The sequence below is a fragment of the Leptodactylus fuscus genome, chromosome 3 (genome assembly GCF_031893055.1).
Source record: "Leptodactylus fuscus isolate aLepFus1 chromosome 3, aLepFus1.hap2, whole genome shotgun sequence".
NCBI lineage: Eukaryota > Metazoa > Chordata > Amphibia > Anura > Leptodactylidae > Leptodactylus > Leptodactylus fuscus.
In genome coordinates this window covers 84,236,772-84,506,534 of record NC_134267.1, presented here as the reverse complement: position 1 = coordinate 84,506,534, position 269,763 = coordinate 84,236,772, and the positions used below count along the sequence as shown (strand labels likewise).

At 41.4% G+C, this 269,763-nt stretch overlaps 1 protein-coding gene across 1 annotated transcript; it reads right to left on the bottom strand.

Annotated features, from left to right (window-relative positions):
* Positions 1-73,792: 73,792 nt before the first annotated feature.
* On the bottom strand, positions 73,793-266,187 carry AIG1 (androgen induced 1). Its single transcript, XM_075267896.1, has 7 exons — positions 266,132-266,187; positions 260,495-260,710; positions 198,553-198,708; positions 177,065-177,166; positions 87,514-87,629; positions 80,450-80,613; positions 73,793-74,422 (listed from the first exon to the last, which is right to left on the bottom strand). The coding sequence occupies exons 2-7, from the start codon at positions 260,633-260,635 to the stop codon at positions 74,385-74,387; spliced, it is 717 nt and encodes a 238-aa protein (XP_075123997.1). The 5' UTR covers positions 260,636-260,710; positions 266,132-266,187; the 3' UTR covers positions 73,793-74,384.
* Positions 266,188-269,763: the final 3,576 nt, after the last annotated feature.

The following is a 269,763-nucleotide window of genomic DNA, read 5'->3' as shown; positions in this document are numbered from 1 at the left end:
TCTATATACCAGTAGTAAAAATTGTGGGTGCACATAACCCCAATATATTCTTGAATTCCCAGTCAGACAATGGCACTGTATACCAGTAGTAAAAATTGTGGGTGCACATAACCCCAATATATTCTTTGAATTCCCAGTCAGACAATGGCACTGTATACCAGTATTAAAATTGTGGGTGCACATAACCCCCATATATTCTTTGAATTCCCAGTCAGACAATGGCACTGTATACCAGTAGTAAAAATTGTGGGTGCACATAACCCCCAATATATTCTTTGAATTCCCAGTCAGACAATGGCACTGTATACCAGTATTAAAAATTGTGGGTGCACATAACCCCATATATTCTTTGAATTCCCAGTCAGACAATGGCACTGTATACCAGTATTAAAAATTGTGGGTGCACATAACCCCCATATATTCTTTGAATTCCCAGTGAGACAATGGAACTGTATAGCAGTAGCAAAAATTGTGGGTGCACGTAACCCCCATATATTCTTTGAATTCCCAGTGAGACAATGGCACTGTATACCAGTATTAAAAATTGTGGGTGCACATAACCCCAATATATTCTTTGAATTCCCAGTGAGACAATGGAACTGTATAGCAGTAGCAAAAATTGTGGGTGCACGTAACCCCCATATATTCTTTGAATTCCCAGTCAGACAATGGCACTGTATACCAGTATTAAAAATTGTGGGGTGCACATAACCCCAATATATTCTTTGAATTCCCAGTGAGACAATGGAACTGTATAGCAGTAGCAAAAATTGTGGGTGCACGTAACCCCCATATATTCTTTGAATTCCCAGTCAGACAATGGCACTGTATACCAGTAGTAAAAATTGTGGGTGCACATAACCCCAATATATTCTTTGAATTCCCAGTCAGACAATGGCACTGTATACCAGTATTAAAAATTGTGGGTGCACATAACCCCCATATATTCTTTGAATTCCCAGTCAGACAATGGCACTGTATACCAGTAGTAAAAATTGTGGGTGCACATAACCCCAATATATTCTTTGAATTCCCAGTGAGACAATGGCACTGTATACCAGTATTAAAAATTGTGGGTGCACATAACCCCCATATATTCTTTGAATTCCCAGTCAGACAATGGCACTGTATACCAGTAGTAAAAATTGTGGGTGCACATAACCCTAATATATTCTTTGAATTCCCAGTCAGACAATGGCACTGTATACCAGTATTAAAAATTGTGGGTGCACATAACCCCCTTATATTCTTTGAATTCCCAGTCAGACAATGGCACTATATACCAGTAGTAAAAATTGTGGGTGCACATAACCCCAATATATTCTTTGAATTCCCAGTCAGACAATGGCACTGTATACCAGTATTTAAAATTGTGGGTGCACATAACCCCCATATATTCTTTGAATTCCCAGTCAGACAATGGCACTGTATACCAGTAGTAAAAATTGTGGGTGCACATAACCCCAATATATTCTTTGAATTCCCAGTCAGACAATGGCACTGTATACCAGTATTAAAAATTGTGGGTGCACATAACCCCCATATATTCTTTGAATTCCCAGTCAGACAATGGCACTATATACCAGTAGTAAAAATTGTGGGTGCACATAACCCCAATATATTCTTTGAATTCCCAGTCAGACAATGGCACTGTATACCAGTATTAAAAATTGTGGGTGCACATAACCCCCATATATTCTTTGAATTCCCAGTCAGACAATGGCACTATATACCAGTAGTAAAAATTGTGGGTGCACATAACCCCCATATATTCTTTGAATTCCCAGTCAGACAATGGCACTATATACCAGTAGTAAAAATTGTGGGTGCACATAACCCCAATATATTCTTTGAATTCCCAGTCAGACAATGGCACTGTATACCAGTAGTAAAAATTGTGGGGTGCACATAACCCCAATATATTCTTTGAATTCCCAGTGAGACAATGGCACTGTATACCAGTATTAAAAATTGTGGGTGCACATAACCCCCATATATTCTTTGAATTCCCAGTCAGACAATGGCACTGTATACCAGTAGTAAAAATTGTGGGTGCACATAACCCCAATATATTCTTTAAATTCCCAGTCAGACAATGGCACTGTATACCAGTATTAAAAATTGTGGGTGCACATAACCCCCATATATTCTTTGAATTCCCAGTCAGACAATGGCACTGTATACCAGTATTAAAAATTGTGGGTGCACATAACCCCCATATATTCTTTGAATTCCCAGTCAGACAATGGCACTATATACCAGTAGTAAAAATTGTGGGTGCACATAACCCCAATATATTCTTTGAATTCCCAGTCAGACAATGGCACTGTATACCAGTAGTAAAAATTGTGGGTGCACATAACCCCAATATATTCTTTGAATTCCCAGTGAGACAATGGCACTGTATACCAGTATTAAAAATTGTGGGTGCACATAACCCCCATATATTCTTTGAATTCCCAGTCAGACAATGGCACTGTATACCAGTAGTAAAAATTGTGGGTGCACATAACCCCCATATATTCTTTGAATTCCCAGTCAGACAATGGCACTGTATACCAGTAGTAAAAATTGTGGGTGCACATAACCTCCATATATTCTTTGAATTCCCAGTCAGACAATGGCACTGTATACCAGTATTAAAAATTGTGGGTGCACATAACCCCCATATATTCTTTGAATTCCCAGTCAGACAATGGCACTATATACCAGTAGTAAAAATTGTGGGTGCACATAACCCCAATATATTCTTTGAATTCCCAGTCAGACAATGGCACTGTATACCAGTATTAAAAATTGTGGGTGCACATAACCCCCATATATTCTTTGAATTCCCAGTCAGACAATGGCACTGTATACCAGTAGTAAAAATTGTGGGTGCACATAACCCCAATATATTCTTTGAATTCCCAGTCAGACAATGGCACTGTATACCAGTATTAAAAATTGTGGGTGCACATAACCCCCATATATTCTTTGAATTCCCAGTCAGACAATGGCACTGTATACCAGTAGTAAAAATTGTGGGTGCACATAACCCCAATATATTCTTTGAATTCCCAGTCAGACAATGGCACTGTATACCAGTATTAAAAATTGTGGGTGCACATAACCCCCATATATTCTTTGAATTCCCAGTCAGACAATGGCACTTTATACCAGTAGTAAAAATTGTGGGTGCACATAACCCCAATATATTCTTTGAATTCCCAGTGAGACAATGGCACTGTATACCAGTATTAAAAATTGTGGGTGCACATAACCCCCATATATTCTTTGAATTCCCAGTCAGACAATGGCACTGTATACCAGTAGTAAAAATTGTGGGTGCACATAACCCTAATATATTCTTTGAATTCCCAGTCAGACAATGGCACTGTATACCAGTATTAAAAATTGTGGGTGCACATAACCCCCTTATATTCTTTGAATTCCCAGTCAGACAATGGCACTATATACCAGTAGTAAAAATTGTGGGTGCACATAACCCCAATATATTCTTTGAATTCCCAGTCAGACAATGGCACTGTATACCAGTATTAAAAATTGTGGGTGCACATAACCCCCATATATTCTTTGAATTCCCAGTCAGACAATGGCACTGTATACCAGTAGTAAAAATTGTGGGTGCACATAACCCCAATATATTCTTTGAATTCCCAGTCAGACAATGGCACTGTATACCAGTATTAAAAATTGTGGGTGCACATAACCCCCATATATTCTTTGAATTCCCAGTCAGACAATGGCACTATATACCAGTAGTAAAAATTGTGGGTGCACATAACCCCAATATATTCTTTGAATTCCCAGTCAGACAATGGCACTGTATACCAGTATTAAAAATTGTGGGTGCACATAACCCCCATATATTCTTTGAATTCCCAGTCAGACAATGGCACTATATACCAGTAGTAAAAATTGTGGGTGCACATAACCCCCATATATTCTTTGAATTCCCAGTCAGACAATGGCACTATATACCAGTAGTAAAAATTGTGGGTGCACATAACCCCAATATATTCTTTGAATTCCCAGTCAGACAATGGCACTGTATACCAGTAGTAAAAATTGTGGGTGCACATAACCCCAATATATTCTTTGAATTCCCAGTGAGACAATGGCACTGTATACCAGTATTAAAAATTGTGGGTGCACATAACCCCCATATATTCTTTGAATTCCCAGTCAGACAATGGCACTGTATACCAGTAGTAAAAATTGTGGGTGCACATAACCCCAATATATTCTTTAAATTCCCAGTCAGACAATGGCACTGTATACCAGTATTAAAAATTGTGGGTGCACATAACCCCCATATATTCTTTGAATTCCCAGTCAGACAATGGCACTGTATACCAGTATTAAAAATTGTGGGTGCACATAACCCCCATATATTCTTTGAATTCCCAGTGAGACAATGGAACTGTATAGCAGTAGCAAAAATTGTGGGTGCACGTAACCCCCATATATTCTTTGAATTTCCAGTCAGACAATGGCACTGTATACCAGTATTAAAAATTGTGGGTGCACATAACCCCAATATATTCTTTGAATTCCCAGTGAGACAATGGAACTGTATAGCAGTAGCAAAAATTGTGGGTGCACGTAACCCCCATATATTCTTTGAATTCCCAGTCAGACAATGGCACTGTATACTAGTATTAAAAATTGTGGGTGCACATAACCCCAATATATTCTTTGAATTCCCAGTGAGACAATGGAACTGTATAGCAGTAGCAAAAATTGTGGGTGCACGTAACCCCCATATATTCTTTGAATTCCCAGTCAGACAATGGCACTGTATACCAGTAGTAAAAATTGTGGGTGCACATAACCCCAATATATTCTTTGAATTCCCAGTCAGACAATGGCACTGTATACCAGTATTAAAAATTGTGGGTGCACATAACCCCCATATATTCTTTGAATTCCCAGTCAGACAATGGCACTGTATACCAGTAGTAAAAATTGTGGGTGCACATAACCCCAATATATTCTTTGAATTCCCAGTGAGACAATGGCACTGTATACCAGTATTAAAAATTGTGGGTGCACATAACCCCCATATATTCTTTGAATTCCCAGTCAGACAATGGCACTGTATACCAGTAGTAAAAATTGTGGGTGCACATAACCCTAATATATTCTTTGAATTCCCAGTCAGACAATGGCACTGTATACCAGTATTAAAAATTGTGGGTGCACATAACCCCCATATATTCTTTGAATTCCCAGTCAGACAATGGCACTGTATACCAGTATTAAAAATTGTGGGTGCACATAACCCCAATATATACTTTGAATTCCCAGTCAGACAATGGCACTGTATACCAGTAGTAAAAATTGTGGGTGCACATAACCCCAATATATTCTTTGAATTCCCAGTGAGACAATGGAACTGTATAGCAGTAGCAAAAATTGTGGGTGCACGTAACCCCCATATATTCTTTGAATTCCCAGTGAGACAATGGAACTGTATAGCAGTAGCAAAAATTGTGGGTGCACATAACCCCCATATATTCTTTGAATTCCCAGTGAGACAATGGAACTGTATAGCAGTAGCAAAAATTGTGGGTGCACGTAACCCCCATATATTCTTTGAATTCCCAGTGAGACAAAGGCACTGTATACCAGTATTAAAAATTGTGGGTGCACATAACCCCCATTTATTCTTTGAATTCCCAGTCAGACAATGACACTGTATACCAGTATTAAAAATTGTGGGTGCACATAACCCCAATATATTCTTTGAATTCCCAGTGAGACAATGGAACTGTATAGCAGTAGCAAAAATTGTGCGTGCACGTAACCCCCATATATTCTTTGAATTCCCAGTCAGACAATGGCACTATATACCAGTAGTAAAAATTGTGGGTGCACATAACCCCCATATATTCTTTGAATTCCCAGTCAGACAATGGCACTGTATACCAGTATTAAAAATTGTGGGTGCACATAACCTCCATATATTCTTTGAATTCCCAGTGAGACAATGGAACTGTATAGCAGTAGCAAAAATTGTGGGTGCACGTAACCCCCATATATTCTTTGAATTCCCAGTCAGACAATGGCACTATATACCAGTAGTAAAAATTGTGGGTGCACATAACCCCCATATATTCTTTGAATTCCCAGTCAGACAATGGCACTGTATACCAGTATTAAAAATTGTGGGTGCACATAACCTCCATATATTCTTTGAATTCCCAGTGAGACAATGGAACTGTATAGCAGTAGCAAAAATTGTGGGTGCACGTAACCCCCATATATTCTTTGAATTCCCAGTCAGACAATGGCACTATATACCAGTAGTAAAAATTGTGGGTGCACGTAACCCCAATATATTCTTTGAATTCCCAGTGAGACAATGGAACTGTATAGCAGTAGCAAAAATTGTGGGTGCACGTAACCCCCATATATTCTTTGAATTCCCAGTGAGACAATGGAACTGTATAGCAGTAGCAAAAATTGTGGGTGCACGTAACCCCCATATATTCTTTGAATTCCCAGTGAGACAATGGCACTGTATACCAGTATTAAAAATTGTGGGTGCACATAATCCCCATATATTCTTTGAATTCCCAGTCAGACAATGGCACTGTATACCAGTATTAAAAATTGTGGGTGCACATAACCCCAATATATTCTTTGAATTCCCAGTGAGACAATGGAACTGTATAGCAGTAGCAAAAATTGTGGGTGCACGTAACCCCCATATATTCTTTGAATTCCCAGTCAGACAATGGCACTATATACCAGTAGTAAAAATTGTGGGTGCACATAACCCCCATATATTCTTTGAATTCCCAGTCAGACAATGGCACTGTATACCAGTATTAAAAATTGTGGGTGCACATAACCTCCATATATTCTTTGAATTCCCAGTGAGACAATGGAACTGTATAGCAGTAGCAAAAATTGTGGGTGCACGTAACCCCCATATATTCTTTGAATTCCCAGTCAGACAATGGCACTATATACCAGTAGTAAAAATTGTGGGTGCACATAACCCCCATATATTCTTTGAATTCCCAGTCAGACAATGGCACTGTATACCAGTATTAAAAATTGTGGGTGCACATAACCCCCATATATTCTTTGAATTCCCAGTGAGACAATGGAACTGTATAGCAGTAGCAAAAATTGTGGGTGCACGTAACCCCCATATATTCTTTGAATTCCCAGTGAGACAATGGCACTGTATACCAGTATTAAAAATTGTGGGTGCACATAACCCCCATATATTCTTTGAATTCCCAGTCAGACAATGGCACTGTATACCAGTAGTAAAAATTGTGGGTGCACATAACCCCAATATATTCTTTGAATTCCCAGTCAGACAATGGCACTGTATACCAGTATTAAAAATTGTGGGTGCACATAACCCCCATATATTCTTTGAATTCCCAGTCAGACAATGGCACTGTATACCAGTAGTAAAAATTGTGGGTGCACATAACCCCAATATATTCTTTGAATTCCCAGTCAGACAATGGCACTGTATACCAGTATTAAAAATTGTGGGTGCACATAACCCCCATATATTCTTTGAATTCCCAGTCAGACAATGGCACTATATACCAGTAGTAAAAATTGTGGGTGCACATAACCCCAATATATTCTTTGAATTCCCAGTCAGACAATGGCACTGTATACCGGTATTAAAAATTGTGGGTGCACATAACCCCCATATATTCTTTGAATTCCCAGTCAGACAATGGCACTATATACCAGTAGTAAAAATTGTGGGTGCACATAACCCCCATATATTCTTTGAATTCCCAGTCAGACAATGGCACTATATACCAGTAGTAAAAATTGTGGGTGCACATAACCCCAATATATTCTTTGAATTCCCAGTCAGACAATGGCACTGTATACCAGTAGTAAAAATTGTGGGTGCACATAACCCCAATATATTCTTTGAATTCCCAGTCAGACAATGGCACTGTATACCAGTATTAAAAATTGTGGGTGCACATAACCCCCATATATTCTTTGAATTCCCAGTCAGACAATGGCACTGTATACCAGTAGTAAAAATTGTGGGTGCACATAACCCCAATATATTCTTTAAATTCCCAGTCAGACAATGGCACTGTATACCAGTATTAAAAATTGTGGGTGCACATAACCCCCATATATTCTTTGAATTCCCAGTCAGACAATGGCACTGTATACCAGTATTAAAAATTGTGGGTGCACATAACCCCCATATATTCTTTGAATTCCCAGTGAGACAATGGAACTGTATAGCAGTAGCAAAAATTGTGGGTGCACGTAACCCCCATATATTCTTTGAATTCCCAGTGAGACAATGGCACTGTATACCAGTATTAAAAATTGTGGGTGCACATAACCCCAATATATTCTTTGAATTCCCAGTGAGACAATGGAACTGTATAGCAGTAGCAAAAATTGTGGGTGCACGTAACCCCCATATATTCTTTGAATTCCCAGTCAGACAATGGCACTGTATACCAGTATTAAAAATTGTGGGTGCACATAACCCCAATATATTCTTTGAATTCCCAGTGAGACAATGGAACTGTATAGCAGTAGCAAAAATTGTGGGTGCACGTAACCCCCATATATTCTTTGAATTCCCAGTCAGACAATGGCACTGTATACCAGTAGTAAAAATTGTGGGTGCACATAACCCCAATATATTCTTTGAATTCCCAGTCAGACAATGGCACTGTATACCAGTATTAAAAATTGTGGGTGCACATAACCCCCATATATTCTTTGAATTCCCAGTCAGACAATGGCACTGTATACCAGTAGTAAAAATTGTGGGTGCACATAACCCCAATATATTCTTTGAATTCCCAGTGAGACAATGGCACTGTATACCAGTATTAAAAATTGTGGGTGCACATAACCCCCATATATTCTTTGAATTCCCAGTCAGACAATGGCACTGTATACCAGTATTAAAAATTGTGGGTGCACATAACCCCCATATATTCTTTGAATTCCCAGTGAGACAATGGAACTGTATAGCAGTAGCAAAAATTGTGGGTGCACGTAACCCCCATATATTCTTTGAATTCCCAGTGAGACAATGGCACTGTATACCAGTATTAAAAATTGTGGGTGCACATAACCCCAATATATTCTTTGAATTCCCAGTGAGACAATGGAACTGTATAGCAGTAGCAAAAATTGTGGGTGCACGTAACCCCCATATATTCTTTGAATTCCCAGTCAGACAATGGCACTGTATACCAGTATTAAAAATTGTGGGTGCACATAACCCCAATATATTCTTTGAATTCCCAGTGAGACAATGGAACTGTATAGCAGTAGCAAAAATTGTGGGTGCACGTAACCCCCATATATTCTTTGAATTCCCAGTCAGACAATGGCACTGTATACCAGTAGTAAAAATTGTGGGTGCACATAACCCCAATATATTCTTTGAATTCCCAGTCAGACAATGGCACTGTATACCAGTATTAAAAATTGTGGGTGCACATAACCCCCATATATTCTTTGAATTCCCAGTCAGACAATGGCACTGTATACCAGTAGTAAAAATTGTGGGTGCACATAACCCCAATATATTCTTTGAATTCCCAGTGAGACAATGGCACTGTATACCAGTATTAAAAATTGTGGGTGCACATAACCCCCATATATTCTTTGAATTCCCAGTCAGACAATGGCACTGTATACCAGTAGTAAAAATTGTGGGTGCACATAACCCTAATATATTCTTTGAATTCCCAGTCAGACAATGGCACTGTATACCAGTATTAAAAATTGTGGGTGCACATAACCCCCATATATTCTTTGAATTCCCAGTCAGACAATGGCACTATATACCAGTAGTAAAAATTGTGGGTGCACATAACCCCAATATATTCTTTGAATTCCCAGTCAGACAATGGCACTGTATACCAGTATTAAAAATTGTGGGTGCACATAACCCCCATATATTCTTTGAATTCCCAGTCAGACAATGGCACTGTATACCAGTAGTAAAAATTGTGGGTGCACATAACCCCAATATATTCTTTGAATTCCCAGTCAGACAATGGCACTGTATACCAGTATTAAAAATTGTGGGTGCACATAACCCCCATATATTCTTTGAATTCCCAGTCAGACAATGGCACTATATACCAGTAGTAAAAATTGTGGGTGCACATAACCCCAATATATTCTTTGAATTCCCAGTCAGACAATGGCACTGTATACCAGTATTAAAAATTGTGGGTGCACATAACCCCCATATATTCTTTGAATTCCCAGTCAGACAATGGCACTATATACCAGTAGTAAAAATTGTGGGTGCACATAACCCCCATATATTCTTTGAATTCCCAGTCAGACAATGGCACTATATACCAGTAGTAAAAATTGTGGGTGCACATAACCCCAATATATTCTTTGAATTCCCAGTCAGACAATGGCACTGTATACCAGTAGTAAAAATTGTGGGTGCACATAACCCCAATATATTCTTTGAATTCCCAGTGAGACAATGGCACTGTATACCAGTATTAAAAATTGTGGGTGCACATAACCCCCATATATTCTTTGAATTCCCAGTCAGACAATGGCACTGTATACCAGTAGTAAAAATTGTGGGTGCACATAACCCCAATATATTCTTTAAATTCCCAGTCAGACAATGGCACTGTATACCAGTATTAAAAATTGTGGGTGCACATAACCCCCATATATTCTTTGAATTCCCAGTCAGACAATGGCACTGTATACCAGCATTAAAAATTGTGGGTGCACATAACCCCCATATATTCTTTGAATTCCCAGTGAGACAATGGAACTGTATAGCAGTAGCAAAAATTGTGGGTGCACGTAACCCCCATATATTCTTTGAATTTCCAGTCAGACAATGGCACTGTATACCAGTATTAAAAATTGTGGGTGCACATAACCCCAATATATTCTTTGAATTCCCAGTGAGACAATGGAACTGTATAGCAGTAGCAAAAATTGTGGGTGCACGTAACCCCCATATATTCTTTGAATTCCCAGTCAGACAATGGCACTGTATACTAGTATTAAAAATTGTGGGTGCACATAACCCCAATATATTCTTTGAATTCCCAGTGAGACAATGGAACTGTATAGCAGTAGCAAAAATTGTGGGTGCACGTAACCCCCATATATTCTTTGAATTCCCAGTCAGACAATGGCACTGTATACCAGTAGTAAAAATTGTGGGTGCACATAACCCCAATATATTCTTTGAATTCCCAGTCAGACAATGGCACTGTATACCAGTATTAAAAATTGTGGGTGCACATAACCCCCATATATTCTTTGAATTCCCAGTCAGACAATGGCACTGTATACCAGTAGTAAAAATTGTGGGTGCACATAACCCCAATATATTCTTTGAATTCCCAGTGAGACAATGGCACTGTATACCAGTATTAAAAATTGTGGGTGCACATAACCCCCATATATTCTTTGAATTCCCAGTCAGACAATGGCACTGTATACCAGTAGTAAAAATTGTGGGTGCACATAACCCTAATATATTCTTTGAATTCCCAGTCAGACAATGGCACTGTATACCAGTATTAAAAATTGTGGGTGCACATAACCCCCATATATTCTTTGAATTCCCAGTCAGACAATGGCACTGTATACCAGTATTAAAAATTGTGGGTGCACATAACCCCAATATATACTTTGAATTCCCAGTCAGACAATGGCACTGTATACCAGTAGTAAAAATTGTGGGTGCACATAACCCCAATATATTCTTTGAATTCCCAGTGAGACAATGGAACTGTATAGCAGTAGCAAAAATTGTGGGTGCACGTAACCCCCATATATTCTTTGAATTCCCAGTGAGACAATGGAACTGTATAGCAGTAGCAAAAATTGTGGGTGCACATAACCCCCATATATTCTTTGAATTCCCAGTGAGACAATGGAACTGTATAGCAGTAGCAAAAATTGTGGGTGCACGTAACCCCCATATATTCTTTGAATTCCCAGTGAGACAATGGCACTGTATACCAGTATTAAAAATTGTGGGTGCACATAACCCCCATTTATTCTTTGAATTCCCAGTCAGACAATGGCACTGTATACCAGTATTAAAAATTGTGGGTGCACATAACCCCAATATATTCTTTGAATTCCCAGTGAGACAATGGAACTGTATAGCAGTAGCAAAAATTGTGCGTGCACGTAACCCCCATATATTCTTTGAATTCCCAGTCAGACAATGGCACTATATACCAGTAGTAAAAATTGTGGGTGCACATAACCCCCATATATTCTTTGAATTCCCAGTCAGACAATGGCACTGTATACCAGTATTAAAAATTGTGGGTGCACATAACCTCCATATATTCTTTGAATTCCCAGTGAGACAATGGAACTGTATAGCAGTAGCAAAAATTGTGGGTGCACGTAACCCCCATATATTCTTTGAATTCCCAGTCAGACAATGGCACTATATACCAGTAGTAAAAATTGTGGGTGCACATAACCCCCATATATTCTTTGAATTCCCAGTCAGACAATGGCACTGTATACCAGTATTAAAAATTGTGGGTGCACATAACCTCCATATATTCTTTGAATTCCCAGTGAGACAATGGAACTGTATAGCAGTAGCAAAAATTGTGGGTGCACGTAACCCCCATATATTCTTTGAATTCCCAGTCAGACAATGGCACTATATACCAGTAGTAAAAATTGTGGGTGCACGTAACCCCAATATATTCTTTGAATTCCCAGTGAGACAATGGAACTGTATAGCAGTAGCAAAAATTGTGGGTGCACGTAACCCCCATATATTCTTTGAATTCCCAGTGAGACAATGGAACTGTATAGCAGTAGCAAAAATTGTGGGTGCACGTAACCCCCATATATTCTTTGAATTCCCAGTGAGACAATGGCACTGTATACCAGTATTAAAAATTGTGGGTGCACATAATCCCCATATATTCTTTGAATTCCCAGTCAGACAATGGCACTGTATACCAGTATTAAAAATTGTGGGTGCACATAACCCCAATATATTCTTTGAATTCCCAGTGAGACAATGGAACTGTATAGCAGTAGCAAAAATTGTGGGTGCACGTAACCCCCATATATTCTTTGAATTCCCAGTCAGACAATGGCACTATATACCAGTAGTAAAAATTGTGGGTGCACATAACCCCCATATATTCTTTGAATTCCCAGTCAGACAATGGCACTGTATACCAGTATTAAAAATTGTGGGTGCACATAACCTCCATATATTCTTTGAATTCCCAGTGAGACAATGGAACTGTATAGCAGTAGCAAAAATTGTGGGTGCACGTAACCCCCATATATTCTTTGAATTCCCAGTCAGACAATGGCACTATATACCAGTAGTAAAAATTGTGGGTGCACATAACCCCCATATATTCTTTGAATTCCCAGTCAGACAATGGCACTGTATACCAGTATTAAAAATTGTGGGTGCACATAACCTCCATATATTCTTTGAATTCCCAGTGAGACAATGGAACTGTATAGCAGTAGCAAAAATTGTGGGTGCACGTAACCCCCATATATTCTTTGAATTCCCAGTCAGACAATGGCACTATATACCAGTAGTAAAAATTGTGGGTGCACATAACCCCCATATATTCTTTGAATTCCCAGTCAGACAATGGCACTGTATACCAGTATTAAAAATTGTGGGTGCACATAACCCCCATATATTCTTTGAATTCCCAGTGAGACAATGGAACTGTATAGCAGTAGCAAAAATTGTGGGTGCACGTAACCCCCATATATTCTTTGAATTCCCAGTGAGACAATGGCACTGTATACCAGTATTAAAAATTGTGGGTGCACATAACCCCCATATATTCTTTGAATTCCCAGTGAGACAATGGCACTGTATACCAGTATTAAAAATTGTGGGTGCACATAACCCCAATATATTCTTTGAATTCCCAGTGAGACAATGGAACTGTATAGCAGTAGCAAAAATTGTGGGTGCACGTAACCCCCATATATTCTTTGAATTCCCAGTGAGACAATGGCACTGTATACCAGTATTAAAAATTGTGGGTGCACATAACCCCCATATATTCTTTGAATTCCCAGTCAGACAATGGCACTGTATACCAGTATTAAAAATTGTGGGTGCACATAACCCCAATATATTCTTTGAATTCCCAGTGAGACAATGGAACTGTATAGCAGTAGCAAAAATTGTGGGTGCACGTAACCCCCATATATTCTTTGAATTCCCAGTCAGACAATGGCACTGTATACCAGTAGTAAAAATTGTGGGTGCACATAACCCCAATATATTCTTTGAATTCCCAGTCAGACAATGGCACTGTATACCAGTATTAAAAATTGTGGGTGCACATAACCCCCATATATTCTTTGAATTCCCAGTCAGACAATGGCACTGTATACCAGTAGTAAAAATTGTGGGTGCACATAACCCCAATATATTCTTTGAATTCCCAGTGAGACAATGGCACTGTATACCAGTATTAAAAATTGTGGGTGCACATAACCCCCATATATTCTTTGAATTCCCAGTCAGACAATGGCACTGTATACCAGTAGTAAAAATTGTGGGTGCACATAACCCTAATATATTCTTTGAATTCCCAGTCAGACAATGGCACTGTATACCAGTATTAAAAATTGTGGGTGCACATAACCCCCATATATTCTTTGAATTCCCAGTCAGACAATGGCACTATATACCAGTAGTAAAAATTGTGGGTGCACATAACCACAATATATTCTTTGAATTCCCAGTCAGACAATGGCACTGTATACCAGTATTAAAAATTGTGGGTGCACATAACCCCCATATATTCTTTGAATTCCCAGTCAGACAATGGCACTGTATACCAGTAGTAAAAATTGTGGGTGCACATAACCCCAATATATTCTTTGAATTCCCAGTCAGACAATGGCACTGTATACCAGTATTAAAAATTGTGGGTGCACATAACCCCCATATATTCTTTGAATTCCCAGTCAGACAATGGCACTATATACCAGTAGTAAAAATTGTGGGTGCACATAACCCCAATATATTCTTTGAATTCCCAGTCAGACAATGGCACTGTATACCAGTATTAAAAATTGTGGGTGCACATAACCCCCATATATTCTTTGAATTCCCAGTCAGACAATGGCACTGTATACCAGTAGTAAAAATTGTGGGTGCACATAACCCCAATATATTCTTTGAATTCCCAGTCAGACAATGGCACTGTATACCAGTATTAAAAATTGTGGGTGCACATAACCCCCATATATTCTTTGAATTCCCAGTCAGACAATGGCACTGTATACCAGTATTAAAAATTGTGGGTGCACATAACCCCAATATATTCTTTGAATTCCCAGTCAGACAATGGCACTGTATACCAGTATTAAAAATTGTGGGTGCACATAACCCCCATATATTCTTTGAATTCCCAGTCAGACAATGGCACTATATACCAGTAGTAAAAATTGTGGGTGCACATAACCCCAATATATTCTTTGAATTCCCAGTCAGACAATGGCACTGTATACCCGTATTAAAAATTGTGGGTGCACATAACCCCCATATATTCTTTGAATTCCCAGTCAGACAATGGCACTATATACCAGTAGTAAAAATTGTGGGTGCACATAACCCCAATATATTCTTTGAATTCCCAGTCAGACAATGGCACTGTATACCAGTATTAAAAATTGTGGGTGCACATAACCCCCATATATTCTTTGAATTCCCAGTCAGACAATGGCACTGTATACCAGTAGTAAAAATTGTGGGTGCACATAACCCCAATATATTCTTTGAATTCCCAGTCAGACAATGGCACTGTATACCAGTATTAAAAATTGTGGGTGCACATAACCCCCATATATTCTTTGAATTCCCAGTCAGACAATGGCACTGTATACCAGTATTAAAAATTGTGGGTGCACATAACCCCCATATATTCTTTGAATTCCCAGTGAGACAATGGAACTGTATAGCAGTAGCAAAAATTGTGGGTGCACGTAACCCCCATATATTCTTTGAATTCCCAGTCAGACAATGGCACTGTATACCAGTATTAAAAATTGTGGGTGCACATAACCCCAATATATTCTTTGAATTCCCAGTGAGACAATGGAACTGTATAGCAGTAGCAAAAATTGTGGGTGCACGTAACCCCCATATACTCTTTGAATTCCCAGTCAGACAATGGCACTGTATACCAGTATTAAAAATTGTGGGTGCACATAACCCCAATATATTCTTTGAATTCCCAGTGAGACAATGGAACTGTATAGCAGTAGCAAAAATTGTGGGTGCACATAACCCCCATATATTCTTTGAATTCCCAGTCAGACAATGGCACTATATACCAGTAGTAAAAATTGTGGGTGCACATAACCCCAATATATTCTTTGAATTCCCAGTCAGACAATGGCACTGTATACCCGTATTAAAAATTGTGGGTGCACATAACCCCCATATATTCTTTGAATTCCCAGTCAGACAATGGCACTATATACCAGTAGTAAAAATTGTGGGTGCACATAACCCCCATATATTCTTTGAATTCCCAGTCAGACAATGGCACTATATACCAGTAGTAAAAATTGTGGGTGCACATAACCCCAATATATTCTTTGAATTCCCAGTCAGACAATGGCACTGTATACCAGTAGTAAAAATTGTGGGTGCACATAACCCCAATATATTCTTTGAATTCCCAGTCAGACAATGGCACTGTATACCAGTATTAAAAATTGTGGGTGCACATAACCCCCATATATTCTTTGAATTCCCAGTCAGACAATGGCACTGTATACCAGTAGTAAAAATTGTGGGTGCACATAACCCCAATATATTCTTTAAATTCCCAGTCAGACAATGGCACTGTATACCAGTATTAAAAATTGTGGGTGCACATAACCCCCATATATTCTTTGAATTCCCAGTCAGACAATGGCACTGTATACCAGTATTAAAAATTGTGGGTGCACATAACCCCCATATATTCTTTGAATTCCCAGTGAGACAATGGAACTGTATAGCAGTAGCAAAAATTGTGGGTGCACGTAACCCCCATATATTCTTTGAATTCCCAGTCAGACAATGGCACTGTATACCAGTATTAAAAATTGTGGGTGCACATAACCCCAATATATTCTTTGAATTCCCAGTGAGACAATGGAACTGTATAGCAGTAGCAAAAATTGTGGGTGCACGTAACCCCCATATACTCTTTGAATTCACAGTCAGACAATGGCACTGTATACCAGTATTAAAAATTGTGGGTGCACATAACCCCAATATATTCTTTGAATTCCCAGTGAGACAATGGAACTGTATAGCAGTAGCAAAAATTGTGGGTGCACGTAACCCCCATATATTCTTTGAATTCCCAGTCAGACAATGGCACTGTATACCAGTAGTAAAAATTGTGGGTGCACATAACCCCAATATATTCTTTGAATTCCCAGTCAGACAATGGCACTGTATACCAGTATTAAAAATTGTGGGTGCACATAACCCCCATATATTCTTTGAATTCCCAGTCAGACAATGGCACTGTATACCAGTAGTAAAAATTGTGGGTGCACATAACCCCAATATATTCTTTGAATTCCCAGTGAGACAATGGCACTGTATACCAGTATTAAAAATTGTGGGTGCACATAACCCCCATATATTCTTTGAATTCCCAGTCAGACAATGGCACTGTATACCAGTAGTAAAAATTGTGGGTGCACATAACCCTAATATATTCTTTGAATTCCCAGTCAGACAATGGCACTGTATACCAGTATTAAAAATTGTGGGTGCACATAACCCCCATATATTCTTTGAATTCCCAGTCAGACAATGGCACTATATACCAGTAGTAAAAATTGTGGGTGCACATAACCCCAATATATTCTTTGAATTCCCAGTCAGACAATGGCACTGTATACCAGTATTAAAAATTGTGGGTGCACATAACCCCCATATATTCTTTGAATTCCCAGTCAGACAATGGCACTGTATACCAGTAGTAAAAATTGTGGGTGCACATAACCCCAATATATTCTTTGAATTCCCAGTCAGACAATGGCACTGTATACCAGTATTAAAAATTGTGGGTGCACATAACCCCCATATATTCTTTGAATTCCCAGTCAGACAATGGCACTATATACCAGTAGTAAAAATTGTGGGTGCACATAACCCCAATATATTCTTTGAATTCCCAGTCAGACAATGGCACTGTATACCAGTATTAAAAATTGTGGGTGCACATAACCCCCATATATTCTTTGAATTCCCAGTCAGACAATGGCACTATATACCAGTAGTAAAAATTGTGGGTGCACATAACCCCCATATATTCTTTGAATTCCCAGTCAGACAATGGCACTATATACCAGTAGTAAAAATTGTGGGTGCACATAACCCCAATATATTCTTTGAATTCCCAGTCAGACAATGGCACTGTATACCAGTAGTAAAAATTGTGGGTGCACATAACCCCAATATATTCTTTGAATTCCCAGTGAGACAATGGCACTGTATACCAGTATTAAAAATTGTGGGTGCACATAACCCCCATATATTCTTTGAATTCCCAGTCAGACAATGGCACTGTATACCAGTAGTAAAAATTGTGGGTGCACATAACCCCAATATATTCTTTAAATTCCCAGTCAGACAATGGCACTGTATACCAGTATTAAAAATTGTGGGTGCACATAACCCCCATATATTCTTTGAATTCCCAGTCAGACAATGGCACTGTATACCAGTGTTAAAAATTGTGGGTGCACATAACCCAAATATATTCTTTGAATTCCCAGTGAGACAATGGAACTGTATAGCAGTAGCAAAAATTGTGGGTGCACGTAACCCCCATATATTCTTTGAATTCCCAGTCAGACAATGGCACTGTATACCAGTATTAAAAATTGTGGGTGCACATAACCCCAATATATTCTTTGAATTCCCAGTGAGAAAATGGAACTGTATAGCAGTAGCAAAAATTATGGGTGCACGTAACCCCCATATATTCTTTGAATTCCCAGTCAGACAATGGCACTGTATACCAGTAGTAAAAATTGTGGGTGCACATAACCCCAATATATTCTTTGAATTCCCAGTCAGACAATGGCACTGTATACCAGTCTTAAAAATTGTGGGTGCACATAACCCCCATATATTTTTTGAATTCCCAGTCAGACAATGGCACTGTATACCAGTAGTAAAAATTGTGGGTGCACATAACCACAATATATTCTTTGAATTCCCAGTGAGACAATGGCACTGTATACCAGTATTAAAAATTGTGGGTGCACATAACCCCCATATATTCTTTGAATTCCCAGTCAGACAATGGCACTGTATACCAGTAGTAAAAATTGTGGGTGCACATAACCCTAATATATTCTTTGAATTCCCAGTCAGACAATGGCACTGTATACCAGTATTAAAAATTGTGGGTGCACATAACCCCCATATATTCTTTGAATTCCCAGTCAGACAATGGCACTGTATACCAGTAGTAAAAATTGTGGGTGCACATAACCCCAATATATTCTTTGAATTCCCAGTCAGACAATGGCACTGTATACCAGTAGTAAAAATTGTGGGTGCACATAACCCCAATATATTCTTTGAATTCCCAGTCAGACAATGGCACTGTATACCAGTATTAAAAATTGTGGGTGCACATAACCCCCATATATTCTTTGAATTCCCAGTCAGACAATGGCACTATATACCAGTATTAAAAATTGTGGGTGCACATAACCCCAATATATTCTTTGAATTCCCAGTCAGACAATGGCACTGTATACCAGTATTAAAAATTGTGGGTGCACATAACCCCCATATATTCTTTGAATTCCCAGTCAGACAATGGCACTATATACCAGTAGTAAAAATTGTGGGTGCACATAACCCCCATATATTCTTTGAATTCCCAGTCAGACAATGGCACTATATACCAGTAGTAAAAATTGTGGGTGCACATAACCCCAATATATTCTTTGAATTCCCAGTCAGACAATGGCACTGTATACCAGTAGTAAAAATTGTGGGTGCACATAACCCCAATATATTCTTTGAATTCCCAGTGAGACAATGGCACTGTATACCAGTATTAAAAATTGTGGGTGCACATAACCCCCATATATTCTTTGAATTCCCAGTCAGACAATGGCACTGTATACCAGTAGTAAAAATTGTGGGTGCACATAACCCCAATATATTCTTTGAATTCCCAGTCAGACAATGGCACTGTATACCAGTATTAAAAATTGTGGGTGCACATAACCCCCATATATTCTTTGAATTCCCAGTCAGACAATGGCACTGTATACCAGTAGTAAAAATTGTGGGTGCACATAACCCCAATATATTCTTTGAATTCCCAGTCAGACAATGGCACTGTATACCAGTATTAAAAATTGTGGGTGCACATAACCCCCATATATTCTTTGAATTCCCAGTCAGACAATGGCACTGTATACCAGTAGTAAAAATTGTGGGTGCACATAACCCCAATATATTCTTTGAATTCCCAGTCAGACAATGGCACTGTATACCAGTAGTAAAAATTGTGGGTGCACATAACCCCTATATATTCTTTGAATTCCCAGTCAGACAATGGCACTGTATACCAGTATTAAAAATTGTGGGTGCACATAACCCCCATATATTCTTTGAATTCCCAGTCAGACAATGGCACTATATACCAGTAGTAAAAATTGTGGGTGCACATAACCCCCATATATTCTTTGAATTCCCAGTCAGACAATGGCACTATATACCAGTAGTAAAAATTGTGGGTGCACATAACCCCAATATATTCTTTGAATTCCCAGTCAGACAATGGCACTGTATACCAGTAGTAAAAATTGTGGGTGCACATAACCCCAATATATTCTTTGAATTCCCAGTCAGACAATGGCACTGTATACCAGTATTAAAAATTGTGGATGCACATAACCCCCATATATTCTTTGAATTCCCAGTCAGACAATGGCACTGTATACCAGTAGTAAAAATTGTGGGTGCACATAACCCCAATATATTCTTTAAATTCCCAGTCAGACAATGGCACTGTATACCAGTATTAAAAATTGTGGGTGCACATAACCCCCATATATTCCTTGAATTCCCAGTCAGACAATGGCACTGTATACCAGTATTAAAAATTGTGGGTGCACATAACCCCCATATATTCTTTGAATTCCCAGTGAGACAATGGAACTGTATAGCAGTAGCAAAAATTGTGGGTGCACGTAACCCCCATATATTCTTTGAATTCCCAGTCAGACAATGGCACTGTATACCAGTATTAAAAATTGTGGGTGCACATAACCCCAATATATTCTTTGAATTCCCAGTGAGACAATGGAATTGTATAGCAGTAGCAAAAATTGTGGGTGCACGTAACCCCCATATATTCTTTGAATTCCCAGTCAGACAATGGCACTGTATACCAGTAGTAAAAATTGTGGGTGCACATAACCCCAATATATTCTTTGAATTCCCAGTCAGACAATGGCACTGTATACCAGTATTAAAAATTGTGGGTGCACATAACCCCCATATATTCTTTGAATTCCCAGTCAGACAATGGCACTGTATACCAGTAGTAAAAATTGTGGGTGCACATAACCCCAATATATTCTTTGAATTCCCAGTGAGACAATGGCACTGTATACCAGTATTAAAAATTGTGGGTGCTCATAACCCCCATATATTCTTTGAATTCCCAGTCAGACAATGGCACTGTATACCAGTAGTAAAAATTGTGGGTGCACATAACCCCAATATATTCTTTGAATTCCCAGTCAGACAATGGCACTGTATTCCAGTATTAAAAATTGTGGGTGCACATAACCCCCATATATTCTTTGAATTCCCAGTCAGACAATGGCACTATATACCAGTAGTAAAAATTGTGGGTGCACATAACCCCAATATATTCTTTGAATTCCCAGTCAGACAATGGCACTGTATACCAGTATTAAAAATTGTGGGTGCACATAACCCCCATATATTCTTTGAATTCCCAGTCAGACAATGGCACTGTATACCAGTAGTAAAAATTGGGGGTGCACATAACCCCAATATATTCTTTGAATTCCCAGTCAGACAATGGCACTGTATACCAGTATTAAAAATTGTGGGTGCACATAACCCCCATATATTCTTTGAATTCCCAGTCAGACAATGGCACTATATACCAGTAGTAAAAATTGTGGGTGCACATAACCCCAATATATTCTTTGAATTCCCAGTCAGACAATGGCACTGTATACCAGTATTAAAAATTGTGGGTGCACATAACCCCCATATATTCTTTGAATTCCCAGTCAGACAATGGCACTATATACCAGTAGTAAAAATTGTGGGTGCACATAACCCCCATATATTCTTTGAATTCCCAGTCAGACAATGGCACTATATACCAGTAGTAAAAATTGTGGGTGCACATAACCCCAATATATTCTTTGAATTCCCAGTCAGACAATGGCACTGTATACCAGTAGTAAAAATTGTGGGTGCACATAACCCCAATATATTCTTTGAATTCCCAGTCAGACAATGGCACTGTATACCAGTATTAAAAATTGTGGGTGCACATAACCCCCATATATTCTTTGAATTCCCAGTCAGACAATGGCACTGTATACCAGTAGTAAAAATTGTGGGTGCACATAACCCCAATATATTCTTTGAATTCCCAGTCAGACAATGGCACTGTATACCAGTATTAAAAATTGTGGGTGCACATAACCCCCATATATTCTTTGAATTCCCAGTCAGACAATGGCACTGTATACCAGTAGTAAAAATTGTGGGTGCACATAACCCCAATATATTCTTTGAATTCCCAGTCAGACAATGGCACTGTATACCAGTAGTAAAAATTGTGGGTGCACATAACCCCAATATATTCTTTGAATTCCCAGTCAGACAATGGCACTGTATACCAGTATTAAAAATTGTGGGTGCACATAACCCCAATATATTCTTTAAATTCCCAGTCAGACAATGGCACTGTATACCAGTATTAAAAATTGTGGGTGCACATAACCCCCATATATTCCTTGAATTCCCAGTCAGACAATGGCACTGTATACCAGTATTAAAAATTGTGGGTGCACATAACCCCCATATATTCTTTGAATTCCCAGTGAGACAATGGAACTGTATAGCAGTAGCAAAAATTGTGGGTGCACGTAACCCCCATATATTCTTTGAATTCCCAGTCAGACAATGGCACTGTATACCAGTATTAAAAATTGTGGGTGCACATAACCCCAATATATTCTTTGAATTCCCAGTGAGACAATGGAATTGTATAGCAGTAGCAAAAATTGTGGGTGCACGTAACCCCCATATATTCTTTGAATTCCCAGTCAGACAATGGCACTGTATACCAGTATTAAAAATTGTGGGTGCACATAACCCCCATATATTCTTTGAATTCCCAGTCAGACAATGGCACTGTATACCAGTAGTAAAAATTGTGGGTGCACATAACCCCAATATATTCTTTGAATTCCCAGTGAGACAATGGCACTGTATACCAGTATTAAAAATTGTGGGTGCTCATAACCCCCATATATTCTTTGAATTCCCAGTCAGACAATGGCACTGTATACCAGTAGTAAAAATTGTGGGTGCACATAACCCCAATATATTCTTTGAATTCCCAGTCAGACAATGGCACTGTATTCCAGTATTAAAAATTGTGGGTGCACATAACCCCCATATATTCTTTGAATTCCCAGTCAGACAATGGCACTATATACCAGTAGTAAAAATTGTGGGTGCACATAACCCCAATATATTCTTTGAATTCCCAGTCAGACAATGGCACTGTATACCAGTATTAAAAATTGTGGGTGCACATAACCCCCATATATTCTTTGAATTCCCAGTCAGACAATGGCACTGTATACCAGTAGTAAAAATTGTGGGTGCACATAACCCCAATATATTCTTTGAATTCCCAGTCAGACAATGGCACTGTATACCAGTATTAAAAATTGTGGGTGCACATAACCCCCATATATTCTTTGAATTCCCAGTCAGACAATGGCACTATATACCAGTAGTAAAAATTGTGGGTGCACATAACCCCAATATATTCTTTGAATTCCCAGTCAGACAATGGCACTGTATACCAGTATTAAAAATTGTGGGTGCACATAACCCCCATATATTCTTTGAATTCCCAGTCAGACAATGGCACTATATACCAGTAGTAAAAATTGTGGGTGCACATAACCCCCATATATTCTTTGAATTCCCAGTCAGACAATGGCACTATATACCAGTAGTAAAAATTGTGGGTGCACATAACCCCAATATATTCTTTGAATTCCCAGTCAGACAATGGCACTGTATACCAGTAGTAAAAATTGTGGGTGCACATAACCCCAATATATTCTTTGAATTCCCAGTCAGACAATGGCACTGTATACCAGTATTAAAAATTGTGGGTGCACATAACCCCCATATATTCTTTGAATTCCCAGTCAGACAATGGCACTGTATACCAGTAGTAAAAATTGTGGGTGCACATAACCCCAATATATTCTTTGAATTCCCAGTCAGACAATGGCACTGTATACCAGTATTAAAAATTGTGGGTGCACATAACCCCCATATATTCTTTGAATTCCCAGTCAGACAATGGCACTGTATACCAGTAGTAAAAATTGTGGGTGCACATAACCCCAATATATTCTTTGAATTCCCAGTCAGACAATGGCACTGTATACCAGTATTAAAAATTGTGGGTGCACATAACCCCCATATATTCTTTGAATTCCCAGTCAGACAATGGCACTGTATACCAGTAGTAAAAATTGTGGGTGCACATAACCCCAATATATTCTTTGAATTCCCAGTCAGACAATGGCACTGTATACCAGTATTAAAAATTGTGGGTGCACATAACCCCCATATATTCTTTGAATTCCCAGTCAGACAATGGCACTATATACCAGTAGTAAAAATTGTGGGTGCACATAACCCCAATATATTCTTTGAATTCCCAGTCAGACAATGGCACTGTATACCAGTATTAAAAATTGTGGGTGCACATAACCCCCATATATTCTTTGAATTCCCAGTCAGACAATGGCACTATATACCAGTAGTAAAAATTGTGGGTGCACATAACCCCCATATATTCTTTGAATTCCCAGTCAGACAATGGCACTATATACCAGTAGTAAAAATTGTGGGTGCACATAACCCCCATATATTCTTTGAATTCCCAGTCAGACAATGGCACTGTATACCAGTAGTAAAAATTGTGGGTGCACATAACCCCAATATATTCTTTGAATTCCCAGTCAGACAATGGCACTGTATACCAGTATTAAAAATTGTGGGTGCACATAACCCCCATATATTCTTTGAATTCCCAGTCAGACAATGGCACTGTATACCAGTAGTAAAAATTGTGGGTGCACATAACCCCAATATATTCTTTGAATTCCCAGTCAGACAATGGCACTGTATACCAGTATTAAAAATTGTGGGTGCACATAACCCCCATATATTCTTTGAATTCCCAGTCAGACAATGGCACTGTATACCAGTAGTAAAAATTGTGGGTGCACATAACCCCAATATATTCTTTGAATTCCCAGTCAGACAATGGCACTGTATACCAGTATTAAAAATTGTGGGTGCACATAACCCCCATATATTCTTTGAATTCCCAGTCAGACAATGGCACTGTATACCAGTATTAAAAATTGTGGGTGCACATAACCCCCATATATTCTTTGAATTCCCAGTGAGACAATGGAACTGTATAGCAGTAGCAAAAATTGTGGGTGCACGTAACCCCCATATATTCTTTGAATTCCCAGTCAGACAATGGCACTGTATACCAGTATTAAAAATTGTGGGTGCACATAACCCCAATATATTCTTTGAATTCCCAGTGAGACAATGGAACTGTATAGCAGTAGCAAAAATTGTGGGTGCACGTAACCCCCATATATTCTTTGAATTCCCAGTCAGACAATGGCACTGTATACCAGTATTAAAAATTGTGGGTGCACATAACCCCAATATATTCTTTGAATTCCCAGTGAGACAATGGAACTGTATAGCAGTAGCAAAAATTGTGGGTGCACGTAACCCCCATATATTCTTTGAATTCCCAGTCAGACAATGGCACTGTATACCAGTAGTAAAAATTGTGGGTGCACATAACCCCAATATATTCTTTGAATTCCCAGTCAGACAATGGCACTGTATACCAGTATTAAAAATTGTGGGTGCACATAACCCCCATATATTCTTTGAATTCCCAGTCAGACAATGGCACTGTATACCAGTAGTAAAAATTGTGGGTGCACATAACCCTAATATATTCTTTGAATTCCCAGTCAGACAATGGCACTGTATACCAGTATTAAAAATTGTGGGTGCACATAACCCCCATATATTCTTTGAATTCCCAGTCAGACAATGGCACTATATACCAGTAGTAAAAATTGTGGGTGCACATAACCCCAATATATTCTTTGAATTCCCAGTCAGACAATGGCACTGTATACCAGTATTAAAAATTGTGGGTGCACATAACCCCCATATATTCTTTGAATTCCCAGTCAGACAATGGCACTGTATACCAGTAGTAAAAATTGTGGGTGCACATAACCCCAATATATTCTTTGAATTCCCAGTCAGACAATGGCACTGTATACCAGTATTAAAAATTGTGGGTGCACATAACCCCCATATATTCTTTGAATTCCCAGTCAGACAATGGCACTATATACCAGTAGTAAAAATTGTGGGTGCACATAACCCCAATATATTCTTTGAATTCCCAGTCAGACAATGGCACTGTATACCAGTATTAAAAATTGTGGGTGCACATAACCCCCATATATTCTTTGAATTCCCAGTCAGACAATGGCACTATATACCAGTAGTAAAAATTGTGGGTGCACATAACCCCCATATATTCTTTGAATTCCCAGTCAGACAATGGCACTATATACCAGTAGTAAAAATTGTGGGTGCACATAACCCCAATATATTCTTTGAATTCCCAGTCAGACAATGGCACTGTATACCAGTAGTAAAAATTGTGGGTGCACATAACCCCAATATATTCTTTGAATTCCCAGTCAGACAATGGCACTGTATACCAGTATTAAAAATTGTGGATGCACATAACCCCCATATATTCTTTGAATTCCCAGTCAGACAATGGCACTGTATACCAGTAGTAAAAATTGTGGGTGCACATAACCCCAATATATTCTTTAAATTCCCAGTCAGACAATGGCACTGTATACCAGTATTAAAAATTGTGGGTGCACATAACCCCCATATATTCTTTGAATTCCCAGTCAGACAATGGCACTGTATACCAGTATTAAAAATTGTGGGTGCACATAACCCCCATATATTCTTTGAATTCCCAGTGAGACAATGGAACTGTATAGCAGTAGCAAAAATTGTGGGTGCACGTAACCCCCATATATTCTTTGAATTCCCAGTCAGACAATGGCACTGTATACCAGTATTAAAAATTGTGGGTGCACATAACCCCAATATATTCTTTGAATTCCCAGTGAGACAATGGAACTGTATAGCAGTAGCAAAAATTGTGGGTGCACGTAACCCCCATATATTCTTTGAATTCCCAGTCAGACAATGGCACTGTATACCAGTAGTAAAAATTGTGGGTGCACATAACCCCAATATATTCTTTGAATTCCCAGTCAGACAATGGCACTGTATACCAGTATTAAAAATTGTTGGTGCACATAACCCCCATATATTCTTTGAATTCCCAGTCAGACAATGGCACTGTATACCAGTAGTAAAAATTGTGGGTGCACATAACCCCAATATATTCTTTGAATTCCCAGTGAGACAATGGCACTGTATACCAGTATTAAAAATTGTGGGTGCTCATAACCCCCATATATTCTTTGAATTCCCAGTCAGACAATGGCACTGTATACCAGTAGTAAAAATTGTGGGTGCACATAACCCCAATATATTCATTGAATTCCCAGTCAGACAATGGCACTGTATTCCAGTATTAAAAATTGTGGGTGCACATAACCCCCATATATTCTTTGAATTCCCAGTCAGACAATGGCACTGTATACCAGTAGTAAAAATTGTGGGTGCACATAACCCCAATATATTCTTTAAATTCCCAGTCAGACAATGGCACTGTATACCAGTATTAAAAATTGTGGGTGCACATAACCCCCATATATTCTTTGAATTCCCAGTCAGACAATGGCACTGTATACCAGTATTAAAAATTGTGGGTGCACATAACCCCCATATATTCTTTGAATTCCCAGTGAGACAATGGAACTGTATAGCAGTAGCAAAAATTGTGGGTGCACGTAACCCCCATATATTCTTTGAATTCCCAGTCAGACAATGGCACTGTATACCAGTATTAAAAATTGTGGGTGCACATAACCCCAATATATTCTTTGAATTCCCAGTGAGACAATGGAACTGTATAGCAGTAGCAAAAATTGTGGGTGCACGTAACCCCCATATATTCTTTGAATTCCCAGTCAGACAATGGCACTGTATACCAGTAGTAAAAATTGTGGGTGCACATAACCCCAATATATTCTTTGAATTCCCAGTCAGACAATGGCACTGTATACCAGTATTAAAAATTGTGGGTGCACATAACCCCCATATATTCTTTGAATTCCCAGTCAGACAATGGCACTGTATACCAGTAGTAAAAATTGTGGGTGCACATAACCCCAATATATTCTTTGAATTCCCAGTCAGACAATGGCACTGTATACCAGTATTAAAAATTGTGGGTGCTCATAACCCCCATATATTCTTTGAATTCCCAGTCAGACAATGGCACTGTATACCAGTAGTAAAAATTGTGGGTGCACATAACCCCAATATATTCTTTGAATTCCCAGTCAGACAATGGCACTGTATTCCAGTATTAAAAATTCTGGGTGCACATAACCCCCATATATTCTTTGAATTCCCAGTCAGACAATGGCACTATATACCAGTAGTAAAAATTGTGGGTGCACATAACCCCAATATATTCTTTGAATTCCCAGTCAGACAATGGCACTGTATACCAGTAGTAAAAATTGTGGGTGCACATAACCCCCATATATTCTTTGAATTCCCAGTCAGACAATGGCACTGTATACCAGTAGTAAAAATTGTGGGTGCACATAACCCCAATATATTCTTTGAATTCCCAGTCAGACAATGGCACTGTATACCAGTATTAAAAATTGTGGGTGCACATAACCCCCATATATTCTTTGAATTCCCAGTCAGACAATGGCACTATATACCAGTAGTAAAAATTGTGGGTGCACATAACCCCAATATATTCTTTGAATTCCCAGTCAGACAATGGCACTGTATACCAGTATTAAAAATTGTGGGTGCACATAACCCCCATATATTCTTTGAATTCCCAGTCAGACAATGGCACTATATACCAGTAGTAAAAATTTTGGGTGCACATAACCCCCATATATTCTTTGAATTCCCAGTCAGACAATGGCACTATATACCAGTAGTAAAAATTGTGGGTGCACATAACCCCAATATATTCTTTGAATTCCCAGTCAGACAATGGCACTGTATACCAGTAGTAAAAATTGTGGGTGCACATAACCCCAATATATTCTTTGAATTCCCAGTGAGACAATGGCACTGTATACCAGTATTAAAAATTGTGGGTGCACATAACCCCCATATATTCTTTGAATTCCCAGTCAGACAATGGCACTGTATACCAGTAGTAAAAATTGTGGGTGCACATAACCCCAATATATTCTTTGAATTCCCAGTCAGACAATGGCACTGTATACCAGTATTAAAAATTGTGGGTGCACATAACCCCCATATATTCTTTGAATTCCCAGTCAGACAATGGCACTGTATACCAGTAGTAAAAATTGTGGGTGCACATAACCCCAATATATTCTTTGAATTCCCAGTGAGACAATGGCACTGTATACCAGTATTAAAAATTGTGGGTGCACATAACCCCCATATATTCTTTGAATTCCCAGTCAGACAATGGCACTGTATACCAGTAGTAAAAATTGTGGGTGCACATAACCCCAATATATTCTTTGAATTCCCAGTCAGACAATGGCACTGTATTCCAGTATTAAAAATTGTGGGTGCACATAACCCCCATATATTCTTTGAATTCCCAGTCAGACAATGGCACTATATACCAATAGTAAAAATTGTGGGTGCACATAACCCCAATATATTCTTTGAATTCCCAGTCAGACAATGGCACTGTATACCAGTATTAAAAATTGTGGGTGCACATAACCCCCATATATTCTTTGAATTCCCAGTCAGACAATGGCACTGTATACCAGTAGTAAAAATTGTGGGTGCACATAACCCCAATATATTCTTTGAATTCCCAGTCAGACAATGGCACTGTATACCAGTATTAAAAATTGTGGGTGCACATAACCCCCATATATTCTTTGAATTCCCAGTCAGACAATGGCACTATATACCAGTAGTAAAAATTGTGGGTGCACATAACCCCAATATATTCTTTGAATTCCCAGTCAGACAATGGCACTGTATACCAGTATTAAAAATTGTGGGTGCACATAACCCCCATATATTCTTTGAATTCCCAGTCAGACAATGGCACTATATACCAGTAGTAAAAATTGTGGGTGCACATAACCCCCATATATTCTTTGAATTCCCAGTCAGACAATGGCACTATATACCAGTAGTAAAAATTGTGGGTGCACATAACCCCAATATAGTCTTTGAATTCCCAGTCAGACAATGGCACTGTATACCAGTAGTAAAAATTGTGGGTGCACATAACCCCAATATATTCTTTGAATTCCCAGTGAGACAATGGCACTGTATACCAGTATTAAAAATTGTGGGTGCACATAACCCCCATATATTCTTTGAATTCCCAGTCAGACAATGGCACTGTATACCAGTATTAAAAATTGTGGGTGCACATAACCCCCATATATTCTTTGAATTCCCAGTCAGACAATGGCACTATATACCAGTAGTAAAAATTGTGGGTGCACATAACCCCCATATATTCTTTGAATTCCCAGTCAGACAATGGCACTATATACCAGTAGTAAAAATTGTGGGTGCACATAACCCCAATATATTCTTTGAATTCCCAGTCAGACAATGGCACTGTATACCAGTAGTAAAAATTGTGGGTGCACATAACCCCAATATATTCTTTGAATTCCCAGTGAGACAATGGCACTGTATACCAGTATTAAAAATTGTGGGTGCACATAACCCCCATATATTCTTTGAATTCCCAGTCAGACAATGGCACTATATACCAGTAGTAAAAATTGTGGGTGCACATAACCCCCATATATTCTTTGAATTCCCAGTCAGACAATGGCACTATATACCAGTAGTAAAAATTGTGGGTGCACATAACCCCAATATATTCTTTGAATTCTCAGTCAGACAATGGCACTGTATACCAGTAGTAAAAATTGTGGGTGCACATAACCCCAATATATTCTTTGAATTCCCAGTCAGACAATGGCACTGTATACCAGTATTAAAAATTGTGGGTGCACATAACCCCCATATATTCTTTGAATTCCCAGTCAGACAATGGCACTGTATACCAGTAGTAAAAATTGTGGGTGCACATAACCCCAATATATTCTTTGAATTCCCAGTCAGACAATGGCACTGTATACCAGTATTAAAAATTGTGGGTGCACATAACCCCCATATATTCTTTGAATTCCCAGTCAGACAATGGCACTGTATACCAGTAGTAAAAATTGTGGGTGCACATAACCCCAATATATTCTTTGAATTCCCAGTCAGACAATGGCACTGTATACCAGTATTAAAAATTGTGGGTGCACATAACCCCCATATATTCTTTGAATTCCCAGTCAGACAATGGCACTGTATACCAGTAGTAAAAATTGTGGGTGCACATAACCCCAATATATTCTTTGAATTCCCAGTCAGACAATGGCACTGTATACCAGTATTAAAAATTGTGGGTGCACATAACCCCCATATATTCTTTGAATTCCCAGTCAGACAATGGCACTATATACCAGTAGTAAAAATTGTGGGTGCACATAACCCCAATATATTCTTTGAATTCCAAGTCAGACAATGGCACTGTATACCAGTATTAAAAATTGTGGGTGCACATAACCCCCATATATTCTTTGAATTCCCAGTCAGACAATGGCACTATATACCAGTAGTAAAAATTGTGGGTGCACATAACCCCCATATATTCTTTGAATTCCCAGTCAGACAATGGCACTATATACCAGTAGTAAAAATTGTGGGTGCACATAACCCCCATATATTCTTTGAATTCCCAGTCAGACAATGGCACTGTATACCAGTAGTAAAAATTGTGGGTGCACATAACCCCAATATATTCTTTGAATTCCCAGTCAGACAATGGCACTGTATACCAGTATTAAAAATTGTGGGTGCACATAACCCCCATATATTCTTTGAATTCCCAGTCAGACAATGGCACTGTATACCAGTAGTAAAAATTGTGGGTGCACATAACCCCAATATATTCTTTAAATTCCCAGTCAGACAATGGCACTGTATACCAGTATTAAAAATTGTGGGTGCACATAACCCCCATATATTCTTTGAATTCCCAGTCAGACAATGGCACTGTATACCAGTATTAAAAATTGTGGGTGCACATAACCCCCATATATTCTTTGAATTCCCAGTGAGACAATGGAACTGTATAGCAGTAGCAAAAATTGTGGGTGCACGTAACCCCCATATATTCTTTGAATTCCCAGTCAGACAATGGCACTGTATACCAGTATTAAAAATTGTGGGTGCACATAACCCCAATATATTCTTTGAATTCCCAGTGAGACAATGGAACTGTATAGCAGTAGCAAAAATTGTGGGTGCACGTAACCCCCATATATTCTTTGAATTCCCAGTCAGACAATGGCACTGTATACCAGTATTAAAAATTGTGGGTGCACATAACCCCAATATATTCTTTGAATTCCCAGTGAGACAATGGAACTGTATAGCAGTAGCAAAAATTGTGGGTGCACGTAACCCCCATATATTCTTTGAATTCCCAGTCAGACAATGGCACTGTATACCAGTAGTAAAAATTGTGGGTGCACATAACCCCAATATATTCTTTGAATTCCCAGTCAGACAATGGCACTGTATACCAGTATTAAAAATTGTGGGTGCACATAACCCCCATATATTCTTTGAATTCCCAGTCAGACAATGGCACTGTATACCAGTAGTAAAAATTGTGGGTGCACATAACCCTAATATATTCTTTGAATTTCCAGTCAGACAATGGCACTGTATACCAGTATTAAAAATTGTGGGTGCACATAACCCCCATATATTCTTTGAATTCCCAGTCAGACAATGGCACTATATACCAGTAGTAAAAATTGTGGGTGCACATAACCCCAATATATTCTTTGAATTCCCAGTCAGACAATGGCACTGTATACCAGTATTAAAAATTGTGGGTGCACATAACCCCCATATATTCTTTGAATTCCCAGTCAGACAATGGCACTGTATACCAGTAGTAAAAATTGTGGGTGCACATAACCCCAATATATTCTTTGAATTCCCAGTCAGACAATGGCACTGTATACCAGTATTAAAAATTGTGGGTGCACATAACCCCCATATATTCTTTGAATTCCCAGTCAGACAATGGCACTATATACCAGTAGTAAAAATTGTGGGTGCACATAACCCCAATATATTCTTTGAATTCCCAGTCAGACAATGGCACTGTATACCAGTATTAAAAATTGTGGGTGCACATAACCCCCATATATTCTTTGAATTCCCAGTCAGACAATGGCACTATATACCAGTAGTAAAAATTGTGGGTGCACATAACCCCCATATATTCTTTGAATTCCCAGTCAGACAATGGCACTATATACCAGTAGTAAAAATTGTGGGTGCACATAACCCCAATATATTCTTTGAATTCCCAGTCAGACAATGGCACTGTATACCAGTAGTAAAAATTGTGGGTGCACATAACCCCAATATATTCTTTGAATTCCCAGTCAGACAATGGCACTGTATACCAGTATTAAAAATTGTGGATGCACATAACCCCCATATATTCTTTGAATTCCCAGTCAGACAATGGCACTGTATACCAGTAGTAAAAATTGTGGGTGCACATAACCCCAATATATTCTTTAAATTCCCAGTCAGACAATGGCACTGTATACCAGTATTAAAAATTGTGGGTGCACATAACCCCCATATATTCTTTGAATTCCCAGTCAGACAATGGCACTGTATACCAGTATTAAAAATTGTGGGTGCACATAACCCCCATATATTCTTTGAATTCCCAGTGAGACAATGGAACTGTATAGCAGTAGCAAAAATTGTGGGTGCACGTAACCCCCATATATTCTTTGAATTCCCAGTCAGACAATGGCACTGTATACCAGTATTAAAAATTGTGGGTGCACATAACCCCAATATATTCTTTGAATTCCCAGTGAGACAATGGAACTGTATAGCAGTAGCAAAAATTGTGGGTGCACGTAACCCCCATATATTCTTTGAATTCCCAGTCAGACAATGGCACTGTATACCAGTAGTAAAAATTGTGGGTGCACATAACCCCAATATATTCTTTGAATTCCCAGTCAGACAATGGCACTGTATACCAGTATTAAAAATTGTTGGTGCACATAACCCCCATATATTCTTTGAATTCCCAGTCAGACAATGGCACTGTATACCAGTAGTAAAAATTGTGGGTGCACATAACCCCAATATATTCTTTGAATTCCCAGTGAGACAATGGCACTGTATACCAGTATTAAAAATTGTGGGTGCTCATAACCCCCATATATTCTTTGAATTCCCAGTCAGACAATGGCACTGTATACCAGTAGTAAAAATTGTGGGTGCACATAACCCCAATATATTCATTGAATTCCCAGTCAGACAATGGCACTGTATTCCAGTATTAAAAATTGTGGGTGCACATAACCCCCATATATTCTTTGAATTCCCAGTCAGACAATGGCACTGTATACCAGTAGTAAAAATTGTGGGTGCACATAACCCCAATATATTCTTTAAATTCCCAGTCAGACAATGGCACTGTATACCAGTATTAAAAATTGTGGGTGCACATAACCCCCATATATTCTTTGAATTCCCAGTCAGACAATGGCACTGTATACCAGTATTAAAAATTGTGGGTGCACATAACCCCCATATATTCTTTGAATTCCCAGTAAGACAATGGAACTGTATAGCATTAGCAAAAATTGTGGGTGCACGTAACCCCCATATATTCTTTGAATTCCCAGTCAGACAATGGCACTGTATACCAGTATTAAAAATTGTGGGTGCACATAACCCCAATATATTCTTTGAATTCCCAGTGAGACAATGGAACTGTATAGCAGTAGCAAAAATTGTGGGTGCACGTAACCCCCATATATTCTTTGAATTCCCAGTCAGACAATGGCACTGTATACCAGTAGTAAAAATTGTGGGTGCACATAACCCCAATATATTCTTTGAATTCCCAGTCAGACAATGGCACTGTATACCAGTATTAAAAATTGTGGGTGCACATAACCCCCATATATTCTTTGAATTCCCAGTCAGACAATGGCACTGTATACCAGTAGTAAAAATTGTGGGTGCACATAACCCCAATATATTCTTTGAATTCCCAGTGAGACAATGGCACTGTATACCAGTATTAAAAATTGTGGGTGCTCATAACCCCCATATATTCTTTGAATTCCCAGTCAGACAATGGCACTGTATACCAGTAGTAAAAATTGTGGGTGCACATAACCCCAATATATTCTTTGAATTCCCAGTCAGACAATGGCACTGTATTCCAGTATTAAAAATTGTGGGTGCACATAACCCCCATATATTCTTTGAATTCCCAGTCAGACAATGGCACTATATACCAGTAGTAAAAATTGTGGGTGCACATAACCCCAATATATTCTTTGAATTCCCAGTCAGACAATGGCACTGTATACCAGTATTAAAAATTGTGGGTGCACATAACCCCCATATATTCTTTGAATTCCCAGTCAGACAATGGCACTGTATACCAGTAGTAAAAATTGTGGGTGCACATAACCCCAATATATTCTTTGAATTCCCAGTCAGACAATGGCACTGTATACCAGTATTAAAAATTGTGGGTGCACATAACCCCCATATATTCTTTGAATTCCCAGTCAGACAATGGCACTATATACCAGTAGTAAAAATTGTGGGTGCACATAACCCCAATATATTCTTTGAATTCCCAGTCAGACAATGGCACTGTATACCAGTATTAAAAATTGTGGGTGCACATAACCCCCATATATTCTTTGAATTCCCAGTCAGACAATGGCACTATATACCAGTAGTAAAAATTTTGGGTGCACATAACCCCCATATATTCTTTGAATTCCCAGTCAGACAATGGCACTATATACCAGTAGTAAAAATTGTGGGTGCACATAACCCCAATATATTCTTTGAATTCCCAGTCAGACAATGGCACTGTATACCAGTAGTAAAAATTGTGGGTGCACATAACCCCAATATATTCTTTGAATTCCCAGTGAGACAATGGCACTGTATACCAGTATTAAAAATTGTGGGTGCACATAACCCCCATATATTCTTTGAATTCCCAGTCAGACAATGGCACTGTATACCAGTAGTAAAAATTGTGGGTGCACATAACCCCAATATATTCTTTGAATTCCCAGTCAGACAATGGCACTGTATACCAGTATTAAAAATTGTGGGTGCACATAACCCCCATATATTCTTTGAATTCCCAGTCAGACAATGGCACTGTATACCAGTAGTAAAAATTGTGGGTGCACATAACCCCAATATATTCTTTGAATTCCCAGTGAGACAATGGCACTGTATACCAGTATTAAAAATTGTGGGTGCACATAACCCCCATATATTCTTTGAATTCCCAGTCAGACAATGGCACTGTATTCCAGTATTAAAAATTGTGGGTGCACATAACCCCCATATATTCTTTGAATTCCCAGTCAGACAATGGCACTGTATTCCAGTATTAAAAATTGTGGGTGCACATAACCCCCATATATTCTTTGAATTCCCAGTCAGACAATGGCACTATATACCAGTAGTAAAAATTGTGGGTGCACATAACCCCAATATATTCTTTGAATTCCCAGTCAGACAATGGCACTGTATTCCAGTATTAAAAATTGTGGGTGCACATAACCCCCATATATTCTTTGAATTCCCAGTCAGACAATGGCACTATATACCAATAGTAAAAATTGTGGGTGCACATAACCCCAATATATTCTTTGAATTCCCAGTCAGACAATGGCACTGTATACCAGTATTAAAAATTGTGGGTGCACATAACCCCCATATATTCTTTGAATTCCCAGTCAGACAATGGCACTGTATACCAGTAGTAAAAATTGTGGGTGCACATAACCCCAATATATTCTTTGAATTCCCAGTCAGACAATGGCACTGTATACCAGTATTAAAAATTGTGGGTGCACATAACCCCCATATATTCTTTGAATTCCCAGTCAGACAATGGCACTATATACCAGTAGTAAAAATTGTGGGTGCACATAACCCCAATATATTCTTTGAATTCCCAGTCAGACAATGGCACTGTATACCAGTATTAAAAATTGTGGGTGCACATAACCCCCATATATTCTTTGAATTCCCAGTCAGACAATGGCACTATATACCAGTAGTAAAAATTGTGGGTGCACATAACCCCCATATATTCTTTGAATTCCCAGTCAGACAATGGCACTATATACCAGTAGTAAAAATTGTGGGTGCACATAACCCCAATATAGTCTTTGAATTCCCAGTCAGACAATGGCACTGTATACCAGTAGTAAAAATTGTGGGTGCACATAACCCCAATATATTCTTTGAATTCCCAGTGAGACAATGGCACTGTATACCAGTATTAAAAATTGTGGGTGCACATAACCCCCATATATTCTTTGAATTCCCAGTCAGACAATGGCACTGTATACCAGTATTAAAAATTGTGGGTGCACATAACCCCCATATATTCTTTGAATTCCCAGTCAGACAATGGCACTATATACCAGTAGTAAAAATTGTGGGTGCACATAACCCCCATATATTCTTTGAATTCCCAGTCAGACAATGGCACTATATACCAGTAGTAAAAATTGTGGGTGCACATAACCCCAATATATTCTTTGAATTCCCAGTCAGACAATGGCACTGTATACCAGTAGTAAAAATTGTGGGTGCACATAACCCCAATATATTCTTTGAATTCCCAGTGAGACAATGGCACTGTATACCAGTATTAAAAATTGTGGGTGCACATAACCCCCATATATTCTTTGAATTCCCAGTCAGACAATGGCACTGTATACCAGTATTAAAAATTGTGGGTGCACATAACCCCCATATATTCTTTGAATTCCCAGTCAGACAATGGCACTGTATACCAGTAGTAAAAATTGTGGGTGCACATAACCCCAATATATTCTTTGAATTCCCAGTGAGACAATGGCACTGTATACCAGTATTAAAAATTGTGGGTGCACATAACCCCCATATATTCTTTGAATTCCCAGTCAGACAATGGCACTGTATACCAGTAGTAAAAATTGTGGGTGCACATAACCCCAATATATTCTTTGAATTCCCAGTGAGACAATGGCACTGTATACCAGTATTAAACATTGTGGGTGCACATAACCCCAATATATTCTTTGAATTCCCAGTGAGACAATGGAACTGTATAGCAGTAGCAAAAATTGTGGGTGCACGTAACCCCCATATATTCTTTGAATTCCCAGTCAGACAATGGCACTGTATACCAGTATTAAAAATTGTGGGTGCACATAACCCCAATATATTCTTTGAATTCCCAGTGAGACAATGGAACTGTATAGCAGTAGCAAAAATTGTGGGTGCACGTAACCCCCATATATTCTTTGAATTCCCAGTCAGACAATGGCACTATATACCAGTAGTAAAAATTGTGGGTGCACATAACCCCCATATATTCTTTGAATTCCCAGTCAGACAATGGCACTGTATACCAGTAGTAAAAATTGTGGGTGCACATAACCCCAATATATTCTTTGAATTCCCAGTGAGACAATGGCACTGTATAGCAGTAGCAAAAATTGTGGGTGCACGTCACCCCCATATATTTTTTGAATTCCCAGTCAGACAATGGCACTATATACCAGTAGCAAAAATTGTGGGTGTATATAGCCCCAATTCTATTGCTAGGGGACTTGCAGGGTATTTCTGAGGTGAAGGTGGGGGGGCACACCGTTGGAACGGGGATTTGGGGTGTATATATGGGGTATACGGGAATACACTGTCAGTGTGTTCCATTCAGGATCCTGGGAAAGCTGGGTTGCGGCGATTGAGCCCGTCAGTGCCACGTTACACTGACAAGCTGCTCCCTGGAATTGAAGTTATATGTAAGCCCAATATATTCTTTGAATTCCCAGTCAGACAATGGCACTATATGGCAGTAGCAAAAATAGTGGGTGTATATAGCCCCAATTCTATTGCTAGGGGACTTGCAGGGTATTTCTGGGGTGAAGGTGGGGGGGCACACCGTTGGAACGGGTATCGGGGGTATATATCGGGTATACGGGAATACACTGACAGTGTATTCCATTCAGGATCCTGGGAAAGCTGGGTTGCGGCGATTGAGCCCGTCAGTGCCACGTTACACTGACAAGCTTCTCCCTGGAATTTAGCTCTTACAACAGCTGTTGTGGTTGTCTTCTCCTTCCTATCTAGCCTGTCCCTGCCTACCCAGAATCTAACCCCTAGCTAGCTGGACGGAAACCTCCGTCCCCGGTGAATTGCAAGCTCAGAATGACGCGAAGCTGGGCGGCGCTGTTCTTTTAAATTAGAGGTCACATGTTTTCGGCAGCCAATGGGTTTTGCCTACTTTTTTCAACGTCACCGGTGTCGTAGTTCCTGTCCCACCTACCCTGCGCTGTTATTGGAGCAAAAAAGGCGCCAGGGAAGGTGGGAGGGGAATCGAGTAATGGCGCACTTTACCACGCGGTGTTCGATTCGATTCGAACATGCCGAACAGCCTAATATCCGATCGAACATGAGTTCGATAGAACACTGTTCGCTCATCTCTAATAAGCACTAAAAATTAAATAAGGTCATACATAAAAGTACATGAAATCATAAGGCCACACATAATTTACTAATTATTATTACATTTTATATTTCAATATCTTATGTTGCCTCATGTGCTTATACATGTTAATTATTAGAAACACAAGGTCAAATGTGAAGACGAGTTTCATATTGCCTGATATGCCAAACTGTTCTTATTGGCATATACTTAAACTGACAGCCGGGGTCTCAATATGAAAACCCCACTTAAGGAAAATTCACTAGGGTGACTTGGATGCATTAAACACAATTGATCTCCATCTGTTGTTTGGCAGGAACAAGAAGTACTATGTATGCTGAAATGGAAATGCAGCTCATTCTTCATTTGAAAACACCATCATACCCTCTCTATGTAAAGGGCACTTTTAATAGACTTGACATTTTAGTTGCAATAAATATAGTGGAATGCCTAGTCTCAATGTATAACTAATGTAGAATTCAGCTTCTATCTCCAAAAATCCTTTTAAAATTCAAATTGCTCAGAGAACGTCATACATCTCTTCTGAGTGATGCTGAGAATTTCTGACCGCCGAGAGTGCTCAATGAAGCTCCACACCCAAGCAAAACTTATTATTGGCAGAAACCTTGAGCAGTATGGGCCCAACTTGCCCATGTCAATATGCCATGTACCATGCAAATAATTATACAAACACGTTTGTGTACAAATAGTCTAAGAGTAAATCACATTGGAAAAGTACTTGAGTTTATTGCCTGATGAAAAAATACAGAAGACAAAAATACCATTTATTCAAATAATACGGTTAAAATGTGGCCACTTGGTGCCAAAATCATTACAACTAACCTGCAACATCAACAAATATGAAGAGGTAAACCATTGTTAATCATGGCCAAGAAGGTATCTATGACCTTAGTATAAAAGCTCTAAAACATCTTGAAGGCCCTGCGAAGGAACTTGATAGAGCAAGTTTCTAAGAGATCTGAATCCCATTCCAAACAATATATAGGAAATATATTGAGTAAAAACTAACTACATGAAATAATGGAAGATTTAATCTGCCTTTTCTTGGCATCCCAGATTTGTCATTTAGGAGTTTGCTATGGTGCTGGTTGTTTAACTGTGGTGGCCGCCTGGTAGATTGGCAGATAGCAATCACCAGGCGCTAGTGTCCCCGGTCGATGCCTGTATCGATCGCGGGCATTAACCCTTCTGGTGCCTTGGTCAGCTTTGCATTTTCCTGGTTGCGCGTGGGTGCCACCATTTTGCCGGTGATCGCTGGCCCCTGGAGCAAGCTCCAGGGTTGACGTCAAGTTGACATGACACCCGGGAGCCTTGTGAAGGCTTTTCGGTCTGTCATTCTATTTCTTCTATTGCAGGCCACACTAGGTAGTCTGCAATAGAAGAACCGGTATTTTGCAATGCATTAGAATTGTAATGCATTGCATTAGTGATCAGACCCCCTGGAGTTCAAGACCCCTAGGTGGTCTAATAGATAAATTATAAAAATTTTTTTACTTTTTTTTAAATTTTTTTTTAAAGTATTCATTTAAATCACCCCCCTTTCCCTATAAAAATACTTAAATACTGTGAAACACCTACACATTAGGTATCCCTGTGTATGAAAATGCCTGCTCTACAAATATATAAAATATTTTTCCGATACGGTAAATACCGTAGTGGGAAAAAAGTCAAAAGTGCCAAACCAACGTTTTTTCACTGTTTTGCCTCTGATAAAATTTTTAATAAAAAGTGATCAAGGCAATAGCAAATGAAAAGTACACCTGATATCGCAAAAAAGACTCCCTATGCATCCCTGTATATGGAAGAATAAAAAAGTTACGGGTGTCAGAATATGGCGACTATGGATTTTTGTTAAGGGGTTAAAATGTTAATAAAATCATATAAATTTGGTATCCTCGGAATCATAATGAAACATGAAATACAGGTGATGTCATTTTGGCGGCACAGTGAACACCGTAAAAACGAATCCCGTAAGAAAGTTGCACAAATGCTCTTTTTCTTTAAATGCACCCATTCAGAATTTTTTTCCAGCTTCCCAGTACATTATACAGAATAATAAATGGTGGCATCATGAAGAAAAATTTGTCCCGCAAACATTAAGACCTCATATGGCTCTGAGAGCAGAAAATTTTTAAAGTTATGGGGTTTGGAAAGGTGTTTGTGTGTGTGGGGGGGGAGTCAAAAACGAAAATTGAAGAACGTCATCGGCGGGAAACGGTTAATGTTATGTACAATTTGGCGATACATTTATTATTTGCGTAATGCTGTATTTAAAGGGGCTCTATCATTGGAAAAAGTCATTTTTAACTAATCACATACTTGCGTAGCCTTTAGAAAGTCTATTCCACACCTACCTTTTGTATGTAAATTGCTTCAGTAGATTTTGAATAAGTCAGTTTTTATTCATATGCTAATTAGCTTCTCCATGCACCCTGGAATTCTCTTCATGCATCTTCTGTATATACAGCACAGGCTGCTGCTGACTCCTCCTCCCTGCTCTCACACACACAGCATAGAGAGGAGAGCCGGCTGACAACGTCCTGTGCATGAGGAGAAGCTATTTAGCATATGAATAAAAACAGATTTATTCAAACACTACTGAGACTAAAAACAGATTTATTCAAACACTACTGAGACAATTTACATACAAAAGGTATGTGTGGAATAGACTTTCTAAAGGCTATGCAAGCATGTGATTAGCTAAAAATGACTTTTGCCAATGATAGAGCTCCTTTAAGGTATGACTATGTAGAGCAGGTATCTTTGTACAGGTGTACTCAAGCTTGGAATGACCCACAGAGGAACAGTTGAATATTCCAGTGGGCTTCTGGCTCAAGAGGGCTAGTGGGCTTCTAGCCTCCCCCCAGCCCCTGCTAGAATGAAACATGCCATAGTACACTCACTGCACTAGGTGCCCATGTGCATATAAAATAATCTGGGGAGAAAAACACACTACCCAATTTCCATCCCACTATCCTCCCTCCCATCTTTTTACTGTCACTGTAGGGCCATAATCACCAGTCTTATAACTCAAAGAGCTAAGTGAGCCGTAGTCTAGGGAAGGGATAGATAGCAGACAAGTACTGTATAAAAGGGAAGGTCGGTAATATTTGAATTTATTTGTATATTGGGTCCCTAGAATGGATTCTACTGGTGGGCTCATATTGAAGACCTATTCTATTCTTCTTTGTTCAGGATGAAACACATTTTGTGTTTGTTTTTGTACATTCAGTTTTGAGGGCTACAACATTTTTTTTCTTTTGGATTTTTTCGGAAGCTCATAGGTTTTTATTTCTATGTTGTTTTTATTTTTGCATAGAGATGAGCGAACAGTGTTCTATCGAACTCATGATCGATCGGATATTAGGCTGTTCGGCATGTTCGAATCGAATCGAACACCGCGTGGTAAAGTGCGCCATTACTCGATTCCCCTCCCACCTTCCCTGGCGCCTTTTTTGCTCCAATAACAGCGCAGGGTAGGTGGGACAGGAACTACGACACCGGTGACGTTGAAAAAAGTAGGCAAAACCAATTGGCTGCCGAAAACATGTGACCTCTAATTTAAAAGAACAGCGACGCCCAGCTTCGCGTCATTCTGAGCTTGCAATTCACCGGGGACGGAGGTTTCCGTCCAGCTAGCTAGGGCTTAGATTCTGGGTAGGCAGGGACAGGCTAGGATAGGAAGGAGAAGACAACCACAACAGCTCTTATAAGAGCTAAATTCCAGGGAGAAGCTTGTCAGTGTAACGTGGCACTGACGGGCTCAATCGCCGCAACCCAGCTTTCCCAGGATCCTGAATGGAATACACTGACAGTGTATTCCCGTATACCCGATATATACCCCCGATACCCGTTCCAACGGTGTGCCCCCCCACCTTCACCCCAGAAATACCCTGCAAGTCCCCTAGCAATAGAATTGGGGCTATATACACCCACTATTTTTGCTACTGCCATATGGTGCCATTGTCTGACTGGGAATCCAAAGAATATATTGGGGTTACATATTACTTCAATTCCAGGGAGAAGCTTGTCAGTGTAACGTGGCACTGACGGGCTCAATCGCCGCAACCCAGCTTTCCCAGGATCCTGAATGGAACACACTGACAGTGTATTCCCGTATACCCCATATATACACCCCAAATCCCCGTTCCAACGGTGTGCCCCCCCACTTTCACCTCAGAAATACCCTGCAAGTCCCCTAGCAATAGAATTGGGGCTATATACACCCACTATTTTTGCTACTGGTATATAGAATATAAAGAATATATTGGGGTTACGTGCACCCACAATTTTTGCTACTGGTATATAGTGCCATTGTCTCACTGGGAATTCAAAGAATATATTGGGGTTACGTGCACCCACAATTTTTGCTACTGGTATATAGTGCCATTGTCTGACTGGGAATTCAAAGAATATATTGGGGTTATGTGCACCCACAATTTTTGCTACTGGTATATAGTGCCATTGTCTCACTGGGAATTCAAAGAATATATTGGGGTTATGTGCACCCACAATTTTTGCTACTGGTATATAGTGCCAGTTTCTGACTGGGAATTCAAAGAATATATGGGGGTTACGTGCACCCACAATTTTTGCTACTGCTATATAGTGCCATTGTCTGACTGGGAATTCAAAGAATATATGGGGGTTACGTGCACCCACAATTTTTGCTACTGGTATATAGTGCCATTGTCTGACTGGGAATTCAAAGAATATATTGGGGTTACGTGCACCCACAATTTTTGCTACTGGTATATAGTGCCATTGTCTGACTGGGAATTCAAAGAATATATTGGGGTTATGTGCACCCACAATTTTTGCTACTAGTATATAGTGCCATTGTCTCACTGGGAATTCAAAGAATATATGGGGGTTATGTGCACCCACAATTTTTGCTACTGGTATATAGTGCCAGTTTCTGACTGGGAATTCAAAGAATATATGGGGGTTACGTGCACCCACAATTTTTGCTACTGCTATATAGTGCCATTGTCTGACTGGGAATTCAAAGAATATATGGGGGTTACGTGCACCCACAATTTTTGCTACTGGTATATAGTGCCATTGTCTGACTGGGAATTCAAAGAATATATTGGGGTTACGTGCACCCACAATTTTTGCTACTGGTATATAGTGCCATTGTCTGACTGGGAATTCAAAGAATATATTGGGGTTATGTGCACCCACAATTTTTGCTACTAGTATATAGTGCCATTGTCTCACTGGGAATTCAAAGAATATATGGGGGTTATGTGCACCCACAATTTTTGCTACTGGTATATAGTGCCAGTTTCTGACTGGGAATTCAAAGAATATATGGGGGTTACGTGCACCCACAATTTTTGCTACTGCTATATAGTGCCATTGTCTGACTGGGAATTCAAAGAATATATGGGGGTTACGTGCACCCACAATTTTTGCTACTGGTATATAGTGCCATTGTCTCACTGGGAATTCAAAGAATATATGGGGGTTATGTGCACCCACAATTTTTGCTACTGGTATATAGTGCCATTGTCTCACTGGGAATTCAAAGAATATATTGGGGTTATGTGCACCCACAATTTTTGCTACTGGTATATAGTGCCATTGTCTCACTGGGAATTCAAAGAATATATTGGGGTTACGTGCACCCACAATTTTTGCTACTGGTATATAGTGCCATTGTCTCACTGGGAATTCAAAGAATATATGGGGGTTATGTGCACCCACAATTTTTGCTACTGCTATATAGTTCCAGTTTCTGACTGGTAATTCAAAGAATATATTGGGGTTACGTGCACCCACAATTTTTGCTACTGGTATATAGTGCCATTGTCTGACTGGGAATTCAAAGAATATATTGGGGTTACGTGCACCCACAATTTTTGCTACTGGTATATAGTGCCATTGTCTGACTGGGAATTCAAAGAATATATTGGGGATACGTGCACCCACAATTTTTGCTACAGGTATATAGTGCCAGTTTCTGACTGGGAATTCAAAGAATATATGGGGGTTACGTGCACCCACAATTTTTGCTACTGCTATATAGTGCCATTGTCTGACTGGGAATTCAAAGAATATATGGGGGTTACGTGCACCCACAATTTTTGCTACTGCTATATAGTTCCAGTTTCTGACTGGTAATTCAAAGAATATATTGGGGTTACGTGCACCCACAATTTTTGCTACTGGTATATAGTGCCATTGTCTCACTGGGAATTCAAAGAATATATTGGGGTTATGTGCACCCACAATTTTTGCTACTGGTATATAGTGCCATTGTCTCACTGGGAATTCAAAGAATATATGGGGGTTATGTGCACCCACAATTTTTGCTACTGGTATATAGTGCCAGTTTCTGACTGGGAATTCAAAGAATATATGGGGGTTACGTGCACCCACAATTTTTGCTACTGCTATATAGTGCCATTGTCTGACTGGGAATTCAAAGAATATATGGGGGTTACGTGCACCCACAATTTTTGCTACTGGTATATAGTGCCATTGACTCACTGGGAATTCAAAGAATATATGGGGGTTATGTGCACCCACAATTTTTGCTACTGGTATATAGTGCCATTGTCTCACTGGGAATTCAAAGAATATATTGGGGTTATGTGCACCCACAATTTTTGCTACTGGTATATAGTGCCATTGTCTCACTGGGAATTCAAAGAATATATTGGGGTTACGTGCACCCACAATTTTTGCTACTGGTATATAGTGCCATTGTCTCACTGGGAATTCAAAGAATATATGGGGGTTATGTGCACCCACAATTTTTGCTACTGCTATATAGTTCCAGTTTCTGACTGGTAATTCAAAGAATATATTGGGGTTACGTGCACCCACAATTTTTGCTACTGGTATATAGTGCCATTGTCTGACTGGGAATTCAAAGAATATATTGGGGTTACGTGCACCCACAATTTTTGCTACTGGTATATAGTGCCATTGTCTCACTGGGAATTCAAAGAATATATTGGGGATACGTGCACCCACAATTTTTGCTACTGGTATATAGTGCCAGTTTCTGACTGGGAATTCAAAGAATATATGGGGGTTACGTGCACCCACAATTTTTGCTACTGCTATATAGTGCCATTGTCTGACTGGGAATTCAAAGAATATATGGGGGTTACGTGCACCCACAATTTTTGCTACTGCTATATAGTTCCAGTTTCTGACTGGTAATTCAAAGAATATATTGGGGTTACGTGCACCCACAATTTTTGCTACTAGTATATAGTGCCATTGTCTCACTGGGAATTCAAAGAATATATTGGGGTTATGTGCACCCACAATTTTTGCTACTGGTATATAGTGCCATTGTCTCACTGGGAATTCAAAGAATATATTGGGGTTACGTGCACCCACAATTTTTGCTACTGGTATATAGTGCCATTGTCTGACTGGGAATTCAAAGAATATATGGGGGTTACGTGCACCCACAATTTTTGCTACTGGTATATAGTGCCATTGTCTCACTGGGAATTCAAAGAATATATGGGGGTTATGTGCACCCACAATTTTTGCTACTGGTATATAGTGCCATTGTCTCACTGGGAATTCAAAGAATATATGGGGGTTACGTGCACCCACAATTTTTGCTACTGGTATATAGTGCCATTGTCTCACTGGGAATTCAAAGAATATATGGGGGTTATGTGCACCCACAATTTTTGCTACTGGTATATAGTGCCAGTTTCTGACTGGGAATTCAAAGAATATATTGGGGTTACGTGCACCCACAATTTTTGCTACTGGTATATAGTGCCATTGTCTGACTGGGAATTCAAAGAGTATATTGGGGTTACGTGCACCCACAATTTTTGCTACTGGTATATAGTGCCATTGTCTCACTGGGAATTCAAAGAATATATTGGGGTTATGTGCACCCACAATTTTTGCTACTGGTATATAGTGCCAGTTTCTGACTGGGAATTCAAAGAATATATTGGGGTTACGTGCACCCACAATTTTTGCTACTGGTATATAGTGCCATTGTCTCACTGGGAATTCAAAGAATATATTGGGGTTATGTGCACCCACAATTTTTGCTACTGGTATATAGTGCCAGTTTCTGACTGGGAATTCAAAGAATATATTGGGGTTACGTGCACCCACAATTTTTGCTACTGGTATATAGTGCCATTGTCTGACTGGGAATTCAAAGAATATATTGGGGTTACGTGCACCCACAATTTTTGCTACTGGTATATAGTGCCATTGTCTCACTGGGAATTCAAAGAATATATGGGGGTTATGTGCACCCACAATTTTTGCTACTGCTATATAGTTCCAGTTTCTGACTTGTAATTCAAAGAATATATTGGGGTTACGTGCACCCACAATTTTTGCTACTGGTATATAGTGCCATTGTCTGACTGGGAATTCAAAGAATATATGGGGGTTATGTGCACCCACAATTTTTGCTACTGGTATATAGTGCCATTGTCTGACTGGGAATTCAAAGAATATATGGGGGTTATGTGCACCCACAATTTTTGCTACTGGTATATAGTGCCATTGTCTGACTGGGAATTCAAAGAATATATGGGGGTTACGTGCACCCACAATTTTTGTTACTGCTATATAGTTCCAGTTTCTGACTGGTAATTCAAAGAATATATTGGGGTTACGTGCACCCACAATTTTTGCTACTGGTATATAGTGCCATTGTCTCACTGGGAATTCAAAGAATATATGGGGGTTATGTGCACCCACAATTTTTGCTACTGCTATATAGTTCCAGTTTCTGACTGGGAATTCAAAGAATATATTGGGGTTACGTGCACCCACAATTTTTGCTACTGGTATATAGTGCCATTGTCTGACTGGGAATTCAAAGAATATATGGGGGTTATGTGCACCCACAATTTTTGCTACTGGTATATAGTGCCATTGTCTGACTGGGAATTCAAAGAATATATGGGGGTTACGTGCACCCACAATTTTTGCTACTGCTATATAGTTCCAATTTTTGACTGGTAATTCAAAGAATATATTGGGGTTACGTGCACCCACAATTTTTGCTACTGGTATATAGTGCCATTGTCTCACTGGGAATTCAAAGAATATATGGGGGTTATGTGCACCCACAATTTTTGCTACTGCTATATAGTTCCAGTTTCTGACTGGTAATTCAAAGAATATATTGGGGTTACGTGCACCCACAATTTTTGCTACTGGTATATAGTGCCATTGTCTCACTGGGAATTCAAAGAATATATGGGGGTTATGTGCACCCACAATTTTTGCTACTTGTATATAGTGCCAGTTTCTGACTGGGAATTCAAAGAATATATGGGGGTTACGTGCACCCACAATTTTTGCTACTGCTATATAGTGCCATTGTCTGACTGGGAATTCAAAGAATATATGGGGGTTACGTGCACCCACAATTTTTGCTACTGGTATATAGTGCCATTGTCTCACTGGGAATTCCACAAATAATTTGGGGATTCATTCACCCTACATCTCAGGCTCTTGCCATATTCACCCAGGTTGTCAGTGCTGCACCAGCTCGTTCCCAGACAGCTCTGCCCGAAAAACACGTTTCCTATATAGAGGATTTGGACAATGAAGACAACATGTTCTAAATCTAATGTCTGCACCTTCTCCAGAATTAAAATAAAGGCAGCGTTTAACTTTCAAATAGCACTGCACAAAGGAAGAGCTTATCAGCTTGTCTCATGACATGCTACTGAAAAGTGTCATTTGTGTATCTTAATGTAAATATAGTTGTATAAGCTTTTTGGGTTTTAGGCACTGCCAAGTTATTTATTACCACCCGCTCCCTTATAATGATGATGACGCCAAAGTCACTGTGGGTGTTCAGAGCTCACAGCTTTGGTTGACATTTGTCTTGCTCTCTGTCGGTACCAGCTGTCTTTTTGGATACCGTAAAGTTATGTTGACTTTATTAACAGCTATAGAAGCTTTAGCCAGGTTGTGACAGTGTGTAACCCTAACAACACTAAGTGGGATACACATTAATAGAGATGAGCGAACAGTGTTCTATCGAACTCATGTTCGATCGGATATTAGGCTGTTCGGCATGTTCGAATCGAATCGAACACCGCGTGGTAAAGTGCGCCATTACTCGATTCCCTTCCCACCTTCCCTGGCGCCTTTTTTGCTCCAATAACAGCACAGGGTAGGTGGGACAGGAACTACGACACCGGTGACGTTGAAAAAAGTAGGCAAAACCCATTGGCTGCCGAAAACATGTGACCTCTAATTTAAAAGAACAGCGCCGCCCAGCTTCGCGTCATTCTGAGCTTGCAATTCACCGAGGACGGAGGTTTCCGTCCAGTTAGCTAGGGGTTAGATTCTGGGTAGGCAGGGACAGGCTAGGATAGGAAGGAGAAGACAACCAACAGCTCTTATAAGAGCTAAATTCCAGGGAGAAGCTTGTCAGTGTAACGTGGCACTGACGGGCTCAATCGCCGCAACCCAGCTTTCCCAGGATCCTGAATGGAATACACTGTCAGTGTATTCCCGTATACCCGATATATACCCCCGATACCCGTTCCAACGGTGTGCCCCCCCACCTTCACCCCAGAAATACCCTGCAAGTCCCCTAGCAATAGGATTGGGGCTATATACACCCACTATTTTTGCTACTGCCATATAGTGCCATTGTCTCACTGGGAATTCAAAGAATATATTGGGCTTACATATAACTTCAATTCCAGGGAGAAGCTTGTCAGTGTAACGTGGCACTGACGGGCTCAATCGCCGCAACCCAGCTTTCCCAGGATCCTGAATGGAACACACTGACAGTGTATTCCCGTATACCCCATATATACACCCCAAATCCCCGTTCCAACGGTGTGCCCCCCCACCTTCACCTCAGAAATACCCTGCAAGTCCCCTAGCAATAGAATTGGGGCTATATACACCCACAATTTTTGCTACTGGTATATAGTGCCATTGTCTGACTGGGAATTCAAAGAATATATTGGGGTGACGTGCACCCACAATTTTTGCTACTGCTATACAGTGCCATTGTCTCACTGGGAATTCAAAGAATATATGGGGGTTATGTGCACCCACAATTTTTAATACTGGTATACAGTGCCATTGTCTGACTGGGAATTCAAAGAATATATGGGGGTTACGTGCACCCACAATTTTTAATACTGCTATACAGTGCCATTGTCTGACTGGGAATTCAAAGAATATATGGGGGTTACGTGCACCCACAATTTTTAATACTGCTATACAGTTCCTTTGTCTCACTGGGAATTCAAAGAATATATGGGGGTTATGTGCACCCACAATTTTTAATACTGGTATACAGTGCCATTGTCTGACTGGGAATTCAAAGAATATATGGGGGTTATGTGCACCCACAATTTTTACTACTGGTATACAGTGCCATTGTCTGACTGGGAATTCAAAGAATATATGGGGGTTATGTGCACCCACAATTTTTAATACTGGTATATAGTGCCATTGTCTGACTGGGAATTCAAAGAATATATGGGGGTTACGTGCACCCACAATTTTTACTACTGGTATACAGTGCCATTGTCTCACTGGGAATTCAAAGAATATATGGGGGTTACGTGCACCCACAATTTTTACTACTGGTATACAGTGCCATTGTCTGACTGGGAATTCAAAGAATATATGGGGGTTATGTGCACCCACAATTTTTAATACTGGTATATAGTGCCATTGTCTGACTGGGAATTCAAAGAATATATGGGGGTTACGTGCACCCACAATTTTTACTACTGGTATACAGTGCCATTGTCTGACTGGGAATTTAAAGAATATATGGGGGTTACGTGCACCCACAATTTTTAATACTGCTATACAGTTCCATTGTCTCACTGGGAATTCAAAGAATATATGGGGGTTATGTGCACCCACAATTTTTAATACTGGTATACAGTGCCATTGTCTGACTGGGAATTCAAAGAATATATGGGGGTTACGTGCACCCACAATTTTTAATACTGCTATACAGTTCCATTGTCTCACTGGGAATTCAAAGAATATATGGGGGTTATGTGCACCCACAATTTTTAATACTGGTATATAGTGCCATTGTCTGACTGGGAATTCAAAGAATATATGGGGGTTACGTGCACCCACAATTTTTGCTACTGCTATACAGTTCCATTGTCTCACTGGGAATTCAAAGAATATATGGGGGTTATGTGCACCCACAATTTTTAATACTGGTATACAGTGCCATTGTCTGACTGGGAATACAAAGAATATATGGGGGTTACGTGCACCCACAATTTTTAATACTGCTATACAGTTCCTTTGTCTCACTGGGAATTCAAAGAATATATGGGGGTTATGTGCACCCACAATTTTTAATACTGGTATACAGTGCCATTGTGTGACTGGGAATTCAAAGAATATATGGGGGTTATGTGCACCCACAATTTTTAATACTGGTATACAGTGCCATTGTCTGACTGGGAATTCACAGAATATATGGGGGTTATGTGCACCCACAATTTTTAATACTGGTATACAGTGCCATTGTCTGACTGGGAATTCAAAGAATATATTGGGGTTATGTGCACCCACAATTTTTACTACTGGTATATAGTGCCATTGTCTGACTGGGAATTCAAAGAATATATGGGGGTTATGTGCACCCACAATTTTTAATACTGGTATACAGTGCCATTGTCTGACTGGGAATTCAAAGAATATATGGGGGTTACGTGCACCCACAATTTTTAATACTGCTATACAGTTCCTTTGTCTCACTGGGAATTCAAAGAATATATGGGGGTTATGTGCACCCACAATTTTTAATACTGGTATACAGTGCCATTGTCTGACTGGGAATTCAAAGAATATATGGGGGTTATGTGCACCCAAAATTTTTAATACTGGTATACAGTGCCATTGTCTGACTGGGAATTCAAAGAATATATGGGGGTTATGTGCACCCACAATTTTTACTACTGGTATACAGTGCCATTGTCTGACTGGGAATTCAAAGAATATATTGGGGTGACGTGCACCCACAATTTTTAATACTGGTATACAGTGCCATTGTCTGACTGGGAATTCAAAGAATATATGGGGGTTACGTGCACCCACAATTTTTACTACTGGTATACAGTGCCATTGTCTGACTGGGAATTCAAAGAATATATGGGGGTTACGTGCACCCACAATTTTTAATACTGCTATACAGTTCCATTGTCTCACTGGGAATTCAAAGAATATATGGGGGTTATGTGCACCCACAATTTTTAATACTGGTATACAGTGCCATTGTCTGACTGGGAATTCAAAGAATATATGGGGGTTACGTGCACCCACAATTTTTAATACTGCTATACAGTTCCATTGTCTCACTGGGAATTCAAAGAATATATGGGGGTTATGTGCACCCACAATTTTTAATACTGGTATATAGTGCCATTGTCTGACTGGGAATTCAAAGAATATATGGGGGTTACGTGCACCCACAATTTTTGCTACTGCTATACAGTTCCATTGTCTCACTGGGAATTCAAAGAATATATGGGGGTTATGTGCACCCACAATTTTTAATACTGGTATACAGTGCCATTGTCTGACTGGGAATTCAAAGAATATATGGGGGTTACGTGCACCCACAATTTTTAATACTGCTATACAGTTCCTTTGTCTCACTGGGAATTCAAAGAATATATGGGGGTTATGTGCACCCACAATTTTTAATACTGGTATACAGTGCCATTGTGTGACTGGGAATTCAAAGAATATATGGGGGTTATGTGCACCCACAATTTTTAATACTGGTATACAGTGCCATTGTCTGACTGGGAATTCACAGAATATATGGGGGTTATGTGCACCCACAATTTTTAATACTGGTATACAGTGCCATTGTCTGACTGGGAATTCAAAGAATATATTGGGGTTATGTGCACCCACAATTTTTACTACTGGTATATAGTGCCATTGTCTGACTGGGAATTCAAAGAATATATGGGGGTTATGTGCACCCACAATTTTTAATACTGGTATACAGTGCCATTGTCTGACTGGGAATTCAAAGAATATATGGGGGTTACGTGCACCCACAATTTTTAATACTGCTATACAGTTCCTTTGTCTCACTGGGAATTCAAAGAATATATGGGGGTTATGTGCACCCACAATTTTTAATACTGGTATACAGTGCCATTGTCTGACTGGGAATTCAAAGAATATATGGGGGTTATGTGCACCCAAAATTTTTAATACTGGTATACAGTGCCATTGTCTGACTGGGAATTCAAAGAATATATGGGGGTTATGTGCACCCACAATTTTTACTACTGGTATACAGTGCCATTGTCTGACTGGGAATTCAAAGAATATATTGGGGTGACGTGCACCCACAATTTTTAATACTGGTATACAGTGCCATTGTCTGACTGGGAATTCAAAGAATATATGGGGGTTACGTGCACCCACAATTTTTACTACTGGTATACAGTGCCATTGTCTGACTGGGAATTCAAAGAATATATGGGGGTTACGTGCACCCACAATTTTTAATACTGCTATACAGTTCCATTGTCTCACTGGGAATTCAAAGAATATATGGGGGTTATGTGCACCCACAATTTTTAATACTGGTATACAGTGCCATTGTCTGACTGGGAATTCAAAGAATATATGGGGGTTACGTGCACCCACAATTTTTAATACTGCTATACAGTTCCATTGTCTCACTGGGAATTCAAAGAATATATGGGGGTTATGTGCACCCACAATTTTTAATACTGGTATATAGTGCCATTGTCTGACTGGGAATTCAAAGAATATATGGGGGTTACGTGCACCCACAATTTTTGCTACTGCTATACAGTTCCATTGTCTCACTGGGAATTCAAAGAATATATGGGGGTTATGTGCACCCACAATTTTTAATACTGGTATACAGTGCCATTGTCTGACTGGGAATTCAAAGAATATATGGGGGTTACGTGCACCCACAATTTTTAATACTGCTATACAGTTCCTTTGTCTCACTGGGAATTTAAAGAATATATGGGGGTTATGTGCACCCACAATTTTTAATACTGGTATACAGTGCCATTGTCTGACTGGGAATTCAAAGAATATATGGGGGTTATGTGCACCCACAATTTTTAATACTGGTATACAGTGCCATTGTCTGACTGGGAATTCAAAGAATATATGGGGGTTATGTGCACCCACAATTTTTAATACTGGTATACAGTGCCATTGTCTGACTGGGAATTCAAAGAATATATTGGGGTTATGTGCACCCACAATTTTTACTACTGGTATATAGTGCCATTGTCTGACTGGGAATTCAAAGAATATATGGGGGTTATGTGCACCCACAATTTTTAATACTGGTATACAGTGCCATTGTCTGACTGGGAATTCAAAGAATATATGGGGGTTATGTGCACCCACAATTTTTAATACTGGTATACAGTGCCATTGTCTGACTGGGAATTCAAAGAATATATGGGGGTTATGTGCACCCACAATTTTTAATACTGGTATACAGTGCCATTGTCTGACTGGGAATTCAAAGAATATATTGGGGTTATGTGCACCCACAATTTTTACTACTGGTATATAGTGCCATTGTCTGACTGGGAATTCAAAGAATATATGGGGGTTATGTGCACCCACAATTTTTAATACTGGTATACAGTGCCATTGTCTGACTGGGAATTCAAAGAATATATGGGGGTTACGTGCACCCACAATTTTTAATACTGCTATACAGTTCCTTTGTCTCACTGGGAATTCAAAGAATATATGGGGGTTATGTGCACCCACAATTTTTAATACTGGTATACAGTGCCATTGTCTGACTGGGAATTAAAAGAATATATGGGGGTTATGTGCACCCACAATTTTTAATACTGGTATACAGTGCCATTGTCTGACTGGGAATTCAAAGAATATATGGGGGTTATGTGCACCCACAATTTTTACTACTGGTATACAGTGCCATTGTCTGACTGGGAATTCAAAGAATATATTGGGGTGACGTGCACCCACAATTTTTAATACTGGTATACAGTGCCATTGTCTGACCGGGAATTCAAAGAATATATGGGGGTTACGTGCACCCACAATTTTTAATACTGCTATACAGTTCCTTTGTCTCACTGGGAATTCAAAGAATATATGGGGGTTATGTGCACCCACAATTTTTACTACTGGTATACAGTGCCATTGTCTGACTGGGAATTCAAAGAATATATGGGGGTTATGTGCACCCACAATTTTTAATACTGGTATACAGTGCCATTGTCTGACTGGGAATTCAAAGAATATATGGGGGTTATGTGCACCCACAATTTTTAATACTGGTATACAGTGCCATTGTCTGACTGGGAATTCAAAGAATATATTGGGGTTATGTGCACCCACAATTTTTACTACTGGTATATAGTGCCATTGTCTGACTGGGAATTCAAAGAATATATGGGGGTTATGTGCACCCACAATTTTTAATACTGGTATACAGTGCCATTGTCTGACTGGGAATTCAAAGAATATATGGGGGTTATGTGCACCCACAATTTTTAATACTGGTATACAGTGCCATTGTCTGACTGGGAATTCAAAGAATATATGGGGGTTATGTGCACCCACAATTTTTAATACTGGTATACAGTGCCATTGTCTGACTGGGAATTCAAAGAATATATGGGGGTTATGTGCACCCACAATTTTTAATACTGGTATACAGTGCCATTGTCTGACTGGGAATTCAAAGAATATATTGGGGTTATGTGCACCCACAATTTTTACTACTGGTATATAGTGCCATTGTCTGACTGGGAATTCAAAGAATATATGGGGGTTATGTGCACCCACAATTTTTAATACTGGTATATAGTGCCATTGTCTGACTGGGAATTCAAAGAATATATGGGGGTTATGTGCACCCACAATTTTTAATACTGGTATACAGTGCCATTGTCTGACTGGGAATTCAAAGAATATATGGGGGTTATGTGCACCCACAATTTTTAATACTGGTATACAGTGCCATTGTCTGACTGGGAATTCAAAGAATATATTGGGGTTATGTGCACCCACAATTTTTACTACTGGTATACAGTGCCATTGTCTGACTGGGAATTCAAAGAATATATGGGGGTTATGTGCACCCACAATTTTTAATACTGGTATACAGTGCCATTGTCTGACTGGGAATTCAAAGAATATATTGGGGTTATGTGCACCCACAATTTTTACTACTGGTATATAGTGCCAGTGTCTGACTGGGAATTCAAAGAATATATGGGGGTTATGTGCACCCACAATTTTTAATACTGGTATACAGTGCCATTGTCTGACTGGGAATTCAAAGAATATATGGGGGTTACGTGCACCCACAATTTTTAATACTGCTATACAGTTCCTTTGTCTCACTGGGAATTCAAAGAATATATGGGGGTTATGTGCACCCACAATTTTTAATACTGGTATACAGTGCCATTATCTGACTGGGAATTCAAAGAATATATTGGGGTTATGTGCACCCACAATTTTTACTACTGGTATATAGTGCCATTGTCTCACTGGGAATTCAAAGAATATATGGGGGTTATGTGCACCCACAATTTTTACTACTGGTATACAGTGCCATTGTCTGACTGGGAATTCAAAGAATATATGGGGGTTACGTGCACCCACAATTTTTGCTACTGCTATACAGTTCCATTGTCTCACTGGGAATTCAAAGAATATATGGGGGTTATGTGCACCCACAATTTTTACTACTGGTATACAGTGCCATTGTCTCACTGGGAATTCAAAGAATATATGGGGGTTATGTGCACCCACAATTTTTAATACTGGTATACAGTGCCATTGTCTCACTGGGAATTCAAAGAATATATGGGGGTTATGTGCACCCACAATTTTTAATACTGGTATACAGTGCCATTGTCTCACTGGGAATTCCACAAATAATTTGGGGATTCATTCACCCTACATCTCAGGCTCTTGCCATATTCACCCAGGTTGTCAGTGCTGCACCAGCTCGTTCCCAGACAGCTCGGCCCGAAAAACACGTTACCTATATAGAGGATTTGGACAATGAAGACAACATGTTCTAAATCTAATGTCTGCACCTTCTCCAGAATTAAAATAAAGGCAGCGTTTAACTTTCAAATAGCACTGCACAAAGGAAGAGCTTATCAGCTTGTCTCATGACATGCTACTGAAAAGTTTCATTTGTGTATCTTAATGTAAATATAGTTGTATAAGCTTTTTGGGTTTTAGGCACTGCCAAGTTATTTATTACCACCCGCTCCCTTATAATGATGATGACGCCAAAGTCACTGTGGGTGTTCAGAGCTCACAGCTTTGGGTGACATTTGTCTTGCTCTCTGTCGGTACCAGCTGTCTTTTTGGATACCGTAAAGTTATGTTGACTTTATTAACAGCTATTGAAGCTTTAGCCAGGTTGTGACGGTGTGTAACCCTAACAACACTAAGTGGGATACACATTAATAGTCAGTCTATGTACGCTAAACGTATCACTGAAGTAATTTTTTTTCCCTCTCCCCTAATATAAGAAAGGAACAGACATTAGACCTAGACCGGGGTTCGAGGCTTGAAAAAATCCAGTATTATTTGTTCTTCATGATGTGAAATATGTGTTGAAAAGCAACCCAAGATGAAGTCAGCCATGTGTGCCAGTGTGTTACTTGGCATGCCTTTGCTGGCCCCAACTGTAAGGGTCACTCTCCATTTCCTCCATTTTCCACTCCCCTTCACACCATTTGTGGTGAAGCAATGGGATGCACTGAAGTGCACCCTCTAGCCTCGTGTGGGATAGGGACATCAGATGCCACTCCAACCCCCTCGTCTTCCTCCGCCAGCCAACGGTGCGAAGATGAGAGGAGTGTGCTCTGAATGTTTTCTGCCTAGCAGAGGCTAGTTCTCACTTACGAAAATGGCCCCACTTTGACCTGTATATCAGGCACAATGGTGTAGGTTTCAAAGAAACATGGCACCAACAAGTTGGAAAACGTGGGCCATGCGTGGACCGTGTTTGAGTCTGGCAAGCTCCAGATCTGCTACCAGGTTCCAGCCATTATCACAGGCGCAAAAATGCCAGGCCCCAGGTGTAGCAGGGAAAAAAAAATGCCATCTCAGCCAGGATGGCATCCCTGACCTCGGAGGCACTGTGCTGTCTGTCCCCCAAGCTGATCAGTTTCAGCACGGCCTACTGACATCTCCCCATGCCAGTGTTACAGTGTTTTCCGCTAGTAGCTGGGGTGGAGGTTGCAGCTTCGTAGGGTTTCAGTCTACTCCTGCCATGAATTTTGGCCTGGGAGAGGAGATAGGCCACCCCAGTTTGCACCCGGGGAACAGACTCCACCACATTCACCCTGCCTGTCATTAAAGATAAGCACTGCAGCATCCCTGACCACAGGCGCTTGTCCATGTGTCGGTGGTCAAGTGGACCTTGCAGCAAAGCGCAGAGCTCTGGGCCCGACTGATGTTATGGGACACATGCAGGCGCAAGGCAGAGACAGCACACCAAGAGAAGTAGTAACGGCTAGGCCCAGCATAGGGAGGTGCCCCAGCTGCCATCTGCTGACGGAAGGCCTGGGTCTCCAGAAGCATAAACAAACACCAACATCTCCAGGGCCAGCAGTTTATCGATGAGGCTGTTACAGGCTTGGGCATGGGGGTGGGTTGTATTGTACTTCTGCCTGCAATGAAAAGCTTGGGAAATGTGGAGTGGCTGGGAAGAGGCGCATGATGGTGCAGGCCAAAAGGGCGCATGAGGGTGAACTCCCCAATGTGTCAGAGATAGGTGTGTAGGTGTCCTTGCATCATATACTTGCACCATATTTGGCTTTGGAAGTTAATTTTGTGCCAAAAAGTGGTTAAGACAGCGATCCCTCAGCTACTCCCGTTACACTGTCTATTGAAGTTACCATCTGTGGAAGTGGACCACCATTTCTAAGATCCCAAAGGAAGCAGGCAAGAGATGTGCAGTTCAGAAAAAAAGATGAGAAAATAAGTTTAGGCTGTAGAGCACAGAGGGATCGGAGAGGACAGAGCTGGTGTCGGCCAGGTATTCCCACAACATGCGCCTATACTTGTCCCTCCTGGTGACACTAGGCCCCTGAGTGGCAGTAATTTGTCCAGGGGGGCCATTAACGTGTTCCAGACCTAGGAATAAGTCTTCCAACAGGGTAGAGTTTTGCATGCCTTTGCTTCTACCCACTGTTTTTGCTGCTTAGCTTCCCTCCACATCTACTCTGCTTTCACCCCTAAACATCACCCCAGTTTATGCCTTTGCTTCTACCCAGGTTTTTTGTTGATTTAGCTTCCCTCTACATCTACACTGCTTTAGCCCCTAGACATCACCCCTGTCCATGTGGGGTCGGTGGCCTCGTCATCCACCAACTCCTCTTCCAATTGCGCACTGCCCCCTTACTGCAAACCGCACATGACCACAGCTTGCCTTGATGGCAACTGTGTCTCATGATCCCCACTTAGGTCCAGACAAGTCGGTGGCGGGTCCAAAACCCCAAAATTGGAAGGAAATGGCAGATGCTGCAGTATTTCTAACACCTGTTCCTGGTGCTCGGGCCTGGTCTGTGTTGTACCCTGCACCCTGCTTAACGCATCTGCCATATCCGAAGTTGTGCTGAGCGCATGCTAATGTTTCGTGTCCAGTGCAATGGATGGGATGGGATTTCACATAAGTCTGCCACCCATGGCCACTCATGGTTGAGCAACTGAGGGAGTTGACTTTGACGAACCCGAGGGTTTTGGAGTTGGAACTACATCAAAGGTCTGTGCTGCTCACACACTCTGCTCAACACATGATATGTTTAGTGCCAGCAGTGTGGAGACGTCGCACAACAGCCGTTGTTCCAGCAGGTACAGGCGTTGTAGGAGTGCATAGAGGCTAGCAGCGGCAACTATACACTTTAAAAACTATCCGCACAAGCGCCACACTTTCACCAGTAGCTCAGGAACATTGGGGTACCTTTTTCAAAAGATTAGCAGCAATGAGTTAAAAACGTGGCCCAGGCATGGAATATGTTGCAGGCTGCCAAGCTACAGAGCCAATCCCAGGTTACGGCCATTATCACACATGACAACATGCCTGGGCCCAGGTGCAGTGGCAAAAACCACATTGCCGTCTCATCGAGGATGGCATGACTCACTTTGTAGGCAGTGTGCTGTCTGGCCCCCAAGCTGATGAGCTTCAGCACGGCCCGCTGACGTCTCCCCACACCAGTGTTGCAGCGTTTCCAGCTCGTAGCTGGGGTCAATTTAACAGCGGAGGAGGGTGGTGTTTCAGCCCTCCTCCCAGGAATGTTGTGTGGGGAGACAAGTCAGGCCACCACATTTTGCGACCCGGTCCACGCCTCAACTACATTCAACCACTGTGCCCAAATTGAAAGGTAGCGTCCCTGTCCGCATGCACTTGTCCATTCGTAACTGGTCACATGGAACTTTAGGGCTAAGCGCTGAATTTAGGGACCGCCTCATGTTTGGGGGAAAGTGCTGGTGTGGACGGCACAGTGCGGTGGCGCAGTAGACACTCTGCCCAAAAAGGGCAGAGTGTCCCCCAGCCGGGATTCCAACATCTCCTGGGCCAGATTTCTTGAGATGAGGCCGTTGAAGCCTTGGGCATGTGGGTGGGTTGCGCTGTACTTTAGCATGAAATGAAAGGCTTGGGAGATGGGGAGTTGCTGGGAAGAGGCGCATGATGGCGCGGGCAAAAGGAGAAATGGCAGGAAAAGGTGAGGATAAGGGTGAACTCCCCAAAGTGTCAGAGGCAGATGTGGAGGTGTCCTGGCTCCTGGTCTGGACTGCAGCGCCAGCCCTGTCAACAGTGGAAGAGGCAGTGGCCGCCAGGCCAAACGACGATTATCCTGCGCTTGCTCTCACCCACTGAGCCCAGGGCTTGCCTTCCAAATGATGGCACCCGCAAGAGGTGGTGAGATTCCTCTCCGCAGATCTCCAAACCATCTTGGACTTGCAAATTGCACTAAATTTGTCATGTAACTGACATGTATATGATGAGTCTATCCATTGTCTGTTCATTTTGGTGAAAGTCAGCCTGTCAGCTGACAGACAGCTGTGCTTGTCAGTGATGATGTCACCGGCTGCTTGTACCCCCAGTTTTTGCTGCTTAGCTTGCCTCCACATCCACACTGCTTTTGCCCCTACACATCACCCCTATCCATGCCTGTGCCTCTAGCCATAAGTCTGCCACCCATGGAAACTCATGGTGCAGAAAGTGAGGGAGCTGACTCTGAGGAACCCTTGGGTTTTGTAGCTGGTACTCCATCAAAGGTCTCTGCTGCTCACACACCCTGCTGAACATACGGTATCTAGGGTTAGAGCGTGTGGTGACCTCGCACAACAGTAGGTGCTTCAGGCAGATGTAGGCCTTGCTGGAGTGTATTGCGGCTAGCTCCAGGTACTGTAGACTTGGGAAAGTGGGTGTCCAAGTGCCGCACTTTCACCCTTAGCTCAGCTAATTTGGGGTATGTTTTTAAAAATCATTGCACCACTACATTGAACATGTGGGCCAGGCATGGAACGTGTTGGAGGCTGGCAAGCTCCAGAGCCCTCCAACAAGCTAAAAAACCTGGCCCCAGGGGCAGCGGGGATAAACAAATTGCCATCTCATCCAGGATGGCATCCCTGACCTCAGAGGCAGTGTGCTGTCCGTCTCCCAAGCTGATGAGCTTCAGCCCAGCCTGCTGACGTCTCCCCACACCAGTGTTGCAGCGTTTTCAGCTCGTAGCTGGGGTAAATCTAACAGCGGAGGAGGAGGAGGGTGGTGTTTCAGCCCTCCTCCCAGGAATGTTTTGTGGGGAAACAAGTCAGGAAAATTCTTGAAACGGGAGAGTTTTGCATCTTTGCCCTTGCTGCCTATGGACATCCCTTTGCCTCTAGCCACCATTTTCCCTGCTTTGCTTGCCTCCACATCCACACTGCTTTTGCCCCTAGACATCACCCCAGTCCATGCCTTAGCTTGTACCCCCAGTTTTTCCTGCTTAGCTTGCCTCCACATCCACACTGCTTTTGCCCCTAGACATCATCCCTATCCATGCCTCTGCCCCTAGCCACAACTCTGCCACCCCTGGAAACTCATGGTGCAGAAACTTTGGGAGCTGACTTTGAGGAACCCTTGGGTTTTGTAGATGGAACTCCATCAAAGGTCTGTGCAGCTCACACACCCTGCTCAAGATATGGTATTGTAGGGTTTCAGTGTGTGTGAATGACGGACAACAGCCTGTGTTTGGACAGATGTAGGCCTTGCTAGAGTGTTTTTAGGCTAGCAGCGACTCCTGTGCACTTGCAAAAGTGGGCGCACAAGCGCCGCATTTTCAACAGTAGCTTCGGTACATTTGGGTATGTTTTCAAAAAACTTTGCACCACTAGGTTAGACGTGGGCCAAACATGGAACGTGTTGGAGGCTGGCAAGCTCCAGAGCCGCTACCAGGTTCCAGCCATTATCACAGGCGTAAAAATGCCAGGCCCCAGGTGTAGCAGGGAAAAAAAAATGCCATCTCAGCCAGGATGGCATCCCTGACCTCGGAGGCACTGTGCTGTCTGTCCCCCAAGCTGATGAGCTTCAGCACCGCCTGCTGACGTCTCCCCACACCAGTGTTTTAGCGTTTGCCGCTAGTAGCTGGGGTGGAGGTTGCAGCGTCGTAGGGTTTCAGTCTACTCCTGCCATGGATTTTGGCCTGGGAGAGGAGATAGGGTACCTCAGTTTGCACCCCGGGACCAGACTCCACCACATTCACCCTGCCTGTCCTTAAAGATAAGCAGCATCCCTGACCACAGGCGCTTGTCCAAGTGTCGGTGGTCAAGTGGACCTTGCAGCAAAGCGCGGAACTAAGGGCTCACCTGATGTTGAGTGACACGTGCTGGTGCAAGGCGGGGACGCCACACTGGGAGAAGTTGTGACGGCTAGGGACGGCATAGTGAGGTGCCACAGTTGCCATCAGGTCCGGGAAGGCGGGAGTTTCAACAAGCCGGAACGCCAACCTCTCCTGGGCCAGCAGTTTAGCGATGTTGGCGTTCTAGGCTTGCGTGGGTGGGTGGTTAGAGGTGTATTTCTGCCGGCGCTCCAATGTCTGAGAGATGGTGGGTTGTTGTAAAGAAGCGCCTGATGGTGCCTTTGATGGTGCAGGAGAAGGAGATAAGACAGAAACAGGGGAGGATGAGGGAGAAGTCAACAAAGTGGCGGAGGCAGATGAAGTGATGTCCTGGCTCGTCCTCTGGAGTGCATCGCCAGCACTGTGAGCAGAGGCAGTGGCATGAACGGCGGGCGACGTTTGTCCTGCCGTTGCTGCCTGCCACTGATTCCATTGCTTGGATTCCAAATGACGGTGCATTGAAGTGGTGGACAGGTTGCTCCTCTCAGGGCCCCTACTCGATTTCGAGAGGCAAATTGTGTAGACGACACTATATCTGTCCTCGGCGCATTCCTTGAAAAAACTCTACACCTTCAAGAAACGTGCCCTCGATGGGGGAGTTTTTCTGCGCTGGGTACAAAAGGGAACATCTTCGGACATTCCGGGTCTGGCCTGGCTTCGGCAAAGCAGCTGACCTCTGCCTCTGGACAGGTCTCTGCCTCTAGCTACCCTTTTTGGTGCTGCACCTGCCTCAACATCCACACTACTTTCCCAGCTTGACATCCGCCTTGTCCAGGTGGGGTCGGTGTCCTCGTCGTCCACCACCTCCTCTTCCAACTCCTGTCTCGCCTCCTCCTCCTGCACAATGCGCATGTCAACTGGCTGCCCTGACAGCAACTGCGTCTCATCGTCATCGATGAGGGTGGGTTGCTGGTCATCCGCCACCAAATCGACCGGAGATGGAATGGAGGAGACTCTAGTGTTTGAGCATCTGGACACAGATACTCGTCTGTTAGGTCCGTGGAATCGCGAAATGGAGGGGCAGGTTGCGGTACAGTCAAAGGAAGGGAGAACAGCTCTGGGGAGCAGGGACAGTTGGGTTTATTGTTCTGGGAAGATTGGGAATTTTGGGTGGAAGGAGGACAAGACTGTTGGGTAAGAGGAGGTAGAGGCTGACTGGCTGGTGGACAATGTGCTTTAAGCGTTATCCGACAGCCATTGCAAGACCTGTTCCTGGTTCTCGGGCCTACTAATCTTTGTACCATTCAGCCTAGTTAATGTGGAACTTTTGTGCAAAGCGCAGAACTTAGGGCCCGCCTGATGTTAAGGGACACACGCTGGTACAAGGCTCAACTCACCCTAAGTGCCAAAAACACTGCTCGTGCAAGGCTCTACTCATGCCAAGGGCCTCAATCTCTGCTGGTAGCTCAGCTTAAGGTCCTGTAACTTTGTTTGGAAGGGCTCATGTTAAGGGCTAGAAAAGTGAATTTTGGAAGGTCTTACCACATCACACACACACACACACACACACACACACTCAAAATGACAGTTAAGGGTGAGGGCTTTTGGAATTCCCATTGCCTATTCCATTTGTGGTTGTCATGGGGAACGTGATTTAAAGGGGTGGTTGTTACTGTTTGTTGAGCTTAAATTGGGGTTTGTGTCCATCCATTTGGGGAGTAAAGAAGGTTTCCAGGTATTTTCCCACTTTGATAGAGGTTTTTTTGAATGTGGAAAGTGTGTAGTTGTTAGGCTGTGATGTTGGGGTAATAGAGGGTCTTTGGTGTGTTAGATGCCCCCAGACATGCTTCCTCTGCTGTCCCAGTGTCATTCCAGAGGTGTTGGCATCATTTCCTGTGGTGTCATAGTGGACTTGGTGACCCTCCAGACACGGATTTGGGTTTCCCCCTTAACGAGTATCTGTTCCCCATAGACTATAATGGGGTTCGAAACCCGTTCGAACACACGAACATTGAGCGGCTGTTCGAATCGAATTTCGAACCTCGAACATTTTAGTGTTCGCTCATCTCTATTTTTGCATGCTTTTTCAGTCTCTTTTTTAAAAATATTTTTTATGCTACTAATACTAAAATAGTTTTCCCACTCTTGCGCTAAGTTTTATGAAGGTGACATATATCGTTGTGTCGCCAGTGGTGGGGAAAGAACCTGTGACGTCGTAGTGGCAATTTTTTTGTCCTTTAATTACTTAATTTTCTTTTTTATACCATGTGCCCCCCATAAGGTTATAACAGACCTTTGAAGGGCATTTAGGCTTTACTTTTTTGTTTTCCTTACTGATATTGCTTCCTACTACAGAGCTGATTCATGGACAATGGACAACCTAGAAGTATATAGTCAATGGGAGGTTCAGTAGATTTCAATAAAAATAGAATTTTTGTAATTGTTTGTGTACTGTGTACTATGACAGATATGTGTAGGTGCTTACCAAATTTATTATTGTAGAGGATTTTCTGAAAGTAAAAATTCTCAAGCTTATTGTTTTCTTTAATATTCAATGAAACAATAAATCAGTGTCCATTCTTCAGTGAGGTAAGTCACTCAATAATAGGTTTCTCAAACTTTACTTTCAGAGGACATGCCATAGTTCCTGCTAGTAATTCAGATCTCTTCATGATAACACAGAATTGGAGAAGTAACTCTAGGTTCACACTAGCATTTGGGTTTCTGTCCTTCAAGTTCGCTTGGTTTCCGCCGAAAATTCTTGCAGGACTTTTCTCTTTGCCAATTTTAAGAGGAATGGGGAATGGAGTCTCGCACGGAGACTCAAACGTTAGTGTGAACCTGGTGTACGTGATACTAGATATCAGAGTGGGATAGCTGCTTGAAAGGCTTTGTGTCCAACAGTCATGTTCCATTAGAAAGAACATCCAGTCTATACGGCTTTCAGAGGGGTGCAAGTAGAACAAGGTAGCATCTCTGCACTTCTTTCAGTCCAGAATGAAGAAACTACTCTGATGGCATAAGGTTTAATTTAATTGAAAGCATATTAATAACAAAAGAAAGAACACATCTTCACCCCATATTTACTGATTAAAAATGATTTATTATGTTATGAAAGGGAAAAAAAAGAAAAAAGTAAGCTTTTGCAAGCAGGGCGCTCACTCCTGAATTCATTGTGTGAATTCATGTATGAGAAAAATGCCTTATTTTGTCTGTACATGAGCCCTATTATTCCTATTATTTGTAAACTGTTGAAGAATATGTTGCCTGTATATAAATAAAAATGTAATATTATAGTACACATAATTGCTATTAGCATGTCCATGATAAAAAACAGAAAGAAAAAAAAATGGAGGAGATCACCCAATGAATCTAAATCTACAATTTACAATATTTTATTTATTTAAACACAAAATGATATATAAACATTAAAAACGTTTAAAACGTACCTTTAGGGATTGTTCACACATCAGTTAAAAAGGGCTGTGTGATCGCTTTAACAACAATGGGAGTGACCAAGTATATTAGAATGTCAGGTTTTTGATGGACAATAAATGGTCTGTTAAACTGACAAGCTCTATCTTTGTCCATTTTGATGGTTAGGGCTCGTTCACATCTGCGCCCGGTCTCCGTTCTGCAGGTTTCCGTTTCCTGCACAAAACAGAGGCAGAAGACGGAAACCTGCAGGACTCTTTCATACCCATTCATTTGAATGGGTTTGAAAGCTGTCCGGTCGTGAGAGAGTTGGACATGCAGTACTCTGTGTCCGGTTTCAAAAAACCGGTTTCGTGGCGAAGAGCATAAAACGCTCACCACCGCTCACGGCCGGACCCGGTCTATGGTTTCCGTCTTCTTGCATGCAGAAGACGGAAACCACAGAACGGAGACCCGAACGCAGGTGTGAACCTAGCATTACAAAGGCATGTGAATGTATCCATAGATTATCATGGATTCTAAAATGGATGTGAGATGGTCCTTCAAAATTTGGACATCACATGACTTTTTTTCACTTTCATGTGAATAAGGCTAGAAACAGATTAATGCGTCTGTTTTCCATGGACAGTTAGCTCGTGAAAATAGAATGGTTGTGTGATCAAGGCCTCAGGTGGATTCTATATTGATGACCACACACTTCTATCTTAGTGAACATGGGCGTGCAAGGTTATAAATTATATTTGAGTTACCCATATAGAGTCACAAAGAGTTTGTAAATGCTAAGAAACACCTCTTCCTCCTATGGTAAAAGAGTCACATGTTTGCATGTCTATCTCTGTCATATTGAGACATGTTGTGTGAAGAGACACAGATGAACATTCAAATGCCAAATGAAGTTCCAGGCCGATAAACGCCATATTACAAAGGAAAGCTAACTATGGACATCTTTAATGACGTAAGCCTAATAGATTTGACTGATATCTCTATTATTCTGAAAAGTTTTCCTGTATCTACTTTTAATGAAGGCTTAAATACATTTCCATAAGAAGCCAAATCCTCCAATATTACCTTATTAGTCATGTTAGTAAAAATTATAGGAACTACATCATCACCCAGATATACCATATTCTACAAATGGCAAACACAGCCATTACTGTTGTCCTTAGACTTGAAAATGGGGGAGAGAATGATATTTACAGTAAATTGAAGATTTCAAGTTTCAAGACAATGTCATAGAACCTAGAACTCTTCTGAAGGAGGACTACTCATGCCAGACGTACTGAGACGTGGTGATGAAAGGAAACCGTCTTCTAAGGTTGAAAATTTAAATCATAAAAAATTTAAATCATAAAGCTGGTTTTCTAAAAAGTGTAACTAAGAGTTTAAGTTTGTGCCTAGTGAGAAGTCATAGACTATATGGCAGTATTTTTATAGACCAGTGATGGTGAACCTTTTAGAGACCGAGTGCCCAAACTGCAACCCAAAACACACTAAATTATTGCAAAGTGCCAACACAGCAATTTAACCTTAAAACTGTGTGGATACACAATTGTGGACAGTTACAGACCCACAGATTACAGCCGTGTAAATGGGGTTTTACAGAGCTTGTACTGAAAGGTAAAGGTCTCCGCATTTGGTACTTTTGAACAATGTTCATTACTTACATCGCACAGGATCTGATTAATAGTGACTGTGCAATGTTATTACAGCCTGTACTAATATCACATCTGCTATAAAACAGATACTGTGTGATATAAATAGTGAACGGACGCAAACACAGAATTAAACTGTATGCTCCACAGTAACCCCCTCACAGTATTCTATGCTCCACAGTAGCCCCCCCCCCTCACTAAACACACACACACACATAGTATTATGCTTACCTGAAGTCCCATGAAGAGCAGCGGGGTGCGTTCCTTCTGCTGACTGCAGGCGCTGATTATACTGTGTGGAGGGTCACCATATGACATTGTACTGTGTAAAGGCTGTGACATAATACTGTGTGTAAGGGCCACTATGTGGCATTATACTGTGGCCTTCCTCAGTTCAAGCCAGGAGACTCAGGTTGCTTCGTGGCAGATGTGCCCCTGTCTCAATCAGATTGACTCCAGAGCACTTATTTTTATAAGTGCTCCAATTTTTCATGAAATAAATGTAACATAATATTGCAACATTTTAGCAAACCCCTTGGCAAACTGCAGTTTACAACACAACCATTGGGTGACAGCACACGGAGACATATTGGGCAGACATCTTGTGACAGAGTATTGCTAATTATGTTTTTTTTGTGTGTTTTCTTTTCTTTTTAGAAAGCTTGTCATATTTTGTAACACATTTTGCAATATACATTCCCCTTACGTCCAACAGCATTACAACACGTGAGGTATTCCTGCCCCTGTGTGCTGTTTAGGACGTAATAAGTCAATCATTCCCCTATAAGAGGTCAGAGGTTTTCTCCTTACCTCTCCTAGGTTACCTGTATTTTTTCTCCTGGGATCCCTTCTTTGTTGGTTTTCTAACTTGTTGCAGAGGGGGATCCTGGGGGTGTTAGTTCCCCTTCTACTGCAGGCTGCTGTGGACTGGCGGCTATTGTCACAGGGTCTGTGGCTTCCATGCCTGCGGGGTTGATGGAGGGGGTCCAGTCTGCTGGCCTGCACCTTGATTTCTTTTTCTGTCTCGGCTCTGTCTCTGTTTCTCTCCTCCACTCTGTAGCGATACTGGCGTCTGCAGATTTGTTTCTGCCGGCGCCTATTTCCTGCACTCCCTACGTCACTTCCAGTCGCGGGGAGAGAGCTTTTGATGTATTTTTCCTCCTCCTTCTTTGAGTTTTATAAGGGTCCTTGCTTTAGGATTAATTTAGGCCCTTTTTCGGGCATTGTTGTAATTTATTGGGCCACTATATTGTGATCTGTGTGTGTGTGGCCATGTTCTTTGGTTCTGCCCCTTCCTCTCATTTCCTTCCTCTGGGTCTATTTAAACATCCACGGTTTCCTTGGTAAGTGCTTGCTCTTCTCTAAATCAAGCTCCTGGTCGTTTTGGCCCTATTCTTGTGATATTTTGAACTCTGCTACTCTTGCTCTGAAGGTATTGTAAGACTTCCGTGCTACTTTCTTATATATATGAATTGAGAAAGTTTTTAAACGTTTTTTTTATGTTCTTATTTAGATGTCTTCTTCTTCCTCTAATACTGGGGAAAACCCGAGGAGGAAGAGCGCCTCCAAGCGCAAACACCTTGCTTGCAGGGATTGTGAAATTCCCCTTCCCGACGTCTATGACTATCAGTGCTGTTGCCAATGCAGAGGTCCCCCTGCTGAGGAAACTTCAATACGGGAGGTGATATCCTGGGTGAAAGAGTATGTTGAGGAATCCATGAGGAACATCAGAGATTCCATTTCCCAGCTGGACAAAAGACCTCGTTTGGAGTCTCATGTTCGCCCTGTACCCACTGAGGAGAATGAATCTGAAGAGGTTGGCAGGCCTCTTTTTCCTTTAGACAAGATGCCTAGACCACTAAAGTTAATTCGCGCGGCGGACCATGAGGGCGAAGCTGGATATGCTATGAGCACTCATAGAGGTTCCAGAACCTTTCGGGTGGACCCTGCTTTGGAAAGAGCCATGGAGACAGAATGGAAGCACCCTGAAAGACCCTTCTTCATGTCCAGGAGATTTAAGACCTTATTTCCTGTGGACAGAATCCCAGTTTGGTCGTTGGGGGCTCCACCTAAAGTTGACATGGCTGTAGCCAAACTTTCAAAATGCACTGTGGTATCTGCTGAAGATGGGTCTAATTTACAAGACGCCATGGACAGGTGCACTGAAAGGACCATGAGCTGTGTCTATTCAGTCACCTCAGCTCAAACCTCGGTTGGGATCGCCACTAGTGAAGTGGTCCACAAGCTGCATTCAGATCTTGCCAACTTGGAGAGGAACATAGATTCCGGGGTTCCCCATGACAGTCTCCTCTTCTTTATGTCATCTATTTCTTTGGCGGCTAATTTTTCAGCGGAATCTTCTCTTTACCAAGTGAAGATTGCTTCAAGATCGATGGCGTTATCCACTGCTGCCAGAAGACCTCTGTGGCTGAAACCATGGAGAGCTGATAATGCCTCAAACATTTGTGCTCTTCCCTTTGAGCCAGGAAAGCTTTTTGGGAAGGAGCTGGATCCCATCATGGAGGGGTTAGCCGACAAAAAGGGGAAATCTCTTCCCCAGTCTTACAGGGGTAGGCCAGGCCCTTCTTTATGTGGAAGGGGATTCCAACGGTAACCCCCGTCCAGAGCCCAGTATCAAAGGCGCCCAGGGATTCAGGCTAGAGGCTCCAACCACCATTTTGCCCGGGATACTGAGAAGGTATTATTCTGACGCTCTTCTCCCTCCTCCCCCCCCCACGGATTTATCTCCGGCAGTTGGAGGGCACTTCTCTCTTTCTTCCCACCTGGCAACACTCCATACAGGATCCGTGGGTTCTCCATCTTATCCAGTATGGATACAAAATATATTTTACCTCCCCTACTCTCAACATATTCGTAGGCACTCGTACTCTTTCTGGCCTCAAGCAAGCTTTCTTGGAAAGATCCATCCAGGAATAACTGGACAAGGCCGCTCTGGAACTTTTGCACTTTTTGCGGTACTTTATAACACGGGGGGGGGGATGGTAAGGGGTAAGGTTTCTCTGACCTCTTATAAGGGAATGAATGACTTATTAAAAGTTCCACCTGCCCTAAACAGCACACAGGGTCAGGAATACCCCACGTGTTGTGCCGTTTGGCCTAAGGGAAAACACATTATTTATATAATCAACAATTATTGAGCTAAGAAGAGCGGTAAGGAAGGACTTATCTGTATCAAACACCAAACAAGTGTTTTTATCCTTTCTGCTCCATTTTGCATTGGCTGGTTTTAATTTCCCACTGCTTTCCCAGAGCTTAATTCATCCTATAGAGAAATAATTCATATTCTTTCCTTGTAGTCCAAGAATAAGAGGAGTGATGGTCTGTAAATAAATGCTGTCCATGTTCATACTACAGCTTGTACGGGCTACTACTGGGGAAGACACAGGCAGTAAAGTGGCTGACCTTCCTGCAGGCCGAGAAAATCGCTGCAGCTTCCAACGAGAACTTGACTCTAAAAACCTCATAAAGAAATCTCTAAAAAGTAAAGTAAATGCAGTAAGATGTACTCTATATAATATGCATGATGTAGTCCTAGTATGTTACATATACATTGATAATGACATGCCCATTAGAATGCCCTGGATTTATCGAGGACTCTCACTTTTCCGCCTTAACTGTATAACCCGAAGGAGTGAAGTGTTAAGGGCCAGATTTCAATTCTTATTTTAGAATACCGCTTTCTAAAGAGAATGTAGTTCTACATTTTGCAGATCATGTTTCTTGGCTTCTGTTTTATGTTGCTTTGTTTAGACACCATGGCAAAAGTATTGAAAGACTCAAGACAAGATACCTAAGGGGAATTTTAACTGCTACCATGGAAAAAAAAAATCAACCACGTTTTCAACCTAACAACAGACTGGAGTAGTTTGTCTCAATGAATGTAAGCAAACTACGCAAGTGGCAATGTACCGTAAATGTGGTTTCTCACTGTCTGGCTGTATCAGAACTAATATACTCACCAGTGATTTTGACACATGGTTAAGGAGTCACATAGTCTGCAAGTTTCTCATAATAATAACATGATGATAGCTGCGTGGCTTACACACAGAAGAGCTTAACCTCTTGTCACATTACTGAAGATACAACATCTGTCAGGAATGCCTCACTCTTCTCAATTGTGTAAGTGATCCGACCATGTAACAATATGATAAGACAAGTTTTATCACATTGTATCTTATTTTTATATGGGGTAAATTGACATGGCAGGATTTATGCAGAGAAATCCTCTTCATCATGTATGTGCTCTCATGTAACCACTGCTCCCAACACCCACAAACAGGTGAGAACAGCTTAGATGCCGGGAAATTTGTCAAATTTGTTAGCTTTGCAGCAATCCGATATTTCTGTTACTGGGATTTTTTTTTTTTTTTTTGTCAATGAAAGTAAATGGAAGCTAATGCATTATTGTATTGATAACAATTCTCATCTGATCAATGAGAATAGTGCATGTCTTTATGCTTCCCACTTCATTGATAGACCTAAGTAAAATGTTCTCAGCAGAGTTAACATGAGATCTTTCAATATAACACTAGTTCCAATCATTACTGAAGAAATATTTCTTTTAGTGTGAAGTTACTAGTATTGTGCTAGTTCTACTGCAATTCCGGAATCTCTCTTTATTATGACACAGGGCAATGAAGACATTTACAAATATACTTTATGCAAAGGGGCGTATAACCTGTATATAACACAAATAATTGAAAACATTAAGGAGTATTTAGTAAGTGTATTGAACATATACAGGAGTCATCAGTTATTCATTGATCATAGAAAAGACATAGCACCTCATGGTCACAAGTGTCAGTGCCACACCAATAACAAGGACGTAGTAGCACAAGGTATATGCACCTCATAAATAGACTATTCATACTGGTCATAATGTCTGTATTCCTAGAACAAAAGACATTGTACAATTCTGAATGTCCCAATTGGGCAGTGGTAGATACCCTTTCAATTTATAAACCCATGTTAGCTTGAAAAATTAATTGGTAGAATAAGTACGCTAACTTGTAGCTGCGATCTATGCTCCAGTTCCCGATTCCTGAGCACCGCGTCAGCCACTTCATGTCATTGTAAGGGACTTCTCAGCACTGTGATGGTGGCAGAAACCTGGCTGTGCTACAGAGTAGAGAAAATTACTTTTAGCTTTGTGTGGATGAGGAGAAATTTTAACTGTGGAATAGCTGGAATTAGTCGGTCTTGATCCTCTTGTCTGCTGCTTCCATTGCTAAAAAAGAAAAAAAAAACCATCTGGTAGCAGAAAGCATTATGGCAATATCACATTAATAATAATACATTCAGAGCAAGTAAAGATTACATTTATTCTTACCTTCTTAAAAAAGACAACAATATTTCTACATCTAGACCTACCCTAATAGGCTGGAAGCCCTATGTAGCATGATCGCGATTTTGACGTGGTGGAAATGCCGCAGCAAAAACCATGGCATTTTACAGTATCTGGACATGCTGCGATTTCAAAAACTGTTGCATTTTTTAAAATCGCAACACGTCAATAAAGCCTTTGTAAATGCTGACGTTTTCCATATCGGTATAATTGAAGGAGAGAGTTCGCAGAGGGAAACTTTCAAGCACGATGCTTTTAGGTATGTGGAAAAGGATACAAACAGATTTCCATTTGTTCTGATCCTCTGATGAATTTTTTGTTGATCATAGAATAACATTATTCTACTTTTATATTCTAGTACATTTTGCAAGGTTAGGAAATAATCCTAATTTATTATATTTGAATGATTCCAATGTGTTGATTTATGAGGCATATAAGGTTTACTTTACTTTATTTATACACCTAATCCTTTAACCACAATAATAATAATGATGATTAAAAAAAATTTGATTACAATAAATACAATGCAAATTACACAGTAAAAGCAGATGAAAGAATTATTGTGAAACCCATCCTGTTTTCAATCATACAGACCATTACATAATATGTAGCATTACGATGCCAGATGCCAGATTTGGAGTCGGGAAGGAATTTTTTCCCCTGAAAAATAGGGCAATTGGCATGAGCCTCATGGGTTTTTTTTTGCCTTCCCCTGGATCAACACTGTAGGGATTGTAGGGTTATAGGTTGGACTTGATGGACTAATGTCTTTATCTAACCTCATCAACTATGTAACTATGTAACTATGTACTGTAACTATATTACACTATGGAGGAAAAGACAGATTGTCTAACTAATTCATTGGTAAATATATATATACTGCAACTCCTAATGGTGGTAGCTTTGAAATACTTTATTGTACAAGTTACTAACATGTCATTATTATTGGTTCATCAGCGTCATATCATAGAGATGATCAGGTTAAGGTGACAGAATTACCTACAGTATAAGATTACAATTAAAATTCTTCAGACTGAAGAAGTCACTTAAATTTCCAAACATGTTAAGAAGTTGATTATGACTTAAGACTGCTACATAAAACTACTGCTGTGTAAAACTGTATTGAAACCAAGTATAACAAGCTGTCAGAAAAGAGCCCACATGTTGGTATGTACCAACTATGATTTCAGCTTCTGCTATGCCAAATAACCTTCTAGCATGGCACATTTACTTCTTTGATACCCACTTCGCTGCCTGCTGATCCGCTTGGAGGATGCATTACATTTTTTAAGTCTGCCTAGTCTGGCCTTCTACTTGTCTGTCTGGCAGAGACAACATTTCTCAAATAAAGAAAACACTTGATGACTGTACTTTCTGGTAAAATCATTTAGGTATTTCTTCTGGGAATGGCTACATTCTTGAAACACGTTTTCCGCAAAGGCACAATACCCCATGTCTGTAAATTTAATTCAGCATATGAGGTGAATAACAAAAAAAAATCCTTCTCATCACCCGATTCTATTCTAATCTGTTGTGAAAGCTTTATTTAAGGTCACCAGAGGTCTATCCAATAATGTCTGGAAGTAACATATGTGAATCAGGAATGTGGCACTATGTGACATCATATGCAGACAGCATGTATATACTACAGGCAATGTGCAAAAAAGAGTCATTGTGTAGAATGCCCCAAACTAGAAGGCAATAAAATAACCAGAAGAAATAGATGACTAACAAGGAATGATCAAACTGCAGTCTAAACCATGACGGCAATGTAAAATAATAGGTATCCTATACAATACTCACTTTGGCTTAGGTTTAAGCAATGGGCCTTCATTTGTAAAATAAATTAAGGGTAATCTATATACATTTCCTAACCCTAAGCTAAACCCTCAAATGTGCTCCTATCATGCACAGTATATGATCATTGCCTTGGGAGTATGCTAAAGTAAGAAGTATAAGTAAGGGGGCGTTCACACTTGCGCCCCTGCCCGCCCGACTTTCCTGCATGTATGACTTTGTGTCCATGCAAAGAAAGAAAATGGTTTCCAGGCAGAGGTTTCCACTGGCATTTGCTTTAAAAACCCACTGAAATGATTGGGTTTTAAAACTGACCGCCGGCAAGCCGTCCCCTATCCTGTTTCTTCGGGAATTAGGACGGAAACACAGCAAGTATGACCACCCCTTACGGTGGACTTGATCTCAGAGCTTTGATGATCATTGCTCTAAATAAGCAAGAATGTTGGTGTTATTAAAAAAAAAACTAAAAAAACTAAAACTTATCACTAATAGAGATGAGCGAACAGAGTTCGATCGAGTACATGTTCGATCGGACATCACGCTGTTCGCAATGTTCGATTAAATACGAGCACCGTGCAAATGCAAAGTGCACTTAAAGTTCGATTTCCCTCCCACCTTCCCTGGTGCTTTTTCTGCACCAATAACAGTGCAGGGGAGGTGGGAAAGGAACTATGACAATGGAGGCCATGAAAAAAACTAGGAAAAAGTCATTGGCTGCCGAGGACATGTGACCTCTGATTCAAACGAACAGGCGGCATCACCTCCGATTCATTTGCGGCTTGCACTTAGTTAGAAAGAGACATCTGTTGAGGGCTAGTTAGGTTTTAGATTCTGCTAGGCAGGAATAGCAAAGAAGAAGAACCACACTAGCTCTTTTAAGAGCTACACTAAAGGGAGAAGCTCAAACAAGCTTGGCACAGTGTCTACCCACAAACGCTAAAGTGGGATTCACAGCAATTAAGCCAGGCTGTATCTGCACAACCCAGCTTTCCGCGGTGGGGATTAGACTAAGTGGGATACACTGAAATTGTAAGCCCATATACCCTATATATGCTTAATTCAGGGTTCAACAGTGTGTTCCCCCCCTTCCCGAAACTAAGGGGTATACACTGAAATTCTCAGCCCATATACACTATATACGATTCATCCAGGTTGTCATGGTGTGTACCCACAAAAAAACAGTGGGATATACATTCTAATTCTCAAGCTGTATACGCTTCATTCAGGTTGTCACAGTGTATACCCCCAAAAAATCAGTGGGATATACATTCTAATTCTCAGGCTATATATGCTTCATCCAGGTTGTCATGGTGTGTACCCACAAAAAAAAAAAATCAGTGGGATATACATTCTAATTCTCAGGCTATATATGCTTCATCCAGGTTGTCACGGTGTGTACCCACAAAACCATCTAAAAATGCGCAAGGCTACTGGTAAGAGACATGGACGAGGCCGTGGGCAAGGCCGGGGGTGTGGGAATTCTGCTGGGGGCAAGGTTGAGGTGAAGCCACAGCACATTCCGTGCCTACTCCTCAGGGGCAGCAAGCATTGCGCTTCTTCAAAGTCCCCGGCTTGCTGGCCACATTAAGTAGGGTGCAGGGCACAAACCTAACTAGGCCCGAGCACCAGGAACATGTGTTACAATGGCTGGCGGATAATGCTTCCACCACATTATCCACCAGCCAGTCAGCCTCTACCTCAACTCCTCCTCCTACATAGCATTCTTGTCAGCCTTCTTCCCAAAATGACCAATCTTCCCAGCAGAGCAATCCCAACTTTCCCTGCTCCCAGGAGCTGTTCTCTGGTTCTTTAACTGTCCCTCTCCCTGTCCCTCCATTTCCCAATTCCACGGAGTCACCAGATGACTTTCTGTGTCCAGATGCCCAAACACTGGTCTCCTCCATCTCCGGTTGATTTTGTGGTGGTTGACCAGCAACCTACCCTCAGTGACGATGACGAGACACAGTTGCCATCAGGGAAGCCTGTTGCCATGTGCGGTGTACAGGAGGAGGAGGCGAGAGAGGAATTGGCAGAGGAGATGGTGGACGATGAGGACACTAACCTGACCTGGACAGGGGGGATGTCAAGCGGGGAAAACAATGTCGATGTTGAGGGAGTTGCAGCACCAAAGAGGGTAGCTAGAGGCAGAGGCATGTCCAGAGGCAGCGGTCAGCTGCTTCGCCAAAGCCAGGCCACACCCAGAATGGCCCAAGATGTTCCCTATTATAGCCAGCCCAGAAAAACTCACCCATCAAGGGCACATTCCTCAATGGTGTTCTTTCGAAACCAAGGGTGATACCTTTTGGAAATATCTGATGCATTCCAAAACTAAGTGGGATACACTCAAATTGTCAGCCTATATACCCTTAATTCAGGTTTCACTGGTGTGTACCCACCCAAAACTAACTGTGATACACATTATTTGTCAGCCTACTTGCAGGCTTAATCCAGGTTTTAACGGTGTTTTACCCACCCAAAACTAAGTGGGAGACACATTATTTGTCAGCCTATTGGCAGGCTTAATCCAAGTTTTAACGGTGTGGTTTAGTGAAGCCATGATTATTTAATTCTGGGAAAAATATGCAAATGTGTTGAGGCTTGGACTGGGTCACAAACTGGGCCGGTATACCTCGTCTCCCCGCCTAACATTCCTGGCAGGGGCTCTGAAACTACACCATCCTCCTCCTCCTCTGCCGCCGTTAAATCGACCACAACTACGAGCTGAAAACGTTACAGCACTGGCGTGGGTAGACGTCAGCAGGCCGTGCTGAAGCTCAGCAGCTTGGGGGAATGCCAACACACTGCCTCCGAGGTGAGGGATGCTCACTAAGCTGGTGCAATGCTCCACTCACAGAAAGGGTCTAATACTCTGCTGGTGCAAGGCTCCACTCAAAGAAAGGGCCTAATACTCTGCTGCTGCAAGGCTCCACTCACAAAAAGGTGAAAAACTCTGCTGCTGCAAGGCTCCACTCACAAAAAGGTGAAAAACTCTGCTGCTGCAAGTCTCCACTCACAGAAAGGGCCTAACACTCTGCTGCTGCAAGGCTCCACTGATAGAAAGGGCCTAATACTCTGCCAGTACAAGGCTCCACTCAAAGAAAGGTGCAAAACTCTAATTATCCTGGTTGAACTTGTTCAGTAATGAGGTCAGCTCAGCATGAGGATCTTGTACGTTAGGTTGTCCACACACACACACACACACACACACACACACACACACACACACACGCTGTGAGTACTATTGGATTTCCCATTGCCTATTCCATCTGTGGTTGTCATGGGCAATGTGATTTAAAGGGTTGCTTGGTAATGTTTCTTTAGCTTAAAATTTGTGTTTCTGTCCACACAATTGGTGAGGAAAGAATGTTTCCAACTATTTTTCCACTGTCTGAGAGGTTGTATTGAGTGTGTAAAGTATGTAGTTGTTAGGCTGTGATAGTGGGGTAATACAGGGACTTGGGCTTGTTAGATGCCCCCAGACATGCTTCCCCTGCTGTCCCAGTTGCATTCCAGAGGTGTTGTCATCATTTGCTGAGGTGTCATAGTGGACTTGGTGACCCTCCTGAGTCGAATAGTGGTTTCCCCCTTAACGAGTATTTTTTCCCCATAGACTATAATGGGGTTCGATATTCAATCGAACAGTCGAATATTGAGCGGCTACTGGAATCGAACTTCGAACAATTCACTGTTCGCTCATCTCTAATCACTCTTTGATAGCCCTATATGATTAGGGATGTGGGTATTAACCCCATAACACTTATGGTTGCAGTTTTAGTTGGTCACTGTATTGCAATATAAGACTAGTTTCTCACCAGCTCTCCCAAATGTAGGAATAGTTTCAGGCACACAAGAGAAGAGAAATATTCCATAGTTCCAGTAATTCTCTTCTCCCATGCACCGTGGCCATTTTGCTTTGTCAGCTACATTTACTAGACACAGCCTTGAATGTTGTTTGTAGAGTGCAATTGCCGCAGGTCGGCAGAGACATAAACAGGGAATCCAACCAATTCTATATATTGTACTTTTTTAAATATTACATGGTTTCTAATATTTCTTGCACATAACTATATATTGTATGTAGGATTGTATGTAGGCATTTGCTTCAAAACTTACATTTATCCAAGTCCCAAATGTAACTGTTCAGCTTCTCGCCCAAAACATAGTAGATGTTAATGATAACAGTGACTAGAAGGAAGAAGACTATTTTGGCTAGAGGACTGATGTATTCCAGAAGAGGGTACACCCATACTCCTGTCACATGATGAACCCAGCACACCCTGAAAGAAAGCAGAAGGAAACAAAGGAGTTACTTGTTGAAGCTCCGGCATATCTTAATTCCAGAAAATACATCTCCAGCACTTCCTAAACTTTAAGTACAGCGAAAGAGACTAATAAAACTAACAAACGCTGGGAATCTGGAGAATGTTAATGTGTTAAGCCAGTACTTTGTGAGAAGTCTAGGGACACATCAACCACACCATTCTATGCAGTAGCTATGTAGGAAAAGTAATATTTATTTAATGGAGAAGGCATTTCAGACCAGATGTGACACATGCACACAGGCCTGCTGAGACAGATGGATTAAAGAAGTCAATCTGGGCATTTATACAGGCATGCCATGTCTACATAGACTGAGTAATACAACAGACTTTTATACATAGGAACAAAAGTCATATATAACAGTAGCATGGAGAGGATAAGAGGACATTAGAAGGTAATAACTTGTAAACGCTCATATCTTACCCACATGCTATGTCACTTATATTAGTGGCTGGCTTCTTTAATACAATGACCCCGTTGAAGACAGAAAATGACCATGTGATCATGATAACCAGTCCACCAGAAACCTCTTTGCAGGATTTAGCATTAGACTCTTTGCTCACAGACATCTGGCACTATCAGCATCCTGTTAGTAGGGACTATATTCATAACTCATATGTCCATCCCAAATTCATTATATACTTGTAGGTGCTGCAGCCGCTGCGCTGATACAGTGTGTGTATATTTTGGGTTAACCTAACAGTGCTTGGTCCCTAGATGCCCCTGTCACTGGCTCCAAAAGCTTTGCAGGAACAGAACAGGCACAGGCCGATGTCACTGTATGAAGTCAATGAACATGCTTACAGCACAATGACTTAATTTGAAGATCTTTATATAAGGCAGGCAGGAAGGGGTTACATTGTTATTACCACCAGAGTTTTTATTCACATTTTACTTAAAATCAATGTATTAAAGTAACACATCTGAAAACATACCAAATCTGAAAAATAATCTGACAAGAATGATTAATGCAGCTTATTCCATAAACCCAGCAACGTGATGTGTCTGTCAGCCAGAATATGGGTATTTCACTCAGCACATCAAAATCTCAGGCAAAGAGATTGTGGCTTGGGTCTGAGAATTAAATATAGCCTCTGTTATTCTTATGTTTTCATGTATGCTCTTTAGTGCTGTGGGATTACATTTCGTGGCTTTTGTACATAATAGTCACGTTGTAAAAGTTTGAAGATTTTTTTAAATGATATTAGTGGGAGCAGATGGAATATCTTAATATAGACACATGGCTGTGGATTTTAATGGCATTGAAAGTTTCCAGCCCTAGGATGTGGGTATCCACTAATGTGTTTTAAGATTTGCAGACCATTTGAAAGAGCTTGGAATATGTTACTTACTGTATGCAATATTATAAATTTATATCTTATATATGTTTTATGTTTTCACATGTCTCTAAATTACCGTATATATACACACATTTCATTTGGTCAGTCTTCTGTTTCTATATGTCTATAGTTAAGATAAATCCCCATAAACATATGCTGTATATGGCATGAATGCTAGAGATGAGAAAGATACCACAGTGTCTCTATAACCTATGAGAAAACAGAATAGTTTTTCCATTCTTTATGGTTGGGAAACACACTTAGTGTACAGAAATGATGATGTAGCTGCAGATTTGCCTTCCGCTTGCAGCCACACATCAAGCACTTGAGGACTGCAAACATAGATTAGAACTAACAGTACTGTATTAGTGAAACATCTCAGAGCGGTTTACAACTAAATATTCTATAGTGCAGGAAATCCTCAAAAAATATTTGGTAACATTAGGAGAGTCTGCTTTAAGAGGGTGTACTCTCACCTTGGGCTGTCGTAAAACACAACAACATAGATGCACAGATAAGTGAACCAAATGGTCGGTATAAAAGCTGCCAGCAACCAACACTGTCAACAAGGGATCATGGATGTCAAAATGCCATTGAATAGTACAAGCCAGAAAAAGGCCCTCAAAAGAAAGTGATCCAGCACTCGTCCACTTCAACTAGAATGTTTATAGAATTCTAAAACACACAACGCATATCAGAACTAAACCCCTTCAGGCAATTTTGAAATTAACATTTTTGCAAATATAAATAATTAAAATTTTGCAATTATCACGAAGATGGTTAAAAAACATCTTTAAAACTCTGCAAAGTTTTTACTCATTTAGATTTTCAAAAATGTTTAACTTTTAAATTCTAAGATCTACAAATATTAATATTATCTTTGTTGGAAATCCCTTTATTATTAAGTTAATCCCATAGTATAGACATATAAATACCAAAGATGTCTCCCTTTTTTTTGTTTTTTATTCCAGAAAAAAATTCAAAAAAGGAAGGAAAGATATATATATATATATATATATATATATATATATATATATATATATATATATACACATACATACTGAAGTGCATCACACTATTCTGTGTGGAAGAGTCCGAATGGTTAACCTTGGGTGCTGACATGGGAGCCTTCAATAGGTCATCCGTGATAACATATCTGCACCCAATGATTGCATTGTGGGGTGCTGATGTGGAGGGACATACAATAACAATCATATTAAGTGCTGCTTAAATCCACTCCTGATAGTATGACATATGCCACACGCCACTGATGTAATAATATGTCATGGAGATTTTTTGTCCACAAGACTGTGACCTAGAGCATTGTCACTATGAGTTAGTCTGGGGCAGTTATTATAACATGAAGAAAGAGACAAGTTATAATATTGTCTGTGTTACTTAAACTTAGTATTATCAGAATACAGATCAGTTATAAACTAAACACATGGGAATTTAGCTCAATTCACTTAGATTTCAATTCTACATTTTTTATTGTGATTTAATGCTCCAGAGTCGATACATTCAGCATTCAATAAACATGAAAATGAGCCGTCAATAAAAGGTACCATTGGAACCTACAATACAATGGGGAAGATTTATCAAGACTGGCAATTCACACGCCAGTCTTAATAAAGGCTTGGACTGGTGCAGGGCACGACTTCTTTATGTAGAGGCTTTAGCTTCTGCTTATAAGTCAGTCGCACATGTATGAGCATGAAGGAGTATCTATGATATTTAGAAACTGGCATAGATTTTCATTATAATTCATGCCAGAAAACTAGCATGAATTATGATACATATGTTGGGCCAAGGTGCCCCCAACCCAGCCTTTCATGTTCTCTTCGCTCTATCCACATTCGCACAAAGGGGGTTGTGGTGAACCTTTGGCACATGAAAGGTACTTGTGCTAAATCTATGCCACAAGATCATCCTTCTATGCCAGAAAACTGGCACAGAGGGACTAATAAATCCAACCCTGTTTTTGATACCCTCCCTTTGATACATTTATGCTACTGATACATTTTCATATTGTAGATTAAAATATATAAAATTATTTCTTTTTCTTTCTAATATTTTGTACTAATTCTATCAGTCTAATGGTGGGAGCTAATGGCTTACAATTTAAAACCACATGGCTCAGACTTCTGGTATTTTATATTACTGTGGGTTTCGAATGTTCACTGTCTGAGTTTTATGTAATATGATATATGAAGATCCTAAAACAGAACTGTCAAATTTATGAGAGAATACTGGAGTTCTACTTAAAGAGTAATTCTAGGTATTAAGCTTGAATACATTGTTTTTAAATCTGGATATTCATGTATAACCATTTGTAAATAGACTATGTGTTGGGAAAAAGGATAAAAAACCTGAGAGCTTGTACATTTCAGATCTGCCTCCTTATCCCATGACATCAGTGAGTCTGGTTCTAGAGTCTTCCATTACACAATCGCCTATTGTCTGCATCTAAATCAGGAGTCTCAAATCTGCTCGGTAAATGACACATAGAAAAATTCATACAATACAAAACTATTTTTAACGACTAGCCATTTGAACCACTATAATAATGCTATATCACTATAATATTATCTTCATCCTTTATTTGGAAAACATTAGTAAAATAAATAGGGAGGGAGCGACTTCCAAATAAAGGATCAAGATGTTAAGAAAACACTTCGTCTGGGTGAGTGCCCCCCGTATTTCTATTTTTCTTTTTCTATGCTATATATTTTTCTTGGGAAGAAGAGCACCACTCAGGAAGTTTATATGTGACCATTAATGCACATCAGTATATAGCAATGCAGTGTGAATATGTCTCTATGATGTAGTGATAGTGCCACTTTTTCTCTTGTGCGTTCTATTTTTTCATCACTATAATATTATTGTTAGGTTTAAAATTACCAGAAATTTGCCTCTATATAGAAACTCTGCTGTCCCTGTAGAATTATAGTGCCATCATAGACATTCCTAGAGGCTCTTTAATATATACAGTTGTAACATACTATGTAGTCCTCCCCTGTAATAACACAGTGTCTGGTCCACCCAAACACCTTTCGACATTGAAAGCAATAGGTAAAATAGCCTCCCATTGATTTCAATGGGGAGTGCGCGTATGCCGGCACCCATAGAAATCAATGGGATCTGTTTTAACGCTGCTCACTCTGAACGAGTTTTACCTTCAGAATGAGCGGAGCGTTTGCTCCGTGTGAAGGCTCCCTCACTCTGGTGCAGCATTCATACAAGTAGCACATGTTACTATGTCAGTAATCCAGAGGTTTTCAGTTTGATGGCTGTTAGCGTACAACTAAAATACATAGTAATATGCTATTCATTAAAAACAATAGGAAAAAAGCGTCATGCAGTGGTGTAACTAGGAATGGCGGGGCCCCATGGCAAACTTCTGACATGGGGCCAACGCCGAAGACCCCTACCGACCCCCCCCCCCCCGCATTTCTGCACGTATTATGCCCCATAGTGTCCCCTATACAAATTATTATGCCCCATGAACAATTATACTCTGGAACAGGAAGCAGAGAGCTCTATCCATAGTGTAGTGGCCAGACCACGTTACTGCAGATCTGCTCCTAGAGCAGTCTTCTTCCTAACCCATCTGTGTATAAGCTGCTGAGAAAAGCAAATCAATGGGGGTAGCGGGTGTCAGACCCCCATTGATCTGATATTAGTGACCTATCTTTAGGATAGGTTATCAATATATTTAGCTGGAAAAGCCTTTTAAAGGAGTTGTTTCACCAGGGCAACTGTTTGATTGGTGGTGGTCCAATAGCGATTGGTTATTTCTGGCAGTCCCTTAGAAGTGATCCAAGCAGCAATATCCAAGTGACACTTACCACTTTTTTTACACAGGAAAAATGTGATAGTGTTCAATGGGGGCACCAGTGGTCGACCACCAGTAACCAACAAATTACCACTTATCCTGTGGATAAGGATTCATTGTTTTGATGTTGAAGCCTTAAAAAGCTTTCCCAACAGATTTATACTTATTAAATATGGCAGCCGCTCAGGTGCTGAGCAGCTGCCATAGCCACTGGGTTTCTGTTGTATTCAACCAGGGCATTGTTCTTCTTTTTGTACCATGGAATAAAGTGGCCAGTCACAAACTCTATATACTTTGCAGAGGTCATTTTCACATCTTCTGGGACTCTAAAGGGGTCTATCTTTCCCTATGATTCTGGCTCAAAACATAACTTTGCATCCTCCTTGCTGATATAAATAACAAATATAGTACTTACCATGCACAATAGGGTGGGGAGAAAACCAAGGGTGCAAATTATAATAGCCCATAGTAAATATGTCAGTACACCAAAGAATAACAGCAACCGAAACGGAGCAGAGGTGTATAGAAAATATCAAAAACTCTATAGTCATGTGAGTACTAAAACTGCCTATGCCAACCATTAAACCTAATGAGTATCTACTGATCTTATACAACAGATTATGAACGTCCAGTGATACCTATAAATAAGTGAAAGAGACAAAGATACACAAGTAACAAGTCAAACATACATACCCATGACAAAAGATAAGAACCAGTTATATCTCTGCACTGCTGTACACACCTGACGTACAGTATGTTTTGGCACACTGCCTTCATTCAGGGGCAGTGTCAGTGGTAGGCGGGCACGAATATTAAGTATCCACCACAATTACAAATTAACATATAACAGCTGAACATGAACCAACCAAAGTCTCCCCCACGAAAACATATCTAATAGTATAAAACACTATGGCCAGAGAGGCATAAACTCCACCCCACAAAAGCGTAATAGTAATAATTACCGTGCGTTAAAAAAAACCGTCCTATTGATTTCAATGGGTGCTGCTTGCTTTTTTTCTACACGCGGAATTTACCACGCGGTAAATTTCGCGCAAAGAGAAAAGCGAGCGGCACCCATTGAAATCAATGGGATGCTTTTTTTAAGGCGTGGTAAATTCGGCACCATAAGCATCGCCATTTTGCCCCGTGTGAATTGCCTTTAAGTAGGATTTTTTTTAATGGACTCACCTGGCTAACTAATTATCATTGAAAGAATTTTTTTGAGAGAAGTCCTCAGTAATTGATACCTTTTTTAATGGTTAACTTAAAAAGTTTTTTGATGACATATCGAGCTTTAGAGACTCTATAGAGGTCTCTTCACCAGGGTAGTATCGATATGTCATCAAAAAACTTTTTAAGTTAGCCATTAAAAATAGGTATCAACTACTGAGGACTTCTCTCAAAAAATTTCTTTCATATCATATCCACTGGCTGACACGGTACAAGGATATTTTTTCTTATAATTATCATTGGTGTTTGAGATTGGTTTCAGTGGTAAAACAGTAACGATACCAGCCATGAATTTAATTGAAAAACAAAAAATTACATCTTTATGATAATCAAGTTAAATTCGCATAATATGCGGTGTAACCATATAGTAATTTTGGAAATTTGTCTGCAGTGGTAAGCATGTTTAGCATGTGTTACTGTGTGAAACAAAAAAGTCAAATAAATAGCCTTACCACAAAATATAACAAATGGAGAAACCACAAACAGTTGCAATGCCACTTTTTCTGCTTGGATACTGATGATGGGTGGTCCTCATTTCAATTAATATGAAAGGCAATACAGTGGTATGCTATAAAGAAAGAAAAATAAGATATTATTACATTTTAATGTTTATTACATTTATTTTCCATAAAAGCAAATGCATAATTTTGATTTTTAGGAAAAAAATTGCAACAATGCAGTTACATGACAAGAATCAGCATAAATAATCATATGCTAAATAGATGCAAGTCAAATGTATGTATGAGATAGCCAAGACGATTGTCTAGAAAATGATGGTAGGAGGAAGATAGAAGAGTGACTGGGGTGTGCATTTAAATTGTGAAGAGTAGTGCCCTAGTGGTGTTCTGTTCCAGTGGGAATTCACTAGCTCTTTATAACCCCCAACATATACTTTGATTTAGGGGGTTCCCCTTATATATATCTTGATCTAGATATAATTTTCATTATTAAGAATGGTGGCTGATGTTTCACCAAGGGATGGTTGTAATTGTTAATAATAAAAGTTATATTTCATTCTTATGTTTATAGCCTTTTTGGATGCCCACTCTGTGAATTCTACAAACGAAATGAGGCATTACAGGTAGGAATGTTAGTACATGGCTTTTTTTTCATTACTATTGGTTGTCCACAATGACAAGCATCTTTAGACTAAGGGCACATGTTGCGGAAAAGCAGCTTTTTTTTTTGGGGGGGGGCAAAAACTAGGAGTGGATCTAGCAGAAGGGCGAAGTATAAAAGCTTCCTTTAAATTTACCATTTCTTTTGAAGCCAAAGTTAGGCTTTTCCACAACGTGGGACCTTAGCCTTAAAGCAGTATTGTCATATTTCATACAATATTACTTTAAAGATAGTGCTTCTGTTCAACTGTTTGCATTTTCAATAAAACAGATTTTAAAAGCAAAAAATATAATGGCCACCCAATGAAAGCAATAAGATACTTATAGATTTTTTCATCCACAAAATTTTGTGGCAAATAAGGAGACCTATCAATTAAGCAGAATGATACAGGGAGAAGCTTCCCTGCAGACACTTCTCTCCTTCCCAACTCCCTTTAACCACTTCCAGACCGGCCATAGACTTTATATGTCCTGGAAGTGGTTGCCTAGTTCTGACAGGACATACCGGTACGTCCAGTCAGAACACAGTAGCTGCACTGAGATGGTGCAGCTGCTGAAGCTGGGAGCTCCAAGAGAGATGGCAGGGAAGATTTATTCCCTTCCCTGCCATCTCGATTGCTGTGTATACAGCGCTTAATGAGTGCTGTATACACGGCTATGGACGCTGCCATGATTCGGCCGCCGTCTGACCCGGCGGTCACGTGATGCGCCAGGCTCAGAGTCTTGCAAGAGCTGCTGGGTCCTCCAGGACCCAGATCAGCTCTGTATACTGCGTATACAGTGTGCAGGAGGTTGTATTCCTCCTGCAACTGAGGCTAAATGTACCAGCCTCAGTTGCAGGGGAAATCAGCCTCCAATACAAAAAAAAAGTGATCAGATGTCCCCAAAGGTCTCTTATCACCTTATGGGGACACAATCTGAAAAAAAATAAAAATAAAAATATAATAAAAAAGTTTTTTTAAAATGTAAATATAATAATAACAATAAAAAAATATTATTACGCTAATAAAACGCCATTATTAAAGTTTATAGCCCCACCCCCGATGACACCATACAAAATAAAAATTACCATAGCAGAGAGGAAAAACTATTTTATAAAGTATTTCAGTGACACTTTGTTTTATTAAATTAAAAAAAAATATATTAAATTGAAAACCAGACACAATTTCCCTCCTATTTTGTTTATATTTTCCCGGATAAAAAAAAAATTAAAACACATTCGAAAATAAAAACAACATAAAAATAAAGCCCTATGTGTCCCCGAAAAAAGACGCAAAAATTAGTTGACTGAGACATACGGGAAAAATGTTACAGCCCTCGAAACCGCACATACAAAATAAACCTAAAATCTGTCTGGTCCTGGACCACAAATTGGCCCGGTACTGAAGTGGTTAAACTATGTGTTCTCTCAGTAGTTCAGAGTAAATCCTAGTAGAATGTAATGAAGGAATCTGTCAGTAATTCATGCTATCTGTGTTTGGGCAGCATGAGTCCTGTGACAGGTTCCCTTTAAGCAACTAAAATACTATTAAATGCAAAATACAAACAAAACCAATCTCAAGCATGAAACAAATATTCATTACTTAATACATTACTTCTGCCTTTGCTACATATCCCTGTGTTACAGTACTGTCTGGTAAGCATGTTGGACTATATAATCAGTTATCCAAAAATAATATATATATGAGCAAACCTTCTGCTCCCACTGACTCTGGCTCCTGTTAAGTCTATAGGGAGCAGAGCTGTGCCTGAATATGGATAAGGGGGAAGAGATTTTAAATGTTTGTTTCCTGCCAAAAGACTTTTGTCATGAGAATATGGGGATACGTGCCAATATGCTCCTCATTGAGCTGATAAGCTACAGATCGACTTTTTACAGTTTAAAGCTAGTAAGCTATATATAAACATGCCAGAGTGATCCATATTTTATATTTAATACATGACCTGTAAAAAGCTCAAAATTATACATTTTAAAGAAAAGCAGATGGGTTCAGTTGACTGTCACCTAAAATCCAAAAGTGCCTGTAAATATAATTCCTTCAGGCTTATCATCTGTTCAGCTATTTCTTATTTATTTCATAGTTGTTTCTTTCCAAACTAACCCATGAAGGTGTTTTTGATAAAATTGTTTTACTCCCCACCATCCAGAAGCCATAACTTTTTATTCACAGAACAATATGAAGCTCCTTTTGTCAGCAGCTTGGTGTCTCATCTTCTCACTCCCTGTATTCTTCAACAAGCTGGAGGGAAAACTTTGCCTGTTTGAGGAATAGGACACTATGAAGTACCTCACTAGATATAGACATTGCCATTTCTATTAGTGATTATTATTATAATTACTAGAAATCTAATATAAATGCAGATCAAATAACATGCACAGTAAATTATATAACATTTCACAGGTTTGGAAAGAAAAAAACCTTACATACTGCAGGAGAGAACATACTCAGTGTTAGATTTTGTTTACATAGAGATATGTAAATCAGGCAATAAGGAACAATTAAGACAACTTTTAATTCACAATCTAAAAAAGGCACCCACATAGCAAAAGGTTTAAACACTCCCCATGTCCATGGGTAACTATAATAATTCAGATCACAGCATATAAATGAAGATTGAGACAGAAAAATATGTATGTACATGCTAACCAAAGACATGAATAGTAACATAAACACAAGCGACATCATGTAATAGTCACACCTATCTCACAACTGCATAATATACACAGAGAAAACTAATGAAAAAACTCCTATGTATCAATCTTCAATATATACAGCAAACATATAGAACATGGAGGGATTTCACCACATCATCAGTCTTGCAGGATTATATCCATGGATCACCATATTCATTTATGGGAGCAATTCAATGCCATAAATGGTGAGATCCCTGCATTTTCTTATGTTTGCAGTATATATTTAGGCTTGATACACAAGAGTTTTTTCATTAGTTATCTCTGTGTATATTATGCAGTTGTGAGACAGGTGTGGCTATTACCTGATGTTGCATGTGTTTGTTACTATTCGTGTCTCTGAGTTGCACCTAAATACATATTTTTCTGTCTCAATCTACTGTGATCTGAATTATTATACTGTAGTTACCCATGGATATGAGGAGTGTTTTAACGTTTTGATGTATAGGTGCCTTTTTAGGTTGTGGATTAAAAGTTATGATTTAATTATTCCATTATTGCTTGATTTATATATATTCTTTTCCAGTTGAATTTTATAGCCTTCATTGACATTTGTAGGGCTGAGTTGTTGTTACACAGAGATATAAAACACTGTCCGAGCCTTTATCAGCAAACTAGCGGAACTGATTATCCTGCTGTAGAACCACCTACTGGACTTCTAAACCCAGAATAAGCAGGTCGAAATGAATAAATTACTAATAAGTTTTATGCCACAAAACTATATATCAACCTACTCAGCCAATTGTGCTCTAAAACTTGATCTATTCAGATTGGAAAGTATTTTCAATGTTTCATAATAAAATTATGACATTTTAGATGCTTTATCCCTAAATGGGATTTTCCAGTTTCAGTTTCTGAAAACCCCTTTAATGGTTGTATAATAAAAAGATACAATTTTCCAATATATTTTCTGTATTAGTTCCTCACAGTTTTCTAGATATATGCTTGCTGTCATACATTGTCAATCCATGGTCACGTAGTGAGCACACATGTGTATCGTTTGTTTCCAGGCAGATAGATGTCTGATTAATGTGCTGTGCCTATAACAGGCTGTGTAGATGAATATGATGCCGTACAGACCTGTCCCTCACATGACAATAACAGGAATGATTTGATGATGAAAACTTCATTAAACGGGCAGGGCTTATTGCGAAGTAACCATGACTCTCCCCAGCACAACCAGAGAGATAAGTATATTGTATCTGTGAGAAACAACAGACACTATGTTGTGATGCCGAATTATTTGACATGTATAGCTGTATTGATTTTACTATATGTTCGATACTGCTGATGAATCAAAAACCGGGCTAGTAGAAAAAGATACTTGATATGCTGAATAAGTGGTGTGTATCCATGATGATATAGCAATACATCACTATTAAACCATGTCTGCCAGTATCTAAATATGGTAAATCACTATTAAATTTACCAGTATATACATAGTACACAACCTTATTCAGGTGCATCTATTGATGTATCGGTATATAATTGAGCCAAAGACACCTACTACTAAATACCATAGGATTCATATTCAGTCAGTGGAGTCACAGTATGGTCAAGGATGTTAAACAAAGACATTAATGTTTTAAATCAAGCTCCACAATGATGTGGATTATACATTCTGGAGTGGGGAGCGTATATACACATATATGAGTATAGAAAAATCACCTAGCCCTGAACGTAAGACAATATGCGCTGCATAACCCATTCTAGATGAAAAGGTACACTGTCACCAAACAAGAGGAAGATGAGACCCCACAGACTGTTATACCCCAAATAACCCCCCCCCCCATACAGCTGGCACCAACTAAGAGGAATATGAGACCCTACGGACTGTTATACTCCAAATCACCCCACCCCCCCATACAGCGGTCACCAACTAAGAGGAAGATGAAACACCACGGACTGTTATACCCCCAACTCCCTCCCCCACACACTTTACTAGCTTTGACAATGCCAAATATCTATTCGGACGTCCCAATAAAGCTTGTTTGATTTGATTTGATATCCAAGGGCTGGAAATGTCAGGAACACCTCCATTTACTAGGAGTGACAAAATAGTTATAATCTCATTTTAGTGATTATAGATGAATGCATAATATAAGACATGGGGAAGTGTGTAAGAAATACGGTTATAGAGGCTCAGTGTTTTGAGACTATTAAATCAAGTAATCCACTGTGCCTCCTTCTGCAGTATTTTTATTATTAATATTGCCACGTCTCCAGAAGGGTCTAATGCGCTCTATGCCCTGAAACACTAGTGATTTAATGTCGTCCCCATGACAATCCCAAATATGTCTGCTAAGAAGCCTACCTCATAGCGGTTGAGGTTGCCAATATGTTCAACAATACCATCTTTAAATTCCCTGTTGGTCATCCCAAAGTAACCCCAACCATTCATAGTTCTTGTGAGGTGGATGTAGACCCATGGAGTTGAAGTAACTCAGTTCTATTTCTAGCGAGGGCATGATGTTGTGACCCTTGCAGGATGGCTCTAGGGTAGCCCCTCCAAATGAACCTGTCAGTAAGTTCATCTGCAGCATGGTAGTAGCCTTACTAAGTGGAACAGTTCCTCTGAACTTGGAAAAACTGTTAATTGGGTATACTCCTTTTCAAGGGAACAGGTGACAACTTTCCCAATGCAGTAAACAGCTTGTTGTGGTTTCTTTATGATAAGTCAACATAGCTACTTCTCCATTCTCATGAATGATCATGCAGAGATTTAGAAAGGTGATCTCCCGTGAATCGATGGAGGTAATGAATCACATGTTGATCGAGTTGTGGTTCAAGAACCGGATGAAGTCCCTAAATTGGGAGGATGAATCTGTCCAGAAGATAAGGACATCGTCTATTTACCTTAATCCTAAGGCCACAGACAATGTCCATACATCTATCTCATCAGAGAAAACAGTTTTTTCTTCCCATCAACCCAAGAATAAATTGGCGAAGGTGGGTCCAGCCACACTCTCAATGACCAGTTGGAAAAAGTATTAACCGGAAAACAAAAAGTAATTTTTGATTTAAATGAACTGTAAGACCTAAGGCTTACATCTTCTATTATCAGAACCTCAACCTTCATGAGCTGTTTGGTGCAACAAAGGATCACCAATGCTCTCATTGCACCAAAGAGCTACCTCCCGAAGGGACTGGGCTCTGGAAAGCATAGATCTATGGTATGATGAGAACAATGATGATTTTTTATTTTTTATTTTTTGCACCAGACTGTTCATGAGTACATTAGGAACAAAGGTTATATTTGATTATGAGAAGAGAAAATCATCTTATTCTCGTGAACCCTGGCTATTGTCACTTAGGGCTAGTTCACACGTGAATAGGGGGTGGTGGAATTTGGTCCTGAAAAAAAACGCTTCTGGAATTAGGAAGCGGTTTTTGGACATGAGGCGGTTTTTAGAGCGTTTTTTGCGCAGTTTTTGGCAAAAAAAAGCCTAAAAAAAATGCCATGCGTTTTTTTCCCTCCAGCACAGAGAATAGACCTTGACAAAACGCCTAGTGTTTATGAGGCTTTTTTTGCCAAAAACCACTAGCTAGTGGTTTTCCGTCTCCCATTCACTTGTATAGATTTCCTGAGGCGGAATTCGCCTCAAGAAAGGTCATGTCACTTCTTTTTTCCGCTAGTGGCAAAAAAACACTAGCGGAAAAATGAACGTTAGCGGTCTTCATAGACCACTATTGTATGGAGGCGGATTTGGAGGCGGATTCCATGTCCAAATTCTGCCCCACTGGCCCCGTGTGAACGAGCCCTTATAGTTTAATAGGGTCTTTGCTGATAGATTAAAGAGTACCTAACCTTTCAACAAACTTTGCATAAATCTTTGGTATATTCAGATCCTGCATTCTAGTGCAGATCAAGGGAGTGAAAGGAAGTGTGTGGGTCTGTCCTGTAACCCTGAGTGCGATGAGACAATATTGTATTTGTTTTGTTCATGTAGCTGGTTGTAAGCCACACATATAGTTAGGTTATCATTTCTGTTTAGTTAGTCACTCAGACGAGCAGGATTTTTTTTCTAAATATATCTTCTATATTGTGTATGAACGCTTGCCTGTGGCATAGTGTAGAGGGAACAGTGTGTTCACTGGAAAACTTATTTTTCTTACTAGTAAAAAAGCAGCTCTGTAGAGTTAAGGCACAAAATCGATTTTTTTTTTTTGATTCTGTAAAGCCCATATTATATTAGTCGGGGAAAGAAAACCACCAGTGACCATTCCTTTAACAATTATTCCTTCTCATTTTCCGTATATAGATTGGGCCCTTGAAATGATGCGTTACTGACCTGAAAAAGATTTACTGGAACACGTTAGGTCACTGCTTTCTGGAAGACGTTATCATAGACACACTTCCTCTTGTGCGGATGTTGTTTGTATTTAGTGTCTGCTTGCTTGCATTACAAATACTCAGTGTGCATCCCAAGTGGCGACTGACCCAGGTGTTTTTCATTTGTTTTTTGTTTACTATGAAGTCATTGCTATTTCAATCGATCCTTTAGTGTCCTGCAAACCACAGCTAAGTCAGTAAACTGTGACATTATCAAAACTGTTGGACGGTGATGTGCATTCTGGTAGGCTTATTGAAAACTTACGCAAACTGCATTACACTAATGTTGAGTAAGCCAATTGGCAGAACATGTTTTGGAACAAGGAAGAGGTGATATTTTAGGAGAAATGACCTCTAAAAGGGCACGGAGTAACTGTCTGATTATATCCCATTTTGCCAATATACTGACGTACAGCACTGGAATGCAGTACCTACATCTGCAACCACTCTCGTCCGACCATTGGCTTCCACGGTTTTTTAGCTAATTACAACTCACATGGGATATTGGAGTATATGTAACTAGAAGCAGATACTCTACAAAATTCACAGCAAGAGGCTGGGTCCCACGTTTCAAAAACACAGTGTTTTACTGTACCTGCAAAGTGGATGGGATTCTGGATAATCCAATCCGCACACTGCAGAAAAAAGTCTGCAGCAGAAATTTTGCAATTTCAAAAACTAAATCGGTACACTGTTTTGTGGCCACAATACTATAGAATACAATACTTAAGTGTACCTACCACATTAAGCAGCTAAAAGCACGTATAACATATAAAAGCAGCATAAAGCTAAGGCCACATTTGGCCTCTCGCAGCAAAAAACGGGGTGGGAAAAACCACGGTGGCAACATGGCAGTTCTTCCGACAGCGCTTTAGACAGAAAGTTTTCAGAGATTTCCTCTGTGGATTTTCTCTTTCAATTATACCTATGGGAAGTTTCTGTAGGTACAATTGACATGCTGTGATTTCCAAAACCTCGCCGGTTTTGGAAATCGCAGCATGTCCGCACCACGGTTTTTACCGCAAATTAGGCATAGGATTCGCTAGAATCCCCTCCACTTTGCCTTGACTAAAAAACGCTGCAATTTTTCCTGTGAAAATCGCTGCGTTTGCGACACATGGGCTCCGGCCTAAGGCAAAATGAATGACATTTTACTTAATCTTACCGCCAAACTGCAACAACAACAAAAAAAACACAGCAGAAAACACATATTCAAAAAGCGTGCATTTTTTTTAAAGATGAAGCATGTTAATTTTATTCGTGAAAATGCTGCGTCTTGCCTTTGGACTTGATGGGAGGCAAAAATGCAACAGAAAAGCTGTGAAAGGGATTGCGTTCTCGGCTGCCTTTCTCTCCACACAGTTTATGTTTTGCTACATGTAGCCTCATCCTCAGGCACTTTTTCCAGCAAAAGGAACCCACAAACCTACTTACAATCTAAAGATCACTTTGATTTGCAGTAAAACAGCATATTGGCGTATTTTTCAGCCACAACATGAACGCGTCTCAGTCTCCCTGTGGCTTTCCCTTAGCTATGTCATACTAATGAGAGTGAAGAGTTACAATTCTATTATTCAGAGATTTGTGTTTCTTTTCACGTTGTAGAGTGGGACTCTTTCATTTATACATATTAGATCTCTGTAAGAACATTGAAGGCAGAATACATTCAACTGGAATAATGAAAAAAATATGCTGCTATGCCTAGATATTTCTGTTATATTCTTGTCTTAGCGCCCATGGTGCTCTTTAGATCCCCTTTCAGAATGTCTGCCTAATGTGTTCAGTGGCAGTGACCATAAATGCCCCATAGCTCAGTCCCACACTCACATACTCTTATACAAGTTATACAAGTCCTGCTATTGTGTAGAACAGTATACAAGATATGACTTTCACAGTGGCAATATTCATTGAAAAAAATGTTTTATTTAGTGTGTAGTTAATTTCCTTTGGTTTGCCCTTCATCTTCCGATATGTATTTTTTTATTACTGTCTGTATGTACATATTACTACTCTATTCCATATAGCAACAAAAAGGTAAACTGATACTGCTTTGAAATATGCTGAATCAATGGGACCCTATTGTTATGTTTGACGCCAAGAACTTCTGTGATGTAAACATGGCTTAAGGCGCGACTCCGCACAGAATTCACACGGTGTCCATGCGAATTCCATGCAGGATTGCCACTAGAATCCGCGCGGTTAAAAAACCTCTCAATATAGTTCTATGCGAAGGCTTTTTAACCGCACGGATTCTGGCAGCATTCCTGCACGCAATTTGCGAGGACACCACATTAATTCCACGTGGAGTCGCGCCAGAATCCGAGCCATTTTACCCCGTGTGAATACCCCCTAAAGCTTTATTCACACAACAGTGTAAAAGGCCATACAACAGCAGTTTGTTTTTTTAACCCAATAGAAATCAATGGATCTGTTTTTAATGCATGTAAAACAGATTGACATCCAAGTTATGGCTATTAAAAACAGATATGTTGGTTGGGAGAAAAATGAAAGATCAATGAAATTCTTCCATTGTTCTAATAGTCCATATATAATTGATGGAGAACAAATAGCATTTGGCCAACAGAAACTGAATGGATGCAAAACTGATGCAAAATGGTGTTCAATAACAGACATTAACAGCAGTTTTTAGTGGCTGTTAGATCCATCAAAAATACCTAACAGAGAAATATAATATTTGATCGCGGAATAACTCACACAAACAGGATTAACTTAGATCTATCGAAATTTCTTGGTATCTGTTCCTACTCTGTCATTTTAAAACAGTGATGTAGTTCAATTTTTTCTTCAATACTATTGTAGAATATATATATATATATATATATATATATATATATATATATATATATATATATTTGTGTTATCAGGTAACGCAGAATACAAATCCATTATCACAAAACAGATATTGCTATCAAACCGGAACAAACTGTATACCTTCTTAAATATTATGAGTGTTGTCTTTATAGCACCAATATAAAATATTTTATAGTTGTGTTTGACGCACACAGGAATAGGACACATACATCATTGTCACAAGTCAAAAATAAATTGGATGTGTGGCATCTTTTTTCTATTTTTACCACTGTAATAGGTGATAAATGAAGTGAATAGACAACATGTCCCATAATAGTTCCCATGAGATGTTTCCAGTTTATCTTATTGAATTTATTGCTTCTCAAACATTCGTTTTGCAAAGCCAAGACACAAGTTACAAAGTTTATATATACTGTGTGTACGGAAAGAATTCAGACCCCTTTAAATTTTTCACTCTTTGTTTCATTGCAGTCATTTTCTAAAATAAAAAAAAAATATTTTATTTCCCATTAATCTAGACTCAGCACCCAGTCTTGACAGTATTGAAAAAAAACAAAACAAACAAATGTAGATATTTTTGCAAATTTATTAAAGGGATTCCGTCATTAGAATCCCGTATTTTAATACTAAGACGTAGGAATAGTCTTAAGAAAGGCTATTCTTTTCCTATCTTTACAAGTCTTCTCTGCGCTGCTGTTCGGTAGATATTCCTGGTTTTCTTCGGTATGCAAATAAGTTTTCTTACAGCACTGGGAGTGTCCCCTGTGCTGCTTGAAAAATCTGCAGTGCTGCCTCATCTTCTTCTGGCACGCCTCTCCACCGTGTCCTCTGCAATGCCTTCTTCCAGCGCTGGTCTTCTAAATCCCAGGCATGCACAGACGGCTGCGGCCATTTTCTTGGGGCCGCTTACACGAGTGTACTGTTTATACAGCACGAAGACTTCTAAAGTTAGGAGAAGAATAACCTTTCTTAAGGCTATTCCTACATGTTAGTATTAAAATATGGGATTTTAATGATAGAATCCCGTTAAAAAAGAAAAACTGAAATATCACATGGCCATAAGTATTCAGACCCTTTGCTCAGTATTGAGTATTTGCACCCTTTTGAGCCAGTACAGCCATGAGTCTTCTTGGGAATGGTGCAACAAGTTTTTCACATCTGGATTTGGGGATCCTCTATCATTCTTCCTTGCAGATCCTCTCCAGTTCCATCAGGTTGGCTAGTGAATGTTGATGGACAGTGTCAGGGTCTGGGGTTGCTAGGTGGGGTGGCATAGACGCAAAAGTCCAGATTCTTTAGTCCAAAATAAAGGTAGAGTTTTATTTTCACTCAAACATATAGTGCAGCAACAAAAGGAAACAATACAAAAATAAATACCTGCCTAGCTACGCTCTAACTAAACATACAATAGGTTACCTAACCTAGAATAACAGAAATCCAAAAGCCAGTAGAATCACTCAGGACACAGCTCCAAAAATATGATTTCTTTCTTTGGCTCTCCAGCCAAGCTCTGCCCACAGTCTGCTGCTGGAGCTGACTTCTTAAGCCTCCCTTGATGAGCAGACTCTCTGCAGCTGAGTTGCTGCCGGAACATCCCCAAAGTGTGGACTGGAGGGGGGTGGAATGACAGGTCCCACTACCAACCTATCTGCCATTCCTAAAAATCCAGCCCAGTAACCAGAACTCTAAAATAACCCTCAGCAGACAATAGTTATCTGCTGAGAAAAGTTCTTTCTGGAGTTTTCTCATCTATCCCACCTTAGTAAGTCTGGGTGGGATGTACACCCCCACCATTACCTGACCAGCCATTGGCTTACAACAGCTATTTTTAGGTCTTTCCAGAGATGCTCAATTGGGTTTAGGTCAGGGTTCTGGCTGGGCCAGTCAAGAATGGTCACAGAGTTGTTCCGAAGCCACTCCTTTGTTATTTTAGCTGTGTGCTTAGAATCATTGTCTTGTTAGAAGGTGAACCTTCAAGCCCAGTCTGAGGTCCAGAGTGCTCTGGAAGAGGTTTTCTTCCAGGATATCTCTGTACGTGGCAACTATTGCAATTGAAGGAAAGATGAATGGGGCCTTGTCCCTGCAGCTGAAAAACACCCCCATAGCATGATGCTGCCACTGCCATGTTTAACTGTTGGGATTGTATTGGGCAGGTGATGAGCAGTGCCTGGTTTTCTCCACACATACCGCTAAGAATTAACACCAAAAAGTTCAATCTTCATCAGACCAGAGAATCTTATTTATCATAGTCTGGGAGTCCTTCATGTGTTTTTTGGCAAACTCTATATGTCTTGCACTGAGGAGAGGCTTCCTTCAGGCCACTCTGCCAAAAAAAGGCTACATAATTAATGGGAAGCATATATGAAGTACTTATACTTCTCCCTTCTGCTCATGCCACTCCTGGCACTGGCTTATAAATCTGCAGCTAAATCAGCAAAACAAAAAAGCTGCATTTCTGCAACTCTCTTAGCAGTTATAGCCATAAAGAATGAGACCTTGAGAGAGATGTTTCAAATCAACCTGAGCCAGGGTTCAAATATAGGAGTACAAACAAAAAAACACAGAACCAAATAAAGTACCATAAAAGTTCAGAAATTTTTATTAAATACTCGAAAAATAAATAAAAGAAACATATAAGACATTGGAGGACAACAGAGGAGGATCCACCTAGGTGTTTATAGGTTCACAAATACCGCAACCCTCCCACAAATGACTAGCTGGGAGTAACCCCAATAAAATGACACAATATATATAGAAACCCCAACACTTATAAGTAATAATGGAGATATGTCCATATATACACTGTCTTAGAAAAATAACATTCAGATGGTATCCTACATCCACAATATAATATGGTGACTAGTCTGAATAACAAATAATATTTGCCACGGCAATATATATACGCCGAAAAGATCAAACAAAGATAATACTAATAAGAAAAAAGAGACCAGTCATAATGGATAGCAGTACATACCAATTGACATGCTGACAGCGTGATACTATACACAGGGGAGCTCCCAGGGTGCCACTTGTGGGACAAAAAAAGAATGCCTGACGCGCGTTTCGCCTAGCGTGGCTTCATCAGAGGCAAGAAATTATAAGCCATGATGCGATATATATATCCCACATATCAAACATAACAAGATTCACCTGTAATACGATTCATGTGAAGCCCCTGTGTAATGCTGCATTTCCGCATGTAGCCGTCGGTACGTGATGACGTCACCACGCACGCGTCACGCGGCGACGTCACCACGCCCATCATTAGATAAATAAAGCCAGCCGATTGCGCACGCGTACACGCATCGGCCGGAGTTCAAAAAGTAGAGGCAGCTGATCTCATGCTGCACTACATTAAAATGGCCACCGGGAAATCATGTGACTATCAAAAGGTAAAATTTAAAGATATAAATATAAGAGATACCCAAATAATGACAGTTTTAGTAATAATAAAGATAATCACATATCATAATACTCAGAAGATAACCAATCAAAAGGCTACCAATTACAATAAAAATAGCAAAAATGCATATATAGGATGTTACTAGTTAATTTAAAGGGAAAGCTACAAATATTAATAAGAAAATAGCTAAAAATTAATAGACAATACATCTGGATATTCACACAATCTAATAAAATAACTCCTAATATAGAGTATACACATATATAAATTTTATTCATATGACAATTACATACATCTGTGAATATCCAGATGTATTGTCTATTAATTTTTAGCTATTTTCTTATTAATATTTGTAGCTTTCCCTTTAAATTAACTAGTAACATCCTATATATGCATTTTTGCTATTTTTATTGTAATTGGTAGCCTTTTGATTGGTTATCTTCTGAGTATTATGATATGTGATTATCTTTATTATTACTAAAACTGTCATTATTTGGGTATCTCTTATATTTATATCTTTAAATTTTACCTTTTGATAGTCACATGATTTCCCGGTGGCCATTTTAATGTAGTGCAGCATGAGATCAGCTGCCTCTACTTTTTGAACTCCGGCCGATGCGTGTACGCGTGCGCAATCGGCTGGCTTTATTTATCTAATGATGGGCGTGGTGACGTCGCCGCGTGACGCGTGCGTGGTGACGTCATCACGTACCGACGGCTACATGCGGAAATGCAGCATTACACAGGGGCTTCACATGAATCGTATTACAGGTGAATCTTGTTATGTTTGATATGTGGGATATATATATCGCATCATGGCTTATAATTTCTTGCCTCTGATGAAGCCACGCTAGGCGAAACGCGCGTCAGGCATTCTTTTTTTGTCCCACAAGTGGCACCCTGGGAGCTCCCCTGTGTATAGTATCACGCTGTCAGCATGTCAATTGGTATGTACTGCTATCCATTATGACTGGTCTCTTTTTTCTTATTAGTATTATCTTTGTTTGATCTTTTCGGCGTATATATATTGCCGTGGCAAATATTATTTGTTATTCAGACTAGTCACCATATTATATTGTGGATGTAGGATACCATCTGAATGTTATTTTTCTAAGACAGTGTATATATGGACATATCTCCATTATTACTTATAAGTGTTGGGGTTTCTATATATATTGTGTCATTTTATTGGGGTTACTCCCAGCTAGTCATTTGTGGGAGGGTTGCGGTATTTGTCCACCTATAAACACCTAGGTGGATCCTCCTCTGTTGTCCTCCAATGTCTTATATGTTTCTTTTATTTATTTTTCGAGTATTTAATAAAAATTTCTGAACTTTTATGGTACTTTATTTGGTTCTGTGTTTTTTTGTTTGTACATTTGAAATTGGTTCTCAGGACTATTTAGCAAAGAATAATTTTGGGTACAAAATTCTTTTGGTGTTTGATTAATATTTTTGTTATATCTGTATTTTCAGAAGTACCCCCAACATTTATGGATTATAAAAAACGGGACAAGGATTGGATCTCCCGTATTGGTACTGTTTTTGGGGGGACTGCAGTGGTTGATACCGAACCCAGTAATATTAAGGACCTTAAGCTGAAGATACGTGATCTTTTAAGAAAACGTATAAAAATTTGGTGGAATAAAGCGGCCCTGGAAAATTATTTATCTAAGAATATTATACCCAGGGGTCTGCGTGTCCAAATTTTCCCTACTTTTGACAGTGAAGACGTGTCCTTCTCTAGTAGGTGGGAAGATACACTTACTAAGTGTTCTCGAACATTGATAGAGTTACTCATTGGAGCAGATAGAAAACAACTTGATTCTCTTGAGAAAGAAATTGATACTTTGAGAGAAAAAATTCAACAATCTTTGTCTCAGGAGGAGGTAGAGGCGTTCGACCAAACATTGGATGAGGATTTAGCAAAGTGGGAGAAAAATATTCAAGATTTTAAAGCCAAAAAGTTTCAAAGAGATTTCAAGGATTTTGAATCCGGTCGTGTGTACCGGTGGCATCAAAAACAAGATAAAAGGGATTCTCGTTCTACATCCTCCTCCTTGGCCTCCTTGACATCTTTGGACGGAACATGTTCCGGTTTTTTAGACAAACCAGGTACCTCAGGAAGGGTAGACCCCCCTCTTACCCCATTATCAACAAAAAGGAAAACCAGAGGGACAGTCCAGAGAGGAAAACGCTTCAAAAGGACTTAAAGGTAATTAATTTATCCTCATATGTTCTAACCAAACATCAAATTGAGGTGTTGAGCAAGGGATTGTCATTTTCACCAACAGCTGGTTTCAACTATTTTGAGGCAGTTAAAGATTTGGCTCTTTTTCTCCGCAGAATTATGTTTAAGAAATATTTCTCTAAGGATGACTGCATAGAGAATCTGGGAGATATTAGAGAGAGACAGGCTTTACAAGATCTGATGGATTTATTAGAAGAACAAACAGGATCAGAGAGATCAGGATTGCCTCATCATCTGTGTCGCCGATCACAACATTTCCCCCCTTTTTCATTATGTCCACAGGTGGATATATTTTTCCGATTGGTCAGTAAGGATTTTGCATCTTTATCCACTAAAACAGAGAATTCGAATTTGAATTATAAACAAAGACAAGCTCTTCGGGAATTAAAAACTCTTAGAGACGTGGTTATTAAACCAGCAGATAAGGGGGGGAATGTTGTGGTCTGGCCGACACAGTTGTATGAAAAAGAGGCATTTCGGCAGTTGAATAATACAACTTGTTATCGGAAACTAACTGAGAATCCTTTGTCTCTTTTTAAGAATCAACTTGATGTAATTTTGAACCGAGCTGTTGAGGATAATGTTATAACATCTAAAATTAGGGAGGGACTTACGGTAGACTCCCCCGTGATACCAACTTTTTATTTACTGCCGAAGGTTCACAAGTGTGCCTCCAATCCTCCGGGACGTCCTATCGTCTCGGGGATTGGGGGCCTCTGTGAAAACCTGGGCAGATTTGTGGACTACTATCTTCAGCAGTGTGTAGAGACCTTACCTTCTTATACGAGAGATTCCACTGACATACTTTGTCGTTTGAATGGATTGCAGTTGGAGAGTGATATGTATTTGGTAACATGCGACGTGGAGTCCCTTTATACATCGATTGACCATGATCAGGGCCTCCGAGCATCCCTTTATTTTTTACGTTTTTTGGATTTAGATCCGGATTTAACATCATTTATCATTGAGTTATTGGATTTTATTTTGAGACATAATTTTTTTATTTTTAAGGACCGCCTCTTCCTGCAGCTCCAGGGAACAGCGATGGGGGCGGTATGTGCCCCATCATATGCCAACTTGTTCCTGGGGCTGTGGGAAAGGGAGGTGGTACAGCATACTGAGGGATGTGAGGGGGTCCTGATGTGGTCGAGATATATTGATGACATTCTGTTTATCTGGCAGGGCTCCACGTCGCAGTTGGATCTGTTTTTATCCTCTCTTAACTGCAATGACCGGAATATACGATTGACTAGTGTGGTTAGTTTTGATCAAGTGGATTTTTTGGATATTTCCATTAAACGGGATAGTAATGGTTTTATTATTACTGATGTCCACAGGAAGGAGACATCAACCAATTCTTTGCTTCACGCCTCCTCCTCCCATTTTCCCAAGGTCAAACAGGCTATCCCAGTTGGCCAATTCCTAAGAATGAAACGTATCTGCTCCAATGACACGATGTTTGAGAAACAGGCTTCAGATCTGACCACAAGATTTTTAAATCGGGGATATTATCGAAAAACTATATCAGCAGGTTATGAGAGAGCAAAAAGTACTCCCAGAGATCAATTACTGGTGAGTAAACCTAAGAATAAAAATGATAGGTCTTTTTTGCATGATACACGTTTTGTTACAAAATTCAATTGCCAATGGAGAACTCTTCGAGACATTTTATGTAAACACTGGAATGTTTTGCATACAGATCGTCATTTATCACGAATTTTACCACCTTATCCCCAGATCACGTGGAAGAGATCTAGAAATTTGAGGGACATGTTAACCTCAAGTCATTATGTACCAAATACCTCAAAATATATTTTTGGAAGTCGGGGCCCCATTTGGGGCTCATTTTGTTGTGGGGGGTGCGCCGCATGTAAGTACATGCTGCGCACCTCCACTTTCAAAAATTCTAAGGGGGACAAAGAATTTAATATTGTTCAGCATATTACATGCAATACAGAGGGAGTCATCTACTATGCCACTTGTCCTTGTGGACTAATTTATATTGGAATGACTAGTAGAGCTCTCAAGGTTCGCATTTTGGAACATGTTGGCAAAATCGCGGCATCTGCCAGGTCCCGTGACTTTGAGAAGCTACAACCTGTCCCCAGACATTTCAAAGAAGTACATCAAAGTGATCCACGAGGCTTTAGAGTACGTGGTATTGACAGGGTACACCTAGGTAGTAGGGGTGGTGATTTGCGCAAGGCATTATTGCGCAAAGAAACCCGATGGATAGTAGAATTGGACACTTCAAGCCCGGTTGGGCTTAATGAAGCAGTCAGCTTTAAGTCCTTTTTGTAATTATTTGTTTTGCGCGAATTTTAATGATTTTTTGTCTTTGTATATGTCCTTTGTTGTCTATTTATTTATATTTATAAATATATTCCTTAGGTTCATCTGTATTTGGATCTTTTTGCCTCATCTGCGATTCGTTTAGGATGTCTGGAGAATTGGGAGCAGCTTCTTGGTGTTTTTTGGATCTTCTGTTTTTTCACGTTTTTTTCACATTTTTTCTTATTTTACATTTCCCATTTTTGGGGATCCTATTCACATATACTTATATTCTCCGAATAATTGGGGATCTTATTATCTTTTCACTGTGTGTCAATGTCATATGAATAAAATTTATATATGTGTATACTCTTTGGGGATTTTATTAATATTTTTTCATTGTATGTAATTGTCATATGAATAAAATTTATATATGTGTATACTCTATATTAGGAGTTATTTTATTAGATTGTGTGAATATCCAGATGTATTGTCTATTAATTTTTAGCTATTTTCTTATTAATATTTGTAGCTTTCCCTTTAAATTAACTAGTAACATCCTATATATGCATTTTTGCTATTTTTATTGTAATTGGTAGCCTTTTGATTGGTTATCTTCTGAGTATTATGATATGTGATTATCTTTATTATTACTAAAACTGTCATTATTTGGGTATCTCTTATATTTATATCTTTAAATTTTACCTTTTGATAGTCACATGATTTCCCGGTGGCCATTTTAATGTAGTGCAGCATGAGATCAGCTGCCTCTACTTTTTGAACTCCGGCCGATGCGTGTACGCGTGCGCAATCGGCTGGCTTTATTTATCTAATGATGGGCGTGGTGACGTCGCCGCGTGACGCGTGCGTGGTGACGTCATCACGTACCGACGGCTACATGCGGAAATGCAGCATTACACAGGGGCTTCACATGAATCGTATTACAGGTGAATCTTGTTATGTTTGATATGTGGGATATATATATCGCATCATGGCTTATAATTTCTTGCCTCTGATGAAGCCACGCTAGGCGAAACGCGCGTCAGGCATTCTTTTTTTGTCCCACAAGTGGCACCCTGGGAGCTCCCCTGTGTATAGTATCACGCTGTCAGCATGTCAATTGGTATGTACTGCTATCCATTATGACTGGTCTCTTTTTTCTTATTAGTATTATCTTTGTTTGATCTTTTCGGCGTATATATATTGCCGTGGCAAATATTATTTGTTATTCAGACTAGTCACCATATTATATTGTGGATGTAGGATACCATCTGAATGTTATTTTTCTAAGACAGTGTATATATGGACATATCTCCATTATTACTTATAAGTGTTGGGGTTTCTATATATATTGTGTCATTTTATTGGGGTTACTCCCAGCTAGTCATTTGTGGGAGGGTTGCGGTATTTGTCCACCTATAAACACCTAGGTGGATCCTCCTCTGTTGTCCTCCAATGTCTTATATGTTTCTTTTATTTATTTTTCGAGTATTTAATAAAAATTTCTGAACTTTTATGGTACTTTATTTGGTTCTGTGTTTTTTTGTTTGTACATTTGAAATTGGTTCTCAGGACTATTTAGCAAAGAATAATTTTGGGTACAAAATTCTTTTGGTGTTTGTTCAAATATAGGAGAACATATACCCTTTCGGAATACTGACAAAACTGTGGGCCTCAGAGTCCTTAAGAGAGGGATAAACGTCTGGCCAAAAAGGCAGAGTGAGCTGAAATTTCGACTTGCAAAGTAGAGACACCAAGACTTTTATCCAAACTATCCTGAAGAAACTCCAGAATGTTACTGAGAGGGATCATTACTATCAACTCCCTTCTTAGAGCACCAGTTGCCATCTTGTTTAAATCTTGTTTATCCTGACATAGGCTCCATTGGTGGATTCTATTCTAGAATGGGAAAGAGAATTCAGGATGGCATCAAAGAGTCTTCAAAATTGTAGTAAGGACCAATCAACCTCCAAGCTGTCAGGTTGACTCTCTTCAGTTCCTGGCAGATATAAGAGTCGGAAACTCCAGGTTCTGCACTGTGGTAAGTCTCCAATAATTCCCTTGACTCATGTGAATGAGTTGGGAAAACCATGACCTGTATGGTTTGATGTCTATTATCTGGTCTTGTCTGATTTTCATAAATAGCCTTAGTATTATGGAAATTGGAGGGAAGATGTAGGCCAGTCTGACCCTCTAATTAATGGACAGAGAATCTACTCCAAAGGGATTGTCTTTCTGATATAGAGATCAGAACTTCTTCACGTTGGCATATAACCTTGTTGCCATGAGAACTATCTTTGGCATTCCCCATATTGCAGTGATCTGATTGAAGATCTTCAGGTTGAGAGACCACTCTCCTGGGAGTCTCCCTTTCCCCCTGGGAGACCGAGATCCCTGCTCAACCAATCCTGCAACCACATTGAGAGATCCTCAAATGTGAATAACTGAAAGATGGTAAAGGTTCTCTGTCCATGCAAGAAAAATTCCTATCACTCTGAGATCAAGTGCCTCCCTACTTGATGCATCTGACTTGGTCATGTCTGATCATACTCAAACAGCTTTGCCTTTGATCAGCTGAGCAAAGTGTAGAAGAGCCAGATGGACAACTCTGAGTTCCCTCAGATTTGAAAACGTTTGTCTCTGTAGGGTGTTCCAGGAGCCTTGTACTGGAATGCCCTCCAGATAGGCTCCCCATCCCCTGAGGGATGCTTCTGCAGTCAACTAGGTCCAACAAAATTGAACCATGGATTTTCCACCCTTGAGGTAGCTCCACCACTTGAGGGAGCAACTCACCTTCTGGGGCAGGGAGAACTTCTTGTCCAACATGCTGGGGTTGTGTTTCAAGATGTTTAAGATCTCTGTTTGTAAAGTTCAAAGGTGTCACAAGGTCCATGGAACCACTTTTGCAAGAGCTGTCATGAGACAATGGGGTCTCTTGAGAGTCTTGATAGAAATCAGTGAGGTACTGACAGGGATGTTCTCTGCCACTGGAGGTAGTAGGATTCTAATGGCATCAGAACTCTGATTTTTTTCCTCTGCAGGAATCTTTACCTTCTTTAAGTGCATTGCCTATGTGTAAACCAGGACATCTTTAGTAATAAGATGTGTTCTGCTGGGAGGAGCAAAATAACCTACCTCCTCTGGTACATGCCATTCTTAACAGCAAGCCCCTCCATAATTTTGTCCAACCACTGGCCAAACAACTTCCTTGGCTCATAGGAAGTTTGCAGATATTGTACTTGGAGGCATTATTATAGTCTGTTAACATGGCGGAATTTGCAGTGGATTTGGGAGGCGGATCGCAGCAGGACACAGAAAAAATAAGTGTCCTGCTCAATCTTTCTCAAGATTCTATGGATAATTCAGTTGTGGAGCCTGCGGCTCGAGACTCCCTGCTGATTAGGCCCATTCATCTGGGACTATTCAGCTGCACTGTATCAGCATCTTGTCGCAACTAAACCGATACAGTCCTATGAAAAAGTTTGGGCACCCCTATTAATCTTAATCATTTTTAGTTCTAAATATTTTGGTGTTTGCAGCAGCCATTTCAGTTTGATATATCTAATAACTGATGGACACAGTAATATTTCAGGATTGAAATGAGGTTTATTGTACTAACAGAAAATGTGCAATATGCATTAAACCAAAATTTGACCGGTGCAAAAGTATGGGCACCTCAACAGAAAAGTGACATTAATATTTAGTAGATCATCCTTTTGCAAAGATAACAGCCTCTAGTCGCTTCCTGTAGCTTTTAATCAGTTCCTGGATCCTGAAGGTATTTTGGACCATTTCTCTTTACTAAAAAATTCAAGTTCAGTTAATTTTGATGGTCGCCGAGCATGGACAGCCCGTTTCAAATCATCCCACAGATTTTCAATGATATTCAGGCCTGGGGACTGGGATGGCCATTCCAGAACATTGGAATTGTTCCTCTGCATGAATGACTGAGTCAATTTGGAGCGGTGTTTTGGATCATTGTCTTGCTGAAATATCCATCCCCGGCGTAACTTCAACTTCGTCACTGATTCTTGAACATTATTCTCAAGAATCTGCTGATACTGAGTGGAATCCATGCGACCCTCAACTTTAACGATTCCTGGTGCCGGCATTGGCCACACAGGCCCAAAGCATGATGGAACCTCCACCAAATTTTACAGTGGGTAGAAAGTGTTTTTCTTGGAATGCTGTTTTTTTTATGCCATGCATAATGCCTTTTTGTATGACCAAACAACTCAATCTTTGTTTCATCAGTCCACAGGATCTTCTTCCAAAATGAAGCTGGCTTGTCCAAATGTGCTTTTGCATACCTCAGGCGACTCTGTTTGTGGCGTGCTTGCAGAAACGGCTTCTTTCTCATCACTCTCCCATACAGCTTCTACTTGTGCAAAGTGCGCTGTATTGTTGACCGATGCACAGTCACACCATCTGCAGCAAGATGATGCTGCAGCTCTTTGGAGGTGGTCTGTGGATTGTCCTTGACTGTTCTCACCATTCTTCTTCTCTGCCTTTCTGATATTTTTCTTGGCCTGCCACTTCTGGGCTTAACAAGAACTGTCCCTGTGGTCTTCCATTTCCTTACTATGTTCCTCACAGTGGAAACTGACAGGTTAAATCTCTGAGACAACTTTTTGTATCCTTCCCCTGAACAACTATGTTGAACAATCTTTGTTTTCAGATCATTTGAGAGTTGTTTGAGTAGCCCATGATGCCACTCTTCAGAGGAGATTCAAATAGGAGAACAACTTGCAATTGGCCACCTTAAATACCTTTTCTCATGATTGGATAGATCTGGCTATGAAGTTCAAAGCTCAGTGAGGTTACAAAACTAATTTTGTGCTTCAGTAAGTCAGTAAAAAGTAGTTGGGAGTATTCACATCAATAAAATGATATAGGTACCAAAATTTTTGTACCGGTCAAATTTTGGTTTAATGCATATTTCACATTTTCTGTTAGTACAATAAACCTTATTTCAATCCTGAAATATTACTGTGTCCATCAGTTATTAGATATATCAAACTGAAATGGCTGCTGCAAACACCAAAATATTTAGAACTAAAAATGATTAAGATTAATAGGGGTGCCCAAACTTTTTCATAGGACTGAATATACGGTAGCAGAAACTGAGGATGAATTCCTCTTCATTTTGCTTCGGGAACATGCCCTAATCCATCGAAATTTAAGCTATAGAGGTCACCTGACTGCTGAAGATAGCACCATAAACTTGGCTGCTAAACTCAATATGGGCCTGAAGTTGCTGAAGGCCCATATACAGCATTCTCACTACTTCACTATAAGCAACAGCCACCAAACACTGTGAAGATACAGCTGAATATGCAGATCTAAGTGAACAGTCCATTTGGCAATCAATAGGATGTTGTAAATTAGATCCATCCTCAGTAGGAAGGATGTTGTGTTTTGATAAACTTATTCACTATGCAAGAAAAACAGTTTGATAAGTTAAGTAATAGTTAATAAGTTATGCAATATGGCTCCTTTTAGATGCTGATTTTCTACTGCTAGATTCTCTCCCATCTGATCCAACTGATGCCATTTGTTAAAATACAAATAGAACTAAAAACAAGATGACATTGAATTTCGATAACTAAGGTAAAATTAAGATATTTTAGGTAGAGATTAAAGTTAACCAAATAGGAATAACAGGCTATGTATAGAAATATAGAGATTTATCCAATATGTATGGCTAGGGCTAAAAAGTGGAAGTTGTTATAATAAAGGGTTTTAAATAATGGGGGAAAAAACCCCTTCCGGGGCTGTCAGAGAATCTCCAAGAGTAAGGACAGAAGTCAGAGAAAAAACACTGTCCCCTGAACATACCGGATTTTACTTTAAGGCTGCATGCACACGGAGTTACGCTGGGCGTGTAAAAATACTCAATCACAGCCGTACATCGCCGGCATTACGAGCGCTCCCACTGAAGTGAATGGGAAGTGTTCGGGAGCCATCCGCTGCGCTCGTGTGTACGGCTGTGAATGAGTGTTTTTACAAGCCCGGCGTAACTCTGTGTGCATGCAGCCTAATAGTGAAAAAAGAAGGCAGGATAGTAAAGTACGTCAACCTCCACCAAACAAGTGCAAAAGCGCAAAATTAGCCTCTAAGGAGAAGCAGAACATTGGCCCAATTAAGGTCAGAAGTGCATCTAACCCAGATGGACAGGGCAGGGCAGAAGTGGCAAAAATTAACTCTCACTCAGTTACAGAATCATTGGAGACTCTGCAATCTCTGCCTACTTATGGCGGAAGCGTGTCAATGAAGCCCTAAGGAAAGGGCAGAAGAGTTACCTCTGACTTGCCACAGCACAGGACTCTGAACCCACGTTCAGACAGGGTGGAAATTCATTATAGAGGACAGAAAGAAAAGATGGAAGCTAACGCTCAGCCAGATTGGGAAGAGGTATAAAACCTCATAAAAAGAAAATCAAGAGAAGATGGCAAAAAAAGCAGATACAAAAACTAAAGCGTGTCAAGTATCCCATCTAACCCCTAGCATAGGACAGAAAAAACACATAGTGGATGGGATTAGTCCCTACTGATAGGCTTATAGGGGGAGGGTAAAATTGATTTATTGAATAAGTTAAAAATGCCATGTGTCCTAGCAGTACACAGCGGCAGAAATACCCCATATTGCGCTCCTGTAAGGAAGGAGGATGTAAGGAAAGCTTACTGTAAGGAAATTGCTAAGACAGCAATTCCCAGAACTGTTAAACCCTGGGAGGGGCACAAGAGACAGTGAGCCCTAAGCTGAAGCCCCCCGCTTTCCCTTCCTATTGCCAGGCCCTATCCTAGGTAATAGGCGACAACCACGAGGACAATCCCTCCCTGAATATGTGAAACACAAAACGCAGACAAGACGAACAACAACAAAGGGAGGTCAGCTAGCCAGGGTTCGGTAACAGGAGAGTGATGCAGTGCCAAATCGGAGTCAAGAGAATAGTCAATGAGAAAAGCCAAAGGTCAAGTATAATAGTATAAGCAAACAGGGACAGTACGAGCAGGTATGCGCACGGCAATAACAAACACTGGTGTGAATGGGAACCAAGGCTAAATAGGGAGGAAGAACCCACCCATGGAGTTCACAGAAAGACAGCTGTCAATCACAGGGCAAGGCCAGATTAACCACTTAATGGACAGAGGCAACCTTGGCAGAAGACGGGTGTGGTGCAAATCCAATTAAGGACTAGAGCCGTGTTCACACAGTGCAACTAAAAACTTTAAGCAGATTCTCAAACTGCACACGCCTCCTGCGCCGCAGCATGCGAGCAGAGGGTGGTGCAGTGACCCGAACAGGCAGAGATGTTACACTTACACAATATTTCATCTTTATTCTTGCAATTAACACAGGTCAGGCCTATAGTTTGCACCCAGTCCTAACTGTAAAATATTATTATCCAGGTCTATACAATGTCAGTGCAGATAAGCAGCGCATGGGCCACACAGTGGCTCAGTGGTTAGCACTGCAGCCTTGCAGCGCTGGAGTCCTGGTGTTCAAATCCCACCAAGGGCATAAAACCATCTGCAAGGAGTTTGTATGTTCTCCCTGTGTTTGCATGGATTTCCATCCCATATTCCAAAGACATACTGATAGGGAAAAATGTACATTGTGAGCTCTATGTGGGGCTCACAATCTACATTAAAAAAAAAAAAAAAAAAAGATAAGCAGCGCATGTACAAGCGAATGAAACCATGTGCAAACTGTGCCTGGTAACGTTTTTAAAATAGTTTCAGAAATGACCAACATTAATGAGTTTTTGCAAAGCGTCTAACATGTCCCTATTAATATCTATGTACCTCACTTGTGACTGCTACTGCCAGCTATACATTTTCTGGTGTTATTTTCACACCTAAGATCTGGAGTTAAGAAAAGTAATTAGCATACTAAGAATTTCTAACAGGTTTCTCCAAGTTAAGCATTCCTTTGCACATCTCCTCCCATTCCACTAGATGGAGCCAGAAAGTTCTCCTTTACAAAAAATAAAAAAAAAACCTAATATGTTCCCGGGAAAATACTATATTTAGGTTGTTTTTATTCATATTTGAGAAAACCAGTGTGGTTAGTATGAGTGTATTTTTTTTCTTTAATCACATTTCAACAAATTCTGTGAAACGCTTTCAACAGTAAAATGTGTTTTATATATGAAAGACATCAAATATATCAATATCTTCAATGGTAAACTGATATATAGTAATACATGTTCTTTAGTGATTGTCATACATTATAAGCCAGACACAGGTAAAATATTCTGAATCAGACAGAAAGAATATATTTGGCAACTTATTTTCCCAACAATTTAGAAGGATTTGACAACTAGAAACCCAAAGATTGCGGTACACTTATTCAGGCAAAAAACAGTCCTAACTATGTACAGTAGCTTTTATGACACAAAGATTAGTACACTGAACAATGGAAGCCATTTAGGCTGTAGCCCCACGAGTCATAAAGACCGTGGTTTGGCTGTGGCAGAAATGCCGCAGAAAAAAACATGGCCAATTAGATGGGATGCATTGTGGAAAAATACGCACAGCAGGTACACTGCGATTTTCTGTCAATGATATCAATGGAAATGCCGGCAGTTTCCCAATAGGTATAACTGAAATAGAAATTTCACTTTCTGTGAAAAACGCTGTGGGAAAAACTATGATGTGTTTTTTCCCGCAGTGCTTTTTGCTGCAGTCCGCTTCGTGGCTGAGGTCCCACGGTGTGGAAACGCAGCTTTTGTTGCAGACTATGTTGCGGTTCTTTGAGCCAAACTCAGGAGCGGATTGAGAAGAAGGGAGAAGTATAAGAACTTCCTATATATTCTCCATTCCCTCTGTAGCCATTTTTGGCTTTGGCGCAAAAAAACGCAACAAAATCTGCAACAAAAGAAACTGCGTTTCCGCTCCGTGGGGCCTCAGCCTAAAGGGGTTTTCCAAAACTAAAATATGGATAGCGATGGCTCTTCCTTAGGATAGAGATCTTGAGACCCCACAGATCTGCTATTTGCAGAGGCACTCTGGTAACCGTCACACATGTCAAATTCATTGATCACATGGCCTGTTTGTAACTCCAAAGACAGAATCTATATAATGTACTATACTTGATAAGTAGTGAAGAGGCCACAGTACTCACTTTAAATAGTTGAATTAGTTGATTAATGGGGTTCAGGATGTCAGACCCTGATTGATATGACATTGATGATCTTAGGATGACAGAATCCATAGAAAAGGGCTATGATGGTGGTCTATTTTCAGCATTTTACTAATCTTTTTATTCCGTCTTTATACAATGTCTTACAAGTTCTAACATATTTAATGGAGTGTATCACTATAAACCATGGTCACATAAAACATACACAACTATAAAAATATATCTATCATTTATATACATATGAAATTCGCAACGGTTTTGGAAAGTAGCTGCGCCATTCTCATGACAATAAGTGCAGTTTTATGAGGACAGGCTTTTTTTGGCCTGCAGTTCAACTGCAGCAGCTTTGAGAATTCACTTCGGTCCAACCCAACAGTGCACTGTTGCCATTGATCCACTACCACTGTCAGGTATGCCAGCTCTCACACAGCTGCGGTACGCACTCAGCCAAACCTAATATTTATAGAAAAACATTTGGAGCGTTATGGAGTAACTTCAGCAAAATGTCTTCATCTTATTAATGTAAAAACATGCTGTGAAAATAACCAGCTTATCAGATACATGAAGAAAATGTGCTTTCTTGCAGTACAATGGCTAATGTTGTACAAATTCACTTAGAATTAAGTGCAGGCCATATACAAGCCATACAAAAACATTGAAGACGGTGGGGCAGATTTACTAATACAGACTATTAGACAGCGCAAAGTTACTCTAGGGAGTCTTATACTGTGTCAGATTCATCACAGTCAGATTTACTAACGCCCAACATTGCGAAACGCAGCTAAAAGTGCTGTGTTTTTTTTTCTGCAGCATTTTTTCTTGTATTTTTTTGCTGTGTTTTTCTCAGAAGTTTTCTTCACTTATTAAATTTGTAGAAAAAAACACCTACATTTCCACAGGTAAAATTGATCTGCAGCATTTTTTTTTTTTTTTGCCGCAATAGATGGATGGGATTGGCCTGAATCTCATTTACTTTACTAGGAAACATGGGGCCTTAGCCTAAAAGTTAGATAGTGTAAACTGAGACCACGTACGCACGTACCACATTGAAATAGAGAAAAAACCCTCCCATTGATTTCAATGGCTAGCGCACGTATGTCAGCACCCATAGAAATCAATGGAATGTAATGCCAATTTAGACAGTCTTGTCTATGTTTATACATCCTTAGTTGGCTTAGTTTACCCAATCAAAAAAAAAAATGGCAGTGCAGTTAGATCACGCCCCTTTTCAGTAATACATGCTCCCATGTCCAGAACAATTAATAAATGTGATGTAAAGCGTGTGCCCCAGTTTTTCTTCACAAAAACTGCCCCAATGTTTTACTTTCTTATGGCAACACACATTTATATTTCACAATTAAATTTACACTACTGTGTAATTTTCTTTAATGTACAACAGAAGTTAAGAAACATAATAGGCAAAACAATACACATAAATTTACTAAGCAGTAATAATTTCGATGCCATACAGTGGTGCCAAAAGCCATGTCATGACTAATCGAGTGGCTCAGTGGAACAGAACACTATCCAGGATGAAAGAAATCTTCAGTTGGATGTCAGGTCAAACCGGGGGCAATGCCCACAATCAGTGCTTGCACTGAACTTGGACATTACCCCCACGGCACCTCCTACGCATGTAACAGATCATGTTCTCTTTCCCTAAAATATATGTAAAAGTATATAAATAATGTGAAACACATACGCATGAGGTATGCACGAAAATGCTCAGTCTACAAACTTAAGATAATATTTTTCCTGTACAGTAAACAGTGTAGGAGGGGAAAAAAAAAATAAGAGTATGTTTTTTGCCTCGTAATGTATTTTTTTAAAGAGGACTTTTTACCACTTCCTCAAATTTTTTCTCTATCCCTCACCATCCTGGGGCAATCAGTGCTGTTAGTTTTGGTGCCTGATATTTAGGATATGTACTATCAAGAGGGTGGTGTCAGGCAAGAGAAGGAAATAGGGCATGATTGAGAGCTACAATCAGAGGTGGACAGTGGCAGTGAGCTCAGAAAAACACTGCTTGTCTCCTCCTGTCTCACATTGCCTTCCTGACAGTACAGAGCCTAAGTAGCCTTTCGGGCACCAAAAATAACAGCTTTGATTGTATGGGAATGGTGGGGGATAGAGAAAAAATTCCAATTGTGCTGACCTTGGAGTAGGTGATGAAAAGTTTTCTTTAAGGGGTTAAAATGTAAAAAAAAAAACATAGAAATTTGTTATCTCTGAAATTGTACTTATCCAATGAATACAGGTGACATGTCATTTTGGGTGCACAATGAGTGCAAAAAAAGAGAGCCCATAAGAAAGTACTGTTCTAAATTTCCTAGGATATTGCACAGAATACTAAATGATATCATAACAAAGTAAAATTTGTCATGCAGAAATTAAGTCCTCATATGGCTTAGTGAACAGAAAAATAAAAAAGTTTAAGCTTTTATAAAGTGGGGAGTAAAAAATAAAAAATAGAAAAATGTGGGGAAGTGATTAAAGAGGTTTTATCATTGGAAAAAGTTATTTATAACTAATCACATCCTCGCATAGCTTTTAGAAAGGCCATTCCACACCTATATTTTGTATGTAAATTGCCTCAGTAGATTTTGGATAAGTCCATTTTTATTCATATGCTAATTAGCCTCTCAGTGCACCCTGGAAGTCTCATTGTGCAATGTCTTCTGATTATACAGCACAGGCTGCTGCTGCTGCTGACTCCTCCTCCCTGCTCTCATACACAGCACACAGCATAGAGAGGAGTGCTGACTGACAACTTCCTGTGCACTGCACTGCGCTGGAGCCTAATTAGCATATGAATAAAAATGGGCTTATTCAAACATTACTGAGGCAATTTACAAACAAAAATTACGTGTGAAATATCCTTTCTAAAGGCCATGTAAGAATGTGATTAGTTAAAAATTACTTTTCCCAATGATATAGCCCCTTTAACCTTCTGCATTCCTCCTTCATTCTATGATTTTTTCTGTCTGTTGTTCTGATCATATTATGGATCAGACCAACAAGCTATACAATGGAAGTGTGAACATAGCATTATACATGCTAAATTAGTTGTGGATTTGTGACACCCCCTGTGCATTACCTCTCTTGCTCCTGGTTGCTGCAGGATGCTGGTGGCAGCAGCAGCAAAGAGAAAAAGAAACAGATAGAGCTATGGTTCAAACTGGGTGGCCCAGAAATGTCATAATTGTGATTCATGATATTTCTGACCACAGCCTCCTAGCTGTTGCTATATATCTTTGTTAGGCAGCTGACCTCTTTGTATTCCTGTAAACTCTGTTCTGTTAACATTCAGTATAGATGTGGGTACAGCAGCTGCGCCCGCTGTATTGTACAGCCAACATCCTGATATAACAGGGTTGTGTAAACAAAAATGACACCATAAACATTATTCACATATAGCATTGCTTTTTACGGTGGAATCATCATTCACGATCAAAACTAAATGTTTGATTTGACACTGATCCTTTTCTAAAATTTGCACTCATCAGTAATTGTTAGGATTTGCACGTCTTAGTGCACCAGTGTAAACATGCTGTAAAGAGTTATTCCTATCTCAACAATTGATGGCTGAGATGTAAATATGCAGCTGGAAGGTGGTCAGGGGATACGGAGACAGCCAGGTGACTGAAGTGATTGAGGGGTGGGTGTACTGAAACAGTGTAGTGCAGCAAGTTACGATGTTTTTGTGGTTCATATTCACTTTTATGGGTGTTATGGAAACAGTGTAGCACCGACCGCTTGATTGCTTCTGTAAATTATAGCCTTCCACCCAAAAATAAAGTTTCATACGTGTTCCAAGTATGTTTTCCATCTGTCAATCTTTTATTTGTTCTTTTTCTTGCAGATTCTTCAGTATTTTTGATATATTATACAAGGGTAGTTGCATAGCAATAGTGTGAGTCTGACTTTGGTGACACATTTTTCACCTGTGCAGTTACTGGAACCTCTTCTGTGATGAAACTACATGGGCAGTACTAGACAACTTTTTCTCAGGCAGGGGCTAGAAAGTGTTCTTACAGTTACGACTGATGATTCAGCAGTCAGGAAGGTGACAACGCGTTAGTGCAGGGTATACTTATGGCCTCTTACACAGAGAATATAGAGGGAAGAGTAATGTCACTGTCCTTCCAGTAGGCAGAGATGGTGCTGGTGCCAGGAGCAGGAGGTTACACTACAAGTACAGTATTCCTAAATGAGACGTCTGCTCTACATGTGACTTCATGTGACTTTTTCCTTATTATGTGTACAGTGGGGCAAAAAAGTATTTAGTCAGTCACCAATAATGCAAGTTCCACCACTTAAAAAGATGAGAGGCGTCTGTAATTTACATCATAGGTAGACCTCAACTATGAGAGACAAGATGAGAAAACAAATCCAGAAAATCACATTGTCTGATTTTGTAAGAATTTACAAAGGTGGAAAATAAGTATTTGGTCAGTAACAAAATTTCATCTCAATACTTTGTTATATATCCTTTGTTAGCAATGACAGAGGTCAAACGTTTTCTGTAAGTCTTCACAAGGTTGGCACACACTGTTGTTGGTATGTTGGCCCATTCCTCCATGCAGATCTCCTCTAGAGCAGTGATGTTTTGGGGCTGTCGCTTGGCAACACAGACTTTCAACTCCCTCCAAAGGTTTTCTATAGGGTTGAGATCTGGAGACTGGCTAGGCCCATCCAGGACCTTGAAATGCTTCTTACAAAGCCACTCCTTCGTTGCCCTGGCGGTGTGCTTTGGATCATTGTCATGTTGAAAGACCCAGCCACGTTTCATCTTCAATGCCCTTGCTGATGGAAGGAGGTTTGCACTCAAAATCTCACGATACATGGCCCCATTCATTCTTTCATGTACCCGGATCAGTCGTCCTGGCCCCTTTGCAGAGAAACAGCCCCAAAGCATGATGTTTCCACCCCCATGCTTTACAGTGGGTATGGTGTTTGATGGATGCAACTCAGTATTCTTTTTCCTCCAAACACGAAAAGTTGTGTTTCCACCACACAGTTCCAGTTTGGTTTCATCAGACCATAGGACATTCTCCCAATACTCTTCTGGATCATCCAAATGCTCTCTAGCAAACTTCAGACGGGCCCGGACATGTACTGGCTTAAGCAGTGGGACACGTCTGGCACGGCAGGATCTGAGTCCCTGACGGCGTAGTGTGTTACTGATGGTAGGCTTTGTTACATTGGTCCCAGCCCTCTGCAGTTCATTCACTAGGTCCCCCCGCGTTGTTCTGGGATTTTTGCTCACCGTTCTTGTGATCATTTTGACCCCACGGGGTGAGATTTTGCATGGAGCCCCAGATCAAGGGAGATTATCAGTGGTCTTGTATGTCTTCCATTTTCTAATTATTGCTCCCACAGTTGATTTCTTCAATCCAAGCTGGTTGCCTATTGCAGATTCAATCTTCCCAGCCTGGTGCAGCACTACAATTTTGTTTCTGGTGTCCTTTGACAGCTCTTTGGTCTTCACCATAGTGGAGTTTGGAGTCTGACTGTTTGAGGGTGTGCACAGGTGTCTTTTTATAGTGATAACAAGTTTAAACAGGTGCCATTACTACAGGTAATGAGTGGAGGAAAGAGGAGACTCTTAAAGAAGAAGTTACAGGTCTGTGAGAGCCAGAAATCTTGATTGCTTGTAGGTGACCAAATATTTATTTTCCACTATAATTTGCAAAAAAATTCTTACAAAATCAGACAATGTGATTTTCTGGATTTGTTTTCTCATTTTGTCTCTCATAGTTGAGGACTACCTATGATGTAAATTACAGACGCCTCTCATCTTTTTAAGTGGTGGAACTTGCACTACTGGTGACTGACTAAATACTTTTTTGCCCCACTGTATGGCTGTTTCTTAATATTTTTTTGTCCTGCCTTAATCTCATTACCCTTGTATGGGATCCAAATCTACATGCACCAAGTTTGTATGTAGCTAGAGATGAGCGAGTAGTATTCGATCGAATACCTCCCCTGCATAGGTATTGGTGTAAAAAAAATAACGCCAGGAAAGGTGGGAGGGGAGTCAAATTTTTACTGTGTTTACCACGTGGTATTCGACCGAGTACACCAATACCTATGCAGGGGAGGTATTCAATCGAATACTACTCGCTCATCTCTATAGCTAACTTTTGACGGACATGTGGTATACAGCAGTGAATTAGAAATGGTGGAGTTGCAGGGGTAGAGAGGGAGCTGTAGCCTGGACCAAATATGAGATAGTAGAAAGATTTTAGACTACCTAAGGAAACCTATAAACAATGAAGATATGGTGTACTCACAGATCACTGCTCTGCTCTTATGGATCTCAGCCAAAATGTAAGGAAAATAAATAGCAGGGGATCATCCCGTGAGTACTGACTTACATATTATTTTTAAGCTATTGACTGGACAGTTGCTTTAAGTTAGAGAAAAAGATAATATACTTACCTGCTAAATCCTGCTTTGCTAGTATTGGGGATGCTATCCCTGCACACAGGGTTTCATTGAATTGAGTGGTGTGTTGATGTCCTGGATATCTATCCAAACCAGCCGATGACTGACCACAGGGTAGCTATGTTAATACCTCTATTTATTTTGTAGAATTACATGTGTAGTATTCTATATACAATTCAACTCAGAACTATTTGGACAGTAACATTTCATAATATGGCCTCTACAGGGAAGTACAACACTGGACCACACTGGATCTTCAACTGCTTTTAAACCTGAGAAAATGGGGGTACAATATGAAAATGGCCATAATCCCTAAATGCTTGATACAATACTTAATCTATTTGATATCTGTTTAACCCCCTTTGGACTAAGGCTGAAAATCTACACCTCAATCTCATACAATTTTTAGTTTTAAATCCACTGTGGCGATATACAGAGACTAAATTATTACATTTCATCACTGTGGAAATATTCCATTAGAATGAAACATCAGACGGTACACCGCATGGGATATACGCTATCCCAGTATATATAACATTTTAGAGCAGCTAAGGCAATAAAATGCCTTGTACTAACGAAATCCCATCTTCTACTTCCTGTGACATGGAATGAACTTGTCCTGACTTGAATCTAGAAAACAGCATAATCTCACATCTCTCCCTTGTGCACCCAGTAGCTCTACATGTTTCACATAGTTATTGCGCTGCATAGAAATTTGCTTAAAATCTATTTTCTTGGAAACCTTTTCAAAGTTTTTTAGTGCTGGGAGTGCTGGGAGTTCATCTCATATTTATGTGACTCTGAATTCAGCCCTGTAAAATATTTTGGAAAATGTTATCCATTTCTGCAGTGAGCCGAGTAAATATTTTGTCAGTTGTTAAGAATGAGCTAGAAACCCAATGATGTATCCAAATTCAGCAGCAATAGCTGGAACTGTTGTGGAACTTTTTTCACATTATGTTTTGTAATGTGGTTCAGAGCTCAATAGAGTAGACAATCTCCATAAAGCACACTAAAAGCTGCAAGAGAGGGGATTTTTTTCCCCCTAAAGTTCTTTCTGCAAAGAAGATTTGGGTTGCAGTGGAAAAAAAGCCACTTTACTCCTTGGCAATCCTCCTTCTTAATTACAGAGCGATGCAGCTAAGTCCCATCTCACACTCTCAGAAGAAAATAAGGAAAACAATAATATATTTAGCGGTTTTAAAGTGTGTTCTTATAGCGTGCTCTTCCAGAAAACAGCACAACAAACACAAACCATGGCATATTTATTTAGGTTCTATTTTTAGAGTAAAAGAGAGAGCTTTTGGGTGACTATATGCATGTGTACATATATACTCAGGGCTCATATATACAAAGAAAACAACCATATCCACAAATAAATATAAAAGTATATTTTATTACTATCCAATTAAAAAGTTTTTCACATGGACATACAATAATACATTACATAAATAACATAAAGTAAACGGGCTAAACCGTAGGGTTTATAGGTGCCAGCAAGCCAAAGTGATGTACGTGAGACAAAGACATAGGTATTTGAAATCAGTATTTAGCCATGGGCAGGGCAACTAATGGGTTAATTGAATAGTATACATGCATACATATATACCATGATAGAAAAAAGGACAACTAGTCCATTAATATGTAAAGTTACACATGGCATAATAATCAAAGATCACAGAACTCAATTATATCCCAAAGTGCCCACATATGAATAAGAGATATGCCTTAGCTCACCTTAACATCATATAAACTGTCCGACGCGCGTTTCACCCCTGCTACAGGGCTTCGTCCAGGGACAATTGTCAACTAGAGATGACGTCTATTTATAGTCCATAGGCTTCCGCCTATGTCAAATAAAATGGCCGCCGCCAATTGCATTGCGCATGCGGGAATTAAATAAACCCGTATAATACAAAACACCAGGACATATATCCCATCACGTCTGCCAAAATATGTGTATATATGTATAAAGCGCCTTTGCGCACAACAAACCTCTGATATAATCCTAAGATCCCTTTTAGATGTTCCCGGATCGAGCACTGTCCAAGTGCGCCTGCGCGAGACTCAATCTCGCGATACTACGCTCGCTTCAATTTACAGGCGGGTAGATGATTCCATCTGTACTGCCCACTGCCGTTTTCCACTGTTGCTCTGCTATAGGTCTTAGTACGCCTGCGTGAGATTACAACTAGCGATACTGCATTTACTCAAGTGTATAGGTGTACGGACTGTTCTATCTATGTCATCTACTACTCTTTAATACTATTATTACAATATCGTAGATGGAAAATAGGTAACAGATCCGTCATAGTATCACAAAAATTACTAAGTATTTATGTATAAACCTGATCCTAATTATAAAATACTATAACCCAAGATTATAAATAGACATATATCATAAATAGAAACAATCCACCATTTAAGTGGAACATATGCATAATTTTAAGAATGATTTTTAGAAAGAGCACTTATAAAAAAATGCTCACATATTAATAGAAAATAAAAATAAATAAAAATAATAATAATAAGAGGGGTAAAGAAAAAATAATAAAATAAAAATAAAAAAATATAAAATAAAAAAGGGGGGGTGCCAGTGAAAAGTGCCGGTGCGCAAGTGCAAGGGAGAGTGAAGAAACAAAAGGAAAATAACATTAAAATTACTATAATGCAATATCGTTAATGAACAATAGTAATAGCAATTAGAATGATTCTATTAGGATCATTTTAGTCGGTTGTCAGATTTCATAGGTAATAAGATGTCTACTATCCAGTGGATTTCACTCAGGTAAGGAAGAAAGTCCGGTGTTTACATACTACAAAAACAAAAACAAAAAGTATAAGTACGTCATCACACAACAAGAAACAAAGACCAAAAAACATAAAATAAACAAAATAAAAAATTAATGATTAAAACAATAGTATCCACTACATAATACAAAACTACCATGGATATAATCCATATTATTTAAACAGAGATAATCCGAAACAGACACAAACCTTAGAGAAATGGGGCAAAGCTAATGGTCTCATTTAGACCCTGCGGTTGGAGTGTCCCCAATGTGTGAATCCAGCGACTCTCCATTTGTGCCAATCTTTTCTTCCAATCTCCTCCCCTAATACCAACTTGGACTTGATCTATTGCTCGCACCCTAAATAAAGATGGATCTGAGTTATGAAATGCATGAAAGTGCCTGGGGATTGTTTTTAATTGACTGACATCAGTTATTCCCCTACTGTTTTGAATTCCCAAAACATGTTCTCTTACCCTGCGTTTGAACTCACGTGATGTTAACCCAATATAAATCAAATTACAGGGACATGTCGCGAAATAAATTACTCCCGTTGATTGGCAGCTTAAATTTTTCTTGATCTTAAAGATCTTACTCCGATCAAAATTCCAAAATGTATCAGTCGCATCCACATTAGTGCACGCTACACATTTTCCACAGGGTTTACATCCTGGCTTTGGTCCAGAATGTGTTAATATCTTCTGTCTTGGATTCCCTTCAAAATGGCTATGCACCAATCTATCACGTAGGTTTTTAGCCTTCCTGTATGTGATAGAAGGGGTAGAGGTCAGGTATTGTTTCAAAACTGGATCCCTCAACAGAATTCCCCAATGTTTTCGCAAAATGGATCTCTGTCTAGACCATTGCGACGTATATGTCGTAATGAATCGTATTTTATCATTTACCCGTTGCTCATTACCTCTGATGTATCTCTTCTTCTTGAGCAATTCATTACGGTTGGTGGTACTTGCTCTTAGGTGCCCTCTGGATATAGATCTATTATTATATCCTCTATTTTGGAATCTCATGCATAAATCTTTTGCTGCTTTCTCAAAAGATGTATCTGTAGAGCAGACTCTCCTCGCTCTAAGAAATTGACCAATGGGAATGTTTTCCACTAAATGTCTGGGATGTGCAGACCTAAAGTGGAGAAGGGAGTTAGTCGATGTTGATTTTCTGAATAAGTCAGTCTGTATTAATCCATCATCACTCACTCTCAGTGTGATATCCAGAAATTCAATCGTCTCACGACTATATTTCCAAGTGAGTCTGATATTGTTATTATTATTGTTGAGGCCTTTCATGAATTGTTCTAATTCCTCCAGAGTACCCTGCCAGATAAATAGCACGTCGTCGATGTAGCGCCACCAATATTGTACATGCTCGATGAGTGGGATGGGCTCCGTTAGAAAAATGTGTCTCTCCCACAGTCCCAAGAAGATGTTGGCATATGAGGGGGCGCAAGACGCCCCCATAGCTGTACCTTGGAGCTGTAGGAAAAATGATCCGTCAAAAGTAAAAAAATTATGTGTTAAAATAAATTTCAATAATTCCAATAGGAACCCACTCCACCCAGCTTCCATGTCAGACATCTCAAAGAAAGTTTTTACTGCCAAAAGGCCATCACTATGTCTGATAGATGTATATAAGGCTTCAACATCGCATGTCACGAGGAACATATCCTCATCAAGATGTAACCCATCCACCTTGGCAAGGATATCTGAGGAATCTTTAATATACGATGGTATGGTTTCAACAATTGTCTTAAGGTGAAAGTCAACTAATCTACATATAGGATCACATAGATTATTTATACCTGATATAATGGGGCGTCCGGGAGGGCAGACCGAGTTTTTATGTACTTTAGGAAGCATATAAAATGTAGAAATTGTTGGAAATTCTGGCAGCAAAAAACCCATTTGTTGTTGAGTAATGATGTTACATCTCACAGCCTCCTGCAAAATAATAGATAATTCAGAAGTGAATTGACTCAAAGGGTTAAATGTTAGCTTCTTGTAACATGTCCCATTTCTAAGTTGGCGATATGCCTCTTTTTTGTACATATTAGTTGGCCAGATCACAATGTTGCCCCCCTTATCTGCTGGTTTTATCAATACATTGGAAAGGGCAGCCAATTCATCAATTGCTTTTTTCTGATCCTTAGTAATATTATATGACCCTGTATGTGTTGGTAATTTAGCAAACTCGTCACTCACCATTTGAACAAAGATGTCAACATTGTTTACTATATTAAGCGGTGGAAATTTCTTAGAGGAAGGGATGATACATTTTGGAAATCTTGGAGTGGGCTCAGGTGATTGTTCATCAAGCAGTTCTCTTAATGTCTGTAGCGCATTTTGTTCTGTTACTGTGGGAAATAGAGTGTTAGTTTGATGAAACAATCTTTTAAAGATTAACTTATGGGCGAACAAATGCAGATCTTTGATTGCTGTAAAGGAATCAAATTTACAAGAAGGGATAAAGTTAAGGCCAAGTTTTAATACTTCCAATTGAGATTGGGTCAGTTGAACATCTGACAAATTAATTACCTGTAGTGACTCTGAATTCGCTCCGCCCGTAGGTTGATGTATAGCTTTTTTCTTTGCCCCACCTTCATTATCGTGCTGTTTGCGTTTAAATTGTCTGGTGAAATGTCTTTCCCTTTTGAAGGAATATGATGATTCACCCCCAGTAGAACTGGTAGAAGAAACCGAAGTAGAACGACTTCTGTTTGTCCTTTTATATTTCCATCTGTATACTTGATCATTTTGAAAATCTAGTAGATCACGTTGGATGGGTTACATCTTGATGAGGATATGTTCCTCGTGACATGCGATGTTGAAGCCTTATATACATCTATCAGACATAGTGATGGCCTTTTGGCAGTAAAAACTTTCTTTGAGATGTCTGACATGGAAGCTGGGTGGAGTGGGTTCCTATTGGAATTATTGAAATTTATTTTAACACATAATTTTTTTACTTTTGACGGATCATTTTTCCTACAGCTCCAAGGTACAGCTATGGGGGCGTCTTGTGCCCCCTCATATGCCAACATCTTCTTGGGACTGTGGGAGAGACACATTTTTCTAACGGAGCCCATCCCACTCATCGAGCATGTACAATATTGGTGGCGCTACATCGACGACGTGCTATTTATCTGGCAGGGTACTCTGGAGGAATTAGAACAATTCATGAAAGGCCTCAACAATAATAATAACAATATCAGACTCACTTGGAAATATAGTCGTGAGACGATTGAATTTCTGGATATCACACTGAGAGTGAGTGATGATGGATTAATACAGACTGACTTATTCAGAAAATCAACATCGACTAACTCCCTTCTCCACTTTAGGTCTGCACATCCCAGACATTTAGTGGAAAACATTCCCATTGGTCAATTTCTTAGAGCGAGGAGAGTCTGCTCTACAGATACATCTTTTGAGAAAGCAGCAAAAGATTTATGCATGAGATTCCAAAATAGAGGATATAATAATAGATCTATATCCAGAGGGCACCTAAGAGCAAGTACCACCAACCGTAATGAATTGCTCAAGAAGAAGAGATACATCAGAGGTAATGAGCAACGGGTAAATGATAAAATACGATTCATTACGACATATACGTCGCAATGGTCTAGACAGAGATCCATTTTGCGAAAACATTGGGGAATTCTGTTGAGGGATCCAGTTTTGAAACAATACCTGACCTCTACCCCTTCTATCACATACAGGAAGGCTAAAAACCTACGTGATAGATTGGTGCATAGCCATTTTGAAGGGAATCCAAGACAGAAGATATTAACACATTCTGGACCAAAGCCAGGATGTAAACCCTGTGGAAAATGTGTAGCGTGCACTAATGTGGATGCGACTGATACATTTTGGAATTTTGATCGGAGTAAGATCTTTAAGATCAAGAAAAATTTAAGCTGCCAATCAACGGGAGTAATTTATTTCGCGACATGTCCCTGTAATTTGATTTATATTGGGTTAACATCACGTGAGTTCAAACGCAGGGTAAGAGAACATGTTTTGGGAATTCAAAACAGTAGGGGAATAACTGATGTCAGTCAATTAAAAACAATCCCCAGGCACTTTCATGCATTTCATAACTCAGATCCATCTTTATTTAGGGTGCGAGCAATAGATCAAGTCCAAGTTGGTATTAGGGGAGGAGATTGGAAGAAAAGATTGGCACAAATGGAGAGTCGCTGGATTCACACATTGGGGACACTCCAACCGCAGGGTCTAAATGAGACCATTAGCTTTGCCCCATTTCTCTAAGGTTTGTGTCTGTTTCGGATTATCTCTGCTTAAATAATATGGATTATATCCATGGTAGTTTTGTATTATGTAGTGGATACTATTGTTTTAATCATTAATTTTTTATTTTGTTTATTTTATGTTTTTTGGTCTTTGTTTCTTGTTGTGTGATGACGTACTTATACTTTTTGTTTTTGTTTTTGTAGTATGTAAACACCGGACTTTCTTCCTTACCTGAGTGAAATCCACTGGATAGTAGACATCTTATTACCTATGAAATCTGACAACCGACTAAAATGATCCTAATAGAATCATTCTAATTGCTATTACTATTGTTCATTAACGATATTGCATTATAGTAATTTTAATGTTATTTTCCTTTTGTTTCTTCACTCTCCCTTGCACTTGCGCACCGGCACTTTTCACTGGCACCCCCCCTTTTTTATTTTATATTTTTTTATTTTTATTTTATTATTTTTTCTTTACCCCTCTTATTATTATTATTTTTATTTATTTTTATTTTCTATTAATATGTGAGCATTTTTTTATAAGTGCTCTTTCTAAAAATCATTCTTAAAATTATGCATATGTTCCACTTAAATGGTGGATTGTTTCTATTTATGATATATGTCTATTTATAATCTTGAGTTATAGTATTTTATAATTAGGATCAGGTTTATACATAAATACTTAGTAATTTTTGTGATACTATGACGGATCTGTTACCTATTTTCCATCTACGATATTGTAATAATAGTATTAAAGAGTAGTAGATGACATAGATAGAACAGTCCGTACACCTATACACTTGAGTAAATGCAGTATCGCTAGTTGTAATCTCACGCAGGCGTACTAAGACCTATAGCAGAGCAACAGTGGAAAACGGCAGTGGGCGGTACAGATGGAATCATCTACCCGCCTGTAAATTGAAGCGAGCGTAGTATCGCGAGATTGAGTCTCGCGCAGGCGCACTTGGACAGTGCTCGATCCGGGAACATCTAAAAGGGATCTTAGGATTATATCAGAGGTTTGTTGTGCGCAAAGGCGCTTTATACATATATACACATATTTTGGCAGACGTGATGGGATATATGTCCTGGTGTTTTGTATTATACGGGTTTATTTAATTCCCGCATGCGCAATGCAATTGGCGGCGGCCATTTTATTTGACATAGGCGGAAGCCTATGGACTATAAATAGACGTCATCTCTAGTTGACAATTGTCCCTGGACGAAGCCCTGTAGCAGGGGTGAAACGCGCGTCGGACAGTTTATATGATGTTAAGGTGAGCTAAGGCATATCTCTTATTCATATGTGGGCACTTTGGGATATAATTGAGTTCTGTGATCTTTGATTATTATGCCATGTGTAACTTTACATATTAATGGACTAGTTGTCCTTTTTTCTATCATGGTATATATGTATGCATGTATACTATTCAATTAACCCGTTAGTTGCCCTGCCCATGGCTAAATACTGATTTCAAATACCTATGTCTTTGTCTCACCTACATCACTTTGGCTTGCTGGCACCTATAAACCTTACGGTTTAGCCCGTTTACTTTATGTTATTTATGTAATGTATTATTGTATGTCCATGTGAAAAACTTTTTAATTGGATAGTAATAAAATATACTTTTATATTTATTTGTGGATATGGTTGTTTTCTTTGTATATATGAGTTAAGTCCCGTAACCACACTATGCAGTATTGGCCTCTTTATGTGTGTATATACTCAGGGCTGTAAAACATATTCATTTTAACCCCTTAATGGCCACTATGGGAGTTACAATAGTCACTAAGAGCCTTAGGTTAGGCTATTGCTTTTTTTTACTGCAGCCTAATTTAAGTGTTGCATGGGTTTACCATGTTGGAAAAAAAGAGTAGGGGTTCTGCTGTATTATGACTGCTGGGCACTTGCTCTTACCACCTGTATTTTAGGAAGCTTGTATCCAGGCTACTTAAACCTGTTAGATCTCCCAAGTGGTTTCAAAAGGCGAGAAGCTCCTTTTCTCAATCCATTGGCTCACTGCAATGGGATTATTTGTTGACAGTAGTTGCAAAGGCCTTACAATGGCCTCAGGGTCTACCATGGAGGAAGGCCTATTAGATTTTGCCAGAAGAAGAACAAAACTACCCATCTGTATATATGTTACCACCCGGCATTTTATAGAATGCCTACGCATTGTATATAATGCCCGGCGTTTTTAGGCAATGTATGAAAATGAGAATTATTACATACTTTCCCTAAGGAAAACTATATCTTTGTACAATATTAGCCAGTGGATATTAAATATAAAGATTGAGAGTAGTAACCTTTTTAATGGCTAACAAAAATGATGACAGATGGTCTCTTCATCAAGCATGGTATGACAATTTCTGAAGACATGCATATTTTTTCACAAAAAGGAGCACAGGAATCAAGTGTTCGGTGCAACAGGTGATGGAAAGCAGTATACGCCCAAATAAATAGATAAATTAAAAAAAATTATTAGTTCACAGGATGGCCCTCTGAGTTTTTATGGTCCCTTTGATTGGTGATGTGATACCTGGTTCTTGTAGAAGGACATAAATCCATGCGACAGATTTAACCCTCTCTGGAATGTGTCAAAGGTGGTCATGAGTTTATAATCCCATACTCTCCTGCCGCTTTTACATTTGTAATTCCCCCTTAAAACCAAAATCTTCATGTCATTGATGATATTATGATCTTGATTGCAGAAGTGTTTTGGTACAGGGAGGTCCATTCTCTGCTCTGTAATCGTGTGATGGTGTGAGTTCATCCACTTTCTGAGTGACTGCCCTGTCTCCCCTACATAAAGTGTCTCCCCCTCGTACATTTGGTACATATTATTAAATACACCACATTAGGTGTGCTGCAGGGGAAGGTAACTGGGATTTTGTAGTCCTGGTTAGAGTTGGGGATCTTTATTTTGTCAGTAGTCAGTACGTGCTGCATGTTTTGTGTTAGGAGTATTTAGGTTCTTTACTTTCTATTTTTCTTACCTGGGGAGTTTTTGGCTGCGCAGTGTCTGGGGTGGCATCCTGGCGCTGCGGGGTTGTCCTGTCGTGGGTATTGGTGCACACCTTCTGACTTGCACGCGCGCACTGCTGGTAGGCAGCTTTATTTCCTGGTTGATTAGTCTGTCCTCCCATTTGCACCTGGGAGGAGTGGTCTCTACTCTGTATATAAACCCATGCCTCCCATGGTTCTGTGCTGAGTGTCGCTTTTACAGAGCTAGGCCTTAGCAGGAGGAGTAGGTGGTGTTCTGGGATAGAGGAAGTTCCGTGGTTGGTTTTTTGGGAGGTTTGGGTGAACGAGTTGGTTTGTGTGTTTTCCCTTCTGTGTTCACCAATCCTCCCTCTGTGTATAATTGACTGTGTGAGTGAATTGCCTTATCCTTTGATTTCTACTCAGTTTCCCTGTGTTTGTTTCCTAGTGTAAGGTTCCTTCCCATATTGGTTTGGGGGAATCCTTTCCCACATTTTTCCTGTGTGCTGCTTGTGTTGTTAGTCAGCGCACACCCTTGTCAGTCCCTGTCAGTAGCAGCTTCACTTGTTCGTTAGGGGTGACCCCCTTTAGTCTCCAGTCCCTAGAGATCTTATAGGGCATTCCTTCTCCCACTTCCCTCTAGGCCTACGGAATCAGTGAGAGAGGAGCTGTCGGGGTCAGGCTTAGCCTGAGTACAGCCGACCCACACCCGTGAGGCAGGGACCGGGATAGCTAGTGGGAGTAGTGCAGGGCGAGATTCCCTACTGCTATCCCTTAGCCCCGTTGCAGCTACCTGGACTGACATAACATTTTGCACTTTTTCTGTCTGCATGGAAATGTTCCCCATGGAATGTCAATTCCGGAACTACTTTTCTTATAACTCTGTGTTGCACCTCTTATTTCTTCTAGAAAATTCATGAATGAATTGACAATTGGGTGTTACCATTCCCCTTGGGAAGGAGGTGGGTCCTTACACAGTCAGCACTGAATGCAGCAACTCAGCTAGTAACACCCAGCTATCAATGTATTAATTAATGAATGAATTAATTAATTCAATAATTAATTCAATAAAATTTTTCTAATAGGAATAACTGAGGAATGGTACAATGCAAAGTCATAAGATGCACCCGAATTGTTATATTATGGGTTATTCAAATATTTACGGGCACTTCAATGAAGATAACTTTATAGAGTTATTTTCTATTGATCCAAAATATCACAATTTTAAGCATCAATGGTGCTTTTGTCTGTCAGAAAGTGAAAGTAAGTGGTAATGTAGGAACACGATATATTAGGATTAAGCCTCTATTATTCAGTACTTCATCAGAAGAATCACTTTTTCCATTAGAAGCACAAAACACAATGGGTGCTTGTTGTGATGGAAACTCTTAAGACATTAAGAATGGTGTAACCACATGTCATGTATGTTCAGATCGTTCATGTATTCTGTTGTTCTGTACCATAGGCTACTGCGCTGGGATTTCCCGTTTATCATTTATCTGCGCTGTAGAATTACTATAAGCACTGACTTTATGATGCAGTTTTGTAGAATGAAACATTCATTATTGGCATCACCAAATATAGAGGAAAAAAAGAGATTTTCAATATGGTAAAAAACATGGCAAAAACGGAGCTGCAGGACTGGACCATGCTGGGAGGCACCGGAGCACCCAGGACAAGTGAGTATTTTTTTTTTTTCACCTCACCTGGTCTCATTAAAAATTAAAATTTTAGGCCAGATAACCCTTTTATTAACCTATTGATTTCAATGTAACATGTGACTATTGTAGTAAATATCCACATGTGGCCAGGCTGCATCATACCTCAAAGTGTGGAGGATCTGTCCTGAAAGTTGAACGTTGACTCAGACTTCTCAGTGGAAGAAACAGAAAGCCTGGGGATTTGTTAGTGAAGTGCAATGCTATGACCAGTTACAATCTGCACTTCCTGAGGAGACATTAGGGTGCTGTGCTATAAATACGCTATGAAGGGTTGAAGCGGGCTTGGTGCTGGAGAGTGCACTATCGGTATAGGACATATATAATTGGATGTGCAATACTGTTGTGGTAAGCTTTTGCTCTCATCTTTACTACTGACTTTGTTTTGCTATTGCTTTTTTATGAAAACGCTTAAGTGAAATGTAGGAAATTGCTGTTGGCCTATTTTTCAGGGCTCAGAAGAGTGGGAGGGTAATAAAGGAGAAATAAGTAGTCAGCATGTTGAAATCCGTGCACCCTTTTTATTGATATCTGCTGTGAGGAGGACACCATACACACAATGGTCCAGTTATAACTGGCAAGTATGGCCAAAATTTAAGTTTTATGGCCAAATGTAAACATTTTATGAGAGTACGACATAATAGAGGGAAAGATGTGGACAAATGAACTCTATGATATAGGTTTTTATTATTTGGCTGTGGATTTCTTATTAAAAGGCAGAATAAATATCAGAGAGCACATTTTTCCCTCCATCTTATCCTGCTCTCTGATAGGGCAGAAGAAATCACCCAGCAGCTTCACTATATGCAAACATGAAATATTCTATTAAAGATGAAGAACGTATTGAGTTTACTGTTTTACCCTGTGACCTGGCCAGACTGCAGGTCTGCTGGCCAGAAGGCACAGCATCATAGGAATCTAGGATCTAGCTGTGGGTTTGGATCTGTAGACCTAAGGCTGACCTAAGAGATTTAGCCATAATAATGTAATACATGTCTGTAAAGCCGGCTGAAAAGTGTCAAAAAAAAAAAAATTTGGTAAGCTGGAAAGTCTAGGTATGTAAGCATAGGCTTACCCTATATTCAAACAAACGTTAAAAATGTCCATCTGACAGCCATCATTTTAACAGCTGTCATGCGGTCATATTAATATTCGTTTGTGTATGTATTCACATGACTGTTATTTTGAAAATTCATTGTCACAGACCGTCAAAATGTAGGTCATGCTCTATTTTTACCCGTTTTCACGTATCCCCCCATACACTATAATGAATATCAGCCCTTGCAAAACAGCCATGAAAAATGGCCACTTTTCACAGTCGTTTTTAATGTTGCTCATGTGAATGTAGTTTTACAACGTCTCTATCCATGGAGTCAAAATTCTAGATGATATTTGACGCCCACTACAGCCAGTCTAGAAGCCCAAACCTGCATAATGCATTGTACAGCATCTTTAATGATATCTGCTGACATCACCCTCAATGCATATTTTATTACTTATGGCTGTTTTTTCCAGGAATACTCCTTTAAAGGCCCTGGGCAGCAGCTCAGTTATATTTCACCTGAATATACAATGGATCAATTATACCTCATTTGAAAACTTCACTACCGTCTGTCCAGCAGAAATGCAGCGAGAACTATCTTTGTAGCCAAGTTTATATGATACTTTCCAAGAACTACCATGTACTGTATACAAATAGTATAATAAATGACACAATTTAATTCATGATCTGCCTATAATAAATGTCATATGGCCTTGTACTTATTCATTACAACATATCTTATCCCACCATTCTTACTTTTCAAGAAAGGTAACACGTTGCTGATTTTACAAGCTTGGATTTCCTGCTCACTACATAAATACCAGCAATTCTTTCTGATAAGCAACAGGGTATCCGGGAATCTCAAATGTAGACATGTACGTATAATAACATTATTATAGAAAGAATTCTACCCCTGCAACCCCTGCATCTTAAATCATTGCTCCTTGCTGTTCCTTTCTTAGATTCTCTGCACATATACAGTGGCTTTGGTGATTTTTGGAGAATGAAGCATATTTTCAACCTGTGTGATAAACTGCCAATGCTAATAAAGAGGACCTGCTAGCAATCCGAAATATTGTACTTACAGCTTGCAGCAAATGTGATGTGCATTTGTACGAACAGAGGAACAATTTGTAACATTAATGATTTCTAAAAATAATATAATGTGAACGTAGCCTTGAACACAATAGTGAAATATAAAACACACTATTAATGATTTTTTTTATCTGTTAAGTTTTTTTCTCTCTTTTTTTGGTTTTCAGCAATTTTTTCAAAACACAGCACGCTTTAGATAAGGCATTTTTAATGTCTTTTTAAAAAGCTAGAAAATATACTGTATGTTTTAAATGCAGAAAATACAAAAAAGGTAGAATATAAGAACATGTTTAAAAACGTATGAACCTTAAGCAGGAGATTTTGCAAATCATAGCAATGCTTCAAAAATCGTAGAAGGAAACCTTAAGGCCGGGACCCCATAGGATGGAAATGCCACAATTTGCCTTTTACAGTAAGGGCAAAGTCGATGGAATTCTAGAGAATCCCATGTGCACTTTGCGGAAAAAACTGCAGTGCAGACACTCCGTGATTTCCAAAACCGGTGCAAGTTTTGGATATTGCAGCATGTCTCTTATACCTACGGAAACGCCGGTGGTTCCACCATAAATTATAGCAGAAAGTCTGCAGAAAAAAACTTTCTGTCTAATCTGCTATGGGAAGAACTGCAATGCGTTGCCGCCATGTTTTTTCCCGCAGCGTTTTTCTGCTTAGGCTAAGGGAGACTTCACACAGAGTATACGCTCCGCTCATTCTGAACGTAAAAGTCGTTCAGAATGAGCGCGTAAAATCCAGCTCCCATTGACTTGAATGGGTGCCGGCATATGAGCGCTACCCATTGAAATCAATGGGAGGCTTTTTTTACCTATTGCTTTCAATGTGATACGCGCGTATGCCGGCACCCATAGAAATCAATGGGAGCTGGTTTAACGCTGCTCACTCTAAACGAGTTTACGTTCAGAATCAGCGGAGCGTAAACTCTGCTAAGGCCCCACGTAATGGAAAAAAGCATTGCTTTTAGTTGTAGATTTTTTTTGCTTTTTTTTTTTTTTATTTATTTATTTTTTTAAATTTTTTAGCAAAAGCCAGGAGTGCATTTAACAGAAGGGAGAAATATAAGAGATTGCTTCATATTTTCCAGTCCTTTTCAAGCCACTCCTGACTTTGGCTCAAAATTTGTCAACAAAATCTGCAATAAAAATGCTGCATTTCTGCAACATGGAGCCTCAGCCTACTGCAGTTTCTTGTAGCTGCTGAAGCAGATCACTTAAAGGGGCTCTATCAGCAAAATTATGCTGATAGAGCCCCACATATGCGTGAATAGCCTTTAAAAAGGCCATTCAGGCACTGTTAAAGTTATATTAAACTACCCCCCAGTTTTAAAATAAAACCCTAAAACAGAATATGATCAACTTACCCATTGTGCACGGTGGGCGGGCATTCAGGGTCCGCCGTCTACTTCAGCCATGCCTCCTCTTCCAGCATTGTCCTCGGGTCCCGTCTAACTAGCTAACTGACATTGTTAAAAAATGGCGCGGGTGCATGCGCAGTAGCATGCTGCTTCTACTATGGCTACTGCGCATGTGCCCGCGCCATTTTTTATCAATGTCAGTTCGTGAGTTAGACGGGACCCGAGGACATCGCTGGAAGAGGAGGCATGGCTGAAGAAGACGGCGGACCCTGAATGCCCGCCCACTGTGCACGATATGTAAGTTGATCATATTCTGTTTTAGGGTTTTATTTTAAAACTGGGGGGTAGTTTAATATAACTTTAGCGGTGCCTGAATAGCCTTTTTAAAGGCTATTCACGCATATGTGGGGCTCGATCAGCTTGAATCCGCTGAAATTGCAGAAAAACAAAAAGGGAATGGCTTGCAAATGGTCCATTTTAGAACCCATTCATTTCAATGGGTTTTTAAAGCAAATCTGCAGGTGTCCGTTTGCAGCCTCTCCGCTGTGAAACCGCTTGTTTTGGATGGACACAAAGTCAGACATACAATCTCATTAATCAGATCACCTATACTAGTGTCACGCTTAGCATACAGTGTCATCTATCCAAGCCTGATACCAGATCACACCGGAGATAATGCCTACACAACCTTCAAAAAAGCAGCAAAATAAGAAAAAAAAACACAGCAGACACAGTACAAAAGTATTTCTAAAAATCATGCATAGTGGGACTTAAAATGTATTACATTACCTCATAATGGTATTTCCAGAAAAAAGTACATATTAATGGATATATGAAAGTACGCAGGTAGCCATGGCTACAGTTGTGTACTCAGTAACATCTTTTATACAGCTGTGAATATTTGTTTTTGTGCCAGGCCATCCACAACTGTTCTCTTGTATTTCAAAATTAAAGAGAATAGCTTCTCCCATAAAAGAGAGATTTTTCACAAGTTTTAATATATTACATACTCTTCATTCATTAATAGATTTGCAGCACATTGAGCCCCCCATGTTCACCGCTTACACAGTAATGACTGGTCTTGCATACTTGGACTGCCTGCTTCCAGGGCTCTCTAGACCTCCATACTCTCTTATGCTGTCCCTCAGAAGCCTTTGCTAGTGTGGTATATTGTAATTTTCACTGAGCAGTTCTATATAATGCATATGTATATGTCAGGGTTTACATTACTGTACATTTCATACACTGTTGTGATCATTTGGGTCCTCATACTGTCTGTACTGCAATTCTGTACTCCAGATCTGATGTTGGAAATGAAATAAAAACAAAAGTCACCCTATGCAAGATCTGAAAACATCTGAGAGGTTTCACTTTATACAGAGCCATACATAGAGGGGGAAGTGGGTCCCCTCCCCATGTTCTAGCAATTCTACTACTAATCCTTGGGGGATGGGTGATAACTGTATCAAACGGAAAAGTTAAAACTGAGAAGACTCAGTGCCAAATATTTTTTTAAAGCTAAGGTCCAAAGTTCAAGCCCCGTATGAGGGCTAATAAAACAGTAAAAAAATAATAATAATAATAATAATAATAATAATAATAAAAAAGAATATAAAAAAAGTTCTAAATCAATTTCTCTAGAATACATATAAAGGTAGAAAATTACTGTGAAACACCTACACATTCAGTATCACTGTGTCCGAAAATGACTGGTCTATAAAACCTATAAAAATATTTATTTTTTTTTAAAAAAAGTGCAGAACTGATGATTTTTTTGCTGTTTCGCCTCCGATTTGAATAAAAAGTGATCAAAGCAATAGACATTCCCCAAAATGGTGTAACTAAAAAGTACACCTGCCCCTGCAAAAATAGATGCTCTATGCATCTCCGTACAGATGCAGGGTCACCTGTCAATGTGGTCTTACAGCTGTTGCAAAACTACAACTCCCATACGTTATTTATATTATTAAATATTTTACCACATTTTTTGCTTCAAAATTTTTTCTCAATTTGTCTCCTCTAAAACCTGGGTGCGTCTTATGGTGCCAGTGCGTCTAATAGTCCCAGAAATACGGTACTTATACTTTTCCCTTATGCTAAAAGCATTCCTGGCTTTGGCTCAAAAAAAAAATAAAATAAAAAATAAAATTGCAAAAGCTGCAACAAAAAAATAGCTGACTTTCCAGAACGTGGGGCCTTAGAATTAGTTGGTTTTTAAGGCTATTTCAAATAGCATTTGTGCGACCAAAGAAATAATTACAAACTACATAATACATTAGCAATAGCTCTGAACTACAGATCAGTTTACAGTGAGCTGTATGGTGAGGGGAGAGGGAAAGAGAGGAAGAAGAAAGATATGAAGAAAGATAATTCTCTCCTATCTTCTCCCATCCCCTCTCCATAGAGTTGTATTGTACAGATGTGATCAATGTCAGAAAGAGGCAAATAAGTGAAGAAACAAGCAGATTTCTTAAATAAATGTCTTTGTCATCTTCACCTGAATTACAAACTTAAGGAAAAAATGCAGAAATTACAAGAAAGCAGAAAAAAACCCTTGTGTATAACAGGATATTCATGGTTATGTTTGGCAAATCATAAAAATACTACAAAAAATTCTAGGAAGCCTAATGCAGTTTCTTGTTGATGTTGAAGCCGAGCGCTTAGCTAGACTAAACATCTAGTCAAGCTGGGCGCTATTTGAATTTGACATGTAAACCTAGAACATGGGGACAGTTCATAATATTTTTCATTACACTTTTTAATGAGTTGTCATACTTTCAAAAAAAATATGGGCCAAAACTGAATTTATATATTGTGTACAGAAATCAGTCATACCGAATGGTGCTGGGCTGGCGTACTCTCGCACTTGCTGTGACATTGGACACAGAAATACCACTTGTGGGACATGTGACAAACTAATTATTGTAAGAGTATGTTCACACTGACATTTTTTCAGGCTAAAAAAAATCTGCTTCAAGAAATATTACTTGTGGGAAATCAATGGGAGGCTTGTAACCCATTGATTTCAATGTGTAATGCGCCTAAGCCGGCACCCTTTGAAGTCAATGGGATCTGTTTTGAAGTGCCCCACTCTGACACGTGTTTATTAGAGATGAGCGAACAGTAAAATGTTCGAGATTCGATATTCGTTTCGAGTAGCCCCTCAATATTCGACTACTCGAATCGAATACCGAACTCCATTATAGTCTATGGGGGGAAAATGCTTGTTTCAGGGGTAGGCAACGTTCAATCAAATTATACTTACCAAGTCCACGAGTGAGGGTCGGGCTGGATCCTCCGAGAAGTCTTCTCCGTGCAGCTTCCCCGCAGTGTTTTCTGGCTCTGAATTCACTCTGCCAGGCATTGGACCTGGGCAGAGCCGACTGTGCATGCCCGCTTGTAGTGCGGACATGCGCAGTCGGCTCTGCCCAGGCCCGATGCCTGGCAGAGTGAATTCAGAGCCAGAAGATGCCGCGGGGAAGACTTCTAAAGGTAGGAGAAGAACCAGCATTGATTGGCCGACTGTAATACCGTAGTATTCAGTCGAATACCTACTCGATCGAGTACTACTCGCTCATCTCTAGTGTTTATGTGTCAGAATGAGTGGTGCATTACTCCGTGGGAACGGAGCCTTAAATAGGTATATTTCCTAAAAAATGGACAGAATGGCATAAAAAATAAAAGTAGTGACTGAGCTCCAATCTTTCCAATACTGTTCCAATGGTTCCCAGTGATCCCTAATTCCTGTAGACACACTAGCCACAGCAGTGTCCCACCTCAACTACTGGCTAAGGGACATTTCATGTATTCCAAGAAGGAAACAAAGTAGAGACCAAAAAGGGCTCTGGAGAGTGTTAGAACAGGAGTAACAGGGTGATAATGAGGAATGTTTTAATGCCTTTTTGATTCTCAAAAAAAAAAAAAAAAAAAAAACAAAGCTAGACAATCCCAATAATTTCTTGTTAAGTATATTACACAACCCTGTTAGTTTCTTGTTGAGTATATATACCAGCCACACAACCCCAATAATTCCTTGGTGTTTGCAACATTCCATACTTCTGGATTGTGATTTGAATGGGTTAAACATAAAAGCACAGTATTAACTGAATAAAGTGAATCAGCTACAAATCCCACAAAACTAGTGGCAGGCAGCACTACAGGTGAGCTTTGGTCTATGACCTCCTTGTGCTCTTATACAGACACATTATGTAAACCTGTAACATGTAAGTAAAATGTAATAAACTATTTTTGCTTACTATGATAAATGAAGCCAGCCAGGGACATGCAGTGATGAATAACCCAATTAAACTTTTCCCTCGCAGATTTCCCTATTGGATAGTTACATTTTTGAAGTGAAAGAATATGTTCCTGGTAAGCAGCTGATTCAGTCTTGCATAATACAGACAGTGGAATTCGCTTTCTGACTAACAATGCATGATAACTCTGTGGTTGAACAGAACATGCTGTATTTTGGTACAAATTAATTTGGAATAGTTTATCAGATTTTTTTAAGCTGACAATGGAAATAAAAAATGTCATGTTCTACTACAACCTACAAAACATGTGATTTCTAAATATAGTCAATTTTTATTTTAGATACAGAAATATGCGATTGGTTTAATGAGGTCAGAAAGGTAGTGAGGCTGCCATTGGATTAAGAAATTTACAGGCATATAAAACAGAGCGAGAAAATGCTTAAATCAGAAGATGTTGCTTATATTTTGCCACAGTCCTTTATCTCTAAATTGCTTCAAGTTGTTCCTTGGAATACTAAAGTGGTACAGATTTAGCATTTGGTAACATTACAGACATATTGCGTTATCACAATCCGCCTGTGATGCTAACTCACAATGTGGGAAATTCATTAGAATTGCCTGACGGTCCCAGTCAGCATTTACATTGTTTCCTCCTAACTTCCCTCCTGCTGTATACAATGAAAAAATAAAGTGAATAAAATCATAGCAGAGCAACGGCTTCTATTAGCCACAGTGATGACGCTATGAGTGACTCCTGTGCTAAATAATAAATTATAAAAGTAAATGTTCTGAATCAGCACTTTTTATTAAAGTGGGAAATCAAGTGGTTATTTTTATTATTGAAGTCAAGGACCATCAACAAGGACTGTGCTTCAGGTTCCGCCTGAACAAGCACGGCCAGCTCGTAAAGGAAGGAGGAGAGCCGCAGCAGTCTCCTGAAATGGCCAACATAACTCCAAAGCGAGCTAAGCGGCCTTCCTATACACTTGAAAAAGGGTCGTGTGACCCGAAACGCGTCGTGTGTGAATCTCAATAAAAATACAGTTCTCCAAAAATCCTACGGGTAAAGTGCAGTCCTTGTTGATGGTCCTTGACTTCATATCCTCACACCTTGGTGATTGGACGTTGCAGCTCACACTACCCCCAGGGAGGAACCCCCTAGTAAACGGTTCCAAAACCTACATGGGGGTTGTGATCCTTCACAACCCGGCCAGGTGAAAATAACCATTAAACTGGATTTTATTGTCACTTCACTCACTTACTACAATATATACAGCGCGGTGCTGTCCCTCTCTTTTTTCTTTTACATTTTTTATTATTGAGCTAGTATATTGTCTATGTGCTCATACTTTATTGGCAGTATATGGAGGCTGTGCTATTTTGGATATGGTTTTGTACTTATTGATTAATAAATAAATAAATTAAATTATATACATTTTTAATGGACTTGTATCCCGAATTCATGACCTCATGTTTGTTGTTCACATGGCTGCTGTAACACACTGAATTTCCCCATGTTGGGATTATTAAAGGATTATCCATTCTTATCTTATCTAAAGCTTTGTTCAATTAAAATGAATGAAACTGAGCTGCAGCATGTCATATGATCAAAAATTCTGACTAATAATTAAGACCATGCTTTAATCATTAAACAGGACATAAGGGGAGTCCAGTACGGTAGGGGAGTCCATACAACGATTAGCTGCAGTGATTCACATATTTACTTTCTGTCCCTACAGTGAATCCCACAAAACACAACTTCCCACTGCTCTCAACTCTGCCTCCTGCTGCTAAGAGCTGACAGGCTGAAACTTATTACAAGTAGGGGGCAGAGGAGATAGACTGAGGCTGCATATCATACAAATGCATTCAGATTCTGCAGTGAGTTAAGGGGAGAAAGGTGATGTAGTCTGCACTTATAACCATACAAGAAGGGGAGGAAATCAGATGGTAGACAACTAATAAATACAAAGGTTTTGATTATTATATCATTGCTGGCGTGTTATTTTAATCCACTAATATGTCATTGTAATACATGCTACCAGCACATATATTACAAATAATACTGTACACTTTAGAGAGTGAATAATTTTTTTCCTTGTATTAGGTTCAAGTATGTTCTTCTTCCAAAAAGTGATAACTTGCAAAAGGCATTTTTGCATTTATGAGGGTTTTCTTCTAGAGCACAATGTTCACAGAGAATCCCTGGAAAAAATAAAAAAATGCAGAACTCTCTGAAGGCCCTGTTATTTTTCCCTAGCAACACGTATTCTTTGCTATGGTTTTTGAACTGGCAAAACTTGTAAGAATCCAGCATGAAGGAAATGCTGGAAGTTCAACAGATTTGAAAACTGTGAAGGAGCCAATTTAATAGCTGTAATTCATTCTGTTCCCCAATAAAAGTATTGTTACTGGGTACATTGTGATCATACGCGGAGTGGAAAAGAAAACAGGTTCAAACATGAATTTATGTTGACGAAAGTAATATTAACTCTCTCCACTAAGATGTGTTGGATGGACTAAAGCAGTACAATGTTTTATTTATCAAAGATACAACAAGCACTGTATCATTCTGATTTATTAGGAGCCGCTGAGTTATGAAAACTTAATGTAAGGTCACATTTGGTGTCCATTTATTATTTGGTATTTGTTTTTATACACATTCATGCTGTGAAAGTTTGAAGTGGCATACATTTACTTAATAAAAATAATACTATTAACAATAAAATTGTTATTATTTATCCATCAGGTCTTTATAACATAGTTGCCAAAACATTTTGCTTTTGAGCTGGTGTATCTAATTTTATATGCCCATGTCTCTTATTTTATATCAAAGGGATTCTACCATTAAAACCTGTTTTTTTGTGGGTAAGACGTCGGAATAGCCTTTAGAAAGGCTATTCGTCTCTTACCTTTAGACATGGTCTCCTTAGAAATACCGTTTTTTACCGGTATGCAGCGATGGGGGCGGCCCCAGCGTCAAACAGTGATGGGGGCGTCCCCACCGCTCTCAGAGAAGTGTCTCCAAGCGCCGCCTCCTTCTTCGTCTGCAGCGTCATCTTCAATGTCTTCTTCCGGCGCACGCTCGTAACTTCTAGGCCTTGGGTAGAGCAGATTGCGCAGGCCCACAGGTCACGGGAAAATGGCCGCTTGCACAGTATTAGCAGCCATTTTCCCGTGGCCTGTGCGTCTGTGCAGTTTGCTCCGCTAGAAGTTATGAGCCTGCGTCGGAAGAAGACATTGAAGATGACGCTGTGGACGAAGAAGGAGGCGGCACTGGAGACACTTCTCTAACAGTGGTGGGGATGGCCCCATCGCTGCGAGAGAACTCATTAAGGTATCATGTAAAACCAATATAAGGCTTTGGCCCCAAATTGAAGAAAAGCTGCTTTTTTTTTTTTTTTTTTGCAGATTTTGCTGCAGTTTTTTTAAACCAGAGCCTAGAGTGGACTGAGCAAACGGTAGAAGTATAAATACTTCATATATATTTCCCATTTCTTTTATAGCCACTATTGGCTTTGGCTCATAAAACCACAGCAAAATCTGATTCAAATAAAATAGAATTTCTACAACATGGAGCCTCAGCCTAAATGGCAGTTCACATGGTCAGAAGTAAATAGGAATTTGGAGGCAGTCAACCGCCTTAATTAATCTTCATTTCCCAGTTGTCTCCCCCAGCTGATCCAGGTTCAAATGAATTGGCCTTAATCAGCAGGGGTCAGCTTAAACGTCATTTTATACCAGTGATCCACATTGTCCCTGACATCATTCAGGAGGCTGTAAGAGGCCCGGGAATAAAGTAACAGAGCCTAGGGGAAGTGACACAGTTATGTTTACTCATCTCCCCTGGGCCTCTGCTTATTCGGCCAGGTTTCCGTCTTCAGCCCCAGAGAAACTGGACAGGAGACGGAAACCCAGCGATCAGTTTTAAAACCCATTCACTTGACATGGGCAGCCACCTTTACAAACCCATTGAAGTGAATGGGTTTCAAAACTGACCGCCGGGTTTCCATCCCGTATCCAGTTTCGCCGGGGCTGAAGGCAAAAACCCCGTGGAATACACAAATCGAAGAATGAGGGCAAATGGGAAAGCCCCTTTAAAGGCACACCCACGTCACATGTTAGGATGGTCTATACGGGACTGTGAATAACACCTAAGGCATTCTTATTTTTTTCCATGTTAGTTTATTTCACTTCTATACGCAACACAACCCAAAGCAAAAAAACAAAACAAAACAAAAAAAACCCCACATATTTGGCTCTTGTGAATGAAAAAGGAGCTGTTCAATTAGTTTAGGCCATTGTAAGAGTGAAAAAAAACACTTCTAATACCTTAAGCTATACAGTATGAATCACTGCAATGCAGCTTGACATTCAGTGTGAAGAAGGAACACAGATGACTTCCTACCGAGTTCTATAAGTGCCTTGCTATGTCAATGAAATGAACATTTACCAATGAGGTCATTAACCATATCACTATTACTGAAAAATTACATTGAGCTGTCATCTATATTTACTGTTTCCATAGAAATGCTCATCATGAATGTAGACTACAGTAAACATGCAGAATAACAATTTTGCCAGCTCACATTAAAAGACATAGAAAATGACATAATGGAGACAATTTAATGTGTACAATGTAACAGGAAAACAACTGGAGTTTTGAAGGGGCAAGGCATGAAATTTGCCACAAAAGTCCAACATTTTAACCTACAGTCAAATTACCAGCAAAAACAGTGTCCCATCTGTAGGTAGCACTGAGTGTCTGACTGCTCTTCCTAGACGCAGCACAAGAACTCTGGCTTGGCTTGTATGTAAGAATGGAATTTTTTTCCAAGGAGGATTGTCTAAAAATAAGTATCCATACAATACTGTGTCTCTAGTGGTCAAGTAATCTGCACAAATCAGTATGTGTCTTTAGTAGTCAGTGGATTACCTATGTCACTGTATGGTATATACAAATGCATCTCAATTAGAGATGAGCGAACACTAAAATGTTCGAGGTTCGAAATTCGATTCGAACAGCCGCTCAATGTTCGTGTGTTCGAACGGGTTTCGAACCCCATTATAGTCTATGGGGAACAGATACTCGTTAAGGGGGAAACCCAAATCCGTGTCTGGAGGGTCACCAAGTCCACTATGACACCCCAGGAAATGATGCCAACACCTCTGGAATGACACTGGGACAGCAGGGGAAGCATGTCTGGGGGCATCTAACACACCAAAGACCCTCTATTACCCCAACATCACAGCCTAACAACTACACACTTTACACACTCAATACCACCTCTCTGACAGTAGGAAAACACCTTGAAACATGTGTATTTGGCACTTGCAGTGAGGAGAGCTTGTCACCAGCAGTGAATTTGGCCCTTGTAGTAAGTTGAGGTTGGCACCAACATTTGTTTTGAAAATCAGGGTGGATTGAGCCTCTAACCAGCAGAGTTTGGGCAAATTCATGGTGGAGGGAGCCTCTAAAAACCCCAGTTTGGACCAATTCATGGTGGAGGGAGACTCTAAAAACCCCAGTTTGGACCAATTCATGGTGGAGGGAGACTCTAAAAACCCCAGTTTGGACCAATTCATGGTGGAGGGAGCCTCTAAAAACCCCAGTTTGGACCAATTCATGGTGGAGGGAGCCTCTAACCAGCCCAGTTTGGACCAATTAATGGTGGAGGGAGCCTCTAAACAGCCAAGTTTTGGGAAATTCATGGTGGAGGGAGCCTCTAACCAGCCCAGTTTGGACCAATTCATGGTGGAGGGAGCCTCTAAACAGCCCAGTTTGGGCAAATTCATGGTGGAGGGAGCCTCTAACCAGCCCAGTTTGGACCAATTAATGGTGGAGGGAGCCTCTAACCAGCCCAGTTTGGACCAATTAATGGTGGAGGGAGCCTCTAACCAGCCCAGTTTGGACCAATTAATGGTGGAGGGAGCCTCTAACCAGCCCAGTTTGGACCAATTAATGGTGGAGGGAGCCTCTAACCAGCCCAGTTTGGACCAATTAATGGTGGAGGGAGCCTCTAAACAGCCAAGTTTTGGGAAATTCATGGTGGAGGGAGCCTCTAACCAGCCCAGTTTGGACCAATTCATGGTGGAGGGAGCCTCTAAACAGCCCAGTTTGGGCAAATTCATGGTGGAGGGAGCCTCTAAAAAACCCAGTTTGGACCAATTCATGGTGGAGGGAGCCTCTAATTAGCCCAGTTTGGACCAATTAATTGTGGAGGGAGCCTCTAACCAGCCCAGTTTGGACCAATTAATGGTGGAGGGAGCCTCTAACCACCCCAGTTTGGACCAATTCATGGTGGAGGGAGCCTCTAACCAGCCCAGTTTGGACCAATTCATGGTGGAGGGAGCCTCTAAACAGCCAAGTTTTGGGAAATTCATGGTGGAGGGAGCCTCTAACCAGCCCAGTTTGGACCAATTCATGGTGGAGGGAGCCTCTAAACAGCCCAGTTTGGGCAAATTCATGGTGGAGGGAGCCTCTAACCAGCCCAGTTTGGACCAATTAATGGTGGAGGGAGCCTCTAAACAGCCCAGTTTGGGCAAATTCATGGTGGAGGGAGCCTCTAACCAGCCCAGTTTGGACCAATTAATGGTGGAGGGAGCCTCTAAACAGCCAAGTTTTGGGAAATTCATGGTGGAGGGAGCCTCTAACCAGCCCAGTTTGGACCAATTAATGGTGGAGGGAGCCTCTAACCACCCCAGTTTGGGCAAATTCATGGTGGAGGGAGCCTCTAACCAGCCCAGTTTGGACCAATTAATGGTGGAGGGAGCCTCTAAACAGCCCAGTTTGGGCAAATTCATGGTGGAGGGAGCCTCTAACCAGCCCAGTTTGGACCAATTAATGGTGGAGGGAGCCTCTAAACAGCCAAGTTTTGGGAAATTCATGGTGGAGGGAGCCTCTAACCAGCCCAGTTTGGACCAATTAATGGTGGAGGGAGCCTCTAACCACCCCAGTTTGGGCAAATTCATGGTGGAGGGAGCCTCTAACCAGCCCAGTTTGGACCAATTAATGGTGGAGGGAGCCTCTAAACAGCCCAGTTTGGGCAAATTCATGGTGGAGGGAGCCTCTAAACAGCCAAGTTTTGGGAAATTCATGGTGGAGGGAGCCTCTAACCAGCCCAGTTTGGACCAATTCATGGTGGAGGGAGCCTCTAAACAGCCCAGTTTGGGCAAATTCATGGTGGAGGGAGCCTCTAAAAAACCCAGTTTGGACCAATTCATGGTGGAGGGAGCCTCTAAACAGCCCAGTTTGGGCAAATTCATGGTGGAGGGAGCCTCTAACCAGCAGAGTTGGGGGAAATCAGGGTGGAGGGAGCCTAGTATTAGCAGAATTGTGCAACGCTTATGGTGGATGAGTATGAGGATGCGGAGGAATTGGAGAGGTTGAGTACAGACATGGAGTTTCATGTTGGGGTGCTTTACACAGGTGGGCACAAAAATGACGGCTCTACCCAGTGGTGGTTCATTTTTATCAAAGTGAGCCGGTCGGCACTCTCAGCTGACAGACGGGTGCGCTTGTCAGTGATGATGCCACCGGCTGCACTGAACACCCTCTCAGATAGGACGCTGGCGGCAGGACAGGACAGCACCTCCAAGGCATATAGGGCAAGTTCAAGCCACAGGTCCAACTTCGACACCCAATACGTGTAGGGCGCAGAGGGGTCGGAGAGGACAGGGCTGTGGTCGGAAAGGTATTCCCGCAACATGCGCCTATACTTCTCACGCCTGGTGACACTAGGACCCTCCGTGGCGGCACTTTGGCGAGGGGGTGCCATCAAGGTGTCCCAGACCTTAGACAGTGTGCCCCTCGTTTGTGTGGACCGGTGAGAACTTGGTTGCCTACTGGAGGAACTGCCCTCCCTGCCGCCAACGTCACATGCTGGAAACATCTCCATCATATTCTGCACCAATTGCCTGTGGCAAGCATTGATGCGATTGGCCCTCCCCTCTACCGGAATAAAAGACGAGATGTTGTTTTTATACCGGGGGTCAAGGATAGCAAAGATCCAGTACTGGTTGTCCTCCATGATTTTGACAATACGCTTGTCGGTTGTAAAGCACCCCAACATGAACTCAGCCATGTCTGCCACAGTGTTAGTTGGCATGACTCCTCTGGCCCCACCGGAAAGTTCAATCTCCATTTCCTCCTCATCCTCCATGTCTACCCATCCGCGCTGCAACAATGGGACGATTCGAAGTTGCCCGGAAGCCTCCTGTATCACCATCACATCATCGGACAACTCTTCTTCCTCCTCCTCCTCCTCCTCCTCCTCCATTAAACGCAGTGAAGCGGACAGATGTGTGGACCTACTCTCCAGCTGTGACGGATCGGATGCTATCCCTAACTCCTCTGTGTGATCTGAGTTATCCCTGATGTCAATCAGGGATTCTCTCAGAACACACAAGAGCGGGATTGTAAGGCTCACCATTGCATCCTCAGAGCTCACCCTCCTTGTGGACTCCTCAAAGACCCGTAGGATGTCACAAAGGTCTCTCATCCATGGCCACTCATGGATGTGAAACTGAGGCAGCTGACTTTGTGGCACCCTAGGGTTTTGTAGCTGGTATTCCATCAAAGGTCTCTGCTGCTCAACCACTCTATTCAACATCTGAAACGTTGAGTTCCAGCGTGTGGGGACGTCGCACAAAAGCCGGTGTTGTGGCACATGCAGGCGTTGCTGGAGAGATTTTAAGCTAGCAGCGGCTACTGTCGACTTGCGAAAGTGGGCGCACATGCGCCGCACTTTCACCAGTAGCTCTGGAACATTGGGGTAGCTCTTTAGGAAACGTTGCACCACTAGGTTGAAGACGTGGGCCAGGCATGGAACATGTTGGAGTCCGGCAAGCTCCAGAGCTGCTACCAGGTTCCGGCCGTTATCACAAACGACCATGCCTGGGCCCAGGTGCAGCGGCTCAAACCATATTGCCGTCTCATCGAGGAGGGCATCCCTCACCTCGGAGGCAGTGTGCTGTCTGTCCCCCAAGCTGATCAGCTTCAGCACAGCCTGCTGACGTCTACCAACGCCAGTGCTGCAACGTTTCCAACTCGTAGCTGGGGTCAATCTAACAGCGGAGGAGGAGGCGGTGGCGGAGGAGGAGGCGGTGGCGGAGGAGGAGGCGGTAGAGGAGGAGGAGGAGGAGGGGGGTGTTCTTCTCGTGTCCCTGCCAGGAATGTTAGGCGGGGAGACGAGGTACACCGGGCCAGTTTGGGAAGCAGTCCCAGCCTCAACTACATTCACCCAGTGTGCCGTCAGTGAAATGTAGCGTCCCTGTCCGCATGCACTTGTCCACGCGTCGGTGGTCAAGTGGACCTTTGTGCAAAGCGCGGAACTAAGGGCCCGCCTGATGTTGAGTGACACGTGCTGGTGCAAGGCGGGGACGGCACACCGGGAGAAGTAGTGACGGCTAGGGACGGCATAGCGAGGTGCCGCAGTTGCCATCAGGTCCAGGAAGGCGGGAGTTTCAACAAGCCGGAACGCCAACATCTCCTGGGCCAGCAGTTTAGCGATGTTGGCGTTCAAGGCTTGCGCGTGTGGGTGGTTAGCAGTGTATTTCTGCCGCCGCTCCAATGTCTGAGAGATGGTGGGTTGTTGTAAAGAAACGCCTGATGGTGCCTTTGATGGTGCAGGAGAAGGAGATAAGACAGGACCAGGGGAGGATGAGGTAGAAGTCAACAAAGTGGCGGAGGCAGATGAAGTGGTGTCCTGGCTCGTCCTCTGGAGTGCATCGCCAGCACAGTCAGCAGTGGCAGTGGCAGAGGCAGAGGCAGAGGCAGTGGCAGTGGCGTGAACGGCAGTCGGCCTTTGTCCTGCCGTTGCTGCCTGCCACTGATTCCAGTGCTTGGATTCCAAATGACGGCGCATTGAAGTGGTGGACAGGTTGCTCTTCTCAGAGCCCCTAATCAATTTCGAGAGGCAAATTGTGCAGACAACACTATATCTGTCCTCGGCGCATTCCTTGAAAAAACTCCACACCTTCGAGAAACGTGCCCTCGAGGTGGGAGTTTTTCGGGGCTGGGTACGAACTGGAACATCTTGGGAGATTCCGGGTGTGGCCTGGCTTCGCCTAAGCTGCTGACCTCTGCCTCTGCCTCTAGCTACCCTTTTTGGTGCTGCACCTGCCTCAACATCCACACTACTTTCCCCGCTTGACATCCCCCCTGTCCAGGTCGGGTCAGTGTCCTCATCATCCACCACTTCCTCTTCCAACTCCTGTCTCATCTCCTCCTCCCGCACAATGCGCCGGTCAACTGGATGCCCTGACGGCAACTGCGTCACATCATCGTCGATGAGGGTGGGTTGCTGGTCATCCACCACCAAATCGAACGGAGATGGAGGAGACTCTAGTGTTTGAGCATCTGGATACAGATGCTCCTCTGTTAGGTTCGTGGAATCGTGACGTGGAGAGGCAGGTTGAGGGACAATGAAAGGAGCGGAGAACAGCTCTGGGGAGCAGGGACAGTTTGGGTTATTGTTCTGTAAAGCTTCGGAATTTTGGGAGGAAGGAAGACAAGACTGTTGGGTAATAGGAGGAGAGGAGGCAGAGTCTGACTGGCTGCTGGACAATGTGCTGTAAGCGTTCTCTGACAGCCATTGCAAGACCTGTTCCTGGTTCTCGGGCCTACTAAGGTTTGTACCCTGCAGTTTAGTTAATGTGGCAAGCAACCCTGGCACTGTGGAGTGGCGCAATGCTTGCTGCCCCACAGGAGTAGGCACGGGACGCCCTGTGGCTTCACTGCTACCTTGCTCCCCAGAACCATTCCCCCGACCTCGCCCACGGCCTCGTCCACGTCCCTTTCCGGGAGCCTTGCGCATTTTGAATTCCTAGTTAGAAATTGGCACTGTATACCAGTAGTAAAAATTGTGGGTGCACGTAACCCCAATATATTCTTTGAATTCCCAGTCAGACACTGGCACTATATGGCAGTAGCAAGAAATGAGGGTATTTGTATTCCCAATATACTCTTTGAATTCCCAGTCAGACAATGGCACTGTATACCAGTAGTAAAAATTGTGGGTGCACGTAACCCCAATATATTCTTTGAATTCCCAGTCAGAAACTGGCACTATATGGCAGTAGCAAGAAATGAGGGTATTTGTATTCCCAATATACTCTTTGAATTCCCAGTCAGACAATGGCACTGTATACCAGTAGTAAAAATTGTGGGTGCACGTAACCCCAATATATTCTTTGAATTCCCAGTCAGACACTGGCACTATATGGCAGTAGCAAGAAATGAGGGTATTTGTATTCCCAATATACTCTTTGAATTCCCAGTCAGACAATGGCACTGTATACCAGTAGTAAAAATTGTGGGTGCACGTAACCCCAATATATTCTTTGAATTACCAGTCAGAAACTGGCACTATATGGCAGTAGCAAGAAATGAGGGTATTTATAACCCCAATATATTCTTTGAATTCCCAGTCAGACAATGGCACTGTATACCAGTAGTAAAAATTGTGGGTGCACGTAACCCCAATATATTCTTTGAATTCCCAGTCAGAAACTGGCACTATATGGCAGTAGCAAGAAATGAGGGTATTTGTATTCCCAATATACTCTTTGAATTCCCAGTCAGACAATGGCACTGTATACCAGTAGTAAAAATTGTGGGTGCACGTAACCCCAATATATTCTTTGAATTCCCAGTCAGAAACTGGCACTATATGGCAGTAGCAAGAAATGAGGGTATTTGTATTCCCAATATACTCTTTGAATTCCCAGTCAGACAATGGCACTGTATACCAGTAGTAAAAATTGTGGGTGCACGTAACCCCAATATATTCTTTGAATTCCCAGTCAGACACTGGCACTATATGGCAGTAGCAAGAAATGAGGGTATTTGTATTCCCAATATACTCTTTGAATTCCCAGTCAGACAATGGCACTGTATACCAGTAGTAAAAATTGTGGGTGCACGTAACCCCAATATATTCTTTGAATTACCAGTCAGAAACTGGCACTATATGGCAGTAGCAAGAAATGAGGGTATTTATAACCCCAATATATTCTTTGAATTCCCAGTCAGACAATGGCACTGTATACCAGTAGTAAAAATTGTGGGTGCACGTAACCCCAATATATTCTTTGAATTCCCAGTCAGAAACTGGCACTATATGGCAGTAGCAAGAAATGAGGGTATTTATAACCCCAATATATTCTTTGAATTCCCAGTCAGACAATGGCACTGTATACCAGTAGTAAAAATTGTGGGTGCACGTAACCCCAATATATTCTTTGAATTCCCAGTCAGAAACTGGCACTATATGGCAGTAGCAAGAAATGAGGGTATTTGTATTCCCAATATACTCTTTGAATTCCCAGTCAGACAATGGCACTGTATACCAGTAGTAAAAATTGTGGGTGCACGTAACCCCAATATATTCTTTGAATTCCCAGTCAGAAACTGGCACTATATGGCAGTAGCAAGAAATGAGGGTATTTGTATTCCCAATATACTCTTTGAATTCCCAGTCAGACAATGGCACTGTATACCAGTAGTAAAAATTGTGGGTGCACGTAACCCCAATATATTCTTTGAATTCCCAGTCAGAAACTGGCACTATATGGCAGTAGCAAGAAATGAGGGTATTTATAACCCCAATATATTCTTTGAATTCCCAGTCAGACAATGGCACTGTATACCAGTAGTAAAAATTGTGGGTGCACGTAACCCCAATATATTCTTTGAATTCCCAGTCAGAAACTGGCACTATATGGCAGTAGCAAGAAATGAGGGTATTTGTATTCCCAATATACTCTTTGAATTCCCAGTCAGACAATGGCACTGTATACCAGTAGTAAAAATTGTGGGTGCACGTAACCCCAATATATTCTTTGAATTCCCAGTCAGACACTGGCACTATATGGCAGTAGCAAGAAATGAGGGTATTTGTATTCCCAATATATTCTTTGAATTCCCAGTCAGACAATGGCACTGTATACCAGTAGTAAAAATTGTGGGTGCACGTAACCCCAATATATTCTTTGAATTACCAGTCAGAAACTGGCACTATATGGCAGTAGCAAGAAATGAGGGTATTTGTATTCCCAATATATTCTTTGAATTCCCAGTCAGACAATGGCACTGTATACCAGTAGTAAAAATTGTGGGTGTATATAGCCCCAATTCTATTGCTAGGGGACTTGCAGGGTATTTCTGGGGTGAAGGTGGGGGGGCACACCGTTGGAACGGGTATCGGGGTATATATCGGGTATACGGGAATACACTGACAGTGTATTCCATTCAGGATCCTGGGAAAGCTGGGTTGCGGCGATTGAGCCCGTCAGTGCCACGTTACACTGACAAGCTTCTCCCTGGAATTTAGCTCTTACAAGAGCTGTTGGTTGTCTTCTCCTTCCTATCCTAGCCTGTCCCTGCCTACCCAGAATCTAAGCCCTAGCTAGCTGGACGGAAACCTCCGTCCTCGGTGAATTGCAAGCTCAGAATGACGCGAAGCTGGGCGTCGCTGTTCTTTTAAATTAGAGGTCACATGTTTTCGGCAGCCAATGGGTTTTGCCTACTTTTTTCAACGTCACCGGTGTCGTAGTTCCTGTCCCACCTACCCAGCGCTGTTATTGGAGCAAAAAAGGCGCCAGGGAAGGTGGGAGGGGAATCGAGTAATGGCGCACTTTACCACGCGGTGTTCGATTCGATTCGAACATGCCGAACAGCCTAATATCCGATCGAACATGAGTTCGATAGAACACTGTTCGCTCATCTCTAATCTCAATAAATTAGAATATCATCAAAAAGTTATTTATTTATTTTTTGTAGTAATTCAATTGAAAAAGTGAAACCCATATATTATATTGAGTCATTACAAACAGAGTGAACTTTTTCAAGTCTTTCTTTCTGTTAATCTTGATGATTATGGCTTACAGCCAAGGAAAACCCAAAAGTCATTATCTCAGAAAATTAGAATATTACAGAAGACTTAGGGAGCATTCACACGATGTTACTCTCCGCTCATTCTGAATGTAAAATTCGCTCAGAATGAGCGCTTAAGAAGCAGCTCCCATTGATTTGAATGGGTGTCGCGCGCTACCCATTCAAATCAATGTGAGGCTTTTTTCCCTATTGCTCTCAATGTAATACACGCACATATTATATTGAAAGCAATAGGGAAAAAAGCCTCCCATTGATTTTACATTTTAAATTTTGCATTCAAAATGAGTGGAGCGTAACATTGTGTGAATGTTCCCGGACTGTAAAAAAAAAATTTAACACATAAATGTTGGTCAAATGAAAAGTATGTCCAGAAAATACACTCAATATTTGGTCAGGCTCCATTTACATGAATGACTGCATCAATACGGCAATATGACATGGAGGCGATTACCCTCTGGCACTACAAAGGTTTTATGGAAGCCCAGGTTGTATGATAGCAGCCTTCAGCTCATCTACATTGTTGGGTCTGGGGTCTCTCATCTTCATCTTGACAATACCCTATAGATTCTGTATGGAGTTAAGGCCAGAATAGTTTGCTGGCCAATCAAGCACAGTGATACTGTGGTTATTAAACCAGGTATTGGTACTTTTGGCAGTGTGGACAGGTGCCAAGTCCTGTTGGAAAATGAAAATTTCATCTCCATAAAGCTTGTTGGCAGAAGGAAGCTTGAAGTGCTCTAGAATTTCCTGGTAGATGGCTGCACTGACTTTGGTCTTAATAAAACACAGTGGACCTACACCAGCAAATGACATGGCTCCCCAAACCATCACTGATTGTGGAAACTTCATGCAAGCAGCTTGGATTGTGTACAACCTCTCCACTCTTCCTTCAGACTCTGGGATCTTGATTTCCAAATGAAATGCAAAATTTACTGCCCCAGCCCACCTTAATTCTTGCCATGTCTACTGTTTAGTGGTGAGTCGGCAGATTTGATTATAGATGTGGCACATGTTTGGAGCAAATTGGGCTGTCGCCAAAAATGATCAACTTTTACACCAGAAAATTGATGTAAACATTTTAATAAATTCCTCTCTGATGTTTCTGGTAGCCCAGTTGCAATTTTATTCTATATGCTACTTACTTAAAGAATAATTGTGGCCAACCTGTTTCTCTACTTCAAGAGATAGCAATCACATATGCCAAGAGTAGCGCATAAGCCATAGTAGCACACATGGCCTCAGTTTCACCTATAGTAACACAATGCACTCTGCAAACTAGTGCAGGCATAATGGAGGAGACTGAGTGCCATGTCTCATGGTCACATGGTCTTCTGCTTGCTCACATCGCTGTCTGCAGGAGATGGAGGTCATCAGAATGGGAACGGTTTATAATCAATTATAAAGATCATGGCACAGATGGGAGAAATACATTTACAGTAAAAGGACATTTGAGGAATCATACTGTTTTTGAGGGGCATGAAAGGGGCTTTATACTGTGCAGTAGCAACTAATGGGCCATCACACTGTGTGGGCTGAGCTAAGGGGCATTATACTATGTTGGATGCCTTAAATGGGTATTCCCACCTCACATACTCATCAGTCTTTACTGCTATAAAATCTTCTTTCTTCCTGGTTTCTTGCATCATTTGGTGGGCGGGGTTTCACATGCAATCTGTCATTTAGCTCCGCCCCCAAATTCACGTGTAGCTCTGCCCACCCATATTGGACTATGAAGTACAGGCAGCAGCAACTCCATTCTGTGTTACATACAGAGACTGCCTGTCTGTGCCATAATGAACACAATTGAATTAGCTAGCCTGATAACTGGGAGAACAGAAGAAATGAAAGCAGCTCCTCTCCCCTATCTGAGTGCAGGAAGCTAGGTCACGTGGTGTAGACACAGGAATAGCTAGATACACAGGCTCGCTCCCGTGCACTTAGCCCCTCCTCCCTCCCCCCTGAGAGCAGCACATACATCACTTGACTCATCAGCAGCTAAGTCAGGGCTGTGGCCACAAAGAATTGAATTAAGTAAGATAATGGACAAACAAAGCAGTTTTGCTGAATTAATGTATTTAGGAAAAGTCTTACATCCACATTAACAAGCAGTATAGATAGGATCCTTGTGATGGAACAACCCCTTTAAGGTACTATTTCATCAGCAAACGACATTACAGATGCAAAGGTGTTGCACAACAGGAAAACCAGCTATCTGGAATAGTTCAGTCTCTACATTTTCCAGACTACAGATATCCTTGTCGATATTAATCAATCTTCAGTTATCAAAAGTAGAAACTATTTTGATAATTCTGTATCTCTCCTGATATGATGCAATGCCTCTAAATCATCTTTCTAAATCCACTAACTAAAAAAAAAAAAAATCTTGTAAAATATCTGTTACCCACTGGTTTAGAACAATTGGTAGGGCTTGTATCTTAAGAGGCATAGGGTTTTGCAGAATTCTCCATATCACAATGGCACAAGATTATAAGGTAGCCTCATTATTATTATTCTTTCCGAAAATACAAATTTAAGCTTCCTTTGGCAGTCAATTTTGAGTTCAGTACATGAGGTTCCTCCTTAGGAATTCTACCTCCTAGATCTTTGCATGTGACGGTGCTGTAAGGGACATAGAATTTAGAATTAGAAAACCTAAAAAGCTTTCCATACTACTATCCAGCTTTCAACAAATTTTACAGTGAACAATGTACTTTCTGAAAGGAAGTCTTCTCTAGAGAGCCACCAAACCGATCAGAGTGCCAGCTAGTGACACACGGTTCACCACTGTAAACAACAGGTTTGCAAAGTTTCAGAGTTCATTGGCAGCATGCTTTACACCAGGGGTCCCCAACCGCCGGTCCGCGGACCAGTACCGGGCCACGGGGCATGTTGCACCAGTCCGCAGGGCCAGCGTTAGTGTTATGTCAGTCCAGGTAGCTGCAACGGGGCTAAGGAATAGCAGTAGGGAATCTCGCCCTGCACTATTCCCACTAGCTATCCCGGTCCCTGCCTCACGGGTGTGGGTCGGCTGTACTCAGGCTAAGCCTGACCCCGACAGCTCCTCTCTCACTGATACCGTAGGCCTAGAGGGAAGTGGGAGAAGGAATGCCCTATAAGATCTCTAGGGACTGGAGACTAAAGGGGGTCACCCCTAACGAACAAGTGAAGCTGCTACTGACAGGGACTGACAAGGGTGTGCGCTGACTAACAACACAAGCAGCACACAGGAAAAATGTGGGAAAGGATTCCCCCAAACCAATATGGGAAGGAACCTTACACTAGGAAACAAACACAGGGAAACTGAGTAGAAATCAAAGGATAAGGCAATTCACTCACACAGTCAATTATACACAGAGGGAGGATTGGTGAACACAGAAGGGAAAACACACAAACCAACTCGTTCACCCAAACCTCCCAAAAACCAACCACGGAACTTCCTCTATCCAAGATAACCACCTACTCCTCCTGCTAAGGCCTAGCTCTGTAAAAGCGACACTCAGCACAGAACCATGGGAGGCATGGGTTTAAATACAGAGTAGAGACCACTCCTCCCAGGTGCAAATGGGAGGACAGACTAATCAACCAGGAAATAAAGCTGCCTACCAGCAGTGCGCGCGTGCAAGTCAGAAGGTGTGCACCAATACCCACGACAGGACAACCCCGCAGCGCCAGGATGCCACCCCAGACACTGCGCAGCCAAAAACTCCCCAGGTAAGAAAAATAGAAAGTAATGAACCTAAATACTCCTAACAGTTAGGGGGGGACAAACCGGGCAATTGCTGTGCAGCGGCCACTGGGCTTCGTAGTTACTTCTAGCTGCAGAGCAGCTGTGCAAGCAGACTCCGGGGAAGGCTCTGTGAGATGCTGTATGAGAGGTTATAGCCCCGCCTCCTCCAGTCTCCAGCTCAGCAATGGGTGCGGGGCCGTGTGAAGCCTTGCTGCTGCTACAGCTCAGCTCCTGCCGGCTGCATCCTGCAAAGTCTCCCCCAGGAGGAGGAGAAGAGCTCCGTAGAGCAAAGTGAAAGTGGAAGAGAAAAACCTACCCCTCCCCCCTACCTACTGGGGGGAGGGAAGGGGGGGGGCTATTTCTATTAATGTCAGGAATTTGGGGTTATTAAACTAGTTTTAGTAACTCCATGTGCTTCACATTAATAGCAATTAACCCCATCATGTCCCTCACATTAACCCCTGTGTGCGCCACATAATGGTTACTAATATGTGGGACATATGCAGGAACTAATAAAGGACCTCAATGATGAAGATGATTATTACCTCCATTTGTCTGACATATCAGTAACTCTTATGTAAAGCTGTAATGTACATAACCAGACTTTTTATTCACAACTGAGGATAAAAGTATGGATCCAGTGCATACCTCCCAACTTTTGAAGAACCGAAAGAGGGACAAAATGTGCGGCGCACATAGCGCGCCGCGGTAAATTTAGCCCTGCCCACTTTTGTGTTGACTCCGCCCATTCTCATTAATTTTTCATGTGCCCGCACACAGTATAATCCTCCTACAGTCACCCGTAAATTATATGTCCCCCCTCCATCTCTGCCCCCAGTTTCATGTCCCCTCCATCTCTGCCCCCAGATTCATGTCCCCCCTCCATCTCTGCCTCCAGATTCATGTCCCCACATCTCTGGCCCCATATTCATGTCCCAACATCTCTGCCCCCAGATTCATGTCCCCACATCTCTGCCCCCAGTTTCATGTCCCCTCCATCTCTGCCCCCAGATTCATGTCCCCCCTCCATCTCTGCCCCCAGATTCATGTCCCCACATCTCTGCCCCCATATTCATGTCCCCACATCTCTGCCCCAGATTCATGTCCCCACATCTCTGCCCCCAGATTCATGTCCCCCCATCTCTGCCCCCAGATTCATGCCCCCCATCTCTGCCCCCAGATTCATGTCCCCCCATCTCTGCCCCCAGATTCATGTCCCCCCATCTCTGCCCCCAGATTCATGTCCCCCCATCTCTGCCCCCAGATTCATGTCCCCCCATCTCTGCCCCCAGATTCATGTCCCCCCATCTCTGCCCCTAGATTCATGTCCCCCAATCTCTGCCCCCAGATTCATGTCCCCTCCATCTCTGCCCCCAGATTCATGCCCTTCATCTCTGCCCCCAGATTCATGTCCCCTCCATCTCTGCCCCCAGATTCATGTCCTCTCCATCTCTGCCCCCAGTTTCATGTCCTCCCATCTCTGCCCCCAGTTTCATGTCCCCCTATCTCTGCCCCCAGATTCATGCCCCCATCTCTGCCCCCAGATTCATGTCCTCTCCATCTCTGCCCCCAGATTCATGTCCCCTCCATCTCTGCCCCCAGATTCATGTCCCCTCCATCTCTGCCCCCAGATTCATGTCCCCTCCATCTCTGCCCCCAGATTCATATCCCTCCATCTCTGCCCCCAGATTCATGTTCCCACATCTCTGCCCCCAGATTCATGTCCCCCATCTCTGCCCCCAGATTCATGTCCCCCCATCTCTTCCCCCAGATTCATGTCTCCACATCTCTGCCCCCAGATTCATGTCTCCACATCTCTGCCCCCAGATTCATGTCCCCACATCTCTGCCCCCAGTGTCATGCCGTCCTCTCCTTCATCTGCCCCCAGTTTCACGTTCCACCTCCACATTACACTTACCTTCTCCTCGTTCCCCCGCCGCTCTCTCCGCGCCTCTCTCTCTCACTGGCGCACAGTTGTAGATGCGATGTGACGTCATCACATCGCGTCTAAAAGCCAGTAGGTGGCGTTCAGCGGCGAAGCAAGGAGCTGACCTGTGTCAGCTCCTTGCTTCAGCCGCGTATGTGTTCAACTCAGATCTGCCTCCAACCAGGACCGCGGGACACGTCACCAGAATCGTGAATGTCCCGCGGAAATCGGGACGGTTGGGAGGTATGGGGCATGAGGGCTGGTTCACACCTGCACCCAGTCTCCGCTTTCAGGTTTCTGTCTTCACCTGAGAAACTGGACAGGAGACGGAAACCGTCAGTCACTTTTTAAACCCATTCATTTGAATGAGTTTGCAAAACTTTTTTTAAACCCCCATGCCTAACCCCGCCCCCAACCACAACGCTTCCCCGCCCCCATCCACAGCCCTTCCCACCCAACTGGGCCATAGAAAAATTGTCTTGCTGAAACTGGTCCCTGGTGGAAAAAAGGTTGGGGACCACTGCTTTACACCACTTCAGGCAATACTTTGTATTGCACATGGTGAGTTTAGGCTTATGTGTATCCACTCAACATCAGAAGTCCATTTCATTTAGTTCCTGATGGTCAGTTCTTGTGCTGGTGTCACTTCTAGACGCAGTTATGATCTCTGTAGTGAGTGACGCAATAGAGGATAGAAAAAAAAAAGAATAAAACCTCAAGATACAGAGATTAGAAAGTGAAGGCTGGAATTATCCAGTAGCTTGAGGTTTAGTCTTTGCTTCAATGCAAAGAAGGACTGTGGCACCTGCAGCTGATCCAGATATCCATAGATGTACTTATTTAGTTGTTGTGGCTCAACACAACAACATCAGGTGAGAAACAGATTCACAGCTTATTTTGTCCTCATGGTATTGCCCTGCGTAGTGATTTGGCACTGTTCTTCTCTCTTTCTATAGCCTATCAGCAACAGAGAAAAGGCATTTTTTGTGCACCAAACTGTTTAGCACTCAGCGCTTTAAGGGTGCATTCACACGAAAGTTAAACATTTTTTGCAAATATAGGTAATTAAAAGATTTTCTCTAGCGGTCACAAGTTGCTTTCTTGATCAGCTGCCATTGGATACGACCACAAATGCAGAAACTTTCTATGGTCTGGGACTCAATCAGGAACCAAGCTATAATTTTCTTATTACAGCTGTTATCAGGCAAGGACACTAGAGGTATCAGAAGATATTATAGAGAAAATCTTTAAAACTCTGCAAAATGTTTAACTACTTATATTTGCAAAAATGTTTAACTTGTAATTGTCTACAAATTTAAAAATGGTTATGTTCATGAGAATACCCCTTTATGTCAAATCTCTTGCTATTACACTTTAATACACACAATGCTAGACTACACTTATACTCAAACAGTGCTGACACAATCGGTATCTGACATCCCCTACTTGACAGTGAAAGCCTATTGGGAGCACTTGAGGTTGGTGTGAGATATCTCCATGGTTCTCTAGATATACCATAGCACATATCTGACAATAATGAGAGGTTACAAAATAGGTATATATTCTAGTAGTAAATGATTTTGTTGTCAATCTGAGGGACCAGACTTGTACCACTGTCTGGGGTCCTGCATGCAGGTGCAAACATGTTGGTTCAGGGTTCACACATTCACAACTCACTGTGGCCCACTCAACCCCACCTGAGCAATTTTTTGATATACTGACAAAGAGGAAACCTCATAAAGAGGAAGACTACTGTACTACATGTGGTGATGGCTGCAGGGGTCAAAAATACTCGACACACCTGAAAACACCTAGAACCTCCCCCTTTAAACAATTTTTGGATAAACTGTCTTACATTATGAAGATGGATTGGATGGAGGTTTCTGGTAAGAAGAAATCCATGGGGAAGATTAGTTGAGTGATAGGGGAGCTTTATTGGTATATGCCCTTGCAAACATAGAAGTCCATTCAAGACTGCTTTGGTTGACTGGCACCTGGTACCTAGAATATCTCTTAGTTAATGACTCCCTGTTTCTATTCCTTTGCTAGTTGGTGACGTTTTTGCTACTTTCCTTCCCTTCCCTTTTTCCTTCATCCAGCTCTGTCCTTTTTTTTGTTCCCCGGTGAATCTTTGAGCGGCGGTCCTGCCAGCGGTCAGCACACCACACCGCTATCATGTGTTACGGTGTTAAGCTGTTTATTTTGTGAAGTGAGAAAAAGACCCCTGATGACTCTTTTTAATAGAAGAAACGCTGCGTAGGGTCATAAATTCCCAGTTAGTCAGTGGACTTATCATCCAGTTCAGCATTTGTACGGTGACCTGACTGTCAGTGCCTCTCTCCTCTCTGTTGGCGTGGCAATAGGCCAGTAACCTCAGAGGGGGGGAGTGATTTTCTGGCAGTTCACGCTTTGGGTCCTGTTCACAAGTTGCTGTTTGGAAAAAAGCCACTGTGGTTTATTAGGGAGTGAGGGTTTCAATATCCTATAGGGCATATATAGGTGTATATACAATTGCCCCTCCCTAGTTATTTCTTCACTTTTGTATGGACTGAACAGGTGGAACACAATCATTTTGCTTTACTTTTTGGATTGGTTTTAAAGGATATCAATAAAAGTGAAATTTTATGTGTTTATTTTTTTGGGCAGATAGTGTCATTTGTCCCTCTGTGAACTTTCTAATATACACACATTTGTTTGAAATCAGTGAATTTTTTTTTTTTTTTTTTTTTTTTTTTAGGATATGGTAAGCATTTAAGACAAAGTATGTTTATTTCCTCTGCAGTTTTGAAAAGGATAAAAAGTTGACAAAATTAAATAATCTACATATAGGAGTCCTACAAATATCATAAATGTGAAAGTTTGTGTGTTTGGATGTTTGTTCCTCAATCACGTAAAAACAGCTGAACGAATTTGCTTGAAATTTGCCACATACATAGATTGGATCCTCGATTAAAACATAGGTTACTTTTTATTCCGGTAAATTACGTCAATTCATGACCTCTATGAATGAATTTATGTTCAGACTACACTAAAGGACCCTTGATGACGTCATCACAGGTCCTTGAGCTGTTCTCAGATAGGATCACGCTATTGTGTGAACGGAGCTATATAGGATGAAACCGGACAGTGTGGAACCTGCAGAAAATGGAGTGTAATGGAAGGTCAGGAGAGTACAGAACATGCGCTTGCTTGTGTGTGGGCAAGAGGAGTATATTGGGTGTAGACTTTGTGTGAGTATGACGGGGGAATGTGGTGTTCAGCCTCTGATGGGGGAGGGGGGAGAACTGTGGCAAATTTCAGCAACATCCGTTCAGCTGTTTCTAACACAGAAACTGCTCAGACACTCACATAACTAAACCCCTGTAATCCAAATTGCCGGATGTAGCAGAGCTTAGGCAGCGCTGTAGCACAGCTGAGTAGGCTCTCCATATGAAAATATGTACATACAGCTGGGTAGGTTGTGCATATGCAGTGATGTAGCAGAGCCGAGACACGGGAGCAGGCGGATCATCAACAACAAGAACACGCAGACGAAGTCGCGGGCAGATGCTAGTATTAAATAATTTAACTAGAAATTATAAAGAAGTAGCTTCTAGTATAAGAAAAAATGTGATCAAGAAGAATGTCCCAAATGGTCGAATGCTCCTGCAGTCAACAGCTACTGTATTCCTCCTAACAGAAAGACTGGCCTAGAGGTGAATCACTGGGTGGGCCTGTGAGCCAAATGAGTCCCTAGCTCACCCTGGCATGGCACAGTACACTCATTGTACTTCATACGGTTACTCCTCCTATAAGCATCTCAACCAGGCTGTACACCAATATAATATACTGATCTAGCTAATTTTCTCTATCACACAGTAGAGGCCCAAAACATCAGGTAGAGTCTTTCTGATGCCTGAGGCCTGTTGTTGTGTGGACATATATCCCCAGCTCACAGAGCTAAGAGGACCCTAGATCAAGTCAAGAGCAAGCTACTGACAAGATGCCAGGACCAAAACCATCAGAGGCAAAGGCTAGGCAGCAACCTACTACTGAAAATACATTTATGCTGACAACATTTTAGGAATTTGACCAGTAGTATTTGCCTGTAACTGTATAGTGGGCCCCCAGAATGAATTTTACTGATGGGTCCATGGCACCCAAGTTCAATACTGTCTCCTAACTATCCTAGAACTTGTGCACAGGCAAGTGTGAATGTGCTCTCAATTAGGAGTGGAGAATACCCAATCCCTCTTTTTAACTATAAGATCTGCTGTCGCAAAGAGCTAGAACACCACTATACACATTAGATGGTTGGCTAGTCCTACTAAAATCTATAGGTTATGCAGAAATTTCGATATAGGAAAGGATGAGCCGGCGTCTCGCTGAGTACATTTAAAATTTATCTTTTAACCCCTTCCCGCCGATGGCACTTTTTGACTTCCTAACCAAGCTCGATTTTTCAAAACGGACATGTGTCACTTTATGTGGCAATAACTTTGGAACGCTTTAACTTACCAAAGTAATTTTGAGATTGTTTTTTCGTAACACATTGTACTTCATGTTAGTGGTAAATTTTGGTTGATATGTTTTGTGTTTAATTATGAAAAATAGGAAATTTGGTGGAAATTTTGAAAAATATGCATTTTATAAAGTTTGAAATGATGTGCATTACATACAGAAAGTCAGACCGCCAAAATTATATCCTAAATCTCATGTCACAGATCTCTGCTTTATGTCAGCTTCAAACTTTAGGCGCCCTTTTATTTTTTACGGACATTATAAGGTTTACAAGTGAAACAACAATATTAAAAATTTTCAAGAAATTTCCAAAACCCATTTTTTAAAGGGACTAATCCAGTTATGAAGGGGTTTTGAAAGACCCTTGTATTAAAACCCCCATAAATCACCCCATTTTCAAAACTGTACCCCTTAAATAAGCCAAAACAACATATACCTAGTAATTTAACCCTATAAGTGCTTAACAGGAATTAATACAAAATGGAGGTTAAATTTTCAAATTTGATTTGATTTTACTAATATTTTCGTTTAGCCCTAGAATTTTCACATTCACAAGGGGTTAAAGGAGAAAACGCATCCCACAATTTGTTATGCAAGTTCTCCTGACTACCATAGTACCCCATTTGTGGGTGTAAACTAATATATGGACACACAGCGAGACGCAGAAGGGAAAGCGCGCCAAAGAGTTTTTAGAGGGCAGATCTGGCTGAGATCAGTTTCAGGCACCATGTCGCTTTTACAAAGCCCTTGAGGAGTCAAAACAGTGGAAACCTCTAGAAAGTGACCCCATTTTGAAAACCTAACCCCTCAAAGAATTTATCAAGTGATGTAGTGAGCATTAGTAACTCCGAAGTGAATGTGTAAGCTGTGCGGAGTAAGTTGGGTACACCAAATCCCATTCTATTTTCCCACTAGCTCCTATGACACGGACGGGGAAGAGGGGCATTCTGGGGGATCAGCGCTGGTGTATTATCTCTCAAAAGCTCTAAATATGGGGGGTCCCCTGAAAACGCTCGCACAGCTTATACATTTCCTTCTAGTCGCAGCCACTTATGTCCTAATGATTTGGCGACTTTTGGGTTTTTTGTCTTCACATTGTACAAGCTAGATTTTTATTTTTATTTTCTGGCAATGTGGCCATATGAGGGCTTGGTGTTTGCGGTATTAGATGTGCTTTTCAATGCCACCATTTTGGGGCCTGAAACTTATTGACTACATTTTATTAACTCTTTCTGGGTGGGATGTAAAAGGAAACATCAATTCTGGCATTACTTTTTAGCATTTATTTTTTTTCCCGTGCAGCGTACAGCATAAGTAACGTGTTACCTTTATTCTGCAGGTCGGTACGGTTACGGGGATACCTCATTTATATGATTTTTTAATGCGTTGCTATTTGTGCAGAATAAGATTCAATTTAGGGAAAAAAAATCTACTATTTTTGCATCGCCATCTTCTGAAAGGCATAACATTTTTATTTTTCGCTAGACAGAGCTGGTTGAGGGCTTATTTTTTGCGGGAAGACCTCTTCTTTTTATTAGTACCATTTTGGTTTTCATCTAACCATTTGATTACTTTTTATTGAACATTTTGTAAGGGAAAGGTGGTGAATAATCATTATTTTTCTACGTTTTTTTTTTTACGCCGTTCGGGTTAAATAATGTTTTAATTTTATTGTTCAGGTTATTACGGACGCGTCGATACCAAATATGTAATGTTTTTTTCTTTTTTTCTTTATTTTACATAATAAAACATTTTATATGGGGAAAAAAGGATTTTTGGGGCTTTATTTCTAATTTATTTTAAACTTTTTTATTTTTACTTTTTTTCCACTTTTTTTTTCTGTCCCCTTGGGGGATTGAAGCAGTGATCGGCTGATCACTGCTTCAATACATATACGCTGCAATACACGTGTTACACGTGTATTGCATTGTATAGGAAGCTGTCAGCCTGTGTGGACGCACAGGCTGACAGCTTCATTTACGGCAGGATCAGCCAGGCGCGAGGATGGGTAAGTGAAGGGGCAGACCTGGGGTCACTGATCAGACCCCGGGCTGCCCCCTACGAACACCGGCACCCCCCGAAACCGGTGCGGGGGGTGCCGATCGCCACCATATTGTGTTGAAACCCCGGAGGTGCCGGTGGTCATGTTGACCGCCGGCATCTCAGGGGTTAACACCTGCGATCGGACCCGGTTCCGACCGCGGGTGTTACGGGGCATTGTCAGCCGTGTATTACGGCTGACACCCGCTGTGCATGGTGCACACACAGTTTCTGTGTGCGCACCATGCATCCGCAGTAATAGTACAGCGGTTTGCGGGAAGCCCTTCCCTGCAGCACCGTACTATTACGGCGCATGTCGGGAAGGGGTTAATCCATATGTCAAAAAGGTAAAAAAAAATACATACACAGGAAAATTATAGAATTATAGAAAAGGAATGAAAAAAAACAAAAAAACAAAGAAATCTAAAAAAGGCTGACGCTTTCAAGACTATGGGTCTCAGTCATAGTGTATTCAACTTCAAACTGATTTCCTTATGATATAGACTTCTAAAGGACCTGACGATATTTAGTTCATTAATGGCATGGGTGTTAAACTCGTATATACTCGAGTATAAGCCCCCCTCGGTTTATACTCGAGTGAGCAAAAAAAAAAAAAAAAAAATATTATTATTATTATTTTTTTTTATAAGGGGGGGGAGGGGTCTATGACCAGCCGCAATATCAATGTATACAATCTCCCATAAAATAGTGGGAAATAAGAAGCTTTAAAATTTTTTTAAAAAAAGCTGTAAATCACTCCTTTCCCTAGAATTCATACAAAAGTAGAAAATTACCATGAAACATACACATTAGGTATCCCTGTGTCTGAAAGTGCCCGGTCTACTGAATATAGGGTCTACAGTGTTCCTGTTCTGTCCGGAAGAGGTCAATAGGAGCACTGCAGATACCCTATATTATATATATATATATATATATATATATATATATATATATATATATATTCTATACTCTATAGGAAATGAAGAAGATTAAAGCAGACAAAGCAGGAGGACCTGATGGTATAGGCGCAAAAGTTCTTAAAATGTGCAGTGACCAGCTCGGTGGCATTATTAGGCACATGTACAATATGAGTCTAAAGCTGGGAGTGGTACCTCAACTGTGGAAAACAACTTGCGTGGTACCAGTCCCAAAGAAACCCAACCCGATGGGCTACAATGACTACCGACCTGTAGCACTGACATCCCACCTGATGAAGATCCTAGAGAGACTGGTCCTGACACACCTATGCCCCTTAGTGAGCTCCGCTCTGGACCCCCTCCAGTTTGCCTATCGGCCAGGCATTGGGGTGGATGACGCCATCATCCACCTTCTTCATAGAGCTCTCTCTCACCTGGAGAAACCCGGGAACACTGTGAGAATAATGTTCTTTGATTTCTCCAGTGCGTTCAACACCATTCAGCCAGGGCTACTGAGGGAGAAGCTGAACCTTGGTGGTGTGGACAACCACCTGTCCAACTGGATACTAGACTACCTGACAAACCGCCCTCAGTATGTGAGAGCCCAAGACGGTGTGTCTGACACTGTGATCTGTAGTACGGGGGCACCACAAGGTACAGTTCTTGCCCCATTTCTCTTCACACTGTACACTGCTGACTTTAGGCACAACTCATCCAGCTGTTACTTACAGAAGTACTCCGATGACTCTGCAATAGTAGGCCTTATCACTGATGGCGATGATAGGGAATACAGAGACTTAAACCGGGATTTAATGGTGCCAGCAGAACCAGCTCAGGATTAATGCTGGGAAGACCAAGGAGATGGTGGTGGACTTTAGTAAACGGAGAGGTGCTCCGACCCCAGTGGAGATCCAAGGAACATGTATTGAGATAGTCAGGACCTATAAGTATCTAGGCGTGATCCTCAACAATAAACTAGACTGGGCTGATCACCTGGAGGCGCTGCACAGAAAGGGCTACAGCAGACTCTACCTGCTCAGGAGGCTAAGGGCCTTCAGAGTCCAGGGGACACTTCTTAGGGCCTTCTTCAACTCTGTGGTTGCCTCAGCCATTTTTTCGGTGTGGCCTGCTGGGGGAGCAGTATATCAACCAGGGACAGAAATAGGCTTGACAGGCTGATCAGGAGGGCCAGCTCTGTCCTGGGGAGCCCCTTGGACCCAGTACAGGTGGTGGGTGACAGAAGGATACTGTCTGTGGTGACCTCCATGCGGGAGAACAAATCCCACCCCATGTATGGGACCCTGAAGGGACTTGGCAGCACTGTAAGTGACCGTCTGCTTCACCCCAAGTGTGAGAAGAAGCGCTATCGCAGGTCCTTCCTTCCAACCGCGACCAGGCTTTATAATCTACATCAGACCAAGCGAAGATCACTCCGCACAGAGAACTAATGATTATGACGATGACCATGAGGTCTTCCTCTTTCTCTTCCGTTTTTCCTTAGCTGCTATGGACTCCTAGTATATCTTCTCTTCTCAGCTTATGTGTGTCTACATCTGTAATATTTTACTGTGTATTATCCTGTATCTGTATTACTATGCTGCTGTAACATACTGAAATTTCCCCAATGTGGGACTATTAAAGGATTATCTTATCTTATCTTATCTTATTCAGCCAGACTGAATTCCAAGTGGGGGAAAAAAAACAGTCCTTAAGCTCAGGGAAGGGGCAGACAGACAACCAAAACACCCCCTCCCCTTCCCCAGCATCTACTGCACCCCAAAACTCCGACCATTTAAATTTTTTTACTTTTCCAGTAGCTGCTGCATTCCCCCCCGGCTTATACTCAAATCAATAAGTTTTCCCAATTTTTTTGTGGTAAAATTAGGGGCCTCGGCTTATATTCGGGTTGGCTTTTTTACCACAAAAAACTTCCCCTTTAAACCACTACAGTCTTTAGCCCACGTTTTAAAAACAACTATCATCTTAGAAGAGATTGTACAAACAAAGATGGAATCTCTAAACACAACCTGCCACAAATATGTATATATATCCACTTTATTCCATAATAGTTCAGATCGAATATAGAAATAAATGCAGAAATTTAGCTGACATGCGTGAGCACCTTGAGCAGTATTACTTGGTCAGTGCCACATTACACTTTGGTGGCCAGGTAGACATTGTGGCTGGATAATGTTAATCTTCACTTGCCTTTATAAAGATTAACATTTGTGACTAGTGAAATGAAGACATAATTCTGGATCATTTAGGGTTTATGTATTCAGTTCAAAGACTTCTGAATTTCAAATGTGACATAAAAGTATAATAACAGGAATATAGACAAGAAACCATATCATGATAACCTTCACCTAAGCCTATTGTGAATACCTACAACAATAGGTAAACTTTATGCTGTATTGAGTGCACATATGTCTTCAATTGAAAGCAATGCAGCTTGCCAGGTCTTCGCAGATCACAAGTCTGAACACCCAAAGGGGTGGAATTCTGTTGCCATAGCTACGTGTCAAATAAATAAATGAGATACCTAGGGAAGCTTCCACATTCTTGTGGTCTGATTAAGTCATATTTACCGTATGCTTGTATAAAAGCAATTGACTTTTAACTGCAGGCCCATAACAAAGTGTTCCATGTTTCCACACCCATATGGCACTGTTAAAGACATTCAGGGTGGAAAAATACCCTTTACTGTATTTATGCCTTAGCACATTACATACTAAAATGTAATCGCTCATGCTTCCCCCCAATGAATTCCAGTATAATTCAGCTGTTGCTCTATCTGTGCCTGTATTGTATATACTGTACATAAGCCCACGAACATAAAGTATCAAGAAGAGATGACTGACATTCCCTACCAATCCTGTATTATTTATGCCTACATTGATGTATTTGTGTAGACTTCATAAATTTGTGAGAATAGATTTTTAATTCCCTATTACACAAATAGGTCATATTCATCTAACTATTAGATTCTGACATGTCTTTAGTACACTCCATCCCATCACACTACTATGATGGTAAAAATCTGCTATTTTCTTGCCTTGTAGACAGACTAGCAGTGATCAGCTATTCATCATGGTGGGTTTAACAGAGGTTTTTCTGTGCTGCCCCCCACCATATTCTTATACTAGCATTCAATATAATTGGTGATTTACTTTGTACGCTGAATAGATTTTACCCCCAAACAACGCTTCAAAATCACAATAAAGGTTGGTTCACACCGGTCCATAATACGGGTAGCTGAATGAATGGGCCTAGTCTGGAGGGAGTGCCTTCAGGCGGATGTTGCGAGGCGAATCCGCCTCAAAGAATGAACATGTTGCTTCTTTTTCCAGGAGCCAGAACAAAGAACTGACCGGCTCCCACTGATTTCAATGGGAGCCTGCTTTTTGGTCTGGATTTTGAGGCGGATACGGCCTCAAAATCCTGACAAAAAGACCTTGTGTGAACTTACCCTTAATTGAGTATTTTACCTTGATTACAATTAATGACCCATTATTTTAGGACACTCCCATTTTTACACGCCCGTCTCCTATTAATATGGCATACCATGCCACTGAGCTTTGGTTTCGGTTATTCACTTATCAGTAATCCTTGTTGGATTGCATAAAGTGGATGACATATCCTTTAGGCAATGACAGTGAAAGACAGGATGTCATGGAAGCAAAGTAATTGATATATTTAATGCGAGCAAGTTCACATTGATTAACCCCTTAACATCTCAACCATTTTCCATTTTTTACCCCAACTTCCAAAAGATGTAACTTGTTTTAATTTTCTGGTCACAAAGCTATTTGAAGATTTAAGTGTTATGGGGTAAATTGTATTTCACACATTTACCATTTCCTATTCCTTACTCTATATTGGGAAGCTGAAAAAAAAAAATTCAGAATAAGTCAGAATTAGAGAAAAACTGCCCTTGTGCCACGTGGGTTTTGTTTTTACGCTGTTTACTGTGCTGTCACAATGACATGTTACTTATTTTCTGCAGGTTAGAATGTGGCGATACAAAATTTATTTAGTTTGCTTATGTTTGACACCAAGAAAAAAAAAAAAATCCAAAATTCAGATTATTTTTTCTAGGAGTCACCATATTCTGACACATGTAAAATTTTTATATTTCCATATACAGGACTGCATAAGCCATCCTTTTTTTTGTTTTTTTGTTTTGCAGAGTCTGATGTATTTCTTATTTATACCATTTTGTTGAATGTGTGATGTTTTGATCGCTTTTTATTTCCAAAACAGCCCAAAAACAATGGTTTGGCTCATTTGATTTTTACTACAAAATTCACCAAATGGGAATCTTTTTTTTAATGATTGTGAACAATGACCCTGGTTCCTTCCACTGTATAATACAGCAGAAACCTAACTGGATGTTGGGAAAGGGTTAATTGAGCTGACTTTTAGATTCAGTGATTTTTCCATTAGACAGTCAGCCCTACTCAACAAAAATAGATATTACACATTATTTTATTTGTATCCTAAAAATGCCTTACAATTCCTCCAAATTAAACCAAGGCCTCAAATACATATATGAGAATATTAAAAGGTTACAATATTTTGTAGAGACAACAGAAAAAAAATGTATTTTATAAAAAAAAAAAAACTCGATTAATGTATTGCAGGTTTATTCATTTTTCATGTAACTGTAGTCTTAAGTGCACAAAAATAAACTAAAATCGCTATGTAGAAGTAGAAATGAAAAGTTATGGCTGACCAAAAAGGGGTCAGCATATGTAAAATATCATCACCCAACAGAAAGTGATGAAAATAAAAACAGCTGTAACATATTTCATGTGTTTCTGTGTTAAAGAACTGCATTTCTGATGAGTGACCTTGTTGTACCTTACAAATGATATGACTCATACTTCTTAAGCAACTGTATGCCAGTGAAGCTTGCATTACCTATTGTCTCACACATCTATTATAAATGTCACACTATACAATCTATAGAGTTGTTTTTCCCTGATTCTGTTACTATGACAAGTATTACATCATAATATGAGACCCCCTTCCCTTATGCATTAATACTGTTCTAAAAATGTCAGAGGTACCAAGTTTGACAATAAAATGTAAATGCATCCAGCATAAACACTTTGTATAAGAAGAATGGGTTCAGTTATATAAAGAGCGGATCTAAATTCATTACTATCGAATGGGCTCGACAATACTGATTATACTAGCAAGCCAAGCGTATGTTCATGCAGCAAAACAAGTTCTCGCTTGCCACAAGAGTCACTCTTCACCTTGGATAAGGTAAAATCTGGTCAAGGCAATATACCAGAATGTAATTATTTGTTATAAGATCAAATTACCAATGCAATGTCTAAACAACCAAAGAATTTGTTTCTGGCTCACATACTGAAAAAGAAAATATGTGGCCCAATTCATATATAAAGGATTGGGTGCTATCCAAACAACACAAGAAGAAATGTGAGCCAAAAAAGAGAGAACAGGCGTGCGGTACATCAGATGCTCACTAAAATATTATACAATCCATACTATATCATATATAATATATAAAATGCTCTTGTTTAAAGGGACTTTTTCATTGGGAAAAGTCATTTTTAGCACATACTTGCATATCCTTAGAAAGGTTATTCTACACCTACCTTTTGTATGTAAATTGCCTCAGTAGTTTTTGAATAAGTCCGTTTTTATTCATATGCTAATATTATGGGGAAGATTTATTAAGGCTGGCATTATCAATGCGGATCTTCATATCTCCCATACTGGCTATTGATTTATAAGAAGGTGTGCACTGTGATGTGCACCTGACCTGAAATGTACACCAGCCCATAACTGGAGTAGATTGCAGACATTATTTCACACCAGTTTTCTGGTAGAATGAAAATGATACATGGTTTTCAAAATTTTAAATAAAAATAAAAATCTGAAAAATTTGATGTGCAAAATTATTCAGCCCCGTATATCAATACTTTGTAGAGCTGCATTACACTGCAATTCCATCTGCAAGTCTTTTGGGGTGTACCTCCACCAGTTTTGCGTATTTAGAGACTGAGATTTTTGCCTATTCTTCTTTGCAACATAGCTCAAGCTCAGCCAGATTGGATGGAGAGCGTCTCTGAACAGCAATTTTCATGTCTTGCCACAGATGCTTATTAATGGGATTTAGGTCTGGACTTTGACTGGACCATTCTAACACATGAATAATCTTTGATCTAAACCATTCTACTGTAGTTCTGGCTGTATGTTTATGGTCATTGTTTTGCTGGAAAGTGAATCTCCTTCTCAGGCCGGGTTCACACAGAGTAATTTGGCTCGTGATTTGGTACATAGACGCCGCGGGAGCTTTTGCGGGCCATATACACTCCCATTGTTTTCAATGGGAGCCGATACCGTATACGCAGCGCTATTTTGCGGCCGCCAAAATACTCTGTGTGAACCCGGCCTTAGTCTCAAGTCTTTTGCAGCCTCCAACAGGTTTTCTTCCAGGATTGCCCTGTATCCATCAACTCTGACCAGCTTCCATATCCCTGCTGAAGAAAAGCATCCGACAGAATGATGCTGATGTCTTTTAGCTGTGTTTCATTATGTATGGCCTTACATAGTGAAACACAGCTAAAAAAGTGCAAAAAAAATTCTGCTAAAAACTGATTAGAAATGTATAGGGAAATGCTTGTGATTCCTTAGCCAAAAATATAATGCGGCATTTTACTGCAGCTTTTTTCCCCACAGAGTGTGTATGAAAGTAAACAAAATCTTATCCAGTTTGCAGATACTGTACTACAAAGCATTTTTTTTACTGCGTTTCCACAGCAGCCAAAAATGTGGGGTGTTAACCTTAAAGAGGACCTTGCACCATGTCCACCAATTCAAGTTCTTAGCATCTGTTAATAGGTGCTGCTCCACTGATTCCAGCACAGTCTCTCTAGCCTCCACCTTTCCTGAGCAATCAGTGCTGTTAGTTTTTTGGTATGTGCTGATATGCTATACCCGCTGTAATATCAGAAGGGCAGTCTCAGTGTGGGGTTGTGATTCAGAGCTCCAATCATAGACAGTCAATGTCAAAGCTCAGAATCACATCCTTTCTCTGCTCCTGCCTGACAGTAAAGAACCTAAATAGAACACGAAGCACCAAAACTAGCAGCAGTGATTGCTCTGGAATGATGGGGCTAGAGAAAAAAAATGCAGCTTCTTTTGTTGCAGATTTTGCTGCTTTTTTTTTTTTTTTTTTTTTTTTTTTAAATTGTTTAGCCAAAGCCAGTATTGAGCAGAAGATAGAATTAGAGGTACTTCCTAAATATTTTCCATTTATTTTGCAGCCATTCTTGGCTTTGCGTCTAAAAATCGCAGCAAAATTTGCAACAAAAAAAGAAATAAGAAAATCTGCATTTCTGCAATGTGAGTACTCAGCCTTAAGGTGCATTCACATGTACCAGTGCTGTTGCAGTAATGTGCTTCATAATCAAAAACACAGCCATTACCTTATATTTTATTGCTTCACATCAGATTGGTCAGACATAATTGCAACTTTGTTGGTTTTGTACCATCTATTCTTAATATCTATATTCACTACTGAATACTCTGTATCTCAGATACAACAGTGGAATAATAATTGACTTGGTAAATCATTTCCTATTATATATTTTTCACACATTTAGGAAGTTTATTAAGTCAGGTTGTATGTATCCCAGTCATCCTATCCTACTAATATTATAAATGTCAAAGTTTGGGTGTTTGGATGTTTGTGTGTTTGTTCCTCAATCACGCAAAAACGGCTGAACAAATTTGAATTGTAACCTCGATTAAAACATAGGCTATTTTTTATCCTGGTAAATCACATGGCTTCACAACGGTTATGAATTTCACGACTGTTATGAATTTATGTTCACATACTATATTATACTGCTCTTGCAGCAGCTTATCTCAGCCAGGTCTGTTATCTCTATCTGTAAACACTCAGCTAACCCTCAGTGGATTGTGTACACACATTTGCATATTATCTGATCTGCTCCAAGCAACATGCTGACATACTGGAAACACCTTTAATCCAAATTGGCAGTTTGCTACTTTTAAACATGCCGGGAAAAAGAAAATCTAATTTATTGCAAAATTCTAAAACAATGACAGCTATGAAGGAAGCCAGAAGTCACAGAGCTCTCCTCAAGCGGAGCTGAGGAGGATCATCGGTCCCAACAACACGCTAATTATATGGCATCCCAGCGAGCTGCTGAGCTGCCGGAAAAATCACAGGGACAGTGCAAGGAATGAGTTTAACAGTAGACCAGCTTGACAGCTACCGAAACGCCGGAGCAGGCGGATAATCAAAACCGACAACACACTCATATGGCGTCCCAGCCATTTGCTGAGATGCCAAAACAATCACAGGCACGTCCTGAGGAACAAGTTCAGCAGCAGGACAGCTTAAGAGCTGCCGAAATGCCGCAGCAGGTGCAGCAGGCAATTTGCTGAGTATAGGCGGAACAATTCCAACAACACGCACACGAAGTCGCGGGCTGAGGCTAGTAATGTTATATATTGAGTAAGATGTGTTTATTTTATTAAGGGAAGTTTACCACCTTTCCCAAGAATATTCAATTGCCATGACCACATTACGTAGCATATTACAGTAAAAAACAACATACATTTGTTATATATGTCACTTCTGTAAACGTGAAGAAAAATATCTTTGAAAGGACATGCAAATGAGGCTGTTATTACATCATTTATTTTAGCAAATCTATGTCAGCTCTGGCATAGATTTGCTCTGTGATTTATGCCAATTTTTGGTGCAAATTATAGTAAATGTCTTGAATTGTGAAAGGCCTACCCTTTAAAAAAAAATGGCAAAACAGGTATGAAAATACAAAAAAGTTACAAATTATTGTGCAACTTTTTGAAGTCATAAAACAAATAATAAATCACACTCCAGAAGCTTGTGCAGTTTGACACATGAAATTTTGGATACAATACTCCATAATGACCTACCATTCCATGATTTAGCCAGGGTGGTATGAAATTATCCAGCAGCCTCGGATATACTAGCTCCCTGTCATACATGTAGAGAGTCCAGAACATCGTCACCACAAACTGAAAAAAAGAAAACAAAAGACAAAACACACCAATTAATATGCACATGAATACACAAAGTATTATGTAAATCATATTTAAGTGTCATAAAGATGTAATTATTTCTTGTTTTTCAATTGAACTCATGGCTGGGATTATAGAGTCTCAGGGTTTGTTTGGATCACTGAAATCAATCTCAAACAGCCCTCAAAAAATTCAAAGAATTTATCAAGGGATATAGTGAGCATTAGTTATTTTTCAGATCTGAGTGCACACCTAATGGTAAAAAGTGAAAATGGTCAAAACAAAACTGCTATTATACTCTGGGGTTGAAGAGTCCCCAGAGTATAATTAAAGGAGTCCCAGGGGAAGTGATCAAATGGATAAAACACTGCTACTCGCCTCTCTTGGGCTCCAGTGCAACTCCCTGCTATCTTTGGCAATTCTGACATATCAGGGAACGCGGAGGCCTGTGATTGGGCTCCAGTGGTCACATGGGTCACGCAGCATCATGACGCTTGTGGCTCTCAGGAGAGATGACTAGTACGGCTCTTTTGATTGATCACCTTCCATGGGCCTCTGCTTACTATACTCTGAGGTCTGAACAAAACTGCAGGCAGAACCTTTGAAATATTCCAATAATAACCAAACCAAAATAGCCAATGTGAACAAAATAGTTAACCTGGTTGATGTTTGATTTAGTTGTTTTTTTTAACTAATCGCCCACCCCTAAGCAATATCCAATTTATATTGCTTTTTTATGTGTACTTTTCTCTTTTTTTGGAGAAAAAGAGAGATTTTTTTACTCACCCTAAAATCCTTTTCTTGACATTTTCACTGGGGGACACAGTGGGTATTAGCCTGGCCACTAGGAGAACAAAAAGTCTGTTGGCTCTGCCTCTGGGCAATACCCCTCTCACAGACACTGTGCTAATCAGTGGTACCGCCGCAGTAGGAGAGAGAGACACAAAATAAGGAAAAAAAGAGGAACCAGGAACCAACAGTAACTAGCATGTCCTAAACGCGCAAAGAACCAAAGAACCGATCAGACAGAAACAAAAACGTTGAGAAAAGGATTTTACGGTGACCTATGGAGATCTCATGTACGTTTTAAAAATGTGAAGAAGTAGTGAAGCTGAACAAATTGCCAGTGTGTGTGTGTGTGTGTGTGTGTGTGTGTGTGTGTGGTGAGATCCTTGGTGTCTGAGGGTACTAGGTCAGTCTATGAAAGGAGGGATGATCGAGAAAGGACCTGAGAAAACGTGAGGGGGAGGTCAGAGGAGCTGGAGAGGAATGGCGAATGGAAGGCTGCAGGAAAGTCCTGGTTGCCTGAGAAAGGTGTCAAAGGGCAGTCATTGGTGAAAAGCATTAATTTTTAGGTGTATTCAATTTTTATTAAAGATTTTGAGAACATGGAAATAAAAAACACAAGAAACAAGTAAGCAAATGCAAGGGGGGACAACATATCCCAAGTAGTACCAAGGTGGCCGCGCAGGGCCCCAAGTATTCATTTTTAGGAGATTGATGCGGCTCAACGATGAGAAGCCCTTAGTATCCCATCATGTTCAACCATTCTTTTGTTGATCCACTTGCACAATTTTCATGTAAACTGGTTTTTACTCCTGGGTTTTTTTTTCTTGCCTCTTTCAGGATTGCCCATTGTACTCTTTCAGTGATCTTGACGCCTTATCATGCATCTTATTTCTAAGGTTTATTGCTGTTTTATTAATCGCTTACAAAGGCCCTAGATCGTTTTTACTTTTTCCATCAACATAGCTTTTTTTGCAACTGTATTACCTGCATGTATATATGACACAGTGTTGGTTATACTTTTCATATATCTCATTCTGTGATCCTTCTAAATTTGTCATCAATTTGCTCATGAATATTCATTACTTCTTTCCCTGCCCAGCTCCCAAGCAAGTGTCTGGCTATCTTCAGCATCCTGTTCAGTCCTCTTTTGTCTGCAACTGCGTCCTGTGCCCCAGACATCACTGCTAGGGCCTATGATTGGACCTCAGCGGTCACGTGGAGCCTCAGTCACAGGCTGGAAGAGTCCCGAAAAAGATGCTGGGAACTGTTGAAGTCCCAGGAGAAGTGATTAAATATAACAAATACTTATAATTACCTTCCCTGTGGAGGCTATTAGAAGAGAGGGGCCTGTACAGACATCAAATAATGCCGGGTCTTTTCCATTAACAGTATGTATAGCACTCGGGAAACAAGGCTTTCCCCAATTGCTATCACGGTGCTGCGGGGCTCTGGCCATCTCCTGAGGGCCCCATATCACTCCGATCGTGGTCATTACATCAGTCTTTACTAGACCTCCACTGCCTAATAAAAAAAAAAACCTTTTCCAGTACGGCTGTTTTCACATGGTGATTTTCTCAAAAAATGGATGTGTTTATCAGAAAACCAAATGTATAAAAAAAAAAAAAAAAATACATACATACAATTTTCAAATCCACACGTGCTTTTTAAAAAAACAGCATACTTTCTTCAACAGCTTATCGCATGCATTTTTCCCTGTATGATACCAATTGTAAAGCATTCACATCTTCTGCACATGTTCTCATCTCATTCACTCTACAAATGCATCTAACAAGCTGACAGCCTGTCAGTGTCCATAAAACCCTCTGATCACTCACGGAAAAATCCATGTCTGATGGAAACAAGAGAGAGGGTAGAATGGATAAAAACAAAACGAGTGGCTGCAGCTCCTAATCACTGCTGTGATCATACCCTAGGTTACGTGGGTGCTGGCTTGTCTGGTGATCAGGAGCAGCCATCACCAACTCCTGGGTGCCCTGGCAGTCAATAAAGTTTAGAAAAATGTTGCTTTCATCAGTAATGACATGGCGTCATGGTGTTGGTGGCTAACAACTGACGTCATATGCACAATGAACAGAAACTGTTGGTGTAACATTTCTACAAAACAACAGTAAATTTTGCCAAGCTGCCAGATCTCCCATGCTTATTCAGATTCGCATGAACAATGATACCCCATAGTGGGTGGTCATTAAGGCATCTGTGGTCACCCAGTATATTAAATACTTTTTTCCCCCACTGTTCTTGGAGCTTAACCCAACATAACCAGGCAAACCTCTGTACATATTTAAGTGAGAAGAAAATGTGGGTAAACGGTTAAAGCTATCAGTCTGGTCCCACATGATTGACACCACAACCAAATTAAGTTGTGTCTGGTCCTTCTAGATTGGCTCGTATGTATTCGCAGGATTTTTTTATTTTTTTTGGAAAATGTAGGAATAGAGGGATAATATATCACATTTGGTGAGAATACCCAAGGACATGGCATTTTGGGATAGGGTTGTACAATTTAATCTTGTCACTTTAATTGAAAGGCCCAAACAACCCCTAGTAAATGACTTATTTCTGATGTATGCAAGAGCACAAGAACATTGATTTATTTCATCTTTTTAGCAGCTAAACTAAGACCTTGCAAATCACATCTGTGAATTAGATTTAGTTAAGAATAAATTACAATGGATTATAGTGAACGACCGTCTGATGAGCATCATAACCGATTCTAAACTAAATTGGAGGTGACATGGTCCCTGTGGATCTCCTATGTGGAAGGATCAACATGGAATAGTTAAGCTTGATGCACTGTGTTTTATCAACAACTGCAATATCTGTTATCTAAACTTCTTTTATGTTTCTCAAACTTTGAATAAAAACTATTGAACGTAAAAGAATGCTTTAGTTACAATGCATATTCAGTTTAATTGTTACCACTGGTATTGCTGGCACAATGCTTTTAAGAACACCCTGCAATGTGTTACTGCAGAAGTTCTTGGAAAAATAACTTATACAACATATCTGAGTTAGACATGAGCGAGTAGTGAAATAGTCAATATTCGATATTCGTTTCGAGTAGACCCTCAGTATTTGACTAATCCCATTTTAGTCTATGGGGGAAAAATGCTTCGTTTCAGGGGGAAACCCAATGACCACAATGACACCTCAGGAAATGATGCCAACACCTCTGGAATGCAACTGGGACAGCAGGGGAAGCATGTCTGGGGGCATCTAACAAGCCCAAGTCCCAGGATTACCCTACTATCACAGCCTATCAACTAGACACTCCAAACTCAATATGGAAATAGAAAAATACTTGGAAATCTTCTTTCCTCCACAATAGTATGGACAGAAATACAAATTTAAAGGTAAAGAAACATTACCATGCACCCCTTTAAATCACGTTGCCCATGACAACAACAGATGGCATAGGCAATCCAATAGTCCCCACCCTTAACTGTCATTGTTTAAGTGTGTGTGTGATGTGGAAAGACCTCCAAAAATTACTTGGCCCTTTACGTGAGCCCTTCAAATTTAAGTTACAGGCCCTTAAGCTGAGCTACCAGCAGAGATTGAGGCCCTTGAGGTGACTGGAGCCTTTTACCAGCATAGTTTTAGGCCCTTTAAGTTAGTTCAGCCTTGCACCAGAGATTTGTTGGCCCTTTGAGTGAGTTGAGCCTTGCAGCAGCAGAGTGTTAGACCCTTTAAAATTGTTAGCCCCTAAAATGGTGGTTCCAGAACCATCACTCTCATTGTGTGGGATTGATGCAGTGGATTGGAGTGAGGACCCAGACATTGACCTTGATTTTGATTGGGAAATTGATAACATTTTGGCATCAACTTTTATTTAGAGGACCGCAAAGGTGGAGAATTGGCTGCAACCACTACTACCGGTAATGGTCCTCTAATATCGGACTCTACATTACATCTATAGGGTCCTGATCAGGTGTTAATAGTCCAAACAACATGCTCCAGTACTTTACATGTAGATCGGAAATCACTTTCGCTTCCGACACCAGATTTAACCAAGGTTCATCATCATCATTCTGCTGAGATGGAGCCACGAAAGGAAACCTTGCCTTCCAAGGCATGTTCTGGAGCTGTGACTGAGCCAAATCTAAACAGAGTCATTTGGAACTGGACACAATTCAAAGTGTCAAAAGACTTTAGAGACTGTTGAAAGTAATGGGATGCAGAATGAGAAGTTCATCACAAGGCTGACAGACCCAAATCCAAATGCTGCAGCACAAATAACCAGCAGTCAGACTAAGATGGTCTTTTCTTCAAATAAATCACAAGATTATTTGGAACCAGAACAGGAAAACCCAGTGATTGCCATTGCAGCAGTGCCTAGGCCATCTTTCAGAGCAGTTCATTCAGAGATTGAATTGGAGAAAAATAAAAACATTTACTGTGATTGAGTCTTCATGCACATTAGTGGGCATGGACAACCTAACATACAAGATCCTCATGCTGAGCTGGCCTCATTACTGAACACGATCAACCAGGATAATCAGGGCTGGAAACAGTCATCACATCTTACTGAAAGGAATCACCCTCAGTTTGGAAAGAAGCCATCTAAACGTTGCACCTTTAATTGAGTTGAGCATTGCACCAGCAGAATGTTAGGCCCTTTAGGTGAACTGAGCCTTTAAACAGCAGAGATTTAGTTTTTATCTCTTGGGATGAATTGAGGATTGTAGGAACCTAATACTATGCTCTATGGATGAATAGAGCCTTATCGGAGCATAATATTAGGCCCTTGTGGTGAGCCTTAATGGGAGGAAGAAGAAAGAAGAAGAAAGAAGAGGAAGGAAGAGGAGGAAGGAGGAGGAGGGTTCTGAACCCCTGCCAGGATTCTTGGGCAGGGAGAGGAGGTTGGCCTCCCCACTTTGCGACCCGGTCCCAGCCTCCCCTACATTCACCTAGTGTGCCGTGAGTGATATATAGCGTCCCAGTCCGCATGCACTTGTCCACGCATCAGTGGTCAAGTGGACCTTAGTGCAAAGTGCGGAACTAAGGGCACGCCTGATGTTCCACGACACGTGCTGGTGCACGGTGGGGAAGGCACACCGGCAAAAGTAGTGATGGCTAGGGAAGGCATAGCGAGGTGCCGCAGCTGTCATCAGGTCACGGAAGGCCTGAGTCTCCACAAGCCTGAATGGCTCCCATTGATTTCAATGGGAGCCTGGATCGTATACGCTGCGTTATTTTGCGGCCGCAAAATCACGGCCATAAAATAACGCGGCGTATCTCACACACCGTATACGTGCCAGGTCACGTGGCACGTTACTCCGTGTGAATGGACTCTTTAATTGGCTTTCAGTGTAGGCCACGAGGGGATCTAAATTAAGGGCCTGATTCTCTGGTAAATTAAGAAATAGTTTCACTCCTAGATATTTATAGTATAAGACCACCTGCAGACGGACAGAGAGGTCCTGCCGTGGTATGGTAACTGATCAGTTTTGCGAACACTAAAAACTGGTATACAAAAATGGATGGAAATCATCTGTTTACATAGAGTAAAAAAAAAAAAATCTAAAGAAATCTGCGGATCCCATAGGCTATAATGGGGTCAATGTGTTTTCCGTAAAAAACATAGGATCAGAAAAGTGCTTTTTAATAGCCCACAGTACACTTTAAAACAATTTTGCACATATAATGAATCTTTCCAAGTGCTTATTTTGAGGAAGCATCATTTCTTAACTACTAGAGATGAGCGAACAGTGTTCTATCGAACACATGTTCGATCGGATATCAGGGTGTTCGCCATGTTCGAATCGAATCGAACACCACGTGGTAAAGTGCGCCAAAATTCGATTCGGGACAGGAACTACGACACCGGGGGCATTGAAAAAAATTGGAAAAAGTCATTGGCTGCCGAAATCAGGTGACCTCCATTTTAGACGAATAGTGGATTTCAAATCCGGGTCATATGAGAATGTGAACTTTGTGACTATGAGACAGGGATAGCTGTACAGGCAGGGATAGCTAGGGATAACCTTTATTTAGGGGGGAATGTTATTAAAAATAACTTTTTGGGGCTCTATCGGGTGTGTAATTGTGATTTTTGTGAGATAAACTTTTTCCCATAGGGATGCATTGGCCAGCGCTGATTGGCCGAATTCCGTACTCTGGCCAATCAGTGCTGGCCAATGCATTCTATTAGCTTGATGAAGCAGAGTGTGCACAAGGGTTCAAGCGCACCCTCGGCTCTGATGTAGCAGAGCCGAGGCTGCACAAGGGTTCAAGCGCACCCTCGGCTCTGATGTAGGAGAGCCGAGGGTGCACTTGAACCCTTGTGCACCCTCAGCTCTGCTACATCAGAGCCGAGGGTGCGCTTGAACCCTTGTGCACACTCTGCTTCATCAAGCTAATAGAATGCATTGGCCAGCGCTGATTGGCCAATGTATTCTATTAGCCTGATGAAGTAGAGCTGAATGTGTGTGCTAAGCACACACATTCAGCTCTACTTCATCGGGCTAATAGAATGCATTGGCCAGCGCTGATTGGCCAGAGTACGGAACTCGACCAATCAGCGCTGGCTCTGCTGGAGGAGGCGGAGTCTAAGATCGCTCCACACCAGTCTCCATTCAGGTCCGACCTTAGACTCCGCCTCCTCCGGCAGAGCCAGCGCTGATTGGCCGAAGGCTGGCCAATGCATTCCTATGCGAATGCAGACTTAGCAGTGCTGAGTCAGTTTTGCTCAACTACACATCTGATGCACACTCGGCACTGCTACATCAGATGTAGCAATCTGATGTAGCAGAGCCGAGGGTGCACTAGAACCCCTGTGCAAACTCAGTTCACGCTAATAGAATGCATTGGCCAGCGCTGATTGGCCAATGCATTCTATTAGCCCGATGAAGTAGAGCTGAATGTGTGTGCTAAGCACACACATTCAGCACTGCTTCATCACGCCAATACAATGCATTAGCCAGTGCTGATTGGCCAGATTACGGAATTCGGCCAATCAGCGCTGGCTCTGCTGGAGGAGGCGGAGTCTAAGGTCGGACCTGAATGGAGACTGGTGTGGAGCGATCTTAGACTCCGCCTCCTCCAGCAGAGCCAGCGCTGATTGGCCGAATTCCGTACTCTGGCCAATCAGCGCTGGCCAATGCATTCTATTAGCTTGATGAAGCAGAGTGTGCACAAGGGTTCAAGCGCACCCTCGGCTCTGATGTAGCAGAGCTGAGGCTGCACAAGGGTTCAAGCGCACCCTCGGCTCTGATGTAGGAGAGCCGAGGGTGCACTTGAACCCTTGTGCACCCTCAGCTCTGCTACATCAGAGCCGAGGGTGCGCTTGAACCCTTGTGCACACTCTGCTTCATCAAGCTAATAGAATGCATTGGCCAGCGCTGATTGGCCAATGTATTCTATTAGCCTGATGAAGTAGAGCTGAATGTGTGTGCTAAGCACACACATTCAGCTCTACTTCATCGGGCTAATAGAATGCATTGGCCAGCGCTGATTGGCCAGAGTACGGAACTCGACCAATCAGCGCTGGCTCTGCTGGAGGAGGCGGAGTCTAAGATCGCTCCACACCAGTCTCCATTCAGGTCCGACCTTAGACTCCGTCTCCTCCAGCAGAGCCAGCGCTGATTGGCCGAATTCCGTACTCTGGCCAATCAGCACTGGCTAATGCATTGTATTGGCGTGATGAAGCAGTGCTGAATGTGTGTGCTTAGCACACACATTCAGCTCTACTTCATCGGGCTAATAGAATGCATTGGCCAATCAGCGCTGGCCAATGCATTCTATTAGCGTGAACTGAGTTTGCACAGGGGTTCTAGTGCACCCTCGGCTCTGCTACATCAGATTGCTACATCTGATGTAGCAGTGCCGAGTGTGCATCAGATGTGTAGTTGAGCAAAACTGACTCAGCACTGCTAAGTCTGCATTCGCATAGGAATGCATTGGCCAGCCTTCGGCCAATCAGCGCTGGCTCTGCCGGAGGAGGCGGAGTCTAAGGTCGGACCTGAATGGAGACTGGTGTGGAGCTATCTTAGACTCCGCCTCCTCCAGCAGAGCCAGCGCTGATTGGTCGAGTTCCGTACTCTGGCCAATCAGCACTGGCCAATGCATTTCTATGGGGAAAAGTTAGCTTGCGAAAATCGCAAACTGACAGGGATTTCCATGAAATAAAGTGACTTTTATGCCCCCAGACATGCTTCCCCTGCTGTCCCAGTGTCATTCCAGGGTGTTGGTATCATTTCCTGGGGTGTCATAGTGGACTTGGTGACCCTCCAGACACGAATTTGGGTTTCCCCCTTAACGAGTTTATGTTCCCCATAGACTATAATGGGGTTCGAAACCCATTCGAACACTCGAACAGTGAGCGGCTGTTCGAATCGAATTTCGAACCTCGAACATTTTAGTGTTCGCTCATCTCTATTAACTACCATTAGTTATTCATTTTGCTATTCTATACTAGTATTTTTTTTTTCTGGGATTTTGAGGTCCTAGGAAAAAAAACTGCAACAAAGAAACCTTTTTAAAAATAAATAAAAAATTTCAGACAAATGGAAAATCTCAGAGATGCTACATTTTTAAAAATCCCCAATGACCCCCAAAACCAAAGAAAATAGGCTGTAAAGTGTGGTATAAGAACTACAATGTCAAATTACATAATGTTCCTTTAATGTAACAAAGTTTATATGGCAGATAGAAAAAATACATGTTATAGCAATTAGTAATGTGCAACTAATCTCTTAACGGCATTACCACAAGGCACAGAGAAGAGGCTAGGAAATAATGAGTAAGTAAATAGGAAAGTAAGAATAATGTCATATTAAACTCTTACACTTTTCCAAACAGATTTAAAAAGGAAATTAATGGGGTTATGCCACAAGAAGTATTTATCCTCTATCCCTGTGAACCTTGAGAACAGGGAGTGCTTTCCCCCGTTGTGAATTCAGCCTGACTGCAGCCTAAATACAGCACTCGGCTATGTCTGGGAGTGCTGATGTCCTACATTGGGGCACCTACATTGAGCCTGGCTGTCATCAGGCTGTTCACAACAGAGGGATAACACACCCTGTTGTCAGAATCAGTGGGGGTCACAACGGTCAAACCCCTACTGATCTATAAGGAATGTACAGTATAAGCTGTGCAAGAGTACATCAGAATGCACCCCAAGATTAGAGTGAAAAGACGCCAGAATTAACACCACAGAATATCCCCCATTCTAGAAAGGAGTTGATATTATTTGATTCTATATTGTAGGGTCAAAATGCCCACCAAAATACATAAAGTGGCTCAGGTGGCACAGCTGTATAATGCAGTCTTACAATATGGATGGCATAAAATAGTGTTACTTCCATGGACATTACACTTCACAGCTTTGACCAGGGACCCACTCTCAAAACCCCAAAACTATCCAACTAAAGAGCAAGAAGAGGGCTGCACATTGATCCATGCCTAATCCTTGATAAGCAAATTTGAAACCCAAAAAGAGAAAAGATGCACAAGGCCTACTAATAGCAGACGTTGGTATACATGAGCAGGATTTACTAACCATAGGGTCACACCACAGTGTCTACTGCAAAGCGAGTTTCAGTGCAAGCCTTTGTCTGGGCGTAGTGTCATAACAAGATGCAGACCTTTTGAAGGCTCAACCTTATTTGAGACACTGTATCAAGAGGGGGTTATGTGACCAATTGGGAGTGCAACTAGCTGTTTTTGCTTGATTTCAGAAAAGAAAAAACAAACAATTTCTTTTGGCAATCTTTCACTTTCACTCTCTAATTAATGTCGATTTCATTTTGTATGATAGCACTTTGTTCGCATTTGTAGTGTGGTCTGTGGTGTGTATCATATTATCAATATTCACCATAGTCTTCATTAACATACCCTTTTCATCCACACACACTAGTAATGCTACCCAATATGATTTATTTTTTGATATTGTTGCATATTTCACATGTTATCTGTACATGCAGCAATTTCTTTGTACTCATGCATCCAGAATTGTCTAATACTCTGATATATATCTGAGTATGGATGGTGTCTGTTCTTGCATGGATGGGGCTATTAGAGTCCCTTCTGGTCTCCAGGTATGGTGTCCGTTTAGCTGGTAGAGGTGTGACTATAGTGGACAGAATGCAGCAGATTTCTGCTCAGGGTGCCTTTCTCCGAATCCTGTCCCTTTTTGTGGTGATGTGGGACAACTGACACACTGGTGAGTATGATGGAGTCCACCAAGGCTCCATGCGTCTTATAGTTGCACAGTCTAATTTTATTATAGATTTGATTAGCTGCATCTTAGTCTGATTTTGGCTTTTTGAGCCTCAAATATGTATGGATGTTGTTATGGCACTATCCCTAGATAGGGCTTATGCAAAATGTACATTGAGGTAGATGCTCCGTTGTGTGATCTTATGATGGGTTAGTATTTCCTGTTCATTTATACTAATGTCTCTCACTTTGGGATTTTTCATTGAGTGCGAACAGCAATGCATCAATACTTTTTATATTGATATACCTTTTATTACTTTATTATTGTGATAGTATTTCATATATGAGACTGCTTGGGATTTTGTGCATAGCAGTTTATGCAATGATTTACTTATTTAGTACCATGAAATTACTATACTAGCAAGTCTGCATTGGTCCATCTATTTTGTATTTTCTCTTGATTCTTTTAGCCGCTTGACTTATACCTTTAACATGTATTTTAATAAAGTTACTATATTTTTATATTGTATTAGGCCTTCTTCATCTTTTCCCTTTTTGGGGTTGATGTTTGCTTTTGATGCTGCCTTATAGGAGAGTTGTATTTCCCATAGTGGGATATATATATATATATATATATATATATATATATATATATATATATATATATATATATTGTTTGCTGATTTTTTGTCTCATCTCATTACCAAATTCTAATAAAAGCAGACACCACCGGTCCCAGCAATGGGCCATTTAACGATACATACTCATGCAAAATAGTCACTGTCAAATCTTTCCTTCTGCACCCTGTTGTTGGCGTAAGCAGAAGTTTATGGCCAGATATATGATACTATTATATCTGGGATACCCCACTTAAAGGTGTTCTCTGGGAAAATAGTTCCTATCCTTAGGATAAGTCATAACTATTTGACCAGAAAGAAGGGGGGGGGGGGGGGGGAGACGGATGGGCACCCAGCAGTCTTTGCCCTGATCAACTATATGGGGCCATTTTTGGCACCCATACTTTACACAACACAGGGCTGAAAGCGTTTGGCTATGTGTAGTGGCCACGTAGGGGAAGCAGAAGAGCTTCTATTGAAGTGGGCCCTACCACCAATCAGATATTTATGGCCTATCCTAAAGATAGGGATTTTATTACCTATTCCTGGACAACGCCTACAGCAATGTCATATATGTGGGCATGAATTGCTGTTTGGGCATACAGCAAGGTCCAGAAGGACGCCATTTGGCTTCTGTAACTCAAATTTAGACGGTTTTGTTTTTTTGACAGAATGATGCCTCTGAAGTTCCTGTAAAGTAGAATCTCTGACAAACAACTCCATTTTGGAAACTAAATCCCTCAAGGAACTTATGAAGGGGCTGACAATCTATAACCCAAGTATTGCTTTGATTTATTTTCAAGACAGTAATTGCGCAGCAGAATAATACACTTTATCAAAAAAATGTCATTTCAGAGCCTATTATCTTGTGTCTAGCATGTAATAACAGAAATAAAAACTAATGTACCCAGGTTAACAGTTTTTGAAGTGTGTGTTGACTCAAGTTACGTGCAACATATCGTACACTAAATTTTCACTTTGTACCATCCACTGCACATTAATTTTTGGGATACACACTTGGAGTTAAAATGACCACTTTATCCTTGAGAAATTCCCTGACCGGTGTAGATCCTACAGTGGCATCATATCTCGGGGGTTAATTTAAAAAAAAATATATATATATCACCTAAGAGTCTCTACAATTGCCTATCCATGTAGTGTATAGGACCATATTAGGCCTCAAGTTTGCAAGGTGACCTTTCAGTTCTGATCCCTCTTGTACTTTCATGCAAAAGATTAAGGCCACATGTAGGATGTTTCTAAAATCAGGAAACAAAGCAAATTAACTGCAAAGATGAGTTTTCACAGTAGCAGAATCTGGGCATGGCATATTGGGCACTGAAATTACATATATCTTGATTAATTTAAATTTGCATTTTGCACCATCCTCTATGCATTTATTTTTGAAAAATACATCTGCATCATGGTTCCTGAAAATGCTTTTCAAAATAGCTCTCTTCCCCAAATTTACAACCAAATATGGTGTGTTTTTATATTCAGGAAAAGTTGAGAAACAAAATGTGGGTGATTCATATGGAGTTTCTACTATATAGGTCTTTAATATCCCCTAACCAAAGGGTTCCCTATGTTTTGGAAATTTTCTAATGTCCAGAATTACAAGACATATAAAGGATTACACTAACTTAGAGCAGCAATATGGTATATAATAGTTATTAACTCATTTAGGTGGTATGACTACCTGTCTGATAAGCAGAGCATTTAAAATTTAGAACATTTTCATCAAATTTCCTAATTTTTCATAACTGCAACAATTATCAAAGTTTACCACTAACATAGTACAATAGGGCAGATTTGCAGAAACCAAATCACATATAATCATAGCTTTACACCATATAAGGTAAAAATCACAGAGTGGAATGAAAAGAACCAAAAATAATATAAGACTTAACGTTTATTAAATCAATTAAAAAGAAGGTGACACACCACCAAACATGTGAGCTTCTGTTACTGGCATTAATAGCAGGTAGTAGCAGACCAGTGTGTCAAAGACTTGTATATGGGGGGGGGGGGCAACACGGTGGCTCAGTGGTTAGCACTGCAGCGAAGGAGTCCAGGGTTCGAATCCCACCAGGAACAACATCTGCAGGGAGTTTGTAGGTTTTCACTGTGTTTGCATGGATTTCCTCCTATTCTACAGAAAGACATAGTCATAGGAAAAACAAACAAACAAAAAAAAACCCACGACTTGTCCCCGATCTCATGTACTTAGGTGGTCTATTCTTGTGACATTATAAACACCTATATGGTATGAATATAAACTACTCCCAGCGTATTAGACATCCAACACTGAGGAAAAAAAATAAAAAAGCAACGAACCCTTAGTCACCATTCCCAGAATCAAGGAAGAGCATACTTTTCGTATAAATACACAAATCCATCCCTTAACATGCACTATGATGTTATTCTATAGACTATAACGGGGTGGATAACCAGAGTTCTTCTTTCAGTCTATTTAGCATCTAGTCCTCTGCTAACTGATGCCCACGATATCTGACCCCAAAAATGCCAGTAAAATAAATAACACTGAATGCTATTACCGAAACCACGTGGACCCCATAGACTATAGAAATACTGTAGTGTTGCTTGCAGTATGTAGGAATTTAGGTATGCCGTAGTACAAGTATATTAATTTCCGTATCAGTAAGTCATTTTCCTGAGATATTCTTATGTTAGTTGTGGAACTGCTATATCAGATATTATCTCATTTAGAAGACAAGTGCGTAGTACTATCTAGTGTTCCCACAATTGTACAAATACAGCCGATCAATGACCCCATAAATACATGGCCTCATATATACAGTTCTTGCTGGCATGCATGACTACATTATTTCTGTCTCTAGCGTTATGGTCTTCCTAATTTTTTACATTATTTTTTTCTTTATAAAAGTTTTTCAGCACTTGATTTGGAAATCCTGAATAAAATTATTTAGACAACCCCATTAACTGTATCTAGTTTACTGAAAGTTACTCTGACTTGTCAGCAGCATCGGTAGGGTCCTGGCACTTGAATCCCATTAATGTCTAGAATGTAGAACTTTGCCTACTCTGTGTGTCTTGATCTCACAGTTTGAAGATATACACATCTTAGTACAGGATCACATTAGCATTAGAGATGAGCGAACAGTAAAATGTTCGATATTCGTTTCGAGTAGCCCCTCAATATTCGACTACTCGAATCGAATATCGAACCCTATTATAGTCTATGGGGGAAAAATGCTCGTTTCAGGGGTAGGCAACGTTCGATCAAATTATACTTACCAAGTCCATGAGTGAGGGTCGGGCTGGATCCTCTGAGCAGTCTTCTCCTTGCAGCGTCCCCGCGGCATCTTCCGGCTCTGAATTCACACTGCCAGGCATCGGGCCTGGGCAGAGCCGACTGCGCATGCCTGCACTACAAGGAAATGGCCGCTTATAGTCAAAGCAGCCATTTTCTTGTAGCGCAGGCATGCGTAGTTGGCTCTGCCCAGGCCCGATGCCTGGCAGAGTGAATGAAGAGCCGGAAGACGCCGCGGGGAAGCTGCACGGAGAAGACTTCTAAAGGTAGGAGAAGAACCAGCTTTGATTGGCCAACTGTATAGCATTCGGCCAATCAATGCTGGTTCTGCATCGAACTTTTACATTCGAACAGCGAGTGGTACTCGATCAAGTACGAGTATTTCGAATACCGTAGTATTTGATCGAATACCTACTCGATCAAGTACTACTCGCTCATCTCTAATTAGCATCCATCGGGAGGACCAGAACAACTGAGAGGCAGACCTCTGAAATAGCGGTAACACACATTGACTACAATGGGGTCCATTGGGTAACCATCGTTTTAAAACTGAAATTGGCAGAGGATCTAGCGGAGACTTCAGCACACATGTGAATGTAGCCTTCTATTAGATGTTAAAAAATACCAAAGATGTGGATAAAGTTACACAAAACTTTATTTATAATAAGCCTCTTAAGGAAAGGAATTATTCTATTGACCTTGGCTCCCAATACTACCCTAGCTGTGTACCGTTGGACAATTTAGGATGCTTGTCATCCACAGATCATCAGTGATTCTCTATGACACACTGCCTACTTATGTGTGACTCAAACATACATTCAAATACACTGTGGTTGGTGGGCCACAAACCATCAACCTTTTCACCGTAATGATGCAGAGCAGCTGTTGTAAGGCAGGAATCCTATGTCAGTAGCACTAGGCATAGTAAAGATGAGCGAATAGTATTTGAAACTCTAGTTTCGAATACGTCACTCCATAGGAATGAAGGGAAGCGGCCGACGCGCGGTCAGCGCCATCGCTTAACCCCTTGGTGTTCGGCTTCCATTCTTTCCTATAGGAGCGAGGTATTTGAAACTAGAGTTTCGAAAGAGCTTTCAGAGTGAAAAAACACCTAGTGATCCAAGTTGTTAATCTGCATAAATGGCAGGCATGCTAAAGTGACTTTTTTACAGTTATTAAAATTTGTGCAGTCTAATTCATTAACATTAGAGATGAGCGAGTAGTGTTCGATCGAGTAGGTGTTCGATCGAATACTACGGTATTCAAAATACTCGTACTCGATCGAACACTACTAGCTGTTCGAAGTTTAAGGTTCGAGGCAGAACCAGCGTTGATTGGCAGAATGCTATACATCCAATCTTGGAAAAAATTTGACTTTGTAATAGGACTGGGTGATTATGACCTAAATCAAGATCTTGATTAATAGGGCATTTTACATAGATTATTATTAATGGAGTTTAGGCCACTCCCTTGTAAAAGCCACACCTCCAGGATTTAAATTAAGAGCATCTGCCAATACAGTTGATTACTAATGTGCAGCACAGGAGTTTACAGGAGGTGAGTATGCGTTGGATGGACCTCGTGAGATTCGTTCTGTGAGGTTCATAGATTTGTTTGCATCAAACTGGAACTGTTATTATATCCTGGGGTCTCTTCAGAAAGGTGAACAAACATAAACAGAACCTTCAGAGGTCTGAAGAGGTCCAAGAGTATAGCAGGAGATCTGGTTTGGATGTTCTTAGTTCGATGAAACTGCAGAATACTGTAATAATCAAACCAAAAAACCAACATCCACAAAATCACGTTGGTTACCTGGATTGATGGTCAGTTTTGGTTATTTTTCAATTAATTGCCCAACTCTACTTTGTGATACAACTGGCAGAATTTGATATATAAAATTGGTAGGACCCATCAGCCATTACAGAATATCCTAAATCAAGAAACAAATGCCCAGAGTATTTATAAAATATCATAAATTTGAATTGCTGAATGTTTTTTTACTTTCTTTCTACTCACACCCACACAAAAGGTATTCCCGCATAGATCATAAACGATAAGTGGTTTTTAGAGAAAGTAATCTCAGCTTCAGTAAGAACTACCACATGGTCTCATCATGTGCCAGTTCATGTAAAAATCCAAGAACAATATAATCGTTCTCCAACAGTGCCTTGGCCATTAAACTCCATTCTAAACAAGCAGAACCATCTAAACAGCACCTGAAATTTGTCAACAGAATATGATCATTTCAGTAATTCCAAGTCTAAGTCTAAGGCCCTATATAGCGAGTTGCAGCAAAACAGCACTGTGGAAAAGACTGTGGCAGAAACGCATTTTTTCTACAGAAAGGGTGCATTCACACTGAGTAAACGCTAGCTTATTCTGAACGTAAAACACGTTCAGAATAAGCGGCGTCTAAAGCAGCTCCATTCATTTCTATGGGAGCGGGGATACGAGCGCTCCCCATAGAAATGAATGGGCTGCTTCTTTCACTCCGTGCAGTCCCATTGAAGTGAATGGGGAGTGCCGGCGTGTACGCTCCGGCATGAGCAGAGCTTGCCGTATACGCCGGCACTCCCCATTCACTTCAATGGGACTGCACGGAGTGAAAGAAGCAGCCCATTCATTTCTATGGGGAGCGCTCGTATCCCCGCTCCCATAGAAATGAATGGAGCTGCTTTAGACGCCGCTTATTCTGAACGTGTTTTACGTTCAGAATAAGCTAGCGTTTACTCAGTGTGAATGCACCCAAAGTCTGCAGACTTTACTGCTGCGTACTTTGTCTCTATAATGCCTACTGTATAAGGAAAACCCCAGCCTTTCCATAGATATAATTTATATGCTGCGATTTACAGAAATGCAACAGTTTTTTCCAGCATTTCCTCTGCAGATTTTTTATGCAATGTGTCGATGGGATTAGCCAGAATCCTATCCACTTTGAAAGCCCTGTAATATGTGGCGTTTGCTGCAGTATTTCCGCTGCCACCAAAATGCTGAATGTTTGCAACATGGGGCCCTGGCCTAAGGAGGTTTGTGCAGCCATAACACAGTAGTTTGGGGATAACTACACACGCTACACTGATGTCACAACGCTGAAGAACGCTGGGATGCTACATACAGTGTCCCAGCCTTCTTCAGTGTCGGCAACAGCGCACCCTTGAGATAGCAGCAGAAGGCGTCCAAGTCTGGAGCATGGGCAGGTGAGCAAAAAATATTGGCCACTACTCTGTGTGGGGGTGGGGAGATAACAGGGGGGACATATACTGTAGGTGGCCTTTAAAAAAGGGGTCATATGCTGTGTGGGGGGCTATAAAAGGTGTCAAACTGTGTGGGGGCCATAAATAGGGGGATCGTAAAAAGAAATATAAGTGGTTGATATACTGTGGGGGGGGGGAGAAAATGGGGTTAAAAAATGGTTAAAAAAAATGGGGTCACCGTGTGAGGGCTAAAAAAGGGGGGGTTATATACCATGTGACTGGCTGGAAAAAGGGAGTCCTATACTGTGTGACTGGCCAAAAAAAGGGGGTTGTATAACGTGTGATTGGCCAGAAAAAGGGGTTCCTATACAGAGTGATTGGCCAGAAAACGGTGGTCCTATATTTTCTATTTTCCATGAAAAGAATTACAACTGATGGCCTATCTTTAGGATAGATCTTCAACAATGGATCTGTGGGGGACACCTGGAGATCACCGGTACCATGGCAATGAAGGAGAGCCATGCTGCCCCCTTGACACACAAAAGGGGGATTAAGTCTTTATCACAACATATGAAAACTAGTATGATCCTATGTATTTTATTTACTGATTTATTTGGGTATATTCACACAGCATTTCATCTGGTCAAAATGTCAGCAAGTGCATCATAGAGGCATGGCTACCAGTCAACAATCTATGACTATATCTATACTGCAGCATGGACCAGCCAGTAAACTAGCAAGTGTCCTGTTATGGCTGCCACATAATCATCTTCAGTGCACAGAGATCCCATAGTGCTGGCTGCTGAGCTGAAGCAGGAAACATCCTAGCTTAGTATCCTAATCAATGTCAGAGAGCTGCACAGACTACTGGTTAATACAATGACAAGAGTAGGCCCTCAAAGAAAGGACAATTATAAGTCATAAAGTGTCTTTTTACATTATATTGTTATACAAATATTCAGCCATTTTTAGTTATTATCAATGTTTGAGTTTCTCAGCCTCATTCATAGCCAATGCAGAATAACTAGACAGATTCTAAGCTGTAAAGCCATAATGACTATTACCCAGTTTTCCTAGCAATAAATAAAAAAAAAGACTAAGATTTTCTAAAAATCTGAAGATAGTAACAGAATGATTTACAATTTACAGATTTTTATTAAGTTGCACTTACTTAAATTGTCAATCTCGGGTTATAACTCTAGACCAGAGATATTTAATAGACAGACCTCAGTCCACACACAGACCGCAGCCTCCAGTTGCACGTACCCCTCCTTTCTGACCCTTTTATTATGACAGCAGTTGATAGATGAATGTTTGCTCAGGGAATATGGTCAATTGCTGATCCCTGGTGTTGCTTTTGTAAGGTATCGAGGTTAAGGGGACAGCAGTTAGATGACGAGTGTTTCTGTTAGCTTCAATTTTTGGGGGACACTCAAGACTACTATACTGGGTGAGGGTTAGTAATTGAGAACTATATTGTGAGTGTTGGCGGGAGCACCAATGGGTCATTAAACATGTAAAGGTAAATAATGGGGTATCATAATCTTCATAGCATAATTCCATGTTAGTGCCCCTCACACAATATAAAGCTCTTTGGTGCCCCCCACACACAGTATAGTGCCCACATGTAGTATAAAGCTCCTTAGTGCCTACTATGCAAAAACCTACATGTCGGGTTTTGCTGTCCACTTGAAAAATCGGACATCTTTGGGAACGGACACTTAAGGACACCCACGGTCAGTAAAAAAATGCACCCGATGTCCATTTAAGTCAATGCAAAATGTTACGGACACAGCTAGTGTCTGATACTAATGTCCGCACAAGATTGTGCACGAACATTAGCAGCGGATACTAGCTGTCGGACAACGACGGTAGTGTGAACGCCCCCTTATGGAAAAAAAAAAGGTCAACCAGGTTCCCCCAAAGTAGCATTCAGTTACAAACATTGACAAAATAAGTATTTATTTTAAACCTGCATCAGCACTTATTTGAGATTTGAAGGGAAGAATAGTACAGCCTGCAGCACTATTCTTCCCATCAAAGTGATATAACCCTGGAAGACCCCATTATTAGGCAATGTGGTCTGTTGTAGAAGGTGGGACTTGGGGGCATATGATCCATTACATGATGTCCAGGGGGACAAGATGTCAGTGGTGCATTCATGTCTCACTGATCTGCTCCATGCTCTGGGGTCTGCTGTGACATCAGCACTCGACACCTGGGGCAGAAAGGAAGTTGGGTACAGAATGGCGAGTAATGAATCCAACTCACTGGTTGCTTCCTTGTGCGCCTAGATTAGAGAATTCTACTTATAATCATGTAAATATAATTTATTTATAATTTATTGGGGGCAACATGTAGGCTCAGTGGTTAGTACTGCAGCCTTGCAACGCTGGAGTCCTTGGTTCAAATTCTGCCAGGAACAACATCTGCAAGGAGTTTGTATGTTCTCCCCATCTTTGCGTGGATTTCCTCCCATACCCCAAAGACATACTGATAGGGAAAAATGTACATTGTGATCCCTATATGGGGCTCACAATCTACATAAAAGAAAAAAAAAAGTAAATATAATTTATTGATATTAAAATCACAATTATATTGTTGGTTATACAACTATGATTGAAATATTGGCAAATATTAGGGCCAATATGACTGCAAAATCTCACATTTCCACTTCTGGTGCATTACAGTTTTAAAAGACTATGTTGACACTAGCATTTCCATTTACATAAGAGACACAATCAGTGCCTGACAAACCCAAATCCCTTATAAATGGGTGCTTGGTGGTGTCTGCCAGAACCTCAAATGCAGATTTAAGCCTAGAACTAACCTCAGACATAGTGAAGCACAGCAAAAAAAAAAAAGCGATGGAAACGCATCATGTTTTTTCTGCATATAGTTTTTCACAGAAAGTCTGCAGAGTTTTCTTCTGCAGACTTTCTGCAGCACGTATAATTTGAGAATGCAGCTTTACTGCTGCAGATTTTTTTCTGCAAAATACCATCCACTTTACAATGCAGCATTTTTTTGCTGCAGCATTTCCACCGTGGCCAAAACGCAGCGTTTTCGCAACATCGGGCCCTGGCCTTAATATGGAAAGAGTCCTTGTATTCCACACTGACACACCAATAATAAACTAATAAATAATAGATTATTTATTTTGGGTGAAATAACTAGATAATTATTACATTTTGATAATATAACCTAAATGCAGTCTTAGGTTAAAGGTACACGGATTGTATGTAGATGTACAAATCATAAGTAATCCCCTATATACCATTCATTTAACAACTAAACAGTACTTACAACTCCTATGGGGAATGCTAAGACAGCCATCATCCAGTCACGGAGGGAGATGAGCTTTTTCAGCTGCCGCTCTTGTTCCAGGTTGTCACTGCCTTTTGTTAAGAGACAGGACAGGTCGGACAAAACACAAATGCCAAAGAAGACAGCCTGGATAACCTATGAAGGAATAATGTCACAGTTACTAAGGCAGCTATGAAAAGAAATTAAGGATATATACACTCTACTAAAACATTCTAAATGTCAAGATCAGGGGTAGGCAATAGACATGATCGAGTAGTATTCGATCGAATACCTCGCTGCCATATGAATGCGTCTAAGCGGCCGAACACCAAGGGGTTAAGCGCATCAAATAACTGCCAGCATACAAACTGACTTTGCTATTTTTGGAGCTCCCATGGAAGTGAATGAAGCATGTTGGGAAATGTAGTTTCACAACAGCTGGAGTGTCGAAGGATGCTGACCCCTGGTCTAGATTATATTCAGACTGAGGGAGCCTTCACACGGAGTAAACGCTCCGCTCATTCTGAACGTAAAACTCGTTCAGAGTGAGCGGTGTTAAAACAGATCCCATTGATTTCTATGGGTGCCGGCATACGCATGTATCACATTGAAAGCAATAGGTAAAAAAGCCTCCCATTGATTTCAATGGGGAGTGTGCGTATACTGGCACCCATAGAAATCAATGGGATCTGTTTTAAGGCCGCTCACTCTGAACGAGTTTTAAGTTCAGAATGAGCGGAGCGTTTACTCCGTGTGAAAGCAGCTAGATGCTAATGAAGAGATAAGCCCATGTTATAAAGAAAAGTTGGAAAGTAGGTACAGAAAGATCTAACTCTCTGCTTGCTTTCAGATTCAGAACACGTGACAATAATTTTTTTCTTTATTCCCTTATTAGTAATGTCAGGAACGAACATACTGTTTCAAGGCTACGCAGGCTTTTTTAGGCTTTTTTAGGGTCATATATCATGATGAAATTTAGAAGCAACTTCAGTGGTAAAACAGCCTCTAGGGTCAGGAGTCAATTGAGACAGAAATGTTGCAACAGAAGAGTTGCATAAGAACATTCTCAAATGTATGTATGACAAAATTATAAACTAAAAAATATCCATGGGTCAGAAGGTGTACTATGTCTCCTTTCACCTGCCAAATCCAGCTTTTTACATCATTTAATAGCTGCTGCTCAACAGTTTCGGGCACTGTTGCAAATGTTTCTCTAGCCTCCGCGTTTCCTAAGCAATAAGTGCTATTAGCTTTGCTGCTTCATGTGCTACCATAGGGCAAACGGTGCATCTACATCAAGTAGGGGCCCCATCAGCTATCCCAGCGGGACAGTCCAGCATTTTGAGCACTGTCTCCCTGTTTCAGGCAACAGGTTCTTAAGAAACAGGTACTGTTGAATACAACGGTGGAGCACAGAGCTATCAGCTCCATACAAGGCTTCAACTGATGCTGTTTGTGGCAGGGTGGTACAATAAATGCTTAGCCAGAGACATTACAAAAGCCATTCTCTGAGGGAATGGGAATAGGTGAGTATTATATTGATACTAGCATTACCTGCGACTTCGTCTGTGCCGCCCTTAGTCCCTACCTAAGATGTATGTGTTTCACAGTATGTAATGAGTTTTTAATGTGTTCTAGGGAAAGTGGTGTTTTATGAGGTTTTTATTTTTTTATTTTGTAAATTTTGTTTGTGCATTTATTGCACTCTCTAGGGTTCTCGAACTCCAGGGTGTGTGATTAGTAATGCAATGCATTACAATGGTAATGCATTGTAATGCATTGCAGAATACTGGCGCTTCAATTGCAGGCTACGTAGCATGGGGTGCAATTGAAGCAGCGGTTTTATGCAATGCATAAGCTGCAATAAAACCATGAGTTTTATGCTATGCTTTGCATAATACCGGTCGGTGGCCGCAATGATCGTCCGCATTAACCCTTCCAGCGCCTCAGTCACAGCTGACCGAGGCACCATTTGCTCCGCCGGCGTGTGGGCGCTGCTATGCTCCTTCTGCTATGTTCTAGGGACGGCGTCATGTTGCTATGGCAGCCGGGAGCCTTGTGCAGGGTCCCCGGCCTGTTGGTCTTTCGCTCCTACTGCAGCCTATGCTACGTAGCCTGCAGTAGAAGCGCCGGTATTATGCTATGCTATACCAGTGCTTCTATTGCAGGCTACATAGCATAGACTGCAGCAGGAGCGAAAGACCGACAGGCCGGGGACCCTGCGCAAGGCTCCCGACTGCCATAGCAACGTGACGCCGGCCCCGGCGCTTGGTCTGGGTGCCAGCAGAGACCGAACATTGCAGCGCCCATGCGCCGGCGGAGGACATGGCGCCTCGGTCAGCTGTGAGTGAGGCACCATTAGGGTTAATGGGGACGCTCGTTGCGGACACTGGCCACCTCCCACCTCCACCTTGCTGAACTCACCTTGTGCATGCTGTGTAGGCCGTAACATCTGCTGGCATGAGCGGTCCTGTGTAGCCGGCCAGCATGCCGGCAGTTTGTACGTGGGCTGGGATGGGAGCGGCGGGTGGAACATGCGGGCTACCGTCATGTTGACTACTGTCTCCCCGGTCAATCGCCCGCCCTGCCCACACTTCGCCGGCAACGTATGGTGCCACAGCGCTGGCTCCATAGCCCGCCCACACCCTTCCATGCACCAATAGGAGGTGCGTGGAAAGACCTTGGCTGGCATATTGCCAGCGCCTACAGCAGAGCCGGAGTGAACTTTTGAGGGTCGCGGTGGCGATTTGGGGTGAGTGACCCACATTTAGAGTAGCCTATCCTTCCTTCCTGGGCAATATGTAGGTGTTTATTAAATTTCAACAAAATCCATTCAGCTGTTTGGCTGTGATTGAGGAACAAACATCCAAACATCCAAACTTTCACCTTTATAATATTAGTAGGATGTATATATTGATTGAATGGACACTGAGGAGGCAGGGGGCACTATGCGGGGGACCGCTTGACAGGACACTGTATTGTGTGGTGGTCACTTAAGGGGATATCAAATTATGTGGAATCCACTTGAAGGGACATTAAATTATGTAGGAGCCACTTGAGCAGGCATTAAATAATATGTGGGAGGGGGCACTTTAGGGAACATTAAAGAGGCATATTAGACACTAAAACTAACCAAACTATTTACTCAGGAATGGTAGTGGTTAGAGTAAAGAATCCAACTACTCTAATCAGTGAAGAGGGGTCTACTAATAGATGGTAAGAACTAGAGTTGGTAGAGAAGGTGAAAGTCCTCTTTAAGAATTCACCTTGTATAGGTACTTATTAGACCATGCATGCTTAGTCCTTCTTAGTGAAAAATGGAACTTGCTCTAGTGCAATCTTTAGTAAGATAGTTCCCCATAGGTCAATGCCTAATTTTCCTGAAACCTAGAGACAGGAGAATGGCTAGCTGAATGAGAGGTCATAGATGTGGGTCAGAAAGGGTACTATGTTTCCTTAAAGACCCATCACTTTGCCATGAACAGAGACCTATGAGACCATACAAGACATGGTAAGAATTTTTAAAAAGAATATGCAAATAAGAACCCCTTGGTGGAAAAGGGGAAATTCTAGCATTACTTTTTGGAAAGTAGCTCGCTATGGACTAATTCCTGGAATCTAGTAGCATAATCTGGCTCTAAATCCTATATCTGAGCAGGGAATAAAAGATCTAATAAGTCCCTGGACACCTTAAGATGACATCCCCTGGTACTGAAGGGGAACATAGGGACAGATAGCTAAGGGTGGAGCAGAAGGATGAGTTTATAACAAAATGCAGAACAGGGATAAAGTAAGACGTATACACAAATGCCAGAAGCGATTATGACATAGAAGGGATAAGTGAACCATGGCTGGGTGATAGCTATGACTGTGCTGTAAGTAAGCAGGGGTACCAGTGATTTAAGAAAGAGCAGAAAATAAGAGAATAAATAAGAGATGGGGAGTAGTTTGATTATATATAAAATCCTATCTAAAGCCTGTACTGTGAGAACATCTGGGAGAAACATTAACATGTAGAGTCCCAATGGATGGAAATAAGAGGAATGAAAGTCTCCAAGTATAATGGAGGAAGTGGAACTGTTATTAATGGAACAAACAGAGCAGTCAGCTAAGAATAATGAGGTAATTATTATGGGGGACGTCAACGACCGTGATTTTAATTGTGAAGCAGAAGCTTGGAGGTCCAACTAACATAACAGGTTTTGCGCTATAATTAAAGTCAATTACCTTTCCCAACTAGTGCAGGACCCAACATAAAAAGGGGTCTTATAGGGGCCACACGGTGGCTCAGTGGCTCCTGGTGTTCAAATCCCGCCAAGGGCAAAAAAACATCTGCAAGGAGTTTGTATGTTCTCCCCGTGTTTGCATGGATTTCCATCCCATATTCCAAAAAGACATACTGACAGGGCAAAAAAAAAAAAAAAAAAAAAAAGTACATTGTGAGCCCTATGTGGGGAACATAATCTACATTTAAAAAAAAAAGGGGGTCTTATTAGAATATCTAAAGTGGAGGTTGGGGATCATATGGGTAATACTAACCACAACAGAATACATTTCCAAATATCCTATAATAAGACATTTCGTGGAGGAGGTACAAAAACACTAAACATCAGGCCAATAAACTTAAACAATGTCCTCAAAAACAAAACAACATAAGTCCTGTGAAAGATCTGTATGGTATAAGAATAAACACATTAGGAACAAAAGAAAACAATTGTGGTTCATCAAATCTGTAAGAGATGCAATAAATCTTAAAAAAAAGAAAATAAATAATTTAAACTAGACGGAAGGAAGTGATGACGTTTTTAAGAACTTTAACAAGAAAAATAAGGCAGGTAATAAAATGATAAAGGCGGCAAAGATTGAGACAGAGAGACAGGGAAAGTAAAAATAACTCCATAATACTCAAACTACATAAATAGCAAGAAACTTAAACCTGAGGCTTTGGGACCGCTCAAGAATAAGGATTCTTTAAACTGGCTCTCCCCTACAAGACTTTATCATTCTAATAAAGATATTTTCTAAGATATTTATTAAAAATTTTCCATTGTACAGAGCTTATGCTTTATTAATAGTTTATGACTATGCTCTTAGACAAACCTTTCTTAAATTATTCAGAACCCTCCTAACCCAGGGGCATGATCAAGTTTAGTTTTAATTAACAGCTTCAAATAATTGAATCTGTGAAATCCGCAACATGAATGATTGAGTTGACTTTTCTTTTTCTAAACAAATAAAGATATTGAATTTGTTGACTGCTGCTTCATTTTACCTTTTAGAAATCACTTCAGTTACTTTTAACCCTTTAAGGATGCAAGGTAGTTTGGACGGTAATGCTAAGTGACATTTTTCATATTTTATTTTTCCTTTTTTTTGTTGACAAGGCTATGTGAGGGCTTATTCTTTACATGACAAGTTTTACTTTGGCAAAATCTAGGGATACAATACAATGTTTTGATAAGCTTTTATTTATGTTTTTAGGGGTCCATGTGAAAAACCCCACAATTCTATTCTTGCATTTTGTTCCTATCACGTTCACTCCTCATAAAAAAATGATGGAAGAGCCTACTGACTGACCATGCTCATCACACATAGTGGAGAACAAAGAGGAGAGACACTGAGCGCTCTGATGGGGTTGTGAGCAGTCACAACCCTTTGTATTGCTTTTGAGTTGGTATCCCAGGTGGGAGTGGCAGCGGATCCAATAGAGCACCGCAAGACAGGAGAGACAATGGGTAGAAGACAAGAACCAAAGGTCCTTAGTAGAGGAGGAGCCACACTCGCAGGTCACATCGAGCCAGATGCGTACATACGTACATGTGTTCACACATAGTGAACCTGTATTGCAGCATATCGCATTGAGGATCAGAGATCCCAGATTCAAGTCCCCTTGTGGGACAGGTAAAAATTAAGAAGAAAAAAGGTCCAAAATAAATAAAAAGTTTTTTAAAAAACAAAACGTTTACATATAACATGGACAAAAAAACAAAACAAACATGTTCCGTATCCCCATGTGTGTATAAGTACCCACTATCCAATGAACGCCATAAAAATTTATATACTGCAATGCGCAAATTAATGTATTTTGGTCACCTTACTTTTCCATAAAAATAAAAATAAATAAATAAAAGTGATCAACAAGTCATACATAGCAAACATTAATACCATTAAGTACGATACATTAAGTACAATTTGTCCCACAAATAATGTGTCTTGGCATATCTCCCTCAACAAAGCAGTAAAGTTACAGGCATCAAAATACGGTGACCCCAGGAAAATGGTTTATTTTCAAAAAGTGACATTTTATTTTTAAATACAGTAAAACAATATAAAAATGGTATTGCTGTAATCGTAATGATCCACCGTAATGTAATGATCCACCGGAAACGGTGCCATGTCATTTTTAATGCAGAGAGAATGCCGTTAAAACAAAATACAAATAATTATGATAGAGTTGTGGGTTTATGGACCCCCAAAAACCTTAATAAAAGCTAATCAAAACATATGTACCACAAAATGGTTAAAACTTAAAGCACCACCTGTCACACAAAGAATATGTCGACAGAAAAATAAAAATGTTATGGATTTTAGAAAATGGGGAAGGAAAATATGAAAAAAGTTGCAGAGCATTAACATACAAACCACCCTCTGTCCTTAAATGTTTAAAAGAGATAGTAAAAAGAATTGTACATGTGTAGTCCTAGAAGTTGTGTACGTATGTAATCCTCGAAAGTCAACCTGGCTTACTAGTAAAGAACTACAGGTGCCACAAACCACAGTATGGCGTACATTACAAAAACATCTGTAATCCATACAGATTACATCTTCTTCAGTAGCAGAGGCCAGACAACTCCATATGCTGCGACATTTGCATTAACTTGTAGAGCCCAACTGGAAAAGGACAAATTTGCAGATAGGCTGGTGTTCGCTAATAAGGATACCTTTCAGCTCACGTCAGTCACCACAATGTTAGAATATGGGACTCAGAAAAACCAAGTGCCTTTATTGAGCAGATGAGGAACTCAAAGTAAATGTGTCATGAGGATCAATATAAAGAGAAATATCCACACGCAAAAAGATATAATAAAATAATATATCTTTATTAGTATCCATTAAAAGGATGTACAAAAAGGACATACAAATAACACTACATAAGGGGGATAAGGTAATCATTGTACTAGTTACCAAAACAATACCAAGGTAAGTATGGGAAGATGAAGTAGTCAACATAACATATGAAGGTATAAAAGGGTATATGGTGATGACAATAAATTAATAAAATGCATGAATGCTAAAGCATAGTACTATCACCAATACCACAGTACTACTACTATTATCATAGAGAGAAATACATTATACTACACGTACTGAGGTTTGTAGTAAGGACCCGACACGCATTTCTCCCAACAGCGTGGGCTTCGTCAGGGGACCAAATGTGTCCTGAGCAAAGTCTACATTCCCTTTTTTATTTGCCGAGGATACTATCACTGGCCTCTCCCACCTACCCAACAAACATTTCTAATTTATAGAAAAAATCTAAACTGATAGTGTGCATTTTCATGATGAATAACTTTGTGTTATTCTCTTAGTTATGAATATTGTGGCTATAATTATGTGCCATTCTTTATTATTCACCACGTATAGAGACCCGTAGTATTTTTCATTAGAGCCACACAGTTAAGTCCTTCCCGTCTGTGACATTTTTTCATTTTCACTCCCCATAACTTTTAAACCCCATTGGCTTTCCCTTTCTGTGCCTCCGGTGAAGAGCTATTGGTGCTGGTACCGTAGCTCTTCACCGTCAGAAGGGCATTTGACAGGTTCTGATTAGCAGCTCGGGGTCACTGCCCAGACCCTACGCTGCAGAAGATACATATCGGCAGCCCCCGATCTCGCCGGGGGGGGGGGTGCAGAAGGGGACATGCAGCATGGTGGAATCCCTTGGATGCTACGGTCATGTTTGACTGCCGCATCCAGGGGATTAAAAGCTCCAATTGGAACTGTTCTGGAAGAGTGTTAGTTGTCAGTTACAGCTAACACCCCCGCTCCCGATGCCATGGGCGGTTGTGAAGGGGTTAAAGGGCCATGACATCACAGGGCTGATTGCTAATTGGCTTCACGCATGGCATTGTGGGTGATCCCGCGTTCCCAGTGTTCCTTGCCCCATGTCCTAATATGTGCAGCAGCCATTTTAGCAAAATTGCGATTTATTACCACGAAGATTCAATACAAATCAAATATTTCCTGAAATTCTCATCGATTTCCACTTTGCTCAACTATACTCATGCAAATATATTATGCATTTGTATGGGTGTTGCAAATTCACTTTTTTATATAGTTCATTTAATTCAAAGTATCGGTTTATTTTCGGCTATCAGTACCATGGCCATTAAATGGGACAGTACTATGCATGCATGGTGAATTCTACGTTTAAACTCCTCCAGAAAATGAGTTTGGGATTCCCAGTCTAGTGATTGGGGGGGGGGGAAGACCCAAGGCTGAGACCTCCAGTGATCATTTATTTATAACCTATCCATTACATAGATGATAAATATGTTTTATGGGCCAACCTATTTAAAGGTGGATAAAGCCAATATATAATAAGTGTAGCAACAAAAGTGACAGTGCTACTGGAGGTTACTTGGGTAAACTATAATCAGTTACTATAAGCAATACTGATAATTTTCTGCTAACATATTTCTAATTCATGGGGAGCCATGTTCTTTAGGAGATTATAGACTACTGGGGTAGATTTACTAAATAAAATATATTTGATTTCTGGTACAAACTAAAAATTTGCTCACAATGCATGCTGCAAAACCTGTGTTACAATAATGGCATAATGGCAAAAAAGTGTCTAAGGTTAAGGCCCCACGTAGCGAAACACAGTAAAAAAAAAAAAAAAAGTAGTGGAAACGCATCACATTTTTTTCCACACCATCTAAATCAGTAGAAATGATGGAAAACCAGGTTCATGATACATTAAATAAGGAGTCAGAGTTGGAGTCAGTGTATGGAAAAGATAATCTTATGCACTACATAGCCCTGGTTTCTGCCTGTCTGGTCTAATTTTATTCTATGTAAATAGAGGACAGTAATAATCAGTCTGACCCACAATTTTTCTATGCAATAAAATACATAAATTCTGATTTATTTTTAAAATTTATATGGATATTGCTCATTTATATACTCATTTCCAATCTAGGAAACCACGGCTATGAGTAACCTTTCATTAAGTTTTCACATGTTGCTATTTTATTATTAAGGTATAGGTTTGCAATATCTTCCATATATTTATTTACAGTTTAACATGACAAAGTATATTATATTAAGTGAAACAGGAAATATATTTCAGTAGCGCCAAGATTAGTTACCATGGCTGCAGTAAATATTGTTTGATGCTGCTCCAATGACTACCAGAGACTCGAATGCTTGGGTTATTCAATGTGAGAAAACAAGAACCCGAGCATTCAAGGCAGCACTAAGAACAGAGATGCCTAGAGAAGACAAAATGAAAGACACTAACAGACTATATAAAAGTAAAGTCATAAAGTCACCATATATTAAAGCAGATGTCACCTGAATGTGCTCTCCGTATACTGAGACAGTTCCGATCTCCTATTCACCCAAGCAGAACAAAAATACATAGAAGAGATCAATGAAGGGGCCCCAAAATTTAAATGAACATCAACTTTTAATGTACTGATCTTATTAAAGAGGACCTTTCACCACTTTTGGGCACATGCAGTGTTATATACTGCTGGAAAGCCGACAGTGCACTGATTTCAGCACACTGTCGGCTTTCCCGATCTGTGCCCGGTGTAAAGAGCTTACGGTGCCGGTACCGTAGTGCTCTATGGTCAGAAGGGCATTTCTGACCATTAGCCAGAGACGTCCTTCTGCCTCGCGGCGCCAATCACGCTGTGCTGTGAGAGCCGGGAGGAACTTTCCCCTCCCGCTCCTGATAATGCTCGTCTATGGACGAGCGCTGTGAGCAGAGGGAGGGGGCGTTCCTCCCTGCTCCACAGTACAGCGCGATAGGCGCCGCGAGGCAGAAGGACGTCTCAGGCTAATGGTCAGAAACGCCCTTCTGACCATAGAGCACTACGGTACCGGCACCGTAAGCTCTTTACACCGGGCACAGATCGGGAAAGCCGACAGTGCGCTGAATTCAGCGCACTGTCAGCTTTCCAGCAGTATATAACACTGCATGTGCCCAAAAGTGGTGAAAGGTCCTCTTTAAAGGAGTCATCCAGCAAAAACACAACCTTTTATCAGTGGAGTGCACATCTAGTGCTGGACATCTTTTAAATATATTGTATTCCACCATCCAATATGTCTATGATCAGACACAATGTTGAACTTGGATTTTATCTTTGTTTCTCTTTTTCTGTACTATGATATTGATATCAATCCCATGATACCACAGAACAGCATCACAAACAATTACAGTCACTGCTAATGTTGTAATGATGGGAGAATTTTTCTGTTAACCTTACTTCAATAATATCCAATATAATCCAAGAGATTAAAAGTATATAACCAGGGAGGCTAAAATTTCTATGAAGATCTTCAACTGTGTGGCAGCGTCTTATCATCATCAGTAACTGTGATATGAGTTTGTTATCACAATGGGACCTAATGGTTTCTCCTCCCTGTACTATCCTATTAATATTATTGTGGGTTTGTGTGTTTGGATGTTTGGATGTTCGAATGTTTGTTCCTCAATCACAGCCAAACAGCTGAATGGATTTTGTTGAAATTTCACACACACTGACATATTGTCCAGGAAGGAAGAATAGGCTACTTTAAATGTGGGTCACTCACCCCAAATCGCCACCGCAACCCTCCAAAGTTCTCTCCTGCTCTGCTGTAGGAGCTGGCATTCTGCCAGCCCAGGTCTTTCCACGCACCTCCTATTGGTGCATGGCAGGGTGGGGGCGGGCTAGGGAGCCAGCGCTGCAGCACCATACGTTGCTGGCAAAGTGTGGGCAGGCTGATTGACCAGGAAGACCGTATTCAACATGACGGCAGCCCACATGCTCCAGCCGCCGCTGCCATCCCAGGCTGCCTACACACTGCCAGCATGCCGGCCGGCTACACAGGATCGGCAGATGGTGCGGACTACACACCATACACAAGGTAAGTCCAACGGGGTAAGGGGGTGTCCGATGTCCACAACGATCATCTCCATTAACCCTAACGCCGCCTCAGTCACAGCTGACCTGTCCTGATGTCCTCTGCCGGTATGTGGGCGCTGCTCCTTCTCCGCTATATTCCTTCTCCGCGTCGGCACCCGGACCAAGCTCCGGGGCCAGCGTCATGTTTCTATGCCAGCCGGGAGCCTTGCGCAGGGTCCCCGTCCTGTCGGTCTTTTGCTCCTACTGCAGCCTAGGCTACGTAACCTGCAATAGAAGCGCTGGTATAGCATAGCATAAAACCAGTGCTTCTACGGCAGGCTACGTGCCATAGGGCTGCAGTAGGAGCAAAAGACCGACAGCCCGGGGACCCTGCGCACGGCTCCCAGCTGCCATAGGAACATGACGCTGGCCCCGGAGCTTGGTCCAGGTGCCGAAGCGGAGAAGGAATATAGCGGGGAAGGATCAGCACAGCGCCCACGCATCGGCAGAGGACATCAGGACAGGTCAGCTTGCTCCGGGCGCCGGCGCGGAACACGAACATAGCAGCGCCGGCAGAGGAAATGCCGTCTTAGTCAGCTGTGCTGCGGGAATAGGGATCGCCGACTTGCTTAAGGGGGAGAGGGGTGGTGGGGCATGGGTGATCGGTAGGGGCCGGGGGTGGGGGGGGGTTGCTGGTTTGGGGGAGGTGCTGGTGGTAGGGGTTAGAGAGGGGGCTGGGGGGGGTCGGGTTTCACACCAGAGGGCAGAAGGCAAGAAGGGGGGGGGAGTAACCAAGGTCACGGGTGGGTGATGCTGGGGGGAAGAAGTAGGAGGTGACTGTAACTCTAAAGAGGGCCGGGGACGCGGGTGGGGGGTAAGGGGAGAGCCGGGGGTGCAGGTGGAGGGAAAGGAGAGGGCCAGAGGTGCAGCAGCGGGGCCGTGGGGTCCTGGCCTCCGACGCTGTGGGAGGTGACCGCACTGGATGCAAGAAAAGGGCCATGGGGGGCCACGGGCCGCGCTGCAGGTGGATCGCGCAAGGGTGAGGGGACAGCGGACGAAGTCGCGGGCTATAGCTAGTAAGAAATATAAGGGTATCCTCTCCCCACACCTTCTCCTAATGTTCATTCATATCCTCTAGGGTGGTAAATTCCCCCAAAATATGCTTACAGTACTTTGCAAGTACTGTAAAACGCCAAATCGTGGCATTTCCAGCCCGTGGGGCCCCGGCCTAAATAGCAGAGGACCATAATTCCTTAGGATTTTCAGCATAGCCTTTCAATTACGTGTATACCATGAGAAATTCCAGCAAAATCACAATGAAAAACGCAACAGAAAACTCATATGAATTTCTGCAGCACAAAACTGAAAAACGTGATGAAAAATGCATGTACACGTGCGTTTTTTCCCGCAACAGAAAACGCAGCGTTTTCTCTGTATTTTTTTACACAGCTTTTTTTGCTGGGGCCTTAGCCTAAAGGAGTTAAATCTGTTTAGTCTGGAGAAGAGGTGTTTAAGGTGAGATATGATAAACCTATATAAATGGTCCATACAAGAAATAAAGGGAAGAACTATTCCATGTAAAATCCTCTCCAAAGACAAGGGGGCAAGAGTCATCAAGGACTGTGAATCTGTAGAATAGCTTACCCCAAGAGCTGGTCACAGCAGCAACAGCTTCAAAAATATATCACTATGACGTACAATTTATCCCGCAAAAAATAAACTCTCATGTGACTGAATAGAAAATTTAAAAGAGTTATGGAGTTTGGAAACTGATCAAAGTTGTTTTCCATATATACTGATTTTACCGGTGGCAAAATAAAAACATATACTAAAGAAGTGTATATCATACATATTATTTATTATAGGCTTGCTATGGCCTGTGCCCTAGTCTCATTCCTAATTAAACAGCACCATCACATATGGCATATTGTACTGCTATATTGCTGGCGTTATAGTCTTGCCATGCCACTATATGATTGCTGGTAAGTGGCTGTGTTGCTATTACTGAGTTATAAGTGCCAGTTATATTGCAGAACAATTATATATAATTATATCGCTGCGCTGCTATATTACTGGTGCACAGTATGCTATATTACAGCAGCACAGTATGTTAAACATATACTAATACTGAAGTTTTTTAACTTTTCAAAACCACAAGAAAAACATATTTTCTGTCAAGGAACACTACTGCCATGTGTTGGGGGCTCTTCTGGCATTTTATATGAGGGTATTCCTCACAGTGATTGAAAGGCTGCAGTATTCAATCAGTGCTGAGGAAGAGCACCAATGCTACCATACCTGTTAGGCTTAGGACCACCTCTAAGGGCATTACAATAGCAGACTCCCCAGTCTTCACCCTTTCATTAGTCAGCTGACCATTCTAGTTTGGTTTATTTTTTGCCATACACCCTTTAGCTGCCTGGCTGAAACATACCTGTCCTCCCACTCCACACCCTTCACTTTCTCACACCCCCACAGGGGGATCTGGTCTTTGCTGTGGGGAGTTGACCTGGCCACTACTTCCTGTGGTGGTCCCAGTTTGGTAGCAGCTGGAAGAAATGTGGGGCAGAGCACCTTAGAAACAGGATAAAACTTGTGGTGAGAACTAAGTCTAAAACCAGGACAGATTAGTAAATAGACTAAAAACAGAATTTTGGTAAAACACAAGAAACAGGAGAAGGACTACAAGACAGATACTGCAGAAGCCAAAGGGCCACTGGTAGGTTATTTAAACATAGCAGAAAGCCACATGGAGCAGAAAAGGCAGAAGTTAACAGACATATAGTGACATTATACTCCCTATACATCTGTTGACACTTTTCCTGGGGCCAAAACCAAGTCAAACTGCAGCAGATAGGTGTAAGCTGACACTGGGTCAGGTTTTACAGATAGGGTTACAAATATACAAAAAATACAAAACAGCAACAAAAGAAAATCCTGGCCTATCTGGCACTTGCTAAATATTAAACAACCCTAGCTAGCACCTCGAGAGCTTTTCACTGTCACCTTGCAAACCAAAATAACATAAATACCCACCCTCTTTGAATTAACTAACTCATTAATAAGTAGGTGAGGGCCTCTACCTGCTACTTCATATAACAGAGGAATTTGGGAAAAATATCTCCCCTCACAACCACTTCTACACAAGTGTCAAAATTATATCAAAATATTGCAGAACGCCTTGGGCTACAGGTACCAGAGATAGATTGCAGTAAACCCAAAGGCCACAAGTGTCAGGTAAAATCAATCACAAAAGGACTTGTATAAAATCAGGGTGGTCAAAAACTCAAGCATAAAGCAAACAGAATTTGGAAACCAAATATCAAAAAGGAGAAACAGCTACCAGGTTAAAACAGAATGGATGGATCCAACCTCACCACATTGCCCAAGTGAGATTAAAGATGCAGACTTTTATAAATCCAGACACACAGGAATAGGCTAGAGGAAGTTTAGCAGGTGCAAATACTAATAATTAGTTGCTAATAAAAACAGTATGCTAGCAAATTAAGTGCGGGCCTTACACAATTGTTGACCCATCCCTTGGAGGCAACACGGTAGCTCAGTGGTTAGCCTTGCAGCGCTGGAGTCCTGGGTTCAAAAAACATCTGCAAGGAGTTTATATGTTCTCCTTGTGTTTTCATGGATTTCCTCCCATACTCCAAAGACATACTGATAGAAAAAAATGTACATTGTGAGCCTTATATGGGGTTCACAATCTACATTAAAAAAATTGTTGACCCATCCCTCAATAATGTAGTGACTCTGGTCATACCTAAAATAAAAACGTAGGGCTTACCTGGTCTGCATATAAATTTGTTGTTGCCCTGCTATTTTACCCCTGTAGCATCACATACAAGCTCTGCCACAGCTGGTTTTCTCTCCTTCTGATAGCCATCAGTTTGTGTCCATTATCATAGGTGTCCGTTTTTGTTTTTTTTTTGTTTGTTTTTTATATGGACACTAGAGATGAGCGAACAGTGTTCTATCGAACACATGTTCGATCGGATATCAGGGTGTTCGCCATGTTCGAATCGAATCGAACACCGCGTGGTAAAGTGCGCCAAAATTCGATTCCCCTCCCACCTTCCCTGGCGCCTTTTTTGCACCAATAACAGCGCAGGGGAGGTGGGACAGGAACTACGACACCGGGGGCATTGAAAAAAATTGGAAAAAGTCATTGGCTGCCGAAATCAGGTGACCTCCATTTTAGACGAATAGTGGATTTCAAATCCGGGTCATATGAGAATGTGAACTTTGTGACTATGAGACAGGGATAGCTGTACAGGCAGGGATAGCTAGGGATAACCTTTATTTAGGGGGGAATGTTATTAAAAATAACTTTTTGGGGCTCTATCGGGTGTGTAATTGTGATTTTTGTGAGATAAACTTTTTCCCATAGGGATGCATTGGCCAGCGCTGATTGGCCGAAATCCGTACTCTGGCCAATCAGTGTTGGCCAATGCATTCTATTGGCGTGATGAAGCAGTGCTGAATGTGTGTGTTTAGCTCAACTACACCGGTGGAGTAGTTGAGCTAAGCACACAGATTCAGCTCTGCTTCAATCAGCGCTGGCCAATGCATTCTATTAGCTTGATGAAGCAGAGTGTGCACAAGGGTTCAAGCGCACCCTCGGCTCTGATGTAGCAGAGCCGAGGCTGCACAAGGGTTCAAGCGCACCCTCGGCTCTGATGTAGCAGAGCCGAGGGTGCACAAGGGTTCAAGCGCACCCTCGGCTCTGCTACATCAGAACCCTTGTGCAGCCTCGGCTCTGCTACATCAGAGCCGAGGGTGCGCTTGAACCCTTGTGCACCCTCGGCTCTGACCTGAATGGAGACTGGTGTGGAGCGATCTTAGACTCCGCCTCCTCCAGCAGAGCCAGCGCTGATTGGTCGAGTTCCGTACTCTATTATGCATTCTATTAGCCCGATGAAGTAGAGCTGAATGTGTGTGCTTAGCACACACATTCAGCTCTACTTCATCGGGCTAATAGAATGCATTGGCCAATCAGCGCTGGCCAATGCATTCTATTAGCGTGAACTGAGTTTGCACAGGGGTTCTAGTGCACCCTCGGCTCTGCTACATCAGATTGCTACATCTGATGTAGCAGTGCCGAGTGTGCATCAGATGTGTAGTTGAGCAGAACTGGCTCAGCACTGCTAAGTCTCTGCATTCGCATAGGAATGCATTGGCCAGCCTTCGGCCAATCAGCGCTGGCTCTGCCGGAGGAGGCGGAGTCTAAGGTCGGACCTGAATGGAGACTGGTGTGGAGCGATCTTAGACTCCACCTCCTCCAGCAGAGCCAGCGCTGATTGGTCGAGTTCCGTACTCTGGCCAATCAGCACTGGCCAATGCATTTCTATGGGGAAAAGTTAGCTTGCGAAAATCGCAAACTGACAGGGATTTCCATGAAATAAAGTGACTTTTATGCCCCCAGACATGCTTCCCCTGCTGTCCCAGTGTCATTCCAGGGTGTTGGTATCATTTCCTGGGGTGTCATAGTGGACTTGGTGACCCTCCAGACACGAATTTGGGTTTCCCCCTTAACGAGTATCTGTTCCCCATAGACTATAATGGGGTTCGAAACCCTTTCGAACACTCGAACAGTGAGTGGCTGTTCGAATCGAATTTCGAACCTCGAACATTTTAGTGTTCGCTCATCTCTAATGGACACCTTCTGAGCAGACACCAATGGAAGTGTGAACCCTACCTTACAAGCTGTACACCTATGTGTCCATCACATGACCATGTCCTGATTTTTATCCACTGGATATAAACAAAGAATGGCAGCAAGCAGACATCTAAGAAACAATGAGGAATGAATACAGAAAGTGGAACATTGTACAACTTATTATAGAAGCAATAACATTTAAGAAAATGGATTTAACTTGATTAATTCTCAGCCCTAGGGTGGATTTGCTCTACAAATATTTATAATCCATCCAACTACCTACTGTAATAGCTAAAAATTCTTTCCTGACCTCTTGTATTTGCTGAATTATGTTGTGAGGTGTTGGGTTCATCTTCCCTGCTGTCTGTTCCCTTGACCATAAAATGTAGTTGTGAACTTGTCTCTCAATTATATTTTTGGTCACAAGTGGAAGCAAGATGTCAAGAAATGTCTTCTTCCTTGAAGAATAAATCCTCAGTTTAAGAAGGCCTTTGGGTCTTCTTAAGGCATTGCAATCTTGATGGATTTCATAACCAATTTTCCTCCAGCTCATATAAAATGTTCCACTGTCTAAATTTTTATTGGCTTGCTGGATATTTTAGATTTTCTTGAAAGAGATGGCCTTCTATCTCACACTGCAGTCGTGCATATAGTGTACTGTAGTTTGTTTCACAGTTTTGGACAGCATTGGGTAAAGATCTGATAATGTCTTTGGACTTCTTTCTGTATACATTATTACCATCAAGTAATAGACAGATGGTACAGAATAATCAGGTTTTCAGGCAGTTTCTTTGAACATACATCAACTCTCACCAGGATATTTACCCAGAACTGCTACCTTGAATCAAATTTGTCCACAGCAATCAGACTCCCATGCAGTCTGTGTTTGATATCCAGTCATCATTGTTCCCCTAATAGTACAGCCAGATACTGGCTGTTGCTGATGTCTTTTGGTATCTTCAAGGTATCTTTTCAGAAGTCGATAGAAATTTATAGTCTACTGCTGGTATAGTATACAGCAGCTAACCAACATCCTTATTTCACAACACTTCCCAAAGCCTGACTTTCCATGCTGGACTCAAGTTATAGACCTTTCATGAGTAAACAAAGTTAGCGTTTAAGGTAGCTTCTGGCTCTTCAAACTCCCCACAGTTTTTACATGTCCCTTCTTTTGCAATGGTCATCAATATATTTTCTATTAAAATTAAGACTCCTGCTTTTAGACTGGAATCTTCTGAATTCCAAATCAAACAATTTCTGAACTGTAAGAGTACGTGAAAAACGAATTTTATTAAAAGAGATCGTTTTAAAGATAGATCATCCAAAGAAGAATATTCATGATTCACAGCTTATTAGAAACAAATAATTTGATATATTCTTTGAAGTCTTCTGAAACTTTTTTGGAGAGGGGCCATTAAAGGAAGCATTACTTACTGTTACTTACCTCTCCTAATCCCAGGTTCCCACTGGAGATTCTGTTTCTAGCCATCAGGCTACTAGGAATCCTTACATGTATCCATTCTACTGATGCGTTTGTGCTTGCAATAGCTACTTCAGGTTGCTGTGATGGTGTCAGATGAATTTAAATGAGTAGCTGCATGGGTGTGTTACCTTCTGGTTAAATTCTAGTGAGGCTCATATTCTGAACTACTTATTATGACTCTAATATTTGCTTTATTAAACGTGTCTTTGGTCTTGCTCTTTAGTTGCGTTGCCTAGTACCTATTGCTCTTTACTAGGTTCTGACCCCTGGTCCAATGAGATGTATTCTTCCTTATCCTTCAGAGTCATACATTTCCATATCCTTGTACATACCCGTTAAAAACACTTGAAATAATACTTGCCAACTGTGACTTGAAATTGTTGTAATGTAACTCCTCTAACAAGATAATCATTTTAATTAGGATTTTGCTGTTTTTCACATAGCATTTCATGCTATAATTTTCTGCTGAAAGCCTATATAGAAATAAAATAGATTGTATGTGCTAACATCTAAGACAAAGATGGTGTGAATATCCTAACAAGTACAATCTTTAAAGCTATCAGAACAGGAAGCTAAATGTTTATCTCTCATGCTGTATAAAATGATTTTCTCCTTTCAACTTTCCAGGCAGAACTGCTGTAAACAAGCTTCCCCCTCTATCTTCTCAGCATAGTTGAAGTCATGCTTCCCACACACAGCTGTCACTGCCATGAACACTGCAAGCGTTCCATCTGGGCATGACATACAGTACCTGGATTACCTTCTCCCAACAGAAGCATACATCCCACTCAGAAATATAAGGACAGAAAAAATTACCTAATTTAAATTTGCATTATGCGGGGGAAATAAGTGTAGGAAGTATTTCTTAATTGCTCTGCGCTTTGCATCTCAATAGCTTAATGTCTGGTTGTGGTCAAGAAGGTCTCATCACAGACAAACAGCAAGACACAAGACTGGTTAAAGCATCCCTGTTACTGAACAGTCCCAAATAATAAGCTTGTATTGAACTCTAAAATTTCAATTTTGTAGACGTTGAGATTGGTATAAACATTGCATTGTCTAGCTCATATGCAGTACCATTACTCTTACACATACTACATGTAAAAATACAGTCCAATACTACAGTGTATTAAAGATTAGAGAACTCAGTCCTAACCTTGTAGGCCAAGTCATTTATTGGCATGGGACTCTTAACATGTTCTGTTAAACAAAACATATAGAGGTGATTGAAGAGCAAGGATATCAAGTACAATACAAAACCGTAACTATAATGCCACAAGTTCTACAAGTTACATATATCAAGAAAACTTTAAGCTATTGAAAGGTGTAAACCAGTGACTTTTGCAACAACTAAAAGTGGAAATTGCACTTGATTCTACAGATACAGTTTCAATCTTCAGTTATAATGTTTTATGGATTGTGCTGATTCTAGGAACACATCTGCTCTGAGAATGAATGAATGTCTTGCTTTGTCACACTGCAACATTTTGCTTACCCAGATGGGTTTATATTAGGGCTAGTTCACACGTGAACAAAGGGGAAGATTTTGACAGCGGATTTCGCTTCAAAATCCGCTCCTTTACAATGGTGGTCTATGTAGACCACCGGGCTTTTTTTTCCCGCTAGCGGCGGGAATAACATATATATATATATATATATATATATATATATATATATATATATGTTATACGATTGTAATCCCCATTGAAATCAATGGGATCTTTTTTGAGCACGCAAACTCTGACACGCGTATACGTGCCAGATTCCGCACCAGTTTACTTCGTGTGAACTGCCCCCAATAGTAATTTTATCTTATTTCTCTTCACTTTCTTTCTTTTTTTTTTTTTTTAATGTAGATTGTGAGCCCCACATAGAGCTCACAATGTACATTTTTCCCTATCAGTATGTCTTTTTTGGAATATGGGATGGAAATCCATGCAAACACGGGGAGAACATACAAACTCCTTGCAGATGGTTTTTTGTCCCTGGCGGGATTTGAACACCAGGACTCCAGCGCTGCAAGGCTGCAGTGCTAACCACTGAGCCACCGTGTGGCCCCTTATCTCCACTTTCATCAGCACAAAGTTATTGTAAAGTGTATTTTGGAGTGTATCTTAAAGAGATGCTTTCATTGGTTCCAGGATATTTAGCAGAGAGGAGAGACAATATAGTTCCCTCTAGTACTCATATTCGAGTGCAATCCTCCATAAGCTTTTGTGTGACTCCTCAGCAACTTCTGTTTGTACCAGAGAGGCAATTTTGTGAAATGCTGAAAATCCACAAAGTAGGTACATTGATCTTTTCCATATCAGCAACATGGATTATACTGAAAAATAAAAACATTTAGCTGTCTCTTAAGGCCCTTTCACAGTGGCCGATGATTGGATAATCATCAAGAAAGAATGTTTGTCGAAAAAATTGTTCTTAATGGCTGAAACATCCTGTATGTAGCACAAAAACTCATCATATGTTAGCAGCACTTTGCCATGAGTCAACAATAAAACTGACTACAAGTCTGCATTTAACCATGCAAGGCTTGGTTCACATGTGCACGCAGATTTCCATTCGGTTTCCTCTCAAAAAGGGCCAAAAATCTGAAGAGATATGCGCTTTCAGCAATTTGTTCTCTGCATTTTTCATGCGGAGAGGTGAATGGAATCCCTGTATAGAATGGCAGATGTGAACCGAGCGTAAAAGGCCAATGCAATTGAGCACTGATCAACTTGCTATATTCAGTGGACACTTCTTCTCCCCCGCATCATCCGTGTGATACACACTTAACACGTTTAGTTTAGCAATATTTGTGCACATGATAAACACCCTGTTAACGCTTATAAGTGAATTATAAATGGATATAAAATCACCAATCACTCATTCATTCCACTAGGTATAATACGTTTACCACAGCTTCTTTTACCGCATGAGAAAACCCCAGGAGTTTGGCAGTTTTTGAGATAGCAACTCTGGCTAGTGTAGCACTGATGTTAAAGGGGTTGGCCACTTTCAGACCAATATTGACAAACAAATGTACAATAAAAAGATATCCAATTTTCCAATATACTTTCTCTATCAGTTACTCACAGTTTTCTAGATTTCGGCTTGCTGTTATTCATTCTGTTACTTCTAGAGCAGGGGTGCTCACACTTTTTCAGCATGCGAGCTACTTATAAAATAACAAAGTCAAAATGATCTACTACTCACTGCCGAGCTGACAGGATAGGTCCTAGCCTCTCTGCTGCCTGTGGCAGACAATAGAAAGATGCCTTCCCCCTGGATTGACCTGGGGCACAGATTGTGAAAGCAGACACTGCACTGAATTCAGCACACTGTCAGCTTTCAAGCAGTATATAAAACTGCCTGTGCCCAAACCCATGAAAGGTCCTCTTTAATCCTAGCAGGCTTCGGGCCTATTTGGTAATGCCCAGACATCACGTGGTCTGGGATATTACCACATAGGCCCGAAGCCTGCTAGGATTAACATCGGATCCCAGAGAGGTAAGATTGTTTATTATGCTTCCTCACCTCCCCTGGGGCTCCGATTATTATACTCAGGGGTCTGAAAGACCCCCCGAGAATAATAATAGTGGCAGTGGGATCGCGGCCTGGCCCAGGCCTATTCACTGCCGGCCTCCACGGCCTATAGCACAAGGAGAAGCGGGGGCGGCAGTGAGCAGGTCCGGGGAGGTTGGTAAATAGGCCGCTATCTGCTGGAGATACTCCAGCAGGTAGCGGCCTATTATAAAACAAAAAAAAAGTTATTATGCTTACCAATCTCACTGCTGCTGCTGCTCCCGCTGCCCCCATGATCCTCTTCTCTCGGCAGTCAGATGTCTACGTATCAGCGTAGGCGGCGTGATGACGCCGCCTACGCTGATACATAGACGACTGAACCAGCACAAGGAGAGCGGCACCTCACCTCGCATCATTAGAGGTGCGGCGCTGCCTGGCAGACACGGAGAGAGAGGAGCAGTCTAATAGTGAGGATGTCTGTGATTGACCCGTACTTCCTTTGCGATTGACCGGTAGATCGCGATCGACGTATTGGGCACCCCTGTTCTAGAGGATAAAACTCTGACCATGGTCATGTGATTTATGGTCCATGGACATGTGATGAACACACAGGTGCCGCTCGTTACAGTCACAGCCCAGTAATCAGACATCTGCCTGGTAATCAGCTGTGCACCTGTGTGCTCATCACATGACCATGGACCGTAAATCACATGACCATGTGTAATGTCCCGGTACTGCTAGTCCAATTCCCTCTAATAATCCTTGCAGACCGAGATAGCATGGACATTTTCATATAAGGTAAATATTTTCCTCCCCCTTCATTCCTTCTATATATTTCTATTCTTCCAGAGCCAGCACACAGGGGGTCTATTAATGCGCCATCTTGTGGATGTTTTTGTGAACTACACCTGCCTATACTTTGCCATTGTAATTTGAGTTGTAACTGTAAAGGGAGTGTCCATTATGATTAGCTGACCTCTAGGACCAATCAGGCTCCCTTGACTGGCCTGGAGGGAGAGTTGAGTGACCACCCTCTCTAGAGGGGGTTGGGGACGTTTTTGGCTGACTTTTTTTGTGTGGGGCTACAAGTCTAGGACTTGAGACAGCTAGCAGACAGAGCACATGGAGCATGGATAATGGCTTCCCACTATCAGGGTACACCAAGCAGAGATGCCTTCTCCTCTGTCCTCAAGGCCCTTCTCAGAGAGTGTTTTCCTCTGAAGCTCTAATCTTACAAGCGCTGAAGTTGATGGACTTGTCTTATCCGTACATCTGGGACCTCACACGTATATCTCTATCCAAGTAAGTCTTTGGGACAAATCTATAGTTAAGAAACCCATAGCTAGTCTGGCAGAAATTGAGGGTCTCCCGCTGCCGAATTGTATCTCCTCTTCTATATACGTGTACCCAGTTTTGTTGAGGACTAACCCCCTGGATACAGGCCATCTTTACAAGTATATACAAGTTAACTGCCAAGCAACTACTATCCAAAGCATTCTGCCCCATCCTCTGCTAATTGGACACTACCTACAAAGATCGCTGTATTGTATGTGAAGAAGTCCCCCATATGTACATTTGTATTACTTTGTCCTGCTAGTAAAAAGAAAAGCAACGATTACCCCCGAAGCCTGGTTGTCTGTTGTCATTGTCAAATATCACGCGGGGGAGGGTAGTCGGGGACATCAAAAAGGAGATTTTGTGCACATTTGGGACCCAGGATTAATCCCCTGAAAGCCGGCCACATCGGATATTACCCGTGATACCAGCCCTGGCCTTCCTGAGTGTTGCACATGGTCAGACTTTTATCCTCTAGAAGTAACAGAATGAATGACAGCAAGCAGAGATCTAGAAAACCTTGAGGAATTGATACAGAAAGTATATAGGAAAACTGTATATCTTTTTATTGAACATTTGTTTGTAAATATTGGTCTGAAAGTGGCCAACCCCTTTAAGGCCTCACTCACAATCATTCAGATGGTTCAACTTTCCCTTTCTAAGGGTCCATTCACACGGAGTAAACGCGCACTCATTTTGGCAAAATACACGGGTAAAAATAAGACTCTCATTGACTTCAATGACATTTTTTTACACGTGTAAAAAGAACGTGTCGCATTTTTTGGCGCGTTTTTTTACAAGTGTAAAAAATGTCATTGAAGTCAATGGGAGTCTTATTTTTACACGTGTATTATTTACACGTGTATTTTGACAAAATGAACGTGCATTTACTCCGTGTGAATGGACCCTTAATTTTGACGAAGGCAAAATCCAATAGTTAAGCAGAGGGTGTTTTTAGTAATGTGGCCATTCATTGTAAATTAAGCTTAGATGTTTATTCATTCATGTTTATTCATATTAATGTTCATTAAATGTAGACTTTTCTAGCCTAATTCAGGTGAATGCAAAACATTAAATTACTATTGAAAAGATAAGATAAGAAAGGATGGACCAGTAGGAGTGCTGGTGTATCTAGCCTATGTGTGCGACCCGCTCACCAGTCTTGAATTTCACGCCTTCATTAGATTGCTTCTTACCTTTTAGTCATTTAGACAATAATTAGTGCAGTTTGTTTACCACTCTTTATCTACTTTAATATTGTTCCAAGCTCTTCTCACATAGAGAAAACATGAATGGAAATAAATATATTGTTGCTTCAGTGCCAAGTGTTCTTCTGAAATGTTAGATAATCTAAATTACAGAAAAGCGATTTGCATAATACATGTACATTTTGTGTGGGAGACAAGAAATATGTTGCCGTCCTTAATGAGCCAAATTATTTCATAAATAACTTTGACGTCCAAATCTTAGTTTAGCTGATATATTTTTTTTTTCTAGTGGATGTTTTGCATTAAAAGCAATCATGGACATTCTTTGGAGTCAACTTTAAATTTAAGCAGGAATAAACAGTTAAATGGTTGGTAAGAAAATGTCATCCACGATTATGAGTCACTTGTTTTGTTAATAATGTTAGCATATTAGCAGCACATTAATAAAATATTTTTTGTTCTGAATATTTATTCTAAAATGTCTCATGTTTCAATGGATTCCTTACATATGGAGGGTGCTGCTTCTAGGGAAGAAGATCTTCACACATAAAGGCTCTATTAAAGCAGAGAAAGACAACGGCGCTCCATACTAGAAAGCTGCACAGGCACTCATTCATATGTGCATGAGCCCAAGTACAATTGCATGAGCCCAAATACAATCTGATCACTAGCATTATAATATATGGGAATATAACACTGATTACAACTCAAAGAAACTGTGACATGCTGTTTAGGCTGAGTGCACACGGGGTGTTCTGGTCCGGAAACTGAGGCGGAGGCCGCCTCAGTATCTGGACCAAAAACCGGGTAGCTGCGACTTGATGCCGGTGCAGTGCACCAGCATCCAGTCACGCACTTTGCTCCAGATTAGGCCCAATGAATGGGCCTAGTCCAGAGGAGGGGGTGTCTTCAGACATATTCACGAGGCGAATCCGCCTGAACAATGAGTATGTCCGTTCTTTTTTCTGGGAGCCAGAACAAAGAACTGATCGGCTCCAATTGATTTAAATGAGAGCCGTCTTTTTGGTCAGGATGTTGAGGTGAATTCGGCCTCAAAATCCTGACCAAAAAAACTCCGTGTGAACTCAGCCTTAGAAAGCTGCTTGTCTGTTATGCTACAACATATATATGACAGAAGCCTTTCTCTTTTGAGCGCTAGGAACAGTGGGAAGGACTTGCTATGTAAGGAAGAAGACGTATCCTGCACGTGGCAAAGGCAATGTGTTGCAAGCTCCATTAGGACTAGGAGTCAGGAACGTGTCTGCCCCAGTACTGTATTGGTGTTGAGAATCATGATCCTATACTAAATCTGTCATTGAAAACAAAGCAAAAAGACATGGTATATGAAGAAACTCATGAGAAAACTCCCATACTGACAACTGTCTTCCCAAATACACTGATTAGCTCAGTACATTGCATGCCCCAATATACCTAAAAAGCAGACTACAAATACCAGAATAATAGAGTGCAGTCACTGAGCACCACCAAAATGTCATATAAAAATAAAGTTTATTAATATCCAAAAAAGGGAACATATACAAAGAATGAAAAAATATGAAGGACACAGGAGTGGACATAAAAACTTACAAATGAGAATGAAAGTAGGGGAGGTTGCGAGGTGGAAATATATGTAAACAACAGTGTGTTAAAAACAACAATAGATATAAATTATACACCTCACTTACATGTGGCATGGAGTAAACTGTGGATCTTGGTGTGAGCAGTAGTTAAAAATCACAACATAATGTGCAAATAGCAATATGAGTACAAATCACAACCATATATATAATATCAGTCTGATACTAGTGTGCAAATATGGAAAGGGGAATGTACCGTCTATACTCGAGTATAAGCCAAATTTTTCAGCCCAGTTTTTGGGCTGAAAAAGCCCCCCTCGGCTTATACTCGAGTCAGTAAAAAATTTTTTTATTTATTTATTTATTTATTTTTTAGGAGGGGGTGTCTATGACCAGCCACAATATTAATGTATAGAATCTCCCATAAAATAGTGCAAAAAAAAAAAAAAAAGATTAAAAAATAAATAAATAAAAGTTCTAAATCACTCCTTTCAATAGAATACATACAAAGGTAGAAAATTACTGTGAAACACATACACATTAGGTATCCCTGTGTCTGAGAGTGCCCGGTCTACTTAATATAGGGTATCTGCAGTGCTCCTGTTCCGTCGGGAAGGGGTTAATAGAAGCACTGCAGATACCCTATATTCAGCCAGGCTGAGTTCCAATTGGGGGGGAAAAAAATCCAGTCCTCAAGCTCAGGGAAGGGGTAGACAGACAACCAAAACACCCCCTCCCCTTTCCTAGAACGTACTGCACCCAAAAACTCCGACCATTTTAATTTTTTGAAATTTTCCAGTAGCTGCTGCATTCCCCCCCCCCCCCCCCCTCGGCTTATACTCGAGTCAATAAGTTTTCCCAGTTTTTTGTAGTAAAATTAGGGGCCTCGGCTTATATTCGGGTCGGCTTATACTCGAGTATATACGGTACCCTAAATGACAGGGAATAACATAGTCCAAAATCAGATACCTAGTCACAACAAGCCAGTAACAGCAGCTCATAGATCAGTCAGTCAAGTAATGAAACCTACTCATAATACATGTGTGGCTTCACACCTAGGTCCTCTGACACATAGCCTCAATGCGCGTTTTGGCTACATCCCTTCTTCCAGGGGTTGCGTCAGAGGAGCAGAGATGGGGAGATAAGCACACCACGAGCCAATGGGGATTCACACAGAGATCACATGGGAACAAACACGACACACCTCTTTCAACAGCACACAGGCATACATATAACAAGCATGGATAAGCCACACCCACATAACTTCATGTGATGTGATGCTCATAGCATGGCAGGTGCGGGCCGCAGCATCACGTGACCGCGCCGTCCGGGCCAGTGGCCAGAGCAAACTTTTACAAGCATACAGAGGCACCCAACTATCTAATCAATAAGGATACAGCATCCCCACAGTTACTGCCAACTGACAATGCAGCACAACCGTACCAGTGAAAAAAAGAGAAAAAAAAACAAAACAATATATGGTGTGTGTGAAGACATGGGAGCGGTTAATATAAAGAATATATGTGATGAAACAATATAAGTACAATAGACACTAGATAATAATGATGAATGTGAGAAATGGAAAAAAAAAAATACATAATGTAACAAAAACATAGACACAATGTCTAAATACAAAATAATGTAGTATGGATAACATGCAATGAATAGTGGTACAATGACAGAACTAATAACTATTATGAGTGGTAGTGAATAACAGTGAAATGGTCCATTCACACGGAGGAAAATGGAGGAAAACTTTTTTTAGTGTGGAGAATTCAGCATAGAAAATTCCGCTAGCAGAAAATTGCGCTAGTAAAAAAATCAATGGGAGGCTTTTTTTTCAGCACCTGAAAATTTAGCACCAAATGAAGCGCTATTTTCCTTTGTGTGAATGGAACCTTAGGGCCCTTTCACATGGGGCAAAATGGTGCTATTTATGGCACCAAAATTACCGCACGTAAAAAAAGTGTCCCATTGACTTTTTCTACGTGCAGCAAATTCCACGCGTAGAAAAAAGCAAGCGGCACTCATTGAAATCAATGGGACACTTTTTTTAAGCGCAGTAAATTTGGCGCCATAAACAGCACCATTTTGCCCCATGTGAAAGGGCCCTTAGTGTACAAAAAGCACTAATACATATAAAATGCAAAGGACAAAACAAAACTAATGTAAATATTGTATAAAATATGTGACATTAATACATGCAAAATACACTAAAGTCACATGGGGCGAATGCATCCGTATACAAGAGTAGTGACGGCACTAGAGGAGGTGCCATAGTTGTCCAAAAGGGTCAAAGTCCGTCCCATGCTGCAATGATATAATGAACTCTGCGATGCCATGTGGTGAGATGGAGATAACTACAATCAAAAGAAGTAAATAACATACAATAAATAACACAGAAAAATAAAAACAAATGAAACCCATAACCCCCGATACCGCTACTCAATCACCATAAATATCATTAGAGTTACTAGGACCAAACGACAAACAGGGATTTTTAAGTCTGGCATTGTGACAACTCTAATGAGATTATTAGCAACAGCAAATCATATATGAAGGTTTAGGCCGGGTTCACACGGGGTATTTTGTACCGGAACCTGAGGCGGAGGCAGTGCACCGGCATCCAGTCGCGCACTCCACTCCAGGCGTTTCATTCATTCTGTTACTTCTAGTGGATAAAGGTCTGACCATGGTCATGTGATTTACGGTCCATGGTCATGTGATCAGCACACAGGTGCACAGCTGATTACCAGGCAGATGTCTGATTACTGTGCTGTGACTATAACGAGCAGCACCTGTGTGCTCATCACATGACCATGGACCGCAAATCACATGACCATGTATGGTAAATCACATGACCATGGTCAGACCTTTATCCACTAGAAGTAACAGAATGAATGACAGCAAGCAGAGATCTAGAAAACCGTGAGGAATTGACACAGAAAGTATATTGGAAAATTGTACAACTTTTTATTATACAAACCATAACATTTGTCTCTCAATATTGGTCTGAAAGTGGCCAACCCCTTTAAGGCAACAGCAGCTAGGTGTTTAGCACACTAACATTCCTAACAGCATGGACCCAATCAGCACTCATGACAAAAACCCCTTTATCACCTTAATGACACCCCCAAAAAAACACCTTAAGGACATGGTCTTACTTTTCAAAACTGACGTGTCACTTGTGGCACTTGTGTGGCAATAACATTGAGATGTTTTAACTTATCCAAATGTTTTTAAGGCTTGATTCACATCTGCGTTTGGGGGGTTTCAAAATATAACCCCTTATATAAATCAAAACCATATTTGGGAAATTTGTTAACCCTTTAATTAAAACAATATGAAGATTAAATTTAGACATTTTTTTCCAGTAAGACATTAATTTAGCCCTAAAATTTACACATTCAAAATGGGTTAAAGGGGCTCTATCATTGACAGAACGTGTTTTGAGCTAATCATATGCCTGAAAAGCCTTTAAAAAGGCTATTCAGGTGCTGCCCCCAGTTTTTCTAAAGACCCCCCTTTTTTCTTAAAAATCAGGAAAACTGACATGCTAATGTAGCTCATCGAGCACCATTACCTATGCTGTTCTATAGCGAGCTACAAGTAAATGGCGCTCATAAATGCACATTAGCACTCAGAACAGAGCATTACTGTGCATGCACGGGATTTGAAGCAGAGGAGCAAGATTACAGAGTATAGAGGCAGTTACAGCAAGTGTGGAGGAGGAGGACATTACAGGAGCATAAGCTACAGAGGGGCATGAAAAAGGTATGATGCAGGGGGGTGCTCGCTGGCCCTGGGTCATGCCCAGGGTGCTCGGTGAGCATCATTAGCATATCAGTTTTACCGATTTTTAAGAAAAATGGGGGGTCTTTGGAAAAACTGGGGGCAGCACCTTAATAGCCTAATATTCAGGCATATGATTAGCTCAAAACATGTTTTGTCAATGATAGAGCCCCTTTAAGGAAAAAATGCATCTCTCAATTTGCTATGCAGAATATCCCAATCACAGATATACCTCATATGTGGATGTAAACAGATGCATGGACATACCGCAGCACACCAAATGAGGTCAACAGTGCTACCCAAACATTAATGTACCAAGTGAAAATGTAAATTTTTAAAGTAATGTGTCTTTTCAGTGACCAATATGTTGTGTCCAATTTTTCTCAACAGAGGCACTGCCGATGGCTGGTCAGGTCATGGAGGGGGGGTACATCTCACCCAGACTACTCAGGCGGGTGAGATGAGAAAACTCCAGACAGAATGGTTCTCAGCAGATAACTCAGTCTGCTGAGTGTTATTTCAAAGTTCTGTTTATTGGGCTGGATTTTTAGGAATGGCAGGTAGGTGGGTAGTGGGACCTGTCATTCCACCCCCCTCCAGTCCACACTTTGTGGTTGTTCTTGCAGCAACTCAGCTGTTGAGAGTCTCCTCGTCAACGGAGCTTAAGAAGTTGCTCCAGCAGCAACACTTTGGGTAGAGCTTGGCTGGAGAGCCAAAGAAAGAGGTCATATTTTTGGAGCTGTGTCCTGAGTGAATCTACTGGCTTGATTTGTTATTCTAGGTGAGGTAACCTATTCTATGTTTAGTTAGAGCCTAGCTGGGCAGGTATTTACTTTTGTATTGTTTCCTTTTGTTGCTGCACTATATTTTTGAGTGAAAATAAAACTCTACCTTTGTTTTGGACTAAAGAAACTGGACTTGTGTATCTATGCCACCCCACCTTGCAACCCCAGACCCTGACACCAGGTATAAAAAAGTTGCATATGGGGGTGTAAACTACTGATTGGGTACACAGCAGGACTCAAAAGGGATGGAGCACTGTGCTTTTCAGCCTTTAGAGTATAGATTTAGACGGACTGGTTTTTGGACGCCATTGTTTTTGCAGAGCCCCATAGGTCGAATTCCCCAACGATTGATCCCATTTTGTAGGGGCCATTTTAGAGTTAGTGGCACATACATATCATAGTATGGCATAGTGGCATATACATAAACCAAACCATCTAACTCTGCTCTCCAAAAGCCACATAGCGCTACCACATGTATGACACTATTGTACCCTGGGTAAAGTACTTAACAACGCCATATGTGGGTATAAACTGCTGTTTGGGCACACAAGGGAAGGATTGCTATTTGGTTTTTGGAACACAGTTTGTTTTTGGATGTCATGCCATTTTTACAGAGTCGCCGGAAAGAGGAGTCTACAGACAAATTATACCCCTCAAAGAATTTAACAAGACAAGCAGTGAGCATTTTTATCACTTGAGTGTTGCAATAATTTAGTTTCCAGAAATGAAATGTGCAGTTAAAAGTGAAAATTGCAATCTTTCAGAGATACGCCATTATAGTGCCCAATATGTTGCACCCACCAAGTGTCAGCAGTGAAATATACTCCAAAGCGGTTATCCCGGGCACAACAGCTTTGTCTGCAGTTCTGGAAAAATTGCCATTTTTACTTTTCACCACCAGCTGCACATTCATTTCTAGAAATTAAATTAATGTAAAACTCAGAGAATTCCACTTTACTGGCATTTCAGGGTCTCTGCAAAAGTGACATGACATCCATTCAAACCAAACTGTCTAAATCTGTGCTCCAAAAAGCACTCCTTCCTTTCTGTGCCCAACAGCAGTTTAAACCATAATATGACATTAAGTATGTTATCCTGAGTACAACAGTGTCATATATGTGGGTATAATCTAAAGTTTGGGCACAGAGTAGGGCACAGATGTGGAATGCTATGTGACTTTTGGAGCGCAGATTTAGATGTTTGGTATCTGGACACCATGTCATGTTTGCACAGCTCCTAAGGTGCCAGTGGACTCCCCTATGAATGATTCCATTTTAAAAACTTCACCTGTCAAAGAATGTATTAAGGGGCATAGTGCGCATTTGTTTTCCCCGATATGAATGTACAGTGGATGGTAAAATGAGAATGTAGGCTATGCGAATTACATTGGGTACACTAAATTCTCTATTATTTTCCCAGTAGCTCCTATGATTGGGGGGTCAGTCTGTGGGTCACTTCTGCAGACCTTTCCATTACGAGCTCTAAATTTACACTCTGATATACACGTACTGAACTACATTCTGCTGCAACTAGTATTACCATAAACATATGGGGTTTGGGGTTTTTGATGTCACATTAGAGGGGTTGTTCGGGATAACTAGAAATCCCTACACTAATCTAAACACCCTCCTACTTTCTAAATAACATAATTTATCAAAAATGGATAGTTACCAATATTCCTGGGGCGGCCATGACTTTAAGGTTAAAGAATAGAGATGAGCGAACAGTGTTCTATCGAACACATGTTCGATCGGATATCAGGGTGTTCGCTATGTTCGAATCGAACACCGCGTGGTAAAGTGCGCCAAAATTCGATTCCCCTCCCACCTTCCCTGGCGCCTTTTTTGCACCAATAACAGTGCAGGGGAGGTGGGACAGGAACTACGACACCGGGGGCATTGAAAAAAATTGGAAAAAGTCATTGGCTGCCGAAATCAGGTGACCTCCATTTTAGACGAATAGTGGATTTCAAATCCGGGTCATATGAGAATGTGAACTTTGTGACTATGAGACAGGGATAGCTGTACAGGCAGGGATAGCTAGGGATAACCTTTATTTAGGGGGGAATGTTATTAAAAATAACTTTTTGATGTAGCAGAGCCGAGGGTGCACTTGAACCCTTGTGCAGCCTCGGCTCTGCTACATCAGAGCCGAGGGTGCGCTTGAACCCTTGTGCACACTCTGCTTCATCAAGCTAATAGAATGCATTGGCCAGCGCTGATTGGCCAATGCATTCTATTAGCCCGATGAAGTAGAGCTGAATGTGTGTGCTAAGCACACACATTCAGCACTGCTTCATCACGCCAATACAATGCATTAGCCAGTGCTGATTGGCCAGAGTACGGAATTCGGCCAATCAGCGCTGGCTCTGCTGGAGGAGGCGGAGTCTAAGGTCGGACCTGAATGGAGACTGGTGTGGAGCGATCTTAGACTCCGCCTCCTCCAGCAGAGCCAGCGCTGATTGGTCGAGTTCCGTACTCTGGCCAATCAGCGCTGGCCAATGCATTCTATTAGCCCGATGAAGTAGAGCTGAATGTGTGTGCTTAGCACACACATTCAGCTCTACTTCATCGGGCTAATAGAATGCATTGGCCAATCAGCGCTGGCCAATGCATTCTATTAGCGTGAACTGAGTTTGCACAGGGGTTCTAGTGCACCCTCGGCTCTGCTACATCAGATTGCTACATCTGATGTAGCAGTGCCAAGTGTGCATCAGATGTGTAGTTGAGCAAAACTGACTCAGCACTGCTAAGTCTCTGCATTCGCATAGGAATGCATTGGCCAGCCTTCGGCCAATCAGCGCTGGCTCTGCCGGAGGAGGCGGAGTCTAAGGTCGGACCTGAATGGAGACTGGTGTGGAGCGATCTTAGACTCCGCCTCCTCCAGCAGAGCCAGCGCTGATTGGTCGAGTTCCGTACTCTGGCCAATCAGTACTGGCCAATGCATTTCTATGGGGAAAAGTTAGCTTGCGAAAATCGCAAACTGACAGGGATTTCCATGAAATAAAGTGACTTTTATGCCCCCAGACATGCTTCCCCTGCTGTCCCAGTGTCATTCCAGGGTGTTGGTATCATTTCCTGGGGTGTCATAGTGGACTTGGTGACCCTCCAGACACGAATTTGGGTTTCCCCCTTAACGAGTATATGTTCCCCATAGACTATAATGGGGTTCGAAACCCATTCGAACACTCGAACAGTGAGCGGCTGTTCGAATCGAATTTCGAACCTCGAACATTTTAGTGTTCGCTCATCTCTATTAAAGAACTCTAGTGAATAAAACAACTAAGGATAAAAATAAATATTGGGGAAAATACATACTTACTCAACTATGAATCTGTATTTTAGTAGCCATAAGAGCTTCCTTCTTATCCTGTAGAGAGCCCTAGGAAATTGCTTATTAAACCCTTTAAAGTCTGATGGCTATATTAATATTGGAATAGTAACTGATTTCTTCTATGGAATCATGCACTGGAAATAACAGGTAATCTGTAGAGGTCAAAATCTATCTATATCATTTTATTCTGCAAATTAAAACATCAAAAAACCATAGCAACAAAACTCATTGCCAACAGTTGCTTTGTAGTACATACTTTAGACTGTTGTATATTCATGCCCTGTCTTATTTTCTAGAGCAGTCTTTCGCAAAGTGGGCGATAACGCCCCCTTGTGGGCGCTGGAGGCCTATAGGGGGGCAGTAAAGGGCACAGAGAAGATTGAGGGGCGTTGAAGCAGTTTAGGGGGGGCGATGGCTAATTTAAAGGGGTGGTATCATAACAATGATCCTATCTATACTGCTTGTTAATGTGGATGTAAGACTTTTCCTAAATACACTGCTTCAGCAAAACTGCTTTGTTTGCCCACTATCTTACTTTATTCACTTCATTATGGACACTAGCACCTGGCCCCCATGCTCATTGCTGAGGGAGCCACTTGACGTAGCTCCCTGCTGTGAGGGGGGAGAGAGGGGGGGGCTGAGTGTACGGAGCCAGCCTGTGTCTGCACCACACATACACATCACATACACATCACCTAGCTCCCTGCTGTGAGATAGAGGGGGGGGGTGTGGAATAAGTGCTGCTTTCTTATATAAAGCAGTCTAAATCCTACTGGGCTAAAGGACCTGGTCTCTCTGTTCACTAGGATAAAGCTTTATTATATAGAGCAGGCTGCTAGTGGGCAGAGGAGCCAGGTCCTTTAGGAAACTCCGTACAAGGTAAATCCAAGTTTACAGGACCTTTTGATGACATCACAGGCCCTTCAGTCATCCCATAGGATCACGCTATGTGGTGGGCGGAGCTACATGCTAATTTGGGGGTGGGGCTAATTGACGCGAGCAAACAGGAAGAAAGAAGATTTTTAGGCAGCTTAGAAGGCAGATCAAGCTTCATGAGGCTACCCCTTTAAAATTGTTTTTTTGCTTTTAACACAAACTTTGCAGATTTGCAAATTGGTTGCAGATTACCGATCGCGGTGACTTGCGGCTGTTTTTGAGTAAATTCGAGCCTGATATTAACAAACTTGTTAAAAATCATCAAATTCATCCTTCACATTAGATTAGTTTTAAAATTAAAATTGAAATGTTTGTTTTAATAACATGAATAAAAGTTTTCCTAATATTACAAAATGGTGTTTTACATTACCCTCATCAGAAAGTCTTATTTTCACATGTCACACATAATTTAATTATTAACATAATGACTGCGATTGTGATTCTTAAGATGTAGTAAAGTAAAAAAAAATGGGGGGGGGGGCGCTAGAAAATAATTAATTCTCAAAGTGGGCGGTAGACAAAATAAGTTTGAGAACCTCTGTTCTAGAGGGATAAAACCACACACATGAAGATGAATCCCTTGCTTCCTAACCCTAAGAAAATTGATTGCAAGCAAAAACATTAACCTTGTGAGAACTGTATCAAGGGAATTGCTATTTCAATTAGCACTCATCAGTACAGGACTGCTCACTGACTCAGGCTTCAACACTCATTACTGAATCTCCTGGCTCAAAGGAATGGAGATGGTAAAAACCTTGTTAATGAACCACCGCCACTTACAGAAAAATACCAAAGAAGGAATATGCAATCCTATAATGGGTCATCTGCACGGTATCTCACTGAACTATATGGTTAAAATAAAAAAGTCCGGATCACCAGAAAATACTGCTACAAGGTACACACATCATTGGATTACTGCAGTTATGTCTCAAGCTGATATGTAAATAGTTATTGGTTTGGTCTGATCAGACACTGGGTCTTGCCACAAGAGGGCATTAAGTGCTTTCTCTGTTGGCCTATAAAAGGCTCTCAAAGGCTACTTTTGGGTAGTGTACCAAGGCATTTTGTCTAGTTGACAGACAATGACAGGGGGTGCATCACTGAACTAAGAAAAGCAGGATGGCTGTTTTATTGAAATTGCCTGTCTTCTAGGTTGACCTGACCGAGCTGTTAGGAGGCATTGGGAGCAGTGATTACATGAGGCAGCCCAACACAGCAAACAGACTCCAGATGGCCCTGACAGACCACCGTAAAAAGGATTGTTTAATCCACAGGCAAGCTCAAGCTGCTCCCACGGTTTCATTTTCCACCATCCAGACAGAGGTGGCACTTTCATTGCCCATCCCTGTCACTACCCAGATCATTTCTTGGCACTTAGCAGAAGGAAATCTAGTGTTATGGCATCTATTATGTCTTTTCATTGACAGCTACATACCATCACCTTTGTTTTGCTATGAGATGGTGAACAAGAAATCTGGTCTTCTACAGACTGGAACTGTATCTTCTTTAGCAATGAACCCAGGTTCTGTTTGGCATCTGACAATGGTCAGGCTCAAGTATGGAGGCCTCTTGGTGTGCATTGCCCCAATTGCTGGTGTGAAGATCTGGGGAACCATCGCATAAAACAGTTGGTCAACCGTTATAATGATGTAAGGGACACTAACAGCTCAGTGATATATACAAGACATTCCGTGGCCACATCTGTGGCCCCTCATATCAAGGCTTCCACCTGGCATTTTTCACTTACCATACAGAACCTTCAGTCCTCCATGTCCATGGCCAGGCCTCCTCCTCCTCCTTTCAATTGTATTTCCCCAATAAACTACAATATTTTTAGTAGAAGGCAGCACTCAGCCAATTCTTCACAAGTGGGTGCACGATCACCTGAGGAACTAACCTAACTACTCCCTTAATCAATGTAAAGAGGTATAGGGATGTCATACCATAAATTGTCTGCTTTTAGTTACATGTTATTGTAGATAGTTACATCATATATGGCATTTGTGGACTTGTCAATTGTACTTATTGCAAACTTTCAGGTTGGCATCCTTCATCAGGCAGCAATCTTGGGAGACAGTAGGGCAAATGGCAAAGTATGAATCATCACACATATGTAGATGTTGAGGTATAAACTACACATTATGAAGGAAAACAGGAGACAAGTGACGTGGGGTTTGTAACAAGCACTGTGTTGGAATGAGCAAAAAACCAGGATGTGGAGGGGAGAAAAGCATCTTAAATGACCTATGGTAGGTCATCGATATCATTATTATATCATCGGCGATCGAGTAAATTTCACGATCGCGATCGGAATTCCAATTCTGATCTTTTCCGGCAGGCTTGAGATCGGAGGTTATTTCCCACAATGCATGGCTACTGGCCAATCATTGTGGGAAAAGTTATAGTATCAGATGAGCGAGTACTATTCGAAACTCCCATTTCGAATAGCACACACCCATAGGAATGTATGGAAGCGGCTGGCACGCAGTCCTTGCTGGCTTCCGGCTGATTAACCCCCTGCGTGATGTAGCAGAGCTGAGTATACGGTAAAACAGGGAGGAGGTACAAGAGTGGCAGGCTGCGGTAAATCCATGGGAATGAATGGATGCAGCTGGCACGCAGAGGGTTAATCAGCCAGACGCTGGCAAAGTTTGCGTGCCTGCTGCATCCATTCATTCCCATGGATTTACCGCAGCCTGCCACTCTTCTACTTCCTCCCTGTTTTACCGTATACTCAGCACAGCAAGGAGGAAAATGAAGAGTAGATAGTATCTATCTACTCGCGAACTTCGCTCAACTTACCTGCACAGATCGTTGCCGCTCCCTATTCTCGCTCCTCTGCTCTCTTTGACATGCCTTCAGAGGTGCCCTGCGCGCCCCCGCCTCTCTAGACTAGTGTTAGAGATGCTGGGAGAAGGCGGGGCTTGTGGCTTAGGAGAGTGTGGGTGGGTACTGGGAGGGGAGACGTGAGTGATGCACTCACGTCTCCCCGCCAACACTGTCCTAAGCCACAACAAGCCCCGCCTACTCCCATCATCCCTAACACTAGCCTAGGGAGGTGGCACGGCGCTCTGAAGGCATGTCACAGAGAGAAGAGGAGCGAGAATGGGGAGCAGCAGCGGATCTGTGCAGGTAAGCGGACACCAGGGGGCTAAGTAGCCGAGGATTTTTTTTAAATCACTACACATTGAAACAATTTCTGGACTCCATGCTGTGTAGTGAATAGGATCATTTTTAAAATCCGATCTTCGATTATTAAAAAAATCACATTGACTTGCATTGGGATCGGGTTCAAATGGAAAATGATCGGAAATCGGATTTTAAAAACGATCCTGAAATTTCAAGATCAGCTCAACCCTAGTAAGCAGGTTACTGTACATTTCACACAGTACGAGTCACACAATGGAGTTAATAAAAACCCATCCTTTCACCCCACTGTAAATAAAAACACCTACAGAGGTTCCATAATAAGTTTTCAGAGTGGAATATGTCACCAATGGACAACAACTCAATTGAAATTGCTACAAATAAATAACAAGAAACAATAATTACAACAAATATTCGTAACATGAGGCAGCAACAGTCTCATGTCACCCCCTATATAAGGGAACTATAAAGTTCATGTATCATACCTTTGAGTCACAAACATGCATGAAAGGGCAAGATCATAATAATACAAAAATGTTGCCCAATCTGTTTGCCTGGGCACTAACCACACAAAATGATCCATGCCTTTTTTTTTTTCTTTTTTTTTTTAATACCCTATATAGATTTTAGGATAACGTGACAAATACAATAGTACAACCCAGTGCAGTGGGACAATATGGAGTCTTGAAAGGGGAACACAGCCAAAACTGATAACATTATGCAGTCAGTGAAAAATTACCAGCCAGGGTATGTAACCAATAGCAAGTGTATGAAAGGTAAGATCAATGCCTTTCTACTCTTGCTGATGATACCTGTACGAAGCCCAACATTCTTTAGCTGCAAGGTCTGGTTAACTACTCTATATACTATTTTGTAGCCAGCTCATGAAAGAACACATGTTCTGATCTGAATAGTCCATAGCAATAAAAGGTTTCCAAAAGTTCCCAATGTGATATATTAAATACCACCCTTTTGAAACCATTGCTGAAGCTTCTGTACTGTCTCCAACCTTATGGCTTATGGCAACTTTGGCCGCAACTCTTGTCGTACTCACCAAGTATCGTTGAGTCAATCTGCCACTTTTTCACCACTGTAAATTAACTGAGTTAAATTAAGGGATTGCGACATCTATTTGTAATAAAATTGAGAAATGGTTGAGCATTTAGATTTTTGCAATGATGCCCCCTCTCCTCTATAACTGGTGAGAACAGTAGCTTCTAAAGGTTTGCTAATACTTTCCTCTAAAAATTATGAACTTCAAACAGATCTGTATAACTGTACAACTAATATCTATGCATAGCTTAAAAGAATGACTGATTTTCCCTGTGTGAATGGTACAATTGCATGCTACACTGCTGTGTGACTATACAACATAGTAAACGTTTCCTAGATGATTCATATAATCCTGCCTCGATGCTCCAATCCTTCAGAGTGGGAGAACTTGTGCCCTGTGCTACATGCAAATTTTCAACACTTTGTACAGCTTTCGCAAGCAAATTAAGGTCAAGCACATTTTCACAGCATGTTGTCTTATTTTCTTGGTGATCTCAAAGGAACAACTAATGCGGACCTTTACATCTGCCACTGCATATGGTTTATAATTAAAATCTGTTTACAAAAAATACATAGCGATTTACAATGTATGAGGTAGCTATGATGGACGAACTATGTGAAATACACAAAGTACAGATACCGTATATACTCGAGTATAAGTCGACCCGAATATAAGCCGACCCCCTAATTTTACCACAAAAAAAAAAACGGGGAAAACTTATTGACTCAAGTATAAGCCGAGGGGGGAAAATGCATGACATTCTGTTTGTGCTCATGTTAATCCTAGCCGGATTCAGGTCTATATGGTAATATCCCAGATGTCACGTGGTCTGGGATATTACCTTATAGCCCCAAAGCCTGTGGTAGTAGTAATACCCTGTTACTGCTAGCACAGGCTTTGGGCCTGTATGGCAACAGGCTGCTACTGCTATCATAAGGCTTTGGGCCTGTATGATAATGCCCCAGACGTCCCAAAGCCTTATAGTAGCAGTAGCAGTCTGTTGCCATACAGGCCCAAAGCCTGTGTTAGCAGTAACAGGGTATTACTACTACCACAGGCTTTGGGCCTATATGGTAATATCCCAGACCACGTGACATCTGGGATATTACCATATAGGCCTGAAGCCGACTAGGATTAACATCGGATATCGGAGAGGTGAGTAAAACTGTTTATTATTTTCTCTCACCTCCCATGGGGCTCCGATTATTATACTCAGGGGTCTGAAAAGACCCCTGATTACAATAATAGCGGCAGTGGGATTGCGGCCGGGGCTCGGGCCTACTCACTGCCGGCCTCCGCAGCTTATAGTATAAGCTGACACGGGGGTCGGCAGTGAGCAAGCCCGGGGAGGTTAGTAAATAGGCCGATACCTGCTGGGAATACTTCAGCAGGTAGCAGCCTATTATAAAACAAACAAACATTAAGTTCTCATACTTACCGACCTCACGCTGCTGCTCACACTGCCGCCACTGCTCATCTTTTCCCGCGGCTGCTTGTCTTCTCCTACAGCTGCTCCTGCGTCTCAGCGTAGGGGGCGTGATGACACCGCCTGTGCTGAGACACAGTAAGACGTCATTGACACACACTGGGTGCGGGCTTGAGCTAACGTGGCTACGTCACCCGGCGTGTGATGTAGCCGGAGGAGAGGGCCGGGACTGGAGCGGAGGCCCACTGCAGCCGAGTCAATTACCGTATTGACTCGAGTGGTAATTTAATTGGTCCGCAGTAAAAGACATCTGTGGGAGGCTGCTGGAACAGCGCTGCTGCCGATAGGTGGTCGGTGAGGCAGCGCTGTCTCCAGGGCCGCCTTAAGATGTTTCCAAGGCAGAGAAGATGCTCTGGAAACATCTTGGGGCGGTCTTGGAGGCAGCGCTGCCTCACCAACCACCTATCGGCAGCGCCCTCCGACAGATGTCTTACACTGTGGATCACTCATGTGACATTTTCAATTACCGTATTGACACGAGTATAAGCCGATGCGCACTTTTTCAGAACAAAAACTGTGCTGAAAAACTCGGCTTATACTCGAGTATATACGGTATCTTAAAGTATAACTAAACTTTTGAACAATATTTGAGTTTCTGGAATTATTTGTGTTATTAATAACACATTTTTGTTATGTCAGTCCAGGTAGCTGCAACGGGGCTAAGGGATTGCAGTAGGGAATCTCGCCCTGCACTACTCCCACTAGCTAACCCGGTCCCTGCCTCACGGGTGTAGGTCGGCTGTTCTCAGGCTAAACCTGACCCCGACAGCTCCTCTCTCACTGACACCGTAGGCCTAGAGGGAAGTGGGAGAAGGAATGCCCTATAAGATCTCTAGGGACTGGAGACTAAAGGGGGCCACCCCTAACGAACAAGTGAAGCTGCTACTGACAGGGACTGACAAGGGTGTGCGCTGACTAACAACACAAGCAGCACACAGGAAACATGTAGGAAAGGAATTCCCCAAACCAATATGGGAAGGAACCGTACACTAGGAAACAAACACAGGGAAACTGAGTAGAAATCAAAGGATAAGGCAATTCACTCACACAGTCAATTATACACGGAGGGAGGATTGGTGAACACAGAAGGGAAAACACACAAACCAACTTGTTCACCCAAAACCTCCCAATAACCAACCACGGAACTTCCTCTATCCAAGATAACCACCTACTCCTCCTGCTAAGGCCTAGCTCTGTAAAAGCGACACTCAGCACAGAACCATGGGAGGCATGGGTTTATATACAGAGTAGAGACCACTCCTCCCAGGTGCAAATGGGAGGACAGACTAATGAACCAGGAAATCAAGCTGCCTACCAACAGTGCGTGCGAGCAAGTCAGAAGGTGTGCACCAATACCCACGACACAAAATACTCCTAACAGGATCCTCCCCTCAAGGAGAAGACTCCGGATTCTCTAGGAGCATCCTTCTTCGGGAACTCCTTGTGGAATTTCTCCACGAGTCTGGGGGCTGACATATCCGACTCCAGAACCCAAGAATTATCTTCAGGACCGTATCCCTTCCATGCCACCAGATACCGTAGCTTCCCCCGAACATATTTGCTATCCAGAACTCGGGATATCTCATACTCCCCGGACTCAGAAACTGGTGGAACTTTAACTGGAGACGTTCCCTTCTTGGCCTTCTTTAACAAGGAGACATGAAACACCCGGTTTATCTTCCACCTTTTAGGTAGTTGCAGCTGCGCCGCCACTTCATTTACCATCTTGATGATCTTAAAAGGACCCACAAACCTGGGACTCAGCTTCTTGCTAGGAACCTTCAACCTGATATTCTTGGTGGACAACCAAACCATCTCACCAGGGAAGAACTGCAACTCCCCTCTCTTCCTATCCGCCTGGACCTTAGCCTGGTGCGACGCCCGCACCAGATTCTCTCGGATACGGGACCATACCCCTTGCAGCTTTTTAGAAAATAGCTCCTCCTCCGGAACTGGGGACGAAATGGAAGAAAATACTCCGAAAACAGGATGTCTACCACCGGAGCAAAAAAAAGGTGTGGTACCTGTGGCGTTGGAATCATGGTTGTTTAAGGAAAATTCTGCCAGGGGAAGAAAGTCAGCCCAATTATTCTGATTCTCTCGAACAAAACACCTCAAAAACTGTTCCACATCCTGATTCTTCCTCTCTGTTTGCCCGTTAGACTCCGGGTGAAACCCGGAGGAAAACGACAGTGTAACTCCCAACCTGCTGCAAAAAGCCCGCCAGAATTTAGCCACAAATTGCGGACCCCTGTCCGAAACGATCTCCTCAGGAAGACCATGCAACCTTACAATTTCTTTAATAAATGACCCTGATAGTGTCTTGGCACATGGCAGCCTGGAAAACGGGATCAAATGGCACATTTTCGTGAAGCGGTCAACGACTACCCAAATGACCGTGAAACCCTTAGACACTGGAAGGCCCGTGATGAAATCCATAGACAGATGAGTCCAAGGTGCCTTAGGAGGTTCTAACGGATGTAGAAGACCGTGGGGACGGGTATGCGACGCCTTGGCTCTTGCACAGACCGAACAATTTTGAACAAACTGCAAGACATCCTTACTCCACCCTGGCCACCAAAAATTCCTAGACACCAATCTCATGGTCTCTGAAACCCCCGGGTGACCAGCAAGAACCGACTCGTGACACTCCCTCAGTAGACTTTGTCGGAGAGTAGTTGGGACAAACAGCTTGTTTCTAGGTATCTTGGAAGGTGCAGCGTGTTGCGCTTCGATCAAGGCTTTCTCCAATTTCGTGCCCAATACTGCTACCACCACTCCATCCCCAAGAATAGTGGCCGGCGCCTCTCGTTCCTCCTCAGTCGACATATACCGGGATAAAGCATCAGCCTTAACATTCTTTGAACCCGGCACATAAGTCACGGTAAAATGGAACCGCGCAAAAAATAGAGCCCATCTGGCCTGCCGTGCATTTAATCTCTTCGCCGACCCAAGATAAACCAAATTCTTGTGATCGGTAAATACCTGGACTGGCCTTCTGGCCCCCTCCAGGAAATGACGCCAATGTTCGAACGCTAGTTTTATTGCCAGTAGTTCTCTATCTCCGATGTCATAATTCCGTTCAGAGGCAGAGAATTTCTTAGAAAAGAAGGCACAGGGATGCGTACCCTCCTCGAACTCCTGAGAAAGTACTGCACCCACCCCCACCGAGGAGGCATCCACCTCCACTCGGAAGGCCAACCTCTCATCCGGCTGTCTCAAAATGGGAGCGGAGGAGAATCGTTTCTTCAATTCTTCAAACGCGGCTAGCGCCTCTGGCGACCACTTAGCACAGTCAGCCCCCTTCTTAGTCAAGTCCGAGATGGGTTTCACAACCTCAGAAAATCCCTTAATAAACTGGCGATAATAGTTGGAGAATCCCAAGAACCGTTGGACCGCCTTTAGGTTCTCAGGTCGCGGCCACTCCAAGACTGCCCTGACCTTCTCAGGATCCATCTCGAACCCCTTGTCCGATAGGATATAGCCAAGGAAACATAATTTATTGACCGCGAACACACATTTCTCCAGCTTAGCACTTAATTGGTTAACCCTCAGGAGATTTAAAACCTCTCTCACTCTCTCCCAATGAGTCTCCAAATCCGGGGTGTAAATGAGTATATCGTCCAGATAGACCACAACCCCCCTCCCTATGACGGCACTTAGTACATCATTAATAAAATTCTGAAAAAACGCGGGCGCATTGGTTAGACCGAAAGGCATCACCAGATTCTCAAAGTGTCCTAGGGGTGTGTTAAACGCTGTTTTCCACTCATCCCCCTTCTTGATTCTCAGCAAGTTATACGCCCCACGTAAATCTATTTTACTAAACCAGCGAGCTCCCGTAATCTGGCTGAAAAGATCCGAGATCAACGGGATGGGATAGGGATTCCGCACCGTGATTTTATTAATCTCCCTAAAATCCAAACAAGGGCGCAACCCTCCATCTTTCTTCTTTACAAAGAAAAACCCCACTGCTACTGGGGACTTAGATGGGCGAATATGCCCCACCTCTAGACTCCCCTCAATATACTCTTTGAGCGCCTCCCTCTCCGGAATAGTGAGATTGTACAACCTTGTCTTGGGTAGCACAGCATCTGGTATAAATTTAATCGAGCAATCATAGGTGCGATGTGGTGGTAATGTCTTGGCTGCCCTTTCCTCAAAGACCTCCCTGAACTCACATATCTCTTGAGGCAAATTATCTATAGACAAAGACATCACGGATATGGGCAGACATCGACCATTACACCCCTGCCCCCAAGAAACTACTGTCTCGGTCTCCCAGTTGATAATAGGGTTATGCTGCTTCAGCCAGGGCCACCCCAACACTACTTGTGCTGGTAATTTAGCCAACAAGAACAAGTCAATCTCTTCCCTGTGGCCACCCACAATAAACTCCAAACCCTCCACCTGTTTGGAGATGACAGATTGCTGTAGAGGGGTCTTATCAATAGCCCACACCGGTATCTGAGACTTCAAGACCAAAGGACTCACCCTTAGTTGCTCGCAAAACTCTGAGTCAATAAGGTTGACTGCCGAACCACAATCAACCAAAATCCGGCACTTCTGCCCATTTACCCATCCTTCAAGGGTCAACCCAGCAGTCTGAGTACAGGAAATATGCACACCTCCCTCCTTAGTAGGTTTTCTCCCCTTACTCTCAATAGACCTGGGGTTATTACCCTCCTTGGCGAACCATTCTCTGGAGGGGCATACCCTTGCTAAATGTCCCATTCCTCCACACACAAAACAGCGTACTGTGCGGGACCCTTCACTCTTGGGTCTAGCACTTCGCACAGTGGCCCCAATCTGCATGGGTTGGTCCCCGGGGTCCTCTCTAAAAACAGAGAATTGAGGAGGGCTAAGCCCCCCAGGACTCTTGTCTCCACGCTCCCGGAGGCGCCGTCCAACTCTAATTGCCAGCTGCATGGCCTCATCTAGATCTCCAGGAACAGGGTGAGAAACTAGATGATCTTTAACCTGGTCCGAGAGCCCTGTCTCAAACTGACTAAGTAGAGCGGGGTCATTCCAGTGTACTTCTGCTGCCCACCTACGAAACTCTGTGCAATATTTCTCTATAGCGTGATCCCCCTGCACCACACGTCGTAGGTTATACTCAGCCGTGCGTACCCTGTCTGGGTCGTCATACAGTAACCCCATTGTGGAGAAAAACGCCTCTACAGTTAGTAAGCAAGCTGAGTCGGCTGGTAACGAATGTGCCCAGATGAGGGGATCATCTCTCAATAAAGTAATAATAATCCCAACTCTCTGTACCTCAGAACCGGAGGAAAACGGCCGTAGCCGGAAATACAAAAGACAGTCCTTTTGAAATCGGAAAAAATCTGTCCTCTTACCTCGGAAGGGTTCAGGTAAGCTGACTTTTGGCTCCAGAGGCCGACCCACAGGGGCGCTACTCACCTGCCTCTGTATGCCCTCCACCTGAGAGGCTGTGTGTTGAGCCAACTGCTGTACTTGAGATACGCCAGAAGCTTGGATGGCATCCATTCGTAGCTTGATCCCCTCCATCTCAGTGGAGATCTGCTGCACCGCCTGGTACAACTGTTTCAGGTCCGTCATAATGCAAACGAACCCTTTTTTTTTTTTTTTTTTTTTTTTTTACCGGCTGAGTGTACTGTTATGTCAGTCCAGGTAGCTGCAACGGGGCTAAGGGATTGCAGTAGGGAATCTCGCCCTGCACTACTCCCACTAGCTAACCCGGTCCCTGCCTCACGGGTGTAGGTCGGCTGTTCTCAGGCTAAACCTGACCCCGACAGCTCCTCTCTCACTGACACCGTAGGCCTAGAGGGAAGTGGGAGAAGGAATGCCCTATAAGATCTCTAGGGACTGGAGACTAAAGGGGGCCACCCCTAACGAACAAGTGAAGCTGTTACTGACAGGGACTGACAAGGGTGTGCGCTGACTAACAACACAAGCAGCACACAGGAAACATGTAGGAAAGGAATTCCCCAAACCAATATGGGAAGGAACCGTACACTAGGAAACAAACACAGGGAAACTGAGTAGAAATCAAAGGATAAGGCAATTCACTCACACAGTCAATTATACACGGAGGGAGGATTGGTGAACACAGAAGGGAAAACACACAAACCAACTTGTTCACCCAAAACCTCCCAATAACCAACCACGGAACTTCCTCTATCCAAGATAACCACCTACTCCTCCTGCTAAGGCCTAGCTCTGTAAAAGCGACACTCAGCACAGAACCATGGGAGGCATGGGTTTATATACAGAGTAGAGACCACTCCTCCCAGGTGCAAATGGGAGGACAGACTAATGAACCAGGAAATCAAGCTGCCTACCAACAGTGCGTGCGAGCAAGTCAGAAGGTGTGCACCAATACCCACGACACAAAATACTCCTAACAATTTTAGCTTTTCTCTGAATTCCTGCATTTCTCTATTCTTTCCCCTTGCTTATTTAAAGGGGCTCTATCATTGGTGAAACATGATTTTAGCTAGTGATATGCTTGAATAGCCTTTATAAAGGCTATTCAGATGCTGCTACTTGTTTTTGAAATGACCTCTCCCCCCATTTTTATTACATATTGGTAAAACCTATATGTAAATGAGTCTCTCCATGCACCTTGGGCATTCCCCAAAGCCACCGTGCACCCCCTGCATCATACCTTGATAACGCCCCCTCCTTTGCTTGTGCTCCATGATTGTCCTCCTCCTCCATTGTTGTAACCGCCTCCATTCTTGTAGCCTCGATCCCTGAGCATTGAAATCTCAGGCATGCGCAGTAACGCTCCCTTCTGAGTGCTACTGCACATACCCGAGCGCCATTTTCTTGTGCGCTTTCTATCATTGTCCACAAGAAAATGGTGCTCGGGCTCGTGCAGCAGCGCTCAGAAGGGAGAGTTACTGCGCATGGCCGAGATTTCAATGCACAGGTATCGAGGCTACAAGAATGGAGGCGGTTAAAACAATGGAGGAGGAGGACAATCATGGAGCACAAGCAAAGGAGGGGGCGTTATCAAGGTATGACGCAGGAGGTGCAGGGGGGTCTTTTCAAAAACGAGTAGCAGCACCTTAATATCCCTTTTAAAGGCTATTCAGGCATATCACTAGCTCAAATCACATTTCACCAGTGATAGAACCCCTTTAATGGCAGCTGCCCTTGCTTCTCACTGTGTATGGTGTATGGGTGTTAGGATTGTGCAGTAGCTGCGGCCATGATATGGGTGTCGCTGCCTGTTCCTCTGCACAGTCCAGGGTTGCAAGGGTTAACCTGCCTTGCAACAGCCGTTCGTGGTTGACTGTGTGATGGACTGGGGTGTCGAACAATGGACGCTCGGGCGTGAGCAGCTGGGCTATTTGCTTGTGACCGCCCCTTGCCTCTATAAGGGGGCTGGTCTGCATGTCCGGCGCTCTAAGATCAAATCACAAAACCTAATTGCTGTGTGTGTGTGTACGCATGGGTTCCAGCCTCAAGAAATGTTAGTTGGTCTAGCTAGCAATATTCCCCCAGTGATAGCAATGCCACTGCTAGTTGGGCAGCATGCTGCCTTGTGTGTTTGAGTGGGGAAAATCTCTGTAGGCCTTAGCTAGCTTAATTTCTAAGTCAGTGTTCACACTGCTAGTTGCTTTGGCAGTAGTTGCCTTGTGGGTTGGGTGGAACTGCAGCACAGAGGGTTTAGACGGTTTCTGTCTAGGCCAGGAGTTCTGGTTAGACAGTTTGTAGCAGCTGCTCTGATCTGCACAGGTGGCTCTGTGAATCTAACAAGAGCACACCCAGTTACTTTTGTTTAGCTGGCAGTGACACTAACTGCCAGCCCATATTCATACTTGGGTGTTTAGCAGTCAGAGTCCAGAGGGCTCCGCAGGATATTATTTCTTTTAGTTTTTTTTTAAATATCCTGCTGACCGTAGCAATGGGTTTGTGTGTAACACAGTGAAAATAAGGGGAAGGTCACTTCAAATAGTTATATCTCAGACACTATAAAACATAGACACCTGCTCATTGTGCCATATACAAAAAGAAATTCTTATCCTTCACACTAGGTACAAATCTACCTCTGTTACTGGCAGAGATAACATCAGTAGGGATATTTATATGCAGCTGCTCCCAATCCAGTGTATTTTCAATGGATGGTATCACTGGAAATAATACAGCTAGAACCTGATGTCATATGACAGATTAGGATTTCCCACTTCATACCACATCTGAATCACATTTTTAGGTTTTTTTAAGTTCCAAAGATATAACTGAATGAAGTAACTCCCTTATATTCCTTGCATTATACACAAGCCCATACACTGGACAGTGATGAGACGCAGGGTAAAGCTCTCAAAAGAAAAGCAAGGGAAAGAATAAAGAAATGCAGAATTTCACAGAAATTATCCAAATTTGTTAAAGAGGACCTTTCACCACCTGAGGCACATACAGTGTAATACACCGCTAGAAAGCCGACAGTGCGCGGAATTCAGTGCACTATCGGCTTTCCCGTTCTGTACCGTAGCTCTTCACTGTTAGAAGGGTGTTTCTGACAGTCAGTCAGGAATGCCCTTCCTCACAGTAACTCCTATTGTGCCGTACTGTGAAAGTGGTGAGGAACGTCTACCTCCCCTCCTGATAGTACTCGTTCATAGATGAGTACTGGGTGCGCATTCCTCACTGCTCAGCATCATCGCTGGGCGGTAAGCAACTCCCCCTCTCACAGTACAGCACTATAGACACTGCTGTGAGGAAGGGCGTTCCTTGCAATGGCTGGGTGGTGAGACCCATATAGTATAGTTTGTACAGGCATTCCAAGAGTTATATCACCTAGTTGCAACTGAGGAATTGAGAACAACTCCTTGGTGACCAGTGATTGGAAGGCGACCATTCTGTGCATTATGTGAACACAACATAAGCAGCATGAGTGACAAGGACAGATTGAGTATTTTTAGTTCTTTTCTTAGAGTCTACTTGGAGTCAGGATATTTTGCAAGGAGATGGATTTCCAGGATATAATCAATGGTCTCTCTGGGAGAACTTTTTTTTGTAAATGAGGATCGGTAAGGAGAATACTGCATTGTTTGGAAATAATAGCATAATAGCTTTTGTTGCTTGGTGGCTAGAGGTGTAATTAGTTTGTGGGTTGCACCAACCACAGCCACTAGACCAATATGACCAAAGGTTTCCCTAAACATTTTGTGTGTGAGTGGATTCATCAAATTCCCTACAGCACTTTTCTGGCATAAAATAGTCACAAATCGGTGATTTGCAACTATATAACGCCACTTTTAACTAAAATCCTACTAATACTATAAATGTGAAAGTTTAGATGTTTGTTCCTCAATCATGCAAAAACAGCTGTACAGATTTGGATGTAATTTGGCACATAGATAGTTTGTAACCTGAATAAGCTAGTAACTGGCATATTTGCTAAACTGGGCAGGTCTTTGGCCAACATAGTCATGTTCATTATGTGGCGTAATTGCCACCAAAATAGAGGCTCCTGTAGATTTGGGTGCCAGACGTGAACCTGTGATTCATAGTAAGGCACAATTTATAATATGCCAAGCTTAACGAATTCCCTAGTGTCCAACCCATGGCATATTTGCTAAACTGGGCAGGTCTTTGGCCAACATAGTCATGTTCATTATGTGGCGTAATTGCCACCAAAATAGAGGCTCCTGTAGATTTGGGTGCCAGACGTGAACCTGTGATTCATAGTAAGGCACAATTTATAATATGCCAAGCTTAACGAATTCCCTAGTGTCCAACCCATGTACCAAATATAACTGATTTTGTGTAAATTTCAATCACACCCATTAAACAGATTTCACTATCTGTACATAACTATTTCCTAAGATTACAAAGTACCTAAAGAACTCAGTCCCATCATTGCTGAACCCCTAGTCTTAATTATTAGGGATTCTCTACTGACAGGTACAGTGCCTTAGGGCTGCTGTGGTGCCTATTTTCAAAAAAAGGGCTCTAGGTCTTCCCCAGGTAATTACAGACCGGTGAGCCTAATATCCATAGTGGGGAAACTGTTTGAGGGGCTCTTAAGAGACTATATACAAGAGTATGTGACTATACATAATCTTATAAGTGACTGACACCATGGTTTTACTAAAGACAGAAGTTGTCAGACTAACCTCAGTGCTGGGTTTGCTGTTGTTTAACTTATTTATTAGTGATATAGAAGATGGGGTTAATAGAACTGTCTCTATTTTTGCAGCAACAAGCTATATAGTACATTGCAGTCTATGGAGGATGCACAAGCAGACTTATACAGACTGAGACTGAGGGCATCCACATGACAAATGAGGCTCAATGTGGATAAACGTAAAGTGATGCATCTGGGTAAAAATAATCCCCATGCAACATATGTTCTGGGGGGAGTAAGCCTGGGAGAGTCACTGGTGGAGAAAGACCTTGGTGTACTTGTAGATCATAGATTAAATTACAGTATGCAATGTTAATCAGCTGCTTCTAAGGCCAGCAGGATATTGTCATGTATTAAAAGAGGTATGGACTAGCGGGACAGGGGTGGAACATTAACAATTTATAAGTCATTAATACATCCCCATCTGGAATATGCAATTCAGTTCTAGGCACCAGTACATAAAAAGGATGCCCTAGAGTTGGAAAAGGTTCAACGGAGGGCCACAAAACTGATAATGGATATGGAGGACATCAGAAGAGATGAGGATTTTATCAGGGGATTTTACATGGAATAGCTTTTCCTCTTATTTCTTGTATGGATCATTTATTGTATTATTTAAAGTGGTTGTTCAGGCAAAAATAGACAACCGGTTTAAAGTTTAAATCAGCCGGGGGCTGTGAAAAAAATACATAATCACTTGTTCCCGATGCTCCGGTGTCCTCCCGTACGTCCGAGTTCTTCTTCTCTGGCACAGTCTACCGTGTCTCCTCGGGAGTTCCTGATTGGCCTCAATGGTCATATATCCACTGAGGCCAATCAGCAGCCTCAGGAAGAGGACCCATGAGGTCACAGGTAGTGACATTGCAGGCCCTTCGCTGATTGGCCTCAGCGGTCATGTCAGGAGGCATCATAGGGGACAGGAGAGCATACATTTTTTTTTATTTGCAGTACGTTTTTGTCCAATAAAGGTCATATATTTTATTCCCCTTATCAACACTCCAATCTATGGTCCACAGCACGCAGACGTCCATCTCCAGCCGCTGGCCTCCTTCCTTCCATTACCATCTGGTCCTCAGTGACCAGTCTGTGGATTCTGCAGCCACCTCAGCCTCTATGCTTCCATTAGTGTTGTGACTCATTCACAACACCTGAAGGTGAGGGACCAACTGGTCCATGTCTCTGTACATTTTTATTTACAACATCCATTGCAAATTCATCTACACTATCAGCACGCTCTGTGTTCTCTCCTTTTTTCTTCTCATAAAATAAGGGGGCACCCCCTCCGTCTAGAGAAAAAAAAGGTTTAAGGCTTATTCACTGTAAGGAACTTGAATATGTGGAATAGATTACACCAGGAGCAAGTCACACCCGAATTCTTCAAAAATAGGCTTAGATAGATCAAAATAGCATTGATGGTTATGGAAATGTATAGACTGCCATGACGTTTTCCATTCCCTGGTTCAACTTGTATGTCATATGTCTTCTTTCAACCATACTAACTATGCTGTGGACATGAACACAATGGAATTTATCGAGCCATGTACTCTCAAATTCTGGCGTCCTAAAGTCACACATTTAGCATTTTTACATGACTCACGCCACTTTTCAAAAGCATTTTGAGATGATTACAGAAGTATTACACTGAGTATACATTGTCATCTACATCATCTACATCACAGACACATTTTGGGGCCTAAAATCCACCTAAAATCCCAAACAAAAAAGTCCTGCAAGCACATTTTTTTGTCAGCACAGAAAGTAATAGCTACCCAAAAGACCCTACTATAGTCTATATAGTAGAGTCTCTTGGGTCTCCTCAGGATTTGTTCTGTCATTAGACAGATCCATCTTAGTTCGGGGCCCCACGTTACAGAAATGCAATAACAGACAATGCTGCATTTTACAATTTCTAGCTGATCCCATCCACACATTGCTTGTGTTTTTGTAAATCACAGCATGTCAAGTATATCTAGGGAAATGCTGGCACAGATATAATAGAAGCAGAAAGTCCACTGAGTAACACTTTGTGGACTTTCTGTGAAAACCACAGCAGAAAAAAATGCAATGCTTTTTTTCCGCAGTGCTTTTTGGCTGCGGCGTGCTACAGGGGGCCTTAGCCTTAATGTTTAGTCCATCCTTGTGTTCCTTTAATGAAATAGAAAAACAGACCAAAACAACTCAGATTTGCGCAAAGTTCACTTTAAAAATTCCCCTCATGATGATCTCACCCAGTGTGCCATATGGACCTGTGTAAAGATATTCATATTAGTTTAGCACAATCTCATCTCAGAAACCAAATTGATATTTTGTAGCAAGAACATTCTAACCATATTCCTTTAGTAATTTCAGCACTTGCCTAGCTGAACATTACTTCGCCCCTTTAAAGGATTATTCTCACCTCAGCAAATTGATACTGAGATGGGACTAACTGCTCCAAAGTCCTAGCTGCTAGGGTGGACTTGCAAAAACAACCCCACAGTGCTGTTCAACACTGTTCCAGTAACCCCCATAGAGAAGAATGGAAGATATGGAACAGTGTAGCACATGCAGATAAGGGCTGGTTCACACCTGCGCCCGATCTCCGCTTTCTGGATTTCTGGTCTTCTGCCGACAGGACACGGAAACCCGGTATTCCGTGTCCACCCATGAGTGTTTTCTGGTCTCCGCAGCGAATTTTTTTTTTTTAAACCGGACACAAAGTCCTGCATGTCCGACTTTGTGTCCATTTAGAAAAAAACGGTTCGCTACGGAGACCAGAAGACGCTCCCGGCCGTTCACGGGTGGACACTTTGCAAACCCATTCAAATGAATGTATTTGAAAACTGCCTCCCAATTTCTCAGGCAGGAAACGGAAACCGCAAAGCAGAGATTGGGCACTGGTGTGAACCCGCCCTAAGCTGTTTCTGTATCTCTGAAGTTATTGAATCTGTTTAGCGCAGCTGTGTTACATGGTTTCTTTAGCTCACATTGTCCTCTATGGGTCATATGGGAACAATGTAAAGGCAAAACTGCTCATCAGTTCTCAAAAGTCCAGGCCATAGCCATAGGTCCAGGTCAAAGCGGGGAGAAGTGATTCCCATTTCAGGGCTCGTTCACATCTGTGCCCAGGAGTCCGTTTTGCAGGTTTCCGTTTCCTGCACAAAACAGAGCAGGAGACGGAAAGCTGCAGGACTCTTTCAAACCCATTCATTTGAATGGGTTTGAAAGGTGCCGGCTGTGAGCGCCGGTGAGCGTTTTATGCTCTCCGCGGCGAAACTGGTTATTTTTAAACGGACACAGAGTCGGACATGCAGTACTTTGTGTCTGGTTTTAAAAAAAACTGTTTCGCCGCGGAGAGCATAAAACGCTCACCGGCGCTCACGGCCAGACTTGGCATGACAGGTTTCCATCTTCTGCATGCAGAAGACGGAAACCTGAGAACGGACTGCCGAACGCTAGTGTGAACCCAGCGTCAGCAGTGATTTGTGTGAAAAACACTACTACACAAAGAGAACCACAAACACTACTATAGATACGACAGTCTACCATAAACCTACTGGCCAACCAACATATCTAAGATGAAACAGCTTTCATTCAAAACACAGAATAAAATCCATTATCTATAGCCAAGCTCTGTGGTACACTCGGATCTGTTCAGACAGTGAAAACAGAAAACAACACCTGCTAGCACTGAGGAATACAGTACATTCCCATAACAGGGATACCATCCACGGGTAATAGATCAGCAGATCCTCAGAGTGCAATGAATTCCAAAGAGGGAGACGAAAACAGGAGGTTACCCTGTGTGGGCACGTACAACCCTGAGATAAACATCTTGAGGGAAATTGCTGCTGATCCATATTTCATAATGACAACAGAGTAAAGGGAAATATCCCAGAATGACCTCTCCTGGCATGCAAAAAGTCCCTAAATTTAAGGAATCTTCTGGTCAGAAATGTCCATCACCGACAGAGATTGCCATTTTTACTTGCAACAGTCTTTTTTGACACTAAAGCATTTAACATCACCTCATTTTATTCTGACATGTTACTAGATTGCTCTTTCATCTTCCTTTTCAGAGACCCCCAGCCTCTCTACCTATAACAGGCTTTTCTATGAGTTCTGAATATTGTGCTAGAATCCAAGCCAAGCAATATATATATATATATATATATATATATATATATATATATATATATATATATATATATATATATATATTAGAGATTAGAGATCAGCGAACAATAAAATATTCGATATTCGTTACTTGTTTCGAATAGCCGCTCAATATTCGACTATTCGATTGCATATCGAACCCCATTATAGTCTATGGGGAAAAATGCTTGGTTTCAGGGGATCCCACCATTCGACTTAGGAGGGTCACCAAGTCCACTATGACACCTCAGCAAATTATGACAACATCTCTGGAATGCAACTAGGACAGTAGGGGAAGCATGCCTGGGGGCATCTAACAAGCCCAAGTCACTGTTTTACCCCACCATCACAGCCTATCAACTACACACTTTCCACACATTTAAGCTAAAGAAATATTAACAAGCACCCCTTTAAATCACGTTGCCCATGACAACCACAGATGGAATAGGCAATGGGAAATCCAAAAGCCCCCACCCTTAACTGTCATTGTGTGTGTGTGTGATGTGGTAAGACCCTCTAAAATTCACTTTTATGGCCCTTAACGTGAGCCCTTCCAAATTAAGTTAGAGGCCCTTAAGCTGAGCTACCAACAGAGATTGAGACCCTTTAGGTGACTTCAGCCTTGCACCAACAGAGTTTTTTGCCCTTTGGGTGAGTTGAGCCTTGCACCAGCAGAGTGTTAGCCCCTTTAAAATTCTTAGCCCCTAAAATGGTGGCAATGACCTTGATTGGGAATTGATAACATTTTGGCATCAAGTCCTGGGGGTAACTTTTATTTAGAGGACCACAAAGATGGAGAATTGGCTGCAACTACTACTACCGGTAATGGTCCTCTAATATCGGACTCTACATTACCTCTACAGGGTTCTGATCAGGTGTTAATAGTCCAAACAATATGCTCCAGTACTTTAGATGTAGATCAGAAACCACTTTCCCTTCGACACCAGATTTAACCAAGCTTCACCATCATCATCCTGCTGAGATGGAGCCACTAAAGGAAACCTTGCCTTCAAAGGCATGTTCTGGAGCTGCGACTGAGCCAAATCTAAACACAGAGTCCTTTGGAATTGAACAAAACTCACCAGAAGTATTTTTGGCCCTTAGGGTGAGTTGAGGCTTGCACCAGCACGTGTCCCGTAACATCAGGCGGACCCTCAGTTTTGCGCTAAGTTGCGCAAAGTTTCACTTGACCACCGATGCGTGGACAAATTCATGCAGCCAGGGATGCTGCATCTCAATTGCGGCACACTGGCTGAATGTAGTTGAGGCTGGGACCGTGTTGCAAACTGTGGCAGCCTGCCTTGTCTCCCCGCCCAATATTCCTGGAAGGAGTGCTGAAACACCATCCTCCTCCTCCGCCACTGTTAAATCGACTCCAGCTATGAGCTGGAAATGCTGCTGAAGCTCATCAGCTTGGGGGACAGACAGCACACTGCCTCCGAGGTCAGGGATGCCATCCTGGATGAGATGGCAATGTTTTTTGCCCCGCTGCACCTTGGCCCAGATGCAGGTTGGCGTATGTGATAATGGCCGGAACCTGGTAGCAGATCTGGAGCTTGCCAGACTCAAACACGGTCCACAAATGGCCTACAATTGCTGGTGCAGGGTACAACGCAGACCAGGCCTGAGCACCAGGAACAGGTATTACAATGGCTAGCGGATAAAGCTTCCAGCTGCTTTTCCAGCAGCAGGTCAGCCACTACCTGCAGTCGTGTTCATACCCAAGAGTCTGCCCCTCCTTCCTCCCAACATGCCCAATATTCCCAACAGAGTCATCCCACCCTTGCCCCCTCCCAGGATCTCTTTTCGGGTCCTTTTACTGTCTCTTCCTCTGTTGAACCACTTCCCGAAAGCCAGGAGCTTTGTGTGTACTGATGTCCAGACACTAGAGCATCCGCCATCACCTGGCAATTTTGTGGTTGTGTCTCGGACACATTGGGGAGTTCACCCTCATCCGCCCTTTTGACCTGCACCATCATGCGCCTCTTCCCAGCCACTCCTCATCTCCCAGGCGTTTCATTGCAGGCAGAAGTACAGCGCAAGCCACCCACATGCCCAAGCCTTTAAAGGCCTCATCTAAAAACCGCTGGCCCTGGAGATGTTGGTGTTTATGCTTCTGGATACTCAGGCCTTCTGTGACCAGATGGCAGCTGGGGAACCTCCTTATGCTGGGCCTAGCCATTACTACTTCTCTTGGTGTGCTGTCCCTGCCTTGAACCTGCACGTGTCCCATAACATCAGTCGGGCTCAAAGTTCCGTTCTTTGCTGCAAGGTCCACTTGACCACCGACGCATCGACAAGCGCCTGCGGTCAGGGATGCTGCTTATCTTTAATCACAGGCCGGGTGAATGTGTGGAATCTGGGCCCGGGGTGCAAACTGGGGGTGGCCTATCTCCTCTCCCAGTCCAAAATTCATCTAAATAGGGACCAGGAGGAAGGACCGCGCTTCACCAGATGTCAAAATAACCAGTTTATTAAAGTTCAACAGCAAACGCGTTTCGGGCATAGGTCGCCCTTCTTCAAGTGCAAAGGAACTGTGAGGATAATGGTACAAAATATAGCAAATACGCATCTAAATTTTAAATGAATCAATATGGCAAAGTAAATTCAATAAAAATTATGTATCCAAATATCATAATTGATTCATTTAAAATTTAGATGCGTATTTGCTATATTTTGTACCATTATCCTCACAGTTCCTTTGCACTTGAAGAAGGGCGACCTATGCCGGAAACGGGTTCGCTGTTAAACTTTAATAAACTGGTTATTTTGACATCTGGTGAAGCGCGGTCCTTCCTCCTGGTCCCTATTTAGATCCCTCACACCATTGGTGAACAGGACCCAGTCGCTCAATCACTTACAGGGAGGAACCCCCTAGAATTGGTTTCCAGGCATTTACAGTAGTTGTGAATTCCTCACAACTCAATCAGGTGAGAGTGCACTTAAACCTGTCACTGCACCTTCAACTTAACAATATTTCACCATATACAGCTCGGTGCTGTTTTTTGTTTTTTCTTTACAGTCCAAAATTCATGGCAGGGTTTCTCTGAAAACCTACTCCTGAGCTGAAACCTCCACCCCAACTACGAGCTGGAAACACTGTACCACTGACGTGGGGAGATGTCAGCAGGCCGTACTGAAGCTCATCAGCTTGGGGGACAGACAGCACACTGCCTCCGAGGTGAGGGATGCCATCCAGGATGATATGGCAATATGGTTTTCCCAGCTGCACCTGGGCCCAGGCATGTTTGTGTATGTGATAATGGCCGGAACCTGGTAGCAGGTCTGGAGCTTGCCAGACTCAAACACGGTCCACACATGGCCCACGTTTTCAACTTGTTGGTGCAAAGGCTCTTTGACACATACACCATTGTGCCTGATATACTGGTCAAAGTGCGGCCATTTTCATAAGTGAAAAGTAGCCTCTGCTAGGCTGAAAACATTCAGAGCACACTCCTGTCATCTTCGCACCGTTGGCTGGATGAAGTGGCATTTCATGTCACTGTCCCACACGAGGCTTGAGGGTGAAGTTCAATGCATCCCATTGCTTCAGCACAGATGGTGTGAAGGGGAGTGGAAAATGGAGGAAATGGAGAGTGACTCTTACAGTTGGGGGCAGCGAAGTCATGCCAAGTAACACACTGGCACACATGGCTTACTTCATGTTGGGTTGCTTTTCAAGAGACAAAGGCATAGTTCACATCATGGAGTGCAAACAATACTGGATTGAACAAAAAATTGGATTGAGCTGATATAGCGTGACTGAATTGCTGTGTATCACACTTAGCTTTTGGGGGGTAGACCCTTAAAAATTGGATTCAGCGTACATAGCCTGACTGAATTTCTGTGTCTCCCAGGTAGGTTTTAGGGTTACACACCGTGAAAAACTGGGTTGCGTGTACATAGCCTGACTGAATTTCAGTGTCTCCCACCTAGGTTTTGGGGGTACACACCCTGGATATCTGGATTGAGCGTACATAGCCTGACTGAATTTCTGTCTCTCCCACCTAGGTTTTGGGGGTACACACTGTGAAAAACTGGATTGAGTGTACATAGCCTGACTGAATTTCGGTGTCTCCCACCTAGGTTTTGGGGGTACACTCCCTGGATATCTGGATTGAGCGTACATAGCTGGACCTAATTGCTCTGTATCCCTGTTTTGGGGTTACACACTGCCTGAAAAGCTGGTTTGCATGTATATAGCAAGAAGTAACAGCTGTGGATTTATGCTATTTTGTGGGGGACACACCTAATAAAAGCTGGTTTGCACGTATATAGCAGGAGGTAACTTCTCTGTATTCCTGCAAATTTGTGGTGGTGGGGGACACCCCAAAGTTTGCTGGTTTGCACGTATATAGCAAGAAGTAACTGCTGTGGATTCCTGCTATTTTGTGTGGGGGACACCCCTAATAAAAGCTGGTTTGCACGTATATTGTAAGAAGTAACTGCTGTGGATTCCTGCTATTTTGTGTGGGGGACACCCCTAATAAAAGCTGGTTTGCACGTATATTGTAAGAAGTAACTGCTGTGGATTCCTGCTATTTTGTGTGGGGACACCCCTAACAAAAGCTGGTGTGCACGTACATAGCAACAAGTAACTGTTCTGTATCCCTGTTTTCCACCGTCCGTGGAAAGCTGGACTCCTGTCCCTGCAGTGTATAGCTCTGAGAAGAGCTGTTGTTGTTCTTCGGTTTTTCCCTGTCTATCACAAGCTAATGCCTATCTAGCCTTCAGCAGATATGTCTCTCTCCCTATCTCTCACCGCGAAATGACACGAATATGCCGGCGGCCATTCTTATAAATGGGAGGTGACATGTTTTCGGCAGCCGTGTGCCGTGTGCGTATGCCGTGTGGTATTCGATTGGGAATGAATACATTGAACGGCCTGATATTCGATTGAATACCTATTCGATCGAACGGTGTTCGCTCATCTCTAAGTATATACTGTGTATATATATATATATATATATATATATATATATATATATATATATATATATATAAACAGATAAAGCAATACAGACAGATCCATTCTATGATGGACAACAATGGACCCAGGGGAACCCACTGTCGATAATGGGGTCTGTTGGGTATCTGTGCTGCAACCAGCCTGCTGTTAATTAAAAGCAGGGGCTGTAAACAGGGGACACGGGGATATGCACAGGTCGTGCTTCCGTGGTACCTTTTATTAAATGAATAGGAGCCACACAAGCACAGGCCGCAAAATAAACAATAGGACCTGTCCTATCTAAAGGGGCCTAGTCGTGTGGACAGGACCATAGAAAAGAATGGGTCACTGTACTATACTCTGTACTCCCAAATGTAAAGCACCATGGAATTAATGGTGCTATATAAATAAACAATAATAATACTATCCGTGAAATGGGCCAATGTGTTCACAGACTGCTTAGATTTTCAGCCCACTCTGTCCTCTGTCTTAGGCCCCTTGAAGACGACCGTGAATAACTCCTTGTACCAGGATAACTTACAACCAAGGCTATTGAAAATAATAGTATTGGAAATGCTATATTTTTAGAGGACAGGAAGTGCTGACATGTCCTCTTTAATATGATTTTGCTCAATATTTCCTATCTCTGCATAAACATTGCTAGAAGCAGTAAAACAAATAATCTTTCACTTGGTTCACACCTGCTTTCGGGTTTCCGTTTGGGGACCCACCGAACACAAACCTAATCTGCTTAAAAGCAGTTACCTGTGGAAACCTATGGACCCCATAGACTTTAATGGGGTTTGTCAGGTTTCTGCTCAGTTTCCGCCCAGTAAACAGGTTCGGGGGTGGAATCCATGAACATAGTAAAAACGCTGGTGTGAACCCAGTCTTATCCACCATTCAAGAAAGATTCCTGTATTGGAATCAGTACATAGACATTATGTATTCTAGTGACTATGTATTGTGCCACTTAAAGAGGACCTTTCATCAGATTGGGCACAGGCAGTACCATATACTGCTGGAAAGCTGACAGTGCGCTGAGTTCAGCGCACTATCGGCTTTCCCGATCTGTGTCCTGGGTAAAGCGCTATCGGTCCCGGTACCGTAGCACTTTACAGTCAGAAGGGCGTTTCTGACACTCTGTCAGGAACATCCTTCTGCCCAGCAGCGCCTATCGTGCTGCACAGTGTGAGCGGGGAGGAACGCAACCCTCCCTTCCTGATAATACTCGTCTATGGACGAGTACTGTGAGCAGAGGGAGGGGGCGTTCCTCCCCGCTCACACTGTACAGCGCGATAGGCGCTGCTGGGCAGAAGGATGTTCCTGACAGAGTGTCAGAAACGCCCTTCTGACTGTAAAGTGCTACGGTACCGGGACTGATAGCACTTTACCCAGGGCACAGATCGGGAAAGGTCCTCTTTAAAAGAACTGTGTGAAGGAACTGGTGAATTTTAATTTGTATTTGTAAATTAATTTGTATTAGTTCTAATTCACATAAACATACCATGAACTCAACTATGAAAAAGTACCTTTGTTCTATCCAGAGGGTATCTCATTTTCAAGCATCCCTCACAGGTTGGTGTCTATTGAAGGATCTGTGAAAACGGTCCAGGAAACGTCACGTTCTAATATTTGATCATTCACACATGCCATAAATACAATGGCTACTACACGACCGGTAACTCTGCTGTGTGAATAAGTACTATGTCTGACTCCAGCAGTTTTTACTGTCCACCACTACATATAGTACTTATATACTGCCCACAACTAAGTCTTGCTTTCCAGAGTCAATACTGACCTTGTAGTGGACTATGTTTTGGGATCCACAGAGCCTACTAAGGACAATACTTGGTGTGCATAGTCATCAGACAAAAGGAACAGTATCCTGTTGTTAATGAGGTGCGAGAAGGCTATCTGTGGTGGTTTAAAGCCAACAAACCATATACGAGAACTGGTGTGATCACAGTACTCATCCATCTACCTATAGCCATCCCCTTTATCCCATGAAGTAAATAAATTGCTACATGGATTCATGCAATGGCTACAACTCAGCAGCGAGTGGTAATAGTATATACTATATACTCATAGATCAGCTGGACATGCCTTATACATGTTCAAGGCCACCAGAATGAAGACTATATAAATAATTCACAAATATCTATAGTGAAAGTAGTGCCTGTATATACAGCATATCATGGTTTATCAATACAATGTGTGTGTATCTCTATAACATATATATGTGTGTGTATGTATATATGTAGTGTACATGCGTCACACACTGGCTGCATATAGTCCTGACTCACCAAGTCAATGAAGGTGAGAAATTTCCAGCTGCCCCCATAGGTCTGGTGCGCGGGCATCTCTATGGCCTTGTAGTGGCACAGCACGGATAGGTATGACAGCAGGATAGCCACCCGCAGCACCTGGCATGGTATTAGTGCCATGATAGGCCACAGCACCGGGGAATGGTGGAGGTCAGCACGGCTGCACAGCCCTCCCCTCCCCACTCCCCGGGTACTCTATATCATGCAAGCCGGCCAGGCTGCATAAGCCTGCCGGATATTGAGTATTGAGCGGCTGTGATTTGGGTGGATTCCCCTCCCCTTTCCCCTTCGCCAGCCGACTGATTGGCTGGTGGCTGGGCCTCCTCCCAGCTATATCCAGGTCAGTGGGTGGGGAAGCTCTATTGGATCCCTGCCAGTGCTGAGGAAACAACACTACACAGAGTCATACAGGGACAGGAGACCTGCTCAGAGGGAAGGCCGAGAGCCAGACCCAGCGCTGGTGAGATCTACAAGACCAGGAACAAGGAGCAGCCAGCCGGTATCAGCAGCTCAATGAGCTGCTGCATCAAAGAAGGTAAGGGACACCATACAGAGCTCCTTTTCCACTTACAACAGCTTACAGAGTCCTAAGAGCCGGCTTGCTGGCTTCCCCCTCCACCCCCTAAAGGGAGAAACTCTAAAGAATTTCTGTTTCTAAATTGGGAAAACACTTAGACGATTGTTTATGTTGTTCAGCCTCAGCTTGTACCCAGGAGAGGAAGGCTTGCACATGTGGTAGGGAGAGGAGCAGCTACGATGCAGAACCCCCCTCCCCCCCCCCTCCAAAACACTCTTGTAATTGGTTTTGCAAGCTCGCTAAGTCAGCTATAGTAACAAGTTTACAGAAAGTTGTAGCACAGGCTGCTAGTTCCCTGCTGTGTCACGTTTTTGCTATTGTGTAGCTCACCCCCTCCCCTGCTCCACTCAATTAATGTCTTTGTTCAGACTGGGGTTGGATTTGTATCAGGAGGTTGCTGTACTGGACAGGCAGGGAGATTCATTGTCTTTAGTTTCTAGGCAAATATGCATGTACCTGCAATGTATCCCATGCTATAACTGTAATAATTACGGGCAAAAGACCCCAATGCCCCTCCACATACTTTACCTAAAACCTGTAGTACAGGTTGTTGCCCCGGGGTTTATCAGCAGCTTTCATTGTTGCAATGCGAAGGCTGAAGGTATGAGAGACTGTCACACATACCCCATAACCTTGTTCACTTCTAGTCACTGAGCCATGTGAGCGCTTAAGGTTTGTGGTACAAAATGAATCCTCATAATGGGACCATTTATTTATTCTGTACATTGTATTGGGATACATTGATTTTGGAAACTTGGTTTGTGCATTGCACAATCTCCAGATGTGATCCATGGGCGATGTAGATAGTCGAAGATATGTATACTGGATGTGACATAGTCAGTAACTAAGGGTAGTAGATATGTAGTGTCCAGGTGATGAGGGATAATCCGGTTGCTTACAATAAGGTCTCTGTTATAAGTCATTGGTCCCTTTAAGAGAGCGGAATAGGGAGTTGTATAGGAGACCTGATGGTATGCTACATACATGGAGAACAGTGGTTGCCCGGTAGCTCAGGCGCTACTTACTCATTGGTAGACCCTGCTAGAGTAACCTCTTGTAAGCTGGACATACATATTGAATTACAATAGCTGTACATCAATGCAAGGGACTTCTACCTATATTATGTATATGGGGGGCTCCTGACTCACATGAGACTTCATGTAGGTGAAGACAGGCAGCAGAACTCTAATTTACATAGGGAGGCATAATGCCTAAGGCCTTTTGGTCAGCATGTGCAAAATAAATAAATAATAATATGGAGGCCTAGGTCCTAACCATCATGGCTGCCAGTCCACCAAAACCTTGTGACAAGGAGGAAAAAGGCCACATGGTACAGTAGCAAGTACATGGCCTGCATGACATAAACAATAGCAATGACATGGCCTACATCACATACACAGTAGCAAGTACATGGCCTGCATCACATACACGGCAGCAAGTACATGGCCTGCATCACATACATGGTAGCAAGTACATGGCCTGCATCACATACATGGTAGCAAGTACATGGCCTGCATCACATACATGGTAGCAAGTACATGGCCTGCATCACATACACGGCAGCAAGTACATGGCCTGTATCACATACATGGCAGCAAGTACATGGCCTGCATCACATACATGGTAACAAGTACATGGCCTGTATCACATACACGGTAGCAAGTACATGGCCTGCATCACGTACATGGTAGCAAGTACATGGCCTGCATCACGTACATGGTAGCAAGTACATGGCCTGCATCACATACATGGTAACAAGTACATGGCCTGCATCACATACACGGTAGCAAGTACATGGCCTACATCACATACACGGTAGCAAGTTCATGGCCTGCATCACGTACATGGTAGCAAGTACATGGCCTGCATCACGTACATGGTAGCAAGTACATGGCCTGCATAATGTACATGGCCTGCATCACATACATGGTAGCAAGTTCATGGCCTGCATCACATACATGGTAGCAAGTTCATGGCCTGCATCACGTACATGGTAGCAAGTACATGGCCTGCATAATGTACATGGCCTGCATCACATACATGGTAGCAAGTACATGGCCTACATCATATACATGGTAGCAAGTACATGGCCTGCATCACGTACATGGTAGCAAGTACATGGCCTACATCATATACAGTACATGGTAGCAAGTACATGGCCTGCATCACGTACATGGTAGCAAGTACATGGCCTGCATCACGTACATGGTAGCAAGTACATGGCCTACATCATATACATGGTAGCAAGTACATGGCCTGCATCACATACACGGTAGCAAGTACATGGCCTGCATCACATACACGGTAACAAGTACATGGCCTGCATCACATACACGGTAACAAGTACATGGCCTGCATCACATACACGGTAACAAGTACATGGCCTGCATCACATACACGGTAACAAGTACATGGCCTACATCATGTACATGGCCTGCATCACGTACATGGTAGCAAGTACATGGCCTACATCATATACAGTACATGGTAGCAAGTACATGGCCTGCATCACGTACATGGTAGCAAGTACATGGCCTACATCATATACATGGTAGCAAGTACATGGCCTACATCATATACATGGTAGCAAGTACATGGCCTGCATCACGTACATGGTAGCAAGTACATGGCCTACATCATATACATGGTAGCAAGTACATGGCCTGCATCACATACATGGTAGCAAGCACATGGCCTACATCACATACACGGTAGCAAGTTTACAGAGAAGCTAGAGCTCAACTTGTTTTGCTATACTATGTCTATTATATTATGCTCAGCCGTCCCCAGATGTAATGCCTCGAACCTCTCTTAGCACATTTTCAATTGCGGCAGTTCTCCATTATTATTATAATATTTCGGGATATTCCTTTCTCTGTTACAGACATGCTCCCAGTATCATCCCACTTTCTATTAGAAGCCATTGTGAGGTGGAAACATGGCCTGGATTAAGTATTGCTCTGGAAGACGCTGGTATGTTTTTAATACAGCAAGTGCAGGAACCTCGGCAGTTGCCAGGGAATAAGGCGAGGAGTGTTCAAGCGACTGCGCCATAACAGTGTTTTGTAAGGAGGTACACACACCGCCCAGGGCACAACATTAGTATAACACTATGAGGCAGGATAGTGTACCTGCCTTAACCACTTCAAACCGATCTTAACCCCTCAATAATAATAGTAAAAAAATCATTTTATGCTACGGATACGCTACGAACTAGTCGCTGCACACAGTTTACAAGCCAAGGGGCAGGGTGCATAGGTCACATAGAGGCTGGGATAACCAGTTCCAGCCATCAAATGTAAACGGCATGAGCACTGCCATATTCAATTTAACTTAATTATTAGAATGTTGTTGGCACAGAAGGCTTGTTTTTGTGATATCTCTAAATAACACTAACAAAGCCTTAGGTGATGCAAGGATATGTATTCCCCATACGTAATCAGCCCCCACGATTGCTAGGGTGGACAGTTAACTTATATTGACAGTCGCAGGGAGGAAGGCATTAAAAACAAAGTAGTTGAATGACCCCTCTCTCATAGGTCTCACAGGAGATCATCATACTTTAGGATAATTAAAAGGTAGCCCGAGGCCAGCAGGCACAGCTAGAGATTAGAGATGAGCAAGTAGTGTTCGATCGAGTAGGTGTTCGATCGAATACTACGGTATTCGAAATACTCGTACTTGATCGAACACTACTAGCTGTTCGAAGTTTAAGGTTCGATGCAGAACCAGCGTTGATTGGCAGAATACTATACATTCTGCCAATCAACGCTGGTTCTTCTCTTACCTTAATTATACTTACCAAGTCCACGAGTGACGGTCGGGCTGGATTCTCCTTGAAGCGTCCCCGCGGCGTCTTCCGGCTGGAATTCACTCTGCCTAGGCATCCGGCCTAGGCAGAGCCGACTGCGCATGCATGCCCTCGCATGCGCAGTCGGCTCTGCCTAGGCCCCGGGATAACACTACTAGGGCGGAGGCGCCACATGTCTTAGGAATAGTTAATAGGAGGCTACTACGGCAATCTTAAAACCTCACAAAACAATGGTCACGCGCGCATCGAGACGGCAACAGGTACACTCAGTCTACTTTCAAATATCGTGGGTTACCCCCAGTTTTGAAAAAACAACAAAGTATCACATTGAGGATCCAAGTTGGTTTCATATAGCTGGAGAATATCAGTTCATGACTAGCACAGTTGACTGGTTTATTTGTGGTGCTGGCTACTTTACAATGTGTACAATAACTGTGATTTTATGTGCCCCTAAGGTCCGAGATATTACAACCTCAATAAGTAACAGTAGCCCAGCACAAGAGGAGCAACCATCGGAAGCAAAGTCACCACCGGAGCCATGGAAAGAGATCAGCACTGATGTAACCGGGGGGGGGGGGGGGGGGGGGGGGGAATAATACTTATTATATAATATACATATTTACTTGGGGGGGGGATGACACTTATTGTATAGTATACATAGCTATAATAATGAGAGCCTCCTTCCCAAAAAGTAGATATTTTAGATTGGAACATCTAGGGTGGGCAGAGGTCAGGCCTGCTGGAAGCAATGACAGATTTGTCGGCCCGGATGTCCAAGTAATGCCAAAAGTTCAGTCTGATATTACTAGTCAATTTCTTTGGATATCCAGGTTGCGCAGAAAAGGCTCCATTCCTGCTGCTAGGGTGGGGTTGGTCCTTGTTATAGGGTTACATCAAGCTCCGGTGGCACGTGTCAGGACCTTTCCCCCCTTTTAGTGATGAAGACTACCGATGTGTCACCATCGGAGGAACACCCAACGCGTGCCCACCTGGAGGTGGTGGCTGGCACTCGGGGTGACACACCCTTCATCGGTCGCCAAAAGGGGTTTAATCAGAGTCTCTGCTTATGTCTTTAAATAATGTGTATGTATATCTATGTTTAGATATATATGTAATAAAGATGTGGCTCACCCCACTCCATCCACAAGTTGGGCTGTGTGTAATGATGTTGTTAATATACGGGGGAAGGTGGGGGGGAAAGGGTTTGTCTGTAAGAAAACTCCAGTACGGCCGGTCCTTCTTATTTTACTACCTCCTTCACATGGTACTGAGCATCACAGCCCGAAGGATAGAAGGGGAGTGTGGGTTGGGGGGGTGATTGTTATGGTGACAGTTCTAGCACTGAGGGGAGAACGATAAGGACGTGATGACATCACTTAAACTGGGCGGAGTCCTGGTGCCTACCGGTATGACTTCATGTAAGACTATGTGGAGTGCGTGTCCGCTCTCAGAGGATGTCGGTACCGGCTGCTTACCTCTAGCCTTATACCAGTCTTATTACCAGTACCTCAGTAGTGTCTTCAGAGACTATGCACTCCCATTCCTAAGAGGGTCCCTGAGTCTTTACAGGGCTGGAAGAAATATTCATTTTAACCCTTCTAGGGGTGTCACTTTATGTAGTAATGGCTGTAGACACATTCACTTATCAAAGTGATTTTGAGACTTTTTTTTTTTTCATGACACTTATTGTAGATTTAGATTTTTTTTGGCTATAACTATAGCTGACACATAATTCTGGTGCCTTATATGCATTTAACCCTTTAGCAGTCTAATGCTAAGTTCACACTAGACTTGGCCTATCCGTTGATCTGGTCAGTTGGAGGGCGAGAACAACAAATAGGTGGACCGTTGAAATAGTCAGAGGTCTGTCACGTTAATTGTTATTTTAGGTTATAATGCGATCTGCCAGGTTTCCACCCGAACAAGGTGGAAAAATGCAAACAAAAGTCATGCTTGTGGGACTTTTCTCTCCACATGTTTTTAAGCGGATTCAGGGACGGAATACCTGGACATAGACCAAGTGCAGCTGTGAACCTACACCAATGATAAAATTATCCAGCGTGGCCACGTTGAAAAGATAAAACTTCTCTTTATTGCATAGTCAGCTTAAAATCCTTGTACATGCAGGTTTGCAACCATAAAACTAACGCCAGACTGATGCGTTTCGGATTACACTTCCTTCTTCAAACTCAACTCAAACCATCATCACCAAGTAACATGCGGACTGTGAGTTTTAAAACTGCAGCATGTCCGTTATTGCTGCAGGTTTTATCCTAACAAACCCTAACAGGTAAACTGTAACAAAAAAACACTATGTAAGGAAATGCCTTATTGTCTAAGAGTCAATGTAGCTGTGGATTAGAAAGGACTATAATGAATGTCATGATATATAAGTGCAAGATGAGTGTTTAGGTTTGTAACAGCATGGTGGCTCAGTGGTTATCCTTGCAGCACTGGAGTCCTGGGTTTGAATCCTGCCAAGGGCAACATCTGCATGGAGTGTACATGTTCTCCTTGTCAACCCTATATGAAACTGTCACTGACAATTCATGTAAAGTGCTGCAGAATATGCTGGTGGTATAAATGTAAACAAAATAAATGAATAGCATAGAGTGAATAAGCATGTAAAAACATATACGACGAACTGAGACAATGAAGATGGGTGTTATTTATAGTATGCCAAAGGCTATGTCCACACCTACATTAGATTCCTACTATCAGCAAAGGACAAGGTTTTAATTATTGTTCCTTTTAAATACATCTTATAAATAAACAACACACACATCAGATACAACTTTAACCCCTTCCCATTGGAGCCAGTTTTTGACTTCCTGGCACAGCTCGATTTTTTTTTTTTTAAATCTGACGTGTCACTTTATGCAGTAATAACTTTGCAACACTTTAACACACCAAAGTAATTTTGAGACTATATTTTCGTGACACATTGTACTTTGTCTTACTGGTAAATTTTAGTCGATATGATTTGTGTTTAATTATAGAAAAATAGGAAGTCTGGTGGAAATATTCAATTAAAGTTTGAAATGATCTGCTTTTTATACACATAGTCATACTACTCAAATTAGTTCAGAAATCTAATTTGACATATCTCTGCTTTATTTTGGCATCAAACTTTAATCACCCTTTAATTCTATATGGACATTATAAAGCTTTACAAGTCAAACAGCAATTTTCAAAAAATTTTAAGAACATTTCTATCACCCATTTTTCAAGGGACTAATTCAGTTCTGAAGGGGTTTTGAAAGGCTCTTGTATTAGAAACCTCTCATAAATCACCCATTCACAAAATCATTTTCAAAACTGCACCCATTAAATAAGACAAAACAGTATGTTATCCCTATAAGCATTCAACAGGAAGTAATACAAAATGGAGGTAAACTTTACACGTTTCATTTCCTTTACTAGTATGTTCATTTGGCCCTTTAAAATTTACACATTCACAAGGGGTTAAAGGAGAAAATGCATCACACAATTTGTTAAGCAAGTTCTCCCAACTACCATAGTACCCCTATGTGAATGTAAACTGATATATGGGCACATAGTGAGACACAAAAGGGAAGGAGCACCAATGAGCTTTTGGAGGGCAAATTTTGCTGTGATCAGTTTCAGGCACCATGTGACATTTGCAGAACCCTTGAGGTCCAAAAAGAGTGGAAACCCCCAGAAAGTTACCCCATTTTGGAAACTAGACCCCTCAAGAAATTTTTCAAGGAGTATAGTGAATATTTTGACCCTACAGATTTTTCACTGAATTTATTACCATTGGGACATGAAAATGAAAAATTACCGTTCTGCCAATAAAATGTTAGCCCCAAATGTATCATATTCTCAAAGGGTTAAAGGAGAATAACCCATTAACACTTTTCTTCTGAACAAAACAATACCCCATATGTGCCGGTACACTGTAACAGAAAGAGAGCTAATTGACTTGCTTGAATACTTTTCAGATACCAGGTCCCATTTGCAGAGCCCCTAAAGTGCCAAAACAGTGAAAACCTCCCAAAAGTGACCCCATTTTGGAAACTAGACCTCTTAAGGAATTTATCAAGGGGTGTAGGGAGTACTTTGACCTTACAGGTCTTTCAGAGAATTAGCCCATAAAATGAAAGATTTAACTCAAAATGTTTTATTTTCACATTTTAAAGGAGAACATGTACCCCACAACTTATTAAGCAATTTCTCCCAACTACGGAAATACCCCACATGTGGATATAAATTTATGTATTAGCGCACGGCAGGGAGGCACCACTGAGGTTTTCGGAGGGCAGATTTTGATGGAATTGGTTTCAGGCGCCAAGTTGCATTGCCAGAACCCCTGAGATACCAGAGCAGTGGAAAGTTCCAACAAATAACCTCTTTTTTAAACTAGACCACTCAAGGAGTTTATCAATGGGTATAGTCAGCATTTTGAACCCAGACCTGTTTCACTGTATTTACTACCAATGGGATGTGAAAATAAAGAATTACTTTTTTCCGATAAAATTTTGAATTAGGCCCAAATTTCTCATTTTCAGAAAAGGTTAAAAGAAAAAAAGCTCCTACAGTTTGTTGAACAATTTCTTATGAACATTGCAATACCCCATATGTTGTCGTAAACTGCTGCATGGACACGTGCATAGTAGAGTTCAGAATGGAAAGAGCACTATTTAGCTTTTAGAGGTACCAAAAGTATAGCACGTCTATTGGAGGAATAGGTATAACTCATCATAATTCAATCCTACCTCCCTCCCTCATTAAGCCCTTCAAACCTAGCATGTCTTAAACCACAAACATAGATATACAAACACAAAACTGGAACAGGCCAGATGGTTAACGACACTCAACATATCCAACTACAGGTTC

What these genes read in the sequence shown, in the direction of transcription:
- AIG1 (XM_075267896.1), bottom strand. Translation starts at nt 260,635, where the DNA reads ATGGCACTAATACCATGCCAGGTGCTGCGGGTGGCTATCCTGCTGTCA. An exon ending in CCTGGCTAAATCATGGAATG is followed by an intron (nt 87,630 to 177,064) that starts GTAGGTCATTAT and finishes CTTTCTTTATAG; the next exon opens with CATACCACTGTATTGCCTTT. An exon ending in CATTTGGGACTTGGATAAAT is followed by an intron (nt 74,423 to 80,449) that starts GTAAGTTTTGAA and finishes TTTCTTTTTTAG; the next exon opens with CAATGGAAGCAGCAGACAAG.